Source organism: Periplaneta americana, chromosome 7 (assembly GCF_040183065.1).
Source record: "Periplaneta americana isolate PAMFEO1 chromosome 7, P.americana_PAMFEO1_priV1, whole genome shotgun sequence".
NCBI lineage: Eukaryota > Metazoa > Arthropoda > Insecta > Blattodea > Blattidae > Periplaneta > Periplaneta americana.
The window spans coordinates 23,221,577-23,466,317 of record NC_091123.1 but is presented as its reverse complement, the minus strand read 5'-3'; the positions used below and the strand labels follow the sequence as shown (position 1 = coordinate 23,466,317).

General features: G+C 36.0%; 3 protein-coding genes across 4 annotated transcripts; all 3 read left to right on the top strand.

Moving 5' to 3' along the window:
* The first annotated feature begins 33,779 nt into the window (after positions 1 to 33,779).
* Positions 33,780 to 184,755, top strand: LOC138702979 (LON peptidase N-terminal domain and RING finger protein 3). Its single transcript, XM_069830428.1, has 9 exons — positions 33,780 to 34,421; positions 162,854 to 162,972; positions 164,984 to 165,286; positions 167,445 to 167,559; positions 168,711 to 168,907; positions 170,899 to 171,182; positions 172,218 to 172,402; positions 175,692 to 175,888; positions 179,524 to 184,755. Exons 1-9 carry the CDS (start codon positions 33,881 to 33,883, stop codon positions 179,812 to 179,814), a joined length of 2,232 nt encoding a protein of 743 aa, XP_069686529.1. The 5' UTR covers positions 33,780 to 33,880; the 3' UTR covers positions 179,815 to 184,755.
* A 1,328-nt stretch (positions 184,756 to 186,083) lies between these two features.
* LOC138702980 (uncharacterized) lies at positions 186,084 to 201,203 on the top strand. Its single transcript, XM_069830429.1, has 5 exons — positions 186,084 to 189,103; positions 194,085 to 194,205; positions 195,506 to 195,657; positions 200,337 to 200,486; positions 200,580 to 201,203. The coding sequence occupies exons 1-5, from the start codon at positions 189,005 to 189,007 to the stop codon at positions 201,096 to 201,098; spliced, it is 1,041 nt and encodes a 346-aa protein (XP_069686530.1). The 5' UTR covers positions 186,084 to 189,004; the 3' UTR covers positions 201,099 to 201,203.
* A 1,668-nt stretch (positions 201,204 to 202,871) lies between these two features.
* On the top strand, positions 202,872 to 233,671 carry Clk (circadian locomoter output cycles kaput protein Clock). 2 transcript variants are annotated; one of them, XM_069830426.1, is made up of 16 exons: positions 202,872 to 203,099; positions 203,268 to 203,312; positions 209,922 to 210,070; positions 210,354 to 210,445; positions 213,066 to 213,155; positions 215,909 to 216,029; positions 216,182 to 216,277; positions 217,837 to 217,921; positions 218,015 to 218,146; positions 220,467 to 220,573; positions 221,749 to 221,896; positions 222,992 to 223,209; positions 224,937 to 225,100; positions 226,769 to 226,975; positions 228,607 to 229,002; positions 232,644 to 233,671. In XM_069830426.1, the coding sequence occupies exons 1-16, from the start codon at positions 203,059 to 203,061 to the stop codon at positions 232,755 to 232,757; spliced, it is 2,205 nt and encodes a 734-aa protein (XP_069686527.1). In that variant the 5' UTR covers positions 202,872 to 203,058; the 3' UTR covers positions 232,758 to 233,671. The 2 variants fall into 2 exon arrangements, with proteins under 2 accessions (XP_069686527.1, XP_069686526.1); XM_069830425.1 differs by having other exon boundaries at positions 202,921 to 203,099; positions 224,934 to 225,100; positions 232,644 to 232,905.
* The last annotated feature ends 11,070 nt before the right edge of the window (positions 233,672 to 244,741 follow it).

Genomic DNA, 244,741 nt, shown 5'->3' with positions numbered 1-244,741 from the left:
TAATAGTAATAATAATGGTTATTCTTTTTGCACAGTCTGTCACTCGTATATTTCAAACAGAAAAGAAATAACTGAACTTGGATCATTTAACTTAATCGGAGAAATTTCTTCAGTCAAAGTTGACTTTAGTTTGACACAAATTAATCTCAGAGTAGACTTTATACAACACAAAATTCCAAGTTCAGCTAGAACGAGGATCAATTTAACCTCTGATCTAAGATTAAATGGTTTATACAATCGGCCCTAAGTGTATTGCTACGGATCCGTCCCCGCTGCAAGGAACTTAATCCACACTTCCAGGGAATCGAGCGGCTAGCACTTCCATTACATTGTGTACATTATAATTTGACACATGTATAAAATTTTAATATATAGTTTTTTTTTTCAAAAGTAACAGATACATTTCATAGCTTATATTTTCTTCATTTTAAACACAATCTTAAAAATTCTGGAACTGGCTTGTTATGAAATATAAGAAAAATGATATATTTTGCATCACCATGACAACGAGTTTGTTTCTGATTGTTATAGTGGTCGTATTATCAGTAAGCACTTTCCTGTTAATTTGGCCAGCAAAATCGCCAGATTAACACAACAGATTATTGGTTCTGGGGCTCTCTGAAAGAAAGAGTGTTCTTGAACAAACTACGACAATTGATGAGTTGGAGGATTCTATCGCACACTCTGTGGAAGATATTCCAGAACACGAACTCAGAACTGTTGTATACAGCATTGAAGAGAGACTGTTACTTGTACACCTGACCCCTATTAATCGACAATAATCGATAATTTGCTCGTGTAAGTGTGGCTTCTTTAGTTATTGCTTCTATGAATAGATGGCGAAGATAATAGTCAGTGTTGCCAATCGTACATAAATATACCCGCATTATAGAATTGAGAATTGCATCCCACGCTAATAATTGTAAAAAACAAAACATTAGGATTAATGGCAAAACATTGACACTGTCAATTACGAGAATAATATTTATACTTCACCTAAGTTACATCATAATTTTTCCCAACACTTTTTACCCGTCCCAATAATAGTGTCACCTATTGCGAACTAGCGGAAGTACTTCGAAGTTTGTCAATTTTTTTATGTCTTTGGTTCTGATTTATCGTGTGGTTAGAAAGTTCGCTTACACGATCAGAAAATTCTAGGTAAGATATTTCTGAATGCTAGTGTAGAAGATCAAAATGGTATACACACGTATCTATGTATGTACGTATTTTATTTTTATTGGGTTATTTTACGACGCTGTATCAATATCTCAGGCTATTTCGCGTCTGAATGAAATGAAGGTGATAATGCCGGTGAAATGAGTCAGGGGTCCAGCATTGAAAGTTACCCAGCATTTGCTCGTATTGAGTTGAGGGAAAACTCCGGAAAAAACCTCAACCAGATAACTTGTCCCTACCGGGATTCGAACCCGGCCACCTGATTTTGCGGCCAGACGCGCTGACCGTTACTCCACAGATGTGGACTGTATGTATGTATTTTTTAACTTGGTTATGTAACGACGCTGAATCAACTATGAGGTTATTTAGCGTCGATGGGATTGGTGATCGCGAGACGGTATTTGGCGAGATGAGGCCGAGGATTCGCCATAGATTACCTGACACTTGTCTTACGGTTGGGAAAAACCTCGGAAAACCGCAACCAGGTAATCAGCCCAAGCGGGAATCGAACCCGCGCCCGAACACAACTCCGGATGGCAGGCAAGCGCCTTAGCCGACAGAGCTACGCCGGTGGCTGTATGTATGTATGTATGTATGTATGTTTTATTTAACGACGCTCGCAACTGCCGAGGTTATATCAGCGTCGCCGGTGTGCCGGAATTTTGTGACATGAGCCTGTCGCATTTAAGCACACTTAAATGACATCGACCTGGCCCGGGATCGAACCCGCAACCTCGGGCATAGAAGGCCAGCACTATACACACTGCGCCAACTAGGCCGACTGTATGTATGTATGTATGTATGTATGTATGTATGTATGTATGTATGTATGTATGTATGTATGTATGTGAACGTGAGTATGTGGGTAAATAAGAGGATTCAGGTTTCCAAGTTTCGAGGAAACTTTTTACAATTTCTGTTTATTAATAATTGTGCATTTCTGCCGAGATTCGAAGTCCCATATTGTGTCTTGGTGGCTTGTACGTCGGAGTGTACGCTCGCAGCTGAAGGTTGCACGATACTGGTGTTATATAAACGCCTACTGTGTGGACACAAATCCCTGATATAGAATGCGTTACATAAGGACAAGAATCGCGCACACACATATACACACGGTCGGAGTTTTCCTGCCAACTTATCAAATAAATTTCACTGACTCAAGGAAACAACAAGTTTACTTTATCGATGACGACTACGGCGCCTTACATAGGAGAGCAGGATTCATTATTTGTGTCCCCCTTATCTTATGTAATGCGAGCAAGGTACGTACATACGGAGACATCAGTCTTTGAGGAAGCTGCGGTCTAGACGCGGGCAAAACGTATTTGTCATCCGCTAGAAGGTGACGAAGTCAAGGATAATGCGCCAAGCAGATGACAGATTCCGTTGTGTGACGGTGCAACGTGAAAAGCGCATTCGCTTTATGCCATAGTTTCTATCTCTTATTTGTAGTGGTGTCTTTCACAAAGAATTTCAGGAATTATTCAGTTTGGAAATTCAAGGTGGCCGAAAAAGGACTGTAAATTTTGTCTGCAGCCCTCCATCAGGGATCGTGTTCTTATACCTATAACTTATGTATCGCTAATCTCCCGCATGAGCCTCCCAGTTGTACCTCCTTTCTGGAAGACGCAATATTCAGGATTTTGTCACCCTTCAAATTCATCGAGGGCAGGGGCATATGCAAGGGGGGTTACCGGGTTTGAACCCCCCCCCTGAACTTAAAAAAATTACATATATTTCAATAAATTTCATTGTTTCCATGGATTTTCCTGTTATGTAAAGTAAAGCGTCTTACCTATTATATATATAAATGACTGTTGAATATATATATATATATATATATATATATATATATATATATATATATATATATTAGGGGAGAGTTGGGTAGTATCGGACAGTGCGTTTTTTTCATCTACCAGACATGGTAGTACCTGAATGACGTGGTTACGTAACTGTATGCCACATCACAGAAACGTAACCATGTCATTCACGTACTATCATCTGGTTGTAGATGAAAGAAATTCACTGTCCGATATTACCCGATGTCGAATACTACCCAACTCTCCTATATACAGGGACATCATTTTATTTTTACTAACATTTTTAATATTAACCTGGCTATACCTTTGGATTAATGATTGAGACCCTAAAACACAGCTTGCTACCTCCTTCCACGACTGGAGTTCGATGATACTGGCGTGAAATACAAACAAATCACTTTACTAGGTACAGGAGGGAAGAAAAGTAGTTCATCCATTTACGTAAACTAGGAAATATCGCGATTTTGAGTGTGATAATTTTCATTAGGTTTAGTTTAATCAAAATACAGTACATTATTAACAATAAGTGTTTTTACTCACGAACTGAGTTATCCATGTGAACGTATTCATTATGCAGTGTACTGTATATTATACTGTCTACAGCACATTAGCGTACGATATAGAGAATGAAGTTAAAATGAAAAATAATCATAATATGGATATTTAAACATACTTTTGAAAATGGTGGCCGTTCATTTCGATACAGCCTTCAAGTCTTTTGTGTCTATTATCGCACTATAGACTATTGCATCTAATTCCAATTACCAGTTTCGTCCTTCATACTTAGTAACTCATGTTGAAATAATTCTGTACCTACTCTATAAAAGAGTACCTTACGTACTGTAAATTAAGTCTTCACTTCTGCCCGACCCGCACAGATAAAATTACTCAGACATGCTATCTACTGTCCGTCCAAGTGGTTATGTCGCAGGATCGTAGAAAGGTGGGGAATCACGTGATAGTTAATTACTTAACGAGATCCTTTTATTGAAGTTATTTTAAACAGTTGCATAATATTACGTAGACGTCCAATTAATTCCTAACAGAAATTAATGTTTTCAGGAAAGAGCTAAGAAAGCCCAGCCACTAGTCTTTACAGTGGAGCGAGCAGAAGCAGGTGGGGGAAATCGGGATGCGACGTAGGCAAACGGACGACAGTACCTTTGCGGAAATATGATTCAATATTGGAAGTTTTCGTCACTGGAAAACGCGAACATATTTCTGAAATGTACTATAATCACTAACTCAGTACTGCGGCCTTGGTTCTGTGTGGACAGTTGGAACTTCGTTAGTAGAAGGGGTGGGAGTGAAGTACATTCAAAAACTCAAGTATAATAAAAGTTGAAGTAAAAATAAAATGACGTCCCTGTACATGAATACTGTGTAAGTGTAATAATGACACAAGGATTTTTTGGTATACGGAATTAAACAGAAGTTAAAATTTGTTAAAAATCGGGTGGCTGCGGAAAAATAACGTTTCAAAGATTTATAATGATATTCATGAATATGTTTTATTAGAACATTGCATAATGTTAATATATATACCGTAACATAATAATAATAATAATAATAATAATAATAATAATAATAATAATAATAGAAACGTACAGCAGAGTTCATATAGGTCAGTTTCTGTCAGATGCGTTTCCAATTCACTGTGGGCTAAAGCAAGGAGATGCACTATCACCTTTACTTTTTAACTTTGCTCTAGAGTATGCCATTAGGAAAGTCCAGGATAACAGAGAGGGTTTGGAGTTGAACGGGTTACATCAGCTGCTTGTCTATGTGGATGTCGTGAATATGTTAGGAGAAAATCCATAAACGATTAAGGAAAACACGGGACTTTTACTGGAAGCAAGTAAAGAGATAGGTTTGGAAGTAAATCCCGAAAATACAAAGTATATGATTATGTCTAATGACGAGAATATTGTACGAAATGGAAATATAAAAATTGGAAATTTATCTTTTGAAGAGGTGGAAAAGTTCAAATATCTGGGAGCAACAGTAACAAATATAAATGATACTCGGGAGGAAATTAAACGCAGAATAAATATGGGAAATGCCTGTTATTATTCGGTTGAGAAGATTTTATCATCCAGTCTGCTGTCAAAAAATCTGAAAGTTAGAATTTATAAAACAGTTATATTACAGATTGTTCTTTATGGTTGTGAAACTTGGACTCTCACTTTGAGAGAGGAACATAGGCTAAGGATGTTTGAGAATAAGGTGCTTAGGAAAATATTTGGGGCTAAGAGGGATGAAGTTTCAGGAGTATGTAGAAAGTTACACAACACAGAACTACACGCATTGTATTCTTCACCTGACATAATTAGGAACATTAAATCCAGACGTTTGAGATGGGCACGGCATGTAGCACGTAAGGGCGAATCCAGAAATGCATATAGAGTGTTAGTTGGGAGGCCGGAGGGAAAAAGACCTTTAGAGAGTTCGAGACGTAGATGGGAGGATAATATTAAAATGTATTTGAGGGAGGTGGGATATGATGATAGAGAATGGATTAATCTTGCTCAGGATAGGGAGCAATGGCGGGCTTATGTGAGGGCGGCAATGAACCTCCGGGTTCCTTAAAAGCTAGTAAGTAAGTAAGTAATAATACATAAAATTTAAAATACTGATAATGTAAATTGTAAACAATTTTAATAATGACCCCCCCCCTTTGATTCTGCGTACGCCACTGATCAAGGGTTGTTTTTTGCATGCTATTGTTATCTCTTTGAAACTTGTACGCAGAGATTCATTAAAAAAATATGGGATTTGTGATTGTTTTACGGGGTCTCGTACGGAAACAATAGACAGAGAGAGTAACTCACCTGTGGACAAAAGAAATTAATATTTATTTATTCATTTAATTGTTGTGGTCGTCAGGATGCAATGCTTGCAATAACTGCAGTTTGTACGGCTTCATGTGCAGACTGTGTTTCAAAACTGGCCATACCGTTGGTTGAGGAATGCTCAGTTCTCTGCTTGCTCGTGTTGTGGATTTTTGTGGGCTCCTTTCGTAAACTGTGCGAATACGCTCGACATTTTCATTCGATGTGCGTGGACGTCCCGTGATTTTCTGTTTGCAGCCATCTTCTATGAATTTTCGATGCCACTGGTAAATCTGCTTATGACGGTTGTTTATTAAACCGACGGCGAAAAGCACGTTGAACTTCAATAATGGACTCTAGTTTTGCTAATTGCAGCACGCAAAATGCTTTTTCCTGTTGTGTCGCCATTTTACTACAGACAGTCGACAGCGCCAATGCGGCCGTGATTGGAACTTCTACCCGGACTGTTCAAAATGTAAACTTTCGTCTGTCCAGGAACGTAGGAATTGTGTTTCTATCTTTTGTAGTTTGGAAGAAACAAATATTTGAAATCTGCTACTTCTTTTTGAATAGCCCTGTATTTATCAAGCAATTCAACCGTTAACGATACGCATTAAATGAATATATCAGCGTTAAAAGGAGGATGATTGTACCCTTTGACAGTTCGCTTACTGTTGGTGGTATAGGAACATTCACTATATCGTTAACACTTTGTAACTGAACTGCAGAAGTGAGGTTAGAAAATGCCTTTTTTCTTGTCGGTATTCCATTCTTTATCGTTTTTGGCTCAAATTTTAACGGTTCATTTGCACATTTTATTTCACGCCACACTCTCGTTCGTTTAGCTCCTGATTTTGGCATAATTATTTTCTTGCAAAAAGCTCCTAAACAATGTAATTTCACTCATTGGCTTTGACTCCCTTAGTAAAGCACGCCATTCCACTCTATCTTTTGTTTTTCTTCGCCAGTCTCTAATCCCTGGCTTTTTATATCTACTTTCACGTTATCTAGCTCTTAATTTCGGGGCCTTCTAACTTTCTTTCTTTCCGCTACTTTTCCTCTGTAGATCTTCTTAGTTGTCCTGTTATCACACATTCTCTCTAAATTCTCTAATCATCTTAATGTAGCAATCTTGATCTCTCTGATCACGTCCATTTTAGGAATATCCCTCTAAATTTAATGAAATACGAGAATCCGTCCATAATTTTAGAACTTGAAGGTCGTTTACCAATAATCGAAATCTCGAATTAGAATGAAGTTATATAAACTGTTATTACACTCGTCTTCCAACTAGACGCAGTTCATTAATGTTAAAATAATAGTTCAAGGACATTTTAGCTATTAGAGTTGATAGCATAAGTTTTTCCTTTCATTTGTGCATTTTATGAATAGGATACGAAAGTTGTGTATCCGATCAATAAATAGTCAAGAACTCTTTCTCTTTTTATCATGAAACTTATGTACTGGAGGTAATTGAAGGTTTTCTGAAAGATTCTTTAGTTGAAAACTACAATTTTCACTAATAAGGGAAGCAGTTCAAATCACTTCATTTCGTTATTGCATGTAATGCAAGTCAGAACAAACTATCACACTATCATAATAAAATTATACTCATTCAAGGAATGGTTGCATGTTGTCCTCACACTCTGAGACATACAATACAATACACAAGTAACGGGATTCTCTGGCCGTATGGTCAGCTTGGCTCAAGGATACCGCGTAGAACAAATACAGGACGAGGAGTGTATGACAGGTCCAATGCCAAAGAAACAATCCTCCACTTTTGTATCGGAGATCGAAGTTGCTTCCTCTGGATTTAAGCTGCGAACCATGGATACTCATATTTATCATTATTATTATCAGGGCCCCGATTTTAATGACGTAATCTATTTTTTCCTCTAGAGCAGCGGTGACCAAAGTGGGTGTCGTGATTACATCGTGTAATCACAGACATTCAAACGGGTACGAGGAGTTTCCTGTACATTGCTGTGTTTTTCATTCACGTACTCAAGGCAAACAGTGGCGGTATCATGTCGCTCTACAAACTCTGTCTCTACAAGCAGTAAGAGGTGGTTCTCTACAGAATGAGAAGGAGAACTTTTGTTTGTTGTTCTGTCTGACAAAATGTAATATGTTTACTTTGCTCAATGGTTCAATTAGGAGTATATAGAAATATTAATTGCCACGCTGAATAATGTATTATTATTATTATAATTATTATTATTACTGACCACTAATTATGTGTTTCTATAATTCTTCTGTACGTGCATGAATATTGATATTTTTAGATCTTCTCCTTAGAAGGATAAAATTATTAGGTTTTATCTCAATTTTAATCTTCTTAATCTTTAGATGAGGGTAACTATTTATTAGTTACTCATTTAATAATAATAGTTTAGAAAAAACGGATTCAATATTATGTGCCAGGAATTGACATATCTAAAATCATAGCCAGGAAGAGAAAGATGAGATAAATAAATGTAAGGAAGTCAGCTACCTAATGGAGTTTGAAATATCTCATACTCTAAAGCTTTTAATAGAACAGAATTTCTCAAAAGAGTAATGATTAAAATAGCTTAAGTAACTTCTCCAGATGAAGTTTTTAATTTAAAAAAACTACGAATTTCACGACCAAGTATCGAGAGAAGAATTTAGAAAATTCCTGATTATATTCAAGAGAAAGGTTAAAAAAAAAAGAAGCAAAAAAATCGCATATTATTCACTGGCTGAAAGAAACTGCCTACTGAAGGATTCACTGGAAGGAATGATGAACGAGAAAAGAGTTCGGGGCAGAAGAAGATATCAGATGATAGACATTACGATATATGGATCGTATGAGGAGACAAAGAGGAAGGCAGAAAATAGGAAAGACTGGAGAAAACTGGGTTTGCTCTGAAAGACCTGCCCTTGGGCAGAACAATGAATGAATGGATTAATGAATTTGACTAAACAACCAGCACGATTGGTGCCGTTAAACTTTTTGTCTCAATTAATGTTAATGTTAAGGATCAGAAAAAAATTGTCAATAATGTTAATCCATTTTTGTCAAATGATTTATGGACCATTCTGTATAAGATCTACATAGGATAATTATTATACGACGCCCAGTCGCAATGGCAGAGAAATGAATCTTCACGTCCTTGTCGGGAATCGAATATTTATCCGTTGCCACTTGGAACACAGCGCAGGATTTATCCTGCCGTACAGGAGTAATGAACTCCGCTGGAGGACGCTGTGCTGTAACGAGCAATCTCCTGGCTTGCCGCGCGGGAATTTCTTGGAATGCGGCCGGCACGGCACGGCGTAGGGGTTGAGGCGCGTGTCTACGTGCCTGCGTAGCTCTGCGTTACGTAAAACGCACAGATAGAAGTCATCGAGCCGAGGGATCCGGCCAACACCGCACATCGCACCTCCACGCTTGTTAATCAGCCATGCGCCAAGCGTAGCGGAGGATTCGTCGGATTGGCTTCGGGGAATGACAAGATCCGGCCCTTGCAGCGTCCACGAGTCCGAGAAAAATATTATTATGAAACTAGCCGTACCCGTGCGCTCCGCTGCACCCCGTTAGAAATAAATATAAAGTAATTGCATAATTAAAATAGGACGTTTGATCTAGGGAACATTCGTGTTTGATAGAAGGATAAATAGTTTATTATGTTACTTAATTTAAATTGCATCCAAATAATTAAAATGCGATTATTTTGGTCCAGAGACTCTCATTTGGTGCAATGACAATTCCTTTAACCTGTTTCTTAATTTTTATTACATGCAACCATAGTTTAATGAAGATTGACATCATTTAGATTTAATGTGTATATTTTATTTTACTTGTTATAGGTTTCCATTGAATTATGGTAATAACTTAATTTTAACCCTTGTTTTCTACGTATTCAGTAAATGGCGCTTGGCCCACTATGGTACTGAACCCTTTAAATAACTTAAATTATATTATATAATATTACCTATTATATTATATTATATTATATTATATTATATTATATTATATCAGAAGTTACTGTAATAACATTATAGCATTATGTCCATCTAGAATTCTAGAGAAACTACACTTTCCAATGGTGAAATAGTAATTAATTATACAAATCGGTTAATTTAGCTTCCGATATTACTTCATACAAACACAGAAACATTCTCTATAGACTATCTTTCATAGCTTTCGATTGTTGCTGTCCAATGCCCCTTATAGGCGAAGTCATTTGTTTTTTAATTCATTACACGGCCTTAGATGGCGTTATTTTAATTTTAAAACTCATTTATCTCATTAAATATCAGTCCTATCAAACTTTTGTAAAGAATAAAACTTACCGGAAATCATTTTTAAAGAAACTTTTGTTATGTAACATTTTTCACAAAAATCAATAATAAGCGAGATATTTCGATTTATTTAATTCAGGCCCCCTTACAATCCCTCTTTTAAATAAAGTATTTTGAATGCCATATAGCCTAAAATCTAAGTTACAACGAACTTAATTTATATTCCAATTTTCATATAAATCGGTTCAGCCATTATCGCGTGAAAAGGTAACAAACATACACAGACAGACATACAAACACTAATTTCAAAAATGCGATTTTCGGTTTCAGGGTGGTTAATTATATATGTTAGGAACAATTATTTTTGGAAAATCGAAAATTACCAGAAAAATTTCGGCTACAGATTTATTATTAGTATAGATAGATGATTCACTGCGGACAGAAGCTTATTTTATTTACTTTTACGGTGTTTATATTTCTGTGTACCGGAGGTAAAGGGCACTATACTGTACTCCAACCACGAGAAAGTCTCCAGGGAATGAGACGGAGAGGGGTGATGCTGTGAATGAATGTTAATGTCATAAGATGTCATAAGGTAACACACGTGGGTACTCTTATCTCTATTGGCTATCTCTCAAAGCACAAACAATAACACTGATACACACATATTTATACTACCCTAGTTACAAAATTAGTACACGGTTAATCTCCTGGGGTGCTATTCATAGACATTTCGCTAGCCCGCGCTACGAGCGTGCTAAACTAGTCCCGGCTATCGACCAATTACTTGTACAGGATTCATATCATATCATATCATATCATATCATATCATATCATATCATATCATATCATATCATATTGCTAACACTGGTTTATGAATACGAAAAACATTAGTTCGCTGATCATCCACCGGAAGCCCGCGCTAATAATGTCTATGAATATGGCCCTTCGTCTTTTAATCACTTCATACAGGAAATAGCATATGCAGGAGAGCGCATGATTTTTAAACTGACGTTATAACTCTAATATAAATATAAATTTAGCTATCTATCTACTTCGTTCCAATAGATGACGCAATAGTAAGCACATTCTTTTCACGGTTGATCTCCTGGTTGGAGAACAGTACCCATTTTTTTTTTTTTTTTTTTACGAAATTGAGATGTTGGCATATTTTTATTTTATTTTTCGTGCTCTCTTGAATGGTGCAAAACACTATCTCCTTAGCAGGTGATTTAGCCCGTTGGAAAGGGCAGTATGTGACCTCAGAGTATGGCGGTAAAAGGCACCAAGTCAAGCATTAAAGAAACAAATATAATGAGAACTGGATGTTGTAAAGACGTAAAATATTTATATTATTATAGGCTATAAAAGAAATTTAGGAACCTTTTCTTTAATAAAACTTGCAAATGTAACAAACATAAAAAAAACTTTCGTTTAGCTTTCCTGTAAAATTCAATATTTGTGCCCTACCGTCTACAGATTTATTTATTTACTTGCTTATTTATTTACTTGCTCATTTATTTATTTAATTAATTATTTACTTATTTATTTACTTGCTTACTTATTTAATTACTTATTTATTTACTTACTTGCTTATTTATTTATTTACTTTCTTATTTACTTACTTATTTCTTTATTTATTTACTTACTTCTTTATTCATTTATTTACTTACTTATGTATTTACTTAATTATTTATTTATTTACTTATTTATTTATTTACTTGCTCATTTATTGACATTTATTTATTTACTGATTTATTTACTTATTTATTATATAATGTGGAAAATCGTATTTTGACCGAAGTTACATAATGTTTGTAGAGACATTATTATTAAGCCCTGTTATTATTATATTATACAGGGTGTTTCAAAAATACTTTGACAAACCTTGGGAGCATGTTCCTCACACGAAAACAAGAAAAAAAAGTTAATATAAACATATGTCCGAAAATCCTTAGTTTTTTAGTTAATAATGAAAGAACATAATTAAACATCTGTTAGATATTGTCAGCTTGGTAGCAAGTGTTGCAACTTTAATCAATTCAGAAACTCATAACAATGAAAGTGGAAGCAAGAGGAGAACATTTTGAACATTTGTTATGAGTTTCTGAATTGATTAAAGTTGCAACACTTGCTGCCAAGCTGACAATATCTAACAGATGTTTCATTATGTTCTGCCATTAGGCCCAATAACTAAAAAGCTAAGGATTTTCGGACATATGTTTATATGAATTTTTTTTTTCTTTGGTGTGAGGAACATGCTCCCAAGATTTGTCAGAGTATTTCTGAAACACCCTGTATATTATTATTATTATTATTATTATTATTATTATTATTATTATTATTTACGTCGCCCTCGGTGCTCTTACGTTTACCATGTTCGCCGTTGGAACTAAGAATCATGGCTTCAAACCAGGCCAAGAACCATAGATTTTAATGGACGAGAAAATCCTTAGCTTGGCTTCCTCCGAAATGTCCGTGTAGTAGATTTATGGCACATGCAAGAATTCTGCCACTTCTATAGTTTTCCAAACAAAATTACAGCATCCATCAGCTCCAAAGGCAGCAAACAGTGTTGTGATAATTCAGATTAGATCAACTTCTACAGTAATTCCTGGCATGCTTGAAATCGAAGTTCTTTCACTCCTCTTCTTGTGATTGAAACATCGACAAAAGCAGCCAGAAATCTCACAATATGGCGACTTCTACCTATTACACATGCATCTGGCATAATTGAATGTCTATCTACAATGACAGACGCCATTATTAAGTATTCTGACGCCTTCCTGAAGACAAGGAGGTACGAAAAATTGACGTGACAAGTTTCACATAATCTTGTCGCTGTAGCAGTCACGATGCCCAGGTCAAACATAGGTCATAGTCTTGCGTCACATCGTATAATCTGATGTGCCAGTATAAATAAAAACAGAATCAAAGGTCGATCCACGTTTTCCGCATTAAGGAAGTGTTATGCATGTTTCATATTGCAACTGCTGTGAAAATAAACAATGAAATATGTATTACACGTGTTTTAGAATTCATGGCTTTTTTTTTCGTGCTACGTAAATGATTGTTAAATTTGCAGAAAAGTATGTTGCAGTGCAGTTTACTGCGCAATTTTTAAGTTTATATTTTATGCGAATATTTAACGATTTTTGACAAATGGAATGAACTAATTTTGATGGACACATTAAAAGGCATTATAAAAGTAACTTGTGATATTTATGTGTATGTATCTGAATATTTTTCTTTTCCAAAACACTGGCGTAATATTACTTGATTTATTTCCGATAACTTTTGTATAAATTTAATATTCTATGGTAAAACTGAAATTATAAAATTACGAGTAGTTGTTTAGTCAACTGTCCGAAGACAGGCTGGAACCTCATAAACGAAACCATGAGGAAACTAAGCCAGGAGATACTGGAGTAGAGTGGCCAGTTTCTTCCCCCCTCCATTGCATACATTACTGATTAGTAACATATTACACTAATTACTTACTATTATTATTATTATTATTATTATTATTATTATTATTTTTGCATTGATTTCCTTTAAATTTCCCATAGTGATATTGTTGCATTTTGAATATAATTACTTAAGTAGTTTAATATAATAAAATATTGATGTATACAAACAATACTGTTCTTCCTCTGACACATATCGTCAAGTGAGATAGCCCTATACTGCCTGATAATAATATAATTAGAGCTAGGAAGTTGGTACCAAAACTGTTAAGTTGTGTGAACTTGGACTATATCTCTACCGAGTAAAAAGTAATAGAGCATCAGCTTTTTTTTTTAAACAAATCGACGATATGGTTACAAATATACAGGGTTAGTTAAAAGTCCCGCACCACCTAAATAACTTTTGAAGCATACGGTTCAGTGACATGAAACTTGGTATGTGAGGATAACCATATACTAAGAACTCAATAATGGTATTACCGAGTTTTTTATACTTCCGGTTTAACCGGAAGTAACTTCAACTCTCTTATTTTAAATGGAACACCCAATATATTCTTTTTATTTTTTGAATAGTGCTCATTAAGAGCTTTTCAAAAAGTACCCACACTTGATACTTTTGTACAGATTCAGTGTTGCTAAGTCAAGAAAACAGAAAAGTGTATCGAATATTAAAATAATAAAGTACTCCTTCCTTAACAAAAACGAAACAAAGCTAGCTCACCTTCTAAATTATGTGTTCAAATTGTTAGCCCTCAGCTGCTTTAGGGGAGAGTCGGTAGTATCGGACAGTGAGTTTCTTTCACCTACCACACGATGATAGTACCTGATTGATATGGTTACGTTTCTGTGATGTCGCATAGAGAAACGTAACCATGTCATTCAGGTACTACCATATTGCGGTAAATGAAAGAAATGCACTGTCCGATACTACCCGACTCTCCCCTACAATGTATCACTCGATCATAGAAACCATTTAAGGAATGATTTAACCAGGCTTTAGGAATATCTTGCACCACTTCCAGTTTTATTTAGCAACACTGAATTTGTACAGAAGTATCAAGTGTGGGTACTTTTTGAAAAGCTCTTAATGAGCTTTATTCAAAAATAAAAAAATATATTGGGTGTTCCATTTAAAATAAGAAAGTTGGAGTTACATCCGATTAAACCGGAAATAGAAAACACTCGGTAATACCATTATTGAGTTCTTAGTACGGTATATGGTTATCCCCACATACCAAGTTTCATGTCACTGAACCACATGCTTCAAAAGTTATTTAGGTGATGCGGGACTTTTAACTAACTCTGTATACTGTATGTATTGTTATGAAATAAATTATATAAAAAAAAAGACATGAAACATATTAACTAAAATGAAGCTGGAATGTAATCCAATCATATTTCGTATAATTTTTTCAGTTTTCATTAATTTTTACACTTACATGTTTACATGAAGTTCTCGAAAAATGATATAAAAACTTACTGGGATTTCTAATGAATGCTTAGTCTTAGAAAAAAGTTTTATCGCACAGATACTTTATAAGTCCCAGAAAGAAGGCAGTGCGCATGATCAGAGGACGAGCGACCTGGTTCACAAGAGGAGGACTAGTTGAGGTAATAGAATTAGTTTTGTTTCGTTGTATGTCTGATCATGCGCACTGCCTCCTTTCTGGAACTTAGAAAGTATCTGTGCGACAAAACTTTTTTCTAAGACTGTACATGGCAGTGGATTACTCATCTTGTCTAGCCGCCATTTCTTCAGTCTGGGGTCCAGGCAGCTAATGGGATAGAGTTGTAAGCCACGTCACAATTCCCTCTTGCAAGCCTGACATTTATCCCACCTGCAGGTCATTATGTAACCTCTTCAAAGCAGGGCAGTGTGACACAGAAATACCTATGATCGTCTTGCCTACCTAACCAGATTTACACAACAGAGGTCAGTGGTAACCATGGCAGCGAGACAGGGCGCTCTTAACATTCTGGTTTTCCGATACACCATCTGGCTAGCAGGTCTTTCATTCACGCGACTGGGATTCGATCCCCGGCCAGGTCGTGATGGAGTTTGTGAACAAACCCTGTGGTGACTGAATGGTCAGACCTTCAGCCTATCAATCAAGAGGTCCGGTTTCGAGTCCCGGTCAGGACTGGGATTTATTTTTCATTGAAAACTACACTTGTGGCTGATAAGATCGCAATTGGGTTTTTCTCGGAGTTCTCCCGTTTTCCCATATAAACATCTACAGCATTCCGTCAACCCTTTGTTTATTTCGTCATCATTTCATAGCATTCCCCGAACGCCGGCTCGCGACGCACGGAGGGGGCTGGCCAAGGGACAAGAAGGGGTTGCCTGCTCGAAAACTGGGTACGCAGCGAACCTTAGTGTAGTCAGCCGTGAGGGTTGGGAATGCTTGAGGGTTAGCGCAATAAATCTTGAAAGATCGCAGTGTCCCCTCCTGAAATTCAACTCCAATTCAATTAAATTAAATTCAATTGTAGATGTTGCAGATGATGGCTTTTTTAGGGACTGGTTCCCTAATGGTGAACGTGTCTTCATGCAGGATGGAGCACCCTGTCACAAAGCCAGATCAGTAACTAATTTTCCGGCTGAAAATACACTCAGGAACAAAAAAAAAACCGGATACTTTAATATTTGCTGGTATTTTGCAAAACATTATCTTCTCATACAATATTATGGTAGCCATCTGTTGTTATGGAGACGTGTATACATTGTTGATTGTTTTTTGTTTTATAAACAAGCCATTACAACCAAATATTCCAATTTTGCTTTCGGAGTCTCAGCTATAACAATTTTGTTTCAACCATTTTGTGCTTCATTATCGTTATCATTCGTTATTTCTTTATTTTTACATTTTCTGAGTTTAAGTGGGGTTGTAACATTTGTCTTAAAACAAGATGCGACCTGAAGATGTGGCTCGAGTTGTAGCCCTTTACGATGATGGACGCAGTGTACGTTACATTGCAAATGTTATGAATATGGCTAGAAGCACAACCCATGATGCCATAAAACGGTATAGAGAGACCCTAGAATATACCAGAAGACCAGGTTCGGGTCGTCCAAGAGCTACAAATCCAAATGAAGACAGGTATATGGTGTTGAGAGTTCTTAGGGAGCGCAACCTGCCAGCTACTAGTGTAGCCCAACAATTTGTTAACATGCATGGACGCCCAATTTCGGCCAAAACAGTTAGAAGGAGGTTTAAAGCAAGTGGACTGATATCAAGTAGACCTGCAACTGGTCCCAGACTTCTCAGGATGCATCGAGTTGAACGACTGCGTTTTGCAAATGATCACAGGGACTGGAGAAATGGACAGTGGAGCTGTGTTCTGTTCACCGATGAGTCAATCTGTGCTCACCTTATGGACGTGAAAGAGTTTGGAGAAGGAGGGGAGAACGATTTTCACAGTGTTTGCATTTCCGAAAATGTGCCGTATGGAGGTGGTGGAGTGATGGTTTGGGCAGGAGTGTGTACGGATGCTCGTACAGAGTTGGTTTTTGTTGAAAATGGAAGACTAACAGCTGATAGGTATATAAATGAATGTTTGGCTGATTATGTTGTGCCATTTGGCAAATTTTTAGGCGATAATTTTGTTTTAATGCATGATAATGCACGGCCGCATATTGCCCATGCGGTCGGAGATTATCTCCAAGAAGTGGGAATCCATGTTCTTCCATGGCCAGCAAGGAGTCCAGACATGAACCCAATTGAACACGTGTGAGACATGCTGGAACGGCGTGTTAAGAATAGACGACCGAGACCAGAATCGTTACAAGAGTTGAGGCGAGCACTTGGCGAAGAATGGGAACTTATTCCTCAAGAAGACATTGCTAACCAAATTGAGAGCATGCCAAGACGTATGGATGCAGTTATTCAAGCCAGAGGGGGTAATACCCGTTACTAAAAAGAGTTTTTAATGTTTAAGACACCATAAAATGAAAAAACAGTTAGACCAAACGATGCCATAGTTATACGCCCTTTGTAATTTTTTGTAAATTTTCTCATCAGAGATTTTTTTTTTCAAATGTTGTCGTATAAGGTGCTAAATGAAACATTATTTTGTTTAAATGGGTTTTGTTTCATTTTGAAATAATTGGCAACAAAATACAAGCAAATATTAGAAGTGTCCGTTTTTTTTGTCCCTGAGTGTAATATAGACGTCCTCAGCTGGCCAGGTAACAGGAAAATCTTTGGTCTATCGTAAAGATAAAACTGAAAAAAAAACCACGATTACCACCAAGGTGGACCTCATATGGCACAGGGATGAAGATATCAAGAAACAACGTGAAAATCTCGTGAACAGCATCCCAAACCGCATCAAATTGATGATAAAGAACGAAGGCTTTCATACTAAATATTAATTGTTGCAAACAGTTGTAATAAATGAGTTTTGTAGAATAAATGTTACTTGAATCATATAATATATTATCGTTTGAGTCTAATAATTTGCACACGTCTGTACAAGCAACAATCAATAAGTTTCCGGAATGTAGGCAATACACAGAACATAGGATACGGATAATTTATCTAGAAACATGGAAACGCCTGGAATCTATATTAAATGCATCACTTGAAAGACAGAGAAGAAGACTAATCATAAGTCGTATATGGAGACATTCCAGGAAGAATCGCAATATGTCCTTGACACGTTTGCACAAAATCACTTGTAGAAGCTCAGTTCTTGAAGACAATTTGAAGCTGTTTGATTGACTGACTCAACAGGCATGGAAGCAATGATCTTCAGTGACACGTGCATATATGTTTAACAGTACAATAAATACAAGTGCTGTTTGGAAATATTGATTGCACCGTGTATAATAATAATAATAATAATAATAATAATAATAATAATAATAATAATAATAATAATAATAATAATAATAATAATAATAGTTATTTATACAGGGACATCATTTTATTTTTACTAACATTTTTTATATTAACCTGGCTATACCTTTGGATCAACGCAGTTTCCTACCCCCTTCCACGACTGGAGTTCGATGATACTGGCGTAATGTACAAACAAATCACTTTACTACGTATAGGAGGGAAGAAAAGTGATTCATCCATTTACGTAAACTAGGAAATATCGCTACTTTGAGTTCGATGATTTTCATTAGGTTTTTGTTTAATCAAAATACAGTACAGTATTAACAATGAATGTTTTTACTCACGAACTGAGCTGTCCATGTGGACGTATTCATTGTGCAGTGTATATTATACTGTCTACAGCACATTAGCGTACAATATAGAGAATGAAGTTAAATTGAAAAATAATCATAATATGGATATTTAAACACATTTTTTTTAAATGGTGGCCGTTCATTTCGATACAGGCTTCAGTTCTGATGTGTATATTATCACACTATAGACTATTGTACGTAATCCCAATTACTAGTTCCGTCCTTCGTACTAGTAACTCATATTGAAATAATTCTGTACCTACTCTATAAAAGAGTACCTTACGTACTGTAAATTCAATCTTCACTTCCGCCCGATCCGAAAAGATAAAATTACTCAGACATACTATCTACTGTCCGTCCAAGTGGTTATGTCATAGGGTCGTAGAAAGGGGGAAAATCACGTGACAGTTAATTACTTAACGGGACCCTTTTATTTAAGTTATTTTAAACAGTTGCATAATATTACGTAGACGTCCAATTCCTAACAGAAATTAATGTTCTCAGAAAGGAGCTAAGACAGCCCAACCACTAACTGGCGAATAAAAGCTGGTGGGGGAAACCGGGATACGACGTAGGCAAATTGAGGACAGTACCTGTGCGAAAATGATTCAATATTGAAAGCTCTTTCGTCACTGGAAAACGCGAACATATTTTTGGAACGTTCACTATGACCGTAAGGCTGCTATGACTGTATATGCGGTCTTGGATCTGTATGCAGAACGGTTGAGCTTCATTAGTAGAAGGGGTGGGAGTGAAGTACATTCAAAAACTCAGGTACAATAAAAATTGAAGTAAAAATAAAATGATGTCCCTGTACTACTGAAAGCCCCTTATGGAGCTCTTTCAGATTCAGTATTGAGATAAGTCATATTTACAACCGAAAAGAAAAAAAACTACATAAACTGCTTTAGAAATAATTATAACTATGGACTTTACTAATTCATTATTAGTACATTTCGAAATGTATTAATAATGAACTGGAAGATTGTGATATACTCGTCCTGAATACTGACTCATTTCTAATTGTCGTGGTTATGATCCAGAACTCTGCTCCTTTCTAGGTGATTTATTTGAAACTTTCAACTGAAGATATCTCAAGACTTGGTTTTTTTTTTTTTTTTTTAGTTGTCGTACTTTTGAACTAGACGATCGATATATGAACTTACAAGATACAAAGAATACAACAATTTGATTTAGATAAAAGTTACGTGTATACAAGAGTTGCTTATGAATGAAACAGTAAAATACTATGAACTATTAATTAAACAACGAAATACAAACTGTGTAGCAGAATTAAACTAAATACATCGAATGTTAATATATTTCAAGTAATGTTAGATAAAAGGAAGATATTATTATGAGACAACTGTGAAAATACAGCGCTATCAGGATGCATGTCTAAAGAAAGAAGTTACCATAGCTATAGGCAGTGACCGTTAAGTCAGTATAATTAGGGTGAATTGCTAAGAAGGTTATCCCTTAAGCTATTTTTAAAAATGTTTACTGTCTTGCAGCCCCTAATACTTTGTGACAAGCAATTCCATTGTCGCGAGGTGGATACTGCAAAAGATGTTCTAGCATGCCACAGATAAGTGATCTGGTATTTACGTCATAGAGTATAGATAAGAGAAACGAGACGAAATGTAATTTAGCTATATCTGTCTCGACACAAAAACTCGAGATTCTCGTACGACATTGAGCAGCTAGAAAGTTTTAAAGCATGATCCCCAATTATTTGTCGATTTCAATGTGAACATTTCAGCAAATTGATATTGATACTAGGTGATTTTTAATAATTAATTGATGAACTAGTGGACTTACTCGTGTTAAATATGTAATATTTGTCCGGCTTACAGCTGTTTCAGTGCATCACGCACCATCATCAGAGCCTACTAGATCGCGGCGTCATCTCGAACTTCTCTGCCTGTTAGGAGGGTGTGTTTTATTGTTGGAATGTGTTGGATTGTGGAGTCGAATAGTGTGTGTGTGTACTGAAATTGATCTGTGTGTTGAGGATTTGATCAGGGTGTGTTTTAGTGTGTTTGTATATTTCGTATTGTTCTAGTGTGTTGAGTCTTTGGCTCTTGGGTTGTGTGTGTAGGATTTCCATGTCCGTATTTATGTTATTGTATGTATGGCTGGCATTGGTTATGTGATCGGCGTATGTAGATGTATTGTGTTCTCTGGTTATAGCTTTAATGTGTTCTTTGTAGCGAGTTTGGAATGATCTACCTGTCTGTCCTATGTAGAACTTGTCGCAACTATTACATGTGAGTTTGTATACACCTGTGTGGTCGTATTTATTTGTTTGTGTTTTTTGTTTGTTCCGCTGTCTTTGTAGTGTGTTTTCTGTTCTGTATGTTATGTTGTATTTCTGTTTTCTGAATGAAGATGCGATCTTATGTGTGCTTTTGTTTTCATATGTTAGTGTGATGTATTTCTTGCGTTCTTGTGTTTGTGTTGTGTTTTGTGTATTTATGTGTTTGTTAAGTTTTTGTTTTGTCTTCCTTATGATGTTATCTATTATGTTTGGATTGTATCCGTTTTCTTGTGCTATGAATTTGATTGTGTTCATTGTAGTGTTGTTGGTTCATGGGTATGTTGAGTAATCTGTGTACCATTGTCCTGAATGCAGCATGTTTGTGTTGTATGGGATGGTTAGATGTGTTGTGTATGTGTGTGGTGGTGGTGGTTGGTTTTCTGTACATTTTGAAAGTGTGTTTGTTGTCGATTTTTGTTATGGTGATGTCTAGGAAATTTATGGAGTTGTTGTTTTCAAGTTCTAGTGTGTATTGAAGTTTTGGATGTAATTTGTTTATGTATTGGTGTAGTTTGTGTATTTGTCTTTGTATTTTTAATGGTCTTTCACATAATTTTGGAATCTACAGTATAAACTTGATGGATTGTAAGAAGATCTTCCTTACTTTGGACTTTTCCAGTATAATCGTAATGGTGGTTACTGGGCTAATCTGTTTTCAAATGTATATAACCGCCATGTTTACATCAAAACAACTTTATTGTACTGAAAAATGCCAACTGTTCGAGGAAGTGGAGAAGCTTGCAGCGACCTTGAGAGTGCAATAAGTTGAACGTCCTTACGGAGAGAGCGACAACAAAGGGAGCCAAGGAAATAGGGCTACTGCTTTGGCAAACAACTAGTGACAGCAATATTTAGTTCCAAGGCGAGAGATTTATTGGCAGATGTTTCCATAGCTACGTACGTGGTTTGCATTGGCCTTCAGCTTCCGCACAAAGCATATCAGAATACAAACCCTGACACATTAAATTTCACACAGACTTACTTGAATCGAATACTAGCTTTATCTTCGTCACACTGCCTTGGCAAATACTGTAAATGTTATCTGTCATACAATAACAGTTGTAGGACATTCAAAGCATTTTGGAACACGTTTATACAGGCAGCGTCTGTGAATTAAATATTAGCGGCCCGGGTTATCCCCGGCCAGGTCGTGTTGGAATTTGTAGTGGACAAACCAGCGTTGCCTAATATTTGTCTCGTTTCTCGTTAACATTCAACCAGTACTCTCCACCTTCCTCTTATTTTTATTCATCATCTGAAATAGCTAATTAAAAATAAGACGGAGTTGAAGTCCTGGGGTAGTACAGTTAAATAATGACTGCAGTAAACTTCTTCCTCAGCCACATCAATTTTTTAATTTATGTAGTCCAGCGTTTCTCAAACTTTTTTTGAAGTGGGGACTACTTTTTAAGTCAGAACAGTTCCGCGGACCACCTTACACTTGTTCCCTTCGAAAGCAAATTTATCATTTTCGTAGCATATTTTAATACCAGTGTACTTATATTTTAAAATTGAATTAAGGTTCGGTACTTTGATCCTCTGTTATGAATTCGGGTGGTCCCTGGCTGGGTTACAGGCGCGGCGCCAGATGTGCAGGGAAAAGATGTCGAGAAACACCACTATATAGTGCTTTAAATCCCTCTTTTGTTGCTGAGAGTAGAGTGGGAAGTCGATAGACGGGTAGGGTAATAATTTCATAAAATGTTAGTATTGGGAGAAGAAGTGAAATTCGATTGCCATGTGTCATTTCCAAACTCTGAGATTTTAAGCTATAGTGAGATACGCAATTCGTTTGAATTTTATTTTTTCTTCTGTCTTTTTTGAAGGACCACAAGGGCAGATCTCGAGGATCACAGGTGGTCCGCGGACCATAGTTTGAGAAACGCTGATGTAGCCTATTCGGTGTAGATGGGTGAAGATGACCGTCGATAAAGAAATGATCATCCTTTCCTAGAAACTGACTTCTCGTCGCTTGGGGTTGTATGTCGAGGCTGAGAGGTTATTTATGTTTACGTTGAAGACATTATTTTTTTTAGTGTTTTCCTCTTAAAGACATCCTAGTGGTTTAGATTAAAGTGACATCACCAGCAGTAAACAGTTATCAAAGCAACTGAACTGATAAGAGAGTGTACAAATTCAACTTTGTACTGGTATTTATGCAAGCTGTTGCAATAAACATGGACCATCAGATAAGACGGCAATATGTACGCACTCTTTCTTTGTTTCTTTTTGCCTCTTGACAGATTCTTAGAGTGATTATAGGGACATTCGCTTCTTCTATCGGCATAAGTTCTTTTTTTTTTTCCTTTTTTATAGCTTTCCTTTTTCTTTTGACGTAACTGCGTTTTTATTGGAGGTACAAGTGGGGAAAAAAGTAATATTTTATGTGTCAAATCAAATCAAATAAAACAGGGATGGAACCATAAGAAATGAATTGTAATGGCAGGCATGGTTATTTACCTATGCCCCATGTTAATTTTGAAAAACCATTGCAATCGATTTTCAGGTATCCAGCGTACTATGCCCGTGTCTCGCGTCCTGAACCGAGAGTTCCCTAGTGCTTATAACCACGCCTCTTAGGTCTGCTCGGACCGGCACGGCAGTTGCAGCGTGCGGCACGGCAGCATATTACATGTTGTGAAAACATTATCCTGTGCCATCGCAGGGATCTTTACTGGTTATTAATACTGGAGACTCTAATCGTGGTTACCGCTATCGCTATTATCTCTGATGGCGATTTTCTAAAATGTATGTACAGTAGTGGCAAAAAAACCGGACCGATCCTTGTAGCTGATTTCAGAGCCTTGTTCACTCCAGAGCACGATATACTGGTAACTAAGACTTTCGTGGTTCGAATCCTGTCTGGGAAGGAAACTTTTTTTGTTCCTAATTCAAATTTATTCCCAATACACGGGCAGTATAGATAATTATACAGTATGCACACTTCGCGTCGGTACCTTTGATGTAGCAGAACTGATTTCAATGACCTTCAAACCAGTTTGAGCGTGAGATTCTGCTTTCTCCCAGGAGTTGGCACTGATATCACACCAGATAGCAGTCGACACAGTGGAAATATAACATACAATTAATATATCTAGGTACATTATGTTCTCAAACAAAATAAACTGGACCAATGAAGTAATAAATCCGCCATTAACTGTAATGTGTAGACTCTTGAGTTCCTTTATAATGAGAGTTGAGACGTTGACCCCAACAACAATTAAAATATGTAATGATTTGATGGCGCTGAAAATGGAAAAACAAAACTCGATTTACGGGTAAACTTTTGGCGATACTGACTAAACAAAAGAACAACCATGCGATAAATTGATTGTGATAAATCTGGTTGCAAAAATTATCGCGATATATGACTGTGATTGGAATTAAAAATTTCATTACACTTCATTGGTTGAAAATAGATTGGTGTCATATAAACGAAATAGTCACTAAAGTAACAAGGTTAGATATTTGTAAAACTCAAAACTTAGACATTTAATTATGGTAGAACAAAAACAGTCGTATACATTTTGCTATAATGATAATTAAGATGCTCGTATCAAAATTATGAAACTCTTAAGGGGAGAGGATGGTATTTTTTTAAACTTTTTTCCTAATTCGTGTAAAATATTAATATTTTGTATGTAGAGAGCTCATACCTGTAGCAACTCAACCAAATATAAATATTTTGAAAAAAAAATTATTTGGGGGTCCAAATTTGAGAAAAAAAATTACCCAATGTAGGATTGTACTAAAACCGATATATCTAAACCGTTTTTAAAGATAGATTCAAACAGTTTTTTGCAATGTATTTGCAAAAGCATGTTCTATAAATTGTCTGTAACAGAATTTTGATATTAGTCCCTACGTTTGTAAAATAAACAATTAAAATTTAATAACAATTTTCTGATTTCCTTTCTTGCAAACCAACGGACATATTTTTAAAATGAAATCAATTAACAAAATTCTGTTACACAGAAAAGTTTCCTAATAGTCTTAAGAATGTGTGTTCTAAATTTCATGCATGTATCTTTAATAGTTCAGAAATTATATTCATTTTTGTCTTGCAATGTAGCAAAGAAAGTGAAGTTACTGGAAACCGATAAATGGGGGCGTGTGATTTAAAAATCCATAGCGCAGGAAGTTTAAAAATGACGTCTCAACATCCGATAAGGGCACAAATACCCACCAAATGTTATGCAATGCATTTCACACATATCAAAGAGTTTTTTAAAGAGTTTTTTTTTTTGAAAATTTAATTTACCGGAAATAACAATAAAAGTGGGCGAGTGATTTAAAAATCCGTAACACAGGAAGTTTAAAAATGGCGACTCAGCATCCGATAAGGGCACAAATATCTATAAAATGTTATGCTATGCATTCCACACATATCACTGAGTATTTTAAAGAATTTTTTTTTTTTAATTTACTCATTTTTCACCAAAAAATACCATCCTCTCCCCTTAATTACCACAATTATAGGCTCGTTGTATAATTTTCTTTTCCTAATTCTTCTTAAATTGATTCCCACCTGAATCGGTGATCACAAGTGAAGCTCCTACTCTGTTATGTTGGCTGACAAGGCCGGTGATCTAACTGTGCATGCCGACCTTAATGAGCTGGATTTTATTGACAACTAAGAGGGAACACCTCTGTTCGTTATTCTGGTTTTCGCAGAACATGAACTGCTGTACCAACTTCTGTTTCTGTTGTTTGCCAAGAAAATAACCGTTGGAATTTTAACGACGGGGAAAACACGCATTTTTCCTAAACCACAACAAATAAACCTACACGGCGAATGAGAACTTATTTGGTAAAAGCAGTGCGATTGCCTTTATAAGGCGGCATAGTTTTTGAGTGGGCGTTCTGTAGGAATTGCCAGCAATCCACGACACTCGTTCAGAGATCTAATCAGCTACTCTACATGGCTTACAACCAGTGGCGGCTGATTGACTGAGGCAAGTGAGGCCGGGCCTCAGTCACTTGGCTTAACTGAAATCAAATTTTGTTTTTTTTTTTTTTATATAATGTATTAGTTATTCGAATGAAGCATACATCTCTGTAGAAGTATTTGAAAACTTTGTGATGTATATAGATCTGTTTAGCAGTAAAATTTGTTCCTGAGGCCAGAACCGCTCGTGCCGGGTCTGACTTATGAATTTCCTGTATTTTCGAGGGCTTTGAGCTTGCGCTTAAAACGTTGTAGCTGAGGCACAATTCGTCTGGCCTCGTGGCCTGGTCAGGTTTCACTTCTCCCATCCATGGGCCGGCGTCAAGGATAGTGTGGGGTGGGAATAGCAATGGTGACTTGTCTTCCTAAATAGGCCATAAATAACACGAATTCCAGCTCTTTGGCAAGCAGAGACCCACACTATTCCCTCCCCTTATGTCTTAGTTTATGACTTAAGCTAGGGTGTTATACTATTGTACTTCGTAGTACAGTAGTGAATTTGGGCCAATGTTGTTATGTATTTCGGGAAAATATAAACAGAAACAAATGCCAGAAATAATGCTGGTGTAGTTAATTCATTGTTAGTGTGTCCTTTTTCGAGAAGAAATAATATTGAAAGAAAGGAAGTTTTAAATAAAGAGAGAGTCTACTGAGATACCTACGACATCGCTGACAATTTTTCTGACAGATAATCTTAAAACGCGAGTTTCTATTGCATCCTGGTATGGGCAACATAAATGGTTAAGTGGTTATGTGGTGTAAAATAAACTTCTCTGTTGGCCTTGTTCGTTGCTGTCAAGGAAAAAAAATAAAAATAAAAGAAAGGAGGGGATTTTGAACATATAATGTGGGTTGCTTCACCACACTGAAACAATCACTGAAACTCACAGCATAACAGCTTATTTGGTGAGTGAAATTATTATTTTTCGTTAATAGTAGGCTAATAATAATAATAATAATAATAATAATAATAATAATAATAATAATAATAATAATAATAATAATAATACAGTAATAATGATATTAATAATATAATAACAATAATAATTAATATGATAAATAAACATTTTCTATCGGAGGCACTTAAACTAGTTGCATCTGGCCTCACCGAGGATTTCTATCACCGGCCGCTACTGCTTACAACACTTGTAAAACTCTTCTCTGTATATCCATGAAAACTAAGATATAATCTACGTATAGGATGTCGTTATGGCGGCCGGGTAGCTCAGTTGGCTACTGACTGGAAGGTCCGGGATTCGATCCCAAGTGGTAACAGGATTTTTTCTCGTTCCCAAACTTTCAGAATGGCCCCGAGGTTCACTCAGCCTCCTATAAAATTGAGTGCCGGTTCTTTCCCGGGGGTAAAAATGCGGTCAGAGCGTGGTGCCGGCCACACCACCTCATTCTAGTGCCGAGGTCATGTAAAGCATTGGGCTCTACCTCCATGCACCCCAAGTGCCTTCATGGCATGTTACGGGGATACCTTTTTTTTATAGAATGTCGTTATGCTGTTGGCTAGAGTCGCGTCTGTGAGTCAAGTGCTAGCGATAGGCTCATGTCAGTAGATTTACTGACACGTAAAAAAACTTCCCAAAATTCCGGCACATCCGCCACGCTGATATAATCTCTGCAGTTAAATAAACCATAATTTAATTTAACTAGAATATTGTACAAAACGGAAATATAAAAATTGGAAATTTATCCTTTGAAGAGGTGGAAAAATAATAAATAAATAAATAAATAAATAAATAATAATAAATAATAATAATAATAATAATAATAATAATAATAATAATAATAATAAATTCAGATATCTTGGAGAAACTGTAACAAATATAAATGACACTCGGGAGGAAATTAAACGCAGAATAAATATGAGAAATGCCTGTTATTATTCGGTTGAGAAGCTTTTGTCATCCAGTCTGCTCTCAAAAAACCTGAAAGTTAGAATTGATAAAACTGTTGTATTACCGGTTGTTCTGTATGGTTGTGAAACTTGGACTCTCACTTTGAGCGAGGAACAGAGGTTAAGGGTGTTTGAGAATAAGGTGCTTAGGAAAACATTTGGGGCTAAGAGGGATGAAGTTACAGGAGAATGGAGAAAGTTACACAACACAGAACTGCACGCATTGCATTCTTCACTTGACATAATTAGGAACATTAAATCCAAACGTTTGAGATGGGCAGGGCATGTAGCACGTATAGGCGAATTCAGAAATGCATATAGAGTGTTAGTTGGGAGGCCGGAGGGAATAAGACCTTTGAGGAGGCCGAGACGTAGATGGGAGGATAATATTAAAAAGGATTTGAGGGAGGTGGGATGTGATGGTAGAGACTGGATTAATTTTGCTCGGGATAGGGACCAATGACGGGCTTATTTGAGGGCAGCAATGAACCTCCGGGATCTCTAAAAGCCATTTATAAGTAAGTAAGTGAGTAATTTCTTTTACTTTATTCTGTAAATGATTGATTAAATGGCAAACTTACTAGTGTTAATTATATAAGCACGTGTGGCTTACAGCTGTTACGGTGTATACTGTACACTATTGTAGGGCAGCGATGTCGAGATGACGCCGAGATCTAGTAGGCTCTGATGATGGTGTACAGTATACACCGAAACAGCTGTAAGCCACACATGCATATATAATTAACACTAGTGAGTTTGCCATTTAATCAATCATTTATATTTAAGTGTTAAAAGTAATGTACGCAAGATTGAAGATGGATTTATTCTGTAATCTATACAGATAGATTCTGCCTGTTTTACTCCTACAAAAAAAAAAAAAAAAGCACAACGGCAAAGCATCCTATTGTTTTCTTGATCAGTGCCAACTCGATGCAATTGTTTCTACTTTGCCCCTGTTGAAGAGTATCAAATTGGCCGTGGTTGCTAAATAGCACTCATGCTAAATGCATTTCTTTCTAAAATCAGTAATTAGTAAATCGAGATAAATTGATTGGAGATTCACTTTCGTGCAACGCAACGAACAATCAAAGAAATCAGACATCAACTGATTAGTGATGATTTGATTTGCATTTCTACAACCGGGCCTACGAATTTAGAAGAATAAAGTCTGGTTCACAATAAACCGGGAAGGAGAACCAGAATGAAAACGAGATGCAGAGAACTGAATATGAACATTTTTGATTCACAATAAACCGAGAACGTACACGACTATGCATATCGATATACATGTCAATAACGATATGTAAAGTCGATATTACGCATTCTGATGTTATATGTGTATAATTGACCAATGGCGTTCTCTCATGAGTACAAGGCAGCCAACATAAACACAGGTTAACCAACTTCGAAATTTCAACTGAAACATTTCATTAGGTAGGGTACTATAAATATGCCCATGCATCTTTATAATCACAACCTATTTTAAGTCTACCATAACGTAAAATAATTAGAGAAGAAACATTTGTAATAGAACAAAAATGAACACAACAATAGTTATTGAATTGAAGCATGAATATGTAGTGTGTAATACAACCAATACAGTAATAAAATATGATTCACTTACGATCGGTGTTCAAAGATGCAGCTATTGAAAGCCACGTATTCTTCTTCTTTTCTTATCTTTATACGAGGCGCGCCGCTTATCGTAAACGTGAGGATTTTCCTCAACATTCAATATTAGAACCTCATCAAATAAAAGTTGCTCCATGATGCACAGCACAGAACAAAATAATGCGTAGGTTACAATGCTACAAAATATACGACGACAAAATAGCTTTTAGATGACAATAGAATGAATCTAGTGGGCTGTGCAGTGTTGCCAACTGGATGGAAATTCCGTCAAATCTGACGGAATTTCAACGTAGCGGACGGGAATAAAATGCCTTTGACGGGTGACGGATTTTCTGGCGGAAAGAACAATTTACATCATTTTTTTACTTTTTTAGCTGCTGTCATTTTTAATTATTTAATTTTTGGGGGAGCGTAGACCAACCCAGGACATGAACTGCAGATGATGTGGATGTATAATTATTTTTATCAAGATTGGTAAGTTGTGTTAAAATTTTCTTTTTAATTTTATATAGATACTAGTGGCTTGTGCAGCAAATGCTGCAAACTAAGTTCGTTAGACATTCAAATAAACATTTTTCAGATTTATTTTCAATGAAGAATACCAGACAATCGGAAAGTTATTTGCTTCCATAATAATGAAAGATACTCTCTCTCGAGCCAATACTAAAGAGAACCACGCATATAAATACCTACACCACACCGCCATTAAATATATGAAAAAGACCCAACCCCGCTTGATTAATAATTAATTATAAAAATATTCGATTTTTAATAATATTATTACCTTACGTAATTTTTATAGCTTTCAGTAACATACTGTATACTATATAGCCGCCACTCAGTAAAATATAGAAATCAAAATCTAATTTAAGTTATTCTCTACATCTACTTATATAACCCCAGAACGTTTCACTTTCATATCATCAATATAGCATTAATATGTATAATTAATGAAAAAGTCACATCATGGCATTAACTACAATAATATTTCATTTCTAATGGTAATAATGTCATCAAATCACCTCAAGTTTTGTAGTTTTTAATATCCAATACACAGGTGTACCCAGAAAATTACACACCACAGAATCGAACCTGTAAATTATTTTTAGTAAGTTGAGTTTTTAATAACCAATTTAATTTGAGCTCTAAATATGTCAGCATTCTTGCAGATCATGGCCTTCGTGTAATATTGTTTACTGTAGTATGTGTTTTGTTTTATTCTGAAATGCAACCCGGCCGACTTGATGCTCGCTTCGCTTCTCCTTTACAAAAAAAAAACTAAAGGTATATCAAGTCGGCCGTGAATGCTATTAGCTAGTTCTCAAAACTGACGACAGATGGATTTTGGAAAATAGGAAAATTATGTTTAAAAATTGACATTTCACTGAAAACTACTATTTTTCCGAAAAACTTTGAGTTCCAAGCTTCAAAATGAGGGGTCATTTATTAAAATCCGTCCAGCCATTTTCCCGTAATTTCCATTACTAGTTCAAATTATATATATAGATATTGAGTGGGTCTTATTATTTTTAATTTTGCCGGATTCTGACGGATTTCCAGATGTTAGACTGACGGGAATGCAAGTTATGTGTTGGCAACACTGGGGCTGTGATCGGAAACGTGAACGCCAAAGTTGAAACTTGGCCAACTCTCCGTTCCCGATCCCGGGCTCCGGCAAGCTTTTCGTTAATTGTGAATGCTCACATTTAAATGTACATATTTTAACAATTTTACCGTTTTCATTTTCGGTCTGGTTCTCGTTTCCGGTTTATTGTGAACCAGCCTTAGGACCAATTGTATAAAACTCCCTGACTAAAGATCAACTTTGATCGAAGATCGAAAAGTGAACCGAGTTCAGACACTTCTTCTATTGTATAAAACTTTTCTGCGATCAAATTACCTTGGTTCAAATGCAATCTAAGTTCACGTGAAAAGGATTTGGCAACATCGCATAAACAGGTGAAATATGTGATGCGCAGACCATGTTATACAGGTTTGTTCAGTGTTGCCAATCTAGCTATTTTAATTCTTTTTCAACAACAATTTCTTTTAACTTTTATATTGCTTAAATAGGGATTTAGCGACCTTTTTAGCACCCCATAGTGACAAAATTTAATCTTTCTTTGTTGATAATGAGAAATCTAGCGACTTTACAACTACTTTTTGGCGACTTTCCGTACACTCTGTTGGAGACACTGTTTTTTTTTTTGTGTAATGTAAATAATGGCGGACAATAAGAAGAAGGTTGACTGTTCTCCAAATTGTTATCATGTTATGTGTTTGATACTGCTAAACATAATAAAGCTTTACAAAACGACAATTTTCGTTTAGTAATACAGTTAATTGAAAATTTATGAATGTACCTATCATATCCATTAATAATTAATGATTCTTATAAACATAATATAATTATAGGTTATGTTATTTGATACTGCTGAACACGACAGAGCCTTATAAAATATAAGATTGTTTGTGTATTAAGGCAAGAAATTGAAAGAAATATATGTAAATGTACCTATCATATCTATTAATATTAATAATAATGGATATTTTATTTGAACAATCTGTCACTCGTATATTTCAAACAGAAAAGAAATAACTGAACTTGGATCATCTAACTTAATCGGAGAAATTTCTTCAGTCAAAGTTGACTTTAGTTTGAGACAAATTAATCTCAGATTAGACTTTATACAACAAAAAATTTCAAGTTCAGCTAAAAGAAGGATCAATTTAACCTCTGATCTAAGATTAAATGGTTTATACAATCGGGCCTTACAGTTTTTAGATGAAGATGGCCGAAGTTGGCTGAACTCAATGCTGAATAAAACCAGGACATCATCACACAATGGTGAAGATGACTCTGGAAACAATAGTGATGATGCATAAAGAAGAAAAAGATATAAGAACAAGAAAACCATAAACTAAAAATGTAATGCTATTTTGTAGGCCTACTTGTGTATTTACTAAATAATTTTATTTAATATGTTATGGTAAATGTATATTTCATCTTGTTGAATTTATTTTATTTTACCTTTTTCAGACAAAATTATTAATAAAGTACGAGATGTCCCCATATATAATTAATTTTCATGTGAAGTTAGACACCTAGAACATCAGAATAATTAAAAACAGTACTAAAACATATTGTCGCCGGAAAAAGGTCGTATACAGAGTTCCATATTATATTTATTTGCTAATAGCAGAACATACTATTTGCTGTTATGTTTCAATAATCTTGTTTTAAATATCCTCGAAAGTATTTAACAGTAATGAAAAACTTTTTCCACGCAACTATGATGAACCTGGCAGCTTACAAATATTGAAATCAGTTTATATCAGAACTACATTTTGCTGTATACGCCCTTATTCGGGTGATGTCCTCAATTGTGAATGCTCACATTTAAATGTACAGAGGTGTGAAAATTATTAGAATAATCTTAATTTTAAAGGTTTTTTAATAGTTCCTTCACAGATATTCATTGAATTGATGAATATTGGTATATAATATTACTATACTGACGTAGGATATATTTATTACTAACAATGCCGGAAAGCATTGTTGTACATTGGTATTTTTCTTATTTTACAATTGTTATGAGAATTCAGAAATTATTATATTATGTTGGTGGAATTGGAAACATCAAAAATTAATTAAGAAATGCTTTAAAGAAATTGTTCTTTCTGTTGACATTGTTGTGAAGGTTCAAATGAACGTATACATCTGTTTTGTGCATATAATTTTTTATGTTTCCAATTCCGCCAACATAATATAATAATTTCTGAATTCCCATAACAATTGTAAAATAAGAAAAATACCAATGTACAACAATGCTTTCCGGCATTGTTAGTAGTAAATATATCCTACATCAGTATAGTAATATATACCAATATTCATCAATTCAATTAATATTTGTGAAGGAACTATTAAAAAAACATTTAAAATTAAGATTATTCTAATAATTTTCACACCTCTGTACATATTTTAACAATTTTACCGTTTTCGTTTTCGTTCCGATTCTCGTTTCCGGTTTATTGTGAACCAGCCTTAAGATGTGAACCGAGATTCCTATGCACACGTTTGAGAGGGCGATGCGCCTGCGCGTTGCTTCATATCGAGCGATTGCAGAGGACGTGGGGGCGATGGACCCTGCAGTTGTTATCGTTAGCAGCGCGTCCCCCCAGCGCTGTGAAACGTGACCTTTATGTAACTACAGAGCGGCGCGGCGCGGCGCGGCGCGGGAGCTCGCCTCAGTCTTGCAGCGCTGTTCGCGGCGTGAGGTTCGCTATGGAGTAGAGCGCGTCGCCATGGCCCGCGACAGAAGCGCCGACATGGCCTCCAGCCTGGACCTCTGCTTCGGATACGGCAACTCCCTGGCGCGGAGCGGGAAGCTGCGGGAAGCCCTGGACGTGTTCTCCCATTGCTGTCGTCTCCAGTGTGCCAGTGCCAGTGCTTACAGTGTGGTGACACAAGACAAATTCCGACAGTTATCCGCGGCACTCGTCGATGCCATAGTGGCTACCGCTGCGGCGCCGAGTTCGAGCCCTGCGAGAGGCTTCGTTTGCCCCATTTGCGAAGGTGTTCTCCTCCAGCCCGTGACCACGGTGTGCGGACATACCTTCTGCCGCAGATGTTTGTCGAGTGAGGCTTCTAGAAGCTGCAGGCAGTGCGGGCAGAAGCTGCCGGTAGAGGCCGTGTTAGAGACCAACGTGTTGATGAAGGGGCTCGCCGAAAAGTGGTGGCCCGAAGAGATCAGGGCGGCAAGGCTGAGGGACGAGGGCAACGAGTTGCTCCAGAAGGACGCGGCGGATGCGGCCCTGGCCAAGTACGGCGAGGCGGTGCAGATCGGTGAGTGCACTGACATCCAGCTCTCTGTCTCTCTTCTCCACTCGCTGTTTCTTTTTCTCTCTTTTAATTTTAGCGCGAACACGTGGGCTGTGCCATTGCCCCTCCTAGCGAAGTCAACGACGTGTTTGTTTGTTGAAAGGTTATACTCAAATTCGACATTGGCACGCCATGGTGTCTCTCAGATTTATTCTTTAAGAGATTGTGAGGTGATATAACACTGGAGTAGTTTACGGATTCCTTCCTTCTGTCTACTCCCAAAATTCATGCTTTTGTACACAAAATAAATGAAGTGCTCGAGAAAAATCCATTACAGGGCCACATGGCGCGCTCAAGTTTCACAAAACCTATTGGATGTATGACCCTAAATTCTGAATTAATACGCTATGAAACTGCTAAAGTTTATAGGTGATATCATTTACGTAATAATAATAATAATAATAATAATAATAATAATAATAATAATAATAATAATAATAATAATAATAATACATATTTTACGGTCATGAATTTAACAAGATTTTATGGGAGATTTGTAACTGAATTTTGAATTGAAACTTCCGGATATTTGCCAAAAATTGTAGCAGATATTTTTCTGTAATAATAATAATAATAATAATAATAATAATAATAATAATAATGGGTCACCGGTGTAGCTCAGTCGGTTAAGACGCTTGCCTACCGATCCGGAGTTTCGCTCGGGCGCGGGTTCGATTCCCGCTTGGGCTGATTACCTGGTTGGGTTTTTTTCGAGGTTTTTCCCAACCGTAAGGCAAATGTCGGGTAATCTAACTCGAATCCTCGGCCTTATCTCGCCAAATATCATCTCGCTATCACCAATCCTATCGACGCTAATTAACCTCGTAGTTGATGCAGCGTCGTTAAATAACCCAGTAAAAACATAATGTGATAATAACGTGATAATAATAATGATAATGTGGTAGGCGTGTCTACAGTTGATAGTGCTTTGTGAGAAATTTTATGATGTCTATTTTCTGCCACAAATTTTGCAAGATATTTAGCAAGTCTGTGATAAAATTCAGAATTGCCATGACATAACCATCCTCACTAAAATTGTATATCACCTTCTTTTCATACACAATGGCATAAAAATAGGGAAAACTAGCGCACATATAGTTGTGGCGATTTCGGAAGTGAAAATAGCTGAATCTAAAAGGGATTTTTTTTTTTTTTGTGAAGATGCATTTGATCGTTTATGCAAGGCATAACAAAAGCCTGAACTAACCGAGCCTAACCTGTCACAGATTCGTATCTGCAAGGTGTATAAGCGGAGTACGAAGGGAATTACCTCAGCGCTAGTTTAGCCAAAAACAGAAATAGTAATAGGCCTAGTATTAAACCCATTTTAATGCTACTTAATTCAAGGATTTCGCGGCTTTTTAACTTCCCAAAACAACACGAGCCCTTCGCGCTTAAGCAGCATTGCCTAGTTGTAATGTTAAGACTTAAACGCTGTTAATTAAATGATATTACATGCTCCCAGACAAAATATTGTAGCCACAAAGATGAGACGTGTTTAATAAGTCACGTGAAAAACATTGTAGTAGTAGTAGTAGTAATAATAATAATAATAATAATAATAATAATAATAATAATAATAATAATAATAATAATATAACACTATTGGTGAAAAGCTAACTCTATAGCCTTCGCTTCTGCCCCAAATTTAAAAGATTTTATAGTGCTAAGTGTCCATATTCTGAATTCACAATCAGTCGCAACGGCAATTATGGAGAAACGTGTAAAAGGATGAGTAAGTAGCCTGTTTATAACTTCCCTGACTTTTTTTTTTAGTATCGTGTGACTATAATTTTCAGAACGGCCCCGAGGTTCACTCAGCCTCCTATAAAATTGAGTACCGGGTCTTTTCCGGGGGTAAAAGGTGGTCAGAGCGTGGTGCCGACCACACCACCTCATTCTAGTGCCGAGGTTATGGAAAGCATGGGGCTGTATCTCCATGCCCCCCAAGTGCCTTCATGGCATATTACGGGGATACCTTTTTTATCGTGTGACTATATTGATTTCATTTTAATATTTAGGAAATCTACAAGCATTTATTATTCACCAGTACCAGCTTGTCAGAGTGTAGAACCATTAAAGGCCAATGTTTGAGTGGTATAGTATCACTTAACAGGCGTTGTTATCTTGTCAAAACAGAAACTACAGCGTAATTTCTTGGTGTTAGGTGTATACATTTTATTTATCTAAATTGCATAGCTTTTAAGCCTAAGTGCTATGTTCTGAAGTAACATTTGGGACCAAGAACTGACTTAGGCCTACTGTTAACCCTTAAATTGACAAAGTATCCTATGGGATACAACAGGAGAGAGAGAAGAATCCAAAAAGGATAGCTGCCCTTGAAAAAGGGGTACCGAGCGGTAACAACACCTAAATTAATTGTAGAGCAACAATATTCTATTTTAAATTTAAATTTTATTTTTATTTTATTTTAATTTAATTTATTTTTGGGGGGCAGCTATCCTCGACATGAATAATTTATTTTTCATATATAGAGCTGTACAGATGGTTATTTACAATTAACAAGGAATGTCTTAAAACATTAATGGCTATATTTTGAAGTTCCAAAAGATCGATATGGAAACGATGAAAGAAATTGATACAAAATCTTGATATAGTGCCCCTTGCACCAAAGAGCAAGCTATAATTTTAATACAACAATAGAAAAAATTGGTAGGAAAATTAAAATTTCACAATACTATAATATTGTACAACATATAAACTATGGACATTGCGATAGTTGTTTTCTTTACGGTCCGACAAGATTTAATAAACTAGTGAGAGAAATGAAATTTTGCCAAGTTAAGGGTTAAGCCAATTCTTTTTTGCATCACTATCTGATGTATTAATGGATCATGTTGGTGAACTATGATTTTTTGATGGGTGATAATACTGAGACATTTGCTTAAAAATGATAAAATGAAATAAGAGCATCTCGATTGCACATCATTTGTATTTGAAGTACATTTGGTACACTCCGCTGATTTTCATGTCAGTGACGGGTGTGGCATGTGTGTATATTCTGTGTACCGTTACTGAAGATCGTTTCCGTGTAATGAACTGCGGTCATGAAATGTTAGGACTGTGTTTCAATTGCAATACTGTGAGATAAATCTCTAAACAACCGTTTACTGAAGTCGGGTGTTCAAACTCTCTCACCCGACACCCAACATTTTGGTTATAAAATAATCATAATAATCAATTATTGTTTAAACACTGTTACAGTCTTTTTACTATAATAAATCTACAACTACACAATCTACTGATATTATACTTGATGGACGAGAAATTGACTGATTTCTAAATTTGTCACCTGACAACCAACACTGACGGACGTGAAAATGCGAACTATCTGAATGTGAAATTGGAACTGGGCCCTAGTGCAAAATCTGTACCCAAACGTCTACGGAAATCCGTTTCTACTGCTTTCCCGGAAATTACTTTATCAAGTCTAGAGAGACTCGAAGACTACTTGCACAAAACTTCGAGTAAAGATTGACCCTCGTGAACATCCATTGCATTCATTCATTCATTCATCCATTCATTCATTCATTCATTCATTCATTCATTCATTCATTAATAGTTTTCTGCCTAAGAACAGGTCTTTCACTGCAAAACCCTGGACTCTCCTATCCTTTCTGTTTTGCTTCTTCTTCTTAGTCTTCGCATATGATCCATATATCTTAATGTTGTCTATCATCTGATATTTTCTTCTGCTCCGAATTTCTTTCTCGTTCACCATTCCTTCCAGTGCATCCGTCAGTAGACAGTTTCCTCTCAGCCAGTGACCCAGGCAATTTATTTTTCCCTTCCTGATTAGTTTCAGCATCATTCTTTCTTAACTCACTCTTTCTAGCACAGCTTCATTTCTTATTCTGTCTGTCCAATTCACACGCTCCATTCTTCTCCTTATCTACGTTTCAAATGCTTCTAGTCGCTTTTCTTCACTTCGTCGTAATGTTCATGTTTCTGCCCCATACAGTGCCACACTCCACATGAAGCATTTCACTAGTCTCTTCCTTAGTTCTTTTTTCCAGAGGTTTGCAGAAGATGCTCCTTTTTCTATTAAAAGCTTCCTTTGCCATTGTTATCCTCCTTTTCACTTCCTGGCAGCAGCTCATGTTACTACTTATAGTAGGCTACATCCCAAATATTTGAAACTGTCCACTAGTTCAACTGCCTCATTTCGAATTCGCACGTTTACCTTCCTTATGTTTCTTCCGATAACCATGGTCTTCCTCTTATTTGCATTATCTTCACCCTATACTGCTCACAGCTGCATTCATGATCTGATATTTTAAATTAATGATTTCATATGAGCTTTGTTATCGTATGATGTTTTAGAAATAAATATTAAAAAAGAGAAAGCTAGACTCTGACTAGACAGTTATATGAAGTATTTTATATTACAGGTTATGTGCATTTTTTGAATTTATATGGCTAAATGTTACTAAATATGCTAGAGTTAGCTATAAACTATCTAAGTTGAGCCAGTGGCGTATACTGGTTAAAGGGTTTGGGCTACCGCTGACCCTATTATTACACAAAATATATCTAACAATTACTTTAATTTTAATTACTATGGTAAAACTAATAATACAAAATTATTACATTATGTTATATTATAAACTTTTTCTTTTGTAATTTCCTTGGGCTACCGCCGGTAGCCCGCAAAATACGCCCCTGTTCGAACCCAAGTACACTGGATTCTACATATCTGAGATGCTGTGTAGGGCGCTCATGAAGTTAGTGGAAAAATGATGGTGTGAAAAAAAAAATAGAAAAAAATTATCATCATTCGTTGTGATATCACAGAACCTGCCAAAACTAGAACCACGGTTGTCCTTTAATATTTCAAAATTCATTTTGTTTGCATTTTCGTAATACTGCCAGATGATGCACGAGTGGAATTATCAAGTGGAATTCCTGTCATCTCTTTTTTTAACCGTTTCAAATGCGTTTCTCTTGGGTGGCAAGCTAAAATTTCCCGCACAGCTGCACTAATTCTGTCTCTTCGTTACCTGGAAGTCGGTGACATCACTTTTCATACTTGGAAATGATTAACTGATGCAGTTGTTCCCGACCTTCGTTAGGAACACGTACCTCTGACAGCAATGTTTCTTTCACACCCGCCTCTTTCAGACTTGTAATTGGCAGCTCACAAGATGTATGCGTGAAAATGTGGGCAAGAACTTTGTATTGCCTTCGGAAAGGTGTGAACAAATTTACGTTATCTACATAGGGACAGTTAAGGCTGGTTCACAATAAACCGGAAACGAGAATCGGAACGAAAACGAAAAGGGTAAAATTTTAAAATATGTACATTTAAATGTGAGCATTCACAATTAACGAAAAGCTTGCCGGAGCCCGGGATCGGGAACGGAGAGTTGGCCAAGTTTCAACTTTGGCGTTCACGTTTCCGATCACAGCCCACTAGATTCATTCTATTGCCATCTAAAATCTATTTTGTCGTCGTATATTTTGTAGCAAGAAGACCGTGACATAACCTATGCATTATTTTGTTCTGTGCTGTGCATCATGGAGCAAGTTTTATTTGATGAGATTCTAATATGGGCATATTTATAGTACCGTACCTAATGAAATGTTTCAGTTGAAATTTCGAAGTTGGTTAACCTGTGTTTATGTTGGCTGCCTTGTACTCATGAGAGAACGCCATTGGTCAATTATACACAAATAACATCAGAATGCGTAATATCGACTTTACATATCGTTATTGACATGCATAGTCGTCTACGTTCTCGGTTTATTGTGAATCAAAAATTTTCATATTCACGTCCTCTGCTTCTCGTTTTCATTCTGGTTCTCGTTCCCGTTTTATTGTGAACCAGCCTTTAGAAGGTGCGCGGCACGTCGCGGTTATGGTGTAACCACAGTCTAGTCTATACAGTCGCGAAGCTCAATACGTAGTAAATATGCAAACATTAGATAGTTGCTCGCCACTAGGATCGCTAATATCGCCTCATTACAGGCAATGCAAAATAGTACCGTCACAGTCTAATGTTTCTAGCACCCTCAAAACTCAATCTTCGTGACTGTATATACTAGACTGTGGTGTAACGCTGCAAAGCCGGAAGGCTCCCGCTTGGATCATGAATCTTCTTCATTGATTGAATGCTTCTGGCCGCACTATGGTCCTTGGGTTTACTCAGCCAATATAGCCACGAAGAAGATGACACGTATGAATTAACAGGCGTGAAAAGTATTATGATCAGACTTATGCAACAATAATTGCAGTTTTTCGTCTGGCACATATCGTCAAGTGAAGATATACTGCCTCATAATAGATGTACACCGACGTTTAAAGATATCTGATCCTACTAATCGATAGTGATCGATAATTTGTTGGTGTAAGTGTGGATTCTTTAGTTATTACTTCTATGAATAGATGGCGAAGATAATAGTCATTGTTGCCACTTTATAGAATTCAATATATATACCGGTACCCACTTTATAGAATTCAATTTTTCATCCCACTCTACTGATTGTAAAACAACACTGGGTTTAGCTGGAAACCGCTGATATTGTCAATTATGAGAATAATTAATGTTTAATCTACATAATCATTTTCCCTGACACTTTTTAACGGCCCCCAATAATGGTGCCACCTATTGAGAACTAGCGGAATTCTTTCAAATTTAGTCAATTTTTTATCCCGTGGTTGGAAAGTTCGCTTACATGATCATAAAATCGTAGATCGGATATCTTTGAACGCCAGTGTACAATACATATCAGCCAGGATCTCACTCAAACAGTGCTGTCAGGTTCAGTAAAGGAATTTTCCCTTCAAATATCTAAGAATTTCCCACCATAAAATATATAGAAACTTTTATCTCTAGATATTCTTAAATTCTTAAAAAAAGTTTTCGAAGGCAGAACTAAACAATTTCAGAGCTCTAAACATGTTGACCTACTGTTTCAGCTATAATAATAATAATAATAATAATAATAATAATAATAATAATAATAATAATAATATTAATAATAATAATTCAATTTATTCTCTATTAGATACATAACAATATAATAACTGGCCTAATATATTTATTTTATTAAGTTATTTTACGACGCTGTATCAACATCTAGGTTATTTAGCGTCTGAATGAAATGAAGGTGATAATGCCGGTGAAATGAGTCCGGGGTCCAGCACCGAAAATTACCCAGCATTTGCTCGTATTGGGTTGAGGAAAAACCCCGGTAAAACCTCAACCAGGTAACTTGCCCCGACCGGGATTCGAACCCGGGCCACCTGGTTTCGCGGCCAGACGCGCTGACCGTTACTCCACAGGTGTGGACGGCCTAATATAGCATTACATTCTTGAAAAATCATCAATTATATAAAAATGTTATTCTCTTGTAACATATTCTTCACGAGACATCTAGAATTATTGACATTAATTACAATTTTTAATTCTTCAGGAAATTTATTCTAAAGTTTCATATAAGGAAATATTTCTTTTTAAAGATTTCGAAAATTGACATGAAATTACCAAGTTTCGTGGACCTCTCTAAGTCTTAAATACAGAGTCAACATGTAAAGAACCGTACCAATTGAAGCCTGTGCTAAGTCACCCCGGAAATGCTACAAAATGTTCTCTCTGAGTGGAAAATCCGTCTAAAAATGTGCATCGTCGAAAATGGACAACATATTGAGCACATTTTGTAGAATTTTCTTTTTGTGTCATTGTGACAGTTATCATTTCATGAATCGAAAGCTATTAGAGATATCTCAAAAGAGATTGCACCATTGTTAATGCATTGAAACTGTCACAGATTAACCAAACAGTAAAGCAGGAAAAGTTAATTACCAGAATTGCATAAAAATATCTTTTCCAAAGCCTCCTTAGTATTGTACCATGTTACAAAATATCTGTAGATGCAGTAACTAATGTTTGTGTCATTATGACAGTTATCTTTAAATAACCTGAAAACGATTAGAGATATCCAAAACGGATTGCACCATTGTTTTTTTTTTCAGAAAATTTCACATGATTTTGAGTACCTTCATGACCCCCTTTATATTTAAAATTTTTAAGTTGCATAAAAATGGCGGCTTTTGAGATAGCTGAGGGTTAGAATCGAATGTGTCACTGGTAGAGCATTTGGTCTCACAAGTACTGGTAACACCTATATTAATCGAAAATCAAGCATATGGAACATATTGGTATTCAAATGGTTCCAGACTTTTGATTCATCTGTATTATATATTTTCACTCAACATATTTGATCCTGCTGGCCCTTCACATTCCTGATAAGTCTTAATATGGTCACATAAAAATGTAGCAATTATTCTTCTAGATACACGAGTCTGTCGTTGATTTAGTAACAGTTTATTAATGTTGTAATATTTATAATTTGTGTGGCGAAATTCCGTACTACTAAATATCACACTCCATAACCACGTAGCACAGCATAGTGAGGTGGCAAGAGCAATTTAAAAAAAATTGTCATATTGTGTTATTGATATTTTTAAAAAATGTGAAATGGTGGTAGGTAGGCTATACGTTTTTCCCGTGTTTCAATAAAAATTCCTTTAAATAAATATATAATATCAAAAATAAGATCAAAACAATAAATTCTAAACTCAACAAAGTAACAAGTAAGTGTTTACGATTAGAAGAAAAGACCCAAATACCACAAAAAAATATAATAGAAAAAAAGATAATTGTCATTAGTTTTAATAATTTAACAAAAATATTGGTCTTGTAAACCAAAAATAAGGAGCACCTTTTAAAACTTCAGAAAAAAGATAAAATCTTTTCATTAATTCCCAAAACTAACATTTTAAATAAACTACTTTCTGATATTAAAAATATTATAATTATAATATTAACTGCAAGAATTATTTTCACGCAAATAAGACATCCATTGGCAATAGGACTTATATTACTAATTCAAACAATTATTGTATGCATAATAAGAGGGTGAAAAGATGTTTTTGATAAACATGCGAGAACACTATTATTTGCCTAGTTCCTTTTAAAATCTTAACAAAGATTTAATACTATAAATAGAAATATTACTAATTTCATCATAATTACAAATAAATAACAATTTAATAAAAAATTCCAGTAAAACAATTAAATATTAATAAATCAAAATTCCAAAAAATAAAATTTTAACAAACTTAAAATGATAGTTATTATAAAACCAACATTACCTAACAAATAAAAAATTATAAAAATATGTCAACGAGCTTATCCCGAGTACGAATTTCCCGTTTTTCGGAGAAATTTCCCTGCACCTGACAACACTGCAATCAGAGCTGTATAATAATGTTATTTACTTTAATTGGTGATGGGCCGGAAGTCGAAAACTAGTGCCCACGTGCATCAACGTCGGTTAGTGTAACCATCGGTTAAAATTGTGACCTAATCCCCGATTAAGCATTTTTACGGTGGATCGACCTCGGTTACGACTTAAATAGGAAGTTAACCACAGTAATCTCTAACCGGCCAAATATGAGCGGTTAAAGGAGATAACCAGCGATTAGTAGAGCAAGTAAAGCAAAATGGCGGCCATAACCACAGGTGATTATTTCGAAGACGATTATTATTGTGCAGTACTTGAATTACTTGGATAGAGCATGAGCGTGAAGGTTCTTTAGTGGAAAGAGAGAATTCTTGCGAGCAATTAGGTGACAGAAAATTTCAGGAGGGATTTCGTTTATCAAAATCTACAAATGGATCAATTGAAATAACACAAGAACAATCATATTTCTCCTACGGATCGGCTGCTTATATTAAGATTCTATGTAACTATTATTTTCTGTATTTTAAGTATCTCTTTCTCTATGTCACTGGCTGAACAAAGAGAGGTTATGGATGGATCTTAGGATAATGCACAACTCCCTGGTGTAGTCCAAGATCGTACACACATTCCTACCAATTTTCTGCATCCTTTTCCTTTATGGATATTCCATCTTTTTTATATAATAGGCCTACATTTAAATCTAGTAATTAAGTCTATCGATACTTCAACCTAAGATTGGGATATAATCATTTTTGGATTCAATTTTCCATTTTGTACGATTTTAACCTAAAAGTACTGAAAAACAAGGAAATGGAACTCACAAATATAACAGCGCCCAAAGGCAAACAAATGCAACGCGAAAATGTAGGATACGTTCATTTCGATGTAGAACATAGTGAGCGCAGTCGTTTTTAGACGTTGACTATTATCTTTGCAGCGGTATGGATGCTTTCCTTTAGTCATTTTATAGAAACAATGTACCATCATAGACTTTACTCTGGTTAAATGAGGTGTCAGCTAGCCATGTTTAAGTAATCGGTGATTATGAATGGTGCACATAAATTACATTTTAACCACGGCTACTGTTTAACCGTCGTTTCGTAATCTATGATTACTGCGTTTTTAATCAATGTTGATGCACTTCGCCATAGATCTCTCTGCTAACCAACATTTAAATGTGATGTATTACGAACTCTTTAAATGAAGTTGTTTTAACCAAACATTTAGCAGCGCGTGTTAGGTCAGCTGATAAGTCTTAATATGGTCACATAAAATGTAACAGTTATTCTCCTAGATATATGAATCCGTCATTGATTTAGTAACAGTTTAGCCTACTAATCTCGTAATATTTATAATTTGTATGGCGAAATTCCGTACTACTAAAAATCACATTCCATAACCACCTAGCGTAGCATAGTGAGGTGGCAAAAGCAATTTAGAAAAATGTTTTCATATTGTGTTATTGATATTAAAAAAAAATTGTGAAATGGTGGTAGGTATACGCTTTTCCCATGTTTCAATAAAAATTCCCTTTTCCCTCTAGGAGTACGTATGAATTTCCCGTTTTTCAGAGAAATTTCCCTGCACCTGACAACACTGCAATCAGAGCTGTATAATAATGTTATTTACTTTAATTGGTGATGGGCCGGAAGCCGAAAACTAATCCCCATTTCAGTTTGGTTGATAGGCTTTCCCCTCTACTCACACTCTTTACCATCCGTGAAGGGGAAGATGCTACTGTCTATCTTACTAACGTTCGACTAATTGACTTCGAACATAGTGAAAATTCTTATTATTGAAAACGTTTACCGGTAATCTATATTTCGAAAATCTATACTAAGCGTTTGTATTTCATTTTATTGTTGTTTATATCAACTGGCACATTAAAAAGCTACCGACAGCAGAAGATAAATGTTTTCTTCGCTGCTAGTTGCTACTCTACAGCATAAACGACGGAACAATCTGCACTGTGTCACTCCCCCCTGACTTCATAATACAAACTAACATCCCTTTATTTAATTAATTATTAGTTGAAAATTTTGTAATAACGACACTAAAATATACTGAAACATGTAATTGTCAAATATCTATGTCACTGTATTTTATATCCAATTTATGTACTTTATTTAATATTTTATTTTCTTGTGTGTACAACTTGGGGGGGGGGGGTGCAGATATAAGAGGTGACAGCTACCGGTCTGTTATACTGACGGACTCAGGGCAAGTAGAAGGGGAAAGAAATGCCTTCGCATCCTCTCAACTTGTATGAAATGTCGTTTAGATCTCTCTGCTAACCAACATTTAAATATGATGTACAGGGACATCATTTTATTTTTACTTCAATTTTTATTGTACCTGAGTTTTTTAATGTACTTCACTCCCACCCCTTCTACTAATGAAGTTCCAACTCCACACAGAGCCAAGACAGCAGATAGTAAGCAGTACTGAGTTACTGAGTATAGTACGTTCCAGAAATATGTTCGCGTTTTCCAGTGACGAAAGAGTTTTCAATATTGAATCATATTTTCGCACAGGTACTGTCCGTCTGCCTACGTCGCATCCCGATTTCCCCCACCTGCTTCTGCTCGCCCCTCTGTAAAAGCTGGGCTGTCTTAGCTCTTTTCTGAAAACATTAATTTCTCTTAGGAATTGGGCGTTTACGTAATATTATACAGCTGTTTAATTTAACTTAAATAAAAGGGCCTCGTTAAATAATTAACTGTCACGTGATTTCCTCCCTTTCTACAATCATGCGGCATAACCACTTGGACGGACAGTAGATAGCATGTCTGAGTAATTTTATATTTTCGGGTCGGGCAGAAGTGAAGACTGAATTAACAGTACGTAGAGTAGGTATAGAATTATTTCAACATGAGTTACTAGTACGAAGGACGAAACTGGCAATTGGAATTAGATGCAATAGTCTATAGTGCGATAATATGCACAAAAGAACTGAAGCCTGTATCGAAATGAACGGCCACCATTTTCAAAATTGTGTTTAAATATTCATATTATGATTATTTTTCAATTTAACTTCTTTCTCTATATTGTACGCTAATGTGCTGTAGACAGTATAATATACACTGCATAATGAATACGTTCGCATGGATAACTCACTTCTTGAGTAAAAACACTTATTCTTCATACAGTACTGTACTTTGATTAAAGAAAAACCTAATGAAAATTATCAAACTCAAAATCGCGATATTTCCTAGTTTACGTAAATGGATGAACTACTTTTCTTCCTTCCTATACCTAGTAGAGTGATTTGTGTTTTACGCCAGTATCATCGAACTCCAGTCTTGGAGGGGGGAGCAAGCGGTGTTTCCGGTTCTCTAAAGGTATAGACAGGTTAATATTAAAAATGTTAGTAAAAATAAAATGATGTCCCTGTATTACGAAGTCTTTAAATGAAGTTGTTTTAACCAAACATTTAGCAGCGCGTGTTGCGTCAGCTGGGCCGCGGCTGCGCGCAGTTCAACGGACGAAAATATTTCTAGAATCATGAGTCGGTCACCCTTTGTTTACAATCTACATAAGGAGGCAGGGAAGAGCTTACATCAGGGAACAATAAACAGACTCTAGGCTCTTCCTCTTCCCTATTGTATTCATTTTAACTACAATTGTGGCAAAGCTATCTTCTTGTCATATTGTTAGTTACTTTTTTGTTGCCGTAGAGACTTCGAATAGCTTCGTCACCATCCTCTTATCTTGTCCTGTGATTAGAGGGTCAATTGAAAATCCGCGTCAACTTCAGTCTTCCTTCTCATATTTCTTTCACTGCCATATCCCACACTGCCTACGTATAGACTACAGGTTGAACCATAAGTACAGTAGAACCTCTATTATCCGTGGTAGTGAAGGGGGTGGAGTGAACGGTTAATAGAAAATCGGATAATCCGTTCCATAAAAAGTTTTCATAAACTAAGTACATAATATTTTCGTAATTTCCTCCATGGTCTTTTCTTTTAATACGCTAGGTAGTGGATCAGAAGTTCACTAATTTGTCTTCTTTTTACAATTCATGTTTGATTTTTCGATAAGTCGGTTATTAAAATATTATTTATTATACTTATGCCTGGTTTTAAACGACGGGTTTTTAATGGCCAAGAAAACATATGACGACTGTGGAAAGATATGAATAGTAGAGGTCTCATGTTGTGGATTTACAAATTTTATACAGTTTATATTTTGTTTTTCATTAGCCTAAATCTCTTACAGTTGTAATTCTTTTCTCGTATTGTGATGTGAGATGAACCACATTTTCTCTTTTCCCAACCCACTCAATTACTTGCACTTTTTTCTGTAGTGCAACATGTTTTCTTTTGACACTTATAGAAGACATTTTGCCTAGAAGATAAACAGTACGGCCACTCGAAGAGTAGGCCATAATGCATAAGGGTAAAGGTTTATAAAAATACTCTGCACAAAAAATTCGTACTAATATAATGTACAGTACTTCATTTTTTTCTGCGAGCGAGAAAGACAGACGGATAATCCAGCAATCGGTTAATAGGGTGACGGATAATCGGGGTTTTACTGTAATTATATTAATTTCAGGAGATTTTTCCTTCGAAATATTTCAAACAAAAACATTTTATGCAACTTTGCTCGTTTTTCCTTCCGTTTCGAGATAAAAATTGTTTTGTATGAAACGTACCATAGCGTGTTTTGGGAAAGCCATTGATTTAATTCCCAATCTGCTCAGTCAATTTAAGGGAGCAGTGTATTATGATAATAAATTATTGAAAGAATTTAGTTTGGTCTTTTAAATGTGCAGAAATTTGATCCGAACAAATGTAACTTTTCGTCCTGCAAATGAATTTTACTATGTTACATTTGTTCGGATCAAATTTCTTCACATTTAATCGACAAATCTAAGATTCTTTCATTAATTTATTATCTTAAATTGGCCGAACATATTGGGAATTAAATGAATGGCTTTCCCAAAACACGCTATGAAATGTTTCATATAAAACAATTTTTATCTCGGAAAAGAAGTAGAAACGAGCAAAAGTTTATTAAACTTTTTTGTTTGAAATATCTCAAAGAATAACACCCTGCAATTAATGGCAGTACTTATCGTTCACTCTGTATACTTCTTTTTAGTATCGAGTAGTTTTGTAATTTGAGAAAATAAAAAAATTAGAGTATTAGGCTATATACTGCATTATTCGTGTAAGTTCCAATGCAGATTGATATGAAGTCCTTTCTTTCACAGAGATTGTCAACTGTTTCTCGAAAAAATCGAAGTTATAATCTAGGGAATATTGTCCCCCTCTTGCATCTTGCTTCTCCTCTGCAGTAGTAATCCCAAATATTGTAGTCCCCCCCCCCCCCAATATTAACTCCAGAGGAAGCCTCGATGACTTTTTGACATGTTTACTTTCAGTATAAAATTTTCAGTATTCAGTAATAATTTAATATTTATCCATCTATGAGGGGCCCAATGAGAGAGGGTTTATTCACATGAAAAATAAATAATTATCCAAGATACTATAGTCGCGACGCTGTTATTCACGGCGTGACTCCTCCTCTTTGCTTACGTCTTAGGAAGTCAAGTCTCTATAAAGTCTAGGTAGGTAGTATCGTTCGCCATTTTTGTTCTTTCGTTGCCGAGCTACCAGACGAGGAATCTATTTTCCACACCGTTAAACATTATCATGTCGTAGCTCCTATGATAATAAATCAAACGCAATGTAATTCAGCAAATAATTGAGCGGCAAATAACGTCCTCGTGTGCTTTTTGCGAACGCCAACGAAAGAGCCAAAATGGCGGGCGATTATAAATTAAGTATTTATCCAGCCTTAGGAAATGCTTAACATCTTCATTAGCGAATCACAAGACGCACACGTTTAAATGTAGCCGACCTGCAACGTGATTGGCTGCCGGAAATTAGAGCGACGGGACTATACAAACAGATATACAAGACGTTCACATATTTAGTGACGATCCTTGGAATTTTTTATGTATTACCACAGTCTAGTATATACAGTCACGAAGCTCAATACGTAGGGAATATGCATCCATAGATAGTTGCTAACCACTAGGACCGCTACTATCGCCTCATTACAGACAATGCGAAATAGTATTGGCACAGTATATTGTTCCTAGTACCCTCAACAACTCAAGCTTCGTGATTGTATATACTAGACTGTGATATTACTATGTAAAACAACTTTCTGTACAAACTTAAAAAAATGACAGGTTTTAAATGCCGAAGCCTTGCATTTCCTTACTGAAGGAGAATAGTAATAATAATAATAATAATAATAATAATAATAATAATAATAATAATAACAGTACTTTATATTCATGTCTTCTTTTTTAGTTTTGTTCTCTCTATTAGAATGTCATATATTGTATGCCAGCTTCCTTGTAGTTGTAGCAGAGTTGTTTTGCTTATCGTAACGGAAACATTTACATACAGAGAACACTTCATACTAGTTTCTTTTCTAACAAAGAGATTACGTAAGACCGCCTGTCAGTGCATTATCAGTGCATTTAGTACCAACACGTGACTTATAATTGTCACGTTTCAGCTACTCTTTACAGTGTAATATAATATGTTGACGATTTAAACTTCCTGGCAGTACCTACCTTTGTTTGTTTCCTTCAACTCATAGTTAAAAATTACAGTTCTCGTTGCCACCATCTTCACATTCCTGTGTGGTAGGCTATACATACGATAGGCCTATTACTTTCCTGATCGAACGTTGTGACACTTATAATAAAATTAACAGTTATAGGCCTACATACTTCTTCAAAATTAACATATGTTTTTATACTCGTTCGAGAAAATATAACATTGAAAGTTCCCCCCCTCCCCACATCCGTGCCTATAACATGTACTTCGTACTAAATACTTCAAGATCTAGGTGAAGCAACTTCAACTATGGCTTTTAAGTTCTTTCGCGCCATTGCGTCTTCAGCAATTGTTTATCATGTTATTGACTGCAGGATAAACATTTGTAACAATCGCCATGAACTACTAAAACATTACGCATTTTAATTAAAAGTTAAAGACAGTTCAGTGTTGCCAACTGATGAGAAATTTCCTGATTTTTGGGGAATTTTGTTGATTTTGTGAAATAATACGGAGAATTAAAAATATAATTCTGTGTATTCTATTGTTAAGCAAAGTTATATAAGTAAAAATACACGGGAGGTTACTAATCGATAACAACGAAGGCTACGCCAGCCATGCAGGTATATTTGATATGCGTGTTTCCGGCCAGGAGCCGAAATGAACGGTCTGATTTTTTTATAGAGTTAAACAAAAGCGATTTTGTTGTCGAAAATAAGCGATGAATTACAGTTCACAAAGAGGAACCCGATTTTTTGGTAACAGCGATAAACTCGAAAACCATTTTTAACGGTATTCTGCCTTAAGACGCTTACATAGGCTATATTGTCATAATTAAGTGAAATAAAGCCGCAGAATATCGCGGAATTTGTTGGTTTGCGCGAAATATGTCGGTTGCCTAGAAAGAAGGCTCTTTATCACGAAAATTACTAAATAAAAAAGTGATTCAGCGCGGTTCTAGTCTTTATTTCTCTTTTTTGCCCCCCACCAACTAGATGAATTGTTTAAAACGTCCATCGCTGATCACATAAACAGATTGATCAGCCTAATGCACTTTCAAGACGACAACTTTGATTAATTTCATTATGCTGCCATCTAGCGACTGCAAAAGAAGTCACGTTATAACTTTGATGGATTTGCATGGAGTAATAGCTTGCGCCAATACTTCCATCTAGCGGTTATTACCAAAGAATTCATTTTCGACAGTGCAGATCCTAGGGGTTGTATGTTGCCATTTCATAACATGGGAATAGCTAATCTGATATATGTGATCAGGGCTTCCATTCAGAAATGCTTGTATGTTGCGGACAGCTAAGTAGTTAATTTTTATGCGACTTGATAGCATTCATATTTCTTGGCTGTATTTCTGTTTGACATTCTCGTTTTAAAACCTACATACAGCAAAATATGTACTTACCGACTGTCGCACAATCCTTTGTAGGCCTACTAGATGACCATTTTGTATGTAGAACGTGAACAGCGGCGCTGCGATCTTATGTTGTTACTCTGTGGGAAAGAGAAAGACATAGAATAAGAGAGCGATCGTACTGTACAGGTGACGTAACAGCGACGCGCTGCGTATTAGTACAAGCAACTGCCATTCCACAAAAAGAATAGTCGAGTAATGCTGAATCTATGCTAGGTGTGTGTTGTAGGTATATTATATTTTAATGTTGAGGACGTATTTATTATGTGTGTAAAATTTTAAACAAATAGGTATATTGAAAAAAAATTCGAAATGTAGTGAAATAGCTATATATTTCACGGAATACCCACCGAAATCGAAACATGTATGGTACCGAAATAAGACATTTTATTTCACCAAATATCATACCAGAAATTGAGTGTTGCTCCTCGCTTGATTCTTTGATACTGAATAAGAATCGAATCTGAGCAATAGTTTAGGATAAATGGTTGTACAGTAGTGGCAAAAAAAAAAAAAACCGGACCGACCCTTGTAGCTGATTTCAGAGCCTTGTTCACTCCAGAGCACGATAGACTGGTAACTAAGACTTTCGTGGTTCGAATCCTGCCTGGGAAGGAAACTTTTTTTTGTTCCTTATTCAAATTCATTCCCAATACTTTTCGATTGTTGGTAAAATTCATGTTCTGGGAATAATAAGTTAATTAAGTAATAAAATAACGCTCCAATCGAAAAGTATTGGAAATAAATTTGAATAAGAAACAAACAAAGTTTCCTTCTAAGGCAGGATTCGAACCACGAAAGTCTTAGCTACCAGTCTATCGTGCTCTGGAGTAAACAAGGCTCTGAAATTAGCTACAAGGGTCGGTACGGTTTTTTTTCCACTACTGTTCATAGGCTAATGGTATGCCCAAAACCACATTTTCGTTAGGGATGCTTTCCTTAATTTTAATTGTTTATTGTTGTTGTTTAGTCAACTGTCCGAAGACAAGTTTGAACTTCATAAGTAACACCAGTAAGGCATCACTCATGAGGCAACTAGGCCAGGAGATAATGGGGTAGGGTGGCCAGTTCCTTTCCCCTTCCAATGCATACATCGCCGATTAGCTACACATTCATTATTATCTTTTAAAATTCATTGTTAACTCTCTAGCATCATTACTTTCTGGTTGTGCTAACAATGTGATGAAACTTGTGTTCAAGGTTTCTGCTCACCTATAACCTTGTTTAATTGTATCTCATAGGCCTGTTTTGAAGATTGGTTAATAAAAGTAATAACCCTGCATACTAGCAATCGTACTCATATAGATAGGGGAAACTCGTCTAACTCCGCAGTAGTGCATATAAGATTTTACTGCGGCTTTACAATAGCGTGAACGTAAGTTTTGAGAGGCTGTCAACAGGAGGCATGTCCTCTGCAGTGCTATAGAAAAAAAAATCAAGGATATTGGTCGACACCCCAGTCGGTAATACAGTGAAACATCCAAAGTTGGCTGTTTTTCGTGTTTTGCTACACAGCTGTGAAGAAAGTGAGCATTGTTACATATAAATTGTTCCTTTTATGTTACTTTAATAATGTATTTCATAATTATTTACTACTGCGGAATTAGCCAAGTTCTATTGCGGATTTATCCGCACTGTTGCGGAATTACCCGAGTTCTTTTTCAACTGTAATGTATGTGTAACTAAATATATTTGCATTTTAATAGGTCCCTTTATCTCATTTGGTAATGAATGGTTTCGTCCATGTCTACATACCTTGATAATATTTTTCAATAAACATTTTGATAAAAATATTATAGATTTACTTCTTAATATTGCGGAATTAGCCGAGTCTCCCTTATATCTTTCTAGACTCGTAGACACCTAGGAAACTTTTCTTCTTGAAGGAAAATTCTCTGAGAGCCGAACTCGGGAATCGAAGCCGGCACCTCCAGGTATGGAAATCATGCTGACACCAGACTACGAAAGTACTCTTAGGGATACTGAAAACATATTTGCTGTTATCGACTTTAGCATCAGAATACTTTATCTTTTATATCTAAATACAGTAGTGAGAAAGCGAAAAGAGAGAAAGAAAGATAGGGAACGGGGGAAGGAAAGAGAAACTGTTCGGGTTGAGGAAGTAAGGAGATGGAAAGGGACACGGAGGGTGGAAGATAATGGATAAGACAAAGAATGTACACAGAGTGGCTGTGTGTTGCTTTTGCAAGGCAGAGTGTTGCTCTCCAGCTTAGCGATTGTTTGCTTTTGGGTGACCTCTGCTCTGAGCTGGCTGATAAGATATGTTGGTATGTGTAAGGTCATTAGTGTGTATATAAAAACTCAATCGAGTATGTTTGTATTTATATAATTAATAGCTGTTTTGCAACAGTAGTTCTTTCATTGGTTGTTTATTGTGGAATTATGGAGTGCAAAACATTAGACTGTGACAAATTTATGAGCGAGGAATGTTTATTCAGTTGCAGGTGTTCCAGATACAAAGAAATTTTACACATCCGTTACAGGCAGTTGTATCAAATATTTAACAATGTCAAGGCGTTTGTTTTTGTCCAGAATCCATTTGGAAATTCCAGAAAAGCAGCTATAGTAGATCTTAGAGCCTGTTTATTAATGTGTCCATTATTATTTCGTTGTCTTTTGTTAGTTTCTGAGAAAAGATATGTCGAGCAGCTATTATCAGACTCGCGTGCTTTTTTGATAATATCCTGTTTGTTTCGGACGTTTACCGTTATTCCAAGAGCCTTCAATTACTACCTGTACTGTATGTGCAAGGGACAAGCCGTATCGGAAGGAGGTCGCTACCGTAGATTTGTTGTTATCAGTTTGTGGTTAAATTACAGACGTACCAACTTTCACGCATAATTCGCGAGTCACCCTAATTAACTCACGACTTCCGCTCTCCCGCATTGGTACTGTTCTCCAAACAGAAGATCAGCCGTGAAAGGAATGTGCTTACTATTGCCTCATCTATTGGAACGAAGTAGATAAATAATATTACCGTTATAACGCCAGTTTAAAAACCATGCGCTCTCCTGCATATGTTATTTCCTGTATGAAGAGATTAAGGGTGCTATTCATAGACATTTCGCTAGCCCGCGCTACGAGCGTGCTAAACTAGCCCCGGCTATCGACTGATTACTTGTACAGGATTCAAATCATATCATATCGTTAACACTGGTTTATGAATACGAAAAACGTTAATTCGCTGATCATCCACCGGAAGCCCGCGAAGAATGTCTATGAATATGGCCCTAAAAGACCAGGAGATTAACAGTGATCTAATTTTGTAACTAGGGTAGTATCAATATGTCTGTATCAATGTTATGGTTTGTGCTGTGAGAGATAGCCAATAAAGATAAGAGTACCCACGTGTGTGACCTTATGACATCTTATGACATCAACATTCATTCACAGCATTACCCCCCCTTCGTCTCATCCGGTTGAGACTTTCTCGTGGTTGGATCACAGTACGATAATCTGAGGGATTTAGAAGTGATCGCATTACTTTCATGTTTAGGCTAATGTTGTTTTCTTCTCATTGCTCTTATTATTATTATTATTATTATTATTATTATTATTATTATTATTATTACTATTATTATTATTATTATTAAAAGGGATATTCGCTATTACATTTCCATCTTCCGCATTTCATCTCTCCTAGGTTGGCAGTCTGATGTTACATGCGCTCTGCGATTGTCAAGAATGACGTAAAACGTTAGTTCATTGTTTCGCCGACTTTTTACACATTCGCATACACATAAGCTACACTGCGTTTCTGTTGAAACAAATATATTAGGTAGTCCTGGGATCTTACATATAAAACACTGCTATACTATTCCACTACACTATCACTATTATAGCTCGCGCAAGAAACGATTACCGAAAACCAATGGTGGCGTTGTTGTCTGTTTTGACGTGTGTATGTAGGCACGCCGAGGGGGGGAGAGGTGTGAGCCGATGGAAGTACCGTCTCTTCCAAGAAGATGAAAAATGAGGACATCGCTGTGGAAATAAAGAACGTAGCAAGAGAAAAATTCGAAGCTAATTAAACGCGCAACATATGTTTACGAATGAAATAATAATACCGTGCGATACAAGACACGCATTCACATGCAATGGAACAAACTAAAGTCGTAATGTAATTATCATAACGCAAGACTGATTCTATCGATGTCATTTTTCTTCCGACTGTACTCTTGAATATCATTAAAGTTATCTCGTGACTTTTCCTCTCGCCCGCTCTTCCTTATCGCAGTGTTTGATTCGCATTCCTTCCGTCGGTAATCCGTACTTGCGAGACCTATAACACAAGATGCAGTCACACTAACTATTAACACTATACAGGATAGAGGTAATTATAACTGAGCAGATTTCAATAATTTATTTCTTGAATAGAGCACAACAAAAAAATTATTATACCATATTAGACACAAATTAATACTTTCCTCAAGAAATAGTTTTCTCCTACATATTGACACTGTTTTACTCGATAAGTACTACCCATATGATTCTGATTTTTACTTTTATCATTAGAGAAACTGATAAGGAATGCTTTATCCCTTTGCAGTTATTTAATAAAATGGACGGTTTTCTTGCAAATTAAAAATATTAACATGTATCGTTATTTCATGCCATTAGGAAATCTGACAACCCTACTGCAGTGATTAAGGGGCGGAATGCTGCTATTCAGATATCAGAGTTCGTGTGTGTGTATTCGTAGGTAAGCCGGCGATACTCTGTTGCCAAACTACGCAGACTTTCAGCCTAAATGTCGGTAATTCTCCAAAGAAACTACACCATTATAAGGCAACATTCGAGAGGTCCAGGATGCAATACGAGTACGAAATAGGATAAACTGACCAGTAATTCGTAGACCTCTTGAATGTGACGTTGATAATTAGTAACAAGTGAGGGGGGGTGGGTACAATAGTGCATTAGAATATACAAGTAGGCCCCAAGTATAAAATAATTTTGATGTTTAAAGTATTTGTGGCTGTAAGCTAAAACTATCTGTTAATTACCATATACATATCACATAAGCCAGTGAAGCAAAAGATAATTATATATTTTTTGGTGTAGGTTTTCTAGAAAAATATGAAAAAGTTAAGTTTGTTTATTGTGAATAAATCCTGGGATAGAAAATAACAAACGCATTCCGTTGCTTAGCGACTATATTTATCCATTTTCTAAGTTTGCATAGCATGTGAAACATTTCTTGCAAGCTTACTGTTAACATATTACACTGTTGGTTGTTGTTACACGTGTGAGTCTGTACAAACGTTGCGGAATAATTAAACATAGATAACCATGCTCGAGTCGCTCCCGTGCACGTGCCAAAGGAAAGTGAGTCTCGCGTCTGTATTAGGCCTAGTTGTCGTGCAGGTCCTAATTTGAATGGGAAATAACAGGCCAGAACCTTGTAACATATTCCTGCGGATTCTACAAATGAAACAAGAAATAATTCTTGTAATCAGGCCATTTTTACTTATGTAATAACGTTTTCTGACGTCATTGAATAATTAAAAAAAAATTCCAATACATACAGCACTTGCTGAAAATTTGCTCTACTTCCTAGCTAATTTACTGTATTGAAAATATTCTCACGGTTTCGAAATAGTGAAATCAATGTTCTGCAATGGATACGACTGAATGGAAGCAAGAACTGAATGGGCTTGAGTCGACTCTTTGTTGTTATTTTTGTTTATTATTATTATGCCTATTATTATTATTATTATTATTATTATTATTATTATTATTATTATTATTGTTATTATTTCTCACCTCTGTGCTGGTACATACAGTAATACACTATGCAAATCAAGCTTTCAGGTATAACTCCCCGTAAAGTTGATTTGAATAATTTCGAGGGAAAAATCATTCCAGGGCAGGGCATTGAACCCGGGACCTTTGGTTTAACGTACCAACTACCGACTACCAACTGAGCTACCCTGGAATTCTACCAGACACCGATCCAATCTTTCCCTCGAAATTATTCAAATCAACTTTACAGGGAGTTATACCTGAAAGCTTGATTTGCATAATACACAATTTAAAGTCACACAGAGTTAGTGTGCACTCAATGTTGGTTGCTTGACGGTTGTCAGCCCACTTTGAGGTCTGTGGATATGGGGGGAAAGATTGGATCGGTGTCTGGTAGAGTTCCCGGGTAGCTCAGTTGGTAGAGCGTTTGTACGTTTAACCAATGTCCCGGGTTCGATGCCCGGCCCCGGAACGATTTTTCCCTCAAAACTATTCATAATACACTAGTTTGACAATTCCAATAGTCAATCTTTAAAATGTAAAGTCTTAACTTCTTGGATGTTTTCGCATTAGCCTATATGTCTGCACTATTATTGCTTTTTAATCCTATTTCTGGTATAATGTAATTTTGAATGAAGAGGTTTTTTTTTTTTTTGCGAAGCTTCTTTGAAGTAGCTCGTGTGCCATTTCTAAATAATTCTGGATTCTAGATTCTCTTGATTTCTTATTTTGAGTTTTAACTTTTAATACCTTTTAATATTTGCTTCTTGAGACTGATTTTGTCTTGTGATATATCTTCTCAGTCTGTCCATCGTCGAAGACTGTCTAGTGTGTTGCTGTCTGGCGTCTTACCAGTGATTGTGTTATTATTATTATTATTATTATTATTATTATTATTATTATTATTATTATTAGTGTATATTTTACGACGCTTTATCAACTGCTATGGTTATCTAGCGTTTGAATGATGTGGAGGTGATAATGCCGGCAAGATGGGTCCAGGGTCCAGCGTTGAAAGTTATCCAGCATTTGCTCTTAGTGGGTTTAGGGAAAACTGCGAAAAAAAAAGCCAGATAACTTGTCCAAACTAGGATTTGAACCCGGGCCCACTCGTTTCATAGTCAGGCGTGCTAACCGTTACTCCACAGCGGTGAACTATTATTATTATAATTATAATTATTATTATTATTATTATTATTATTATTATTATTATTATTATTATTATTATTTAGTTGGTGAATTGTCACGGCTGTGCGGACATCAAAGGCGCAGATTTTTTGTTACATTTATCAGTCCTGAAGAGCAGTCTATGTGATAAATAGTTGCCAATTCTTCTTGCATGCAGTGGCCACGTTTCTTGAATGTGGTTGAATTCCATATCGGTCGCGTCCCACGCATTCATGTTACAAATACGAAAATAGAAATGAATTCCCCTGAAGTTAGGGAATTATTTATGTGCAATCTGCCGTTACTCGACGTAACAAAGCGCGGTGGTATTATTAAACTGTAAGAAACCCGGCTTACGTAACGCGCGGTGTCCTGTTGGGTTTGTAGAGCCCTAATTTATGTAATGTCTCCTTCGCTTCAGCCTTCTGTAACGACTCGACAAGATAGGGGAATCTTATCGCTGGCCGAGGAAGACAATAGCCTAAAAGTTGAAGCTCTAGCTGAGCATTTTCAGAAATGTTTACGTAGAGCTTCATTTGTTTTACAACGCATTTCATTTATTTTAGTTTAGTTTACTACGTTTACTTACTTACTTAAGCCTACTTACAAATGGCTTTTAAGGAACCCGAAGGTTCATTGCCGCCCTCACATAAGCCCGCCATCGGTCCCTTTCTTGCGCAAGATTAATCCAGTCCCTATCATCATATCCCACCTCCCTCAAATCCATTTTAATATTATCCTCCCATCTACGTCTCGGCCTCCCCAAAGGTATTTTTCCCTCCGGTCTCCCAACTAACACTCTATATGCATTCCTGGACTCACCCATACGTGCTACATGCCCTGCCCATCGCAAACGTCTGAATTTAATGTTCCTAATTATGTCAGGTGAAGAATACAATGCGTGCAGTTCTGCGTTGTGTAACTTTTTCCATTCTCCTGTAACTTCATCCCTCTTAGCCCCAAATATCTTCCTAAGCACCTTATTCTCAAAGACCCTTAACCTATGTTCCTCTCTCAAAGTGAGAGTCCAAGTTTCACAACCATAAAGAATAACTGTTTTATAAATTCTAACTTTCAGATTTTTCGACAGCAGACTGGATGATAAAAGCTTCTCAACCGAATAATAACAGGCATTTCCCATATTTATTCTGTGCTTAATTTCCTCCCTAGTGTCATTTATATTTGTTACTGTTGCTCCCAGATATTTGAACTTCTCCACCTCTTCAAAAGATAAATTTCCAATTTTTATATTTCCATTTCGTACAATATTCTCGTCACGAGACATAATCATATACTTTGTCTTTTCGGGACTTACTTGCAAACCTATCTCTTTACTTGCTTCCAGTAAAATTCCCGTGTTTTCCCTAATCGTTTGTGGATTTTCTCCTAACATATTCACGTCATCCGCATAGACAAGCAGCTGATGTAACCCGTTCAATTCCAAACCGTCTCTGTTATCCTGGACTTTCCTAATGACATACTCTAGAGCAAAGTTAAAAAGTAAAGTTGATAGTGCAACTCCTTGCTTTAGCCCACAGTGAATTGGAAACGCATCTGACAGAAACTGACAGTATTATTTTATATAATTAAATTATTCTTTTCGATAGAAGACAAAAGGTTACTTTTTATTTTCTCTGCTTTTGACTCTGGATATTATTCTCTGGTTTCGTATCTCTGTTCTTGTAGTATTTTTCGTGATCTTTTCAAATCTATTGTCCGTTTACTTCAAAAGCTATCATTTACATGTTTTTGTGAACGTTAAAGTTTGTTTCATAATCGGACACTTCCGTAGGCCTACATAGTTTGTTTCAAATGCGCACATCACCATTTTAGCCAACCAGATGCTGGAAATAGCTTAAAACTGTCATGGCGACCAGTTGTTTGCATTCTGACATTTCTAGCGAGTTTGGGTATTTTGATGATTACGTCTTTTATTTCGAAATTTTATTGAAATATCATGAAATAAGTTGGAAAGTACACCTAAACTGAATAGAAAACGTAAATTAAATCATAAACAATGGAAACGTGCTAAAGAAAAACGATTGGAAATTAATTTTCCACGAGTGAAAATAGGGAACACAGTAAGCCCAGAGAAATATGCGGATGTTCAGAAGTTTCTAAGTAGACCTAAACACTTCAGAAGTGAGTGGAAGGAAAACCCTGTCTTCAGAGTTCTGATAAAAATGTAGATATTCATAATGAATATGATTGTTTTGAAGACCCTTTAAATGAACCACAAGTTATCTGTGCAGAATTGCAGTAAATAAGAACTAAAAGGGAACGTGATATAAGTTAATTATGAGAATTCAATAGAAATAATATTATAAATTAATTTTTCTACATTTTTTAAATAAAATCGTAACTCCCATAGGACTTACTTACTTACAAATGGCTTTTAAGGAACCCGAAGGTTCATTGCCGCCCTCACATAAGCCCGCCAGCGGTCCCTATCCTGTGCAAGATTAATCCAGTCTCTATCATCATACCCCACCTCCCTCAAATCCATTTTAATATTATCCTCCCATCTACGTCTCGGCCTCCCTAAAGGTCTTTTTCCCTCCGGTCTCCCAACTAACACTCTATATGCATTTCTGGATTCGCCCATACGTGCTACATGCCCTGCCCATCTCAAACGTCTGGATTTAATGTTCCTAATTATGTCAGGTGAAGAATACAATGCGTGCAGTTCTATGTTGTGTAACTTTCTCCATTCTCCTGTAACTTCATCCCGCTTAGCCCCAAATATTTTCCTAAGCACCTTATTCTCAAACACCCTGAACCTATGTTCCTCTCTCAGAGTGAGAGTCCAAGTTTCACAACCATACAGAACAACCGGTAATATAACTGTTTTATAAATTCTAACTTTCAGATTTTTGGACAGCAGACTGGATGATAAGAGCTTCTCAACCGAATAATAACAATTTCCTCCCGAGTGTCATTTATATTTGTTACTGTTGCTCCAAGATATTTGAATTTTTCCACCTCTTCGAAGGATAAATCTCCAATTTTTATATTTCCATTTCGTACAATATTCTGGACTTTCTCATCATTATTCCAATTCTGGGTTGTGTGTTTCAAAAATGGACACTTGCATCTTTGTTTGTTTCAAAAACGACAAAAGTCAATCTTAGTTTCAAGAGTGGACAATGTCATGTCATTTTTAAATATGTTTTAAAGTGCTGAATTATTTTGTTAATAAAGTTACCAATATGACATACAAAAACTTTCATACGTTATAGCTACTAGAAGTTACCGTAATGAAACAAAAATATGGCTATACTGACAAATAATAAAAATGGCTCTTGTCCATCTTTGATACTAGGTTCTTCACTTTATTCTTTTACTGCACTCTACGCTCCTCCCCTTGTTCTTTCTTATGGCGCTATACGAATTAGAAAATACTGTGATACTGGTTAACGTTTCTGAATTGTAACGTGTAGAACGTACAATAGCAAAGTGTGTGACATCTTCATGTCACTCTTTTGTTGTTCTTTTTTTATTTTTCAAGTTGTAACGGAAATCTTAAACCTCATACAACGTAGCTATATATCTGATTTACTAGACACTTTCCTGGATACAAGATTAAAATATATGCAGTGTGAACATCTAAATATAGTTTCTCTGATCCAGACAGTTTTGTGACAGCAAGTCATGACATGCTGTAGTACTTATCACCAAGATAAGACGCAAATTCCATTTGAATGAACTGCACCGACATAATTTAACTTGAGTTTCCACTATCATGCATGTTTTTATATTTGCACTGTGTGTAGCCTATATGTTTATAGAATGTTCGAGAAATACCGGCCAAAAACAGTGTTCTGGAATAGAGAACTGAGAGTATCGTGCTCCGAAGGGACAAACATTTGGTCGCCAAAAGACACACTTATAGCGCCCTTCTCACAAAAGTGCATCCGTATATCAAATTTCTAATGTGGTCGACCTATACTAGGATGTTTATTACTGTAAAAATTTGAAATTAGGGGAGAGTTGGGTAGTATCGGACATCGGGTAATATCGGACAGTGAGTTTCTTTCATCTACCACACGATGATAGTACCTGATTGACATGGTTACGTTTCTGTGATGTCGCATACAGAAAAGTAACCATATCATTCAGGTACTACCATATGGTGGTAGATGAAAGAAACTCACTGTCCGATATTACCCGATGTCCGATACTACCCAACTCTCCCCTAATAGAAATATAATAGAAACTGCTTATTTTCTTACTTGTTACATTGCTCCGAATTATCATGAAATTATATTTAAAGAATGTTTTCATGATTTTCCTGACTATTTTACTACGTCATACTACATATTTTGACCAATAAAATGATACGAAAGTAGTGTTTCAACCAATCATATCTGTTTATCGCTACAATTTTATCACTTCCCTAGCATTTGTTTATTTTATCACTTTCCTAGCATTTGTTTGTTTTTATTACTTCCCTAGCATTTGTTTCTTTGTTTGCCAACATTTCAAAATGAAAATTCTTTACAGTAGAACTATGAAACATGCTTTGCGATCGTCATTTATTTCCCGCATAGATAGTCAACTGAAAATGGCAGCTCCGTTCAAACGTTTTGGTGAAGCTAACATTAGTGAAATAGAATATTAGTAAATAAATTAATATTTTGTTGTATTAGAATACTTTATTTCTTCTAATCTTTATATAGTTTTCTCTAATCATGTAATAGTCAATTAAATCCCACTCGAGTTTTGATTTTCTCTAGATAAATCAAAACCTCTAGCGAGATTATTGTTGACTATTACACTCTTACTACGTCATACTATTTTTGACCAATAAAACGGTACGAAAGGACGTATTTCAACCAATCATGGCTGCTTATCGCACAATTTTATCGCGTCCCTAGCATTTGTTTAATTTTATCGCGTCTCTAGCATTTGTTTCTTTGTTTGCCAACATTTGAAACTGCGCTGATCTGGACGTCAGAAAAAAATATATATAATTACAAACCACTCCAGTCGATGCACAGCAGTTTCAAATATGACTCGCATTGGCATTCAAGAACAAGAATTAATAAAAATCACTGATCATACCTATGCATCTTCTGAAATCCGATTTACAAATAAATGAAGAGCACCATTCGGAAATCCTGAATAAGTTGAATACACCATGTAGGCCTAAATCAACGAGTTCCACTTCTATTACGCACACGTCCAATATAACATCAATTGAACCACCAACCACATTCAAATTTGAAAATTGTACATTCAGTAATTATTCCTTTTAAAATTATTCATGTTTATTTTTTATGTCATCGTCGTTAATTAAAACTTTTCTAACACTTGTGTATATTAGTTAGGTTATGTTATAGCTTCTGCTCTGAGAGGATAAAAACAACTTCTGCTATAATTATGGATAGTCACGTATCAGAGATTGTTTAATATTAAGATTTATTGAATAGTAATCATTACAGTGTCTGTATAAAGACACTACTGCCATCTAGCATGCATCTAGCGTAATATTTGTAATGTTGAGATGGTACAATAATACATTTGAAGACAGTTGTATTTTCGTAAGTCAATTAATATTTTATTGTATTGGAGTACTTCGTTACTTCTAATCTTTATATACTTTCTTCTAATCGTGTAATAGTCAATTAAATCCCACTCGAGTTTTGATTTTCTCTAGATAAATCTGCTCGTGTTCCACTCGCAGATTTATCGATAAAATCAAAACGTCTAGTGAGATTACTGTTGATAAAAGCAGTGCTGTGAATAGAAATTGTTGGGGACTTTTCGCTTGCAAAATATAATAAACACCGAGGTTACCGTTACGCCACTGGCGGGTGTATTTTTATTAGTGTTTTCCTTGTTACGCGTACCGCAAAACACAAAACATGTAGTTTAGTAGACAGTAAGACCAGAACAAGCACAATGTCTGGGACAATGGACATGCCTGGAGTTGCCTTACTCAACGACACAAACTCAAAACTCTTTTTATTAAAATAGCATTTGCACTGCGCAAACCAAAGGCAAACAGGAATTTGGAGGACATGGCAATAAATATCTAAGCGAGCGCGACATCGCAGATAGAGCAATAGGAATAAAATAAATAGAACAAGTTAGTATTGCAGACCGTGGTACAGCTGCGGACAGACGTTCTGCGGGCTAGGAGACTCGTCGAGTCAATAGTTACAATAATTGTAATCGTCTCGTCATATTTGAAATGCCTCTGTGGTTTAAAATGCTCGTTGAATGAAAAATTAAGTTACAACTATCACGTCATTGGTCGTGAAGTGCTTCCTTAGTTTGAAATGGAAGTTAAATAAAGAATTACGCTCACAGTTAACATGCCATCGTATTTGAATTGTCTCTAATTGAAAAAGGGCGTTTTGTAAATAATTACGACCATCATCTTCATCTCATCGTCTCTCAATTGTCTATAGCATACATGGGCACAGTTTTCGGTTACGTGAGGCACTCTTTTTGAAATAGTTTGTTTAATAGGAGAGCAGACTGCAGCGAAGGATGGGAAATATAAACTGCTGTGACCTGCGTCACCTTATCGTAATCGCTAAGGCGGTCAGTGGCGAATTATTAGGAAAGCGCTTGGTTAACGTGAGAGTCTCGAAAACTTTTATTCAATTTGGCAAATTAATTCGGCAGCTTTAATCATAAACCTCTTTACTATTTCTCCATTATTGAATTGATTTAAATCACAGGCAAGAATTTGCGTAACTAGCCAATAATATTCCATCACGTTGTCGACGTTTATTTTCTTGAATATTCTGGCGTTTATCAAGATTACTTAATAGATTTGCACGTTCTCGACCTAAAATAATTTCAGAAAATCGTATTTCGTTTTCTACATACATTTGATATTTTTTTATAAATTTCTTTTGGAAATAATACGTACAAACAACATTTAATTCCTCTACCTTTTAATGCAGCGTGTTTAAGGTATAATGTCGTATTTAGTATACTATGCAAATGTTAAGATCATAAATTTTCTTCGGAATAGCACGAAAAATAACATTTAATTTGTCTTACCTTCTAATTCAGCATGTTCTTTATGACATAAGGAGTAATGTCGTTATATATTAAATTTATTAATGCCTAATAGGATTTTCGAGCATAACAAACATCGTATGTTCTCCCCTTCTAAACAGCAAAAAAACTCTTCCTCCCATTTCTCATGAAATAATCGTTTTCTAACGCGTACACACTGCTTTGATAATGCCATTATGCCACCACTGATACTGCTTATGAAACTGATATAGAACCTGCCCACGCCTAGGAGCTACGTGAGGGAGGAACGGGGACTGTGAAGATGTCACTCAGAGCGATAAGCTCTGTGAAGGTCAGTTAAGCACTTATTCTCAAGTCAGGCACGATGCCCATGTTTGGTCTATAGTAATATCACAAGAAGTCTGAGATTTGCTGTTAAATCCACGAGCAACTATTGCGTGAATGAAATAAAAATGTAAATAATATACCCCTAAAATTCGCTCACAAAATGTTAATAATTCTATATTTATAAATACTTAACGTATTCAGATATTGTGAAGTCGAAATAGATGAATAACGATAACTGCAATAAAGAAATTGAATGTTATTCAGTAATGCCAATTGAGAAAAGCGAAATACAGGTTTAAAAATGTTAATTACATGTACTGCGCTTTTCTCTTGTTATTATAACAGAAATACGTTTTCATTATCTACTGAAATCATAATTTAATTTAAACATTTTATAGTATAATTACAAATAACCTGATTAATACATTAATTAAATGAACAATTGTTATGAAGGAGTGTCATTTTCTTTAGATACAATGGACATGAGAAGATGGTGTAGATGTGGAAGTAGGATTTCGCACATCCGAAACTTAGAGTCAACTTCCACAATGAAATTGGATTAAGAAATTACATTTACGTTTATAATTTCTTAAGACTACTTTATACACCCCTTCAGAAAATATACTCGCATAATTCTCCTGCCCCTGGTGTTTTTCAGCCAGAAATTTCAGGAAAAAAAGGGAGGGAATTACGCGATAATATACGTACGGTACTGGGCTTTATCTTGGTTGCTTGGCATTTCTCAGCTTTAGAGGAATGCTGTATGACGTATCAGCATGTCTCCGTCATTCAAGAGTACAATGTGAAGCGTCCGTCCGTGCCTTCTTTGTTCTGCTGCTGGGATGTCCAGACGCTTGAGTTCATTACGTCAGCACAGAGTCATTGCCCGGTTGATAGCAAGTCGCTCTTGTGTAGATGGCGTGATTTATCATGGTGTTATGAAGCTGTATGAACAGGCAGTTTTTAGCTCTACTCCTTGTTAGCGCTGATGGCATCAGATTAGCTGCGAGTTACATGTATTATTCCCGTGACTGGAGAACTGTTACGTAACCCTCCGTTCAATGTGTGACTCAAGCCAAGAATGAGCAAACGCGCGTTCCTGGCGACTGTCGTGGCAGGCATTTGTTTTAACAAAGGACGAACCAACATCGGCATTTGCACGGTTCGATATCCTGGAAGCCATCTTATTGACCTCTACGTTGTAATGGCGTAAGGTTTGAGATTATAACACATTCGTTCGTGGTGTTATGCACACGGTTTTAACGAAGCAGGCCAGTCTGCTCTCCATGCGATTTCTCTTACACGTAACGGACTGGGACCTCGGTGATTTTATATAACTCTCAGCATAATAGTACAGCTCTTGAAAAATGTTATAGATCTACAAATAGATATACAGATTCTTCATGGGCACCCTCTAGGCCTAGCTTGCAATTTCCGTCTCAGTTCATACCAACATTTAAAGTGAATTATGGGAAGATGATTAAAAATAAGGAAAAAGAGAAAGAACGAAACAAAATAAAAGAATGAATAACGTAAGAATAGAAAAGGACGATATTAATTCATTCACAGTTTTCCCCCCAAAGAGTAGGTCCTCCATTGCAAACCCAGCATTCTTCAACCTTCCTTCTTTTTTGCCTTCCTCCTCGTCTCCGCTTACGATCCATATATCTTAATTTTGTCTATCATCTAATATTTTCTTCTGCCCCGAACTTTGTCCCGTTCACCGTTCCTATCATCCTTCAGTAGGAAATTTCTTCTTAGCCAGTAACCCAGGCAATTTCTTTTTTCTTCTTGATAAGCTTCATCATTATTCTTTCTTCACTCACTCCTTACAACACAGCTTCATTTCTTATTCTGTCTGTCCATGTCACACGCTCCATTCTTCTCCATATCCATACAGTATTTCAAATGCTTCTAGTTGTTTCTCTTCACTTCGTCGTAACGTCCATGTTTCTGTTCCATACAATGCCACACTCGACACAGAGCACTCCACTAGTCTCTTCCTTAGTTATTTTTCCAGAGGTCCGCTGAAGATGCTCCTTTTTCTATTAAAATCTTCTTTGCCATTGCTATCCTCCTTTTGACTTCCTGGCAGCAGCTCATGTTACTGCTTACAGTACACCCAAAATATTTGAAGCTCTCCACTTGTTCTGAATATGTAAATGTAAAAGGAAGAGAGAAATAGTCAAATAATAAAAATATGGGAGAAAAATAAATATAAGCCTATAACGGAAAAGATACGTTAAGAAGAAAGAAGGACGGTAGGGAGAAGAGAAAAGAATAAAGAAGCGGAGTAAAAAAGAGAGATGAAAAAATAAAATCATAACAAGAAGGTAGAAAAGAGATGAAAGTGGAGAAATAAAAACGAAAAGAAACAAAGAAGAACGGAAGAAAATTGGAAAGAATAGAGGAAATATAAATAAAAAAGAAACATAAAGGAAAGAAAAAGTGAAATATAAAAGGTAACAAAAGATGAGGAAGGAACAAGAAAGAAATAGGAATGAAGGAAAGAAATGATAAAAGGAAGATAACAGACAACAAACGACAAAGAAGCGAAGAAAGAAAGAAAAAAGTCTGCGCTGTATCAGGAATACGCCGGCACGTAAATACTTCACCCAGTTTCGGGAATGAAACTACAATATAATGTTGGTTTGGATGATGTAATATTTGTTTCCGTTTACAAACGGAGAGTTCAGGTCTATCATAAGAGAAGTAATTAATGAAGGTCATTGAATACTATAGGCGTATTTTCTCTTCACTCCAAAATCAGTCCCAATTCACAATAAATTTGTCACTATGATTCACTCAAACTGTATCGTGCGTGTCTATTATCACTTTAATATCGCAGAACTCGCGATTACAAATCAAACGACTGGTCGCACAGGTCTGTAGCTGCTCTCGATGCCGAGATATTACTGAGAGAGACCGCACGGCACGGCTAATTTTATACGAAACTTCGGCGCCTTCATGCCCGTAGCTATAGTCCCTTCGCTCTAATTTCCGGCAGCCAATCGCGTTGCAGGTCGGCTACATTTAAACGTGTGCGTCTTGTGGTTCGCTGAGGAAGACGTTATTCATTTCTTAAGGCTCGATAAATACTTAATATAATCGCCCGCCATTTTGGCTCTTTCGTTGGCGTTCGCAGAAAAGCACACGAAGACGTTATTTGCCGCTCAATTATTTGCTGAATTACAGTGCATTTGATTTATTATCATAGGAGCTACGGCATGATAATGTTTAACGGTGTGGCAAATAGATACTTCGTATGGTAGTTCGGCAACGAAAGAACAAAAATGGCGAACGATACTACCTACCTAGACTTTATAGAGCCTTCACTTCCTAAGACGTAAGCAAAGAGAGGAGTCACGCCGGGAATAACAGCGTCGCGACTATAACGGAGATGGCGTCACTGGGTGTGATCACAGATGTTACATTGGTTCATGGCCTTACCACAAATAACATTAGTATTCAGCTGTGGCTCAGTGTTGTTACAGTAAGAATTTGAAATTGTCTTATTTTATATGAGAACAGATACTGCAACGAGTGCGCATACTGGGTGCGGGGAAAGGCCTATTCTACGACAAAATGGTAGAAAAAAAAAGAGAAACCTGAAAGAAAGAAGAGAAACGTGATTATAGAATAAAAATGACGAGAATAACAAACGAGAAAGTAAAGAAATGAGAAATATAAGAAAATTACTTGAGATAAATATTATATAAAAATGAAAACCTGTCTTGCATTTCTCATTCACTTAGAAAAAGGCAGCAATGTGTTGGATGAAGAGAATAGGCCTGTAAAAAGAGCGTCGCGTCGTTTCCTGTGGTCATGCTGTGAATTCCACGTGAGGCGGGTGACGTTGCAAGTGCAGCAGTGAACGCCTGACTGCACCGCGGTAGTCAGCGACCCTGTGCGCGAGACACTGACCCCGCAGGCAAGGGTTCGTGACTCACTGTCAGCCACGGCACTGCGCTTCGTGAACTTTGCCAACGCATTCAGTAATTGCAGTCCACCTTGCTAGCGGCGTTGCAGCTGTTGGGGCGGGGATTATTTTGCCTTTCTCATCGCCAAATTTGAGACATACATACTGTATTTAGTGACCTCCATATGGTTGGAAATATTTGTTCCACGAGCGAGCTGGATTTAGGTCTATGGTAATGTATACCCTTTGGCATGGAGATTGGTCGCAGTTCAAACACTAATGTAATTTCTGTGCACGATTCATAAACAGCGATTACTTACGCAGAGTTAGCTGACACATCATTTAACCAGGATTAAGTTTGTGATGGTGCACTGTTTCTACAAAGTGACAAAATAAAGGTACTCATACTTCTGCAAAGATGATGGTCAACGTCCAAAAACGATTGCGCTCACTCCGTTCTACATCGAAATGAACGTATTCTATATTTTCGTGTTTTATTTGTTCGCCTTTGGAGTGTCGTCTTTGACATCGGCTGGGTATTAATTAAACGCGGATACTATAGAAGGAAATTAAATGGGGAGAACAAGGGCACAACTCCTTGAAAAACCAACATAAAAATCAGAGACATATGCATCATAATAGACATACTACATTAGATATTTTGTGGCTCACTAGTCCATAATCGTTCAATTTCTCGATGGATACGATATAGGCTATGTAATACAGCCCATTATTCCTTTGGAGGTCTAAAATAGTAATATGTGTTAAAAGAGCGGTATGTTGAAGTTTTCATGTTCGAGGAAAAGTTTAAAAAAGCGAAACGTAGTTGAGCTTTTTTAATTTCCGAGAATTGAAAGAAAACATACCGCTCGTGTATCGTACATTATTTTGTGCGAAGATCGTTTATTACATACCTGAAAGAGGAATTTCTAATTAGTTGCAATGAAATCTCCATCTTGGTTTCTGTTCAATGACGGCAAATTTGTAAAACAAAAATATTGTTGCTTTAAAATGTTTTCTGTGTTTGCTATACTCCAGCAAGCCGTGATATACGTCTGTCTTTTTTTTTTCCCCCAGTCCATAAATGCGAACTTAAAACAAACGGTAAGGTTATGTAATGATTTATTTTTCATTTTAATATTTTAACAATACTATTTATATAACATATTTCAGTAATAACATCGGCATCTGGAATCTTGTTGATTTTTTCATGGCTTCCTTAATGTTACTTGCATCACGAATCCAGTAACTTTAGTGGAGTTGTGGAGTTTACTTAATTTTTGCAAATATTTAAAAACAATAATTAACAGTGCAATTTAAGTGAAATTGCACTGGTAAGTTTCCAATTTATAATTATTACTATATTGAACGTCTCTAAAAATAATATGTTAGAAGCCTAAAGCGGTAAAATCAATATGTCACTTAAGCGGTAAGAAGAGGGAAATTGTTATGTGTGTTAGGTTGGGAATACTGAATGTGGAATTTTAGACTTTCCGCGGATTGGTTTTGTGCGGAAACCAAGCAAATACGCACGATCTCGCACAAAAACTTTTATAGGCCTTAGGACTAAAAAAAATGTCGTTTGTTTACTTATACATAATTTATTTGATTGGCAACAACTTATCTTCAGTTTGTTTGGCTTTAATAACAACTCCAGAAGGAATTTCGGTTTCAACAGATACCGACGTCATTTCCAACGTAACAGAATATAGTTTATTAAGTTCAGAGACTGGTAACTTATCAACAAATAAATAATAGCATCATGCATGGCCTCCCTCAACGAATAAGTTTTATTCTACGTATTCATTTTTTCTAGTATACACAATCCCTAGATACCAAAACAAAACACGCTAGACAAGACATACCTGAGAGGATAAAAAGAAGGGAGCGAGTGCCTACTTCAAGCCAAATATGCTTGAAATCGGTGCGACGGATATGACGTCAAACTATACCTTTTACGCCCCATAATCCACCGTGAAATACCGCCAATTGCCAAATATTAAATTGCTACTATCGGTTTTGGTCATACGTAAACGGATTAGAATGGATCCTGAGATAACAGGACTACTAGCAGATTATTATATCAATGTACGTATATTTCACTGCTATATTTATTAAAAGTGTTATGGTTGTGACATGGACTGAACACTTCATTTCCACATTCTTTCCCTTATCAAGAAGGATGTTGGCACGCCTTCATATGTTAAAGCATAGGGGGACATATCAACGGACATATTCTACAGTTGAGCCGAGCAGAATATTAGCTTATTTATCAAAAAATAACTCCTGCTGAACTTGACTACACTTTTGAAATATTCACAACAACACGAAATAATTTGTAATCGTAATAATATGAACAAAAAAGCTGATAAACACACCGGAAAAAGAGATGAACTATGGGTAATTTGACGGCCATACTAGTACACATTTCTGGTTCCACCGTTTCAAGCTTATGGCCCGGGCACAGTATAAAGAAGATACAGTAAGGTCAACTAGCCCATTTCGTGGGAACAAATTCTGAGTGCGCATGTCACGAAACCGGGTGTATTGTCTGGAACCTCCACCAGATGGATCTCCATCTACGACAGGCTGGCATAATTTAATATTAACTGAAAACATTCATTACTCATCTTTTAATAATATGAAAGACATGAGGCAAAGGAATGGCAACATAATCATAATAATAATTACTTCCGTATATAAACATCATGAAAATATTTACTAATTGACGCTAATTTTAAAGTCACTGGTAGATGCTTATGTTGGTAACGTAATATTGAATCATTAGCTACATAGATCATGACATTCGTTTCGATGGAGTTACGTCAATTTTGTTGACTAGCTAATAACATTATATGGAAAGAAATGCAATGGATATGAAGTAACAGAATAAAACGGTAAGCACTTCACTAATAGTAGTCTATGTTTTACTTCAATCATAAACACTGCAATTTTATATGTATTTTGTAAAGAAAAAGTGAATTTTCATTAGACCTACATAATAAGACACAAATATCACTACAGAACAAAGGGATAATTACAACAGTTAATACAAAATTTCATCTGAAAGTTTAGCATGTCTGAACAGCTGATCGCTAAAATCAGCTGTTAGCGCTGCCGATACTAGCGACATGGTTGGATTCATTGAGAACTACACCTCCCTAAGTTTGATTTTAGTACCAACAACATCAAAGGTGCCGACAAGAGTTGTCTCTACTGTATCTTCTTTATACTGTGGCCCGGGGTTGAGACATATGAACATAAAGCGAATTTTTAACTTAAAACTCTTATCAAAAAGTTCTCATATATTCAATTACGGACCAGAAGCCCTCGGAAGCAACCCCGTAGCCCTCGCCCTTGATACATAAATTACTATTATTACCACGTGATCACTATGCAGTTGCAATATTATTATAATAGCCTACAGTAATCAAGAAGAAATGATTACTCGTTCAGACATGGTTTCTTGTAAATAGTTCTTTTAATCTACCACAAAATATCTCAATATCCGGTAATTTCATCACTATAGAATTTTGTTATTGTAGGTTTAATTTGTAATTTTGTAAATACAAAAATATTCTTTGTTCTTAACTTCTATGATAAAATGTCTAGCTTTCATTAATCAGGTATTCTTGTCGTACTTTAATTTTTATTGTAATTGTAATTATAAATTTAATATTAATTGTAATCTTATTGTTCATGTTATAGTTGTAATCCCCTGGTAGAGGGGCAGAGAAGGCCTGACGGCCTTATCTCTACCAGGTTAAATAAATAAATCTAATCTAATCTAAAGAAAGAGGTTTACAAATGGAGTGGAAGAAGAGATAGAAGGGAGAAGATTAGAAGAAACAAATGCAGTGAGGTGGGAAGAAACGGAAGAGAAGAGTGGGGGAATAGAAAAGAAAGGTGGAGAAGATTTAAAAGATGTAGAGGCGACGACGGTGAAGCAAAACGTGTTTAATTAGACTGGTCAGCGCTATTCTGAGGACTTTATTCATGGGAAGTCTGGCAGAGATCTCGGGTCTGAGTTTTTTTTGTCTACACCCAAAAGCGAAAGTAAACAATAAACAGCGTACCTGGTTCGTGGGAACGTGAGCGGCCAACACATCCAGTTCGTTGTAATTTTAACAGCCAGTAAACACTTCTCATGGCCAACAATGAAAACATTAATACCGTTATATAAGGGCATCCATATTCACTGCAGTATAAATACAAAATGGAAGCAAAAAAATCTTATTTAAACTGCGTAGGAGGGAGGGGAAGGCCGGGCAGAGAGAATGTCTGAACGGAAGTTACGTAACAACGGTCTGCAGCCATGTGCGGCACGAGGGTTTGTGAACCAACACCAACACCCATAGAAATGTGGAAAAGATTCAACTCGGCGTCTCTCTGTTGTGGAAGTTCTGGCAGTGTTGCCAGATGGAGGGAACTTTTAATGTCTCGAGGGAGAGGTGGGTATATTGACATTTGAGGAATATTTTGTAGACATTGATAAAACAATGAATCCAGTGCATACTCGTATTATATTATGAAATGAGGTAGAAAGCAATGACAAATTGCTCAGAGGAGCTAAGCAACTATATTCAAATATATCGCCGATACTTCATGGGGAAACTACCCCAAAACTTTATATTTACTTTATAACAATATGATCCAAAGTATATTGGAATATGGTATTATTACACTACCAAAACCTTCCAAGATTTTCCAACAAAAACTGTCATCACAGTTATATCAGATTTTTAAAAAAATATTGGGAATCAGCGCCAATCCGAAGAAATTCCGTGTCTTTAAGGAAATGAAACTATTAAACTTTTATACGAAGCAATCTATTGCAGGACACAAATTTATGAAAAATTTATTTCTAAATAATACTCAATACCTTTTTTCCAAATTATAACTGTTCCTTGACCGCATCACTCGAAATGTTTCTAGATCCCAATTCCAAATTCCAGTGTACCTTTCAATTTTCTCAATACCTTCAAAATCCTACGATCCAACAATACCCCAGATATCCTATTTATTGTACTGACTACCAGACATATAAATCCTCCTCAGATTGAGTCTATATCCTTCACTGCAGATACTCGACCAAACTTAATATACCAAGAATTTATACACAAAGCAATCGATCAATATAAGAACTTGGTCATTCTCTTCATAGATGGTTCCAAAACTGAAAATGATACTGGAGCAGCTTACAAAAATGTAACCACTGGAGATTACAACCAATATACTCTACCCATGGATTCTTCCATATTTTCTGCAGAATCAATTATTGCAATACTAGAAGCTCTGCAATCTTTAACTAAAACCAATTCTACAATATATGTTTTACGGACTCAGTGTACTACAAGCACTAGTAACTTCAACAGCGATCCAAGCAAAAGTCTCTGGTAAAATTGTTCAACGTAAATGCTCTATACAACAGTTAAGAAGCCGATCTAATAACATCAAATTCATATGGATACCAAGTGACACAGAAATTCGAGATAATGAAAGTGTCGATTTATTAGCTAAGGACGCAACGATAAATCCCTACAATAAAATACAAACTATCAATATTGAAGATTCAATATCATCCAATGTCAGAATACTGTTTTCAAAGATTAAGGCCCGGTTGCAGAAACACCGATCAAGGAGGGTTTGATTGGCCATCAGTTCTATTTCTGTTGCAGAAAGAACAATCAGCATGTGATCGGAGATCAATCTTCCATCAGATTTGATCAACAGATTTTTGCTGGTTAAGTGACTGATAACTGATCAAGTATTTATGTTGTTCTCTTTATAGTACAGTTACTGCAATTTATATAGTAAATATTTATAGCGTAATAATATTATTTTCGACATAATGGATTCTTCTGATGAAGAAATTTTAGAATGAAGGAAATATTATTGAAAAGAAGGCATTTCCGTGATAGACATGAATTGTTTTTATGTATAATGACAGAGAATTTGAGCAAAGATTTAAGTTAAGTAACGATTCGTGTGTTTTGTTACTTTCAAAAATTGAAACAAATATATGCAGACAGACAAATCGAAACCTTCCACTTTCTCCTATGAACCAAGTTCTAATAACACTGAGATTTTATGCTGTTGGAATTTTTCAGGCTGTCTTGGGTTATCTTGTTAGGGTCCACAAATCAACTATTTGCCGAGTAGTTAGGAATGTTACGAATGAAATTGCTTTGTTATGGCAGGGTCTCATAAATCCCCAAACTTCAAACTGGGAACGATTTGAAATCCAGAGAGAATTTTGAGCCATGTCAGGATTTCCAAGAGTAATTGGTTGTATAGACTGCTCACATCCCCATCCAATCACCTGGTGGAAATGATGCCGAACTTTATAGAAATAGAAGAGGTTTATTTTCTATTAATGTACAGGCAATATGTACACCATCATTGAAATTCTGGAATGTTGTAGCCCGTTGGCAGTGTTCTACACATGACAACACAATATTTTTAATGATTATGTTACGAGCTCAATTTGTAAACAGAGATATGGGAAATGGAATTCTTTTGGGCTATGGAGGCTATGCTTGTTCCAATTTCTTGTCAACTTCTCTAGCAAATCCCACAACAGAAACCCCCTCACGTTTTTTGTTTGCTTCATTTTTTCATTATATTGTAGTCTATATAGAAATAGAATCCGCCTGTTTCCTTTCTACAAAAACCAACAAAACAGCAGAGCATTCACTTGTTTTCCTAGTCACCGCCCACTTGATGCATTCGTTTCGCGACTTTTAAAGAGCATCAAATCGGCTGATTGCTAAAAAGCGCTGTTGTCAAATGCACTTCTTTCTCAAATCAGCAATTAGTAAATTGAGACAATTGATCGGAGATTCACGTTTGAAGGGTACACGGGAAAAACGATCAAGGTCCATCAAAAATCGAAATTGAGTTAATAATGCCATCTTATAGTGGAAAGGAAGTACTATCATGTGGTCTAGCTAGTAATAAGAAATAATCGTTCTTGACATTCCACTACGTCAATTTCTATTAAATACACACATAACAAAGTATTAAGTGCTTAAACTTTAAAATTCGTTTTTCTCGAAACTTTCTAAAATGGACCTTGGTCGTTATTCCCGTGTACCCTTCGTTTGTGCAACGCAATGAACAATCAAATAAATCAGACATCAACTGATTGGTGATCAGGGACTGACATGATTTGCATTTGTGCAACCGGGCCTAAGAGTCGTTCTTTTGTCTTCACTCTGGTGTTCCTGAGGAAAAGAGAAATCTTAATTTTCCTGCCAGTAATCGAACTAGTGTTCTCTAGGTCTGTAGTGGGAATGGCTCTAATAAATAATTTGCATAATTTTCGTGTTTATGGGAAATCCTATGACGAGATCAATCCTAGGAATTCTTTTGGCAGCAGTAGCAAGTTGCTCATGCCCCGATTATATTACTGATTAATACGACTGTTCTGGCCAGCCTTGCAGATGGGAAGAGTGTAGGCCCGGGTCTGTCATGCGCGACACTTTATTCGCTGCTGTTCATCACTGTTTGCAGTTGACTCACCCGCTGGCTGACTCACTCCGCTTCTCCGTTTCAATTCCCTCACGAGCAGAACCGGACTCTGATATTGCGCAGACGTGCGCTCTGGGCGCGTGGAACTCCACAATTAACATTCCACCGCCAAGTTTGAACAGTTTTTTTTTCCGAGAGTTGTCACCTTTCATTGTTGTTTAGTGGCATTAATCTTCTAGCGTCATGAGAAATTTTCACCACACGCAGATACAGGTAGGCACTATATGAAGAACATTTTGCCAAAATATGACATTTATTTTGGTAATCACCATTTAGTACGAGAAAAATTCGTTCTGGCACCAGGACTCGAACCCGGGACCTCTCAGCTCTACGCGCTGAGTGCTCTTTCCAACTGAGCTACGCCGGGACACGATCCACGGCGCCGGCCGAACTCCTCTCGTAATGTTTTACGGCCTTACTATCTGCACTTTAGACAATGTACAGTAAAGTCATGAGGTAGGCGAGACCTCATATACTCGTATAATGAATATGTGATGTTTTATTTTGGTAAATTTGAAAATATAGTAGAACCTCATTAATTCGGACTAACTGGAGGAAAATTCAGTCTGAATTAGTACAAGACCGAATTAAAGATAATTTACTGGAACAGGATTATTTCAACAATTGAAAAAAATAATGTTATTGTACAGTTCTTTAATGACAAGTTAGTCTTTAATCGTTCTATTTTACAAACATTCATTCAGGTCTTTCACTGCAAACCCAGCATTCTCCAATGTTCTCTTTTCCCTCCTTCCTTTTAGTCTCCGCATACTATCCATATAGGCTATCTTAATGTTGTCTATCATCTGATATCTTCTCCTGCCCAGAACTCTTCTCCTGTTCACAATTCCTTCCAGTGCATCTCTCAGTAGGCAGTTTCTTCACAGCCAGTGACCCAACCAATTCCTTTTTCTCTTCCTGATCAGTACCTATCATTCTTTCTTCACCCACTCTTTCCAACAAGCTTCGTTTCTTATTCTGTCTGTGCATTTCACACGTTCAATTATTCTCCATAGCCACATTTCAAATGCTTCTAGTCGCTTCTCTTCACTTCGTCGTGATATCCATGTTTCTGCCCCGTACAATGCAACAAGCCTGCTCGAAACCTGGGTACGCAGCGAACCTTAGTGTAGTCAGCCGGTTTGGGTTTGGGAATGTGCCTAGCTTGGGGGTTAGCGCAATAGTTAGCATTGTATATGATTTACTACAATCCTAGATAAGAACAGATTCTCCCATTCTACATATATTTAAAAATCTACGCAAAGTAGGGGATTCAGCGTGGATCATGTCTATGGATTTATACACAGCTTTTCCTTGGACTTTAGTTTTTACGTCTCCGCCTGCTGTGCTAGCAGCTCGGGCCACGAGATGCCCTGGGCCCAGTGTTGCCAGATTTTCGATCTACCAAGGAGGGACATCCTTTTTCACCATATATAGTGCTTACGTTTTGTCTTAAAGAAAGTGTGATATGAATTTGGGCAGAGTTGACATTTTCATGACTATACAAAATAAATTAGTTAACAAAAATAAAAATAAAAAAAATTATCTCGCAGCTGAAGAAAGTAATATGAATCTAAAAATTGCAATTTGAATAAAAGACATATTATAGATACAGCTATCAAAGTACAAATAATATTTATCTGGCTGTAACTTACATCACGTTTCTCTGGCGTCTTTCTGAAGGGCTTGTGGCAATAATATGTTATGTCAAATTATAAACTTAAATGACTTAATAATAGCTCTGTCTAGCATCACATGTGACAAAATATTTAAATTTCAATGTTTATTAATTGATAACAATGACAAAATTTATTTATACCTAAATGTATATTTAGTTTGTGCCTTAGCATATTACTGCTCCAAACCCATCATTTAACATACAATATATATTATTTTTAGAGCTTCCTACATATTTCTCACTGAACTTTAGCATTTTAAACAAGTTTCTGTCCATTCTCTTTTTAAATGTTTAGACATATCATATTCACCACTGAATTCGCTGCTACAAACCTTACACTTGCCAAAATATACGTTTTTTTTTCCAATGTGCAAATCTACATTGTTAAGAAAATTAACTGAAATTTAGGGCCGTATTCATAGACATTTTTAGCGCAGGCTTTCGGTGGATTATCAGCGTTTTTCGTATTCATAAACCAGTGTTAGCGATAGGATATGATTTGAATTCTGTACTAGTAACCAGTGGATAGCCGGGGCTAGCTTAGTACGCTCGTAGCGCGTGCTGCGAAATGTCTATGAATAGCACCCTTAATGTAATTATGTAGGTCTAGAAGAAAATAGTTACTACGTAACGATAAAATTAATCAAGTGATGTTAATTCTCTAAAAGAGAGACTTTTTGCGTCCCGTCTCGAATCGAAGCGGGACCTAAGACTTTTATATGAAAATCGGGACACCTGGCAACCCTGCCTGGGCCTGAGCTCTTGGCAAACCACCATTGACCGAGCTTGACATGATTGATGAATAGATCATTAAAGGTCGCAGTGCTGGGAAGTAGTGCCTCCCTCCAAAAATGTTATTCCTTTTCATTCCAAGCATTTAAATAATACCGATCTTGTGTATTTATTTTCTTGTAATGAAATTTCATTGTATGGCGATGTGGGAGCTCTGAATAATTCGTATTATTTTGGAATGCGATAGGTAGGCTGACACACTAGACGTTATGTATAAAAATCCATGATATCTGCTATATTGAATGTAAATAAAATTCATCCAATAATTTAGAAATCGCTGTTGTATGCAGACACAAACAGAGAGCATGCGCAAAACCACTTTTACGTATGTATCAGCGATGCCGAACACGTTTTTCCTGAGAAAATCTGTAAATCTACTGTTAGGAGCAACGGAATACTTTCTCTTATGCTTCGTAGTATAATGGGAAAGTAAACATATAAAACAAACGACGGTGCAGTGCGAAGAGCAAAAAGGTGGCCGTACGATCGAGATCCAAGGCCAGGCGTGAGGCGGTATGCGAAATCTTGCCGGAACACTCACCAGCAGGCCTGACGTAACGTCCCCCCGAGCTGCTGTTGCGATACAAACCTCGATCCGTATCTTAATTACTGCAGTTGAAATTAAAGGTAATCGTTTAATGGGGTCGCCTTATCACAACTTGGAAGCTGAACAGAACTAGTGTTATAACGGGGCCTAAGAAAGTAGTGAATAATTGAAAAATCCGTAATCTGGAATTAAGATCTCCGCCTGTGTTCGTTATGTAAGTGGATAAACCGTGTGTATGGGTTTAGTAGTGTAGAGTCGTTGCCTGGCAACGGTAGAGCATACTTACCAGGATTTATTACGGGAAGCTTCCCTGCGAGCATGTTGTCATGGTTACAAAATATTTTAATCACTATTTTATTTCTTACATCTAATATTAGGCCTACATACTCGGACTATGATTAGAACCCTGATTTTCATTGGAGAACAAGAAGTGAAATCTCACAAAACTTTACTAACACGGTACTACAGATTATGACATAACAGTTACATTCTGGAACGCCGCGCCTATGGCTCAAAGGCTATGGCGCTGTCTTCCATCCAAGTGGTCCGGATTTGATTCCTGGTCAGGTCGTGATCGAATTTTTTATGGACAAATCAGGCGTCACAGAGAGCTTTCCTCGGGGTACACCCGTTTCCCTCTATCATTCCACCAACACTCTTGTCGACCTGGTTCGCGCAGTTGGTATAGCGCTGGTCTTCTATGCCCGAGGTTGCGGCTTCGATCCCGGGCCAAGTCGACGGCATTTAAGTGTGCTTAAATACGACAGTAGATTTACTGGCATGTAAAAGAACTCCTGCGGAACAAAATTCCGACACACCGGTGACGCTGATATAACCTCGGCAGTTGCAAACGTCGTTAAATAAAACATAACATTTTAACATTTTTAACCAATACTCTTCATTTCGCTTACATTTATTCCATCATCTGCAATAGTTAAAAATAGGCTGGCGTGAAGTTTTTGGTTTCTGATATTAATATAGGAAGGATTTGTCGCTACGGGCCCCTGGGATTACCAGGATTCTTGTTTTCGGACGGAACCTGTCTCTATAAGGTGCTGAGACAGGATGGCACACATATCAGCGTCGGCTGGTCAGGAAGGGCTTCCATAGTTGCTTCGTACAATATTTTTTTTCGATTTTTAAGTACAAAATTACATTTTCTTACACATTTATCACAACAATTGTTACAAATCACGCCACTCTCGTAAATTCTTTAAGACTATACATTAGGATGCATAATTAAACTGTAAAGATTCAAGTTCCTAAAGTCATATGATTTGCAACAATTTTTGAGATAAGTGCGTAAGAATGATGTCATTGTTAGTTAAAAATTGAAAAATAAAATCTGTTCAAAGCAATTAACAACACATTTTTAGCTTTAGAACACTAGCCAATTAAAGAAATGACACTTCTGAATAGTTCATTCTCTATTTGTAATATTTTCTTACTCGCAAAACTAAAGATAAAAGCCACCGGAGTGGCTCAGTCGGTTAAGGCGCTTTCCTGCCGGTCTGAAGTTGCGCTCGGGCGAGGGTTCGATCCCCGCTTGGGCTGATTACCTGGTTGGGTTTTTTTTTCCGAAGTTTTCCCCAACCTTAAGCTGAATGCCAGGTAATCTATGGCGAATCCTCGGCCTCATCTCGCCAAATACCATCTCGCTATCACCAATCTCATTGACGCTAAATAAACTAGTAGTTGATACAGCGTCGTTACATAACCAACTTAAAAAAAAATTAAAAAAAAAAAAGAAAAAAGGTATTTTACTAACAACTCCAAATTAATGCAACTTTGAAAATATTGCGATTAGGATACATGTTTATATGACATTTTTTGCTCAATGCCTTCGGAAATAATCTCCAAAAGTGACGGTAAATTCTCATGAATCACGTGTATAAGGCGTACAAGGGTCCAAAACAAGGCTAAGTGTAAGGTCCAGTCCTCGGAAAGCCAAGATATTGCTGACCACCACTAATGTCGAAGTCATAAAAGCGTAGAGCTCTACCTCCTTGTCTCCACGTCGTCTAAAGCGAAACCTATTTTATTCTGCTGAGGCAACATCGATTGCAGGAGTTGTGTTTTTACATTTTCCCGCGTTATAGCCGTACTCCTGGGGTTCTGGTTTCCTAGCAACGGTGTGATAGCAGTGGCCGTGTATCTAATCTCCAGCAGTTCAGAGAAGGATGCTGCCTTATGGACCGCTCTACGACTTACATAACGCTCCCCACCGCGTAAAGCTAAACACGGCGCGAGGTCCTACTGATCCACTGACACACTTTCGTCTCGACGACGCCCGCCGAGCATCCAGACGCTCGGAAAAAAATAAATAAAAACACGGCTATACATATCTTGCCTTGTTGCTTACAAGTTGGAGCACGGAGAACGAAAACAACTGACGGCGACGTCGCAGTGCGTTGTTTTCCGTCCTGGTCGGTTGAATCGGTGCGCTGTGCACATGGGCAGTCCAGCACGCATCGTTCAGGGAGTTGAAGCTATTTTAAACCTGGAAAATGTTGTGATATGTTGATTTCAGTATGTACTGGGTTCTAAATTCAGTAGGTACTATTTTATCGTTTAAATCCGCGCACTGTTAATCGAACGATAATAATAATAATAATAATAATAATAATAATAATAATAATAATAATAATTCTTTATTTATACTGGCAGAGTTAAGGCCATAGGGCCTTCTCTTACACTCTACCAGGTCACAAAGTATTCAAGCAGTTAAAATTTAACAAAAAAGTTACAGAACAGAAATACTAACGTATTACAGAGAGAAATAATAATAGCATAATAAAATCGACACTGAACAACATGAAAATAATACCATAATAGAAAACAAAAAGAAAGTAAGATACTTTGGAATATAGCAAAAGCAACTCATTTAGTACAAATGGTTAATATGGAAAACATAAGGAAGAATATAACAAAATAGAATATAATAAAATAATAAAAAAAAGAAAGAAATTAAATAAAATTCACAACAAAAGGCTATGATAATAAGTTCGTCAGCTGATAAAGGGAACAAAAAGGGGAAAGGAAGGAAAAGAAATATATAGCCTATATTTTTACATAACTATCGCAGAGAAAAGGGCTTATAACTGAAAGGAATCTGATTTGAAAAAGTGCAACATTATACATTAGAGCTTCAATTTTCCAGGCTGTAGAACATGATGGTTAGATATTTTCGGGATAATATCTGGCGTAGTATCTTCATACGAGACGAACTCCATGTAGATGGGTAACATATGGCAGCAACGAGACAATGAAGTACTACATGCTGTAAGTTAGAAAACACTCGTCAGCAGAACAGATCGATTAGTGGATCATTGATATATTGTTTATATTTGGATATATAGCTTGATTAGTCGGTATATGAGTAGGCCTACATTATTTATTTATTTATTTATTTATTTATTTATTTATTTATTTATTGTTGTATTTGTATAGATAATATTATTTATTGATCGACGTATAATTACGTAGCTTCATTGGTTGGTGAAGAAAAATGTGTAGGCTACTATAGAGTATTCCACGTTAAGGAAAAAAAGCATTGAGCATATGGGGCTATTACATCAAATGACCAGTTGCTATAGAAACGCCTTCGTACAGCAAACCTTCTGCAATGTACTAGGTAAGGCCCATAAAACTTAATGCTTTTTTCTTAATGTGGAATGCCCTATAATACAATTTATTCATTCATAGTTCTCTACTCAAGAACAAGTCCTTCATTGCAAACCCAGCATTCTCCAATCTTTCGTCTTTACCGCTTCCTCTTAGTTTCCGCATACGATCTAAATATCATTATAGGTCTATATTGATTTGTTAGACAGAATGTGTTGAATATGTATATATATATATATATATATATATATATATATATATATATATTTATTTATTTGATTGAGGAATGGGAGACAATTTATCTAGTTTCTCTGGGTTTGAACAACTGTCGTAGTCCAGGAAATTTGACAGGTGATTGATTCGTTATGAATTGTTTGATAGATTGCTATGTGGATACTTAGCTTGATTTTATTTTATTTTATTTAATGGGCACTATTGGTCAATTGAATGGTGTATGCGTGAATCAATCTGTTTTAAGGATACATATATAGAAATTAGAAAATAATTATAATTTTTGCCTTTATATCCACACACCTCAAGTGGGCTGACAAGACGCCAGAAAAACTGAGACGGTGTCGGGTGCAATTCCTGGATAGCTCAGTCGGTAGAGCGTTGGCTCGCTCAGCCAAAGGTCCCGGGATCGATACCTGGCTACGGAACAATTTTTCCCTTGAAATTATTCGAATGAATATATAATTTGTAAATAATGGAATGGTAATACAAGAAAGAAAAGTCCACCGCTGTGGAGTAACGTTTAGCATATCTGACTGAAACGAGCGAGCCCGGTTCAAATCCTGGTTAGAACAAGTTACTTTGTTGAAGTTTCCTCCGGGATTTCCCTAAACCCGTTAAGAGCAAATGCTGGGTAACTTTCGGCGTTGGACCGTGAACTCATTTCGCTGACACTATCGCCTTCATTTCACTCGCTAGATAAGCATCGCAATAAAATAAAACCAATAAAGAAATAAATAAATATCCCAGGAAAATTTATAAAAAAAATTCATCTTTATGCGGTGTGAACTTGGATCTCCACTGTGAACAGCCGCCGCTATGAACATAGTTGATAATAGCCTGTTGAAAGTCGCTTTAACATCCGTTGAGTTAGTTCCAGTGTTGCCAATACATAAATTGTATCCCCGTCAGTATAACACTTGGAAATCCGTCAGAATCCGTCAAAATTAAAATAGGACCCAATAAAGCAAATTTCAACACAACTTACTAATCCTGATTAAAATAATAATTCGTCAACATCTAACTTGATTACGAGGAAATTTGAAACAGGGGATTCTTAAACATAGTACGGGACAGGCAGGACTGTTAAAATAAAAGGTAAAATTTCCCAAAAATTAAACAATTAAAAATAATAGTAGCTAAAAATGTCAAAAGACGATGTAAATCGTAATTTCCGCCAGAAAATCCGTCACCCGTCAAAGCCATTTTTTCCCGTCCGCTACGTTGAAATTCCGTCAGTTTTGACGGAATTTCCGTCCAGTTGGCAACACTGGTTAGTTCTGAATGAAAGGTCCCGCGCGCGTCGGCGAAGCACAGATCGATGCGAAGCTCCTCGTACCAAGAACCGAGCCACCGTTATCTGCACGCTGCTATTACGGGAACTGTTATTTCCTCTTTGCAATTTTCCTGTTTATGCATGCCTGTCGGCATAGCAGAGATTCCTCATTTCCTCCCACAAAAGATATGAAAATGCACACAAACAATACTCATTTCGTTTCATCAGCTATACTATTAGCTCAACCGTTATTGAAACGTACAGCGTCGGCTTTCCTGGCCGGAGACCCGGGTTTAAACACTGGGGAATCTGAAAGGAAACTGTTAATTAAGTCATGTCAAAATTAGCCCTAAAATTGAGCAAACTGTTATATTTCCATTGCTAAAGGTCAAAATATGAAAAAATTAGCTGTCTATAAAAAATGTAAAATGGTGGAAATTTAGTTCAAATGACGCTTCTTTGATGAGAATAATCGAGTTATCATTTTTCCTGGATGTCTACGCTGTCACAAGAAATACACGATGGCCTCGTGTACTCAACACGTCTTGTCCGCTCACCCATGATTATTTACCCATGGTTAGGGGCTACGTGACAGTTAATTACTTAAAGAGACCGTTTTATTTAATTTACTTTAAACAGTTGTATAATATTAGGCAGACATCCAGTTCCTAACAGAAATTAATGTTTTGAGAAAAGAGCTAAGACAGCCCAGCCACTAGCCTTTACAGAGGAGCGAGCAGAAGCGGGTGGGAGAACCGGAATGCGACGTAACCAAACGGACAACAGTACCTGTGCGAAAATATGATTCAATATTGAAAGCTCTTTCGTTACTGGAAAACGCGAACATATTTCTGGAATGTACTATACTCACTAACTCAGTACTGTATACGTGGCCTCGGTTCTGTGTGGAGAACGGTTAGAAGTTCACTAGTAGAGGGGGTGGGAGTGAAGTACATTAAAAAAATTCGGATACAATAAAAATTGAAGTAAAAATAAAATGATGTCCCTGTACAAGTTTTAATTTCACAACCTTGCAGTCAGAGTAGATAGATACTACCCGTTCCCACTGGCTAAAGCATCATTGGACGAAGAGTACATACGTTTATTTACTTTTCTATCAACCCAAGAATAGTCATCTCTCCTTATTGGCACCAGTACATTCTTTTAACGTTTTGTTCAATGTCAACAGTAGGGAGACACGTGGTGTCAACATGCAGTAAACATTTTGAAGGGAGAACTGAAAGCTTTTGTTTGGAAGTTCGTGTAATGAGAGTGCTGTGAATTATGAATGGTTAACTTCGCCTCTGAGCTGACAGTCAGTGAAATACTGGCGTGGTGTCACCTGTTGCATCGCTCGAGTGTGCACTGAGTCAATCGGGCGTTGAGTTTGTCTTATGACATGCAACTGTGACTTCATTGATCTCAACCAAAACTTCGTAGGATAAAGTGACGAGATTGCAAACCTGTGTTTTCATTGATTCAACCAAAACTTCGTAGGATAAAGTGACGAGATTGCAAACCTGTGTTTTCATTGATTCAACCAAAACTTCGTAGGATAAAGTGACGAGATTGAAAACCTGTGTTTTCATTGATTCAACCAAAACTTCGTAGGATAAAGTGACGAGATTGCAAACCTGTGTTTTCATTGATTCAACCAAAAATTCGTAGGATAAAGTGACGAGATTGCAAACCCTTTGTTTTCATTGATTCAACCAAAACTTCGTAGGATGAAGTGACGAGATTGCAAACCTGTGTTTTCATTGATTTCAATCTAAACTTCGTAGGATAAAGTGATGAGATTGCAAACCTGTGTTTTCATTGATTCAACCAAAACTTCGTAGGATAAAGTGACGAGATTGTAAACCTGTGTTTTCATTCATTTCAACCAAAACTTCCTAGGCTAAAGTGACGAGATTGCAAACCTGTGTTTTCATTGATTGAACCAAAACTTCGTAGGCTAAAGTGACGAGATTGCAAACCTGTGTGTTCATTGATTCAACCAAAACTTCGTAGGATAAAGTAACGAGATTGCAGACCTGTGATTTCATTGATCTCAATCAAAACTTCGTAGGATAAAGTAACGAGATTGCAAACCAGTGATTTCATTGATCTCAATCAAAACTTCGTAGGATAAAGTGACGAGATTGCAAACCTGTGTGTTCATTGATTCAACCAAAACTTCGTAGGATAAAGTAACGAGATTGCAGACCTGTGATTTCATTGATCTCAATCAAAACTTCGTAGGATAAAGTAACGAGATTGCAGACCTGTGATTTCATTGATCTCAATCAAAACTTCGTAGGATAAAGTGACGAGATTGCAAACACTGTGATAACCAAACTTCGTAGGCTAAAGTGACGAGATTGCAAACCTGTGTCTTCATTGATCTCAATCAAAACTTCGTAAGATAAAATGACGAGATTGAAAACCTGTGACTCCATTGATCTCAATCAAAACTTCGTAGGATAAAGTGACGAGATTGCAAACCTGTGTCTTCATTGATCTCAATCAAAACTTCGTAGGATAAAGTGACGAGATTGTAAATCCTACGACTTCATTGAACTCAACCAAATTTTTGTACGATAAAGAGACGAAATTGCAAGCCAGTGACTTCGTTAATCTCACCCAAAACTACGTGCAATAAAGTGACGAAATTGTAAACCTGTGATTTCATTAGTATCAACTAAAATTTCGTAGGATAAAGTGACCAAATTCAAAACCTGTGACTTCATTGAAATCAACCAAACCTTCATAGAATAATATTGTTAGTTAGGTCAAGCAACTGCTTATGAGTCATGTCTTTGAATAGACTATCCTTACTCTGAGGAAGAAAATATTCGTCTATAGTTCCATTCAATGTGCGAACTATACAAGTTAGAACCTTACTTACTATTAACGTCATGAAATTTAGTTAGAGAGAACAAAATGTATAATCTTCGTGTAGCTATAGGTTACTTCAGGTTACAAAGACGATTGTAGAATTTATTAATTTAGTCAGTCACTCCTTAGCATTGTCTCATAGCCAATTGACTAGTTCCCTAAGTTTTTAGACAACTCATTCCGCCTGTTTTCTGTGGTTTTCCTAAGGTGCTAAGACCTGTTGAGATGAGCCACGGACCTACAGTCCCCTTTCCACATAAGTTTCGACTTTTTTTTTTTTTAATTAAAGCCTTCGAAACAGAAGTCTTGGCTTTCGCATATTGCCTTCGGTTCTTGGGGCGAATTTACTTAAGTGTGACTCACACTGTGCAAGGGTTCGAATCCCTTCTCTTGCGAGAAATGCGGCATTCCCACTCGATGCCCAGGCTTTTAACATCTTAGGCGACCCTGACCTGTTGTCCCTTCCAAAATTCTCTAAAGTTTCTTCAGTGTACGACGAAATTGAAGCGAGACAAGTGGCGTGTAGGCTTGGAGCTCACATATTCCGTTTCTCTCAGCTCCAAAATTCCTTGCAAGGACGTGTTTTCTCGCACCTTTTATATGTTTCTCTTCCCGTTTCCCCATCGGAAATGCCAACGAGAGGAGGACTGCAGTTCCGGACGCAATAGAAAACACAGTCATTGGTAAGCTACAAGGTTCTAACGGTGATCATGAGAACTGGAGTTCTGAAACTTCATCGGAGGAATTGGAATAAGTTAGAGGACATGTTTATTGATTTAATATAACTGCAAGAAGCATCCTTAACCATCTATCCGCTCTCGCTTTCTTCTCTGTTGCACTAGAGACAAAGAATTGCAGAGGCAATCAGTACGCAACGTGTCGCACTTCTGCATCCCGACGTGTGGGCGGCATTGTACCACTTGCATTGTTGCAGCGGTATGCAGACTGGTGCCGGCGAGAGGGAAATCGCTATGATCGGAATGAGGCCAAGGCTATCTGCACAAACCCTGGCACAGTGGCATGTATTTCAATTAGGGAATTATGTAACCAAACAGTGTCACCAGGAGGGCTACACCCGTCTTATTTTTATCTCGAGACAAACACAGTCTGATATAGGATCTCAGGTTGCTCTCAATGGCCAGAATTGTGGTTGGCGTCACCGTGTTATATAACCTCGAACACCGAGGAGTTGGGAAACGCATGGCACAGAGCAGCATAGGATGCTGTCACGATATTTCTATTTCTATTTGTTGTCATTTAGACGTATGTACCATATACGTCTCAAGTATCAGTATAAATACAGGGATTCCTGTATAGTTGGGTTCACTTAAGATTAGTTCCTGGAAAACTTATACAGAGTGTTTCAAAAGTGATGGTCAAACATTTACGGACGAAAAGTAAAAACGGAGAGAAACAAAAAAAGTTATAGTAAATATGCATCCACAAATGAACAGTTTACAGGATAACGCCATATTGTGCTGGTTGATTTTTTTTTTATTTTAGTTGGTTATTTAACGACGCTGTATCAACTACTAGGTTATTTAGCATCGATGAGATTGGTGATATCGAGATGATATTTGGCGAGATGAGGCCGAGGATTCGCCATAGATTACCTTGCATTCACATTACGGTTGGGGAAAACCTCGGAAAAAAACCCAACCAGGTAATCAGCCCAAGCGGGGATCGAACCCGCTCCCGAACGGAACTTCAGACCGGCAGGCAAGCGCCTTAACCGACTGAGCCACGCCGGTTGCTGTGTTGGTTGAGGCCCGCTGAATACCAAGTACTATTTCCGACAAAAGCAGTGATAATTTTACTCAATTTATCAATCACAAGACAGTAAAATTCATAATTTTGGCTTCAACACCACAGAAATGTGATTAAACATACACAAAAGAAATGTTTCGTTTGAACAACAGTAAAATTTGTGGATAAACAAGGTACATTACAGTATGAACATGTTAACTGAAGAATTTTACAGCAGGTGTTCAAAATACTAACCATGCACTTGAATTCATCTGTCTAGTTTTCTCCGCAAACAACCGCGAATGCACTCGAGCTATTCTGGATAATTTTCTTCATTAGCTGGAAGACATCCACAATCCAATGCTGTCCACATCTTTGGAGTAACGGTTAGCTCGCCTGGCCGCGAAACCAGGTGGCCCGGGTTCGATTCCCGGTTGGGGCAAGTTACCTGGTTGAGGTTTTTTTCGGGGTTTTCCCTCAACCCAATATGAGCAATTGTTGGGTAACTTTCGGTGTTGGACCCCGGACTCATTTCACCAGCATTATCACCTTCATCTCATTCAGACGCTAAATAACCTAGATGTTGATAAAGCGTCGTAAAATAACCTATTGAAATAAACAATCCAATGCTACAATTCTTCAGGTGTGGTGATTTTTTTTGTGTAAACTAGGCTTTTTGCATAACCTTATACACAAAAGTCCAAAGGATTTAAATCCTGTGATCTAGGTACAGGTCCTCCTCTACCTATCCACCGTTCATCATAATATAATGTGTTTAGATATCGTCTCACACTTAGAAGGAAATGGGATGGGGAGAGTGCAGCACATATTATATTCGAAGCATGAATGTTGCCGCTACCGTATCCAAGCGCTCGGTTCTCTTACGGCCCCAACCAGCAAATAAAAAAAGGCATTTTCTCTTAAACAGTTAATTTGCGGACCCATGTTTACTGAAACATTTTTGTTTCTTTTCGTTTTTGCTTCTCATCCCAAAATTTTTACCATCACTTTTGAAACACCCTGTATGGCTGTCTCTTCAGTGTTGCTGTTACCAGATATCATAGAAGCAGGTAAAATCACGATGCAATGTACTGAAACAATGTTTGTTTGTTTCATGTAATTTATTTATAATTCATTGATTTATCTAATATTTAAAAAAATGTATCTTGTTTGGCAACTTGAAACTTCTTGGTTTGACTAAACAGTTCATGATTCATGCGAAGTAACCTGAATGTCACCTTTATGGTATAAAGTAAGAAGACCCGGACTATAGTATTTTATTCGATCAACAATAGAGGTGGATTTCGGTATTTCTGCACTGCGACCAATCGAGCTATTGCAAATACAATCCTGTCAGAAAAGGGAGATGAGATAACATGAGGCAAACTTGACAGTAGATTTGCAGCCCCGATATACCACAGAGTCGGCTGAAGCACACTTAACGGACACCAGATTTAATTATTCCCGCATGTTTTCTCCTCTTGACAAGTAGGCATTCTCGATGGGTCTTGCCAAGTATTTTCTTACGCTTTGGGAAGGGGGATGACTACGGCTTTATTGGAGGTACTGACGGGAATATGTCACATTTCGTATGTAGACGTGCTGCAGTCAATATCAGTGTCAATGGAGGGAAATGGGAAAAGAAGCATTTAAAAAGTACACGAAAACACGTCCGTACAAGGGTGTTTGGGGCAGGGAAAAGCTGAATATGTGAACTCCAAGCCTATTGGCCACTTGTCTCACCCCGAGTTTCGCCATCGCACTGAAGAAATGTTAAAGAATTTTGAAGGAGAAAGCCGAAAATTGGCGTAGCCTATTAGCTACAGATGAGGGGGATGGAGAAGCATAACAGAACAGTAAAAGATCGGGAACAAATGTTAATAAGCTCTCATTGTGGGGCTCCCTGCTCGTATGGTCAGCACGAGACAGGGCCACCACTGAGACAACACAGGATAGCACATGACAAGAAATGAATACCCAGTCCCGTGGATAGAAAATAAATCTGTCCCATTTTCTTCACAGGGAATCGAACTACAGACCGCTTGGATGGGAAACGCGTACTCTATGTTTTGCTTCATATCAATAAAAACCTGCATCCAATCTTGCATGAGCACAACAGTGATATAACACGCAGTTGTTTACTGCGAGGTCCGTCTCCCAGCGACTGCGCATGCGCGGTGCTTCGCTTGGGTAGTAATCTAAGCAGAGCTGTCTCGTGACGTGTGGATCAGGTTTAATTACTTGCCAAATTATATAAACTGTCACGCCACAATGCCCCGCGCACACGTGACCGATAATGTGATCACCATGGTAACTCCGGGCGCGGAGCAGGTAAACACAATATTGCTATCGGCGTATAGCTCGGCATGCCCGTCTGTGTACTCTCCGCCCACATGCCATGGGCTTACACAACACGAAAAACAATCGAGTTTTAGGTCTAAGTTCGATGTTTTTTTTTGTGTACGAAGCATTTTTTGGATGGTAGGGACATGTCCCTGTATGTATTTTATAAATGAAGAGTTCTAGCGTGGAGTAACGGTCAGCGCGTCTGGCCGCGAAACCAGGTGGCCCAGGTTCGCATCCCGGTCGGGGCAAGTTACCTGGTTGAGGTTTTTCCGGGTTTTTTCCTCAACCCAATACGAGCAAATGCTGGGTAACTTTCGGTGCTGGACCCCGGACTCATTTTACCGGCATTAACACCTTCATTTCATTCAGACGCTAAATAACCTAGATGTTGATACAGCGTCGTAAAATAACCCAATAAAAAAAAGAGTTCTAGCTATATTACATCGTTGGCTTATTTTTTAAAACGTGTTTTGTGAAGAATATTAGATAAGGGCGCAAATTCCACATTCAGTATTCCCAACCTAACACACATAACAATTTCCCTCTTCTTACCGCTTAAGTGACATATTGATTTTACTGCTTTAGGCTTTTAACATATTATTTTTAGAGACGTTCAATATAGTAATAATCATAAATTGGAAACTTACCACTGCAATTTCACCTAAATTGCACTGTTAATTATTGTTTTTAAATATTTGCAAAAATTAAGTAAACTCTACAACTCCACTAAAGTTACTGCATTCATGATGCAAGTAACATTAAGGAAGCCATGAAATATCAACAAGATTCCATAGACTGGGGACAAAAAAAGACAGACGTAGCCTATATCACGGCCTGCTGGAGTATAGTAAACACAGAAAACATTTTAAAGCAACAATGTTGAAGATAGATATTTTTGTTTTACAAATTTGCCGTCATTGAACAGAAACCAAGATGGAGATTTCATTGCAACTAATTAGAAATTCCAGGTGTGTAATAAACGATCTTCGCACAAAATAATGTACGACACACGAGCGGTATGTTTTCTTTCAATTCTCGGAAATTAAAAAAGCTCAACTACGTTTCGCTTTTTCAAACTTTTCCTCGAACATGAAAACTTCAACATACCGCTCTTGTAACGCATATTACTATTATATCCCAGCCAACAACTTATGCACTTGTTGTATACGGTAAAGATAAAGTATAGAAACATTTACATACTTACGAGTTGTTATCAGCAGACGCATTTTAAAAACATATACAGATTTCGACATTCCGAAAAAATTTGATTTACGAGGTTTTAGATAATAATAAATAATAATAAATTATGTTTTATTTAACGACGCTCGCAACTGCCGAGGTTACATCAGCGTCGCCAGTGTGCCGGCACGACATGTATATGACAAAGTTCCGTGTATCACTATGCGACAAAGCCACCGACGTAGCTCTGTCGGCTAAGGCTGCCGATCCGGAAATGCGTTCGGGCGCGGGTTCGATTCCCGCTTGAGCTGATTACCTGATCGGGGTTTTTCCGAGGTTTTTCCCAACCGTAAGGCAAATGTCAGGTAATCTATGGCGAATCCTCGGCCTCATCTCGCCAAATACCATCTCGCGGTCACCAATTCCATCGACGCTAAATAACCTCGTAGTTGATACAGCGTAGTTTAATAATGTAGGCCTATGTATTTATTTACACTGCAAGTGGGCAAGCACCCGGTGGCAGTGGCATACACAATATAAACAATACACAATACAATTATATACACAATACAATAAGAATACACAATACAATTTAACACAATAATTACAATTAAACAATACAACCTACATATGTATAGGCCCTACATAAGTTTCAATAGTCTTTCACTTTACTCTCATCTCACTCACTGTAGTGGCACTATGACGCATTTCACTGACACTTTAGGACACATTTCACTGACACTCTATAACACATTTTACTCACACTATAGGACACATTTCATTTACACTATAAATTATCACTGATCGGAACTATTCACTGCACTGTAAAACCATAACTTCACTGACTCACCTCGCTTCACTGATACAACAGTTCAAATAAGACAAATAATTACACCCTTATGCATACTTATAAACATAACTACATTTAAGCTAAACATTTCTAGTCTAAGACCCTCTCACACGCTATTTTTAAATAATTTACAATTCAAACCAAGGGAGTAATTCGTTAGGCTAAATAAATATATGTCACCTCAAAATTAAATGTTAAATGTCACCTTAATTTTAACCAAGTAAAAAAAAAAAAAAATTATGCGACAATTTTATTCATGTTCTGCAACTTGAGCATGCGTGCAGGTCATTCGTTATCTCATTACACCAAATGCTTTCGTGCGCCGTAGCATATAGTAAGAACCTTATGGTGAGGGTAAGTGAGCTCGCTTTGTACAAGTTCAAGTAGAAGCGTAGCGAGGGAGGGAAGCAAGTAGGTTTCATGAGATAATGAATGGCTTATACACACGTTTCACATGTAGCATGCGACCAAATATGGGATGGACATGTAGCAAATCTTTAAGTTTAATATTGAAGAAATGTACCTGGGAACCTTTAAATACGGATTTCAGAGACAGAAATATCAATGAAAGATTAAGCCTATACAATGTTCTATACATGTTCTCTTTTTACTTATTTTGTATCGGACAGATCTGTATGATACAAAATGACATCGATGGTGTTGAACAGCAACCCAGTACATAAAAAAAGAACAAAATGAGATTTCACTTTGTCCCTATGAAAAAGTCTTTCCGAATCTTTTGCAAACACATCTCATGTCAAGGCAAGGAAGAAGATATTTAAATGCCCTCTTATGTCAGATATTTGTTCGTTATCAAGATATTAAAATGTTTCTCTCTCTCCTGTAAAATGGAATATTTTGACATACCATATTGCTGTTCAATACCATCGATGTGTAGTTCTAAACAAATATTTCCAATGAAAACGCACCTTTAGAGGATTTTCGCTGTTTCATGAACAAGCAAATCTCCCGACAAGGGAATTATGAAGGACATTGATTAATCCGGCCGTGATTGTTACAGCAATAAACAGTTTGTGCGCCCTGAGTAGCTGCACAGTCTAGTATACAGGGTGATTCATTATTAGGTGTAAATACTTTGTGTGTGTATTGTAGAGAAGAAACTAAGACTAAAACGTTCCATACAATTTTTTATCAAAACCTTTAATTCCAGAGTTCTAGTAGATGGCACCTACGTCGTAGTAACTGCATGGGCATTACTGTTCCCCCACACATTTGGTGTGGTATTGTGGGGAATCAGTTACTCGGGCCTCGAGTTCTACCTCCGCGGTTGAATGGGGAAATTTACCGCGCATCCTTGGAACGCGAATTGCATGGTCTGCTACATGATATCCATCTTGCAACGCGAGTGAACTTAGGGTTTATGCACGATGGTGCTCGCATTACTGCCACAACGTGAGGGCGTATCTCAATGCTGCGTATCCAGATCAATGGATAGGGCGCGCAGGGCCAACTCCTTGGCCAGCCAGATCACCGGACATGACACTTCTGGATTTTACCTTTGGGACCGCCTGAAGTCGTTAGAGTATGCCTCTGCTGTACCTAACGTAGAAGTACTACAACAGTGAATTGAACATGCGTGTGGAATTGTTCATAATGAGTTGAACGGGCTGTGTAACGTTCAGAGATCGCTAAGGCGGCGAGCACAGGTATGTCTTCAAGTTGAGGGACAGCACTTTGAACCTGCATTACACTAATAATTATGCAAATGTGTAAAATCTAGAAAAAAAAATGCTTTACATTCTTTATTGTGTTTGGTTTTAGCTCACAAAACGTGCATAAGCGGACTGCCGAGGATTTGGGTTTAGTGACTTTGGTTGTTTTTGTATTGAAGTCCAAATTCAGTGTACGAAAGTTTTAATTAGTTTACATTTGGTGTGTTATCCTTTGTTTGGGAGCGCAAGTTCCACGAAAAATGGCGTTAACTCTGGAATTAAAGGTTTTGAGAAAAACTTGTATAGAACGTTTCAGTCTTAGTTTCACCTCTACATTACACGCACGAAGTATTTACACGTAATAATGAATCACCCTGTATACAGTCACGAAGCTCAATACGTAGTAAATATGCATCCATAGATAGTTGCTAACCACTAGGATCGCTAATATTGCCTCATTACAGACAATGCGAAATAGTACCGACACAGTCTATTGTTCCTAGCACCCTCACAACTCAAGCTTCGTGACTGTGGTAGCAGTAAACCCTTAGTTGCCGTTCAATTGTCGCCGCGTGCTGCAGGTGCCAGTGAGTCGTGAAGCCATTTGGAAGGTAATTAACACTGAATACGGAAAGTAGCTCAGGCAGTCTGACGCGTGTTTCTGTTCAAGTGTTAATTCTCCACACTCCACAACAAGGGCTGTTGTTCTTCACCGGTAGACCACTCAGGCCCAATTGTATAAAACTCCCTGATTAAAGATCAACTTTGATCGAAGATCGAAAAGTAAACCGAGTTCAGACACTTCTTCTATTGTATAGAACTTTTCTGCGATCAAATTACCTTGGTTCAAATGCAATCTAAGTTCACGTGAAAAGGATTTGGCAACATCGCATAAACAGGTGAAATACGCGATGCGCGGACCATGTTATACAGGTTTGTTCAGTGTTGCCAATCTAGCGATTTTAACTCTTTTTCAACAACAATTCCTTTTAACTTTTATATTGCTTAAATAGGGATTTAGTGACCTTTTTAGTACCGCATAGTGACAAAATTTAATGTTTCTTTGTTGATAATGAGAAATCTAGCGACTTTACAACTACTTTTTGGCGACTTTCCGTATTACACTCTGTTGGAGACACTGGTTTTTTTGTGCAATGTAAATAATGGCGGACAATAAGAAGAAGGTTGACTGTTCTCCAAGTTGTTATCATGTTATGGTGTTTGATACTGCTAAACATAATAAAGCTTTATAAAACGACAATTTTCGTTTAGTAATACAGTTAATTGAACATTTATGAATGTACCTATCATATCCATTAATAATTAATGGTTGTTACAAACATAATATAATTATAGGTTATGTTATTTGATACTGCTGAACACGATAGAGCCTTATAAAATATAAGAATGTTTGTGTATTAAGGCAAGAAATTGAAAGAAATATATATAAATGTACCTAACATATCTATTAATATTAATAATAATGGATTTTTATTTGCACAGTATGTCACTCGTATATTTCAAACAGAAAAGAAATAACTGAACTTGGATCATCTAACTTAATCGGAGAAATTTCTTCAATCAAAGATGACTTTATTTTGAGACAAATTAATCTCAGATTAGACTTTATACAACACAAAATTCCAAGTTCAGCTGAAACAAGGATCAATTTAACCTTCGATCTACGATTAAATGGTTTATACAATCGGGCCTCAGTCGTTTGCGTATAGAGGTATAGTGTGATTAACACAATGATCCCCTCCAACCGTTATAGCTGACTTTCGTAACCGGATTTCGCTAGCTATCATAGCTCCCCAAGTGCATCACGATGATGGGTGGGCACCGGTCCCATACACTGGTCGAAATGTCATGAGAGTACTGTATTTATTTCCCCATGAGGACTCGATTCCCGCTTGGGCTGTTAACTGGTTGGGTTATTTTCGAGGTTTTCCCCAACCGTAAGGCGAATGCCAGGTAATCTATGGCGGAATCTCGACCTAATCTCCCAAATACCATTTCGCTATCACTAATCCCATCGACTTAAAAACTAAGGATTTTGGGACATATTTTTATATGAACTTTTTTTTCTTGTTTTGGTGTGAGGAACATGCCCCCAAGGTTTGTCAAAGTATTTCTGAAACATCCTGTATATATAATGTATCTGTATTTCCGTCATGCGCAGTAGAAGATTTTCACGAACTATTACGAAAGTAATAAAATCAGATTGTACAGGACTCGGGTGGAGTGAGTATATGTAAGAATAGTAAGTGAGAGAAATAATCGTATTAAGGAATGTAACGTGAAGTGGAGGTTGCGATCTTTAACCCGGCGTGGCGGTGGCGTGTACTTCACTTTCTAGCTTAGACCTATCGTTACTTTTACTTGTTATAGAAGTTCGTCAAGCTTGTCTGCATGATCCATTATTAACCAACAAGCACCTGCTGCACTTCACACAAAATTTCTAAATTATTAACTATGTTCTTCGTTAACGGATCGCAATTTTCTTATTTGCCGGAAATTTGCAAAATAAATCTGTGAAGACAATTTTAGTCGCACGAGACAGTACTGTTACCAACTGTAGAAGAAACTATACAGAATGTTTCAAAAGAGTGTATACAGGATTCCAGGTATAACTTTTGAAGAGGAAGCTAATTCCATTGGACTTAACGTGTTGCGTTTTGCGAACTGGATAATAGGCCTAAATTGGGAAATCACTTTCTGTTTGTTAAGAACAACTGTTATTTCGGAAAAAGATGCCTTGCTTAACTGTTTATTTTTTCGAAATTTCTACGGTTTTGGACTTAAAATACTGGACTTAAAAAGGTTGTAACTGCCAAAGAGACAAACCATAGAAAACAGAGCTTTCTTATGCGACTAGTAATGTAATACCAAACACTTTTCACGTCTATGAAAGAAGCTAGGGCCTAAATAAAATTACAATGGAACTTACCACTTTTCTTAGTGGATTGAGCCAGGGACATACCCTTTTTTTAATTAATAAATTTTCAAAGATATTGGCACTTATAGCATTTTATGTCCAGTCTTCAACTGTTAAGTTATTTTTCCCCACCTCGATTTGTTCCAGTTTTCGTGGTTTTGCCAAGACAAGTAGGCCTAATAGTTTTTGCATGTCTTGAGTTTTTTTTACGTGTAACTTCTATATTCATTGGTAGAAAAAAATGAAAGCATTTCGCGGAATGTTTCTTACACATACCGAACATCATTTCACTTCGGCCACTATGGAAATGCTTACGTCATACGTGATAAACTGTCGATAAACTCAAAAATGTGAATGAGTCCGAATATATACATAACTTACTTTAGGCCTATTATTATAGTTCATAGTGCGATGAGGTTCATGAGAGCAACAGCTGGATATACTCGCTGGGTATATAAAGAAATGAGGACATAATGCAAGAACTTCAAATAGAACCCATTATGCAGTTCATCAGCAAATATCAACTTCAGTGGAAGGGTCATCTCGAAAGAATGGATAGATGCAGAATTCCAAAAGCACTGTTTCATTACCATCCACATAGAAAAAGATCTCTAGGTCGTCCGAAGAAGAGATGGACTGAAAATTCTAGTTTGAGACCGTAACAGACCACTCGGCCTAATACTTGTTAGGAAGACGACGACGATTTTAGTTCATAGAGCTGTTGCGATATTATACTAAAAAACATAATGTTATTCAGTTGTTATTTAACATGGACGCGAAACAAACGCGTGCACAATACATACGTAACTATAGAATACAAGGTTGGCATTACATACAGATGGATAAATAAATTTACGGACTATTCTAACGTGCTTACATTCAGTATATGAGTTAATTTTTAATTGTTGGTGGTTCAAAAACAGTTCTTTACTTATCCTCCTAACAGTAAAGTCTGTCTTAATGTATTATTATTACTATTATTATTATTATTATTATTATTATTATTATTATTATCATTATTATTATTATATTAGTAGTAGTATGCTATTCTCATTTATATTATTGGAGGATTGATTGCTATTCATAGCTTATTTCATTACGTTCATTAGACACACTTAAATCTTGCACCAAATTGTATTTATTTATAGTAATTTCATTACCCTATTTCCTGTATAGATGTTATAGGGAATGTTATGGATTTCCTCAAATTCCCTGTCACTTTTTGCTAAAAGTGAATACTGTTGTAAGGCTGAAAAAATTCAAGTAAGCAAAGTCCGCATGGGGCATGAACCATAGCCATGAGGATCGATACCATTATTCTACGCGAACAGACATTCTATTGTTCTCTTTGTGAGTAACATCACAGTCTAGTATATGCAGTCACGAAGCTCAATACGTAGGGAATATGCATCCAATGACAGTTGAACTTTAGTTGCTAGCCACTAGGATCGCTACAATCGTCTCATCACAGTCAATGCGAAATAGTACCGGCACAGTCTATTGTTCCTAGTACTGTCAGTTGCTAACCGCTTGGAGCGCTGTATCGCGAGAAATGCAAAAAATCACGTCAAGCTTCGTGACTGTATGATATTAGACTGTAGTAACATTTCACTAATTTTATAAACGTTATTTTTCACATGACCAGTATTCACTTCTTATTAACGCACATTTTTCTTTTGTTTCAGGTAAGTGACAAGCTTCGAAGACTGTCGCTGTATTATACCGGAAAAGCTAGAGTTAAGGTTTGTAAATTATTCCATACAAATTTATACGTCTATTGTAGAGCGAAGAACATTTTAGCAGGAATCCTTTTGGTATCCCTAGCAACTAAGAAGTGTGTGTATTATATTGTACACGCGGCCAGGTTTTCATTTCCTGCAGCGTATCCGTTACCTTTAATCGAATGAGACCCAGGAACTGATCTGTGTTACATAGAAGGCCTTGACGAAGAGTTGTTATGGAGACGGCACCGCCTCCTCACACTGTTATGAAATCACAATTTTGCGGAATAGAGCTGCTGACGCGAGAACCATTCACTAACCTTCAGAATTCGCATTGCAATATCGTGGCTTACGAGAAACTTCCCCAGACTTGAGCAATGTTTGACTTATTGCTCTAATTACTCTATATATTTAACATACTTATCTCACACGCTACGGGAATCCTACTATTACGTAACGTTCTTGCAATGGCTACCTGTTACCTTGCATTTACTGGAAGCAATGTTATTCAGCGTATTCCGAATCTCACCGGACCGGTGGACAACAATGACGTCACGCTGCAGCGAAATAGGAACTGGAAGGATCGATGGCTGGCATGGCGACTGTATAAGTTGTTGTCTGTGCTACGCTAGCAAAATTTTGCGAAATTTCCGTACTGCCATCTCGTTCAAAGAAAAGAGAACATAAACAATTTATTTCTTGAACCGGTAGTAATAACTGGTCCGTTGACATGTTCGCTCATAAGCCATTAACATATTGTTTTTACGTTGTCTCATTACAAACAATACAGCAGAACACACCGCCATGACACAACAGTGCACGATGTCATTCGTCTGCTAATTCCCGCCCTATACAAGAACCAATCAGATTCACTGATGGCGGCTGATGGAGACTGCCACCACCTCTGCAAGCTGATGGCACCGGTGGAGCATCAGTGACGCCATCGGTGAAATTCGGAACACCGTGATGCCATCAGATTGCTCACCGGTGAGATTCGGAATACGCTCATTGTATGTGCTTACTGGATTATGCATTAAGGTAGGCCATGTCTGGTTCCATTGTCTCACCGCCTGCTCGAACGCATCCATGCATCTGATGGCTGCTTATACTGCCTGCTCATTCAATTGTCAAACATGTAACATGAACAGAAAAAAATTGTCGCTAGATGGCAGTTCCTAACGGCTAGTGAATCGCTTGTGGATATAGGTCCAGGAGAAGAACAATTAGATAGAAAGAAGCATCAGGAGATAAAAAAATCTGGAGGAAGAAAAGACTGAGCAGAAGGAAATGGAAAATCGGAACGAGGAAGAGAAGAAAAGTCTATACAATACGTCATCATATAGACCTACCTGAAATATTCAAAATAGATCTTTCATAGGAAAGATTTAAAATAAAATGTATTACGTAAATTTTTCCCACCTTTCGGGTTCTAGAGTTAAAATAGTGCAGCAAGTAATTATATGAGCCGTTTAGAGCAGAAGTGGTGTAAGTCAAAAATGGGTAATGAGGTTTAAAGTAAAAATTCTGTAAAATACAGCGCAAAGTAGCAATTAATATATCCTTCGTGCTATCCACTGACTATTAATAGTTTAAATAATTGAATATTAATTGCTACTTTGCGCTGTATTTTACAGAATGTTTACTTTAACCCTCATTACCCATTTTTGACTTACACCACTTCTGCTCTGAACGGGTCATATGATACAATTACTTATACAGGATTATTATATCTTTGAAAAGTTTCACTAAAATCTGTTACCGTTTCTTTGATCACGTTATAACGCAAATCGAGCAGCGCCTGCTGATAAAGCAACTTGCATTGCGTCACGTCTGATCGATCCAGCAGGCTGCTTTTTCCCAGTATCCGTGCAAGCGAATGACTAATGTTAGAGAGAAGAGTTACGTATGCAGCTGCATGAATCATAACACATGCTCGCACACCTAAGAAAAATGTTGGCTGGATCCTTGTGCCAGCGTTTATCCTGTTTCACGAAGAAACAATAGACGTTCGGTCACGCAACTTGCCATAACAATGCTTACACGTTATCATATTATGTTCTGGACTTCAGGTATCCTGGTTGCGTGCATTATTATAGACGGCCTTTTCATCCTTGTTTGTCATTTTTTTTACTTCTCTATTCTTTTTTCATTTCTTTGTTAATTTTCGATTTTTCTTCATTCTTTACCTCACATTTATTTCTCTTTTTCTTTAACTTATTTTTCCCCTTTTCTTTATCTTTCTTTTAATGTAAAACGTTTACGTTCGAGTGTCAAATTAATTATTACAATGTTAACGAAATTTTCAACAACTGACGTCAGTTGCTTAGCAACGGCAATTAGGTATATCACACTATTGTGATGTCACTTGTTTAGCAACGGATCATTCAGATTAAATACAGTAATTCCATTGTAAATACTTGTATAGTATATGGTATATATCCAAAAAAAATAATCATTAATAATACAAACACATAAATTGCAATTATTATAAATAAGAACCAATTTTTTTAAATCTAAATATCACAATAACAGCCAACCGAGGGCGTAAACGTTTCACGCTATTACAGAAATCCTATGAATCCGCTGTCTCTTTTTCTTTCATTGTAATCAAGTTATTTCTTTCTCTAGATATTTACTTTTTCCCACCATAGTTTTTCTTTCCCTCCTTTTATGATATTTCTTTTTCTCATTTTATCTTTCACTTTTTGTTTCATTTTTATTTTCCTTTATTAGTTTTATTAATATCCATATTTTCTTGCCTGGTTATTTAATTGGGTCTAGGGCATTTCGTAACCGGAAATTTCGTCACCGTTATAGTTTGTCACCTATTTTTCGTCATTAGTTTTTTGGTCATCAAATACATTTTGTCATCATATTGTTTGTCACTGAGGAGATTTTGTCACCGAAGATATTTCGTCATCACATAGTATACATTCTGTCATCTTTTTTCGATAGTGAGGGAATTTCGTCACCAAAATAATAATTTTATGTGGTAAATTAGATGACGTAGCTTCCGCTGAAGTTCCAGCTTCAGCTTTCATTGCTTCAACACATTCCGCAGCTCCAATTCTACTCCAATTTGCTGAGTGGTTCGAATGCTCTGTAGGTTCTTTTATAATGATTTTCTTATCTGAGGAAATAGTCATCGGTGAATTACAAATGTCGCGCTGATCACACCTCCATACAATCCCGGTCTTCGTAACTTTGTGATTTGCATACATATGTCCATTATAGATCAACTTATCTCGTGCTCTATTACTTTTTACGAATCTAAATAATTTCGCCATATCTTAACTTGAAGATTTCGAAATCAATGAAGCCTGTAACTTGAAGATTTCGAATCCAGAAAAAATCAATGTATCCTTGGAAACGAAATTAACAATAAGAACACAATGAAGTAGGAGGTTTTATATTATGTATCATTTTATATTACAGTAGGTAGGCTATCATCAAGGGAAGCAACATGAAGGGGGGAAAAATAGTGGTGGCAAAAAATAGTGACGAGGAAATTAAATTGGTGACAAAATACGGTGGTGACAAGTGATTTGGTGACAAAAATGAATCGGTGACAAAATGTTGCAGTGGCAAAATGTAATAAGTGACGAAATCACCGGGTTACGAAAAATCGGTGACGAAAATTTCGAATCCCATTTAATTAGGTCTATTTGATGTTAATTTTCCCACAAAAGATAAGTTCACCCAAGGAGTGGAAATTTCTTGCGTCGCTGCAAAATGAATTCTAATCATGTTTCCTACAGCAACAAATCTATTTTAAGTTTGACATTTCGTGATAACTCATATTGCCAGGCATTGGACACAGTTGCAACTTGTCTGTAGATATTGGAACTGGAAAACACGAAACATAGGCTAAATTACGAAGTGAAAGACTCGTTGTCGGGCTTACGATTTGTAGAGAAGCTCTCAGATTCACTGACCTACCTCGACGCATTCCAATGTAAGCATCTGACCTCAATCTTTGGCCACCAAAGTCTTATCAAGGATGTCAAGAAAAAAAATAAACGTTTCAGAACGAATCTTCGAGACGTGCCATAGGTCGAACAGCATTTTATTTTTCAACTGAAAGAATGCGAAGGTCTTTCGTTGTTGTCGTCCGAGGTTATATGCGCACTTTTTACCCAAGGTTTATTTTATATAGGTTATCTGTAACTTAGCGAAATTCGACTTTCGCACACAGCGAATGTAACAAATTATTTATAGTAAGCAGAGTAATAATGCGTCCCGTGCCGTCGCGTCGTGGTCTAAGGCGCCATTCCTGGACCCGCGTTTCGGAATGAGCGCTGGTTCGAGTCCACATGGGGAAGGAGTTTTCTCATGAAATTTCGGCCAGTGTACACGACCAGTGCTCACCCAGCATCGTGATGAAGTTGAGGAGCTACGATAGGTAGTGAAATGGGTTACGGAAACCAGGTATAACGGTTAAGGGGATCACACGTTAACCTCGTAATGGTTGGATAATTTTTCACTTTCATGGGCCTCGCGACACGAATTTATTTATTTATTTATTTATTTATTTATTTATTTATTTATTCATTTGTCTATTTATTTATTTACCACTACTAATGCTACTACTGCTGCTGCTGCTACTAATGTTATAGGCCGAAACTTTTATAGAAAAACTTTCAGTGAAATTTTTATTTATTATCTAAATAATGTTCTAATTAACAGGTCGACCTGGTTGGCGAGTTGGTATAGCGCTGGCCTTCTATGCCCAAGGTTGCGGGTTCGATCCCGGGCCAGGTCGATGGCATTTAAGTGTGCTTAAATGCGACAGGCTCATGTCAGTAGATTTACTGGCATGTAAAAGAACTCCTGCGGGACAAAATTCCGGCACATCCGGCGACGCTGATATAACCTCTGCAGTTGCGAGCGTCGTTAAATAAAACATGACATCTAATTAACAGAACGGATTGTGTAAAAGATCTGGGAATACTCATTGACAGTAAACTGTATTTTCATAGTCACGTTGATTAGATTTACAATCACGCAATCAGAACGTTGGGAATAAAACGGTCAATAACTTATTCTTTTTCCAAGCCTGATTCTCTTTTAATGCTATACTATACATTGGTGCGATAGAAACTCGAATATGCATCTGTAGCTTGGAACTCGATTACAACTACTGATTCGGCTAAATTAGAAAATATACAAAGAAAATTTAAATCTTTATGTTCCTTCTGATTTCTGTCCATTAATTCCGGGTATAGTTATGAGAGAAAATGTGAATATTTTAACTGTCGAAATCTGTATGCTAGACGCCATGAGCTGGATTAAGTTTATCTGTTCTTTTGTAAGGTCCTCAAAGGTGATATATCCTGTGACTCCTCCTTAAACAATATTAGCTTACGTATTCCATCGAAAGATATGATAACCCACAAACTTTTCTACAATAAAAATTCAAAATTTATTTCATCATCTCCAGATACATTAAAATGCCAACAAGCATGGCTGCGAATTCGTTCCTTTAATGTATAGACTTACTTTGCTTTTGGCATTGACTTATCATTTATGTATTTTTTGTTTTTAGAAATTATACTTAATTTTTATTGTAACATCTTTAGTATTCTAATAGAATAATATATCATAGATTAGAGAGAAATTCTTCGTTTAAGATGGTTTATTTTTATTTTTATCTTTATCTTTATTTTTTATTTTTATTTTTATGCATCCATTGGCTAACATTAAAATTTAATTTACATATTTTAGATTTTACATGTTGTATTATCATTATTATTGTAAATTTTAATTATATTCAAATTTTAATTCTGCATATTCTGTATTACTATGTATCACTTATGGTGTGGTGGACTATCATTGGCCTATGGCTGTTGACTAACATATTAATATTATTGTACATAATAAATAAATTATTTTACGTTTGTAGAAAACACCCCCGCTTTCTCAATCTAAGAACAATCGTCAGCAAAGCAAGGAGATGTGACGACAGTTGACAGTTAACAGTTAATATTGTGTGAGTCAGGATTGTTGTACGCGTATACCTGCCATAAATGTAACACAGGGACCTTTAGCTTTATTTTCTTTCCAAAGAAAGTTACTCCTGAATTTTACTGTTAGCTTAAATCTCTCTGGGCCGGATTCGCACCGTCGAACTTTGAGTATGGTGACACTGACAGACGCGGTGACCATTAGACCACCGAGACGACAGAAACTTTGGTTAGTGCTCATATTGTAATAGTAAGACAGTAAAAAGTAGAAACAGGGAATTGGTTATGTTTACTTTTAATTGGAAAGAGACGATCATCAGATCTATGAAGAGCCTTACGATCCCTTGTTCATGATTGACGACACAGATTGCATTTATTAATGAATATGCAAATGCCAGATCTGACAACATCGAACCGTGGTAACGGACTAATGACCTACGAGTTCTGTGTGGGATATTTCGCCTGTCAGACTGCACTCAACGCCTGTTAACGTACGAACAGCGACGTCAGTCATAGTCGGGAATGAGAACTTGGTCGATCTGTAATCCTCTTACATGAAACACGATACAAAACAAATCTCTTTAGAAGGACGTCTTAACCTTGTGAATGCTTCCGCCCTAAAATGATCCATTTTGCTCAATCTGCTTCCTGGAAAACCTATTATCATAAACTGTTTTCTCTTTTCCTTCGAGTGTGAATTCCAAAATATTCTATGGCCATAATAAAATCTGTAGTGATAAACAAGTCGTTATTCCATTCTTATTTTATTGTCATGTATCTTCTTCTTACATTAAAATTCTTTTCCCTTTCCTTCATGTCGTCTTCAATTATTATCTTCTCTCCTTTTTCACCTTTTCTTTATTCCACTCTTATTTTATCTTCCATTCTTTTCTTCTCTCCTTTTGTCCTTTTCTTCTCTTTTATCTTTTCTTTATTCCACTCTTCTTTTATCTTCCATTCTCTTCTTCTTCCCTTTGTCCTTTTCTCCTCTTTCATGTCTATATTTTATTCTCCTACTTTATCTTTCATTCTTTTCTCCTCTTTTATCTTTTCTTTATTTCATTCTTGTTGTATCTTCCATTCTTTCTTCTCTTGTTTTGTTATTTTATTCTCTTTAATCTTTTCTTTGTTCCATTTTATTTTATCTTTCATTGTTTTCTTTTCTCCTTTTTTCTTTACTACTCTTTCATCTTTTCTTTATTCCATTCTTATTTTATCTTCCATTCTTTTCTTCTCTCCTCTTGTTCTTTTCTCCTCTTTAATCTTTTCTTTATTTTATTGTTTTCTTCTCTCCTCTTGTTCTTTTCTCCTCTTTAACCTTTTTTATTTCATTGTTTTCTTCTCTCCTTTTGTTCTTTTCTCCTCTTTAATCTTTTCTTTATTTCATTGTTTTCTTCTCACCTTTTGCTCTTTTCTCCTCTTTAATATTTTCTTCATTTCATTGTTTTCTTCTCTCCTCTTGTTCTTTTCTCCTCTTTAATCTTTTCTTCATTTCATTGTTTTCTTCTCTCCTCTTGTTCTTTTCTCCTCTTTAATCTTTTCTCTTCATTTCATTGTTTTCTTCTCTCCTTTTGTTCTTTTCTCTTCTGTAGTCTTTTCTTTATTCCATTCTCTTTCATCCCGCTTTCTCAGTCATGAGAAAAAAATCTGCTTTCCTCGCTGGAGTTCGAAACCAATCCTCCTATCTCAATAGGCCTAGTCATAACTTCCTCAGCGATAGAATAATTTAAACAGAAGACAAACTACTCGTTATGTTTAATGATATTTGCCCCCTGTTATTGGTCTTGTCCCCCTTTATGTCCTCGTTACATAAGCGACAACCCCAAGTAGAAGACAAATGGAATTCCTCCTGTCATCGGAAAATCCGTAGGGGAGCGTCAATGCTGCCAGACTAACTGACGGCAGGGGTAGGAAATTCTGCCCTCTGTAAACTGTAGGGCAGTCCGGGATTCCTCTGGTCCTTGTAGCTCAGCGAACCAATTGGTAGCTTTGCACCGTTAAGGTCCAGTGTTTGATAAATTACTGACAGTTTATAGGTGACAAGCTCAAGGGTAGGTTTCTTACAAGTACTTCAGTCCACTGATGTGGCCTAGGGATAGTGAGCGGGACTCGACTTCAGGCTTCGCTCGGACGGGGGTTCGTATCTCAGTTGGCCTGATTTTACCTGATTGGGTTTTGTCTAAGGTTTCTTCAAAATGTAAAGTGAATGACAGGTTTGATGACATTTCTCAGAATTATTATTATTATTATTATTATTATTATTATTATTATTATTATTATTATTATTATTATTATTATTATTATTATTTCAGAAGCATTTGCCGAGTATCGAGCGGTGACCTCGAATTTGTAAAGTGAGCACAATAACCATTCTGCTAAAGTAAGAATTCATTGAATAACTGATACAACGCTTGACATTAATTTTTGACTTTCCGGGTTTGGAACACTGGCCTCCGACGTGTAAAATCGATACGCTAACAATTCTGCTGAAGTAAGAATCCCTTACAATTGAGATTCCATTTGAAATCGCCGGGTTTAGAATGCTGACCTCCGAGATATAAAGTCCCGCTCTTGGAATAGCTCGTGACCACGTCTCACACCCCCTCAGCAACCACTGCACCTGCATTCAACTATTAACAAACAGCTATAGTTTCTCTCTCCTCGAAGCTTTTTCTGGCGTTCCTTGGAAGTCCACAAGGTTCGTCGCCGCAGAGGTCGGGGTATACTATTAGAAAAGCGATGTTTCCTCACATTCTAGCAAACAACCTTGACTCAGATTGCAACGCTTTCTACTCTGGGATCCAGAACGTGTCGTGCGGGTTGCGTGAAATTCAGGCTCATTGTCGCAATCAAATCCGTTGGAGGGGAGGAGGCTGTCCTCTTTAACAACCCACACAACTTGTTTTTTTTTTTTATTGTTGCAACTGCAGTGACACGAAAACGATGATGATGGTGAAGATATATTATTTCTTTACATGCATGAATGCATACAGTCTTAGACAAAGAAAAATTGACAAGGTATTTAAGGAAATTCCCATGATAGCGTGAAACGTCTGTACTCGAATTGAAGTACAGGGTGATCCGTTTGGGAATACATAAGATAAAAACACTAATGTGAGAACGGTTACTATTCATTTCTCAGTAATCTGTAAATACATTCCAGAAGGATGGAAGGTTTGGGTGCATTATAGGCTACCTTAACGTACCGGTGCCACCATTGTGTACACAACATAATTTATATCGTGAGACTAATTCCTCCCATGTGCAGAGTCGTACTTTGATGGTAATCTTCTTAAAATTTCGCGTGCCATTTTTTTAAATTTCGTTTTTTTTATGTTGAATGCAGAGTTCGCAAACCCCCCAAAGAAACACAATATTGAGACTGGTAAACAAATTGGAATCAATGGATCTCTAAAAGAATAATAATAATTTTTGATGACAATAAATAGCCTGTGCAGTATTAAGAATAAACATCTGCGCATCTCATGACAGGGAATCAAAATTCCTGTTTAAATTTGACGTTAAACACTGCTCATTAAGTGATACTGGGATTAATTACTGAGATTTGCGATAAATTAATTTGTTTAGGAAATTGTATATTTATTATGTTATCATTTTTTAAATTATTAAGTTTGTACTTTCGTGAACTAATATCAATAAAACTATCACAAATGAAAGCAATACTGCGACTGGTAAACGAATTGGAAACAGCTGGATTTCTAAAAGAATAATAATTATAATGACAATAAATAGCTTATATATGGAATAAATAATGAACATCAGCGCATCTCGTGACAGGGAATCAAAATTCCTGCTTAATTTGACGTTAATTCTGACCATTAAGTGATACTGGGACTGGTAAACAAATGGGAAACAACTGGATATCTAAAAGAATAATAATTTTGATGACAATAAATAGCCTGTACAGAATAAAGAATAAACATCTGCGCATCTCATCACAGGGAATCAAAACTGCTCCTTAATTTAACGTTAAAAACTGGTCATTAAGTAATACTGGGACTGGTAAACAAATTGGAAACAACTGGATCTCTAAAAGAATAATAATTCTGATGGCAATAAATACACAGAATAAAGAATAAACATCTGCGCATCTCGTCACAGGGAATCAAAACACCTACTTAATTTGACGTTAAAACTGGTCATTAAGTAACAATGGGACTGGTAAACAAAATTGGAAACAACTGGGTCTCTAAAAGAATAATAATTCTGATGACAATAAATGTACAGAATAAAGAATAAACATCTGCGCATCTCTTCACAGGGAATCAAAACTCCTGCTTAATTTGACGTTAAAACTGATCATTAAGTAATACAGGGACTGGTAAACAAATTGGAAACAACTGGATCTCTAAAAGAATAATAATTCTGATGAAAATAAATATACAGAATAAAGAATAAACATCTGCGCATCTCGTCACAGGGAATCAAAACACCTACTTAATTTGACGTTAAAACTGGTCATTAAGTAACAATGGGACTGGTAAACAAAATTGGAAACAACTGGGTCTCTAAGAGAATAATAATTCTGATGACAATAAATGTACAGAATAAAGAATAAACATCTGCGCATCTCTTCACAGGGAATCAAAACTCCTGCTTAATTTGACGTTAAAACTGATCATTAAGTAATACAGGGACTGGTAAACAAATTGGAAACAACTGGATCTCTAAATGAATAATAATTCTGATGAAAATAAATATACAGAATAAAGAATAAACATCTGCGCATCTCGTCATTAAGTGAATTTTCGGGCGAATAAATAAAGAATTTTCAACATTTGCTATAGAGGTTAGTAATCTCCCAAAGATACTCTACTGTACATTTGAGGTATAACAGATTGTGGCTAGTTTTGAAATAAGGAACGAAATGTGTTGGTATATAAATCACTCTGCTACATAAGGTTTAGCTTTATGTTTACGTTTAACTTTCATTGTGAATGGGCCATAGCTTGTGGCTTGTCAAAGGTAGATGTGGGCTCGCTGCTTAGCTTATCTCAATGTGGGTCCCCTCCCCCCCCTGCACTGTGATGGTGCGGGCGGATTGGGGTGGTGTTCAATGTGTGACAGAATCACGTGGCCGTTGGCCGGGACACTGGATGGGTATCGTCGACCCCCCGCACGCGTTACGTAAAGCAACGCGTCACGTAACTTGCCCGCCCCTCCCGCCAAGTGCTAACTCAAAGGTGAACCTCTGCAATTACGTAAACTACGAAATGTGAGCCAGCTTTTGTTCTGTATTGTTAGTTTCATTGTGACTGCTCTTGCTACTTCTTGCTCAGGGCTTTCCATCCTTCTGCAACGCCACACGTATCAGTTTGTAAGTAGGGACCACCATGATTAATTTTGGTAGAGGAGCTGATATTGTTCCTGTTTTCCATACGCACAAACTTTCAGTATTGTAGTTGTTCGAATTTCACAAAAGGACAAAGTAATATTCACTGTCATATTTATCAGAAAGTCTGCACAAAATTGCCCACGTTATAAATCTTAATTCTGTGGCCGGGAGGAAAAAGGTATATGTACGTAAACGACCACAAATATTATCATAAAATCCAAGCTCTAAATTTTTTAAAACTTTATAAGAAAATGAACTCATAATTGGACAAAAATTACAAGGTATCATAACAAGACTTATTAGAATTTAAATATCTGATTAAAGTAATAAAAAGGGTTACTAATAACATTTTTAAAACCAATTTTATCAATGTATGAAAAAAAAATTCTGCAGTTACATCGTTTGGTAACCATAACATTGTTATGGTCTCTCTGACATCTTTAATATTTCTCCTGCATGTAATAAACACTTATTTCTGAAAAGTAGACTACTCTCAGACATGTAGAGTTGTTTATTTTAATACAATTAATTTTTTAATTGTCCTATATAAAATTACATTAAAATTTACATAATGTTTTGTGACCTAATTTTTTTTATTTTCAAAGAAATGGGCATTATTGTAGTCTACCTTTTGCATAAATGCATGTTAAATAAGCGTACAAAATTTAAGATTTATATCTCTAATAGTTGTGGAGTTATGAAATAATATGTTGAAAATTTTCAAATATTGGAAAATTTAATTTAAAGTAAAATGTGAATTCTAAAAAATATCATTAGTAACCTTTTTACACTTTTATGAGATATTTAAGTTCTAATAAGTCTTGTTGTGGTATCATGTAATTTTTGTCCAATTGTGAGTTCATTTCCTTATAAAATTTTAGAAATTTAGAGCTTGCATTTTCTGATAATATTTGTGGTCGTTCACGTATATATTACCCTTAAGTCAGTTTTTTGTGAAAATGATATTTTTATATATTCTGAAAGCGGAAACAATTCTCTACAATCTGGTAAAACGGTTAAAGTCAAATAAGACTCCTGACTGGATTTATAGAGCGTTACCAAATGTCCTAAGTACTTTCTGAATCGAGCACACACAGAATAAAGGACTTAAGAATATTTAATACTTTATTCCTTACAAACATCACATGTTTACTTTCCGTGCTTTCCTATTAAAAAGGTCTAACTTGTATTTTAGCCAATTATCACATATTGATTCCCTTTCCTTTTGAAACTTTAAGCACCAGGGTTAACAGTCCTATACTCATTTTGTATTCCTAATAATTTACATTTCTCATTTATTTTGACACGAAAAAGGTCTTATGTTTAAATAGTCCCTTTTGGGTTGTAGTCTTAAAAGGGCTTAAGTGCGGCTATTTTTTTAAATTATCAAGAGCAATATTACCTATTTTAGAAGAAATATAAACAAATAATATCCAGGAAAAAAATCTTAATTAAAAAACTCTATAATTGAAACCAATTTCAATCTTTCTACTGCCTCTCCTGAAAAGTACAAAATTTTTACTTAAGACCTTTTTCCTCCCGGCCACAGAATTATTTTTATTGGCACATTTGGGAGTAATTTTGCAGATTTCTTTTAAACCAACATTGAGTTTTTCTATTTGTTCGTTGCGACACTCTTTAAAGGGTTTTAAAGCAGCATTTTTGTTGACATTTGCAGTTGTCATTTACATTGGAGAGTTCACATCAACCTAATGGATCCTGATCGCCTCGCCAATTTGACTTTTCAATACCGACCCAGAGGCAAGCGAGATTTGGGAGACCAAGAAGAATATGGCGAGTCGAGGAACATATTTATGATTTATAAGAGACAGACAGAGGTTCTGCTAATCTAGTTAATATTATGATGAAACCAACGTAATATATAGCCATAGTTAGCGTGGTTAACATAGCCCAAGATCGTCGCATAAGACTTATCAGAGCAAACACAAGCCAAGAGATACAAACCCAGACTACATTGAAAGGAGTCTTCATTTCCATTTCGTTTGCTGCATTGCTATTCATTTGTCATGTATAGAGAAATGAATGTCGCCGATTGTTTTGTCATGAATATTGTGGGGGGAAAAAAGAAAAGACTGTAGTCAATCAAACTTCAGTATATTATATAAACAAAAGAAAGTCATTGGTTGTAATATTGTGTCTTGCTCCGAATATTACACAGAGAATTAACTTATAATGCATTTCTTCTGCACGGATATTGAACGTAATGAATTGCAATTGTTAAGCTATTGACGTAAAATATTTAACATGACCTCTGAGGCATTCAAATACTGCGATAAAGGAATTATTAATAGACCTAATAAAGCTGATGTGACATTGGAACTAAAAAAATTGGATTACATAATACAGCGCTAAATGAAATACAAGGTTATTTTCTCTTCCGTAACTACAATCTCTTCAGACTCGAGGAATACGAGGTCACGCCCCCATGCTCTGCTCTGTTTGACCGGTTTTGCTCAACTCTGATGTTCTCTGCTAGCGCCATGTTTTTTTTTAACGCAGAAGTCGGAATTTTTGGGTATTAATAAGTCGATATCACAATAGTAATATACGTTACAAGAGCGGTATGTTGTAGTTTTCATGTTCGAGGAAAAGTTTGAAAAAGCGAAACGTAGTTGAGCTTTTTTAATTTCCGAGAATTGAAAGAAAACATACCGCTCGTATATCGTACATTATTTTGTGCGAAGATCGTTTATTACATACCTGAAAGAGGAATTTCTAATTAGTTGCAATGAAATCTCCATCTTGGTTTCTGTTCAATGACGGCAAATTTGCAAAACAAAAATATCTATCTTCAACATTGTTGCTTTAAAATGTTTTCGTGTTTACTATACTCCAGCAGGCCGTGATATACGTCTGTCTTTCCCCCCCCCCCCCACTCTGTAAATGCGAACTTAAAACAAACGGTAAGGTTATGTAATGATTTATTTTTCATTTTAATATTTTAACAATATTATTTATATAACATATTGCAGTAATAACATCGGCATCTGAAATCTTGTTGATTTTTTCACGGCTTCCTTAATGTTACTTGCATAACTTTAGTGTAGTTGTAGAGTTTACTTAATTTTTTAAAATATTTAAAAACAATAATTAACAGTGCAATTTAGGTGAAATTGCAATGGTAAGTTTCCAATTTATAATTATTACTATATTGAACGTCTCTAAAAATAATATGTTAAAAGCCTAAAGCAGTATAATCAATATGTCACTTAAGCGGTAAGAAGAGGGAAATTGTTATGTGTGTTAGGTTGGGAATACTGAATGTGGAATTTTAGACTTACCGCGGATTGGTTTTGTGCGGAAACCAAGCAAATACGCACGATCTCACACAAAAAAGTAACAGTACAACACAAGGTTAGGTTAATATAGTTTCATGTACTTGTCAGTAGTTCCTTCTGCTAGACAAAAAATCCTCCACACCAGTTTGTCCTTCAATGTGCCCTGTCCAGAATCGAACCCAGTCCTCCTTTGTCAAGAAGCCGCGAGATTACGGCCTGGTTGAGCTGTTACCGACATTGTACGTGCTGAATAGTTGAAGGTTGACGTGCCAGCATGGTAATTTGGTAATGTCTGTTTTATCGAAATCGACCGTTACGTAACGACTACAATTATCTTTTATTGGAGCACGCTGAAGCGGTTAAGCGAAGCCCGGCGCATGTTACGCCAGGCGTGAGCCAGTGAACTTCTTACGGCAAGTGTTGAAACGAATCACAGGAGATCTTACGTGAATTCACGACTTAACCGACATCACCCTGTTTCTTCTCATTATGACCCAGGCGTAGCGCAGCTGACTGTCGCTATCTTATGATAGCGCGCTTCGATACTCATAAGGGGATGAAAGAAGTAAGCAAAGGAATGGGGAAGTAAGGAAAAGGAAAGGAAAGAATAGAAAATAATTAAATAAAATCAACAAATGCATAGCTGTACTATGCTGCATATCTTTAGGCCTATGTAGAACTATGGATGATTGATGCGAGATATGAAACGTTGTGTATGCATCATTGTTTATTGGGCGACATATCACGGCACTTTACAGATTCAGTGGAATCATACACGAAAAAAGGAAGACAAGGAGAACATGGGCAATGCAATGAGAACAAGGGGAACATAAGAGCAAGGAAAATACAAGGGGAATACAAGGAGAACAAGGGGAATACAAGGAGAACAAGGGAATACAAGGAGAACAAGGGAATACAAGGAGAACAAGGGAATACAAGGAGAAGAGGAATACAATGATAAAAAGGAGAATACAAGGAGAATAGGGGGAATATAAGGAGAACAAGGGGAATACAAGAAGAACAAGGGCAATACAAGAACAAGAGAATACAAGGAGAACAAGAGGAATACAAGGAGAACAAGGGGGATACAAGGAGAACAAGGGAATACAAGAACAACAAGAGAATACAAGGAGAACAAGAGAATACAAGGAGAACAAGAGGAATACAAGGAGAACAAGGGGGATACAAGGAGAACAAGGGAATACAAGAACAACAAGAGAATACAAGGAGAACAAGAGGAATACAATGATAAAAAGGAGAATACAAGGAGAATAGGGGGAATATAAGGAGAACAAGGGGAATACAAGAAGAACAAGGGAATACAAGGAGAACAAGGGGAATACAATGAGAACAAGGGAATACAAGAACAACAAGAGAATACAAGGAGAACAAGAGGAATACAATGATAAAAAGGAGAATACAAGGAGAATAGGGAAATACAAGGAGAACAAGGGGTATACAAGAAGAACAAGGGCAATACAATGAGAAGAAGGGGAAAATAAGAACAAGGAAAATACAAGAACAACAAGGGAATGCAAGGAGAACAAGGGGAATACAAGGAGAACAGGGGAATACAAGCAGAAGGGATATACAAGGAGAACAAGGGGAATACAAGAAGAAGGGAAATACAAGGAGAACAAGAGGAAGACAAGGAGAACAAAGAGAATACAAGAATACAAGGAGAGTAAGGGGAATACATGGAAAACAAAGGGAATACAAGGAGAACAGGGGAATATAAGCAGAAGGGATATACAAGGAGAACAAGGGGAATGCAAGTAGAAAGGAAATACAAGGAGAACAAGAGGAAGACAAGGAGAAGACAAGGAAAACAAAGAGAATACAAGAATACAAGGAGAGTAAGGGGAATACATGGAAAACAAAGGGAATACAAGAAGAACAAGCAGAAAAGGAGAACAAGGGTAATATATGAAGAACATGGGGAGGACAAGGAGAACAAGAGGAATACAAGGAAAACAAAGAGAATACAAGGAGAGTAAGGGAATACATGGAAAACAAAGGGAATACAAGGAGAACAAGCAGAAAAGGAGAACAAGGGTAATATATGAAGAACATGGGGAGGACAAGGAGAACAAGAGGAATACAAGGAAAACAAAGAGAATACAAGAATACAAGGAGAGTGAGGGGAATACATGGAAAACAAAGGGAATACAAGGAGAACAAGCAGAAAAGGAGAACAAGGGTAATATATGAAGAACATGGGGAGGACAAGGAGAGCAAGAGAAAAACGACAAGAACAGGGGAAATACAAGGAGAACAAGGGCAATACATGGAGAAGAAGGGAAAGACAAAAAGAACAAGAGAAATACAAGATTAATACAATAAAAGCAAAGGGAATACATGGATAATAAGGGGAAAATAAGGAGAACAATGGAAATAGATAGAGAACAAGGGAAAAAAGAAGAAGGAACAGGGTAACATAAGGAAAACGAAAATACAAGAACAAGAGAAATGCATGAAGAATAATTTAAAGACAAGGAAAATGCAAGAAGAATAAGGGAAATATAAGGAGAAAAAAGGGAATACAAGGACAAACGGAAGACAAGCGGAGGAACGGGAATAAAAGGAGAAAGAGGGAAAAACAGAATTAAAGGCAATAGAGAAAAAATGTATAAATAAAATAATGGAAGGTAGGGGAAAAAGAAATTTAAAAGTGGGCAGAAGAAAGAAATATGAAAGGAACGGAGATGTGACTCGAGAAGTAATGACGTAGGAAAATATATGTAGATAAATATGTAGGCCTAAAAATACGCTGAAAGTGAGAAAAGGTAAAAGAAAGAATACGAAAGTCAAAGACAGAGGAAGGAAGAAAGACAATGAAATAGAGAGAGGATGAAAATGAAGTAAGAGAACACAGAAGAAACAGAAAATACACAAAGAAAATAGAGAAGGGGACAGAATGGAAGAATGATAAGTAGGAAACTGAAGGAAGAAGCAATATAAAAAAGAAAGAAATGAGTTTCCTTTTTTCAACTAAAGCACACGAGTAAAATTGATCCATACACCTATTTTTTTCACGAAAATTTCATTCGATTAAGATCTAAATTTTATCTGAAAATCTTGTCAACAAACACCTAAGTATCTTACCAAGACAAAAAATTACGTGATGTGGAATAAATATGGCTTAGTTTAGTTCATACTGCTACGCGGTGTAGATACCCAGAAAGCGAACTATTAAGTTTTTCCATCGAGGTCACAAGGGCAGTTGATGTAACCTGATTAAGATTGCAGCAGTGGCATCAATGATGCAGGAGCCAGGCTCTGAGTTCCTGGAAATACAATGACTATCATTCGGCTGTGATCCTAATGTCACAAACATACGAGACACAAAAAAAACCTGTTTACGTAACAACTCGTTTAAGTTACGTATCTTTCTTGAAAACTGTGAATTTACAGCCATGAGTGGGGGTGGTAATCGATAAGCTATTTTGTAGAATGTGTAATGTGGCTTGTGTTTGATCTTGTGAGAAATATTTCATGACGTAGTGGACGAGGGTAGCTGCCACATCAGTTGCCATTAAGACCACCATTACTACCACCACCATCATCACCTTCACTTACATCACCTTGATCATCTCCATCACATTGCCACCATTCTATCTCCACGTACTACTTACCCGCATTTTCAACAACCTCAGTTACTACCATCAGCTTTATTACCGTCATCACTTCCTTTATTATCAACATCTGCTTAACCACAAGTTTCTCCACCAGCCATATAATCGCACCACCACATCTTCCTCACCGCAATCTCATTTTTCTATCACTACCATCTCCGTCACAACCACCATTTTCATGAGTAAGATCATCTCCGGTACCATCCCTTCCTCCACCACATCTACCATTCCCATCACAACCACCATCTTTATCACTGTCATCATTATTTCCATCACGTCATTTCCACTACCATAACCATCACAATTGTAATCTACGTCACCCTAACTATTTTCAAAGCACCACTATCCTCATAACAACCATCAACTTCCCCATCAAAGCTACCACCATCTTCGTCACGCCACCATTTCCGTCACAATCACCATCATCTCCATCATAACCACCGCCATCTCTGTCGCAACCTCCAGCATTTCTATCATCATCACCAATTTCTCCGTCACAACCAACACAATCTCCGCCACAATCACCATCTCTGTCGTAACCAACTCCATCTCCGTCACAACTACAGTCATCTCCGTTACAACCACCACCATATCCATCACAACCACTACCATCTCCGTCACAACCTCCAACATCTCCGTTACAACCACTACGATCTCCGTCACAACCTCCATCATCTCCGTCACAACTATTACCATCTCCGTCACAACCTCCATCATCTCCGTGACAACCACTACAATCTCCGTCATAATCACCACCATCTCCGCCACAACCACTACAATCTCCGTCACAACCGCCACCATCTCCGTCACAACCACTACCATCTCCGTCACAACCTCCACCATCTCCGTCACAACCTCCATCATCTCCGTCTCAACCACCACCATCTCCGTCACAACCACTACAATCTCCGTCACAACCACCACCATCTCCGTCACAACCACTACCATTTCCGTCACAACCACTACCATCTCCGTCACAACCTCCATCATCTCCGTCTCAACCACTACAATCTCCGTCATAACCACCATCTCCGTCACAACCTCCACCATCTCTGCCACAATCTCCATCATCTCCGTCATAACCACCACCATCTCCGTCACAACCACTACCTTCTCCGTCACAACAACCACCATCTCCGTCACAACCTCCATCATCTCCGTCACAACCACCACCATCTCTGTCACAACCACCACCATGTCCGTCACAACTACCACCGCTTTCGTCGCAACCTCTACCAACTCCGTCACAACCTCCACCATCTCCGTCACAACCACCACCATTTTCATCACAACCACCACCATTTTCATCACAACCACTACCATCTCCGTCACAACCTCCATCATCTCCGTCACAACCACCACCATCTCTGTCACAACCACCACCATGTCCGTCACAACTACCACCTCTTTCGTCGCAACCACTACCAACTCCGTCACAACCTCCACCATCTCCGTCACAACCACCACCATTTTCATCACAACCACCACCATTTTCATCACAACCACCACCATTTTCATCACAACCACTACCATCTCCGTCACAACCACCACCATCTCCGCCACAACCACTACCATCTCCATCACAACCACCACCATCTCCGTCACAACCCTACCATCTCCATCACAACCACCACTGTCTCCACCAGACCACCATCTCGTTCCTCCTCCATCACATCATCATTTCCATCACCACTACTATCACTACATTACCACTGCCGTCTTCATCACTACATCTGACATCTTCATAACCAGCACTTCAAATCTCCCACCTCTACACCACCTCATTTATCATCGTAATCATCACAACTGGTCTTTTTCTTCGGCATTAAAGAAACTCTGCAGCTGATATTTCCATTCTCATCGACGTTACAGTGAATTTGATCATATTCGTTTATCTGGACCCTATTTCACGCCGTAACTATCACGCCTGAATTAATGTATAGAAACACATGGATCCAGCTTCTGCGTAAACCATGGCCTAATGCTTCCTTTTTTAGAATTAGCCATCATATCTGATCGTCCATGTCGCTATTTGAAAGCTTTCTACAATTAGATAGAAATAAAAAAAAAATGTTGTTTTATTTAACGACGCTCGCAACTGCAGAGAGAGAGAAATAACAGTAGAAATATGTTAAGGTAGAATTCTTCCGACGTGAGATCAGCTCAATGCCGGGCGGACGACGAACATCCATGCCGTGGGCGGAAATCAGCCCCCCCCCGACCTTGAGTCGCAAGCCTGGTCTTTGGACTGCTCTTACACCAAAGGGCACTGAAATTCATTCATAATGAGCCTATTCATGGTTTATTACCCGCTCGCCGTGCTGATGTGGCAACTTGTTTGACAGTACTGAATTGCGTGTAGTCTATATTTGATCTTCCATAATTTTTCGTCATCTGACGTAGATTAGAGCATCCCACTTCGTAACAGCTTGCTAATATCATCTCATGTGAGACTTCCTGTCGTAAATAAATTGGTGGGGAAATCCTCTGTTGGTACGGCTACATAATTGGATACGACGAACGTACACTTGTTTGACGTAACAGAGCTGTGCATAAATTTGCGCATTGTGATAATAATTTATTTATTTATTTATTGATATTTATGTGCTGGAAAACAGTCATTGGCCAATAAAAGTCCAGCACAGTTATCTAATATATAAAATTGAATGTGGGTATGTGTGTATGTATGTATGTATGTATGTATGTATGTATGTATGTATGTATGTATGTATGTATGTATGTATGTATGTAGTCCACACCTGTAGAGTAACGGTCAGCGCGTCTAGCCGCGAAACCAGGTGGCCCGGGTTCGAATCCCGGTCGGGGCAAGTTATCTGGTTGAGGTTTTTTCCGGGGTTTTCCCTCAACCCAATACGAGCAAATGCTGGGTAACTTTCGGTGTTGGACCCCGGACTCATTTCACCGGCATTATCACCTTCATATCATTCAGACGCTAAATAACCTCGATGTTGATACAGCGTCGTAAAATAACCCAATAAAATAAAAAAAATAAAATATATGTATGTATGTATGTATGTATGTATGTATGTATGTATGTATGTGTGTGTATGTATGTATGTTCTCTATACAAATCTACACGTTTTGACCGATATATGCCAAAGTTTGTACATTTAACCTTCATAAACAGGAGAAAAACATAGGCTATATTAAAATTGTGCAAATGGACGTTAAATTAATGAAAAAATACAAATAAATACGATCAGACATTCATGTGTAATACTAAAATGCAATCTTCTATAGTCAATTGTTTTTTATTATTGTCTGTTCTATTCAACATCGACTTTCAAGAGGCCATGGAAATTATAACACGAAATTAAATAACATTTTTTTTATTTTAGTAGGTTATTTTACGACGCTTTATCAACAGCTTAGGTTATTTAGCGTCTGAATGAGATGAAGGTGATAATGCCGGTGAAATGAGTCCGGAGTCCAGCACCGAAAGTTACCCAACATTTGCTCATATTGGGTTGAGGGAAAACCCCGGAAAAAACCTCAACCAGGTAACTTGCCCCGACCGGGAATCGAACCCGGGTCACCTGGTTTCGCGGCCAGACGTGCTAACCGTTACTGCAAAATTTTGGACTAAATAACATTCCTGATACACATAATGAAGGCTAAAACTAGATAATTCGTGCAATAAGTAGGCCCTACATATTGATTCGATGCTGAAACTGATCAGAAAGAGGAAAAGGAATCATATTTTCTTTGGGTTTTACTTTGTTCATAGTTTGATTTTCTATTATTTTAATTGTATTTATGGCGGTGTGGAAGAGAAGGCCTAATGGCCTTAACTACACGAGAATAAATGAATGAATAAATAAATTGATAAATCAATAAGTAAATAAATAAATTAAATAAAAAAAATATATATATTTTTTAAATTTAAAAAACCGTTGAACGTCAGGCACATGAGACATGTTTTCTTTTCGGTGCCTGATTAGAACTGTTTTATATTGAGTTAACGCTGGTAGGCATTTCGCTAAGGAATTCATCAATTCATATAAGTGACGTTAAGTAAAGTATCATCTTAGCTTAGCAAAGACAATTCGTTTTGGTTGTCTATAGTTAGGTTTCCGAGATTTCCGAAAATGTAATAAGCAGTTTAATTAAAAATAGAAGCAGAAAGGAAAACCCGTGCAACGCCGGGTGCTTTCAGCTAGTACAGTAATAATAATAATAATAATAATAATAATAATAATAATAATAATAATAATAATAATAATAATAATAATAATAATCCGGAATGTTCTAAATTCGTATTTCCTTTAAAACGTCGACATCAGTACTTCCTCTACTTTCACGTGTTGAAAGTACATACGTTTTCACCAGTAGCGTTTGCAGGGACGATAAAACTAAACTTGTTAACTATCTGGCATATGGCGTGGCTCTTATCTGCCGTCAACCTGGCAGAGGACGATGAACGCTGTTCGCCCGCAGTAACAGGTTCAATCACGCGGTGGCTTTGTGGTTCGTGCTAGAAATCACCAAATAACGGTGCCGTGCGTCCCCTGGTTAACGTTCTTGAGACAAAAATTAGTACACTGGCGTTCAACAGAAATCTCAATAAATTTTTATCGTTTCACGGGGACTTCGGTAACTAAATAAAACAAATATCAATATTGAACATTTGATACTGTTTAACAAGTTTAGTCAGCAATCGCTGATATCTATCTTCCGCTTGAATTCCTAGTTGTTACATAACTATTTCAATTTTAAAATATTTTATGCTCGACCATGCCGAAATGTGGTAATTATACACCTGGTATTAGCCCTTTAATGCACCTCATTAAAGTACACCTATTCATTATAGTTCAGTTGTTCAGTCAATCAGAAATCACCATTGTACCATTATAAAATCGCAAGTATCGATTATTCTCGGACATGCAATCGAAAGACAATTAGCGAAAAGTCACGGAGGCTGGAAATCCAATACTGTTGCAGAAGGTTATGTTCTGTTACTATAATAATTAGCGTTAATTGTAAATAATATTCAAATAAATTCAATTTATCATCTCGTTTTTCAATTCTAAATCAATTTCCAGGTTATATCAAGACTAATGTTCATGTTATTCTCTAGATTATATCAAGGTCAATGACATTCGTGCCTCGAAAAAAATCAATACTTTCGCGTCTGCGCACATCTCACAATTTAGGTCAGTTCCGCTCCTCACTTACATAACCATAACATGAATACCTATGAATAATTTTAAGTTAGAAATATGGTCGAGCATAAAAAGTCGTATGAAACTTGCCTATAATGGTAATTAAAACGCTCGTATGAAAATTATGAAACGAGCGTTCGCGCTCGTTTCATAAACAAACATACTCGCGTCTTAATTACAAACATACTCGCGTCTTAATTACTACCATTATAGGCTCGTTGCATAATGTACTATTATTATATCATAGTGTATCATATTTATTTCGCTCGAGCGATGCTATTTGTTAAATAAAAAGTTGAAAGTAACGTTACGTTTCTGCTTATTGTTGTTGTTTTTTTTATTTTTAGTTGCTGCCTGACCTTTTATTTGCGTATATCGATGTTACGATAATAATCGAAAAATTGAAGTTGCCTAAATAAGGATCAAAGTGTCATGTTCTTAAAAATTAAGGATTTTTTTTTACTGGAATAACAATTTATATACCTAGTCCTATAACATAAATAAGAATCTAAGTTCAAACTCGTTCTTTTATGCTTTTATTCGGCGGAACGTGTATGTGCCAATAACTTCAACGTATATTTTGACTTATTTTTCTCGAAAGTTTGAAAATGGCATTTATATATCCTTATTTGCTTGTAGTATTTATTATTAATGGCATAAAATAAAAAAGAAAAACAATCAAAATGAAATTTAAATATAATCCGAACACATTTCGGATAACTTTTCAGAATTAATTGATAGCATTTCCTGAAGTGTTCGAAAAACGATAAAAAATTCATTGGGATTTCTAATGAACACCAACCAGTATACTATGTGAAATATGCAACCATTAATCACAAATGTTATATAAACTTTTGTTATTATTTCTTCTGCCGCTTCCTTTCTGTATCTTCTCTTTCTTTGATTTTTCTGCCATTTCAGTATCTTTTTCTTGTCCTCTGCATTTCGTTTCTTTTAAATATTCTACGTTTCATCTCTTTCAATATTACGTTTTTCCTATAATTTAAAATTAAAATCTTATTAGGCTTATGTACTTTTGTTTAGATACTTGATAATGCATAATAGTTTATAATATGAGAGAGTAAAATTAAATTTTATGCGCGAGTAGAAAGTTCAGCACCTGAAGTGGTACTATACAATATTTGAGTAGCTTAATATCAAAGACGGACATCTGTCGCCTCCATAGTTTTAATCTAGAGGCAATTTTTTAATTCACAGTGTTCTTTGTAATATTTAAGACAATTTATTTTATAAATATAGTGTTAGAGTTTGCAGATGGTTTCACTATAACTGGAAAGAGCATGAAAAATTGTATAAAAAACCACAACCATCTAAATTTCGATAGAGGTCAGATGTCCGTCTTTGATATTAAGCTACTCATTTTATCCATTACTGGTATCTACATTTAATCTTACGTTGTATGCCTTTTCTTTGTAATGTGTTGTTTGTGAAGAAGTTATAGGAATGAATGTATAGATTTTGTGGTTATTAATGTGTTGGTTGTCATGGGAAAAATTTCTAATTCACAGCAGTGAATAAAGCCATTGTTTAGGTTGCTAAGGGCGATGAAATAAAAAGCAGTTTAGATACCAGTTGTGGATAAAATATTTTTATGTAACGCGAGAGTAAATAGATTTTATTCTCTCGTAAAAATTAGGTCTATCACGATTAATAAAAAACTACTGTATACTCTTGTGCCATAAATTACTATTTTCTCTGTTTTGTCATTATTTCTCCATTTCCTTATTATTATAGATTCAGAATTGATAACTGATTTATAACCAATTTTTTCAAGAAAAATAGATAATTCACTTAATCTCAGGTTTTTATTTTTGAATATTATTCTAACTTTTTTATTAGAAAAATCCACAGTAGATTCAAGAATATATTTATGATGATTAGATAGATTTTCCAAAACAGAAATGCATGCCTTAACCCTTTGAAGCACAAATGTTATTTTTATGTTTTTCATATCATGGATCATGAGTAAGCTTCGATCAATTTTTTCAAAATTTTAACTCTGCACACAATTTTAAACACAGATGGCACCTCTAAGTATCCTCAAGGGATGGTTGCATGGTGGAACATCTGTGCTATAATTCAGTGGCCGGGAGGAAAAAGGTCTTAAGTAAAAATGTTATGCTTTTCAAGAGAGCAGTAGAAAGATTGAAATTGGTGTCAATTATAGAGTTCTTTAATTAAGAGTTTTTTTCCTGGATATTATTTCTTTATATTCTTCTAAAATAGGTAATGTTGCTCATTTAACAATTTTCTTTTTTATTTCCAAAAATAGCCGCACTTAAGCCCTTTTAAGACTAGAACCCAAACTGAGTAGAAGGGACTATTAAACATAAGACCTTTTTCATGTCAAAATAAATGAGAAATGTAAATTATTAGGAATGCAAAATGAGTATTAAATAATTATAGGACTGTTTACCCTGGTGCTTAAAATTTTAAAAGGAAAGGGCATCAGTATGTGATAAATGGCTAAAATACAAGTTAGACCTTTTTAATAGGGAAAGTAAACATGTGATGGTTTCTAAGGAATAAAGTATTAAATATTCTTAAGTCCTTTATTCTGTGTGTGCTCGATTCAAAAAGTACTTAGGACATTTGGTAACCCTCTATAAATCGAGTCAGGAGTCTTTATTTGGCTTTAGCCGTTTTACCAGATTGTAGAGAATTGAAGAGTTCGCGGGAAAAACGATGAATATCACAGTTTTCTTAAGGTTGATGTCATTATCTAATTTATGGATCACTACGAAATTTAATGTTGTTCTTATGAAAAATGGTAAAAAGGAGAATTATCACCACGAATACAGTAATCCTTGCCTTTATTTTCTATAGAAACAGCAATACATCTTGCAGTTATAGACTCAATTAGATCATTATCTAATCCATAACAAATGTGACATTCATCGTTTTTCCCGCGAACTCTTCAATTGTTTCCGCTTTCAGAATATATAAAATTCTCATTTTCACAAAAAATTGACTTAAGACCTTTTTCCTCCCTGTCGCAGAATTGTAGAGAAAGAAAGAAAAAGGTGGTTCTTCTGAACAACCACTATACTGTAAAGGGTTAACTTCCTTTCTATACGTATCTATTTTTTGTTTCGTCTTTTTGCCATTTCATGATCTTTTTCTTACCTTCTGCATTTGGTTTGTTTTCAAATAAATCTTTCCTTATCTTTTAATATTAGGCCTATGTTTTGTCTATTTCGCTTTCTTTCTTTGTTTTTATTCTTCCGTCTTTTCTCTACTTTGTTTCATTTTCCTTTTCTCTCTCTTTCATTTCTTATTGATCTTCTCCCCGTCCTTCGCTGTCGTTTTCTTCCAAGACTTTACGTAAGTTGTGTACACCTTACGTAAGTTGCTTCTTTTCAGTTGCTTTGCTGGCACCAGATCTACAATTCTTGTAGCTTCAACGGAAATTAACTGACTGTGAGCCTAACAGTTCGAGCATTCACCTGAGGCCTCTGCACTGGATACTTGGCAAACGGTGCGTCCCGAAGCGGTTTGTGCTCTGATAATCGCTTGATACTGCGCTCTGCGCTGGGAACGTCGTGGCAGTGTGAACCCGCCTTAGGTCACCGAGTAACAGGAATTACATAACGGCGTGTCGTTACGTATGTGTCATCACTTGGCCGGCCGACCGTCCTACTGATATGTAGATGTACGAGTACTTTGTTTATGTGGCTTAATTTTGCAACGTAGCTCTCATTTCAGAGGAAAATATGTTTATATAATTAACGACAGCTCGTTAAGAAAACCCAATAGGATGAAGATGATAAGACAGCTGATATCTGTGTGTATATAGGGGGCTTGTTGCTACATCAGATGAAAGAGTTCTGTTTCACGATAATTGCACTGAGATAGATTGTCTCATCTTTGAGGAAAACTGCGCAAAAATTCGTTATCTCTGTACTAGAACAGAATCTGACTTATAAAAAATAGTGCTGTTGACACAATAAATTATAAGCCTCATAATAAATATGTTAGTAAATAATTAAAATAGTTGTTTTGTAATATAACTATTAATATAACCATTAAGAACTCGGCACAGTCTACATTCTCGATCCCACCATCAGATTTGAGATACATGCAGATCAACCGCATGAGGTGGACAGTGAAAAGAAACGGATCTATGATCCAACAATCCCGTTCTATAAAGATAAATATAGCCTGTCCCACATTGATGTAATAGGTCTGATGGTGGGAGCACGAGGTACCATACCCTCCTTCTTTGCCAACAAATGTAAAAACCTGGGGCTAACACACAGCATTGTGAAGGAAATAGCCATTAGTGCCCTCAAAGGATCGGTTCAGATATTGAGAAATCATTTGTATGGAAATTTCAAGTTATCTTACCCGATGGCTGTTAATTGGTTTAGATATCAATCCCAATAAATCCGTACTATTATTTTCTCGCGGTATATCTGATGATATTTTTTCCCCCTTTCTTAACTGTAAATGAGCACAAACGCTACTTAGGTGTAAATTTTTCTGACGTTTTGTATATTCGATTCCCTAACCGTTTGAAATGTATATCATTTTACCTTTTAGGTGTGTTTCCAAATTATATGTAATACGCTTTGTCAAATCTGGCAACTTTTTCATAAGAGAAGCTAAATTTATTATATATATATATATATATATATATATATATATATATATATATATATACAACGTTTAATACTTAAGCTTATCACCGAACACAAGTTAAATTTAACAATAATTGTGTATTACAGTATATTAAAACATTTTTTCAACTCGATCAAAACTTGATTAATCTATCGATTAATCGGTTAAATTCAAATAGTTAATCGATTAAATATTTTGATCGATCAACAGCACTGATTTTATTGTATTAGAGTACACTTTATTTCTTCTGATCTTTATATACTTTCTCCTAATCGTGTAATAGTCAATTAAATCCCACTCCTTGATTTTCTCTACATAAATCAAAACCTCTAGTGAGATTACTGTTTATAATATACACGTGCGATACACTTTGAGTGAACCCTTGTGAAAAAAATTGTTGTGAGCTGTGATTGGGATAAAGATAATAAGCCAGTTGAAATTTCAGCGTGTGTTACAGTAAATTATCCTTGTGATAATGCCCTCAGTAAAAAAAAAAATAGACCTATCACCCTATCGTACGTCAAGCCAAAACAAACATTGATCTTAGGGCTACCATGACATGCTTGAACAGTACCTTCTCCTTCAGATGGATGAGTTGCAGCCGCCTATAATTTTCCAACAACACGGATTGCCCCCCCACATTGGTCTAATGATGTTCGGGATATTCTGGATAGACATTTCCCTGGGGGATGGATAGGGTGTGGTGGGCCGATCCCTGGCCCCCGCGCTCTCCTTATGTTACCCGCTTTAATTTATTTCTTTGGAGGTATGTAAAGGGTTGTGTATAGGCTACCAAATCTCATTCAATATGTTATTACATTTCACAGCATAATTGAAGATATGCTAACTCTTGATGTTTTAATATGCTGCAGCACGTATAGATAGAGCTGGAATATCGTCTTGACATCTTGAGGGCAACCAGAGGGGCACGTGATGAAGTGCACTGAATGTTACACAACTTTAAGAGCTTCAAAATATTTTGCAAAAAAAAAAATCAGTGACGATCATGTTAGAGACATATACAATTTTGAACAACTTACGAATTTTTAAATTGGTTATTTAACTATCTTTTATCAACTAAGCGGCCTTGAAATTGGTATTATCGAAATAGTATTTTGGCGAGGCTAGGATTTTCCATGGGATAACATGACATTCGCTTTACAGTTGGCAGAAACATCGGAGATTTTAAAATAGGTTATTAACAGCCTTTTATCAACTACGCGGCCTTGAAATTGGTATTATCGAAATGTATTTTGGCGAGGCTAGGATTTTCCATGGGATAACATGACATTCGCTTTACAGTTGGCAGAAACATCGAAGAATATTTTTAAATAAGTTATTAACGGCCTTTTATCAACTACGCGGCCTTGAAATTGGTATTATCAAAATGGTATTTTGGCGAGGCTAGGATTCTCCATGGGATAACGTAACATTCGCTTTACAGTTGACAGAAACATCGGAGAATATTTTTAAATAAGTTATTAACGGCCTTTTATCAACTACGCGGCCTTGAAATTGGTATTATCAAAATGGTATTTTGGCGAGGCTAGGATTCTCCATGGGATAACGTAACATTCGCTTTACAGTTGACAGAAACATCGGAGAATATTTTTAAATAGGTTATTAACAGCCTTTTATCAACTACGCGGCCTTGAAATTGGTATTATCAAAATGGTATTTTGGCGAGGCTAGGATTCTCCATGGGATAACGTAACATTCGCTTTACAGTTGGCAGAAACATCGGAGAATATTTTTAAATAAGTTATTAACGGCCTTTTATCAACTACTTGGCCTTGAAATTGGTATTATCAAAATGGTATTTTGGCGAGGCTAGGATTCTCCATGGGATAACGTAACATTCGCTTTACAGTTGACAGAAACATCGGAGGAGATTTTTAAATAGGTTATTAACAGCCTTTTATCAGCTACGCGGCCTTGAAATTGGTATTTTCGAAATGGTATTTTGGCGAGGCTAGGATTTCCATGGGATAACATGACATTCACTTTACAGTTGGCAGAAACATCGGAGAAGAAAACTAACCACGTAATCAACGGGGTTCAAGTTTTAGTGGTTTATTTTACGATGCTTTATCAACTAGATGGTTATCTAGCGTCTGAATGATATGAAGGTGATAATGTCAAAGAAATGAGTCCAGGGTTCAGCGCCGAAAGTTTTCTCTTAATGGGTTGAGGGAAAACCATGGAAAACTCTACCAGTAACTTGTTCCAACCAGGGTGTGAATCCCGGCCCGTTCGTTTCACGGTCAGACATGCTAACCGTTATTCATAATAGTGGCAACCTACGGCCCCGCACAACCTCGGAACACAAGGTCCGTTTGCTACCCCTATACCACACCGGTAACATCACGAAGAAGTTTTTCTCAGAGAAGCAATAATAAACAAACAGATATATTCGGAGTAAGCCATTATTATTTTGATAATTATTAATAAAGAGACAGAAGCGTTTTGAGAATGAGGTGGTAGTAGCCTAGTAAAATAAACTTGGTTCGTAACCTTGCAAGGCTGTGCGAATCAGTGCCTGGATATCCAGCGCTTGCGTCCCGAGGCGGCGGGTGCCAGGGGCTGCATTATTGATCAGACACGCAGATGCGGCAAATCTCATGCAGAGCTGTAGGCTACATAAATTTGAATCTAGTTCAGGGTTAACACTCCTCCTCCTGGTCGCTATGGTAACATTTGCGGCCACAAACCCTGTGAGGATTCCGATCATCCTATATTCGTTCTGTCATCATCATCATTATCATCATCCACTTCAAGGTTTAGGCCTTTTGACCTATTCCGTCTTCAAAAGAATAAAGTTGGTCTCTCCATCTCATCAAAGTTCTACCTTTACTTCTCTGCAGAATGTCTCGATTGAGATTACAAGTGTGTCTTCAGAGTAACGTCTCGATTGGGGCTATAAGTAGCTGCAAATCAACATCTCGATTGAGGCTATAAGGGTCTGCAAATCAACGTCTCGATTGAAGCTATAAGTGGCTGCAAATCAACGTCTCGATTGAGGCTATAAATGTCTGCAAATCAACTCTCGATTGAAGCTATGAGTGTCTGCAGATCAACGTCTCGATTGAGGCTATAAGTGTCTGCAAATCAACGCCTCGATTGAGGCTATAAGTGGATGCAAATCAACGTCTCGATTGAGGCTATAAGTGTCTGCAAATCAACGTCTCGATTGAGGCTATAAGTGTCTGCAAATCAACTCTCGATTGAGGCTATAAGTGGCTGCAAATCAACGTCTCGATTGAGCCTATAAGTGTCTGCAAATCAACGTCTCGATTGAGGCTATAAGTGTCTGCAAATCAACGTCTCGATTGAGACTATAAGTGTCTGCAAATCAACGTCTCGATTGAGGCTATAAGTGTCTGCAGATCAACGTCTCGATTGAGGCTATAAGTGTCTGCAGATCAACGTCTCGATTGAGGGTATAAGTACCTGCAGATCAACGTCTCGATTGAGGCTATAAGTGTCTGCAGGTCAACGTCTCGATTGAGAAGTGTCTGCAAATCAACGTCTCGATTGAGGCTATAAGTGTCTGCAAATCAACGTCTCGATTGAGATTATGTCTGCAAATCAACTCTCGATTGAGGCTATGAGTGTCTGCAGATAAACGTCTCGATTGAGGCTATAAATGTCTGCAGATCAACGTCTCGATTGAGGCTATAAGTGTCTGCAGACCAACATCTCGATTGAGGCTATAAGTGTCTGCAAATCAACATCTCGATTGAGGTAATAAGTGTCTGCAAATCAACGTCTCGAGTGAGGCTATAAGTGTCTGCAGATCAACGTCTCGATTGTGGCTATAAGTGTCTGCAAATCAACGTCTCGGTTGAGGCTATAAGTGTCTGCAAATCAACGTCTCGGTTGAGGCTATAAGTGTCTGCAAATCAAAGTCTCGGTTGAGGCTATAAGTGTCTGCAAATCAACTTCTCGATTGAGGCTATAAGTGTCTGCAGAGCATGGCCTTGATTGAAATTTTATGTGTCTACAGAACATCTCTAATCGGATAATGTCTTTGCAATACACTGCATAGATTGAAACTGCATGTGCTTCTGTAAAACATCTCAATTGAAGCTGCAGAACACTCTATAGAAGAGTTCTCAATTGGAACTACATGTCTAAGTGGGACGTTTCTATTGAGTCTTCAGGTGTATCTGCAGAGCATCTCGTGAGATCATAGAGAGCTCTGGCGGTCAAAGCATCAGAGATGTATAAAACATAAATACAAGAACAATGAATCAATAAGCTGCAGTGTGTTCGGAGTTGGAGAGCAGACAAGCTCTCAAAATAATGAAAAGGACGATGTTAATAAAATGTCGTCCTATTGTGTTTCATATATAATGAAACACACTGTATATAAGTTATACTTTGTTGTTAAGAAATGAAGTCTGGCAATTGCTGTCAAGACTTTTAATAATGATCGGACTGTCTCGTTTCTTCTCAAAACTCTGAGAACTCGGCTTTCTTTTCGCAGCTCGCAGTTGGCCGCCCTGAGCAGTCCACGCTCTGCGATTCATTGCAGTCGTTTACGAAATGCGTAAATCGGCATCACCAAGACGACCGTCCAGCACGACGTTAAACTTTCCGTGAGTTCTGTAAATCACCAGAGGAGATATTCTGCTGTTCAGATGCTGCTCAGTTTGCATTGGTCTGAATCGGATGATTAATTTGCATTTCATGAGAGAAAGCCGCAGGAATTTCGTGTCAGCTCGAGTCTTTGCGAGAAGATACCGCGTGTTGAATTGGCAATGAGAATGGGAGATAAACATGCATTGTGCGTGGTGGATGAAACACACTGGACATTCCCCTTTCTTATTCCTCGTTAAGGATCAAATCTTGGGTCTTTTCTATTGCATCACATGTACTTATAGCCACATAGTCTTCCTGCTCGACTCTTCTTCTGTTATATTCTTCTAATTTTTATAGTTGTTATATTTTTCTATGAGATTAAACGTTTTCATGAGGATTAGGTTGTGAAAAATCGTTTGCGATTACTAGCAGTGTTTTTAGATTTACAGACTACAACGTTACAAAATTACTGACGTTTATTAATCATTAGGGTCTTAATGTAAACCTACCAAAGCCTGGACGATCGCCTATACTCTGTTGGGACCGTTATATATGACTAGCCCAAATAATTTCCTTCCCTGGAGGGAAAGAAGAAAATGATGGTACTTTTGATGAGAAGAAGAAGAAGAAGAAGAAGATGATGATGATGATGATTATTATTATTATTATTATGATGATGATGATAGAACTCGGCGAAGATGATGGCGGTGATCATAGAACACCGATATAACACGGTATTACGGCGATAGAACAAGATGTTGGTGATAGAACACTGTGGTACAGTAATAGAACAAGGTGATAATAGAAGTCGGTGGTATGACATAGAACACGATGATGATGATGATGATGATGATGATAGAACACGGTGATAAAGGTAGAATAACTTGCTTATCGGCAGATCGTTTTACTGATTTATCGTTTGATTGATTGATTTACTGAACGGAAGATAGTATGATGTCTTCCTTCAGTTAATTTGTTTTTCCTTGCTATTCACTCCCCAATAATGCTCCACTGTCTTGTATCATAGACTTGACAGGTCTACGTGTGTATACTGGTATCAAACTGATAGCCAGTCGCTCCAAATCCCCGTTTCGGACAATGGTAACGCCTGATAGCGATACTGTATGTGTTGCCACGTCTGCGTGTTGGGTTGCAGCATGCGGAAGGCGTCCGTCTTGCAGACAGAAGCTCGAACACGAGGGCCGCTGCTTTCATTTCGCTGGTCACGTGTTTACGTAACACACGACTGTGTTCTATTTTAAGCATCTTCACAATCCAATATTGGAACTCTGACATATATAAACAGCGATGTATGCTTATATGGGGAGCTTTCAACCCACCCCATAACTGCCACCCCCAACTCGCAGTTTAGGCCTACGTAATACATCGTGAACGAGAAAGAAGCCACAAGAAGAAATGCTTCGAGAATAATTTGAAATTAACATTACGGCATGAGAAATCGGGGAGTGATTTTAAGGGTGTTGACGGGTTCGGATGAAATATTGATAGCTTTGATTAAGGGGTTAGGTACAGCTTACAGCGGTAAAATTTTGGAAATTATTCAACTTTCTTTTCCTCCATTACTGTATCTTGTACAATAATGAAAATTAGTATGTGTAAAACACTGTCCTTCTGCTATATGAAAAAAATATTTTTTTCGATTAAAAATTGTGTGTGTATATATATATACAGTGAAACCTGCCTTTGCGGTCACTTCATTTAAACGGCCACCTGGCCAAAAGGCCAATTTTCTCTGGAACCAATTGGATTTTCCATAAGATCAATACAAATTCTCTCTTTATTTAGCGGCCACCTCATGCTTCGGCCAGCGGCCGGGGTCTCTTTGGATTGGAACCTGACTATAACAGTAACTGTCCAACAAAAATTTTTTTTCACGGATACTGTCTGACCTATTTTTTCGATGGTTAGAGGACAGAGAGCAATATCACGAGTACAATAGCTAAGTATACAACAGTACACCCTCCATATCTAGGGGTTAGTTGGCTAGTTTTATGACTCTTTTGTCACTTTCCACTCCGACCCTGCACAGCTATAAATTCTTACTCGTTTTTAAAGGATTGAAACACGGACGTTTTCTATCGAAAATGTCACAGTATGCTTCAGGTCAGCAGTTAATCATTCGAATTTTTTTCTCCTCTTTCCATCTTTTTCTATTTGGACCAGCTTTTACGAATTTTTCTTCTTTTCATTCAGTTGATTCAGAGGAAATGTGACGTTAGTTTGAGTCTAACAAATCTAGAGTGGTATTAAGTTTAGAGTTGAGACGAAAAATGATTGAAGAAAGTGAGAAGGGAACATCTGCGAGAAAAATTGCAGAAATATTCAAATGTGGAAGGACACAAATACACGGTATAATTAAGATGAAATATTAAAACAATGGGAGGAAAATATGCATGATGGCCAAAAAAGAAGAGAGAATCTGTGTTTAGTAATGTGAATGATTTCGTTTACGAATGGTTCAAGTGTGCGAGGGCGAAGAAATTGAGTTTTGAAAAGGCTAGTTGCAAGAATGGAAGGGGCTGACATTAATATGCACGATTGTTGTACGCGCACAATACTAAAAAGTCAACGAAATTCAGTACTTTCATGCTGATTCATAAAAAACCGCAATCTTAATCAAGCGGCCACCTGATAAAACGGCCATTTTACAAGGTAACTTCAGATGGCCGCTTTAGACAGGTTTCACTGTATATATATATATATATATATTTTTTTTTTTCAAAATTAAAAATGGTGGCAGTTCACTGTGCAACGATGAAGCGTTTCCCTCATAACTCAAAAACTGCCTAACATTCTGTGATGAAATTTTTTGTGTGTATTTATGCATCTCATATCTACAATATGATGCAAAATCACTTCTCTACTTTGATAGATCGTCTGATAAGAAATAAATTCATTTTAAAAAATGGTCAAATATCAGTATTTTCTTCTAACACAAAATAAAAAAAAATATTTATTCAGGAATGTAGTTGAAAGAGCATGATATTGTAAACATGAGTTTCAGCAATAAAATAAAAGAGAGAGAACATGAAAAAGTTACCAAGTTTATGAGTTATGAGGGAAACGCTTCATCACTGCACAGTGAACTGCCACCGTTTTGAATTTTGAAAAAAATATATAAATATTTTTTTTTAATCGTAAAAATATATTTTTCATATAGCAGATGGACAGTGTTTTACACATACTAATTTTCATTATTGTACAAGATACAGTAATAGAGAAAAAATGTTGAATATTTCCAAAAATTTTACTGCTGTAAGCTGTACCTAACTCCTTAAACGGTAATCTCTTGTCCGTCATAAGACAATTTATATTGATGAAGATAGACTATGAAGAAGTTACACTCAGATCTTGATAGTATTTGTAAATGCAATTTGGAAAATAAATCTCACCCTAATGTTAAGAATGTTGCTCTCTTAGATTCTTACATTACACTAGAAGTCAGCAATATCTAAATGCGAATTATCATATAAATAATATTCCACTGGATAGAGAAGCGTTTTTCAACCTTTTTCAACATGTGGCACACTAAATTTTAAATCCCACGGCACACTCACAGTCTAAGTAAGTGGTTCCTAACCAGGAGGAATTTTTTTTCATAAAAACAAATAAAATACATTTTTTTAAAGATTGGTACGATATTCTAACTTCACTGATCTGGCAACCCTGGCTGCGAGTCCATCATTCACTTCTCTGCCGATGTCACACATACTTTTCACTTGTGCCGCATTCGCTGAAAGTTGACTCTTGTGGACTCACATTGTTTACTACTGTTTTCACTTTTATTTTTCCAATTGCTGCTATGAAAATCTTCACTACTTTTATTTTCTCGCGGCACACCGGTTGAAAATGGCTGGGATAGAGTATCTTTCATCAGAGACTTAAGTGTCACTTCATTCATTCACTGCAAATCCGGGCTTTTTCCAATCTTTCCTATTTTCTGCCTTCTTCTTTGTCCCCGCATATGATCCATAGGCCTCTGTCTTAACCCTTAAATTGACAAAGTATCCTATAGGATACAACAGGTTAATAGGTTATATTCTATAATTTTAATAAAACAGAAAAAAAAATTGGTAGGAAATAGTAATATACGTTACAAGAACGGTATGTTGACGTTTTCATGGTCGAGGAAAAGATTGAAAAAGCGAAACGTAGTTGAGCTTTTTTAATTTCCGAGAACATGAAAACAAACATAGTGCTCGTGTATCGTACATTATTTTGTGCGAAGATCGTTTATTACATACCTGAAAGACGAATTTCTAATTAGTTGCAATGAAATCTCCATGTTGGTTCCTGTTTAATGACGGCAACTTCGGAAAACCAAAATATCTTTCTTCAACATTGTTGCTATAAAATGTTTTCTGTGTTTACTATACTCCAGCAGGCTGTGATATACGTCTGTCTTTTTTTCCCCCAGTCTATAAATGCGAACTTAAAACAAACGGTAAGGTTATGTAATGATTTATTTTTCATTTTAATATTTTAACAATATTATTTATACAACATATTGCAGTAATAACATCGGCATCTGGAATCTTGTTGATTTTTTCACGGCTTCTTTAATGTTACTTGTATCAGGAATGCAATAAGTTTCGTGGAGTAGTAGATTTTACTTAATTTTTGCAAATATTTAAAAACAATAATTAACATTGCAATTTAAGTGAAATTGCAGTGGTAGGTTTCCAATTTATAATTATTACTATGTTAAACGTCTCTAAAAATAATATGTTAAAAGCCTAAAGTAATAAAATGAATGTAGCGCTTAAGCGGTAAGAAGAGGAAAATTGTTATGTGTGTTACGTTGGAAATACTGAATGTGGTATTTCACACTTACCGCGCATTGGTTCTGTGCGGAAAACAAGCAAATACGCACGATCTCGCACAAATTAAATTTCACAACACTATAATATTGTACAACATATAAAATATGGACGTTCCGATAATTGTTTTCTTTACGGTCCGACATGGTTTATTAAACTAGTGTGAGAAATGAAGTTTTGCCAATTTATGGGTTATTATCTGATATCTTCTCCTGTCCCGAATTCTTCTCCCATTCACCATTCCTTCCAGTGCATCCTTCAATACGCAGTTTCTTTTCAGTCAGTGACCCAGCCAATTCCTTTTTCTCTTCCTGATCATTTTCAGCATCATTTTTTTCTTCACGCATTCTTTCCAACCCAGCTTCCTTCTTCTCGGAACAAGACCAGAGGGAACGCCTACTCTGAAGGGCTCGTTACGCCAGGCTAATCCGGACGATTGAGAATAGGGTAAAAGTTGGTAAAATTGTGATACTAATAATATTATGATAGTAGGCTATTTTTGACAATTTTTTTACAATTTTAATGAGCGAGAAAAGGACCGGTTTTGTGCAGAAATTTGTCCACGAACATTCCCTTAATACCTTGACGCAAAAAACCGATCTTCCTCTCGTTCAGTAAAATTGTAATAAATTCTCAAAGAGAACTATCATAATATTATTAGTATCACAATATTACTAACCTGTATCCTATATCGTTTAATTTCGTCATCGATGGTACTTCTGCTATGGCCCAATTTGAGCAACGAATGTTGTTTGAACCCAGTAAATACTTGTGGAAATCCAAATGATTCAGATATTTTAAATTACATTTTTCAAACATAATTCTTCCTATGGACTTCAGACATAGACGGTTTTGTCTCTTTTTATCCACTGAGAAATTGACAAGAGAGGAAATCAGAGAAATTTGTCATGTTCTACAACGCTTGTCCGAATGCAGGACACACGCCTGAAAAGCAGGATCCGGACGTTTGGCAACCCCACCTCTAAATGATATGTCATAAAAACTGATCCAGCCGAATTCAGCTGATATCACCAAATGAACCAGCGATCGATTCCGCTGCAAATCTTGTGATATTCCTGGCAGACAAAGTTATCGTAGACGAATTCTGTCCGTGTCATTTTCCTTTCACCATTACTCCACTCTGTATTTCACTTTCTTAAATAGTTTCCATGAGTGCCTAGCGAAATGGCGTCTGAGGGAACAAGTAACGATTACATTTGTGAAAGTAAATATCTAATCGTTCATTGTATTTGATTGCAACTTATTGATGACTTAACGTAATATTCTATGATGAAATAATGCAGGCCTATCATACAACACTCATGCAGGGTGGGGTTCGAACCGACGACCTCGGAAACCGATACAGTCAGCGTGGAACGTCATTATATAATTCCGAAACACTGCAATGCATTTCAACCCCAATGCAGACTCATTATGTAATGAGAAACGTGATAGGTTTTGTAACACCGGCTATGTAACTCAGCCTTCAAAGAATTAGGCACGCGATGGACGTACTTGGCTTGTGCTTGCAACACGGTCCTCTAAACGCGACAGATTTACCCAACAAAGAAAAGCTAATAACTTATTCTCTTTTGCAGTATATTCTATAATATTATATTTCATAACACATTATATGTATTATACTTGTTTTACGTTATTTCATAACATTATACATAGCATTAATTTTATGTGCTATACAGGGTCGTTCAAAAGAATGTTTGCATACTTAGTGCGTTTTTCTGGGCAATAAATAAATGAAGGGGTGAACCGCACTTTTAACAAAAACTTTTTTTTTGTGTGTGTGAGTTCATTTCTAATACGTATGGGGAAACTACTAGTAAAATATTATAAACATTACTTAACAAATGACGTAAGTATACGCCGAAGAAATTATGATAGCGTACCTAATAGCATTAGACTTTAAGGGTGCTATGCATAGACATTTCGCTAGCCCGCGCTACGAGCGTGCTAAACTAGCCCCAGCTATCGAGCGATTACTTGTACAGGATTCATATCATATCATATATCATATCATATCATATCATATCATATCATATCATATCATATCATATCATATCATATCATCATATCATATATCGTATCGTATCGTATCATATCATATCATATCATACATCATATCACATCACATCACATCACATCACATATCACATCACATCACATCACATCATTACATCACATCACATATCACATCACATCACATCATATCATATCGCTAACACTAGTTCATGAATACGAAAAACGTTAGTTCGCTGATCATCCACCGGAAGCCCGCGCTAAGAATGTCTATGAATATGGCCCTCAATTTTTAACACGCTCTCCTGTAAAATTTTGTCTGTATGGCTCAGGACTATATCATTCTCACTCCTTCAAATGTTCCTTTCGACGGGTGAACTCAAGGGTTTCTCTTTGAAAAGAATAGACAAAAATAAGTTTAAATATATGCCTTTGAGTCAAGTATAAGGACACGTGCCACCAGTGTAATTTTAGCGTAGCGAATTAGATGCTCTAAAGAAACGTACAACTTAATCTGCCACTCTTGTAGGCATCGTATTGGACAAGTGTTGGAAAATGGAGGAACACTCATTGAGTATCTGTTAGTCTTTCTCCTTTTATGCATTCGAAAATTTTTTTCATAAACAGTTGAATAATAAGTACTAAATTGTGTTTTCATTTTCTATTCTAACAATAGTTTCAACCAGAATGTTGGATCTGTACAGAACGGACCCTCCAGAATTCGTTTTGTGTTTCCGATATAAAGTTTTCTGGATAATCTTGAATTCTAGAGTACGAGTAATAATAATAATAATAATAATAATAATAATAATAATAATAATAATAATAATAATAATAATAATAATAGTAATAATGTAAGATATCTGAATTTCCACGTGAAGTGTACAAGTTCCTGCCTTCAGTTTTATTTTCCTCTGTAAGATGTTACCATCAAAATCCGAAATCCGTCAAAATCAGTTTCACCTAGTAAAGACTAAAGCAAATAGAACTGATTATAGATCTTACGAAAACTTGCTTTGCATATAGGCCTACTGATTCTAGACCTTACGAAAACTCACTTTCTAGCTACATGTTTTAAACTACTTTTTACTAAAGGGTCTTCCAATGAGAGTGTCACACTTTTAAAATGAAATAAATTGTATAAACGAAACAGGTTTATTTATTTAATTACTATTATTTTGAAGCACACTTAATGTCATTACGTATGGAAGAGAACGTCAGTTAAATGACCGTCGCGGCTTCGTTGGGTTGCGCGTATAAGCACAGTCGCGAAGCTTAAGTTGTGAGGGTGCTAGGAACAATAGACTGTGCCGGTACTATTTCGCATTGTCTGTAATGAGGCGATATTAGCGATCCTAGTTGTTAGCAACTATTTATGGATGCATATTTACTGGGTATTGAGCTTCGTGACTGTATATACTAGACTGTGGTATAAGGGTCTTCCAATTTTCAATAACAGACAAACATAAACCAGTCTTAATTTGACGAATAACGCATGTGATATTGTTCCTTAGGTCATTAACTGTTTCTGGCTTATTGGCATAAACCTATTATTTAACCTAACCCCATAAGAAGTAATCCAGCGGCGTTAAATCACGTGGTCTTGGGTGCCAGTTAACATCATCACGTGAATTGATGAAGCCTCTGAATTTCTCTGTCAAAAGGTCGACTGTTTCGTGAGCAGTATGACACGTGGCACCATCCTGCTGAAACGAGACGTTTCTGAGATCCATATCTTCCAATTGAGGCCAAAAATAATCTCTTATCATAGCCCGGTATCTTACACATACGTCCACACCCGTGGAGTAACGGTCAGCGCATCTGGCTGCGAAACCAGGTGGCCCGGGTTCGAATCCCGGTCGGGGCAAGTTATCTGGTTGAGGTTTTTTCCGGGGTTTTCCCTCAACCCAATACGAGCAAATCCTGGGTAACTTTCGGTGCTGGATCCCGGACTCATTTCACCGGCATTATCACCTTCATATCATTCAGACGCTAAATAACCTAGATGTTGATACAGCGTCGTAAAATAACGCAATAAAATAAAAAATAAATCTTACACATACCGTACACTTCACGTAATGCACGGAATGCTTGGCGAACGGATGAGTTTTATTTAATAATACATTTTAATGATTTCTACGCGTTGTGGAATGCTGTAACGTTCATGATTATTTGTCAAAAAAACCGTAACCATGGGGAAAAAATATGACTACTATAGCTTCATAAACACGGTAACTGTTATATATTAAAAAGTAGGATACACTTATTGGAAGAGTCTTTAGTTGAAACTAGTTTTGACGGATTCCTGGTTTTAACGATAACATTCGCTAACGGAATTTCTGTGGTATGTGTTCCAGTTTATCAGTTGAAGTGCACGCTAGCGGTCGTTGTATCGATGGCGTTACCTTGCGGATTAATCCTAAATAACAGTAGATTAGTGGCGCGTGTTCTTGCGCCATTCCGACGGATTAGATATGACATTGTGGCACGAAATGCGGCTGTTCCTCACGCAACCGTCATTCGCTTTCATTTACCTCCGCAGAGCGAGTCTGAATCGATTTCCAGCCGTTGATTGCTTTATTTACTGGAAATAATTGAAATTCACACAACAACTCTGTGCGATGAACACACAGTATGCCATATAATCCTCAGTAACGCCACGAAGTGTTAACGAAATAGATAATTCATTAGCAAAATACATATTTGCGTTTTTGTTCAAACTTTAATGCACGCGTCTACTTGGAACTCGGTAAAGAAACGTAAGGTTTATACAAAATTGTATATTAATAGTCCTACTCAAAAACCGCAACCAATTTGGTAAAGGTATTTAATCCGTAATGATGATTTACTTCAAACAAAAACAGACACTTTTCTTCGTGATTTTTTGTGATACGTAGCATAAATTGACAGGACGGTATACTTCAGATCAATGCTTGCAAACAGGTTGGCAGAAAGACAACAATCGCCGTTTATTGCGCTTACAGCACATAGTACAGAATTCTTATAAAGGAAGTTAAATTATTATGGTATTATTTTAATATTGTGTTAAGTCACTGCCTGCTGAATCGCATGCTATAGCTATTGCCTGCTCAATCAACGCTTATGTGTGAGTAATGAAAAAAGTTATTTTGCCGCTAGGTGGCAGGTAGTAAAAAGGTAAAGGTATCCCCGTAACATGCCATGAAGGCACTTGGGGGGGCATGGAGGTAGAGCCCCATGCTTTCCATGACCTCGGCACTAGAATGAGGTGGTGTGGTCGGCACCACGCTCTGACCGCCTTTTACCCCCGGGAAAGACACGGTACTCAATTTTATAGGAGGCTGAGTGAACCTCGGGGCCGTTCTGAAAGTTTGGCAACGAGAAAAAATCCTATTACCACCTGGGATCGAACCCCGGACCTTCCAGTCCGTAGCCAGCTGCTCTACCAACTGAGCTACCCGGCCGCCGTAGTGCACATCGCTACTACCGTTATCAGTATATACTTGTATTTTAGGGATTATATTAATAGCGGTGTGCACTATCTGCCACCTAGCGGCGAAATAAGTTTGATTGAGCAGGCAATATAAGCAGCCATAGGATGCGATCCAGCAGGCAGTGTGTTAAATAAAAGTACATTCTATTCGTATAACATTGGGATTTCTCTTTTTTTTTTTAATTCGTTACCATGGTAATAAATTTGTTGACAATACACATAAAAGTCTGTTCTTAGTTTACTTATTGATTTTTACGAGCATTAATTTGTGTATCTAGGCTATATTATACAAAAATAATCTTCAAGGATTTTTTTAAGTTGCATTACATCTGACAATCAGCTGAAGTATTCAATTTCACAATAGTTTCATATGACCCACTAGATTTTGGAAACATACATATCGTCGTTGTTCCTGCAATAACTCCTATGTGACATATTTATTGATTTTCAGATTTTTCCTCTAATAAATAACTTAATTAGTGATACAGCAAATAATAAAATCTCCTATATTTCTTTGTTTCGAAAATGTAAAAATTCATAGTCTCCTATGTACGGCTGTCATAGGATGAATAAATGTGCTTTTCCTCCCTACTGAACAATTTTATATGTTGCACATAGGAGTTATTGCAAGAACAACGACGATATATCGGCACTATGGAAGATGGTTCCTTATTGAAGAGCAAAATGGCAAACATATGAAGCACTTTAATTGAATTATGTAAATCCTATTGTTTTGTTAGTATAGATGCGTTTTAATTTTGTGTAAACATTAATTTGTTAAAAATAAGGAAAGTTAAAAAAATATTTAAATAACCGTGTATATCTACAAGTACAAGTGAGGTATGTGTCGTAAGCCGTTAAAGTTGTAACACATTAGGGCTCGCAACGTCATTTGCCGTTTTCTCACCTCCACCCGAGTTACATGATCATACGCAGAGGCGTGTGTGAGAACTGGGCCCCAGTCTGTCAAGTGCTATGGAACTGGATCAAATGGGTGAAGTTGGTCGTGACCGGTCCATGTTGTCGATACATCGAAAGTGTTTACGTCATCCTCTACTATATTTCTTCTTGTCGCTTTCTCATACTTCGCAAGAGACGTGATCTGGCTTTGTGTCTGCTGGCAATGCTGGAATTTCCTTGAAATTAGGGCAATTATCACGAGTTTTTTTTTATTTTCACTGACATAATGCAGTGTTTTTCGAATAATTCATCCATCGTTGTTCTCAGACCTACAGGCGACATTGGAAATCCTAGGTCTTATGTCTCAATATACAACGCCCTGTTAGGTTTTCTTTTTTGGTTGTACTCGTATTTCATTATGAAAACGTGACAAGCGTAATTTGTTTTCATGGCCTACATGCGTTATAATTGGACTATATTCAATTAAATATTACAGTGAAAATACATTTCATTGTCAAATTGCATTTTGTTTTTTTACTTTAACATTTTAAATATAATAATATAATCCGTGGCGCTACAGCCCGTTAAGGGCTTAGACCGACCAGCCGGCTGCTGGCGTCACGCCCACATGCCGAAGCAGAGGTGGACGATCATCCAACCAGAATGGAGGTATCGTGTGGTTAGCACGATGATCCCCCCAGCCGTTATAGCCGGTATTCGCAACCGGATTTTGCTACCTATCGTAGCTCCCCAAGTGCATCACGATGCTGGATGGGCACCGGTCCCATACACTGGCCGAAATTTCATGAGAAAATTTCTTCCTCATGAGGACTCGAACCAGCGCGCATTCCGTAACGCGAGTCCTAGGCGGGATGCCTTAGACCGCGACCATTTTAAATATACTTACTTACTTACAAATGGCTTTTAAGGAACCCGAAGGTTCATTGCCGCCCTCACATAAGCCCGCCAGCGGTCCCTATCCTGTGCAAGATTAATCCAGTCTCTATCATCATACCCCACCTCCCTCAAATCCATTTTAATATTATCTTCCCATCTACGTCTCGGCCTCCCTAAAGGACTCCCAACTAACACTCTATATGCATTTCTGGATTCGCCTATACGTGCTACATGCCCTGCCCATCTCAAACGTCTGGATTTAATGTTCCTAATTATGTTAGGTGAAGAATACAATGCGTGCAGTTCTGTGTTGTGTAACTTTCTCCATTCTCCCGTAACTTCATCCCGCTTAGACCCAAATATTTTCCTCAGCACCTTATTCTCAAATACCCTTAACCTATGTTCCTCTCTCAGAGTGAGAGTCCAAGTTTCACAACCATACAGAACAACCGGTAATATAACTGTTTTATAAATTCTAACTTTCAGATTTTTGGACAGCAGACTGGATGATAAGAGCTTCTCAACCGAATAATAACACCCATTTCCCATATTTATTCTGCGTTTAATTTCCTCCCGAGTGTCATTTATATTTGTTACTGTTGCTCCAAGATATTTGAATTTTTCCACCTGTTCGAAGGATAAATCTCCAATTTTTATATTTCCATTTCGTACAATATTCTGGTCACGAGACATAATCATATACTTCGTCTTTTCGGGATTTACTTCCAAACCGATCGCTTTACTTGCTTCAAGTAAAATTTCCGTGTTTTCCCTAATCGTTTGTGTATTTTCTCCTAACATATTCACGTCATCCGCATAGACAAGAAGCTGATGTAACCCGTTCAATTCCAAACCCTGCCTGTTATCCTGAACTTTCCTAATGGCATATTCTAGAGCGAAGTTAAAAAGTAAAGGTGATAGTGCATCTCCTTGCTTAAGCCCGCAGTGAATTGGAAAAGCATCAGATAGAAACTGACCTATACGGGCTCTATAGTATGATTAATAGACATCGGAAGTTAAGGCACTAAAAATGGTATTTTATGCACCTAAAAAGGCTCTAAAAACAACAAAAATAGGGCAATAAAAGGCATTGCAATTATATTGAATCACCCATAATTCATAGAGTAAACATCCACAAGACCATAAGTAACATAACAAAGTGCACTGGAAAAGTAGTTTCTCTGTTCTACAGACTTGTTTCACTTGAACTTATTCATCCACAACTTCACGTCCATAATTTTGAGTTAGGCCTACAATAAACAACAAGCAACTTTTAAAGATTAACGCACAAACTTCTGTCACGTTTATTGGACAAAATCAGTGTGACGATAATTAATGTAACAACAATGAGTCGTCGGTAGAGCCGCGAAGTCCTACCAGCAACCACCGTCTTCGTCCACCACAAATTATAGTTGGACTCACCGGGATTCGAAACCGGGTTATCAGCGTGGAAATCCAAAGCTTTATGTATTCGACTAATAACTGATGTTTGTTGTTGTTTAGTCAACTGTGCCAAGACAGGTTTGAACCTCACAAGTGACACCAATAAGGCACCACTCATGAGACAACTAAGCCAGGAATTGACGGGGTAGTCCCATATTTATGGCTAGTATAAGAACTGCAATTTCCTTTGTTTCGAACGCAGAAATAAATACAGTATTGTTGAGTGAGTAATAATATAAAGAAAAGGGCAAAAAAAGGTACATGTAAAAGCAAGAAAATGGCAAAAAAGTACATATTAAAGTAAAAAGACGTAAACGGCAAAAGAAAAGCCAAGATCAAACTTCATCAGAATGCTTTATTTCTCATGATTCGTGCACATTTACTAAAAGCCTTTAAATATGAATATTCAGTAAAATAAGCATTTTCCTAAACATACGATGTCTAATGATTAAATTTGTATGTGTGTCTTTTGTGCAATGATTGGACCCTTAACTTGCCATTATTCGTCTCGAGTCTACGAGCGTGGCTCACAGATGTCGCTAGTGCCCAGAAGCGTGTGCCACTTCGTCAGAGATTGTCCAAAGGCGGTGGGGTTTACATTACACTAGTAATGGATGATGATGGTGATGATGATGATGATGATGAATTGTTTGATGTCACAGGATAACCGGAATATCCGCAGAAAACCCGTGTTGCCTGGACTTGCCCAACACTAATTATAAATTCAAGGTGGATCAACCGGGTTTTGAACCCGGGCCTCCTGGCTCATAAACTGAGCACACTAGTACCAAGCAGTAATAGGCCTAATATCAGCTTCACATATTAAGTTCTCTACTTTGCCACGGATTTTGTTAGTTTAGTTAAGCAAAACCTGCAGAACGCGTTTGTTGCTCTGTTACAGTCACGTTAACGATAAACGTTCGTTTTATTTGCACGCTTCGCGCAATTTCAGTGATACCGACTAACCTCTGCAGTTTATCGTATCCTGATAGCGGCAAAAACCAACGACTGCGAATCCTCGCAAGGTCGTCTGCCGTGTACGCAGCCCACGTGCGTCTGGCCATTCACGAGTCGCGCACAAACCAGTTCAGCGAATCGCCATCAACGGGAGCTCGGTCTGTTATAAAATCTCGTGTTTGGCTCAATTACAAGAGCGAGCAAACTGTGACGTCACCACCTATTTGTATGTCTGTGAGAGTATCTGTGAGTGTCCGCTTGTTTGTGTGTGTCTCTGCGTGAGCTTACGTACTTGAGGAGGCGTGCATGTGAGTGCTTTCTTGAGTGTTTCTGTGTCTGGATGCTTGTATGGGTTCGTGTCTCTGACCGCTTGAGAGTTCGCTGTTACGAGTGTCTGCTTGGGAGTTCCTTGTGAGTAGTAGCTGGAGAGGTCACTGTTGCGAGTGTCTGCTTGGGAGTTCCTTGTGAGTAGTAGCTGGAGAGGTCACTGTTGCGAGTGTCTGCTTGGGAGTTCCTTGTGAGTAGTAGCTGGAGAGGTCACTGTTGCGAGTGTCTACTTGGGAGTTCCTTGTGAGTAGTAGCTGGAGAGGTCACTGTTGCGAATGTCTGTTTGGGAGTTCCTTGTGAGTAGTAGCTGGAGAGGTCACTGTTGCGAATGTCTGCTTGGGAGTTCCTTGTGAGTAGTAGCTGGAGAGGTCACTGTTGCGAGTGTCTGCTTGGGAGTTCCTTGTGAGTAGTAGCTGGAGAGGTCACTGTTGCGAATGTCTGCTTGGGAGTTCCTTGTGAGTAGTAGCTGGAGAGGTCACTGTTGCGAATGTCTGCTTGGGAGTTCCTTGAGAGTAGTAGCTGGAGAGGTCACTGTTGCGAATGTCTGCTTGGGAGTTCCTTGTGAGTAGTAGCTGGAGAGGTCACTGTTGCGAATGTCTGCTTGGGAGTTCCTTGTGAGTAGTAGCTGGAGAGGTCACTGTTGCGAATGTCTGCTTGGGAGTTCCTTGTGAGTAGTAGCTGGAGAGGTCACTGTTGCGAATGTCTGCTTGGGAGTTCCTTGTGAGTAGTAGCTGGAGAGGTCACTGTTGCGAATGTCTGCTTGGGAGTTCCTTGTGAGTAGTAGCTGGAGAGGTCACTGTTGCGAGTGTCTGCTTGGGAGTTCCTTGTGACTAGTAGCTGGTGAAGTCACTGTTGCGAGTGTCTGCTTGAGAGTTCCTTGTGAGTAGTAGCTGGAGAAGTCACTGTTGTGAGTATCTGCTTGAGAGTTCCTTGTGAGTAGTAGCTGGAGAAGTCACTGTTACGAGTGTCTGCTTGGGAGTTCCTTGTGAGTAGTAGCTGGTGAAGTCACTGTTGTGAGTATCTGCTTGAGAGTTCCTTGTGAGTAGTAGCTGGAGAGGTCACTGTTGCGAATGTCTGCTTGGGAGTTCCTTGTGAGTAGTAGCTGGAGAGGTCACTGTTGCGAGTGTCTGCTTGGGAGTTCCTTGTGAGTAGTAGCTGGAGAGGTCACTGTTACGAGTGTCTGCTTGGGAGTTCCTTGTGAGTAGTAGCTGGAGAGGTCACTGTTGCGAGTGTCTGCTTGGGAGTTCCTTGTGACTAGTAGCTGGTGAAGTCACTGTTGCGAGTGTCTGCTTGAGAGTTCCTTGTGAGTAGTAGCTGGAGAAGTCACTGTTGTGAGTATCTGCTTGAGAGTTCCTTGTGAGTAGTAGCTGGAGAAGTCACTGTTACGAGTGTCTGCTTGGGAGTTCCTTGTGAGTAGTAGCTGGTGAAGTCACTGTTGTGAGTGTCTGCTTGAGAGTTCCTTGTGATTAGTCGCTTGAGAGTTTGCTGTTATAAGTGGCTGCTTGGGAGTTCCTTGTTGTGAGTGGTCTCTTGGGAGTCAGCTGTTGCGAGTGGCTCCTTGGGACTTTTTTGTTGTAAGTTATCGCTTGAGAGTTCGCTGTTGCGAGTGACTGCGTGAGAGTTTCTTGTTGTAAGTAACCTCTTGAGAGCTGTTGTGAGTGACTGCTTGGGAATTATTTGTTGTGAGTGGTCACTTGAGAGTACGCTGTTACAAGTGACTGGAGTTCCTTGTTGTGAGTGATCTCTTGAGATTTAGCTGTTGTGAGTGGCTTTTTGGGAATTTCTTGTTGCGAATGGCCGCTTGAAAGTTCGTTGCTGTGAGTGACAGCTTCAGAGTTTATTCCTGCTAGTGGTCGCTTTGGGAATTTCTTTGCTGTCGATGTTCGCTTGATAGTTGCTTTTGCGAGCGGCGCTTGAGAATTCTTTGTAGCGAGTGGCCCCTGGGGAGTTGTTTGCTTTGATTGGCCACTTGTGAATTCGTGTCTGGATCCTTTTATATTATATATTCCGAGTATACGGAATACCCTTACTTGGCTTATCAGAATAATACGAGGGGGGTCCAGGAAATAACGACCTTTCGCGCATACCCGCCGCGCAGCTGACTCCCCTTCCTTGTTTGAAGGTCAACTGGCTTCCTTAACATGTGTTCTCATAATGTTGTGAGTACTGGTTGCAACAAGTCGCCATTGTGCATTTTGTGTTATTTCAAAATGAACGACGTGATTGATAATCCCGTCGACTGTGAGGTGAGGAGTGTGATTCGATTTTTGAATGCCCGACATTTGAAACCTGCAGAAATTTACCGGCAATTGAAAGAAGCGTATGGTGATACTGTAATGAATGAAAGAAATGTGAGAAAATGGTGCGAAATGTTCAACAATGGGCGAACAAATATCCACAATGAAACTCGACCCGGACGCCCATCACTCATCACAGAAGACCTGAAGACTAAAGTGAACGACAGAATCTTGCACGACAGGCGCACATCACTCGACGAATTGCATATTGCCTTTCCTGACATTTCTCGTTCTTTGCTTGGTGAAATTGTGTCGCAACATCTTGGCTACCACAAAATCTGTGCCCGCCCGCACACTGCTGCTTCAACTCGAGAATTGCTGGATCAATTCGGTTGGGAAATCTTTGATCATCCGTCCTATAGTCCAGACCTTGCTCCTAGCGATTTTCACCTTTTCACTAAGCTGAAAGACTTTCTGGGTGGTACGCGTTTTGGAAGTGATGAAGAGTTGAAGACAGTGAACACCTGGCTTAATGAACTGGCGGCAGAGGAGTATAACACGGGAATTCTAAAGCTAGTGAACAGATACGACAAATGTTTAAATGTAGGTGGTGATTATGTAGAGAAGTAAAGGAAGCTTCAGTTATGTAACAGACTTTGTTTTTTTCAAATAAATATATATTTTTTAATTATTACAACAAAACGGTCGTTATTTCCTGGATCCCCCTCGTATGTCTGTGATAAACTGTATCGTTGATATAAATTTCGAGCTATTGTTATTCCTTTTGTTATCTTATTATATTTTTTTTGTTAGTTGTACGTTTTAATAAAATATGCGCATTTGGTTTATTAGGTGATTAGGTGATTCTCTTTTATTGTATTCCATTGTGGTATAATTTTTGCTGTTGACTAGGTCACAAGCTTTCTCATAGTCAGTGAATGCTAACTACAAAGTCTTGAAAGTTAAAATTTTTCATGCGTTTCGGTATATGTGTATTATGTAAATTACTTTTTTGTGGCTTGTGTTATTATTTAACGTGCTATAATCTTATTTATGGGAGTATTATTCTGATGTTTTCCATTTATAATGAACTGGCAAACGTCGTAGCAAGAAAGATAATACGAGTGAGATTCCTTTGTGTGGAACGTGCAGAGCAGAAGAATATAAAACAGGTTTTTATACAACAACTTAATTGATCAGGTGTTACATAAGGAGCCTGCTGAAAGATTTAGTCAAAAGCCGTTAAACAAGAATTGTTAAGTAATGGTGTGGGGCGTAATAGTCAAGATGGCAGTGGCGACCATAGTGAAGGGTCCACAAATTGGACATTTCAGGGTTAAGGTAACGGAGTAATAAGGTAACCAGTTTTATTAATAGCAAATGAGTTCGTATAGATAAATATTGCATCAAAGACTGAATTTTTTTTATTGTGGACATATTCCAACTTTCCAATGAAATAAAGTGATGTATACAGTAATTCTACCACGTTTCTGTTGATTTTTTACGTAATTAATAACACGACGTAATATTCTCAAACTACCAAGAGTATAATAAAATATGAGATCAGCCTACGTAAGTGGGGGGTTAGAATGTCGTCTTCCTGTGTAGGAGTCACAGATACGTGCCAGAATGTAATATGTGACGAAGACTATGTTTGGGGCAGATTTTTGCTGAATACTCCTCTTTTCATGTTATTTAATCACAAACATGTTATCTATACATGAACGACATTTTTTAAATCCGTTTTGTTCTTTTAATAACTCATATAGCCTATATAATAATACAGGGTGATCCGTATGGTTATGGATAAAATAAAAAAAACGTAAAATATTTACTATTGAACTTTATTTGTTAATATTTTGTGCATACAACAATGAAAGATGGGAGATTCCTCAGAGCTCAACATGACCCCCATTGCGCACCCTGCACAACTCATAACGGTAATTAAATTCAGCCCATGTCCGTTGTAACATAAGAGGGGTGATTTATTGAAAAGCTTGAGTAATTTTTACTCTCACATCATCAATGTTCCTGGGTTTCTGTGAATAGACAATGTCTTTAACAAAACCCCACACGAAGAAATCACGAGGGGTTAGATCTGGGGAGTTTGGGGGCCAAACCAAGAGATAGCTGCTTCTCGTATTGATTCCGCTTGCGACCTCCTGCATGTTTTTTTAACACAGAACCTGTTTCTACAAATGTTCGATACCACAACATTATGGAATCCTATTTAGGTACATTACGCACACCATACTCACGTCGAAATTTCCTTTAAACTCTTTTAAGATTCTCAAATTTAACATACCAAAGAACACATTGTGCCTGCTGTTGATTTTCATTTGTCCTTTCCGATTATGCATTGTTGATTGTTATATATGGAAACTCCCATCTTTTAATCATAATATAACCAGCAAGAAATTTTTCCTAAAATCATAATAGCTTAATAGTAATAAATTTATATTATTAATACCCAAACGGATCAGACTGTATTTGGCACAAAAAAAGTTTGTGTTGAATGAAGAAAAATAAACTTACCAAAAAATGGATTTGAAAATAAAATGAATATTTATGTAATACATACCTATTAAAATTCTCCTCCGTTACATTCATTTAGTGACTTCATGGAGCCAACTTTAGAAGTAAAAGTTACTAGATTTATAATCAGAAATTTGTAAAAAAGAATTGTTTAATGAAAAAATAATTTTGACAGCTCTTCTTCCTTAATTAAATTGTTTAAACATATTTATAATCAGACTTGAACTAAATTCATTTGAGGTATGAAAATATACATTCTAAAGTGAAATATTCGATTAAAATATTTTGAAAAATTTTTATTATTTCCCCTTAACATCTTTGCAACCTCAACGATCCTTTTACTTTTAAAAGATTAATTATGATAATCCGCATCTATTGAATAGTATAGCTGCCACTTTCTTGTTTATGTTTGTATTTCATTTTGATATATTGTAATAGACTATTATACCGATGCATGTACAACTTAGAATCAGCCCCTATCATTACATAACAGTTCGTCAACTCTGGGCGGAACTGGAATACTTCAACGCTTGTACCAACTTATCATTAGCATATCTGATCGTGTTTCTTTCTCGGTGAATCGCGAAAATTGGTTGATATCTGCAGGGTCTTCAAAGTGAAAGTAACAAGTATTGTATTCATGCTAATATCACATGTGATAAGTCGTTGTGCACGCCTATACATACATTCCTACATACATGTGTATGTATACGGTGAACGATTTGTTTTCCCAGAGAAAGGAGTAGCCCGCTCTCTTGTCTTTCTGCTGAGCCCTCAAAGTAAGACAAAAATAGTGAACATGTATAGGTCTTATAATGTATTAACATATCTATCGGTTTTAATTAAATTATCATGGTGCAGAATCTCCCTCATTAGCCTAATAGAGCTCGGAAGTTAGGCAAAATGCATGTTTTATCTGGGTAGATATGCGAAAGAGCTTAAGGGGAGGCAGAGGTGAAATTTTGAACAAAAACTGAAGTAAAAAATAAACATTTGGTTTTTTCCATCTTTATTATCTTTATTTTCATACTCCGATGTTAGTTTTTGATTTTGTGCCCATCAAAAGTATGAAATTAAAACCAAGATAACTGTATTACTATATTATTCCCATAATAAACTAATACTTATCATTATTTATATACCTTCTCTGAACATATAAATAAAAAGAAATATTGAAAATTTCTTAAAATATGGTGCATGGAGCATTTTATATCAAACGATATAAAGTTTTATAAAATTATTAACATTTACAGAACTATTGTACTTAGAAAGTTGAAACTTGGTATGTCCATTACTAATAACATACTTAGTATCCATGATCAATTTCAAACAAATCGGATAAATTTTGTGGATTTTGAAATATTCACCTCTGCCTCCCCTTAATAGAGGAAAACATGTTTCCACAAATTTCGGAACGATAGGACCAGTTTTTATTTTGCCTTTTTTTTTTTTGCCTATTTTAAGGTTTAATGCCTTATTTTGCCTTTTTTTTATTTTGATATTATTATGCAGCCTATATATTAAATAAATCAGTAAAATAGACAAATTCTAAATATATTAAAAATATTAATGAAAACAACTTTTTATTTTATAAATTTTATTGGGGTATTATACGACGCTGTATCAACATTTAGGTTATTTAGCGTCTGAATGAAATGAAGGTGATAATGCCGGTGAAATGAGTCCGGGGTCCAACACCGAAAGTTACCCAGCATTTGCTCATATTGGGTTGAGGGAAAACCCCGGAAAAAACTTCAACCAGGTAACTTTCCCCGACCGGGAATCGAACCCGTGCCACCTGATTCCATCCTTTCTCTTTCCGTGTATTTCACATAACATGTTCGGACATTGTTTAAAAAAAATCACTGGAGCAAAAGGGCTTGTTCCGCCCCCGTACTCAAACCAGCGTGGAGACAACAGCCCCAGCTGCACCCCTGGAGTCGACGCCCATTGTAACAGTAAAGAAATCGCATCTGAATGTAACAATGCACCAGCGAAGAAATTATCATGCCTGACTGAATTAGACAGTGTATAAACAGAGTGGACAATGCTTTAGGCAGCGGAAGGATTCCTTTAACTCTCTTCTACATATTGCACCATATTATCATCATATTTTCATGTTTTTATTTTTGTTTCATTTAATTTTATTCGGATTTTTAAGCATGACTATTATACTTTTACTACGTCATACTACTTTTGACCAATAAACGGTACGAAAGGACGTCTTTCAACCAATCATGGCTGCTTATCGCATAATATTATCGTTTCCCTAGCTTTTGTTTAATTTTATCGCTTCTCTAGCATTTGTTTGTTTTTATAACTACCCTAGAATTTGTTTCTTTGGTTGCCAACATTTCAAACTGCAAATTCTTTACGGTACTATAAAATATGCTTTGTGATCGTCATTTATTTACAGCATAGACAATCAACTGAAAGTGTTCAAATGTTTTGGTGAAGTTAATATTCGTGAAATAGAAGTCCAAATTAATGGAACTATTTTTAATAAGACACAACAGATTTTAGGCTATGCGGATGATGTCATCATCACCGGAAGAAGGATACAAGACGTTGAAGAAGCCTTGATAGCATTGGATAAGGAAACTCAGAAGCTGGGATTTAAAATAAATACAAAGAAATCTAAATTTATGTCAGTCACCAAAAGACAAAATGATCAAGTGAAGGAAGTTAAAATGGGAACATATAAGTTTGAAAAAGTAAAAGAATTTACATATCTCGGATCAATATTGACAGCAAATAATGATCTAAGGAATGAGGTACAAAGAAGAATAAATCTGGCTAACAGGGCATATTATTCACTTTTACCAATTGTTAAAAATAAAATAATATCTAGAGAAATCAAAATCAAGATTTACAAAACCCTAATAAGACCCATTATAACATATGGTACAGAAACATGGGTTCTGAATAAAAATACATGCAAACAACTAGCAGTATTTGAGAGGAAAATCTTAAGAAGGATATTCGGAGCAATTGAAACAGTGGATGGATGGAGAGCCAGATATAATAATGAGATATACGAACTGTACAAGGAATCGGATTTGGAGGCGCACATAAGATGTCAAAGACTGAGATGGTTGGGACACGTCACAAGGATGGAAACAACAAGGAAAGTGAAGATTGTCTTCAATAACAACCCAGATGGAACCAGATTAAGAGGAAGACCGAGAACAAGATGGTGGAACTGTGTACGAGTGGATGTGAATAGATTAGGAATAAGGAATTGGAGGGAGTTGGCGATGGATAGAGAAGGATGGAAGAGAGCCATAGAGGAGGTTAAGCCCCACCTGGGCTGTAATACCAAATAAGAAGAAGAAGAATATTCGTGAAATAGAATTTCAGTAAGACAATTAATATTTTATTGTATTGGAGTACTTTATTTCTTCTAATCTTTATATACTTTCTTCTAATCGTGTAACAGTCAATTAAATCCCACTCGAGTTTTGATTTTCTCTAGATAAATCAAACCGTCTAGTGAGATTACTGTTGACTATTACACTCTTACTACGTCATACTACTTTTGACCAATAAAACGGTACGAAAGGACGTATTTCAACCAATCATGGCTGCTTATCGCACAATTTTATCGCGTTCCTAGCATTTGTTTAATTTTATCGCGTCCCTAGCATTTGTTTAATTTTATCGCGTCCCTAGCATTTGTTTCTTTGTTTGCCAACATTTGAAACTGCGCTGGTCTGGACGTCAAAATATATATATATATATATATATATAAAATTACAAACCACTCCAGTCGATGCACAGCAGTATTGGCATTCAAGAACAAGAATTAATAAAAATCACTGATCATACCTATGCATCTTCTGAAATCCTATTTACAAATAAATGAAGAGCACCATTCGGAAATCCTGAATAAGTTGAATACACCATGTAGGCCTAAATCAACGAGTTCCACTTCTATTATGCACACGTCCAATATGACATCAATTGAACCACCAACCACGTTCAAATTTGAAAATTGTACATTCAATAATTATTCCTTTTAAAATTATTCATTCGGAAATCCTGAATAAGTTGAATACACCATGTAGGCCTAAATCAACGAGTTCCACTTCTATTACGCACACGTCCAATACAACATCAATTGAACCACCAATCACATTCAAATTTGAAAATTGTACATTCAATAATTATTCCTTTTAAAATTATTCATGTTTATTTTTTATGTCATCGTCGTTAATTAAAACTTTTCTAACACTTGTGTATATTAGTTAGGTTATGTTATAGCTTCTGCTCTGAGAGGATAAAAAGAACTTCTGCTATATGATATTATGGATAGTCACGTATCAGAGATTGTTTAATATTAAGATTTATTGAATAGTAATCATTACAGTGTCTGTATAAAGACACTTCTGCCATCTAGCATGAATCTAGCGTGATATTTGTAATGTTGAGATGGTACAATAATACATTTGAAGACAGTGTATTTTCGTAAGTCAATTAATATTTTATTGTATTGGAGTACTTCGTTACTTCTAATCTTTATATACTTTCTTCTAATCGTGTAATAGTCAATTAAATCCCACTCGAGCTTTGATTTTCTCTAGATAAATCAAAACGTCTAGTGAGATTACTGTTGATAAAATTACTCAACCGAGCGAGTTGGCTTAGACGGTAGCGTTTGAGACTCGCATTCGGGTGGTCCCGGATTCAAACCTCGTGGCCGACCAATCTGATTAGAGTTTTTCATGGTTTCCCTCAGTCACAAAGGCAAATGGCGGCTTGGAAATTTACATGCCGTGCTTCATCACCGCCTCAATCACCAATATCATAAACATAAATCAAAATCTAGAGTCCGTTACATGAACACATGCCATCTACAATACACAATAGAAACAGGACCTCAACAATTGTAAAAACGGCCTAGTGGTATACCCAAAGATCCTAAACACGCGACATGACCACAGATGTTAAAGCGTGCATAAATATACTTAAAAATATATATACATTTTCTTATTGCAATATCTTCTTCACTCTTCTTTTTATATAGCTTGAAAAAATGTCAGAAGTTCATAGTTTAAATAAAACGGATATATTACTCATTTCACGTTATGTAGTAGGCCTGTGTCAATTGACAGTCGTCTGTTAAATTAACATTATTTATATCATCATTCATAATACCAGACTTAAATTGTAAATTATTATTATTATTGCTATTGTTATTATAATAATAATAATAATAATAATAATTATTATTATTATTATTATTATTATTATTATTATTACTGATAATGGTAACAACATATTGTAGGGATTCGTAACAAGCTGTTTTTACGGTGATGGGTTGTTAGCCCTTCGCCCAACCCCCAAGCTGGAGGACCACCCCTTATCGGCTGTCCACGACTGCTTATTCAATATATTCGCAGCTACCCTCCATATCTGGAGGCCGTCTCCTCTATCCGCAACCTGAGATAAAAATTGGAGATTTATCCTTCGAAGAGGTGGAAGAATTCAAATATCTTGGAGCAACAGTAACAAATATAAATGACACTCGGGAGGAAATTAAACGCAGAATAAATATGGGAAATGCGTGTTATTATTCGGTTGAGAAGCTCTTATCATCCAGTCTGCTGCCGAAAAATCTGAAAGTTAGAATTTATAAAACAGTTATATTACCGGTTGTTCTGTATGGTTGTGAAACTTGCACTCTCACTTTGAGAGAGGGACAGAGATTAAGGGTGTCTGAGAATAAGGTGCTTAGGAAAATATTTGGGGCTAAACGGGATGAAGTTATAGGAGAATGGAGAAAGTTATTAAATAAAATAGGCCGAGACGTAGATGGGAGGATAATATTAAAATGGATTTGAGGGAGGTGAGGTATGATGATAGAGACTGGATTAATCTTGCACAGGATAGGGACCGCTGGCGGGCTTATGTGAGGGCGGCAATGAACCTTCGGGTTCCTTAAAAGCCATTTGTAAGTAAGTAAGTAAGGTAACAACATAATAAATAATTATATGCTTTCAGTGAAGAGGATAATACACATAATGCTTATCGTGTTTATATAATTGTCTTAATTTTTCAGCTGTTCTGTTTCTATGACGATTTTTTCACTGATATTAGAAAAACAAACGGTACCCAAAGATGACAGAACGTTCTCGGCACGCGTATGAAGGCTTCTACATGGAAAGCAGCCTAGAGACCGGCCGTACTCTGAAGGATTATTGCAGGAAATGTGTTATGTAAAGCATAGGATGACCTAACAGGGATTCACAATTGACAAGTTAGCATCAATTAACATAAGACATTGCGCATATGACGTCAGAGGGAAATGGCCCGTCTGATTCGATGCAATGGTGCTCTGGAAGCACGGATTATGTATGATTGCCCAACATCGATAAGCACAGAGAAGAACAAGCGGGTCCCTTTATGTAATGAACTTACGTCACGCGTTCAATATGAATCTGCACAAAGAAACCTTTTACTTTCGTGTCTATTTTTTTTCGCCACTCTTGTTTCACATCTCCAGCGTGATATTTGAGTGGGAGTTGACATGGGATGAAGCTCCCTAAAATCATTACGAAAGCAACGCCTATCATTTCTATTGCTGAAGTTCAATATTCTTCTCCATATCATACATGGGCACAATTTTCGGTTACGTGAGGCACTCGATTTGAAATAGTTTGTTTACTAGGAGAGGAGACTGCAGAGTAGGATGGGAAATATAAACTGCTGTGACCTGCGTCACCTTATCGTAATCGCTAAGGCGGTCAGTGGCGAATTATTAGGAAAGCGCTTGGTTAACGTGAGAGACTCGAAAACTTTTATTCAATTTGGCAAATTAATTCGGCAGCTTTAATCATAAACCTCTTTACTATTTCTCCATCATTGAATTGATTTAAGTCACAGGCGAGAAATTGCGTAACTAGCCAATAATATTCTATCACATTGTCTACGTTTATTTTCTTGAATATTCTGGCGTTTATCAAGATTACTTAATAGATTTGCACGTTCTCGACCTAAAATAATTTCAGAAAATCATATTTCGTTTTCTACGCACATTTGATTTTTTTATATAAATTTCTTTTGGAAATAATACGTACAAACAACATTTAATTCCTCGTACCTTTTAATGCAGCGTGTTTAAGGTATAATGTCGTATTTAGTATACTACGCAAATGTTAAGATCATAAATTTTCTTCGGAATAGTACGAAAAATAACATTTAATTTGTCTTACCTTCTAATTCAGCATGTTCTTTATGACATAAGGAGTAATGTCGTTGTATATTAAATTTATTAATGCCTAATAGGATTTTCGAGCATAACGTACATCGTATGTTCTCCCCTTCTAAACAGCAAAAAAAACTCTTCCTCCCATTTCTCATGAAATAATCGTTTTCTAACGCGTACACACTGCTTTGATAATGCCATTATGCCATCACTGATATTGCTTATGAAACTGATATAGAACCTGCCCACGCCTAGGAGCTGCGTGAGGGAGGGACGGGGACTGTGAAGGTGATATCACTCAGAGCGATAAGCTCTGTAAAGGTCAGTGAGGCAAAAATTCTCAAGTGAGGCACGATGTCCATCTCTATTCTATATAGATAGAAGGAAATAATGGAAAGAAATTCAATACGATAGGATAAAGTTTAGGAATGTAGGGGAGAAAGAAGTGAGGGAGGACATGAGAGGATGGGAGAAGAGACTATGAGATGATATAAGAAGAGACAAGGGAGCTGAGAGGAGGGGAAAGAATAATTGAATACACCAGGATAAATGTAGCTAGAAGCGCTTTAAATATGTATATTATTCCTGACCGCTTGGCAGTGTTGGGTCCATTGCACCTACATCAAAAGGCGGAGTTAGTATAACAGTGCTGTAAGTGAGAAATTAGAATAAAATTGAGCACAAAGAAAGAATGATTGACGGAGAGTAAAGAAAGAGAGAACGAAAGAAAATTAAAGAATACAGGGAAAAAAATGATAGGAGATCCATTTATATATTTATTTTTTTATTGTATTATCCGATTATATGCAAATAACCATAGTTACTTGTTAGATAATGCCCTTTGCTTGTTTACTTACAAGTAGATTACACAGTACTCAATAGATGGTAGCACGTACGCTTTGACATGTGCAGCATCTAGCGAAGACTTATTAAACTTTGTGTCACTCTTAAAATGTTAAATTTTCTCATCAATTGTACTTCGAACAAAGACGTACTCACGTTAAAAGAAGAAAAATGTAAGTCAGGAAAAAATGAAATAATAAGAAAAGGAGCAAAGGAAAGTGGAGGGGAAATGAAGAGAACAACATTTTCACTTCAACCCTTATTGGTTCATTGCGTCCTCCAACTGTTCACTATTAGCATTCTCGTTATGAAACGAACCTTCAAAGTCGTGTAATGTAACTTGATTTTTTATAGCTTCATATTTTTGACATATAATGTCTATATTCGACCTACATTAATAGAAAAATGAAAGGCTTTTGTGAAACGAAAATTCGACTTCGGTTGCCATGGAAATGTTTGTCATATCGGATAAACTCAACAATGTGAACGATTTTCATACACAACATAATTTTATTATATACACACGAAACAGATGCGTGCACAATACATGCGTAACTGTAGAAAATTAATACAAGGTTGGTGTTATCCGTATACAGATGGAAAAAATAACAATAATATTTACGGGGTATTCCAATGTGCTTATATACAGCTTAATATCAGTTAAGTGTTAGTTGTCTGTAGTTTAAAAACAATTTCTTACTTTGCCTCTTAATAGTACATTCTGTTTAATGCATTATTATTATTATTATTATTATTATTATTATTATTATTATTATTATTATTATTCCCTCCTAATTCCTATATAGACGTTACACATAATAATTGGGATTTCCTCAAATCTCCTGTCTAAAGAAGTTAATTAAAGTTGTTCTTTATTGCAGCAATTGTAACTTTTGAAGAAAATTTATAGAATTTACTCGTATGTAATTAATAGTGTTTTTACCTCTGATGGAGGCCCTGGCTAACATACCTATTATCAGGCAATAGGCCTACATCTCGTTTGAAGATATGTGTCAGAGGAAGAACAGTTGAAAACTGTGATTCCAAAACGCGTTAAGTCCATTTTTATGCATGGACTGGACTAGTTTTTTATCCACCGGTCTACGGAATGAGCGAATTTTCAAGTTACATACACAATAACACACATTTTTAGACAAGGATTGGCGTTGTATTGGAAGAAAACAAGCTTAAAATACAATGATAGAAGTCTCAAACATAATCACATAGGCTATAATATGTATAAATCTTAAAAATGGCCAAATGGACTAGCGAGTTTTTGAATTACACTCTTCAATTATTGTTGCATATCTTAAGTCTGATTAGTGAAGCTATTATCAGCGATATATGCAATGGAGAGGGAAAGGAACTGGCCACTCTACCCCACTATCTCCTGGCTTAATTGCCTCATTAATGATGTTTCATTGGTTCACTTTTGAGGTTCCAAGAAGTCTTCAGATTATTGACTAAATATAGGTCTACATAATAGTGTCTTATATTTCGTAATTTATTCTATTCAGCGTGTCTTTATGATAACGTCAGAGAAGTAAGCTGTTTTCTCTTTTTTCCACAGCTCCCAACAATCATCTACTCCTGAGTAGTCGATCCCACGCTCTTTTCCGACTGAACAGATTCCAAGCAGCTCTAGAAGATGCTGAATCAGCTGTTAGACTGTGTCCGTCGTGGGGGAAAGTAAGTAAAATATTCTTAGACTTCTTAATTTTGTTTATGGTGTAATCTGAATTATATAGCCTATATAATATATTTGGAGTATTATTTATTTGCTTGCAAATCTGGCATTTAAATTGATTTTATTTAGCCGATCCTGGACTAAACACAGATTCAACCAAACCCGTTCTGTGTAAACTACAGATTCTACTGACCAAATCCATCCTTCAGGTATTAATGTCAGATTCCATAAAATCCATGCTGTTCACATTATACATTATAAAAGTCGTGTGTATAGGCTACTACAGACTCAACCAAATTCATCCTATGTGAACAACAAATTCGGCTAAATCAATTCAGTATGAATTTCCTATTCGAATAAATCCATTCTATATTAATGTACATACTAAAGACTCGAACAAATCCATCTTGTATGAACTACAGACTCGACCAAATTCGGTATGAATTTTCTATTCGATTAAACTCATATTGTGTATACTAAAGGTTCAACCAAATGCGTCCTGTTTAAATTATGGGCTCGACAAAACCCACCATAAACAATATTTATACGATGCAAAATACAGACTCGACATAATCCTTCCTGTATAAACTACATATTTGACCAAATCCACCCTGAACAAATACAGACTCGACCAAATGCAGTCTATACAAAACAGATTAGACCAAGTCCATCCTGTATTGTACAAAATATAGACTCGCCCAAATCCATCCTGTATAAAATACAGATTCGATATAATTCTTCCTGTATAAACTATGGAGTCGACCAAATCCATCCTGTACAAAATAGACTCGACTAAATCCATCCCGTAGTTATAAAATACAGATTCGACCAAATCTCTTCTGTACAAAATACAGACTTTGACCAAATCCATCCCGTACAAAATACAGACTCGACCAAATATAACCTGTACAAACTTCAAACTCGACCAAATGCGGCCTGTACAAAATACAGATTCGACCAAATGCGGCCTGTACAAAATACAGATTCGATCAAATGCAGCCTGTACAAAAGACTCGATTAAATCTGTCCTGTAAAAAAGAGAAACTCGAGCAAATGCGGCCTGTACAAAATACAGACTCGACAAAATGCACTCTGTACAAAATACAGACTCGATTAAATCTATCCTGTAAAAGTGGAGACTCGAGCAAATGCGGCCTGTACAAAATACAGACTCGATTAAATCTGTCCTGTAAAAAAGAGAAACTCGAGCAAAGGCGGCCTGTACAAAATACAGACTCGATTAAATCTATCCTGTAAAAAAGAGAAACTCGAGCAAATGCGGATTGTACAAATACAGACTCGATTAAATCTAGCCTGTAAAAAAGAGAGACTCGAGCAAAGGCGGCCTGTACAAAATACAGACTCGATTAAATCTGTCCTGTAAAAAAGAGAAACTCGAGCAAAGACGGCCTGTACAAAATACAGACTCGATTAAATCTAGCCTGTAAAAAAGAGAGACTCGAGCAAAGGCGGCCTGTACAAAATACAGACTCGATTAAATCTAGCCTGTAAAAAAGAGAGACTCGAGCAAAGGCGGCCTGTACAAAATACAGACTCGATTAAATCTAGCCTGTAAAAAAGAGAAACTCGAGCAAAGGCGGCCTGTACAAAATACAGACTCGATTAAATCTGTCCTGTAAAAAAGAGAAACTCGAGCAAATGCGGCCTGTACAAAATACAGACTCGACCAAATGCAGCCTGTATAAAATACAGATTCGATTAAATCTGTCCTGTAAAAAGAAACTCGAGCAAATGTGCCCTGTACAAAATACAGACTCGACCAAATGCAGCCTGTACAAAATACAGATTCGATCAAATTCACTCTATAAGAAATACAGACTCGACAGGCTTTCTGTATAAAGTGTGGATTCGATCAAATCCATCGTATATGCTACAAATTCAATCAAACTTATTCTGTACAAACTGTAGACTCTCAAAACCCCCTTTAAAGTCGGTAATTAAATTTTGATCAACTTGTACCAGTTTTAAGACATAGCTGCTGTTGTGTTGCAGGGCCACTACCACCGAGGCATGGCGCTGGGCGCGCTGGGCAGGCACGAGGAGGCGCTGCTCTCGTTCTCGCTGTGCGTGGCTCTGCACCACGACATGGGCACCGTGCGCCACGAAATAACGCGCACCCTTCACCGCCTTCTGGTGGGCGCCCCCTCTGGGTTCCGAACCCGCTGCCATTCACTCGGAGTCCCAGCCCCGTACTCACTCCAGGGGCGAAGACCTCGCTTCCTTGCCGCATCTTATCCTACTCTCAACTCCAGCGACTGTGAGGACAGTTCCAGTGGGGAAGAAGATTTCATGCAGGTAGCTTTTTTAATTATTTTTACGTATTTCAATTTATTTTTTTTAGTTTCTATTATAAAGATGGCACAGTTTCTATTAGTCACAAATGCAAAATGTGATGCTCTTTTACTTTCGTATTACATAATGTATAAGGGGAAGTAATTTGCTGCTGAGAAAACCTCGATTTCGATACTTTCGTGGCAATGCATGTTTTCAACATCCGTAATAACGAAAAATTGGCCTCGAGCATTCTGTCTATGATACACAGGGTGATTTACGAGGATTTACCGTCACTTACGGAGCTTATTTCCGAAGACATTCTGATAAAAAAGTCACATTTTGAAAGTTACATTAACCCTGCATTACTCAGGTGGGGTGTGGTAAACCCCGGTGCGTATATTACAACGAAAATCTAAGAGATGGAGCTAGTGTGTACTATGTGCATCTGTATACCTTTCAATCACATCCAGAAGAGTTCACTTAAGAAATTGTTTAAGTGAACTAAGAATAGTATATTTAATTGCGTTTATCTGATTTCTGAAACTTGCGGAAAAATATATTAGTTATTTAAAATGGGGTTTGTGAAACCCCACCTGAGGAATGGTGAGAATATTTATAACATGAGTAACGCAGGGTTAATTTGAAGTTGTTAGTAAAATACCTTTTTTCTTTACTTTTACGGGTAAAAAATATTACAAGTAGAGAATAAACTATTCAGAAGTGTCATTTATTTAATTGGCTAGTGTTCTGAAGCTAAAAATGTGCTGTTAATTGCTTTGTACAAATTTTGTTTTTCAAATTTTAACTAAAAATGACATCATTCTTACGCACTTACCACAAAAATTGTTACAAATTATACGACTTTAGGAACTTGATTCTTTACAGTTTAATTACGCATCCTAATGTATAGTCTTAAAGAATTTACAAAGACTGACGTGATTTGTAAAAATTGTTACCATAAATGCGTAAGAAAATGTAATTTTGTAGTTAAAAATTTAAAAAAAAAATCAGTACGAAGCAACTGTGGAATTCATAACGCATTTTTAGCTTCAAAATTCTAGCTAATTAAAGAAATGATACTCCTGAATAGTTCATTCTTTATCTCTAATATACGCTTAAAACTCAAGAATAATGTATTTTACAAACAATTTCAAATTAGTTGTAATTCTGAAAATATTGAGATTAGGAGAAATTTTTAAATAACATTTTCTTGCTAAGAATGTCTTCGGAAATAACCTCCGTAAGAGACGGTAAATCCTCGTGAATCACCCTGTATACAGTAATTTCTCCAAACTATTGGACAAATTTTGTACTTATTTATTATCTACTAATCAGTTTCTCCGGGAATTATGCACATGAATTATTTTAAATTTCGGATAAAAAAATCTTGGCTGTATTAAGGATACATGGTACGTAGAATACGTCACCCAAACTTGGGAATTAAACTACAGTTGTGTTGGTTTGATTGTTTTTTGTTTCGGTTTGCAAATGAAGAGTAAGGGTCTATGATAAGAGAAGTAATTAATGAAGAGTATGCAATATATTTTGTCTTCATATGAAGCGACGTTCTGAAAAGTCACAGCTCTCTATAAATTTTTCACTATGGCTCACTCAAAGTATATCGTACGTGTCTACTATCACTTTAATATTGCATAACTCGCGATTAGAAATCACACTAGTGATCGAACAGGTCTGTAGCTGCTCTCAATGCCGAGATATTACTGAGAGAGGCTGCACAACACGGATAAATGTTATATAAGCCTACAACTTCTGCTGCCTTATGCCCGTAGCAAGAGGAGGCGGCGTCATTGGGCGTGGTCACAGCAGTTCATGGCCTAACTACTAATAACATTAGGATTCGGCTGTGGCTGCTAGTGGCCCTTGAACTTTGACGTGTACGACAGACGCATTGTGGGAAGCAATGTTTCTGTACGACTTGTGACGTCATGTAGGCCTACGCAGTAGTTTATAGTTCAAGGAAAATAAAGTATAAACGGGCATTATCATTGGCAATATGATGAAATATCTGAATTATTCTGAAACGCGTAAAAAGACTTCAGAAAGAATGTGTAACAATCGTGATATATATTTGTATCTTGTTCCTTATTAAAACGGTGTTTTGGTTTAAGATTCCTTAACGTTTTCTTTTAACACTGATCATAATGGTTCTCTGCTGCAGGTACCACAAAGGCTATCTTCATCTCTAGGTCCAATTACGCCATCAGTTCCACAAGAGAACACAAGACTCCATTCGCTGCTAGACAGAATCTTCCAGGAAGTGGACAAGATTAAAAGTGAGTAATCAGCTTAAGTCACTGTCTACTAAAAGCAATATCTCTAGAGAAAACTATACCGAAGCTGATGATATCATGTCAAAATAAAGCACCGCAACTCTCTCAAAGAAAGCTCTACTGTTTACACGGCTGCCATTCACATCTGATCTACTATACAGGGTGATTCACGAGAATTTACCGTCACTTACGGAGTTTATTTCCGAAGATATTCTGAGCAAAAAATTCATATAAACATTTGTCCTAATCTCAATATTTTCAAAGTTACACTAATTTGAAGTTGTTTGTAAAATACCTTTTTTCTTTAGTTTTAAAGATAAAAGATTATTACAAATAGACAATGAACTATTCAGAAGTGATGAAGAGGTAGAAGAATAATTACGTCACTATGTTTACAACAAAAATAGAACACCACGAACTAAAAAGTGACATTATCATTAGGACAGTCTGTGTCAAAAAATTACTTGTCTGGTGTCTTGGCGAAAATTAAGTCACTGTTCAGTTGTTGCAACTGTTATTTATGTATTGATGTACCGAGATATTGGATCACTGTATAACTTAACAATTATTATTATTATTATTATTATTATTATTATTATTATTATTATGAGTTAAAGTAAGTAATTAAATTATTTATTTAAATACAAATTCACTTAAAGTCATTGGCCTAGTAAATAAATAAAAAATAAAACCAGAATATTTTTTTCTCTTCTGAGCAAAGGCATGTGGAGTTTAGGAAGAGGAAATTAATTCTCTTCTTCGAGCCAGGGATAAGTTTTCCCTAGAAGGAGAATTTTCTTTCCTTCTTCCCCTCCCCCTCCAGCGTTACTTCGAATCTTTGTCTGGATTGTTTACACACTCCCTGTAGATAGTTTTCAGTGCTTTCTGATCATGTATGGGCCAGTCTAAAGGATAATAATAATAATAATAATAATCATCATCATCATCATCATCATCATCATCATCATCATCATCATTGTCTTTCAAATTCTACAATATAATGAGACATATCTTACAAGAAGCTATTTAAAATTGGTTGAAGGAACATGAATATGGCAGATAAACATTCGAATACAATAAGTTATTGTGGAACTGTTTCCCCATCCATAGCTACTGTTCCCGCAACTGATTTGACAACCCTGTTTCTGGCGCAGGGTTGGATATGAAGGTGTTGGAGCTACCTGTGAACCCAGCCCTGGTGGACCAGACAGATTTCGACTGTGTGCTGTGTTGTCGCATGCTGTGGCAGCCCGTCACAACACCCTGTGGACACACCTACTGCTGGATGTGCCTGGACCGCTGCCTAGACTACAGCTTCGCCTGCCCTCTTTGCATGACTTCCCTAGCTGATGTGAGTACCAATACAGTTCACTTAACATGACTGACAAATCTCCAGACTCTTTCATACGTAGTTTTCCACATATAGAAAAGACCATTGGAATTAGGGACTCACTGTCACCATAGAGACAAACGGAGATATTATTATTATTATTATTTCCTATTTTCTGCCTTACTCTTTGTCTCCTCATATGATCCATGTATCTTAATGTCGTCTGTCATCTGATATCTTCTTCTGCCCTGGACTCTTCTTCCATTCACCATTCCTCCGAGTGCAACCTTCAGAAGGCAGTTTCTTCTCAGCCAATGACTCAACCAATTCCTTTTCCTCTTTCTGATCAGTTTCAGTATCATTCTTTTTTCACCCACTTTTTCCAACACAGCTTCATTTCTTATTCTGTGTGTCCACTCCACATGTTCCATTCTTTTCCATATCCATATTTCAAAAGCTTCTATTTACGTCGTCGTAATGTCCATGTTTCTGCTCCATACAGTGCCAGACTCCATATAAAGCACTTCACTAGTCTCTTTCTTAGTTCTTTTTCCAGAGATCCGCAGAAGATGCTCCTTTTTCTAATAAAAGCTTCCTTGGCCATTGTTATCATCTTTTTTTTTTTAGTTGGTTATTTAACGACGCTGTATCAACTACGAGGTTATTTAGCGTCGATGAGATTGGTGATAGCGAGATGGCATTTGGCGAGATGGGGCCGAGGATTCGCCATACCTGGCATTCACCTTACGGTTGGGGAAAACCTCGGAAAAACCCAACCAGGTAATCAGCCCAAGCGGGGATCGAACCCGCGCCCGAGCGCAACTTCAGACCGGCAGGCAAGCGCCGTAACCGACTGAGCCACGCCGGTGGCTCATCATCTTTTTGTCTTCCTGGCAGCAGCTCATGTCCACTTGCTCTACTGCCTCATTTAGAATTCGCAAGTTTAGCTTCTTTTTCTTTCTATAGCCATGGTCTTCGTCCTGTATGCATTTATCTTCATTCCATACTGCTCACAGTAGCTCCAGTAGCATATTCCTTAGTACCATCTCCTCTTCTGCTAATAACGCCATATCATCAGCAAATCTTATGCACTTTATTTTTCTTCCTCCTACTATCACTCCTCACACGTTCTGAAACCAGTTCTTTAATAAATCCTCCAATAGATATTGAACAGTGTAGGTAATAAAGGGCATCTTTGTCGTACTCCTCTCCCTATTTCACTTCCTTCTGACATTTCTGCTTCTATCCTGACTTTGACTCGTTATTTCATATAAAGGTTACTGAACAGCCTCCTCTCTTTCCAATCCACAACAATTTTCTTTAGGATCCCCATCAGTTATATATTATTTATGTCATGTCATGTCATATCATATTATATCATATATCATATTATATATCACATCATATCATATCATATTATCATATCATATCATATCATATCATATCATATCATATCATATCATATCATATCATATTGTGTCATATCATATCATAGCATATCATATCATATCGCATTTAAAATATAATAATGTAGAAATACACTTTTTCACAAATTTATTTCTAATAATATGCAGTTGGGATGGAGGAAAAAATTTTCATCTCTGGTTAGGATGAGCTGTATTTAGGTAGAGTAAAATATAATGTTTCATAATGATGAGGAAATATCCCTCACCACCCCCAATACCCACACTGGTCATATGTTTTCATACAAAAAATGCATACTGGTATAATTTTCATACAAAGTTGCATACTTACACGAGAATTATAACTATTTCCATATGAAAATTAAAAGTACGTACTTCATACGTACACAAAATTTTCACACAAAATTTCGATATTCGTATTAAAAAGTTACATACTTTCATATGAAAGCTCAAATATTTTATTGTAAAACTTACATAAACTGTAAGTACTGATATTTCCATTTGAAAGTTAAGTAGTTTCACACAAATGCTACGGGTATCTTAACAAATAAACAATAGCAATAAAGGCATTAATTTGTATTGCTGCAGTACTTGGCAACGAACCAGAAGGCAGTGACAGAAGTGGTTGAGCACTCACTGAGGCTGCTACTTCCGGCCGAGTACCTGGCACGCGAGGTGATCCACCACCAGGAGCTGTCGGAGCTGGCACAGCTGTGGGGCGGCCAGGTGCCCGTGTTCGTGTGCACTACTGGGTTCCCCGGCGTGCCCTGCCCCCTCTTCGTGTACGAGCCTCGCTACAGAGTCATGATGAGGCACTGTGCAGAAGCTGGCACCCGCGAGTTTGGAATTGTTGCCTGTTTGGCAAACAAAAGGTAACAACATACACACGTCAGTGCCAATATAATATTCCGTCCTTCTCCTCTTTTCCTTCGTCGTATTATTCTCATTTTCCGCTTCCCTCTCTTTTTCATACATACTTCTGTTCCCTCCTTTCTCTTCTCTATTCTTTTTATACTTTCTCTTCATGATCTCTACTCTCTTGTTTTCTCTCTCATTCTTTCCTCTCCTCTTTTACCCCACCCCATCCATTTTCTTCTCTTCTCTTCTCTTCTCTTCTCTTCTCTTCTCTTCTCTTCTCTTCTCTTCTCTTCTCTTCTCTTCTCTTCTCACTTCTCATCTTATCTTCTCTTCTCACTTCTCATCTTATCTTCTCTTCTCACATCTCATCTTCTCTTCTCACATCTCATCTTCTCTTCTCACATCTCATTTTCTCTTCTCACATCACATATTTTCTTCTCTTCTCACATCTCATCTTTTCTTCTCTTCTCACATATCATCTTTTCTTCTCTTCTCACATCTCATCTTCCCTTACTTACTCTGTTCTTCCCTCTCTCCTCTCATCCTCTCCATTCCCTCTCCTGTTTTCTCCTCTATCATCCTCTTTTCTCTCTCTTTTCTTTTCATTGTAGTGTTCTTCTTTCTTATCTTTTAATTTCTTTTGCGCTTCCTGTTCCACTCTTTCTTATTATAACATCTACTCCTTATACTCCCCCTCGCCCATTTTGTCCTCCATTTCTTTTTCTTTGGCTTAATGAAACATAATATTTATAAATTGCATAACCAATCACTCTCCTATTGTAGAACTCTAAGCAGGCAGCGGGATTTCCAACATACATTCCAATCCTGTCCATATATTTACTAACACTACAGTGTCCTCCTTGCAAGTCCATCACAGTGATTTGGTTAAGTCATCCCTTGCCTGTTAAAACAAGAAACTAACTAATTATAAATATAAAGTAAACCTGTTAAAGTAATTGTAGCACCTGTCTCAACTGCTGGGAATTAAAACATATCTTAGAAATGTATTTGTTGTTGCTGCAAGTCTGAGTTGGACTTTTTCTCCACAGTTACGCAGAGTTTGGGACAATGCTGGAGATTAGAGACTGGATACTGCTTGACAACGGATGTTCCATCCTCACTACAGTGGGCATTCGTCGATTCCACGTGTTGACACGAGGGGAGAGGGATGGATATGACACGGCGAAGGTGGAATACTTTCGAGATCAACCTGTACCTGCTGATAGGCTCTCAGGTGAGTTGCCAGAGAGATTTGTGAAGCCTATAGGAATTAAGTTGGTGTTGATTTATTATCTGTTTAAATCGAATAAGATTACTAGTGTGTCAGCAACAACTAATGAAAAATGTTCACGTTTTTAAAATTTGTTTGTTAATTTCCATTGGCATGATCTTGACTTTCATAGCATTCTCCATTTTGCTTTCCAGTACAAGCTTTTAATGTCTTTTAGTCTTTGTTTTTCCATGTTTAAATCATCGCATATCAATAGATGTTCTGCATTTATGACAGAGTTTTGGTCTTTGCATAGCTCATATTTATTGGAATTTACCATGTCAAAACAATGCAGATGGTGTACTAAACAGTCAATATGCCTGACTGTCACATACCGTCTCACTTCTCTCACTGCTCAAGATACAAGTTGATCATTTTGTCACTAAATATTTGTCCTTTTAGAAAGTAATCTTATAGAATTGTGATTATTTGTGTGCTTGTGTGAATTTTTGTGGCATTGTCGAATAACTATTTATATTTTTGTCCATTTTGCCAACTTAGTACTGAATAACTTTAAACAAGAAGTGATATTCTTTCACCATTAAAATGAGTTCAAAGCAGAGTTGTAACAAACTCTCCTTAATTGAGAATTATCCTTCCATTGCTAATATTTTCTCTCTTATTAGATAAACTCAGACGTAATTTTACTATTGACATAAGAAGCTCAAAGACGATTAGTTTTTTACTCTGATTTATCATTCTCCACTATCTGTTCTTATTTTTGGTATCTTCTATTGAAGACCAAAACTCTTCGTAGTACATTGAACACAATCTATCTGACTGTAGATCAATAAATCTTTCTTTCTTTTCTTCCTTTATTTTCTGATTATTTCTTTCATCCTTTTTTTTTCTTTCTTTCTTTCTATATTTTTTCCTTGTATTTTCCTTTCTTTTTTCGTTCTTTCTTTACTTTCTTTACACCTATCATAATTTTCCCCTTCCATGATTTGAGTTATAAAAGGAGAAATTAGAAAGTATATTATTCTAAGAGTGTTGAGGGAAAACAAGGAATGTCCATTTTTTAGCGATTTTATGGTATATAGCGCATTATATATTTGGAAACTGGGACTATGGAACTGTACAGTCACAAAAAATTTAAAAGTAGAAATATCCGTGTAAGGTAATGTTAAACATTTGGCACACTGGTTAAAAATCGGGGATGCACAGGTATTAAAACTTGTTTTTCTCGCTAATTATATTTTTTGACATTCCTTGTTTTCTCCCAGCACCCTTCATTTAGTTGAATTCAATTAACTGTAGTTGGTGAAATTCTATACAATCATTGCTTCATGCAAAAAAATCCAATCTTAGCACCATTTTAAAAAAGATTATGTATGGCTTCTTTCCGCTTCGAATGTGGTAGGTATAGAGTTCACTGTTACAACCAGAAATATAAATATTGTCTGAATAATTTTATCTTCATCATCATCATCATCATCATCCTTCACGAATTAGGCCTTTGTAGACCTGTTTCGGCCCCATCTAGCAGTCTTCTTAACGGTCTTCCTGGTCGACGATGTCCTCTAGGTTTATATTGCATCATAATTTTTGGGATTCTTGAATTTTCCATTCTTCTTACATGATCTAGCCAATTGAATTTGTATCTGGTAATTTTTTCTTCTACTGACTCTACTTCTAATTGTTCTAAAATTTCTTCATTCCTTTTTCGGTCTAAAAGAGTATATCCTGCTGTTCTCCTGAAAAATTTCATTTCCGTTGCTTTAATTCTGTTCATGTCTTTTTTCTTTAATGTCCAAATCTCGCTTCCGTATAGAAGGGTGGGTAATGCTAGTGTATTATATATTTTTATTCTTGTAGATTTTTGTACTAATTTAGCTTTTAATGTATTGTTTATTATTCCTAGAATTTGTGTAAATTTGGTAATTTTCTTGTTCACATCTTTTTTCATTTTGATAAGATATTTCACAACCCAGATAATTGAAATTTTGCACTTGTTCGAGGCATTGGTTATTGTGTATTATCTTACTTCTCACTGGGTCTTGTCCTAAAAATGCCATTACTTTTGATTTTTGTGCTGAAATTTCCATCCCAAAATCTTTTAATATTTCATTTAATGTACCGTATACAATCCTCTTTGTAAATTATCCTCTGAATTGGAAATTATGACTTGATCATCGGCATAGAGTAAGGTATTTAATGTTAGAGCACTGGTTATTTTGATTCCTGATGTGTAGATTTGGTTCCATTTTAAAATAATTTCATTTATATAAATATTAAATAAAGTTGGTGATAGTGGACAACCTTGTCGAACTCCATTATTAACTAATTTTCTTTCGGATAATTTTATCTTTACTGTGTTAACTTTTGCAATTTACCTGGCTGACTAGTTTCGAACTGGTAACCTTCATTGTCCAAAGCAAAAATTAACACAGTAAAGATATCATAAAATTATTCAGTAATTATAAGTGTTAAAAGAGTGTATGAAACAATTACCGTATTTGCTCGCGTGATTTGCGCACTTTTTAATCTATTTTGGCTGTTTGAAAAATTGAGGTGCGTAAAATATGCGAATTCTTAAAATTAGACTTCTTGATCTGGGTTTTATTCAAGTATATAATAATTAAGAATACAGTACTTTTGTCACCTAAGACTACTGATAATCTTGAATTATAAATAATAATTAAATTGGGTATATGATAATCATAATGAATGCAAAGTACATAGCAGACGTAGCATTCTCTGTAGCTAGTCTTTAATTGAGAACATTGTACGAGTTTATAGGCCTATAGGTGGTTGATCGATGCATTCTTTATGTTGCAGTGACAACTACACGATACCTGTTAAACAGCAAAACTTGTCACAGTTAGGGGTAATTTACAAGGACAAGCATCAGTGTTGAAGTAACGTTATGTAGGGTTTCTTTGTGAAGCAGGTAGTTGAGTTGGATACCATGCAATGCAAGTATTGGCAATGGAATTTAGGGAAGGAAAATTCATACTACACTGAAAAAAAAAATTGTACATAAAATGTGTGCGGAAAATACACGAGCAAAATTAAAGTTCAAAATAATCCTTTAAAAATTAGGGTGCGTAAAATATGCGATGGCGCGAAGTACGCGAGCAAATACAGTAATAATAAATATTGAACCTTCTGACAATAATGAGTTTTTTTCATAGTGAGAAAACAGCTTGCATTACTGATTATTTTGAAATATATCCCGGTGATTTAAGTTAAATCAGTGTATTCTCTAAACTTCCATTTGTTAATTAAACTTTTTTTTTCCCTTGAGCAGATCTAAAGGAGTTACATGGTCGAGTTCGTCCAAAGGCATGGGAGTGGTTTAACTCATTGGGGGCGGAGTTGCAGTCTGAAATTGTGAGGGCGTTCGGTCACATGCCAGAACTGGAGGAGGACTGGCCGTCCCTGGCAGATGGACCTGCCTGGACCTGGTGGCTCCTCGCATTTCTTCCACTGAGCCAAGAACTGAAGGTAAAATGACAAAACTGCCCAGTAAACAGATTGCTTATGATTTGCTATCAAAACATCATCTTTATCCTTCTTTTATAAACACATAATAGAGAGAATTAATCTAATTTGAGGATTGTCCAACACGGTATTTTTCAATTTATTTTCGAGCTGAGTTCAGGCAATGCAAATGCTTTTATATAGGATGTGGCAATGGAACGAGAGGTTTTTAGAGCCTTTTTGTAGGACATTGAGCCGAATTAAAAGAAAACACTTATTCTGGAAAGAAGTAGCAGTGAAACCCTTCTTAACTGAACTTCGGTTAACCGAAATTCGGCTTATTGTATTCTATGATGAAAAAGTCATGAAGTTGCAAAATTGATAGTTGAAACTAGTCTAAAACATTAATTTACACATACGAGTATATAAACAGATATGACAACACTGAATAGAATTTCACTCAATGCAAAAGAATAAGCAAAGATGGAATAAGAACCATTTATTTTGTTTTGGCTCCTCGAATTCGATGACTCTCAAGGAGATTTTGAAGATTTCACTTATTCTTGTATGTTGCTGGAATGGTGGTTTAGGCTTTTTCAAGTGTTTCCTGGAAAACATCTGTATTGTCTCTTTACAATGTCCTAAAAGCCTGGTCGAGTGGTAGTTATAGAAATATAAAAAATAATGCAAAATATGATGATTTTTATGAAATATGAGAATTTTATCAAAATATTATGAAATATGAAATTTTTGGCATTAATTGCATTCTACATACCGTGATTCATGAAAATCCTTATTACATACTGCTAACAGGAATGGTTTAGAATATAAAATTTCATATTTTGTCTGTCACTAGTGATAAATAAAGAAAGCCACCGGCGTGGCTCAGTCGGTTAAGGCGCTTGCCTGCCGGTTTGAAGTTGCGCTCAGGCTTGGGTTCAATCCCCGCTTGGGCTGATTACCTGGTTGGGTTTTTTTCCGAGGTTTTCCCTAACCGTAAGGTGAATGCCAGGTAATCTATGGCGAATCCTCGGCCTCATCTCACCAAATACCATCTCGCTATCACCAATTTCATCGACGCTAAATAACCTAGTAGTTGATACAGCGTCGTTAAATAACCAACTAAAAAATTTAAAAATAATAATAATAAATAAGGAACATTAGGGACCTGATATAATATAATATAATATTGTTTTATTAATTCAGTCTAATTGACATATCACAAATATAAAAAGTCAATGACACTTACCCATGTAAGTGATCATTGCGTACTATACAAATATAAAAATAAAAAATTAAGCAAACGTTTTTGCCCTTCGGGCATCATCAGGCTTTTTTACATACAATATCTTGTACATTTTGTCTCTTATTGTGGAACGAATGAATTAATCACAACCTTTTTAATAATAATAATAATAATAATTAAAAAGGTTGTGATTAATTCATTCGTTCCACAATAAGAGACAAAATGTACAAATGTACCTTTTTAATAATAATAATAATAATAATAATAATAATAATAATAATAATAATAATAATAATAATAATAATAATAATTAAAAAGGTTGTGATTAATTCATTCGTTCCACAATAAGAGACAAAATGTACAAATGTACCTTTTTAATAATAATAATAATAATAATAATAATAATAATAATAATAATAATAATAATAATAATAATAATAATAATAATAATAAAAAAGGTTGTGATTAATTTATTCATTCCACAATAAGAGACAAAATGTACAAATGTACCTTTTTAATAATAATAATAATAATAATAATAATAATAATAATAATAATAATAATAATAATTAAAAAGGTTGTGATTAATTCATTCGTTCCACAATAAGAGACAAAATGTACAAATGTACCTTTTTAATAATAATAATAATAATAATAATTAAAAAGGTTGTGATTAATTCATTCGTTCCACAATAAGAGACAAAATGTACAAATGTACCTTTTTAATAATAATAATAATAATAATAATTAAAAAGGTTGTGATTAATTTATTCGTTCCATAATAAGAGACAAAATGTACAAATGTACCTTTTTAATAATAATAATAATAATAATAATAATAATAATAATAATAATAATAATAATAATAATAATAATAATAATTAAAAGGTTGTGATTAATTCATTCGTTCCACAATAAGAGACAAAATGTACAAATGTATCTTTTTAATAATAATAATAATAATAATAATAATAATAATAATAATAATAATAATTAAAAAGGTTGTGATTAATTCATTCGTTCCACAATAAGAGACAAAATGTACAAATGTACCTTTTTAATAATAATAATAATAATACTAATAATAATAATAATAATAATAATAATAATAATAATAATAATAATAATAATAATAATAATTAAAAAGATTGTGATTAATTCATTCGTTCCACAATAAGAGGCAAAATGTACAAGATATTGTATGCAAAAAAGCCTGATGATGCCCGAAGGGCAAAAATGTTTGCTTAATTTTTAATTTTTATATTTGTATAGTACACAATGATCACTTACATGGGTAAGTGTCATTGACTTTTTATATTTGTGATATGTCAATTAGACTGGATTAATAAAACAATATTACATTATATTATATAATCAAGAAATGGATTCAGAACATCTCAAAATCTGTGCGTCAGTGGCTAACCATGAGAATATCTTTGAAAAATATTGGAGTGCAAGAGGTCAAATGACTTTATTGTCAAATGCCTGGCATTAGAAAACAACAACAACAACATCATATTATATCATATTATATTGACTATCTGAACATTTCAACATGCTTTCTAAGATTAGGAACCTGTTTACTTAAACATAATATTTCCCATCTGTCATTAAAATAGTAATAATATACAGTGGCGTAGCGTCAATGTAAGCTAAAAAGCTCAGCTTCCCCAGTTAATAATAATTTCATAATAAACCTGCAGTTTATGAACAAAATTATTTATTAATTTTAATAGAGTTTATATTTATGCGTTAAATATTGTGATGCGGCAGCTCAGGATGATTTGTGATGCAGCAGTAAACAAGAAGCCTGCACACACCAGCTTCCAAGCAGACCGGTTTCTTACACTCATTCTTCTGTGTAACCCACCCCGCAGATTTTCCATCCCTTTCTAACTGAACTACCCTGCTCGCAAGGCACGGAAGAAGCTAGCTTTTACATTGAAAGTTTCCGAGTTATCCCTTTCGTGAGTTGTGTTCAGTTGAAGTGTTAGTGTGCACTGTGGCTGATATAATAAATAATGAGTGAAATAACAGTTCCTGACACCAATTTACTTGAATTTTTAGGACAATTCTATTATCAAGACTGACTTACGAACAAAAGTGCGATTTAAAAGACAAATGACCGTGTCTATTTGTTAGAGATATGTGTAAACCATGAAATCATATTTTACCATTTGAGGTCATGCCTTATTGGTGTTACTTACGAGGTTCCAATCAATCTTCGGACTGCTGACTTGACATTGACTACTATTTATTTTAAGACTATATTTTTGTAATACGTTTTCTCATATGTACGCAAAAGACAACTTGAGTTAGCTTCCCCTGCTCAAAATTTCATGCTACGCCACTGATAATATAATATGTAGAAGAACCTATTTTTGATGTTAATCCGTATTTCCTTCAAACACAGGTCGAGATATTGGCAACAACAAGTCTGGAGAAGCGACTACGGGCTATCGATAAGACTCTGGATCGTATCCAAGCAGCAGCCTTAGCAAAGCAGGAGGCTGTGGAAATCGTAAGACCTATACGGACGGAAGATTCCTCAAGAAGAGAAGAAAGAACTGTAGAGTTGCTGAACCAGCAAGCAAGAGACAGGCAACATCTTGCAACAGCCAGCCGGCAGCTGCCACCCCACATGTTCAATGCTCGCTTCTTGGGGGACAACAGAGAGAGAGTGGGCGTTGTAGAGCCCTCCTGACTAGCACGGGTAGGCAGGCGGACCTCGAGAAAGAAACGGAGAGGCAGAGGATCCTGGGGGAAAGTTAAACGGAGGATGATGAAGCCCTCACAAGTTAGCTAGTGAGGCTTCGTGGATAGAAGTCAGAGATACTGATAGGAAAGAGTTAAGTTGCTAAAAGTACTGAGGCAGCGTAAGTTATCTATCACATAAAATTAGACAAATATTTATTCACAAGATCTACAGGTGCTATGGTGATTCACTTTTCAATTTATGGAAAATCTAAACTTTAGAAAATTACAGTATTAAAACTGAAGTTGCAGCTTTTCTGGATTTTCTAGAGTAAATTTAATCTTGTTATTTTGTATTCTTACATACAGTGAAATCTCTCCTTACGGACACTCCCAAGATACGGACACTCCTCATATACAGACAGATTTTTATGTCCCAACTGAAATAATATAGAAATAATGATAAATTTAACTCTCGTTTACGGACACTCTCAGACACGGACACGGACAGCTGTTTCACAGTCCTAAAGCTTGCTTTACCTCCTGACTGCGGACAGAACTTGGATTTCAAGACCTAATGTGTTACAAAAATGGAAAATTTAGTACAGAAATTCCTTAACATGAAAGAAGACAGTAAGAATCTCGTAGGCTACCACTAGCCCAGCTGGCTACCCCTTCTTAGCTGGAAGCGGGTGAATAAACAAAGTCATAAAATTTAACCTGTCTGATGGGTCCAGGTTTCCGCGATTGTGAGATTGTATTCGACACATGATAGGGTTAGTAGGATTATTCTCTTCACTTCAATCAGTTGTTCTGTTTCGAGAGACATGGTACCTGAACGTAAAGGTTAAGTTGAAAACTGTAAACTACAGTACTGCATAACTGTAGACCTAGAATAAAATTGTATGGCACAGTACTGTATTTTCCTTTTTCGGCCTTATCTAATGTAGTTCAAAGTTGAAAAAATTTACTGTAGTACAGTAGACTGTATTTAGAATTAAACTACAGTAATACATTTCATTTAAAGCGTGAAGGGATACATAATGCATATTATAAATTTACTGTTAGATTGGGGAGCCTGCCTCCCAATAAAGGACACCTCCCAGATGCAGACAGATTGTTACGTCCCTTTGATATCCGTAATTGAGAGGTTTCACTGTATATATTATGGGTTGTGCAATAAATACATTTCCCTGGTCTGTTAAAATCTGTTTTGAACATTCCTCTTACAGCAGCGATCTGGTCTCTATTGATTTCAATTTCGTATCACCATTGGAAGGTCAATTTCTCAATGGATGAAGCTGTTGTGTGTTATTTTCGTTAAGGCAAAAAGCACAGCTTTGTTGTGGACAAAAAAATTTATATACGGTAATGATGTGTTGCATACTTGAAATTTAACAAAACGTGATTGTATTGTGAAGTAAAATGTGTTGCTAGACCTGGGATGCGTATTTATTGAATTACCCTTTTAACTCGAGCTATCTTTGATGTTAATCATATACATTACAGTGTGAAATTTCAGGTTTTTTCAAATAATCTATCATTGTAACAATCATATAAATTAATATAATGCAACTTGCTCAGAAGAACAAGCAGTGGCTATCTGTGAGCCACTGCTATGATTCCAAGTGAGCAGAAGTGCATTTTATGTCCAGAATTAGTATACCTATAAGCCACTTGTATGTCAAACTCTTACCTCACGGGTAAAACAGAAGAAAGACGTAGTTCTCACAGTTCATCTAGATTCAGGACTGATGAAGTATCTAGCTCTTCTTCACACTGTTGTTCTGTATCGCTGAAGAGAATTTCAATCTTCAATTTCAGATGAACTTAGGAACTTCGCATCTTCTGAAGGTCAATGAAGTCTGTGATGGTCTTTAACGTCCACACACTATATATCTGCTGATGTGACTGCAGCATATTCCAATAACTTATAAAAGTGTTGTCCAGTAATTATTTTTTTGGTAATTGAAATGATCGGATTTCACTAACTACATCTTAACTCCTGTCTACTGTTAGACTCAGAATTCACTAATTGAAACATTTCTCATTCTCTTCTCCTATCTATGCTCTTTCACTTCTGGTTTCTTATTATACTTGTCATCGTCGTCACCTTCCATTTTCTTCATGTAACTTACTGTAACAACTTGTAAGTTGACAATCAACTTTAAGGGTCTTAACTTTTATCAGCAGTTCCCTTTGCCAATTCTTGCCTGATTGCTTCATGCTATAGAGAAAGAGAGAGAGAAAAATCTTATTAATTTCAAGAAAAAAGAGGACGTTAAAGTCCATTGTGGACTGTTAAAATACCAACAGATCCAGGTTTCTATTATACTCGTAAACATGACGGTTCAAAAGCATTTTAAAGTTTATTTCAACAGGAAAATATCACCAACATCTGATAATCTATACGAACTGCTCTGTTTTGTTGACTCAATAAGAACATAGATTTGTTTGTTTGTTTTTTTTTATTATTATTTCCTTAATTTAGTTCAATTGAACTTTGTCAACGAATATGACAGCATTAGGATAGGAAATTCAGAGAGTATTTATTGGCTTGAGTGCATTTTGAATAATAAAAATTGATGTGTTTTAACAAAAGCTACCTAAAACGTATTCAGACAAATATATCACGCCAGGAAACAGGGATATAGAGAAACAAAACCGTTACTGGTAGTAGAAAGAAAATGACAGCGTGCATAATCATTTTCTCGCGTGTTTATTAATTATTGTTTATAAAACTTAAAGAAATAATGCTGTAAATAATAATGTAAGAAGTGCAAAATAAAATTAGAATGCAGTCATATAAGGGTAAAGTAAAATAAAGGTTAATATCATAAAACCTCAATTTATTTATTGTTATGTAATGTAGTCTAATCTGTAATAAGTAAAAAAGAAAAAGTGTTCCTCATTAAACACACAATTTAGTCATTATATTGTATTCTTCCAATGACTGAGTAGACAAAAGACTGAGTATAAACATAACTCTGTGATTATTTTACAAGATGTACATTAGACAAGCACACCTCTTACTACTATTACTTTGTAAAGTGGAAATATTGTAGCAATGCTTGCAGTTAAAAATCTTTTCGTCTCTTAGAGTCCTTAAAACTTCTGAATAAAGTAGTGGTCTTGTAAACTTATATTGTAACAACTTAGCACAATGCGGGAAAAACTATTCTTCTTTGCATTCATGATAAATATACACAAAAAAGATCTTTGACGAAATTATGTCAAATGATTTTATATGTTTCACCAGAATGTTACGAAATCCCTGATAGATGCTGCTTGCTCCAAAATTATGATGATTATGTGTGTTTTAAGCAGGTTTAAATATTATGGGCTTTGCACTACCTAAGTATTGGTAGCCATCTGTGCCAACTGAAGAGCTGAGAATTGTTTCTCTTTATGTCCCTATTTCCTGATGTGGCTATCTGGCCATAGAATGTTTAAAATATACGGTAGGTTACAAGATCCATGGTTCACGCAAATTTTGGTCACATCAGTGTCCTAATGGCTTATTCATTAGATTATGCAACAATGTAAGGTTGAATAAATTACTGGCTGTAAACGAAACACACATTTTAAGTTTGTAATAATCTATAAGATTTCTGGTTATAAGAATACGTGAGGTGCAGGTAAATAATTTATTTGGCAGTCTTAATCAAACTAAAAGACAAAATAGATTATTACACCTTCTTAACAATCTATGTGTATTTACTGTAACAGGTTAACAAAAATAACTACTGGTCATACATATCAATAAGGAAGTAAAATAAATTAGCCTATGTTTATAGTCCCATCGCTCTAATTTCCGGCAGCCAATCGCGTTGCAGGTCGGCTACATTTAAACGTGTGCGTCTTGTGATTCGCTAATGAAGACGTTATTCGTTTCTTAAGGCTCGATAAATACTTAATATAATCGCCCGCCATTTTGGCTCTTTCGTTGGCGTTCGCAGAAAGCACACGAAGACATTATTTTCCTCTCAATTATTTGCTGAATTACAGTGCGTTTGATTTATTATCATAGGAGCTACGACATGATAATGTTTAACAGTGTGACAAATAGATTCCTCGTATGGTAGCTCGGCAACGAAAGAACAAAAATGGCGAACGATACTACCTACCTAGACTTTATAGAGCCTTCACTTCTTAAGACATAAGCAAAGAGGAGGAGTCACGCCGGGAATAACAGTTTGTAATAATCTATAAGATCTCTGGTTATAAGAATAAGTGAGGTGCAGGTAAATAATTTATTTGGCAGTCTTAATCAAACTAAAAGACAAAATAGATTATTACACCTTCTTAACAATCTATGTGTATTTCCTGTAACAGGTTAACAAAAATAACTACTGGTCATACATATCAATAAGGAAGTAAAATAAATTAGCCTATGTTTATAGTCACATCGCTCTAATTTCCGGCAGCCAATCGCGTTGCAGGTCGGCTACATTTAAACGTGTGCGTCTTGTGATTCGCTAATGAAGACGTTATTCGTTTCTTAAGGCTCGATAAATACTTAATATAATCGCCCGCCATTTTGGCTCTTTCGTTGGCGTTCGCAGAAAGCACACGAAAACGTTATTTTCCGCTCAATTATTTGCTGAATTACAGTGCGTTTGATTTATTATCATAGGAGCTACGGCATGATAATGTTTAACAGTGTGGCAAATAGATTCCTCATATGGTAGCTCGGCAACGAAAGAACAAAAATGGCGAACGATACTACCTACCTAGACTTTATAGAGCCTTCACTTCTTAAGACATAAGCAAAGAGGAGGAGTCACACCGGGAATAACAGCGTCGCGACTATAATAAATTTATCCAACAATTTAACATTTGTATTTTTCCAAACGCATTCAAGTCATGCCATAATGCTCTCTGTATATCCTATTCTAATGCAAGGTTATATTAATTCACAAATTTCTGTTACACTAAATTACAGAATTAATTTAAAAATCTGTTACTTGATTACGTGACTGTTGTTGCAGTCTGTTGTCCTCAGGTATTGCCAATTTGTTGCTTATCTCCAGTCAAGTGGTTGAACAGAGCAGTTCAAGTTATTTATATCTGCCTATAACAGTTTTATTTAATTTTTATTAGTTCTGCAAGTAATCCCAAGACTGATTAGATTTAGTTTTATTTAAAAATGGGAGACGAGAAGATTTAGATACTTGCATTTAATCTTGCAGGGATGAGGATGCTGCCTCATACTATCAGATCTCTATTTCCAGGCACCTCAGCTGACACAACCTCTCCGATACAAACCTTGTGCCAATCAGATTTTTTTTTAATCTCCTGTATTTAATTCACGATTTAGTGTGGAACAGAGAAAAAAAGTGAAACGTCATGAGAAATAAGTTCAATGTACCTCACAACTATAGCTCTGAGACCGGAAATGACTGAATTGACATAATTTCATCTTACGATGTTTGGTGACGTGTATACGTCCGTTGATGTGACGTATTAATGAATTTAAATACTTTTATAGCCACAATCATGCCATGGTATGAAAGAAAAATTTCACAATCTCGAGAGGAATTCGAACCTGCGACTTCCTGTACTCCGGTCAGGCGCTCTACCAACTGAGCTATCGAGTTCGTCTCACGCTAAAGGCTCGGAATCATCCTTTCATACTGGCGACTCTGTTATAGAGTACTGTCCATAGCGTCTGATCTAGTCAGCACTGCTTATGGTGGGAAGAAACATTACAAACGTAATTTCATCTTACGATGTTTGGTGACGTATATACGTCCGTTGATGTGACTATAAAAGTATTTAAATTCATGAATTGACATGTTTGTTCATGCTCCATGTGTCCCATCTGTTGCAGTTGGTAACTGTTGAATAGGTTGTCAGTGAGAGAAGAGTTATCATGTTTCCTGTTTTTGAGTGGTTTACGAAACTCTGTGGGATTTGATGCAGTGTTACACTTCCACAAAGTTTTCCATTGCTGTGTAAAATTAAGAGCTTTGATTTGCATTGTAAGCAAATCAGTAACTATTAGTATTTATTTTTATTATTATTATTATTTTATTTAAGTAAGTGATAGATGTTTTTATATTATATAATGTATTGAACAGTGTACCTTTTCATTTTGTAAGAAACAGGCATGTCCAAAAATATATTCTTGATGAAAGAGATAAATAGAATGTATTTATTTATTCCTATATACTGATGAAAACATGAAGACATAACAATTAATTTAATATAATAAAATTTATTTTAGTTAATACTTCGAGATTGAAAGACCTGCATTTCTAGTTGGATGTTAATTTTTTATTCTAGCAACTTAGAAAGTTAGATATGTACTTCGATTTTAATTAGTCATCTGAAGTTTTGTCTTTTTGTTCTCTATCTCTGTCTTTCTCACTCCCTCAGATACAATATTCTAAGTTTATATTAATGAAAAGCTATTATTTCAAGCATACTTTTACAAACTAAAATGCCTGACGAATAATTTCCTTCTTTCTAATATCAAAATAATTAAAAATTTAAATTTAATTAACCTTCTTGAGTTGAATCACACACAAGAATGATACACTTAGAAATTATGCTTTATATTTAGGTTCGAAATATTAATCTCTTTATTTAATGTTACTACTTTTTTCTGTTCGTCTTTTCGCAAGTTTGTATATGTTACCAACAAATTTATTTTGTCTGTTTGTTTTATAATGGAATTAAGATTACAATTTTTTATATACATTACTTGGATACCTTTAACATAAAATTAAAATTTAAAAAAATCCAGGATTTGACGATCTACTCATCAAAAATCAAAATACAACTTGATTTAGAATTATTTACAATTAAATAGACATCCTCAAGAGACTTAACACAGAGACTCTCAAAATATGAAATCATCATTCATCACTGATACGTCATTATCCCCAAATACTAAATGTGACGTAAATAGTATTCTGTCACACTTAGCAGTACTGGCAAAATAAAGCAGCGAAGTAACTGTAACATGGTATTTGTTACTTATTTTACCGAAACAATATCTACGCTCTTCCAAAATAAAAATATATTTTATGATCCTGAAGACATACACCTACTCTTATTCACAAAAAATGACAATGTAAGTAAAATGTATTTGTAAATTATTATTCAATAGTAGGGATATACAATGTCAAGATAGCATATTTTATCAGAATATTTATTTAGAGGGAATACTGGAATACCTACTAAATATAAAGAGTACCAGTATTATGTAAGAGGGAGAAGACTTTCAACGCTTGCTTTAAAATGTGGTAAGTTCTGCGAAATGCAAAGGAAAATCTAGTTTCTTTATGAAATTATTAACTCTTAGTATCGTAGTTTTAAAATTATAAGAAACACATCTTACTGTGTAATATGCTAATATAATACACAAATTTAATCAAATTCATGGTATTATGTACTACATCATTTTTGCCTCTCATAATATAGGCCTACCCTAATTTGACCAATATTAGATAATTTTACATAAAATGCGAAATTCAATGCTTAGTGTAGCTTCTCAGATTACCTGAAAAAGTTGCATTCTGCACTTAATCTGATTTACTTTATGTATACTAGTAGCATTTTGGACTTAATAGACAGCACATATATAAATACACATTTTAACGTTTTGACTTTTGTTTTATTCCCTTCTTTTAGGGTTTTATTATGTTTAATAATATTTCACATGATTTATAATTAATTGCACTGAATAGTGAGTAATGTGAATCTCAATATATCACATCTTCTAAACAAGTGAGGTTATGTGTCAGGATTTTAGTATTATGGGGTACAATAATAAATTCTTAACTACTCAAAGACACAGCAATGAGAGGAAAAATGGTATATAAATCAAAATTTATTGACTTTACATTGTATAGACATAGTTCAAAGTGTATTGTTTCCTTACTCCTCAATTAATTAAATTTAAACAAGTTGTTTACTTATGTAATGGAAGTATTAGTTGTTTATTAAACGTAAAAATGTGAAAGACCTACTTGAAAATTAATGAAAAGATTTTTCAGTATAGCAATGCTATGACATAACAAAGCATAAATTATAATAGGTATGTATTTTCTTAATTACATAATACACATCTTAATACAGAAAGAGGCAGCGAAAAGTTACAGCACTATGAGCATATTCCGAATCTCAGCGCTGAGCAATCTGATGGCATCACGGTGTTCCGAATTTCACCGATGGCGTCTCTGATGCTCCACCGGGATCTATGAATTTTTCTTGGTACCAGTAATGCATTTAATAGAATACAATTAAATTTTTTGCCTGTAACTCTTCTGTAGGTGTTACCTTCGGACACAAAGGATTTAAAAGCATGAAATACGTTGAGTTTATGTAACACGAAATAGTAATGGAAAGGTTGATATGTGCAATTAATTGCTATAAATTCAGTCATTTATTAGTGCAGTTGTTATACTATCACAGTTTAATTAACATTGTGAAGTTTAAAAATTGTTCATTCAAATAACTTAACAAATCATAATTTTATAAGTGATAAAATTCATTTCACCTGCTGTCATTTATTGACACATATTATTCAATATTGAAACATATTATTGTACTATGTACTTTAACTTCAGGATACCTTCGATAAAGATTAAATTCTAGCTAAGTATTTATGCACAATGAAATGCATATGGTGGGTACCTTTTGTTTAATGAGTTATGAAATGTTATGTTGATTGGCTAAACTTCTCATTTAAAGAATATAATGATTGTTTAATATAGCACGGATATCAGTTAAGGATTCCAGTACAATTGAAAGGGAAGTTTATATGAATGTGCATATCATCCAAGTATTTGTGTGATCTGGTTAAACATATTATTTAAAGAATAATGTTGTATGAAAAGAAAATTATATTTATGAATGGTTGATCTTTCTTTGATGAATACATGAAATTAAATGCATTGTCATACCATCAGTATGATTATAGCTGAAATATTTATGTTATTAAATTTCAGTATAAAATAGAATAAAATACAATTTACATTTGGCTACTTTACAACTTATACAACCTTGTGCGTCATTTGACGAATTGTCATTTGTTTTCCTCATAAAAAACACGTACGCAAGAAAAAAAGAATCACGTTGTCAAGATCATTCATCTGTCTATAATAAATGAAAGCATAATTTGCTATGTGTAAAGAATAGAAACGAAAATATATTTTTAATAATTTGTATTTTAGTTTAAAATTTAAGAAATGGTGTCTTCAAAATATGACTGTGTGTTTCTTCAAAAATTCTGTGTGGCACCATCCCCTAGTAGAGACTTTTATGCTCTTCGAGTAACAGGAAATCAGGTATGTTTAAGTTCTATTATATTAGTACTCCAAAAACAGTTATCGGCAGCACAAGATAAATACGGGAATATTTATTTATTTGTAAACATGAATGACAAGATTAACATACCAATAATAAAGAATATAAAAAAATATTACCAACAGTCAAAATAAGAAGTCTTTTATTAAACCAAAGTTTTATTACTCCTGTACTTGGTTCATATTCTTTCCCATAAATAAATCCAGTATTTAAATTATTAATAACACTCTTTAATATGCCACCTAATTCCTATAACATAATACCACAGTGTAGTATATGTATACAGTCACGAAGCTCAATACGTAGTAAATATGCATCCATAGATAGTTGCTAACCACTAGGATCACTAATATCGCCTCATTACAGATAATGCGAAATAGTACCTACCAGCACAGTCTATTGTTCCTAGCACCCTCACAACTTAAGCTTCATGACTGCATATACTAGACTGTGATAATACTGTACATGGGATTTGAACCTACGACGATGGGTCAACACTAAAGATGTGCACCTTGGCTATTGTTATACTATAACAATATAAACAATTCTTATACTGTCATAAATAGCAATAATAGTAATAGTGGTGGTGGTGGTGGAAATAATGGTAGTAATCATCATCATCATCATCATCATCATCATCATCATCAGCAGCAGCAGCAGCAGCAGCAGCAGCAGCAGTACCAACAACATGGGTTACTTCAAAAGCCTTTACCAGCCGTGAAGAAAATTAAGTAAGGTCAAATGGTGTAAATGTGACAGTGGGGCTACTGTGACACTATAATAAAACATTACTTTGGATTGAGTTAGAATATTATAATCAGCTTATATTTTCATCTACAACATTGCAGATTCTATTACATTCAAAGTTAATATGAAACAATGAATTTTGTGTTTTATCAGAATATTACTTTTAGATACTGGTACATTTTTCTGCCCAATACAATGGCACACTCCACACAAAACACTTCACTAGACTCCTTCTTGGTTCTTTTTCCAGTGGTCCGCAGAAGATGCTCCTTTTTCTATTACAAGCTTTCTTGCCATTGCCCATTGTTATTCTCCTTTTGACTTCCTGGCAGCAGATCATGGTACTACCACAGTCTACTACTGGGTGTTCAGTTCAAAATGTGTCTTGGCTCGCTGTATGCCGTCATGTGGCTAGTTGATGAGCCTAGAGAATTCAATCTTCCTACACTTCCGCAGCTCAGGTGTATAACCTAAGAGGCAGAGAAGATGGCTAGCAAGTACGGCATTCATTCTGAAGAGTACGTACCGATACGTATGATAATGCCGGTAGTGGCAGGAATGTGAACTGTGGAAATACGTACTGTCGGGATATGGGGAGAGGGTTAAGACGATTACTTACGTATTTGTTGACATTAACTTCGACGGTCAACATGGACACGGAGCATTTGATTTGTGTTGTGGAATGTTACCGTATGCAACCGATGATAACAAATACCCTGCGTACGACTTGCCGGCGCAAAACACAGTTCGAAAGAGGTTATGGTAGCACACAGACCGTACAGACCGCCATCTGTTGCTACGACGTTCAAGTTATACCGTACACATTCTCAAGTTCAGATTGAAGAACGCCTTAAATAACAGGCAACTTCTCTAACATATCAGCTGAAACTTGCTTCAAATCGGTGACCCAACAACAGTGACGTCATGACACACTTTGAAATGAACACCCAGTATATACAGTCACGAAGCTTGAGTTTTGAGGATGCTAGAAACAATAGACTGTGCCGGTATTATTTTGCATTGCCTGTAATGAAGCGATATTAGCGAACCTAGTGGTGAGCAACTATCTAATGTTTGATATTTACTACGTATTGAGCTTCGTGACTGTATATACTAGACTGTGGTACTACTTATAGTACGCCTCAAGTATTTGGAGTTATGTGGTAATATTATGAATCCATTTTTATTTTTATTTACTTATTCTTTACTCTCCAATAATGGAGTCCTATCCTGTCCTTTTTTATGAAATTCTTTTTCTTTTCTTGTTTTGCATTTCAAAGTTCTCTCAGTAATCTTTAGTTGGTTATTTAACGACACTGCATCAACTACTACGTTATATAGCGTTGATGGAATTGGTGATAGCGAGATGAGGCTGAGGATTTGCCACAGATTACCTGACATTCGCCTTATGGTTTGGGAAAACCTCGGAAAAATCCAACCAGGTAATCAGCCCAACCAGGAATCGAACCCACGCCCAAACGTAACTCTAGATCAGAAGATAAGCACTCTAACTACCTGAACTACGCCAGTGGCTCTCTTTCTCAGTAGTACCGCAAATTATCTGAAATATTATTTTTTTATTGAGCATAGCATTTTCTGTTTAGTTCACTAGGAATTAAAACTCATTAAAGTCACTGAATATTAGTTTAGAGACACGAGAAGAATATTCTAACACAGATTGCATGAGTGTAGTTGAAAGTTAACTACCATATTTACTCGTGTATTGGCTCCACCTTTTTTCAGATATGTTGGTGTTGTTTTCTAATGCCAGCCGTTTGACAATAAAGTCATTTGACCTCTTGCACTCCAATATTTTTCAAAGATATTATCATGGTCAGCCACTGAAGCACAGATTTTTAAGTGTTCCTAATCCGTTTCTTGGTTTGAGTTGCACAATGGGCAGTTAGGGGACCGATATATTCCAATTCTATGCAGGTGTTTGGCCAAACAATCATGACCTGTTGCCAATCTAAATGCAGCTACAGACAATTTTCGTGGTAAATCGGGAATTAATTGTGGATTTTGATGCAGAGAGTTCCATTTTTTCCCTTGAGATTGTGTTATCAAATTTTGTTTGTTAAAGTCTAAGTATGTAGATTTAATCAATCTTTTCACAGAGTAATACGTAGATTTAGTAACAGGTCTGTAAGTAGCAGTGCTGCCCTTCTTTGCTAGTACATCCGCATTCTCGTTTCCCAGGATTCCACAATGGGATGGTATCCATTGGAATACAATTCTTTTATTGAGTGATATTAATTGAGAGAGCATTTTAGTTATTTCTTCTGTCTGAGATCAAGGTGTGTGTTTAGAGACTACACTCAGGGACAAAAAAAACCGGACACTTCTATATTTGCTTGTATTTTGTTGCCAATTATTTCAAAATGAAACAAAACCCATTTAAACAAAATAATGTTCCATTTAGCACCTTATACGACAACATTTGAAAAAAAAATAAAAATCTCTGATGAGAAAATTTACAAAAATTACAAAGGGCGTATAACTATGGCATCGTTTGGTCTAACTGTTTTTTCATTTTATGGTGCCTTAAACATTAAAAACTCTTTTTAGTAACGGGTATTACCCCCTCTGGCTTGAATAACTGCATCCATACGTCTTGGCATGCTCTCAATTTGGTTAGCAATGTCTTCTTGAGCAATAAGTTCCCATTCTTCGCCAAGTGCTCGCCTCAACTCTTGTAACGATTCTGGTCTCGGTGTCTATTCTTAACACGCCGTCCAATCATGTCCCACACGTGTTCAATTCGGTTCATGTCTGGACTCCTTGCTGGCCATGGAAGAACATGGATTCCCACTTCTTGGAGATAATCTCCAACCGCATGGGCAATATGCGGCCATGCATTATCATGCATTAAAACAAAATTATCGCCTACAAATTGGCCAAATGGCACAACATGATCAGCCAAACATTCATTTATATACCTATCAGCTGTTAGTCTTCCATTTTCAACAAAAACCAACTCTGTACGAGCATCCGTACACACTACTGCCCAAACCATCACTCCACCACTTCCATACGGCACATTTTCGGAAATGCAACACTGTGAAAATCGTTCTCCCCTCCTTCTCCAAACTCTTTCACGTCCATCAGGTGAGCACAGATTGAAACGGGACTCATCGGTGAACAGAACACAGCTCCACTGTCCATTTCTCCAAACCCTGTGATTATTTGCAAAACGCAGTTGTTCAAATCGATGCATCCTGAGAAGTCTGAGACCAGTTGCAGGTCTACTTGATATCAGTCCACTTGCTTTCAATTTCCTTCTAACTGTTTTGGCCGAAATTGGGCGTCCATGCATGTTAACAAATTGTTGGGCTACACTAGTAGCTGGCAGGTTGCGCTCCCTAAGAACTCTCAACACCATATACCTGTCTTCATTTGGATTTGTAGCTCTTGGACGACCCGAACCTGGTCTTCTGGGATATTCTAGGGTCTCCCTATACCGTTTTATGGCATCATGGGTTGTGCTTCTAGCCATATTCATAACATTTGCAATGTAACGTACACTGCGTCCATCATCGTAAAGAGCTACAGCTCGAGCCACATCTTCAGGTCGCATCTTGTTTTAAGACAAATGTTACAACCCCACTTAAACTCACAAAATGTAAAAATAAAGAAATAACGAATGATAACGATAATGAAGCACAAAATGTTTGAGACAAAATTGTTATAGCTGAGACTCCGAAAGCAAAATTGGAATATTTGGTTGTAATGGCTTGTTTATAAAACAAAAAACAATCAACAATGTATACACGTGTCCATAACAACAGATGGCTATCATAATATTGTATGAGAATATAATATTTTGCAAAATACCAGCAAATATTAAAGTGTCCGGTTTTTTTTGTCCCTGAGTGTATTGATAAAATAGCTGCTTTGGAGTCTGACAATATAACTTAACTGCATTATTTTCAGATATTTATCTTCCATAACATAAGTGGCTATTACACAAAACATTGTACGAACATTGAACAAAAATAATTGTTACTTTAATATTCAGTACCAGTAAGCCACCAATAAATAAATTTTCTGTGCTCTGCAAGGCAAATCTCAAATATTTGGGGGAGAGAAAAATCTTTGAAATTTGAGTGGAGCTATTTTATGCACAGGACCAATACATGAGTAAATATGGTATTGTTCTATTTTTCTTTTTACATAGAAAATTAATACATGTAGGGCATATACATATAATTGCAGATCTCACTTTGCATCTGGCGAATATCACATGGTCGTCGACATCATCCGATAGAACAAAAAGAAACACTCCTTGAGTTTATTAACGACAGCTACATGCAAGACGAAGTGACCAGATTATTTGGTAAGTACAAGAAACTTATACCGGTGCCTCTACAAATAGAATTTGGATTAAACTTTTTTTTTTTGTATATGTTATGTTTTTACGGTAATAACTTTATAAATTATATGGAATGGAAATACTGTATGTAAAATATGTTGTAATACTGGTTCTTTTTTTTTTAAATTGGTACGATGCTTTATCAACTGCTACGGTTATCTAGTGTCTAAATAATATGAAGGTGATAATGCCAGTGAAATGAGTCCAGGGTCCAGCACCAAAAGTTACCCAGAATTTGCTCTTAATGGATTGAGGGAAAACCCCAGAAAAAATCTCAAACAGGTAACTTGTCCCAACCAGGATTTGAACTCGAGCCCGTTAGTTTCAGGCATATTAACCATTATTCCACAGTGGTGGACTGTTCTTATTATCTTTATCATAAACTACTTGAAGTATTTTGAGAGTTGCAGTTACTGTTTTGTCTAACTTTCGATAAAAGTGTAGCAATTGTGAATTATTTAGAAGTCTGGATTGGACATTTTTTTCTATTGCTGTTTAAAAATATATTTAAAGTTAAAATTTCATATAAGGAAGATAAGGACACAGAAGAACAGAATGAGGCCACCAATGTAGCTCAGTTGGCTAAGGTGCTTGCTTGCCGATCTGGAGTTGTGCTCAGGTGCAGGTTCAATTTCCGCTTGGTCTGATACCTGGTTGAGTTTTTCCGAGGTTTTACCCAGCTGTAAGGCAAATGTCAGGTAATCTATGGCGAATCCTCGGCCTTATCTCGCCAAATATCATCTTGCTATCACCAAACCCATAGATGCTATATAATCTCGTAGTTGATACAGCATAGTTAAATAACTAAGTAAAAAAAAAAAGAACAGAATGAACTTGTTGCAGGGCGGTCATGTTTAAATAATATATTTATATTAAGACAAGTGTTGGAGAGATGTTGAGAAAAATTACAAACAATAGCCTTGATTTTTTCTGATTTATTAAAGGCATATGACAGTGTACCAAGAATTTTATTATAGAACGCATTAAAACAAGTAGGCCTATGTATAAGTGATAAAGTTATAAATATTTTAAAATCAATATAGTCGCAAAATAGATAGGAAACATCGAAACTAGAAGTAAGATGAACTGCTGCATCAGTAGTTCACCACAGGCTAATTTCTTGTCGTCTATGAATATTAAATAGGTTGCATTACTTGCGTCTACTATGCATTCTGGGATACACTGTATACTAGCGATGCACGGCCACTATACTATATATAACTTAAAATTGATGTTGTTTTAATACAACTTAATTATTTTTCAGGACAAGAAATAGTCAGAAATGTGTTGGACATAGCATATGGCAAGGGTGAATACCTTCCTAACCTTCCTCTTAACATCCTACTGAAAATACTTAGCTATCTGGATCTAAAAGATGTAACTTGCTTCTCTCAAGTGTGCAAGAAATGTGAAGAGGTGGGGATCTATATGACAGGACTTTATTTTCTGTTTCTAATGCCTACTGCCTAAGTAGGTCTGAGCTGCATAACTGAATAGGTAAAATTTCAGTTTCTTAAAAAACTAAAGAAGTGAATAAAATAAAATTACGCTAATATGTTTTCTCGGGATATCAGCCGAGTTAAGATTTTGGAATGCTCCAAGCTTTCGACTGCTATCTCTGCAGCCATCTTCAGGGAAGTGATGTCCGAACAGAAAGTCGAAAGGTTCTGTTCGGACATCACTTCCCTGAAGATGGCTGCAGAGATAGCAGTCGAAAGCTTGGAGCATTCCAAAATCTTAACTCGGCTGATATCCCGAGAAAACATATTAGCGAACCAACGCCGAGAAAGCCTCAAATCATACAAAATAAAATTAATTAATTAAGTAAGTAAATAAATAGACAAATAAATACATAAATGAGTGAGTACGTGAGTAAGTGAATAAATGAATGAATAAACAAACAAATAAATAAATAGACAAATAAATAACTAAATAAATAAATGAGTACATGAGTAAGTGAATAAATGAATGAATATGAATGAATGAATGAATGAACAAATAAATAAATAAACAAATAAATAACTAAATAAATAAATGAGTATATGAGTAAGTGAATAAATGAATGAATGAATGAATGAATGAATGAATGAATGAATGAATGAATGAATGAATGAATGAATGAATGAATAACTAAATAAATAAATGAATAAACGAACAAATTAAAAGATAATAATTAGACAAATTAAATTAGAAATAAAATCGCCGAAATGAACAAGTAGAACAATGAGGTACAGTACCAGTACCAAATACTGTCTATTAAATTGGAAATTTTGAGACTTATTGGATCTAAATAAGTTGTATTTTGTTCAGTGGAATTTGAAATGTGGGAGTAAACTGAGATTTTTGAGATAAAAAAATTGACAGTAGCCTGCATTGCGGAGGCAGGCATGTGTTTGAACATACAATACGTTTTTAACTCAGGGGTTGAGAAATGAAACAACAGTTAAATTCAGTGACTGCATTGGTTTGTTGCCGAAGTTTCAAAGTCAGCATAATTTTGTTCAAACAAACAAACATAAACATATTAATTAGCAAATGAATATTTAAATACTTATATAGTCACAATCATGCCATGGTATGAAAGAAAAATTTCACAACCTCGAGCGGGATTCGAACCTGCGACTTCCTGTTCGAATCCCGCTCGAGGTTGTGAAATTTTTCTTTCATACCATGGCATGATTGTGACTATATAAGTATTTAAATATTCATTAATATGTCACATCAACGGACGTATATACGTCATCCAACATCGTAAGATGAAGTTTATTAATTAGCATTTTATTTTAACCCATTAATGCCCAGATAAAAAAAGGAATTCATAATCATATAATTTTATAATATTATAATTGTTACACCTTACTGAGTACAAATACACAAAAATTACAATTTTGTCTCTTCCGGTATAGTAGAAATGACCTGTATGATATAACATACGCTGGGCAGTTGCAGTGTCAGTTTCATACAAATACTTAATAGGCCCCTACGATGTAAGAACGGAATTTTGAACTAATATTTGAACAATATATCCATGCCTAATCACTTTGATTATTATTTTAGATACTTCAACAACATTTTTTTTTTCGGTTTTCTTAATTTTATATGATATTTTAGAAAACAAGTATCAGGATGAAGATCAACATTACATTTGACGCAACAAAATTTAGCACATTTCCCACAGTAAGCACATCTGCGCCGAGTGCTTTACCAGACAACTAGGTGATCAAGTCTATAATAACGTATTTCATTGAGAACTTGGTTTCTCCCTTTAGGTGTTACAATCTTAGAAATGCCCGTTAGTGGTGTTGCAAGCAATGACTTTACAATTTGTCTTGTGAATTCCAGCAAAGATATTGCCTTCTGATATTGTCTGTAAAGCATCCACAAGTTGACTACTGATCCGTTGATATAAAATCTGATAAGTGGCCAGTACCATTTCTTGGACCATAGTCGAAGTCGATAGAGCGCTCTCAATTTACCAAACATGTCCACACCACCCATACACGCATTATACATTTTTACAACTTTCGGTTGTTGAACAATGACTTTTCTCTTACCCTTAGTTCTCCACCGTGAGCATGAGCCTAAAGAAACTACATGTAGTGTTGCTGCATTTGTTGCTATAGTGACCTGAGCATTGTCATTCCATCGTCAGATTACTAGATGTGTCTTTGATGGCATGGCAAGTACCTCTTTGGAGGTGCCTTTTCAATTCTATCCGCTGTTATAATTCCAAAGCACGTGATATTTACTGTTGAACATTTTTACAATAACCCAAAGGAAGTGAAATAATTGTCTATAAACAGTTTACTGTCATCAGGTAGCAATCCAAAACAAAGCATCTATGTAATAGCATTTCCTAGAGTCACCCCTGGTCCTCGTTCGACTCTCCCTGTATACAGTTCGAACTTTGTAAGGTACCCTGCAGGCATCGTCAAGCACGAAGCTTATACCCAAATGTGATTGTTTTTCATCGTATGAATTCCTTGATACTATGATGACAAACATTGCTTCGTCAACTGAATATGAATTTGGAACAATGTCAACCATGTTCTGGAACATTTCATTTAGACGATTGAAGAGGGGCCTAAGTTTGCATATTTTATCATTCTTGTCAAATGTGTTATTGTGACTGAAACGAAGGAAATGATGAATTGTTTCAAATTTGTTTCCGGTGATATAGTTTGCAACTAGAATGTTATGGCTATCAGGACGAATCTCCCAGTGCATTCTTCGCGAAGGCAATTAGAGATATCCAGACAAAAGCAAAATGCCAAAGTATTGATACATGTCTTCAATTGATCCTATGATATATGGATAATCATTCATTACGGCATATTTTACAGTTTCTCGAATTGTGTGAGTAATAAACAACAGTAAGCTAAATGCCATCACTGTCTCGAGTAGCCTACGCACTCACCCTGCGCGGAAGGGATAATACGTCAGTATTGTATTCCGTAGTATACCCCTTTTACCTCTTTCCAGGGGTTGGAGTTAAAACTTCACTTTTGAACACTTCTACTCTAGGCTTATTGTTTGTAGGTTTTTTGCCGTCCATTTCACACATGCTCCAAGGAGAATTCATCTAACAGAATATACAGAAAATGATATTGTTACTGCTCAGCGTATGATATATCATACCATATTTAGAAACTGAAATTGCTATGCTTCTATACAAAGATACATGTACACCAAATGACCTGAATTATTCACGAATACCTAACAAGTAATATTAGTACTAGTTTCATAATTCATGATACAATTTATATTGAAAATAAGTACCTTTGTTCCAATCAAAGTTTTCTTTTCTTTAAGATCCAAACTCAAAACCTCATACCAACAAGAGAAACGATCACAGAGCATTCAACAATGCCTGAATCTTAAACCACATCCATGTACTGCGTACATGAAAAAAATTGTTAACTTGAAGTCAAAGGGAAATGAATGAAAAAATATTTCTCACTCCGTATTTTTAATCATACGCTGGGTATTAATGGGTTAACGTGAATATTTAAAAGAACTACATCTGCATTCCTACATAATGTGCTATATAATTAATTGAATGACAAAAATGTAAAAAAGATGTTGGTTGGAAAGATATCCAGATATGATTGCCTATAACCTTCCTGGATTCTGTTAGTCTGATGGCATGGGGGATTATATTTCCAAATCTTGGGATCCAATAATACATTCATTATGACAAATTGATAGGTGAGGATTATGACTAGAGTCGAATTTTGAGGTGGACGGGAAGTGGACGATAGATTTTCTCTAGTGTTTTCATTGTGAAATATATATATATATATATATATATATATATATATATATATATATAATTATGATGTAAAAGGTTCAGGACTTTTTTATAGGCTTTAATGTACTACACAAATCCCATGACTTCACTTTCCTTTCAAAGGAAATCTATCACCATTAAAAATCCAATGCTCTTGGTCCAGCTTGAACCACTGGCCAAACCTAAGGTCTAATGCCTAACATAGTAACTTCTCGACCATAAGAACGGCAAAATATAAAAAGAAGCTATATTTTCTGCTCTATAACATAGCCAGGTAATTATATTTAGGAAGGAATAATATTGCAGAAATTGATGTAGCTTGACTACATAGACATTCTGTTTTTGTTACAGAGAGTCAATAGGAATGACAAAATTGAATGATAGTCAATTGAACGGTTGCACTCGTATAAAATTATATGTTATTGAATGGATTACTTCAACTTAAATAGGAGCACAGGGGAAAAACTTGATAAGTCCAAAATTATCGATTTTCTCTTTTAGATGTCATGTAATAGCTCAGGTAATGTAGATTTGTTTAGTTTAAATGTAGAGCATAACACCCTTAATAGTCCAAAGAAATTTGAAGAATGATAATTCAAAGACAAATAATATAATATACCTTGAAACTTTTAATTTTCTCCCCTGTAAAAACAGTAAAACGTGACTTATCAGGTTCTTCCCTTGCACTCTTCATGTACCGGTATAACATTTTGATACAATCATTTCTTCTTTCTGTAATTTCGATGAGAAAATAATGCATAATATTAATTAAAATTATTTTTTACATGCTGCAATTTATTTCTAGGTTGCTAATAACAATGAGCTATGGGCACATTTGTACGCCAAATATAGCAAAAGGGTTGTAACGCGTGAAGAAACACAAAAGGCAAAATGTTATGGATGGAAAAAACTATTTAAATTGAGAAAAATGCACAAGACTTCAAAGAAACCTGAGGTTAGTGACATAATTTTGTATGTAGACAGAAACTGTATTGTTTCCGTAATGTATAAAATTATAAAGTCCTTGTTTGGTATTATTTTCTTGCAGAAATCTGTAATTTTATCTCCAGCTCTGGGCAAAGCATCTTTGAACAATGCATCTACTGTTTTCAAATCAACATTTGTGAATTCACATAATTGTAATGTGAAAGATATGAAAAGTCAAAATCCTTTTAAAAAAGAAGACAAATATAAGTGTCAAACTTCACTGCCACATTTTATATTATTTGACAACAAAATTAAGAAAAAGAATACTTCTGCACATGAAGAAAAACGATTAAATAATAATGCTCAACTACAAAAATGTGACAGAAGATTCTTTCAGCAGAACAGGCCTTCGTCTTGCAATGAGATTAGAACAAAAATAAGTGATATACAAAAGCAAGTGAAAACAAGAGAAAATAATTTGCAGGAAATAGCTTGTTGTATAAAGAAAGTCAAAGAACAAAGAACTAATACTACTACAACAAATTCTTCAAATAATGATAAACCCAGTAGATTAACATCTTCCAAAAGTGTAAACATAAAAATGTGTCGGTCTGAATTACTAGTGTACAGCAAAATATAAAATCTGATAAAGGAGGATAACAAAACTTTTCTAGCAAATCTATGTGTATAGTTTTAAATAAAAATTTTATACCTACCAATGTACAAGCAATTTCATTTCATTTATTGTATTCCATAAATATTTATGACAGCATTTTAGCTTTGAGATGTGAAAGAAATCAAAAGTTATTCAAGAATACAGACTACAATACATGTACATAGCAAGCAGATTAATTCAATTTACAAGCATAAACAATTCATCAGTTGAGTTGAAGTTATAAGTAGACAGAAATTTTGTTGTTGTTGTTGTTTTCTAATGCCAGAATAAAGACATTTGACCTCTTGCACTCCAATATTTTTCAAAGATATTGTCATGGTTAGCCACTGACGCACAGATTTTGAGATGTGAAGATGGCAAGTTGTAGCCGATTTAAGTGAACACCATATTTTAATGTTTTGGTGGCTACTTCATTCACACACAACCCCCAGAATGTCTGGTGGACCACACCTGCTGTTGGTCGACGGGTCCACTGGACCTAGTTGGGAGATCTTGTTGATCACCAGCTTTCCCTCCTTAAGCCAATGGAGGATGATTTTAGTGCCATAGCAGGTCAGCACTAGGAACAGAAAAGTAGGAAGGGTAGGAAGGAAAGTGAAATGAACCCCTAGGCCTCGAATGCTCTAATGCCGTCGGGGTCGAAGAAAGTAAAAGTTCAGTCAGAGGACTGGATAGGAAAGGGTAAAGAGAGAATTAGGTATTGAATAGAGAAAAATTATACCAAATTCGGTCATTAACTCATCAAGCTGACCAGTGCTAATTGATGAGTAGCCCCTCCCTTTAGTTCAGCTTGTAAAATTATGCTTACTAACAGCTGCACCACGGGAAGGTAGGGATGGGACATTGGGTATTTGTCCAGGTTGGTTCCTTAAAGCCTTCAATGGGAACGATTAATGGCTCTCCCCCCTGAATTCAACAAATACCGTTTTGCAGACAGATATTTTGTTAATTCTGTTCTAAGCCTTTTCTCTTGTCCCTTCAAAGATTTAAGAAAATTAGACGGTGCATTGAAGACCGTAATATGAATACTGAATTTCTCTTTTATAACACGACTAACAGAGGATAACTTAATGAAGATCTGATTTGTGTCTTGTATTAAAATTATGAATGTTTTGATTACAGTACGAAGTATATCTTCGTTTTTAATATAAAACATAATCAGGGAAAGAATGTACTCACAAGGTAAGGCGGATATTTATAAATTTTTAAAGATCTTTTTACATTGTGTCATTTTATCCATAGCTGTCATTATCCTTAAAGCTTTCTTTTGTGAAACAAAAGCATGTTTATAGCTTGAAATGAGTTGTCCTATAATATTAATATTATATTTATGTTTGAATTGGCGTTTTTTCTTGTATATACGGTGTTAAGAGGATATAATTGATTTAAGACATTTATAATTTTTTTTACATTGTGTCATTTTATCCATATGGTACCTGTCATCCTTACAGCTTTCTTTTGTGAAACAAAAGCATGTTTATAGCTTGAAATGAGTTGTCCTAGAATATTAATATTATACTTATTTTTAAATTGGCGTTTTTTTGTTGTATATACTGTGTTAAGAGGGTATAACTGATTTAAAATATTTCTTATTTCTAGTCACTTCGATTTATTTTATTCGAATATTCCCGCCTACAAGTTTGACATAGGCGAAATAAGAGAAATACTTCTCTTCCTGGTAAAATTAAAACGGCTCTGTTTCTTCCCCTGAATGCAATGCAAAACAGTTGAAAACGATGGAGTCTGATCAGTCAGAAACAAGATGAAGGTTATTTCTTTCTGCTTGTTTGTGTTTATGTAATACGAAATACAGCAGCTGTGCCATAAATATGGTTAAATGGGTAGACTTCTGTTCTCCAGTTCTAGTTCAGTGTTGTGTTTTGTATTACTGTTTGTCAACTGATTGTGATTAACTATATAAAATATGTCTAGTTTTATCAAGCGAGGTTCAACTCGGAGATCTGAGTGAGTAGTGCTTTCATAACCATATCCTATTTGAATAATTTGTGTGGTATTTAATGTATTTCTTCCATAACATTACTTGAAGCACAGTAAATGTAATTTTAAGTATAGCGCATAAGTTTAGTGAGATGTTGCATAATGATAATATTACTGCTTGTTTTGATTTTTCAGTGACACAATGGACGATGACACTGACGACAAGGATGACACAAAACGGTAGGTTCATTTCCGTGGTGCACATGAAATATGAATTTATTGATTTATGCTATATTGAAAAGAACAATTGTCTGTCATATTGAAAGAGATAGTAGGCTATGTTAGTTTTCACTTGATCAGAATTGAAGTTCTGGTTCTGAATGATTTCAGTTAATAGGAGTTAAGTACAATATTAAACAGCTATATTAATGGATTTATAATGAATATTTGCTGTCAAGGTCTGCATTTCTATTGAATATTTTGTTTAAGTGAATATAATCAATTATATTACCTTTACTGAACTGCACAATTTACTCATGTGGATTTATGTAACTTGTATGTCAAGAGTATTTTAATTAACAATTTAGAAAGGAATTGTTTATAGCGAATATACTAGTACTAGGAATAAACGTACTAGCTAATCTCATTTGTGTTAAAGTATAATTATTAATTTATTAAGAATATGAAATTTCACTCCCTCTATTTGTTATAGTTGATATTGGTAATATAATACTTTTATTAGACTATGACATTACATGTTAGATAATGCAAACAACTAAAGGAATCACTTCAAGCTTTTGTTCCAAAAGACAACTACACTACACATTGTGCACAATAACTACCATAATTATTACAATATGGATACCTACTAATAAGTAATACCAGTATAAGTTACACTGCTCAAAGATTTGGAGGGCCATTTTGAAAATATTTAGTTTTCTGTTCCTTTTGTAGTGTTTATGAAGAGCCTGTTTAGTAATAGCATGATAAAATATTATATAGACACATAATAAAATTAATATTAGCATATTCACAATGTTTAAGTAGGCTAATGTTTTTATCACTCTACTGTTAAATATATTTCATGAACATTACTAAAGAACAGAAATTTTTCAAAGTGGTCTCCTAATTTTTTTCAGTAGTGTATATTATTTTAGCAGTTTTATTGTTACACTCAATCCAGGATATGTATAGAACAAAAGTTGTTGTTGTTTTCTAATGCCAGGCATTTGACAATAAAGTCATTTGACCTCTTGCACTCCAATATTTTTCAAAGATATTGTCATGGTTAGCCACTGACGCACAGATTTTGGGATGTTCTGAATCCATTTCTTGATTTGAGTTGCACAATGGACAGTTAGGAGACTGTATAGAACAAAAGTAAACAGCCGACTAGCCATACAGGACTATCTCCTTAGTAACCATTGTCTGCTGGTGTGATAAACCAACGAAAAGACTGGTTACATTGACATATGGCTAGTCAGCTGTTTACTTTTGCTCCATAAACATCCTGGACTGAATATGCATACATATTATCTGATAAACAGTTGACATTTGAAGACGCTAAAAGATTACCATGACAACATCCTTTCCCCTCTTTTTGTGGCTAATACAATGGTAGGGCTACCATTCCCTCTTCTCTTCACCTATAACCTATAGATTATAGCGTCTTATTGGCCACAAAGAGAGGGGAAGGGATGTTGCCATGGAAACCCCTGGTATCTTCAAATATCACAAGATAGTTGTTTTAATTCCACTATTGTTGGTTGGTTACTAAGCTCTCCAGAAGGCCATCAGTGTGGTAAAGTGGGCTCTAGGACTGTGCTTGGACGTGGTTTCGACTTGTACTTATTACTTGTTTTTTTTTCGGGTTTTTCCCAATATAGGCGAATGACAGGTAATCCCATGGTGAATTCTCAAATTTACCTAACAAACAACGAAAAATTCTGTGCTGTATCAAAGTTAGACTGGTATGTAGAATACGTTACTCAGTTTTGGAAGTGAAACTACATGTGTGTTGGTTTAAATTATTTCTTTCTGTTGCTGTTTAGAAATGGAGAGTATGGGTCTAGGACAAGAGAACTAGGTCTAATTAACAAAGGACATGCAATTTATTTAATCTTTGTATGAAGTGACTTTCCGAAATTAAGCCCAGCTCAGAATATTTTTTTCACGATGGTTCATTCATATGGTCTATTACCACTTTAATATTGCACAACTCGGGATTACAAATCAAACTAATGCTGCTCTCGATGCCGAGTTATTACTAAAAGAGGCCACACAGCCTGGCTAATTTTATACGCGATTTCAGTGACCTCATATGCATAGTGAGAGAAGATAGCATCATTGATTGTAGTAAAACAAGTTATATTGATTCATGACCTCACTAATAACATTAGCTTTCGGCTGTGGATCATAATGTTGTTGTAGTAAGCATTTGAAAGTGTGTCATTTTTTGTTTCACCATGGATCCTGTAACTGGTGTCCAGATTCGGTGTGAGGAAAGACTTTTCTATGTCAGTACGTTGCAGCTATCACCAGTTTTACTGATGCTAAATAACAGCGCAGTTCATACAGCATCATTAAATAATAATTTAAATGTATCCAGATGTGTGACTTTAGACTTATACAGTGAGACATAATTTTGGGATTATCAACTGTATCCTGAGATTTGCTGTTTCTGGCGTAAGAAACTAGTACTTACAAGTTCCATCATTAGGTTCACGTTGCCTAATACTTGAAGTTTCGCCTGGCGGTACAGCTGTTAGGCATCACGGATCCTTACAGGTTGCGCTTCAATCTGTTTAAGAATAAGAAGGACTCTCTTAGTTTTTTAGTCATTTAACATTAGAAGCTGTGAACAATAGATACCCACCAGAAGAATGGTTACATATCTACACAGATGGGTCTACTATCGATAACAACTCAGGATCAGGAATTACGTGTGCGTTATTCTCATTTTATCAACCAGCAGGACATCATACAACAAATTTTGATGCGGAAATAATGGCTATTCATATCTCACTCCAACACCTACTGTACAGAACAGATAAATTTCAAAATGCTGTCATTCTCTCTGATTCTAAAGCAGCATTATGTGCAATAAATTCATATAAAATGATGTCAATCCAAATTAAAGAATGTCACAAAATGATCCAACAACATCAAAAACTACAGAAAAGAATACAATTGCAATGGATACCTGCACATTGCAGAATTGCTGGAAATGAAACTGCTGACTTCTTTCCAAAAAACGATCCAATTTAATTCAGAATACAAATACAAGCCTACCTTTTACATCCATCAAAAGACTAATTAAAAATAAATATAAAATCAACCAAAACCAAGCACTATGTACCAAAGCCAAAGATACAAAATGGAGCATTTTAATAAAAAAAAAAAAAAAAAAACAGAAATTATTCCAGAAATTCCACGTAAATCTGCAGTAGCAAAATTCAGACTGCTTACAGAACACGATTATTTGGCCAAACACTTGAATAAAATAGGAATTTACACAAATCCAAATTGCCCTCTATGCAACAAAGAAGAAGAAATGACTGAAGATCATCTACAAACCTGTGAAGTTCTACCTGATGGATCCACCACAGAGAAATATTGGAGAGCAAGAACGCTAATGGCTTCGTTGCCAAAGCCCGGTATTAGATAACAACAACAACATTTTTCAGTTACACCATTAGCAGAATTGTTAGTGTGTTGCCTTTTCACCTTAAAGACCTGAGTACAAAACACAAACACACTTATGTTTGGGTAATGGGGAGCCTCCTGAAACACCTTGTTATATCAATTAAAATAATTGACACCTTTTCTTTCCTTTTAAAACCGAAAGTTCTAAGCACTTGCTTCTATAGAGAAATACAATAAAAAGTAGAGTCTGCTGTCTGGTTTTGTGACTGTTTGTTCCATATCGTCGTGTGAATGCAAGAACTAGGTAACTTGATTTTTCATATTTTGTGACATTGCCTATTTACTTATTTATTGCACTAAGGAATATGTCTCGTTTTCATTCAACTATTTGTTATATTGGAAAATAGATGTCGCTGGTACTAAGTTCTTGCATTACATTTTGTGCGATTTTTGCTATACTATAAAAGAGATAACTAAAAAACGCAAATTTCGAGTTACCTAGTTCTTGCATTCACACGACGATATGATATATCGAAAATCACTGGCATAGCTCAGTCGACTAAGGCTCTTGCCTGTCGATCCGGAGTTGCACTTGGGCGCTGGTTCGATTCCTGCTTGGGCTGATTACCTGATTCGGTTTTTTCCGAGGTTTTCCCCAACCGTAAGGCAAATGTCAGGTAATCCATGGCAAATCCTCGGTCTTAACTCGCCAAATATCACTCACTATCATCAATTCCATCGATGCTAAATAACCTCGTAGTTAATACAGCGTCATTAAATAACCTAGCAAATAAATAAATGAAACATGACATTAGGCCTGCTTAAATGTGTTGCTCAAAGTGACCACCCTCTGCTTCCAAAGGTTTTTTGGGATTCAATTCAAGCACATTCAAATATCCTTCCATTCGGAAGATTTTTATTTACAATTTACAAAAATCCTTTTTATTAAACACATTTCTCGTAGATCTCCACTTATGGAGAATATAAGCGTACTATTGTAAAGAAACTCGTGTTTCTGGGTACTCTGTCTGAAGTGTCACATAAATTTCTTGTAACTTTTCTTTCTGACTAAATCTTCCACAATAAAAATTCTGAGCTACAGTGAAAGCCATTTCATTTTCTTTATTTGCCAAACACTAACATTCATAAATAATGTTACAAAAAACACAACACGCGACCAATACATTTCCATTCCACTGAACTAGGCTGTGAACTGTGGTGGAATTACCCATCAGACCTTCCCACAACATTCGTGACTCTGTGTGTGTGAATGGGGAACTCCACCACTTGTTGGATTTTGTGGTATTAAACTGATATATTGTTTGTGCAGTCTGAAGAAATTACACAGACAATCCAGTGACAAGTATAACTTTACTGATGTAATCCACTCTAATAGTTTTATAAAAAATTTACATGCCAATTTTTGTATAAATCGGTTCAGTCATTATTGCGTGAAAAGTTAACAAATATACATACAAACAAAAATGTCAAAAATGCAATTTTCGGTGTCAGGCAAAAAGGCAAAATCGGGTTAAAATGAAATAATTCGCAAATAATTCAATATTTGCTGTATAATCAATACAGTAGAAGAATATAAAGCCAATTGTAAAGAACATCTAAATAGAATGGACAGCGAAAGAATACTCAACAGTAAATAAATATCAACCTAAATGCAGGAGAAATGTCAGATGTCCTATGAAGAGATGGAGCTAAACAGTGTGAAGACAGAACAGGCATTAATGTTTAATCCCTATTATGCAAGAAGAAGAAGAAAAAATATTTAAAATGATTACAGTGTACAACAAATTCCACAATTTGGGACATCTGGCCGAAATCTGCGGCTGACCACTAGGATCCAGAATACAAAGCAGAGGTTAAATGAAAAATACAATATGATTGCGGAGAGAATACGGAACAATGATAAATTTAAAAATAAAGTACAATTTGATTTCGGAGAAACATGAGATGAAAATACATTGAAAAGTAATGAAATGAAGTGAAAAAAAAATTACATAGTATTATACAAGTGATTGTGTAAAATGGATAATGAATCTCTCAATACCATTAGACAAATTTTGTTAATGTCCTCATTAGAAAATTTAGAAAATTTAAGAGAAAGGAGAATGGTTTTGGTTAACTTAAATGAAGTTCCCCTAGCGCCAAAAAGAAGTCCTTTCACTTCCCATGTATTAATATTCATTTTGTATCTCTCACTGAAGTGAGGAATACATGGGTTGTAAATAGACTTCTTTTCATTGTTAACGTTGTTGGCTTGTTGATCATCCTTCTCAAAACGGACAGTGGGGTCAAGAATGAGGCTTCTTTGATTCCGGTGATCGATGGCTATAATGTCTGCTCTTCTCGTTGACCCATTCTCAGCCAAGCAGTGCACATTTATGAAACATTTAATTACACACAATATGTACTTACATAAACCATACAGTGTAAGATTAAGTCTAATGTCTTGGCTTTGGGTTTATAAAGAATGCCTTTTGTTTACAATCCAAAAAAAAAAAGAAGATTTATCATACTTGGATGGGGGTGCATATTAAGTAATTTCATGTAGCTAGGTGTGTATTATGAACAATAGTTTCTTTTTTTCTCCCAGTGCCACCAGGTTGTCTGTAGACATTACTGGTCTTCTTTCCTACCAGTGGCTTATTGTGTAACCCACTTGTGAGGTTAGGGCATCTGAAAGGCAGAATTTCATTGCTTCAATGAAATTTTAGGGATGATCATGATCATGTGCGCCAGGAGAGTCTTAAATCTAGATTTAATCTAAATTCCAGACCATGGGCGAACACAGGAACAGTTCTCTTTAAGGAAAAATCCCTGTGCTCTGAGCGGGAATCGAACCCGAGACCTCATGAACTGTGGCCAGAAACTCTGACTACTAGATCCTGAGGCTGGTCTAGTTAAATAAATACATTACAAGCAATATCAATTGCAACAAGATATGGATCTGAATTGTTGCAAACACAAGAAATGTAGCCTATAATGAGAAAATATGTCGTCTCTGTGAATTTATCTTTATTTTTGGATATATTAATAGGGTAGAAGGAGGAAGAGAAATGGATTAGGATAGCATAAGTTAGATTGATTTGGTTTACATTATGTTAGTAGTTCATTTTTTAATTTTTTAATTAAATACTTAATTTGATTACTTTTAAACATATAACATTGATTTTCATTATTTATTATCAGGAAATCTCGAAACTTGAGTGAGAAGAAACGTCGTGATCAGTTCAACATGTTGATCAACGAACTGAGTTCAATGGTTTCCACTAATAGTCGTAAGATGGATAAATCTACAGTCCTCAAATCCACCATATCGTTTTTAAAAAATCATAATGGTAAGTAATGTAATTTTATACATTCCTGTAATTGAGAGAAACAGCTATCTGTTAAGGAATACAGGGTGTTAACTAATATGTGAGACACATATAAATATAGAAAGTGGATAGAGAATCTAAAAACAAAGAAAAAAGTTCATGTAAATATATAATCAATTTTGCAGTCGCAGTCTGTTCTACTGACTGAGCTACTATGGCTCTCCATGTCTAACAAAACTGTTCATAAATGGGAAATGAAATTCTTTATGGTCGATATTTCATTAGTTGATTTTATTCTTGACAGAAATAGCCGTACGTTCACGTGCCCACGAGATTCAAGAGGACTGGAAACCATCTTTCTTATCAAATGAAGAATTCACACATTTAATTCTAGAGGTAAATATATTTCACTTAGTAAGTACTTAGGTAGCTTTGTATAGTGCATTACATAATACAAAAATAATATTTTTCTCTGAAGTTTTTAAATAGCTGTAACATAATTCTATTTACTATCAGTTGCTTGTACAATTTATTATGTAAAACGTATTTATATAGAAGGTAATAATTAAAAAATTGTCATTTTGAAATATGCTACGTTTTACAAACTAATTTTGTTGTCACGTCTCATGGGTGCTGTTTAGCTTTGTAGACTTTCTTAGTTAATAATGGAGTTCGACAAGGTTGTCCACTATCACCAACTTTATTTAATATTTATATAAATGAAATTATTTTAAAATGGAACCAAATCTACACATCAGGAATCAAAATAACCAGTGCTCTAACATTAAATAACTTACTCTATGCCGATGATCAAGTCATAATTTCCAATTCAGAGGATAATTTACAAAGAGGATTGTATACATTAAATAAAATATTAAAAGATTTTGGGATGGAAATTTCAGCACAAATATCAAAAGTAATGGCATTTTTAGGACAAGACCCAGTCAGAAGTAAGATAATACACAATAACCAATGCCTCGAACAAGTGCAAAATTTCAATTATCTGGGTTGTGAAATATCTTATCAAAATGAAAAAGATGTGAACAAGAAAATTACCAAATTTACACAAATTCTAGGAATAATAAACAATGCATTAAAAGCTAAATTAGTACAAAAATCTACAAGAATAAAAATATATAATACACTAGCATTACCCACCCTTTTATATGGAAGCGAGATTTGGTCATTAAAGAAAAAAGACGTGAACAGAATCAAAGCAACAGAAATGAAATTTTTGAGGAGGACAGCAGGATATACTCTTTTAGACCGAAAAAGGAATGAAGAAATTTTAGAACAATTAGAAGTAGAGTCAGTAGAAGAAAAAATCAGGAGATACAGATTCAATTGGCTAGATCATGTAAGAAGAATGGAAAATTCAAGAATCCCAAAAATTATGATGCAGTATAAACCTAGAGGACATCGTCGACCAGGAAGACCTTTAAGAAGACTGCTAGATGGGGCCGAAACAGGTCTACAGAGGCCTAATTCGTGAAGGCTGATGATGATGATGACTTTCTGTGTATAATATAAGTAATGACTACAAAAATATCCCATAATTGTGCTAATTAGCAAATCGTGTGATTTTTACAAAATTGTCAAGATCTTTATTTACATTAAGTTGGAAATCCCTTTATGTTAGCCGCTGTAGTTGTCTAGTTAGATATTTACATAGTTACTGAATTAGTTAGTTACATAGTAATTTACGTAATTAGTTTCATTGTATAAGTAGATACTCATATAGATAGGTAAGGTCTATGTATTACATAACTACCGTAGTTATATAATTTTGTCTTAGCTATGTAATTAGTTAAATAACCAGGTACTAGAGTAGTTACAAAATTTATTACTTAGTTACATAATTAAATATATACATAATTGACTACATAGTTTTGTTGCATAATTACTTAGTTAAATAGTTACATAATTAGTAAGATGCACAGGTGCAAGTACATTGTGTTTATTGTGATGAATGATAGAAGGTGTTATTTGAAACAAAAAAAAAAGGCTAATGTAGTTTTAATTTATCCAGTTGTTTTCCTGAAAATTGACGTTTTTTAAGACGCCTATATATCCAGCAAATAGGGTTATTCAAGATTGCATTTGAGTGTGGGTTCGAATTCTGCTTGGGCCAGTTGCATTATATGGTTTTTATCTTCCCTAAGGGTTTTTCCAGCTATAAGGTAAATGTCAGGTAATACCACTGCGAATCCAGGTTGCCAGGCGACGATAGTAAACGAAAGATATGAAAACAAATGAATGATATGTATAAACAATAATGAATATTCTTTCAGATTTAAGTATCCTAATATAGGGATGCCATTTGAAAGGTGAGTTGTGGGGTTGGGAACGTGAGTGGGTGAACCTAAAATGCCATTAACACTGTTTTTAAACTTCCCCCTTAGTGTCTAAATTGACGTATTTTTTGTTTAAATTAAATGTAATTGAATTAAATAGTTATTTAGACTGGGAAGTTTTGAAATGGAAGTTCACTATAATTATGTAACTAGTTATTCAGTTACACGAATTTTTTTATATAGTTTGTTTAATTAGCTGATTAATAATTAGATGCTAGGTAGATAGTTCCATAATAAATTAGGTAGTTAAATACTTAGTTAATTGAGTTTGATCTCAATTATGGTCTATAAGTACTTGTTTTAATGAAAAATATTACCATATTATTTTTCATTCATTCCAATTCGCCTCCAGCATAGCTCAAGAGTAGCGAGTTGGACTCATACTTCGAGGCTGTGTTTTGGCGTGTATTCGAATCCCGCTTTGACTGATTCCCTGCTTGGGTTTTCCCCAACTGTAAAGCGAATGTCAAGTAATCCCATGGCGAATTCATGGATTTATCTTGCTTCCACCAGTAATAGATAACCGAAGAGTTGATAGAGTGTAATTAAATGATTAAAAAATCATTCCAATCCTAATATTTAAAACAATGGTGAATAAAAAGTATAATTTGTTGCTGAAAGACATGTAGATATCTAATATGAAATTTGTCTATATGTTGCAGGCACTAGATGGTTTCATTATGGTGTTCTCGTCTTCAGGCAGAATATTTTATGCATCTGAGAGCATCACTTCTCTTCTTGGTCATTTACCTGTGAGTTTTTCATTGTTGTACTATTTTCTGTGTTATTTTTATGAAGAGTATAATTGCATGTCCATCATTTCAGCTTTATATCACTTGCAATAACAATTATATGAACGTTAATAAGCAAGGCAGTTCACTGCTGTGGAGTAATGGTTAGCTCGTCTGACTGTGAAACGAGCAGGCCCGGGTTCAAATCCTGGTTGCCACAAGTTACTGAGGTTTTCCCTCAACCCATTAAGAAGAAATGCTGAGTAACTTTTAGCGCAGGACCCTGGACTCATCTCACTAACATTGTCATCTTCATCTGACTTAGATGCTAGATAACCATATCAGTTGTTAAAGCGTCGTAAAATAACCATTTAAAAAAAAAAAAGACTGTATGAACTTCCTTGATTAGATTTTCAAATATTTTATTTATTTGTCCACAAACAAACAATATAATTTCATTTTCTGTGGAACGGTTGCCTTTATTTTCTGGTGGTTACATGCTGACCATTGCATGCAATATTTATGAGTTCGAACCTACAGGAGAGTGATAAAGTCCTTAGCACGGCTTTCTCTGGGAGGCATGTTTCATACATTTATGTATGATATGTAAAGAAAAACGTTTTCCCTGATAGAGGGCTCGAAGCAAAATTTGTTGGCTGTTACATTCAGTATCAATACTGAGGCACACTGTTAACTGAAGAACCAGATCATTAACTTTCCATGCTGGTAACCTGGGTTTGAATTCTGGCGGATACAAGAGGACTTTGTGGTGGACAAAGATGATGCTTAGTGGTAGGTTTTTGTGGAGTATAATTAATCATCATCTTGTGATTCTTTGTAGATCACACTGAGGCTACTTACTGTTTGTTTTAAAAATTTGTAGCCCAAACATAACATCTGATCTGCAGCTCTCTGTATCAAGAACTTGCTTACAATTGACTCATCTCTATTGAGTGGCAGTGTATTGGCTTTGAACTAGGAACTCATGTGGCCAAGTACTGTATATACTGTAGTTTCAAAGCCATTAGCTTTAGTTATTTGGTCTGTGAACTCACAGATTCCCTATTATGAGGCCTCCACAAATGCCACGCATATTGACATGTAGCCGTTTGTGCCTCTGCGTACTTTTTGGCTATTATGTTGAATAATTCTGTTATGAGGTTATGCATCCATTAGGTCGGATCCACACTGAAATGTTGAACATTATCTTTCCAGGTGTGATTTTTAGTAACAGGTGAAGAGAAGGGAAAGATTGAGTGGAAGAGAAAGTCTCATGGCCTTAACTCTGTCAGAATAAATAAGACATTATTATTATTATTATTTTATTAGTGTTATTATTATTATTATTATTATTGCTATTATTATTATTATTATTATTATTATTATTATTATTACTACTATTATTATTATTACCACTACTACTACTACTACTACTACTACTACTACTACTACTATCACCACCATCATCATCATCGTCATTATTATTATTATTATTATTATTATTATTATTATTATTATTATTATTATTATTATTATTATTATTATTTTGTCATTTCCTTCTCACGGAAAACTACTTCCCTAAAATTTAATTATTCTCTTAGTAATGTCATAATTACTAAGAAAGATAGTATTAGAGATTTTGGTGTCTTACTTGATTCTAAACTATATTCCCATGATCATGTGCAGTATATTTATACCCATTCATTAAGAATGCTTGGTCTAATTAGGTCTATAACTTATTCTTTTTCTACTCCTATGAGTCTATTAATTTTATACTATACATTGGTTAGATCCAAGCTTGAATATGCATCTGTTGTATGGAACTCCATTACTTCCACTGACTCGGCTAAATTGGAGAATATTCGAAGAAAATTTATTTCCTTGTGTTCTTATAGATTTTTACCAAATTCCGATGATTATAAATATGAGATTAACTGTAAATATTTTAATTGTTGTAGTTTATTTGCCAGACGTCAAGATCTTGATTATTTTTTTTTTTGTAAAGTCATTAAGGGTGATGATATTGATTGTGAATCATTCATAAGCAATATCAGTCTTCATATTCCTGCTAAGGGTTTAAGATTTCATAACATTTTTTTATAATAGAAATTCTAAATCTCTCTCTCCGGTCTGCAGATGTATAAAATATGCTAATTTGCATGGATTGAACTTGGATCCATTTAATACCGTATGTAGTATATACTTTTTGAGTTTTGTATCAATTGTTATTAATTTATGCCTTTTCTTTAGATATGTATTATAATATTCTCGTCATCTTGTATATCTTTGTAATACTATTTATATGATTCCATTCTTTCATTTGCAATTATCATCTCATTTAACTGCCATTATTTTAATAATTATTCCATTGTACTTTTATTGTAATTTATATCATTGCTATTGTTTTTGTTATATGTATTTGTGCTGAACTGTAATTAGCCACTGGCTGTTGTACAGCACATTAAATAAAAGTAAATAAATAAATAAATAAATTATTATTATCATTATCATCATCATTATCATTATTATTATCATTATCATCATTATTATCATTATCATGATTATTATTATTATTATTATTATTATTATTATTATTATTATTATTATTATTATTATTATTATTATTATTATTATTATTATTATTATATGATAGTTAACAGAAGTAAACTTAGCACAACTCGAAGTACTTGTGAACTTCTCAGCAGTCATTGAAGTTTGATCTATGTTTTAGATTGATAGTTGATGTTGATGAATGCACATTTCTGGTTTTACAGAGTGACCTTCTGAACATGACAATTTATGATCTGGTATACGAAGACGATCAGTCGGAGTTGTACAATGTTCTGCTCAATCCTGCCAACTCTGTGGATGCTGTGCACTACAGTGATACGAAAGGTTAGTAGCATGTCTCTCTTGGTTACGTGGTTTATCAAAGATGCACATTATTTCTCTGTGTGTGTGTTGTTTGTAGGCACACATGAGCATTTGCATGCTAATAAGAAAAATAAAAATGTTTGTTATAGGCCTAATTTGTTTTTGCATTACAGAAAATCGTGTGTGTTTCACTTGCCACTTGAAGCGTGGTGGACTTGACTTCCAAGAAGAGGACACTTTTGAATTAGTGCAATTTGTTGGATATTTCCGTAAGTATGATACCATTTAATTTGAGTGAGTTGATAGCGAAATGAGTGTAATGTTGAAAGGTACTTGTGCAGATATGAACATATCATACTCGTGGGTTTTAGTTCGATCTTAGGTTTAAGATACAAATTAGATTTATTTCAAATGTTATTTTAAGTGATCGTTTCATTTAATTTAGGATATTCCCTGTTGTTGTTATTATTATTATTATTATTATTATTATTATTATTATTATTATTATTATTATAAATTATTGTTAGTATTAATTATTAGTATTATTGATTGTATTTTTAATTAATAAGTTTATTATTGTCATTATTGAGTGTAATTAGTTACCACTGCCACCGAGTATATACCCATTGCAGTGTGAATAAATACATACATAGTACATGATAGCCATTAAGAGTGTTCCTGTTAATGTGCATGAGTATTTTTTCAAGATGTTAACTGGTAGTTGTGCTAGAATAACTCTTCTCGGGTTCTCAGCCAGGTGAGTTGGAGATTTGCTTCCAAGCTTTCGACAGCTAGCTCTGCCATCTTCTTCAGGGAATGAAGTGATGTGGGACCACATCTAGCCGGTATATATGCAATGGTAGGGCTTCCTGCTGTGGGCCAATCAGGAGCTAGTTCCTAGTCCCGACCGCCAGGCACATTCTGGTTGGTGGAAGCTGTAGCCAATCAGGAGTTAGTTGCCGGTCCCAATTGTCTGCCGTGTGCTGGTGGTCTGAGCGTATTGATGGAAGGTTTCCATGCTGTAATCAGCTGTAGACCTCCGTCTCTGTTGAAATTATTGCCATCTAGTTGGATTTCGATGGCTTCCTTGATAACGAAGTCCCAGTAACCTGATGTCTTGTCCAAGATGGTGGTGGCGCCGAAATCTATCTTGTGACCAGTTTCTAAGCTGTGTTGGGCTACTGCAGACTTATTGGGGTAATATAGTCTTATGCTGTGTTGTTCCTTGCAGCGTTCCATAATGGTGCGTCCCGTCTGCCCGATGTAGCATTTCCCACACTCACAAGGTATTTTATAGACACTAGATGTCCTAGGCCAAGATCGTCCTTAACTGCTCTCAGCAAGTTCTGGATCTTTGTGGGTAGCTTATGGATGGTCTTAATCCCGTGTTTTCTCAGCAATCTCCCAATCTTGCCCGAGATGGGGCCATAGAACAGGATGTATTCCTCCTCGTCTCCTCTTGTTCCTCGGCGGGTGGTTTGTTCGAAAAGGCCCTTCTGAGGGCCAAGTCGATTTCCCTGTTGCCGAAGTTGTTCTGTTGGAACGTCTTACGTAGGTGACAGATCTCAGAAGGGAGACTCTCTTTGTCCGAAATCCCTCTCACCCTGTGCAGAAGAGTCGGCAGGACCGTTAGTTTCTGTGCCGGGTGGTGGTGGCTGCGTCCATTCAGATATAGATCACTACATTCCCTGAAGAAGATGGCAGAGCTAGCCGTCGAAAGCTTGGAAGCAAATCTCCAACTCACCTGGCTGAGAACCCGAGAAGAGTTACTCTACATCAAACGCTGGGAAAACCTCAAGTCATACATGGTGGTTGTGGTGTGTTGCAGGTTCTGACGTGGAACCCCTGGAAGTAGATAATTATATTTCTAGTAGCAGCCATTTTAGCAGTTTCTCCGGAGAAGCAGACTCCCGGTATGTCAGTTACAGTGAGGCACAGTCTGTGCTCAAGATGCATTTTGCCGCTTGTGAAATTTCACATTACAAATTGTTGTTCTTTTTGTTTAGGTTGGTGTTTGTTGGGACTGGCAGACTACATATGCCCTTGTTAATACGTGAAATGTCAGTCGTAGACTCTACAAAAAGCGAATTTACATCGCGCCACAGCTTGGAATGGAAGTTTCTGTTCTTAGATCACAGGTCAGTGGAATTCATATCTCCATTCCATCAAGACACATGGTTGATGTAAATAAGCTCCTTCTTTCTTTATGGATGAGCATAATTGAATGTTCAAATTTTCTTTCTTATGTTTCTGTTTACTTCAGATTATTGTGAATGAGCCTTAGTCACAGAATTTGGACTTAGGCTGAAGGATGAACTAAATATATACAATATATTAGAAGAAGTAAATGAATTTAACCATGTAGAAAACCAATTATGAAGATGAAAAAGATTCCCAAACAAAAGTAATTAAATGTCAACTAATATTGAGTAGTGTTGTTTAGCCAACTGTTCGAAGATAGATGGCAGTAATAATATTGAATCAAATTTTCAAAATTAATTGGGTTAAAGGAAGAATAAAACTTGAAGTATACAATATTTTAGTAGTTCTGACTTTGCTGTATGGTAGCAGAATTTGAACACTTCGAAAAGGAATAAGGAATTACATTATTTTAAAAAGAATAAAAAATTACAAGCAAAATTGGATACAATATATTATGAATAGATGAAAATATAATCCCTCTTACAAATTGATTTGGAAAAAAAAAAGACTAGGAAAACCATTAAAATGTCTAACTAATAATTTCATTTTGTGTACAGAAACAGACTGCCTTGTCAAGAATCATGCGGGATTATGGTAATATATGTGAACAAATAATAGTACATTATGCAACGAGCCTATAATGAGAGTAAATAAGACGGAAGTATGTTTGTTTATGAAACGAGCGCAAGCGAGTTTCATAATTTTCATACGAGCGTCTTAATTACCATTATAGGCAAGTTTCATACGACTTTTTATGCTCGACCATATTTCTAACTTGAAATTATTCAGAAGTATACATTTTATTTGTATCTGTCTGAAGATCGGAAGTGACCTTGTGCATAGTCGTAAATTGTGAGATGTTGTTGTTGTTGTTTTCTAATGCCAGGCATTTGACAATAAAGTCATTTGACCTCTTGCACTCCAATATTTTTCAAAGATATTATCATGGTCAGCCACTGAAGCACAGATTTTGAGGTGTTCCGAATCCATTTCTTGGTTTGAGTTGCACAATGGGCAGTTAGGGGACTGATATATTCCAATTCTATGCAGGTGTTTGGCCAAACAATCATGGCCTGTTGCCAATCTAAATGCAGCTACAGACGATTTTCGTGGTAAATCGGGAATTAACTGTGGATTTTGATGCAGAGAGTTCCAATTGTGAGATGTGCGCAGACGCGAAAGTATTGATTTTTTCCGAGGAACAATAATGTCATTGACCTTGACGTAATATAGAGAATAACATGATCTAATTTTGATATAACCTGGAAATTGATTTAGAATTGAAAAACGAGATGACAAATTGAATTTATTTGAATATTATTTACAATTAACGCTAATTATTATAGTAACAGAACATAACCTTCTGCGACAGCATTGGAGTGCCAGCCTCCGTGACTTTTCGCTAATTGTCTTTCGATTGCATATCCGAGAATAATCGATACTTGCGGTTTTATAATGGTACAATGATGATTTCTCATTGGCTGAAGAACTGAATTATAATGAATAGGTGTACTTTAATGAGGTGCATTAAAGGGCTACTACCAGGTGTATAATTACTACATTTCGGCATGGTCGAGCATAAAAGTAATTAAATGTCAACGAATATTGGGTATTGTTGTTTAGTCAACTGTTCGAAGATTGATGGCAGTAATAATGTTGAATCAAATTTTAAAAATTAATTGGGTTAAAGGATAAATTAAACTTAAAGTATACAATATTTTGGTAGTTCTGACTTTGCTGTATGGTAACAGAATTTGAACACTTCGAAAAGGAATAAGGAATTACATTACTGTATTTTAAAAAGAATAAAAAATTACAAGCAAAATTGGATACAATATATTATGAATAGATGAAAATATAATCCCTCTTACAAATTGATTTGGAGAAAAAAAAAGACTAAGAAAACCATTAAAATGTCTAACTGATAATTTCATTTTGTGTACTGGAACAGACTGTCTTGTCTAGAATCGTGCGGGATTATGGTAATATATGTAAACAAATAAAATTATTTATAGAACAGAAGTTTCAGTTGAGTATTTTATTGTACAAGTATTATGTTAACTAAATGTTTTATTTTTGGCTCATTGCAGTGTACTATCTCCCCTCTTTTATCATATCAGCAAATAATAACTATCAGCATTATTGCTGACTATATCCATGATGACTTCGTTATCATGGCTTTAACCAGAGAAAATACAATATGGCATTGTTTATACTGCTTTTTTGAACAACTGCATTTTTTTCTTTGTTACACAGAGCTCCTCCAATCATTGGTTATCTTCCCTTTGAGGTCCTTGGAACATCAGGATATGATTATTATCATGTAGATGACCTAGAAAAAGTGGTCACATGCCATGAAGCACGTAAGTATTTAAAGTAGATGAAACTTGATCAAACTTTTTGTTGTGGGTCTAAAACTGCCAGCAGTTATGCTTTCTATAATGTAATGTACTTAGAAGCTATGTAGACGTACCACTGAATATTCCTCTTTTAAGTGTTTTACCATGTTTCATATAAGACTTCATGTCCTTAAATGAGTTTGATATTTAGGCTTTCTTTTCTTTCGGATTGTAATTAACAGGAATGGCCTAAATTGAACTTCATATTAATCTTAGGACTTGATTCTGTACCCTTTCAATTTTAATTAGTTGGAATGGGACTGAAGTGTTTGAGGTTACATACAATAATGATGTACACTGGCTTCCCAGTAAATTTATATTGTTTCAAGGGAACTTTGGTAAATAAAAAAAAAAAGATACCCTATTGTTGCTTTTAAGATCATACTTTGAACTTCTTATTTATAAAATGAGCGAAATAAGATTCACTAAAATGTAATAAAATATTTTAAAATTGAAATAATGATGTAACTTGGAATAATTTGAATAAAAAATAAACATCTGCCGATGCTGACTTAACATGTTGAACATTCGATATTTTTTGTTTATTTATCCAAGTCCCTATGGAACCCTATTCACCAGGATATAAAAATTTACTGGGATTTCTAATGAGCACCAGTGTACACACTGATAGATGCATAAATGAGTAGTAGATCATTAAAAAGAAGGAACCTGTTCTATCAGCATAAATCTCGAAGGTTGAACTTTTTTTTTTTTAACACTGCATATTGCTGCCAGTTTGTCAGTCTCTTTCTGTTTTTTTTTTTTTTTTTTTTTACCGGTCAGAGGCCGTTTACCGAAGTTATCTTTATTTTCCTGTTTTCTTTCATTTGTTTCCTTTTTACTTAAACTAATACAAACACAACACCCATGCCCGAAGCGGGACTCGAACCCACAAACTTTCGGACCAAGCAGTAAAGACAGTCCGTGCCTCTAGCGCTTGCGCCACCCAGGCTGGCTTGAACTGTGCTAAAATTCTAAGATTTGTTGTTGTTAGTGTTGTTTTTGTTTTGTTATTATTATTATTATTATTATTATCATTATTATTATTATTATTATTATTATTATTATTATTATTATTATTACTACGTATATCATCATCATTATATGACGTGTACTAAAGTTTAATGTTTATATTTCAGTGATGCAGAAGGGAGAAGGGACTTCTTGCCACTATCGGTTCCTCACCAAGGGGCAGCAGTGGATCTGGTTGCAGACGAGGTTCTACATCACCTACCACCAATGGAACTCCAAGCCTGAGTTTATTGTGTGTACACATCGGGTTGTGAGGTTAGATTACATATTGATATGTTTTCAGTATCTTACTGGGACCCAGACTTGCATGAAAAGTGCTTATAAAGTTTCATGTCAATGGATTTTAAATTATAGCAATCTTACTCAGGTTGAGATATATGACAGTCCAACTGGTCCAGTATTTACTGTCCACCTTGTGTGATACACCATTCTGCTTTGTTGAGCAGTATATTAGTTAAAGAAAGCTGATTTCAGTTTCTGTTTGTATTAGTGAATTCATTCCAAATGTTTATTTGTATCATTAAATAATTTTAGAAAATCCTTTTTCAATTTCTGTTTTTATTAGGAAGTTCGTCCCAGGTGTTTATGTATATCAGTTAAATAATTTTAGGAAAGCCTATTTCAATTTATTTTTCTCTGACAAGTAGCCCCACTACCAGTGACAAGGTTAGTGTTTGATTTTTTTTAGTTGCTTATTTAATGACGCTGTATCAACTACTAGGTTATTTAGTGTCGATTGGTGATAGCGAGATGGTATTTGGCGAGATGAGGTGGAGGATTCCCCATAGATTACTTGACATTCACCTTACATTTGGGGAAAACCTCGGAAAAAACCCAACCAGATAATCAGCCCAAGCAGGGATCGAACCCGTGCCCAACGCAACTTCAGATCGGCAGGCAAGTGCCTTAACCGACTGAGCCACGTCGGTGGCTGTTTGTGTTTGATGAGGACATAAATTAGTGACAAGTTGATCCTATGTCAGTAATTATCATTCCACTAGTAGCATTGTGAAATTTAGTACTAATGAATTGAAAATAGCTGCAAGTTGGGGACTGAATGCAGTATTATCAATACATGTGCATTTCAGCGGCTACCTTTCGTCAAATTCCACACTTCCATCACTCTTCATGTCAAGTCGAACATTTGCATCACTTCATGCGAATTCATGCTTCTCAATCATGTGATTTAGTAACATATTGTGTCGTGTAAAAATGACACAAGTCAATGTTAGCCACTTCCTTTGCCTGTTCCGAATATTGTATACTGAGAGCTAGTGAATCTTCTGAACTCATACAATGTTGTAAGAAACCAAAGTGAGAGTATATTGAACCTTAATATGTATTTATCAGTTACGTGGATGTGATGAAGCAGCTACGAAAAGCACCAGAAGATGTGTCGGAATCACGGAGTCAAGAGAATAGTCAGGATAACATGATCACTGGGGAGTCATACAACAAACAACAGCAGCAGCAACAACAACAGCAGCAGCAGCAACAGCAACAACAACAACAGCAACAGGCTTCACAAAGTGGTCTTGCTTCCAGTCCTTGGTCTTCCAAGTCGTCTGGTATGTGGGTATAATCAATTATACAGCTAATGTTAGAAACTATAGATTACTTAAGCATGAGAATATGAAATTCTTGGATAATTGTGCATGATGTGTTGTTGATCATCTTTGAATTCTTTTGTGGAATAAATTTATAGGCAGTAAAATTTAAAAAAAATAATCACAAAAACACTGTAATTGTTATGATGTCTTAAAATAATACAAAAGCTGTTCATCATTTGATTCACTCTTTTCCACACTTTGATTTTCTTATTCTTACAAACTGCTTGTTCGTCATCCATTGTAGAAATTTACTGTTCTTGCCGAAAAATTGCATATGATATCTTACATGTGGTGTATTGTGTTGTAACATATCACTCTTGTTATTTTCACACTTGATTTTGACATATCTAACAGCATTTTACTCATATTTTTCGCTGCCAGCATTGTTCAGTATTAGAGAGAAATAAATATTTAAACAAGTCTCTCTCATTTCACATCAATAATCAAAATTAATGACTCAAGAAAAGTGTCCATTCCAGTGCATTTTACCTTGAGACTTCAGTACCTCGAATTTTGTCCAACATGAAGCTGTAATTATCTTGAACGACGGAAAATTTTTTTCTGAATTGGAAAATTTTCTACCAAATTATTGCTTTCTTTGCTCCCTTGCTTACAATCTCATGAGCTGCACATGTATTGCTCATTCAATATTCTCATCAACCTCCAGCTTAACAAATGTAAGTCGTAAATTGTCTAAACTTTTATGGCTGTGTGAATACTGACTCCAAAACAGCACCATTATCATGTTTGCTTTTCTATAACATTGATACCCATTAAGAAACAAACACTGACCTATATCGTATTCTAAAAACTTTACTGTAATCTAAATAATCACAACACTATTTGCTTTACATAATGCTGATGTATGCCTAGCATTTTAAAATAACTAATTTTTAGTTGAAGGCAACATTAATATTGTGTGTGGTTCATGATTCTCTGATTTCGTTTTATCTGTAGACCTCCACTTTACTTTTTACAATGCACTCAGAATTCAGTCAGTCACCCATAACATGTCGAAATTCTGCTTTATATTGAAAGCGATCTATGATTGTATCCGATAAAATTTATGTTTAAATCCAGATCTGGCTTGAATTGCACACGTGCAGTTTTCGTGTGATTGTGTAATACAAAATGTGTTGTGCATATGGTGGCTGTTTGAGCAACAATTAGGTCATGTACCGATCAGGATAAGAAGTAAGTGATAATTATATTAGTACAATTATAAAATTTAGCAAATCTTATGTCAGTAAAATTATAATACTTGGCAAAATTCATAAGCTGAAACAAATTCTTCAGGAGGAAGTGTGCAGAAAAATTTATAGTAATATCAATACAATTATAAAACTTAGCAACATGATAAAAAAATGCTTAATAAGTGGAAATTCTCAGGAAAATTTATAATTGTATCAGTACAATTACAAAACTTGGCGAAAATCAGTAAGCAAAAAAATAAATAAATAAATAAAATAAAATAAAAGAATCTTAATAAGAGGGACATTTTAGGAACATTTATAATTAATTATTGGTACTAGTATTATTATTTTTAAAAAATTATACAAATTTAACAAAACTTATATATAAAAAAAACTGCCTCTGAAAACTTTCAGGAAATTTTTTCAATTTAAAATTTGCATCATTAATAGTAGATGCATTATTTATGCACTGCTGTATGCCTGGAATAGCAGGAAGACCATCCAGGATGACAGGGGATGTACGTTCGCCCCAGGGAGGAACTGCATCCAAAGCAAGAACACGGCACTCTATTCACCATGGGGCTGGTTCCGATTCTACCTCCATGTCTGCCGACTCTCCGAGCTCTCGCCATTCGCAGCTCACGCAGCACAGTACAGTGAGTGTTAACCATCCTTAACCAGAGACTATTCAACATCTGTGACATGATGAAATGATAAGATTTGTAGATGCAGTAATTTCGTTGTCCTCTTTTTTTTCATATACTCTTGTACTTTTTCTCTTCTCTTTCACCTCTCCATTATCCTCTTGCTCCCCTTATTCTTCATCCTCTTTGTTCTCATCATCATCCTTCGTCCATAAACCTTCTCCTTCCTCTATTTTCCTTCGTCACTTTTTCATTCTCTTTCCCCTTTGCTCCTCTTGGTTCTTCTCTCAATTTTTTTATTCTCTTCTCCATCTCTTTCTTCACTCCTCTATCTCACTCCGTTTTCTTTCTTTTGCGTTTTCTTATCCATCTCTTTTCTCATTCTTTTCTTCTTCATCCTCATTTTTTAAGTTTATTTTTTTTATTTAACTATAGATTGACAAATCGAACTGAAACCCTGACCGAGTTACTACGTGAGCGCTGGCTGTCTTGGGGAGGAGCAAGTGAGAAAGCACGGGGGGAAGGGAGAGAGCATTATGCACTATGTACTTGCAGGTCCACTCACAGTTTGTCAAACCTGCTAACAAAAGCATTAAAAGGTTGACTAGTTGCCTGCAATGCTAGTATAATGGATCCTTCCTAGCTGACAGTCGAGGCAAAAATGAAGAATCCATTATTGTGGTAATACTGGAGAGTGGTTCTTCTATTGGTCGTGATGCCCACACACACCCTCTCAGATATTTACGTGGTGATTGGTGACTGAATGACGAGGAGCGAGGGAGAGAGAAGAAAGAAAGAGAGAGATTCCAGAAGTTGGCGTGTTTTACAGGGTTTCACTTGAAGTTGTCAAACTATACTAGTTTTTATAGGCATATTATGTTGCTTGCACAACTCTGTCAAGAATTTCTTCTTCCATAATTTTCATGAAATTATCCCTATTTCATTTCATGATAAGTTTCTTATTCTGTAAACTGTTATATTGCATTTCTTCGGCATATTTTTCATATTATTCTGCGATACCTATCATTCCTCTAATGTTATATACATTTTTTTCCTTGCATCATCATTCTTCTGATGTTCCAGTCTTATGGATTTGAGTAAGGTCTTGAAAAGATCTCATGCATCATGATATTTAAATTCAGTTAACAGTACGAATGTATTTTCAAAAGTTCTACTTCTACATATAAATTTGTAAGCTTTCTGTGATGTTACTTTTGAAGAATGATCATCATCGTCATCATCATCATCATCATCGGCATTACGGCCCTTATAGTTTAGCCTTAGCCACCCTCAGAACATCCGACCAATCACTCCTGTCTAATGCTCGTGTTCTCCATCTTCTAATTCCAACTTTTGTTAGGTCAGCCTGAACGTCATCCAGCCATCTCAATTTAGGTCGTCCGACTTTCCTTCTTCCTACTGGCAATGCATCTAGTAGAGCTTTGGGTGTGCGATTGTTCTCCATCCTGGCTACGTGTCCCAGCCACTCTAACCTTCTGAGTTTTATGTCAACAACAATGTTAATTTTGAAGAATGATACAGAATTAAATTATAAAACGTGTTTCATTATCAGTATCAGTAATTGCACCACGAGGAGGAAATTTTTCCGAGTATTGAAGCCCACAGTTTCATTGTAATCATGTGTTCATATTTGACCAAGTCGTCGTTTTGCTGTTTCAGCGGTCACGAACCAGTGTAGCAGCGCCTGTCCTCAACAAACCTGTATTGACTGTTGCTCAGCCACAGCAGGTGACGCCACCTGTTACAACAACATTCGTAGAACCACAGCAACAATACGTGGCAGCCATACCGGTCCCTGTGCAGCCTGTTCTTGCAGCTGCAGGTTTTCCAGGCACTGTTGTAACATCTCTTGCACCACCGTCTGAGGTATGTTCATCTAATATTTAGATTCTGCACATTACCCTCTCAACCAGACACATATCTGCCTTATATCTGTTGGATCCCTGGATTTACTTCACATAAAAAGAAGGAAAAATAGAGAAAATTATTCTCAAACTTGAACCCTTAAGTATGAAGACAATACAGGAATTATGAAAGCTGAGGGGACAGAAAACTATAGGTTGGAAATTCATATTGAGGTCTGCTGAATACATGCGACCCTCTGTCATTCAACCTGGCAGAAGCTCCAGAATCTGTATAGTAAGAACTAATATAAACAATACATTAATAATTATGTGTCATGTTAAGGTAGGACTTGATTTACACAGATGTTTGAGTTTCATCTCCCATTATTGCCAAATCAACTGGAGAAACCGTTTTCAGACAGTGAGTACTAGCAGGATTTATAAAACTGTGCTGAACTACCCTCCATAAGGGAAGAAATCCGTAGGTCAGTCTTTGAAGCAATGGATGGAAAATTCTTTGCTGGGACAGTAGTAGGCTTAGAAGCTTGAAAAATATATTAACGGTTTATAATAGGATTCTAAATGTATTCCTTTTGATTTGAAGTAGCCAATGCTACTGTGATTCATACTGTGTGAAAGTAATCAGTACATAACAGGAGTGTTAAGTTTGGGGGAAGTGTTGACCAATATTCCTAAAAGAAAGAAAGAGCCTTACATACCTGGAGAGTCATCTGTATAGGCAAGTAAAAAGTTCGACTGAAATTGCAGTGAAAAGTGTCAATAATTTCTTTATACGGTATAATAATTTTTCTTAGGAAAAACTATTCTGTTTAAAATTAACTGTACTCTTTCATTTGTCTATTTATTTATGTATATATATATATATATATATATATATATATATATATATATATATATATTTGTTAATGTATTTATATATTATAATTCCTGGATTAATTGACTCATAAATAGTTCCGTGAAACTTGCAAGACGTGATAATGCGAATTGTTATCATTTTGCCAATCTTGTACACTTTTTTTTTTTTTGTATTCTTCCAGAACCTCAGAAAATGCATATTTAAATTGCAAAATAAGCATAATCTAAGTTTTTAAATGAATTTGAGTAATACTTGTTTTATTCGAGAAATCTTTAGAATAATTTTAAGTATTAGTTCCTTAATTTCAGCCCCCCTGATGGCGCATTTCGTTCTGCCATTTTGTCAACAAATGTGTTTAAATTGTAAGAACTAAAAATGGATGTTGAAAATGCTGCTTAAATCACTCTTAGCTTGTTGAATAACTTCAACCAGGATTATAAAACTTGTATTATATATAATTTTACTATAATATCGCAGAATTTACAATAATACATTTTTGAAATTTAAAATGAATTTTTATTAAAAATGAAATCACTTTTAGAGCAATCTTGTATGAGGAATGATGAAAACGTGCATACGGTATGGGTGAAAATATTTATTTTTATTTTTTTACAGCATCACAGTAATTTCTGTTTATGCTTTGCTTACTAAGAAGATAAAAATAGTTGGATAATCAGTAATTGGTTGATTGAGAGACAGATAATCAAGGTTGAAATTTTTCTAGATGGTCAATTAGGATATCTGGAACCTGCACAATGAAATTTTAATTTGTGCAGCTGGTCCGTCAGCCCATTGTGATGACAACAGCTCAGAGCCAGATACAAGAGCAGCTGCAAAGGAAGCACGAGGAATTGCAACAGCTGATAGTGCAGCAGCAAGAGGAGCTGCGTCGCGTGTCAGAGCAGCTGCTCATGGCGCGCTATGGCTTGCTGTCGCCGATTCATCTCAATGTGTCACTTCCCTACACAGTGGCCACCGGGCCGGCTGTCAGCAGTACAACGTCCTCTCTCGGCTCCACACATCAGCAGTATCAAACCCAGCCAGGAACAACTGTTACCTTGCCTCCTATCTCGTCTGAGATGTCCATGGGAGGGCACTCCCCCCTTGCAATTACCAGTGTGGCCTCACGTCCACCTGTCCAAACCACGTCTATCATGATAGAACCACATCAGGTATGTATGTGTTCTGTGGCATTTTTCACGTTTAGAAAATATCACTGGTCTTACAGATGAATCTTTTCAATGGTTGCCTCCCTTTGTGTACAAGATGTCAATCCCCTTGCTGTTTTGTGCAGTTTAGTTGAGGGATTGTACTGTCCGTTACTTAGGAGAAGACGAGCGGAAAGAATGTGACCTTCTTGACTATCGCTGTTGATTATTATAAACATCGCTCAGATAAGCATCCCAGTAGCCACGTTATTGCTCGTGCAGAAAACATGAGTAACAATGTATATGGAAATTAAAGCTAAGTTGAACAGAAGAAGACCTAATGTTTCCACTTACTGCAGTACAAATATTGTATGTATTTATTCACACTGCAATGGGTATATACCCGGTGGCAGTGGTAACTAATTACACTCAATAATGACAATAATAAACTTATTAATTAAAAATACAATTAATAATAATACTAATAATTAATACTAATAATAATAAATAATAATAATAACAACAACAACAACAGGGAATATACTAAATTAAATGAAACGATCACTTAAAATAACATTTGAAATATTCTAATTTGTATCTTAAAACTAAGATCGAACTAAAACCCACGAGTATATGTTCATATCTGCACAAGTACCTTTCAACATTACACTCATTTCGCTGTCAACTCACTCACTGCACTGGAACTACGACACATTTCACAGATTCTATCCTGATTTCACTAACACTTCAAAAACATTTCACTTCAAATTCTTTGCACTGCCACTATAAACTATAAAGCTTCACTGACAGGAACATGTTTCACTTACACAGCACACTTCACTGACACAACATACTTCTTCACTGATACAACACACTTCACTGACACAACATAATTCTTCACTGATACAACACTTCAATAACAACATATCATTTACACCCTTTAACTACTGTGTATAATTACCGTCTATTAGTAAGGTCCTTAAGCCTATTAATATTGCACGTATTGTCGTACATTATCTGTTCACATCCCTTTCTCCTCAGTCCGCTCTCATCTTCTCCTGAGTCACCGACAGTACACTACAAGGACGTGTAATGCATGAGCAGTAATGTAAACTCCATTGAAATAGATGACCAAGTTGGCCTCTGTAATGTAGTCAGTATAGCGCTGGCCTTCTGTGCTCGAGGTTGTGTGTTCGATCCCGGCCCAGGTCAATGGCATTTAAGTGTGTTTAAATGCGCCAGGCTCATGTCATAAAAGAACTCTTGCGGGACAAAATTCCGGCACACCGGCGATGCTGATATAACCTCTGCAGTTGCGAGCGTTGTTAAATAAACCGTAATTTAATTTAATTTTTAGATAGCCAAATAATATTTACTTATGAGGAAGAGTAAGTAAATTACAAATTGAAGTAGTAATGTACCTTTTTAAATGAGGAACCTGATGTTATCACTGTTAGATGGCAGTGTTATTGATGTGCAATCAAGAAAAATAAAAGCAACAGTTGAAAGATGACAGAACCTCTACAAAAGTGTACCATTGGCAACTTGATCTGAGCACTGATGCATGCTTTGTCTCGGACTGACAGTGATGCACCCAAGACTCTTCAGCTGCTATTATTGGGGCTAGCATATCTTCCCTTTAATCTGTCTGTTCAGATCAAGTTGCCAACCTGTTGTTCCTCTGTGAAAATTTCCACTGACTGACCAATATTTGTCCACCCTCCAGAGAACTTCTGCACCGAATTGTAGACAACCTGACGTGATGGCAATGCTCAACCTTACACAGGCAGCATTTCTTTATGAGTATCCTTTGCTGTCAGGCCTTTTGCCCAGAAATTTCGTATACCAGAGTGCTGATCGACAATGGTACACTTGTGCAGACGTGTCAACATCTTGCAACTGCTACTGCTTTGTTTTGTGCTGTTTCTGTGCACATCAGTCAGCTTGACACCTGGATAATACTGCCTTGTAGCGGTGACAGCTTCAGCTGCCTTATTCGAAAGATTGCTACTTTGATTTGTATCTTACTGACTCACCTGTGTATTACTTAGTGGTACAGTAAAATACCAGTATAACAAAATCCTAGGTACCTCTGAAATTACTTTGCTATATTGAAATTTCGTTATATCAGAATGTGTTATTTTTTCATAGAAAGAAGTGTGTGTGTTCATTTACCTCTTCTTATGCCATAAATTCTGCATATTTTACTTGTGGGTGTGGAAAATGTTCTTAAATAAAATAAAAAGCTGAACTTGCATTGCATTTGAAAAGAAAATGTTTAAAGAGAGGCATAGGAAATGTACAAAATTCAAGCATTATGAAGCATTTTATAGTAGCTAGATATTTAATGATCATGTGCCACTATGCAATATTATTATAACATAAAATATGTCCCTACTTTCTAATGAAGTCCACGCCTGTGGAGTAATGATTAGCGCATCTAGCTGCGAAACCAGGTGGCCTGGGTTCGATTTCCAGTCGGGGCAAGTTACCTGGTTGAGGTTTTTTCCAGGGTTTTCCCTCAACCCAATATGAGCAAATGCTGGGTAACTTTCGGTGCTGGACCCCGGACTCATTTCACCGGCATTATCACCTTTATCTCATTCAGATGCTAAATAACCTAAGCTGTTGATAAAGTGTTGTAAAATAACCTACTAAAATAAAAAAAATTTCTAATGAATTGTACCCTATATTTAAAATATTTTTAGTTAAAAACATAGATGTTTTTTTGGCAAAGGAACAAAATTTTTATTTCGTTAACCTGTTTTTTTCGTAAGAATGAAATTCGTTAAATTGAAATATTTTATCATTGAATTATATGGGGAAAAGGCAGGGGACAGAAAATACTGAATACTTCTTTATACTGGTGTTTGTTGTCATGACATTTTATGTAATAGCAGCAGCAGTTGTAATATGTCGTTAACATATGGTTGGTATGACTGTATTTTGTTAGAACATCTCTTTCTCTTCACAGAACTGAAATGCAACAGTGATTCCGTGCCCTTTTCTAGATGTGAAAAACTTTATAATTAGAGTTCACATAAGATGAAATGGCTGCAACTGTATAATTTCACTTTCTCTTTTATAGAGTGAAGAAAAGGATTACAATTGTGCAAAAATACACATTTTCAGCATTTTTTATGCTTAGTTTTTGACATGTTGTCAATATACAGCATTTTCTTCCAAACTATGTATTAGAGTAATTTAATTTTGTTCATTATTTACTGTATGTGCCATTTCGTCCAGACTTGATGGCTCATTGAATATCATCAGTCTTCCTTGAATTATGTTTAGGGATTTCTCAGTTTCATGTGGCCTCTTTGAAGTATACGATAAAATTGATTTTGAAATTCAGGTAGGCGGGGGAAGTATATTGTTTGAATTTTTTCCCGAATTACTTCTGTAAGCTTGAATGTAATGAAAATCGTCTGATATTTCTCATACTGGATTGTCATTGTGGATTTTTTATTTAAAATAAATGACCTATTAGATGGCATGCTCAAAACCATTTTCGGTAACAGAGATGCTGAAAACATTTCCGAGGAAATTCGGAAATCGATTTTGCATAATGAGAATATAATTAAAGTTTTTTACATCCTAAAATTTTGGAGCTTATTAATAAAGGCAAATTGCAAAGTAAAAAATGTGATTCTGCTTGATTCTAGCTTAACCTTCAAGGACATGCGACAGCTGATGAAGTGATTCCCTTCCAGTTGTCACAGCAACAGGCTCAACTGTTGTTCAATTCACCAAACTCAGCAGCACAGCACAACCAGTGATTGAAGTGATCTGTTGGACCTCCTCGACTTGAGTGACAGTTCAGACTTTACTTGTTGAGTGATATTGTGCTTTAATATGAAATTCTAAGTGTCCTAGCAAAACTTCAAAGACTGCCAACATTTAGCAAAGTCGAGCAGATGTGTAGGATTTGACAGTTTGCATTTCGCTAGTATTGATTGTTCGAGGTGTATTCTTGGAATGCAGTGGAACATGCCTTAGTGGTACCTCACGAAATGGTCATTATTCTTCAAAACCAATTACTTTTATCACAGATTTTTGTCTCAATTCCGGGGCCATACATTGAAGCATATAGTGCTTAGCATTCACCTCTTCTAAACAGTTAACTAATTAAGAAGTCACTATTCTGTGAAAGCCACCTATTTTGTGTAAAGGACTATATACATTTTTTCCTCTGTTCAACAGCCAGACAGTGAAACCTGCTTAGCATTTACTCTTTAAAGCAATCACCCAACAAAGAGGCCATTATTCTCTGAAAGCTTTTATTTGTGTTATTTTAAATGTTTTCTGAAAGCTGTTAATAGCCATATTGAAATTTATGTAATAGTCTCGTTTTTCTAATGATGAAGTGAAGGATGTTGTTTTTATTATCGTATTTTCTCCAATACCCCGCACTTTTCTTTTCCAAAATATACAAGTCAAAAAATACAGATGCGCGGCTTATTCAAAATGAAGTTGGCAATATTGCCCAATTTTCCTCCCATTCTAAGATAGTAGTGCATGCCATTACCTTCCCATGCAGATATTTGAATTGTTCACATTGTTAAATTGCTTTTGAATTAGCAGTACATGTGACAGAATTGGAGTGAAAATGGCAAGTTGTAGCCGATTTAAGTGAACACCATATTTTAATGTTTTGGTGGCTACTTCATTCACACACAACCCCCAGAATGTCTGGAGGACCACACCTGCTGTTGGTCGACAGGTCCACTGGACCTAGTTGGGAGATCTTGTTGATCACCAGCTTTCCCTCCTTAAGCCACTGGAGGACGATTTTAGTGCCATAGCAGGTCAGCACTAGGAACAGAAAAGTAGGAAGGGTAGGAAGGAAAGTGAAATGAACCCCTAGGCTTCAAATGCTCTAATGCCGTCGGGGTCGAAGAAAGTAAGAGTTCAGTCAGAGGACTGGATACGAAAGGGTAAAGAGGGAATTAGGTATTGAATAGAGGAAAATTATACCAAATTCGGTCATTAACTCATCAAGCTGACCAGTGCTAATTGATGAGTAGCCCCTCCCTTTAGTTCAGCTTGTAAAATTATGCTTACTAACAGCCGCACCCGGGAAGGTAGGGATGGGACATTGGGTATTTGTCCAGGTTGGTTCCTTAAGGCCTTCAATGCGAAGGATTAATGGCTCTCCCCCCTGTATTCGACAAATACCGTTTTGCAGCCTAGATTGGCAACAGGCCATGACTGTTTGGCCAAGCATCTGCATAGAATTGGAATATATCAGTCTCTTAACTGTCCATTGTGCAACTCAAATCAAGAAATGGATTTAGAACATCTCAAAATCTGTGCGTCAGTGGCTAACCATGACAATATCTTTGAAAAATATTGGAGTGCAAGAGGTCAAATGACTTTATTGTCAAATGCCTGGCATTAGAAAACAACAACATGTGACAGAATCAAGTTCAAGTGTGAGAAGTGTATAGTTTGTGCATCTTATATTTACAATTCTGAAAATGAGTACCACTAAAGGTATGAGATTGCGATCCCTTTACTTGCAGCGAAAAACTTAAAATTATCAAAGATGTGGCGGAACATAGAAACCGTGATGTGTGATGTTGCAGGATATCATATAAATGGCCGATTAAGCAAAACAACTGACATGTGTATAGTATGTGTGCTTAGGATGGATTTTAAATGATCCTGTTCCAGGATAAAATTTATTTATTTCTTTTTAACTGAACTGTATTTGTGTTAGTTTTTAATTTGTCATGAATGCATTTGTTGAAAGTTTTATTTTTATTTTATTTTTCGGTGTTTCAAAAGTAAAGTGCTTCGTGGCTTATTTGAGGGCACGGGATATTCGAGAAAATACGGTATCAGGTCATCAGATGTTTCTCATCTGTTCAGCACTTGTTGAAACATGAAAGTCTTTATTACTATTACTGTCTGCTCACTATTAATTCCAAATGCATGAGTTTTCAGAGGACATGCAGATGAAGAGTGTTGCTGTTGTCTGAGTGTTTGAAGGTGGCAGTTAATATTTTTTAATCATTCTTCCAGACCTTACACTAGTAAAGTATTGAATCATCATGCCATGTGTCTTATTGCTTTACTGGCAGCGTGATTACTGGTGGCTATACTGAGATCAAGTAGAAAATGCACAAGTGTATTGCAGACACTTCTAGATTTTCAGTGCCCGTAATGGATGCTTGTTTAACCTAAAAATTATAAAGACTTATTTTATACATTCGTGTTTGGCAGAGAGCTTTAAACTGTTGTTGTTTTCCAGTGACTTGTAGTTGGAGTTCTTTAACCCAATTTACCTTAGTTTTAAACTTTCAAATATTTATTTCATTAACCAAAATTATGCTTAAAATTTATATGGTTACTATTTTTTTTAATTGAATGAAAAATGGCCTCGTCTGTATACATATTTATTTTAAATATGTGCTGAACATTATATGAAAAGTGGAAAGAAACAGTAGCATTTTTTTAATAGCTGGAAAAAAATTTACAAAAATTAATCAATTTTTTTTTTTTTTATTTTTTTGGGACATGTTTTGTCTCTATCGATATATTGACAGATACATCTTGATTACACAACTTTTAACACTGTATCACTTCGGAATATGTATGATAAGAACTTTGTGTTAAATATTATTAACATACCTTGTTAACATGTTTCGACCTATTTTCGGTCATCTTCGGAACTGGTCGTTGTTGGTCTTGGCGCCTCTTGTTTCCTGTGTGGGTGTGTTCGAAGTGTAGAGTCAAAGAGTGTATGTGTTTTGAAATTAAGTTGTGTGTTGAGAATATCGTTGCGGTGTGTTTTCGTGTGTCTGTATATTTCATATTGTTCTAGTGTGTTGAGTTTCCGGCTTTTTGGTTGGATGTGCAGTATTTCCATGTCTGTGTTGATGTCTCCATAGGTGTGGTTGGCATTTGTAATGTGTTCTGCATATCTGTAACACGTTACAAAGAACACATCACAGCCATAACAAAATTACAAAACACCTCCACATATGCAGAACACATTGCAAATGCCAACCACACCTACGGAGACATCAACACAGACGTGGAAATACTGCACATCCAACCAAAAAGCCAGAAACTCAACACACTAGAACAATATGAAATATACAGACACACGAAAACACCCCAACGATATTCTCAACACACAACTCAATTTCAAAACACATACATTCTTTGACTCTACACTTAGAACACACCCACACAGGAAACAAGAGGCGCCAAGACCAACAACGACCAGTTACGAAGATGACCGAAAATAGGTCGAAACATGTTAACAAGGTACGTTAATAATATTTAACACAAGACAGCTCTTATCATACATTTCCGATATTGACAGAATACTGTACTACAGATTGGAAGAGTCCTGGTTCAAGTCCATGTGAAGGTAGTATTTTTAATCTCGTAATATTTTCATGGTGAGATCCAGGATCCACTAAGTTTCCGACTAAATTGAATGCTGGATCTTTCTGGGATGAAAAGTTCAGAGCCACTGTGCTGTTCACATCATCTCTTACTAGAATTGAGATCAAAATAGCATGACAGCTCTACCTCTGTGTCTCGTATACATCTCAGTGACATGTACTTGAACATCAGTGTGAAAGAAAAATATTAGTTACTTATTATTCAAGGGACTGCACACGAGTTTTTTAAATCTGCTGAAAGTTAATTTCACTGGGAAACATTGTAACTGTCTATTATGCAAGCTGTGTCTTTTCATCACAGAGTAAACCTTACCAATATTGTAAGCTTTTATAGAACATTATATACGATTTCCATTGTATTAAACTTTTGGATCAGACTCAAATGAAGACTGAAAAACCAAGACATCACATCTCTTGTCTGGCTGGACAGCTGGATACTTCAACAAGCTCACAGTGTTGCCATAAGTGTACAGAATGGATGGATAATCGTGTTTCTTGCCTTTCTATTTTCCACTCATAGCTCTCCAGTTATTATGTGAGATGGCAGCCTTCATGGTGGTGTGAGATGTTTTCAGTACTGTGTACAATGTCTTTACAAAAGTCATGTAAATTGTGTATAGTTTGTACATAAGTTAGGAAAAAAATTGAAGATGTTCGTATATATAGCCTACGTAAGTTACCCATGTTCATATCACTAACTATGAAGAACGTTCAGAAATGATTTGTACAGGAGTTGCTGTTTGAACAAATAAGAAATTGTGTGAACAGATAGCTTTAAGTCGGTATATAATTTTTCTATTAATAAATGTTACTAGTGCATATCTGTAGGAAACTAAGGGTACGTACACGTTGGAACGACGATAAACTATAAAAGAAGCAGCGATGCTACATCAGAGAGAATTGAAGCATGAATTGTCATTGAGGTGTGCATATTGGAGTAACGATAAAAGCGAAGATGCACGATAAAAGCGACGAAAAAGAAAAGTACCATTTTCTTCACTCTTGTCGTTCATATGATCTCTGATTAAGATAATATTAATCTGTATAATTACCGGTGGTTGTCAATATATCCGAATATTAATCGATTTATTATTATTTCGGATCATTAAATTAATTATTGCAGATTTTGACAAATTGATCAGTTGTGTATTTATTCGTCATATGTTATGTGATCACAAGAACCAATCACAACACAACGAATTTATACTATCTTTGGGATTAGAAACAGGTTCAATTTTGTACGTATTTAAGTTACATTAACCTTGAACTTAGCAGCTGATATTTCCTATATCTCTTCTTTCATTAAGTGGATGCATAGGATATCTTCTACTGATAAATCAAAATGTTCGCTTCCCACGTCCTCGTTGCTCCGATATGAACACTTGATTCTTTGATAATACCAAAGTGTCACTAGACCATTTCTCTTATCGTTTATCGTTGCTCCAACGTGTACGTACCCTAATGTGTCTTTGTTCGACCTAGTGGTTGAAATGTGTGGGCAACAATCACAAGATGGATGCCATTTATTACTGACATCAACAGCATGGTTCTTGTAAAAATAAGAAGGTATTTCACCATCAGATATTCGTAGTTTATCTTTTTTTTTCTCTCGAAAAGGCACCTTCACTTAGCACTGTGTTAATCTGAGTTCAGAGTTTCATTAGTAACAAACAAATTGTACACGAGAGCATAAGCATTGACCTGGCAACTTCAGTATGTCGGTGTCTTAACATCACTAACAGCAGCTGCTTATGGAGGTGCTCAATTATGAAAATCAGAACATCAAATACGCAAATAGAAATTTTAGAGTGGAAAATCGTGCATAAAGAGAATATGTGCTTGCCTTACTTATCTGAATTGACATCTAATTGAAGAATTTTAAATTATTTTCACTTGAAAGGCAGTGCAGCCAAGTCACCCCACCAGCAGCTGTCGCTAATCATTGAAATTCGCGTTATTTTCTTGTCCTCATTATTCGCCTGAAATTGTATACTTATGCTCTTTTTGACAGCATAAAAGATGTACTATGAGATGAGCGATTTTCATCTAAAGTAGCTAAATGCCTGTCCAAGACAGTGGTAGCAACTTTATTGAGTCAGTAAAGATGTTGAAATCAGGAAATGCAACTCTTGCAAACGAGGTCAGTCCATATCATTTCTGAACATTCCTCACATGAGGGCTATACCAAAAGTTATGAACATACCTGTATTAATGTCACAGTGAAGGAAATAACTTCATGGAAATACAGGGGGAACCATAAGTAATGTCATTAATTTCAAGGGACTGTTCTTTGAGATATTTCAAACAGAAAAGTTTAATACAATTTTGTTCGTTTTTACTTCCTTTTCGAGATATTGGGAAAAACCATTGTTTTAATTCCAAATATGCTCAGTTAGTTTAAGAGAGCAGTATGTTATGCATTTTCATTTCTTTATTGTATTCCATAGATCTTACATCAGCATTGAAGCTTTAAGATGTGGAACAAGTCAATAGTTACACAATTTCTTGGCGAGATGAGGTGAGAATTTTAGTTTTGTCCTTTAAATGTGCAGAAACTTGATCCATACAAAAGCAACATTGTAAAATTCCTTTGCAGAACAAAAAGTTACATTTGTTCACATCAGATTTCTGCACATTTAAAAGGACAGGGCTAAAATTCTTTCAATCATTTATTATCATAATACACTGCTCCCTTAAATTGACTGAGCATATTGAGAATTAAATCAATGGCTTTTCCAAAACATGCTATGAAATGTTTCACATAAAACAATTTTTATCTCAAAGAATAATCCCCTAAAATTAATGACATTACTTATAGTTCATCCTGTATATTTCAAGACCTTCCCAGAATAAGTACAACGAATGTAACCAACAAAATAATAATTCTTGTTTCAGGAGAAAGGAAAATATTTCGTTGGCATATTTCATTGTGCTCATATTACTAGTAGAACCATTTGACCAATCAAGGATACAAGTTTATTCTCCTATTTAATGCAATAATTTATTGCTATTTCAAAATTACTTTTTAAATCTAAGTCATATATTTCAGTAATTTGAAGTTATATTCTTTTTTAAGGGAGGTTTTCATTCGTTATGAGAGAAACTATTTTGTCTTTTCACACAGTCTTTATTTTAATTATTACATGTCCAGAAGTTCAAAAATGTCGTTGCAGTAGAACTCAATTCTGATATCCTGCAGGTAACAATAAGCAGCTTCTTGTACATGTCATTGGTCTTTAGGGATTTGTTTCACATCTGATCTCTCAAGCAAACAAATAGTAGTTCAAGCGTATCGTGAATGAGGCACAAATTTCCATACATTCTTCTCAATTCTCTTCATACAGAAGTGTGCAGTGTTGTAACCAGTCTAATTGAGTTTATTGACTTAAACAAAATCATCTCACTGATTAGCAAACATTATTATTATTATTATTATTATTATTATTATTATCATCATCATCATCATCATCATCATCATCATCATCATCATCATCATCTTCCTTTCGATATTCTTCTCCAAAATTCCTAAGCATCTGCTTGTTACAATCAAATTATACCTTGAAAAAGAATCTTACAGAACCTGCATTAGATACTGAAAGTGCTTGGTTGATCCTAGAAATGTTGCTGGATATAAGAAATCCAAATGAACAACAGTTAACTAGAAGCCAAAATAATTCTTTAAAATTCACTATAAAATGACACAGTAGTGTTAATTCGCGATTGTGTTTATTTTTTGCTATTAGGATCCCATTTCACAATTTATCGTGATTGGTTTATCTACAGATTAGTAATTAAAATCTCTTAATTTCCGAATATTGATAAAAATCAATTTTGTATAATTTCGTGATAATTGCAATCTCCACAAATACCCAGTTCTGCCTATAGATAAACATCTAGGGTAAAAAAAAAAGGATTCACAATATGAAAATGCATTTCTGTAGGAGAAAATTGAGAATTTACGGGAACTACTACTCCAATCGCCATACAGTCCAGATCTGGTAATCTCAGCCTACTGTCTGGTAGTATGAAGGATCAGATTGAGACCACCACTTTCGAGAGTAAAGAAGGTGCCCACTATTGTGTTACACAGCCGGCGTAATTGGGATTGGTATTATCCGGGCTAGCAGTCTGTTGGTAATGCAACCAAACATTTCGTCCACTACTCCAGTGGACATCGTCAGTGGCGTGGTACATGGGAGCAGAGAGATCTGCTAAATGTACCAAGGATGACAGCCATTTTCTCCAGTCGTCCTTGGTACACTCAGATCTCTCCACTTCCATGTACCACTCCAATGATGATGTTCACCGGAGTAGTGGACGAAATGTTTGGTTGCATTATCAACAGACCTCTAGCCCGGATAATACCAATCCTGTTTGTGGGATATTAGAACGAAGTCCTATAGCAAGGGTATTTTCTAATTTCTTGCAAATGGAAGGCAGTAATAGCACTTCAATCAGAATAGTTATTACTTACAACAAAACATTGCTTGATTACTCTTGTTGATATTTTTTCTTTGATCTGATATTCGTGTGTTCTTAACTTGTGATACATCCCTCTTAGATTGCATGACCCAAACCTCACTGTGTTGGCCTCATCAGCCCAGTTTCCTAGTTTTTATTTTTGTCAGATGATTTAACTGCAGTGCTTTGTCCATTGTAAATAGATGACCAATGATATCAAAGTACCTGTGTAAAATATCACTGCAGTTTTGTGAAGAATATGTATTATCTATTTGTATGAAGTAATTTCTGATAGTAATTTTTAAAGAAAGAAAATATTAACTATATTTATGAAATATTATATAGAGATGGTTTATGAAGACACCATTCAGGCTGGAATCTGAACTTGCAGCTTCCAGATTGGATTAAATGTACGTAATCACATTCTGATAAGAAACTTTTACTTAATAGCAAGTCACTTATCAGGAAGTGATAATGCAATGGACCAAATAGTAGTTGCATATTTAGTTTAGTGTGGAGTGGCACTAAAGTTTCTAGCCTGAATGACAATTTCGTACTCAGAACCTTTTTTAAATAGGCATGTGTGTTGAGCCATTTTGGAAGTTCGTTAATTTAACTGTTGAAATTAAGATGAAATAAGGAAGAAACTTGACTTACAAGAGTAATGTTCTAAAAGTACGTAAGACATAAACTGAATTTAATATTCATATGTTGGCTGCACGTAAAGACGACATTTCATTAAACCTCTGCTGTCATGAGGGTAGTGAATTCAGCCTGATAAATGACCTCAGAACTAGAATTTTCCACACTGCCAGACTGGTGGAATCTAGGAAGGTCTGCAGTTATATCTCTAGGAGTTAGTGAGCAGAGAACTACAAACCTGCAGTCCACATATTGTAAATTTATCTTAATAAAAAAAATTATTTAAAAAAATTAGCAATGTATTCTGCTGAGATGCAGAATTTGTTGACTATACCTTGATATGAGTCGAAATTTTTGCAAGACACTCTCTCGTGAGAATTCATTTAATAATTGGAAAAACTGTTCACAGATTCTTAATTACTTTTATTTGCAATTTAAATTTCTTATACTGTCTTAGCTTATGTGCTTACAGACTTTTACTCTTGCAAGTACATACATGTATATAGGCCTATAATATACTTATGTTGACGAGATCATTCTTCAAAGGCAAAAGTTGCATAAAATTAAACTGACATCCCCAAAAGGGGGCACTTGCCTTTTAATGAACGTACATTTTGTAAAAAAAAAATTGTTGCCAAGAAAATATACATCGTGTTATACAGAATATGTGTTTAATTTTTTTTTAACATTATCATTCTTTCAAAACCCTTATTTTATATATAAATTATTATGTTTGTATAATGTTTGAGTATACGGCACTCAGATATTTGTTAGTTTTGTTTTCCTGCTCCCTCTTTCTTGTTTCTGTGCAAGAGGTGCCTTTTTATTCACCATGAGAGGCATACGAAGTGTTCACCAGAGTCAAATGAGAGAATGTTTAAATGTAACTTGTCTTGATATAGTGTCGATCTAAACTACATGTCATACAGAATATGATCGATAAAACAGCATTTAAATTAATACTACCGTATACTAATTTTATGGCATTGTAAAGAGCTGAGCATCATTCCTATGATTTTCAGAAAATATCTTCAGCTCATCATCAATTTCATTGGAGTTTATACATGGAAATCAAGTATGTAGCTTTTGGCTCCTATGCTAAATTTTCTTCTTTGATGTTGTTACTTTATTTTCGTTGAGTTGTATAATTTTTAATCCCGTGATGAATTTAATTTAATATGGCTGAATTGAACTGTTGCTGAATTTCTGAGTCTTACAAGGGAACGGTACCTTAGTATACTAGAAATCGTTGTTGCCAGTTGGAGAACCAACCCATGTGCGTTACAGAGAAGGGTATCAGAGATGTTGATATACGAAATTTAAGGTGCAGTGGTCAAGACATACACTACAATCATATTCATGAGCACTATGATATTCCATATGCACATACTAAGAGTGTTAAAGAACAAAACAGTCCTTGAAAAGTTTGAACAAGGTCTGAAGATGCCTGCTGCTGTGACTAAAACTTCTCTGAAGAAAAGTGTTTATTCCTTGATCACAAAGTTCAAGAGGCTTAACAAGATAGTTTATTTAAGCAGTACAATATAGGTATATACTAATCCCCCCCCCCCCCCGTTGTTAACTCTATAGCGTCTATTATATATTATAGTGCTTTATATGATTAAGCTGATGGAGAAACTAAAATATTGCAATCTAATTCCAAACATATCAAGGCCTTCTATATCACCCAGAGGACAAAAATATGATTATCGCAATCTTTGCATTGCCATGCTACATTTAAGTATGAATTTTTTGTTTGAAATTACTTCACAAAAGGAATTCGTAACCAGATATTCCTCCCTCTCTTTTAATAGAGAACTTAAGAATTCCAAGAAACTCGAAAGCATTTAAGTATCTCCAAGCATCTCAGTTGTAGAAAATTACACTAGATCCCAAATTTCTAGTTCATCTTACTTTAAAAGGAATTTCTTAGGGAATTAAAAATACTGGAACAAGAGATGAAGAAAAGAGAAACAAAAAAAATCTCTGTGAGGAAGGTAAGCACAAAATGAACTTTGAATAAGTCTAATGGTTAAATTGTGACTTAAATATACAATAGGCTAAAGTAGGCCTAAATTATATTAGTCTCTATCTTCTGATTAACTTTTAGGAATGTGCTCTATGCATTAACTTACAAATTACATTTCAAAATTCGTGCTTTTGTCTAGTGGGCGTTTCCACTCTTGGAAGTAGAAAAGATGAAGACATCAGAACGGTTTTTGCTCTGTTACCTTAAGTACACTGTTCACAGTTTGGATCTATCCTTGATTTGCAAGTAGCAGGCACTTAAAAATGCAGTGACCATTGTTACATGTTATTGTTAATATTACAACAAAATGAAAACTAAACACAATTTTCGGATATGATCTCATAGGAAAAAGCCCCAAATATTATACAAATTGTGACACACTTTGAAACTTCAGAATAAGTAAGAAAAGAAATACATTTTTGTTTTTAATGGAACAAGAAATCTGTAGGCTACATTTATTTATTACTTCTAGGCGCACTTCTAGCTGAACGGCTTTACATGCTTTTAATCTGGGTTCGGGTCCCAGCAGGTCCAAGCGGAATTTGTAGTGGACAAAAACTGTGCTTCGTGGTAGATTGTCGCGAGATATTCCAGTTTCTCCTATCCAAATTCTACCATTGCTCCAGTAATCTTCAAGTGGTGCTATGTACTTCGCTTATCATGATGCATCGAGGGCAACGCTTACAGCAGCGAAAAGAACTACAGCTTCGGTCCGCCTATCCTATTGTTGTCGCGCCACGAGATGGCACTGGCAGAGAAATACCGTATTTTCTCGAATACCCTGCGCCCTTGAATTAGCTGCGCACCCCGCTTTTGAAAGGGAAAAGAAAATATACAAAAATAAAACTAAAGTTTCAATGAACTTTATCCTGGAACAGGATGCATTTCAAGCCCATCCTATACGCACACACTAGATCGTACTCAAGAGTGAATTTGTCACTAGTTGACTTGCTTAATCGGTCGTTTATACGATATTCTGCAATATTACTTAACTACCTTAATTTTGTATGATACTACATGGTTTATTACCTGCTATCACTATTAATTTCTTAATTCTGTGCTGTTTTCGTCATCATTCTTCTACAATCGTCCTCTGTTCCTGTTCCGTCCAGCTGGTCGGAAATGCTAATGCTACACTTCTTGAAGTTCTTTTGAACATGCGTGCGTGTACATGCATTACGAATCCATTGAAAATATGACACGCAAAGTA

Bases quoted from the DNA above. Each gene is read 5' to 3' on its own strand.
- Clk (XM_069830425.1), top strand. From the start codon at position 203,059: ATGTCTAGTTTTATCAAGCGAGGTTCAACTCGGAGATCTGA. The intron at 218,147-220,466 runs GTCAGTGGAATT...TTTGTTACACAG, and splicing joins TTTCTGTTCTTAGATCACAG to AGCTCCTCCAATCATTGGTT. The intron at 220,574-221,748 runs GTAAGTATTTAA...TTTATATTTCAG, and splicing joins GGTCACATGCCATGAAGCAC to TGATGCAGAAGGGAGAAGGG.
- LOC138702980 (XM_069830429.1), top strand. From the start codon at position 189,005: ATGGTGTCTTCAAAATATGACTGTGTGTTTCTTCAAAAATTCTGTGTG. The intron at 189,104-194,084 runs GTATGTTTAAGT...ATATAATTGCAG, and splicing joins TTCGAGTAACAGGAAATCAG to ATCTCACTTTGCATCTGGCG. The intron at 194,206-195,505 runs GTAAGTACAAGA...ATTATTTTTCAG, and splicing joins CGAAGTGACCAGATTATTTG to GACAAGAAATAGTCAGAAAT.
- LOC138702979 (XM_069830428.1), top strand. From the start codon at position 33,881: ATGGCCCGCGACAGAAGCGCCGACATGGCCTCCAGCCTGGACCTCTGC. The intron at 162,973-164,983 runs GTAAGTAAAATA...GTTGTGTTGCAG, and splicing joins TGTGTCCGTCGTGGGGGAAA to GGCCACTACCACCGAGGCAT. The intron at 171,183-172,217 runs GTAACAACATAC...TTTTCTCCACAG, and splicing joins GCCTGTTTGGCAAACAAAAG to TTACGCAGAGTTTGGGACAA.